At 40.3% G+C, this 243,793-nt stretch overlaps 4 protein-coding genes and 1 pseudogene across 17 annotated transcripts; 3 read left to right on the top strand and 2 right to left on the bottom strand.

Annotated features, from left to right (window-relative positions):
- Window positions 1–5,495: 5,495 nt before the first annotated feature.
- SLC35G2 (solute carrier family 35 member G2) lies at window positions 5,496–50,758 on the top strand. 3 transcript variants are annotated; one of them, XM_003992071.6, is made up of 2 exons: window positions 5,496–5,626; window positions 49,314–50,758. In XM_003992071.6, exon 2 carries the CDS (start codon window positions 49,332–49,334, stop codon window positions 50,568–50,570), a length of 1,239 nt encoding a protein of 412 aa, XP_003992120.1. In that variant the 5' UTR covers window positions 5,496–5,626; window positions 49,314–49,331; the 3' UTR covers window positions 50,571–50,758. The 3 variants fall into 3 exon arrangements, 2 of the variants coding, with proteins under 2 accessions (XP_003992120.1, XP_019666226.1); XR_006585474.1 differs by lacking the exon at window positions 49,314–50,758 and adding an exon at window positions 7,889–7,945 and having other exon boundaries at window positions 5,516–5,626; XM_019810667.3 differs by lacking the exon at window positions 5,496–5,626 and adding an exon at window positions 8,017–8,150.
- A 5,389-nt stretch (window positions 50,759–56,147) lies between these two features.
- NCK1 (NCK adaptor protein 1) lies at window positions 56,148–144,559 on the top strand. Of its 6 annotated transcripts, XM_045037561.1 has the most exons (5): window positions 56,181–56,323; window positions 70,021–70,207; window positions 124,320–124,563; window positions 140,940–141,652; window positions 143,632–144,559. In XM_045037561.1, the coding sequence occupies exons 3-5, from the start codon at window positions 124,338–124,340 to the stop codon at window positions 143,824–143,826; spliced, it is 1,134 nt and encodes a 377-aa protein (XP_044893496.1). In that variant the 5' UTR covers window positions 56,181–56,323; window positions 70,021–70,207; window positions 124,320–124,337; the 3' UTR covers window positions 143,827–144,559. The 6 variants fall into 6 exon arrangements, with proteins under 6 accessions (XP_023116305.1, XP_023116304.1, XP_044893496.1 ...); XM_023260537.2 differs by lacking the exon at window positions 70,021–70,207 and having other exon boundaries at window positions 56,148–56,288; XM_023260536.2 differs by lacking the exon at window positions 70,021–70,207 and having other exon boundaries at window positions 56,173–56,323.
- LOC101081405 (tripartite motif-containing protein 77-like) lies at window positions 93,570–95,103 on the bottom strand. Its single transcript, XM_011286193.4, has one exon. It carries the CDS (start codon window positions 94,923–94,925, stop codon window positions 93,570–93,572), a length of 1,356 nt encoding a protein of 451 aa, XP_011284495.2. The 5' UTR covers window positions 94,926–95,103.
- LOC109491487 lies at window positions 102,407–102,850 on the bottom strand (annotated as a pseudogene).
- Window positions 144,560–154,357: 9,798 nt separating the features above from the next.
- IL20RB (interleukin 20 receptor subunit beta) lies at window positions 154,358–188,748 on the top strand. 7 transcript variants are annotated; one of them, XR_002745432.2, is made up of 8 exons: window positions 154,369–154,776; window positions 167,958–168,084; window positions 169,562–169,752; window positions 173,802–173,926; window positions 175,692–175,842; window positions 179,921–180,018; window positions 180,319–180,461; window positions 184,351–184,489. XR_002745432.2 is itself a non-coding variant. In XM_019810665.2 (7 exons), exons 2-7 carry the CDS (start codon window positions 168,011–168,013, stop codon window positions 187,148–187,150), a joined length of 792 nt encoding a protein of 263 aa, XP_019666224.2. In that variant the 5' UTR covers window positions 154,409–154,776; window positions 167,885–168,010; the 3' UTR covers window positions 187,151–188,748. The 7 variants fall into 7 exon arrangements, 4 of the variants coding, with proteins under 4 accessions (XP_023116303.2, XP_019666224.2, XP_006936443.2 ...); XR_002144870.3 differs by lacking the exon at window positions 184,351–184,489 and adding an exon at window positions 187,043–188,748 and having other exon boundaries at window positions 154,378–154,776; XR_002144868.2 differs by lacking the exon at window positions 179,921–180,018 and adding an exon at window positions 187,043–187,162 and having other exon boundaries at window positions 154,382–154,776; window positions 184,351–184,569.
- Window positions 188,749–243,793: the final 55,045 nt, after the last annotated feature.

The raw sequence follows: 243,793 nt of genomic DNA, 5'->3' as shown, positions 1-243,793 counted from the left end.
TATCCAGTTTTCTCAACATCATTTGTTAAAAAGATGTCCTTTTCCCATTGCATGGTCTTGGCACTGTTTTCTTGACCATGTACGTAAGAGTTTATTTTTGGGCTCTCTATCTTACTCTATTGGTTTGTAGGTCTCCCTTATGCTACTACCACACTGTTTTGGTTACTGTAGCTTTGTGGTAAGTTTTGAAATTAGGATATGTGAGATTTCCAATTTTGTTCTTCTTTTTCAAGATTGTTTTGGTTATTCAGGATATCTTAAGTTTCCATATGAATTTTAGAATGGAATTTTCTGTTTCTGCAAAAACATCTTTGGGATTTTGATAGGGATTGCATTGATTTGTAGATCACTTTGGGTTGTACTGACATCTTACTAATTTAAGTCTTATAGTCTGTGAACATGGGATGTATTTCCACTTATTTTTGTCTGTAATTTCTTTCAGTGATGTTTTATAATTTTCAGTGTACAAGTTTTTTGTCTCTGTTAAGTTTATTCTTAAGCATTTCATTCTTTTTGATGTTATTGTAAATATAATTATTTCTTAATTTCCTTTTTAGATTGTTCATTGTTAGTATATAGAAATGCAACTGATTCTTAAGCATTGGTTTTGTGTCCTTCAATTTTGATGAGTGCATTTATTAGTTCTAACAGTTTCCTTTGGTAGAATATTTAGGGTTTTATACATAGAAACTCATGTTGTCTATGAACAGAGATAATTTTATTTCTTCCTTTCCAATTTGGATGCTGTTTCTTTTTCTTGCCTAATTGCTCTGGCTAAAACTTGTAGTATTATGTTGAATAGAAGAGGTAACAGTGGGCATTCTTGTCTTATTCCTGAGGAAAAGTCTTTCACCATTGAGTATAATGTTAACTTTGGGTTTTTCATATATGGTCCTTATTATGTTCAGATAGTTCTTCCTATTCCTAGTTTGTTGGGTGTTTTTATCATGAATGTATTTGCATTTTTAATAATCAGAAATTTTCACACACAAAAAATCAAGGTTTCTACCCCTTTTTAAAAAAATCTCAAAATCTTTTAACACTGAATTTACATTTCATTATGGTTTCTGAAGCCAAATTAGCAACTACTCTCTTTATACAGCATGTTCTTTAGACATAATCTCCATCTAAACTTTTCCACTCATTTTTACATATCTAGAGGGATTTACTTTTTGGCCTCTGTTATCAGAATAGCAAACATTTACTTAGTGCTTATTGGTGCCAGATACTGTCCTAAGTCTTTTGCATATATGAGTTTAATCTACACGATACCCCCATGTGGTAGTTGCTATTATCCCCCTTACCTGATAAAGAATCTAAAGCACAGATCTAATAAGTGGTAAAGTGAACAAATATGGTAGTAGATTAGTAAATGATAATGAAGAAAGAATTGATTGGGGAGAACAGATATGTATTATTTTATACATAATTTTTTAAAGTTTATTTATTTATTTTGAGAGAGAGACAGAGAGCACACACGAGCAGGGTGGGGGCAGAGAGAGAGAAGGAGAGAGAGAATCCCAAACAGGCTCCGCACTCTAAGCACAGAGTCTGACATGGGGCTCGAACCCACAAACTGTGAGATCATGACCTGAGCCCAAGTCAAAAGCCAGACACTTAACCAAATGAGCCACTCAGGTGCCCCAATTTTATATATAAATTGAAGACTAAGGCAAGCGCTTATACGTTGTGACAGTTAAGTTGCCTCACTTATTTCAAGATGTGTGGTTATGTGCCAGGTGCTTGAGGCTGATAAAAGTCTGAATGCACCTGAAATGTGATGTTACTGTGTGCCTTCCTGCGTGGGTATACAAACCAAATCTTAGTTGTTTAGCCCAGAGTGCTATAAGTACTGAGATTTGTGTCTGATTGCAAGATTGAAGTAGTGGTGCTGATGGGAGAAGCAAGTATTTCTACAACGGTAATCAGAAACTCTAGAAACTTCTTTGGACTTTGAGGGATCTGAATTGTTTCTGGGACTAGAAAATGGACCTCTTCACTTGTTTTATTTTACTGTCTTTAAAAATGCTTATTTATTTATTTTGAGAGGGAATGAGAGAGAGCATGAAGGAGGAACAGAGAGAAAGGGAGAGAGAGAGTATCCCAAGCAGGCTCTGTGCTGTCAGCACAGAGCCGTACACAGGGCTCAATACCACAAACCATGAGATCATAACCTGAGCCAAAATCAAGAGTCAGATGCCAACCTATTGAGCCATCCGGGCACTGTGACCTCTGTACTTAAATAAAGGCTATGTGTGTATGGAAACTCAGAACAAAATACATTAAAAAAATCTTTTCTGGTACCTCTTTGTATAGGAATGGCAAGACATTTCACTTTATTTTTTAGGTCAAAAGAACATTTAAGCTGATTTGCTGCTCATGTCAACATGTTTCTTTTCAAAAGAAACACTAGTCCGGTATAAAAAAAAAATTGAAAAGTAATATAGATCTTAACTGAAGTTTCTTTGAGAAATACCTGTAGTAAACATGTCCTTTTTCACCTGCCCGTCACTATATGATTTCTTCTGATAACAGAACCTTGATTTTCCTTTGGAGAATGAGCTCTCCTCCATTCTTTGTGCTCAGACTAAGGCATATGGTTGGGTATATGATCTAGAATGCTAATGAGACATAATTCCAAGACTTTGTTGGAATTACTCAGAGGTAAATACTCTGTTTCTACTTGAATTGTTATCTATAAGGATGGCATAAATTGAACACTGGGGAAAGGTGGGAAGGTGGGAAGAAATCACTAAATGTGAATAAACTCTTTGAAGTCAAAGAGAATAGAGACCATATCCTGATGACATTGTTTGCACTCTGGTTCTGGCCATACCTGAAACTATCTATACAGATATGTAATTTTCAAATATTAAGCTACAAATATTCCTTTTCTTAAGTCAGTTTGAGTTTGAGTTTTTGACACTTGCAAGAAAAATCCCTCAATGCAAAAAAGAAATCAATTTGTTACATATAAAGAAACATCTAAAAATCCTTTCCCTTGTTTCTCAGTATCTTTCAGCGTCATTCAGAAAGGCAGCTATTTTAAATACCTAGTTTTACCCTCTCAAATCTCTCAGAAATCTTCTCTCCTAAACTTGGCTCACTCTACATCCTCGTTTTTCTCACTCCAAGACTCAAAACTTTCCTGGCTCTTTTCCTCCCTTCCCCTTCTTCCAAGAGAAACATAAAATCTAGCTGAGTTTTGTAGATTGGTCTAGCCTTCTGAGGCTTCTTTGCTTTTGTACCTCTTCTCCTTATCTAGATCAGTGCAATTAATGTCCAAGCTGTTTTCTGAACAACAAAGGATCCTTTCTCTTTGAAAGGGTGAAAGGCTGAAAATACATGTTAAATTTTCTATTCTGGTGTCATTTATATTCAGTACAAATAGTGTGTTTACTTGGATGTTAATTATGTTTGCAAACAGCTACTCCTGGGGTTCTTTCTCTTTGGGTAAGTTTTGCAACAATAGTGCCTTTTTTGTTTTGTCTGTGTTTTTTGAAGGGGAGTGGGGGAAAGAAGCTAGTTAAACCAATTTGATTGCTTTTAAAAGCCAGAGAAATGATCAGGCCCTGGATTTAGACCAACCTGATATGGAGTGCTAGGGGCAATGTAATGACTGTTACTCTATTGCTTTTTATTTCTCCCCTCTTTGGGAGCATTCTTTGGGTTTTCTACAGAAACAGCCAGATACTCTCATTGACAATTGCCTCACTCAGCAGCTCCTTCATAAACACATTTTTCAGACACTGTGCCCAGGACTCTTTTAAGTGTCCTAAGAATATTGACTCATTCAAAAGCAACTCAGCTGCAGTTGGGAGAGCACCAGCACTTGCTCCATAAAGATCTGGATTGTCTCTTCACATCGAGAGGCATCCAAAAGTTCTATTATGCTGGACAGTCAGATGATCCCCAGCTTCTTCATGAACACATTGGTTATGAGTGGTCTGAATTCCTTTCTTGGGTCTAGTCAAATTGTCTTTGGTGCCCTCACACTGGGGGACCCATTGGGGAGACCACCTAGCATGATGGCTGCCTGGAGCCCAAAAAACTGTCAAGATGATTGCGGGAGACATCTCACCTTTTAAAAAACACATTTTTCTTTAACATTTTTTTGTTTTGTTTTCTCATGAATCTTCCCAACCACAGTGAAGTATAAAATCAATTATAGTGCCCTGGAATGGTAAGAAAAAGATGTCATGCCACACCCATGGGTAGTTGAGAATTTAAGGAAGGGACTTTAAAAAAATTTTTTTAACGTTTATTTATTATTGAGAGACAGACACAGAGCGTGAGCAGGGGAGGGGTAGAGAGAGGGGGAGAACAGAGTCTGAAGTAGGCTCCAGGCTCTGAGCTGTCAGCACAGAGACCGACACAGGACTCAAACTCACAAACTGCGAGATCATGACCTGAGCCTAAATCGGTCGCTTAACCAACTGAGCCACCCAGACGCCCCTAAGGAAGGGACTTTTAAAGGTGTGGGAAAGGTTAAAGGAAACCTCTGTTAGCTATTACTAGCCCCATTCCTGAAGGGGCAGGGTCAGTGAGTGATAACCAGATCCAGAGAGAACTGTAGGAGAGGACCACAGGATTGGAGTAATGGCTTTCAGATAAAGAATACAGCCACTGCTAACAGAAGGGCCCTCTGGGGGAAATGGGGAGCTGTCCTGAATACTATCCTGCCCTGTGATGTCCTGCAGATGCCTCCCATTGGCCAAGACCAAGTGAAAGCTATTGAACAACAACTGATGTAGTTCATAAAGGTCAGCCCTGAGTCACAGAGCAGGATGGAGAGTGGATCTGGGAGACAGAAGAAAAACCAGCAGTCACGTTCTGTGTTTTCCCACAGCTAGCACCTTGGTTCAGTTCACATTCTTTCTTGCCTGGCCTAGGGTAGTAACGGCCTTCCTGCCTGTCCTCTTGACCCATCTAGACCATTGCTTTTATGATTAGGTCTGTTTCCAAGAGACTATATTCATTTCGCACGGGATGGGGTGTATAAACGTGAGTCCAGGAGCCAGCTCAGCAGTGTCAAGACCCTTATGTCAGAGATCTCATCGGTAGAATGCCAGGTGGACTCAGGGATGCCCAAAGCCCTTTCCCGACCACGATTTACCGATGCTAGACATATTTTTAAATACCGAGGCATCGACTAGCTACTTTTAAACACAAACAGATGGGTGGAAATGGACCGAGGCTGCCTCCCTGCCCCCTTCCAGAAGACCACGTCATCCCAGCTGACGAGCGATTGCTTCAATCCTGCCGTCTCCAAGGGCGTGGGCTAAAGGGGTCCGGGGCAGGCAGTTTCCCGGCGCCTCGGACCCTCCCATCGCGCGGGTAGGGGAAGTCGCGCAGCTCAGGCACAAATCCTGGGCGTCCCGGCGGTCTTCAGCTCGGGCCCTGGCCGCGTTGGGGGAGGGGGAGTGGGCAGCAGAGAGCGCAGGCGCAGTGTCCGCACCGCGGCGCCCCTCTCCACGCCCCGCCTGGCGGCCTCAGCGGCCCTGGCCACGTTTTTTCCTGGCGAAGCGCGCGGCGGACACAGCCGTCCTAGAGGCTGGACTAGGCGCGCGGTAGCGGGCATCCCGGGCCGGAGCGCCGCGCGCCCCTTCTTCGCAGTGAAACGAAGGTAACCGGGCCCGGAGCCAGGCGGCAGCGGCAGATTTGCACCTTGACGCTGCCTGCCAGGCCGCCCCACCCGAAAGGAGTGAGAGCCGACCCCGAACCCCATACACCCACTTTTAGCCGTGGTACCTAGGGGGCAGAGCCCCTCTTTTGGGGTTGGGCGGGGCCCAGGGCGAGGCACCCCGCCCTCCTTCACAACCTTCGTATGGGGCTCTGTTGGACGTCAGAAAGGCCGCCGTCCCCTCACTGCTCTCCTGGAGAACCGGGACACCGGGTCAGCCGGGGTCAGCGTCAGCTAGGGCCCCTGAGCCCCCCGTGTTCTGCCACCGTCGCACCTATTGGGCCCTTCCACAACCTCCATGATAAAGGCTAGGGTAGTTGCTTTCCTCTGGCCCAGGAGCCCACCCAAGTGAGTCCCTGTGGCGTCATGAGATCAGTTTCAAACCCAAACTTTAAAAAATGCTGAATGGTTTTAGAAACAGCCAAGAATTGGTAGTTTTCTTTCTTCTCTTATGTGTGTGATTCTGGAATGCCAGTCCATATGGGTTGAAATTTTCGTGGAGAATAGATGGCTTGTAGAAATTTTTCCACAACGAAAGGCGAAGGCAAGGAGTAGTTGGAGGAAGGGCGGGCTATGGTCAGGTGTGCTGGCTAGAGGAGCAGGGCAAGTCCATTCAGCTTCCTCAGCTCCGGGGAGGGAACCACGAACCCTCCCTGACCGGCCTCTGGGCGCTGAAGAATTTCCACACTGCGCCCGTTTGGCCTCTTTTGAGAGGAGGAAGAGGATGGAAGGGTCGCGCGGTCCAGCCGGAAGGAGACTCGTGTTGGGGCGAGTGGGGCCCTGCATCTCCATCCAGGCTTTCGCGGGGTTTGGCGAAGAGCGAGACGGAAAGACTGCCTCCGGGTGACGATTGAGGGTCCGGAGATAGTGACGCACTGGGCGGAGTGGGCTGGGGGCGACTGGAGAGAGGCGGTTTCCGCTGGCAATTCTGCCTTAAAGGACTTTGATTGGCGTTGCCCGTGTCCTTGGTGCTGAAGTAAGTAAGTGCCTCAAGCGCCTTCGTTGGCTCACTTCTCGGGCTAGGGCTTCCTGTACCCTTGTACTCTGCACCTTTGCCAAAAATAGCCCATCTCCAAAGCAGGTGCCAGAGTGGAGCCTGGCCGACACTGAATCCCTTTGTAGATGGGTTAAATGCTGGTTTCCTGAAGATAAGGTGAAGGCAAATGTAGCTCCCTTTTGTGGATGCAGACAAAGAATTTGTGTAACAGGTTTGATTACTTACATGCAAGTACTCACGGCGACCTTAAACATGAACTCTCACGTATGCATCTGTAGGATTCAAGTATGTGTATATGCACGCAAATACAATGCACATGTAAATACACTTACTGTTTTCAATGCCATCGCACGCTGCAAGTTACACTTTTTTTCCCGAGCTTTTTTGTAATCCATCTTTGTTTTCTGACACCTCTGGTGTTTCTCAGCTCTGCAGAACCATTTTCATAATCATCTGTTCCAAAGTACAGAGCCTGTGGATTAAAGTTTTTGGTATTATGCTGAGCAATTAAGTGTTTATGCATATTTTAATTTGAAACAAAGACAGTCTAAAAAGATGTAAAGTTGATATACAAAAAATGTTCTTAAGGGAAGTTTAAAAAAAGAATTAATGAAAAATTTAATAGAGAACAATAGCTAGATAACATCTTATGGAAAGCTGTAATCTGAAGAAAATATGACTAAGATGTGTCATAATGCTGACAATTTCAAACATATTGGTGGTATATACTTTGTGGACTCAATAAAGATTATATAATGTATTTTTTAAAACATCAATATCTATGATTTTTCTCATAAAATGTATGCTTATTGTAAGATATTTAGGTAGTAGAGGAATGCATAAAACCAGAGAAACCACAGAAAACCACTGTAAACAGATTTTCTTTTAGGTGAACATACATGCATTTTAAATAGATCAATCTTCTGTTGGTTGCATTTGCATTATAAAATTTATCACCAATATCTTTCAAAACAATACATATAAAAACTAGGTCATCATTCTTAAGGGTTGTATAATATTGCACTATGTGGATAGAACATAATTTATTGATTTAAACAATGCCATAATTATGAATATTTATGTATTTCCAGTTTTCTGCTATTACAGACAGCTCTGCAAATAACATATTTGTTTTTTCTTTCTTTCTTTCTTTCTTTCTTTCTTTCTTTCTTTCTTTCTTTCTTTCTTTCTTTTCTCTCTTTTTTTAGAGAGAGAAAGCACAAGCGGGGAGAAGTACAGGGAGAGGGAAAGAAAGAATCTTAGGCAGGCACCAGGCCCAGCACAGAGCCTGACACCCACTGGGCTGGACTATGATGAGATCATGACCCGAGCCAAAATCAAGAGTCAGATGCTTAACTGACTGAGCTACTCAGGCACCTCTGCAAATAACATATTTGGTCAAACATTTGTGCACTTGTTTTGTTCTACTCTTAGAACAAATTCCTAGAAGTGAAATTGTCAGTTCAATGGGTAGGTACATTTTAAACACATTGATTTGTTCATTTATTTGTTCAGTAATTTCCTGTCTCCTCTTTTGTCTGTTTCATTCTTTATCATGTTCTCAGCATCTACAACAATGCTAGATATATAAGTATTCATGAAATATGTATTGGAAGAACACTATTTCCAGATTGTGCTACAGAAAGTGTGTATTAGTGTATATCACTATAAATACTGAATTAGAATGTTGGTATCCTCACACTATCACCAAAATTAGGTTATTAGGTTTTATCAATCTTTTAAAAGTATTTTCCAATTGGATAGGCCAAAAAGAACATATTTTCCATATGTTTGTATAGGTCATGCTTATTGTTTCTTCTGTGAGTTTCCAGCCTTATTTTTCTATTGGTGTGCTTGTATTTTTTCTTGTTTGTAGGAGCTCTTTGTATAATGAGGACTTTGTTACATACGTTGCAATTTTTTTCTTGATTTTTTATTTTTAAACTTTGTTTATGGTATTTAAGCTGCCATAGAAAATTTTAATTTTTATGTAGTCATATATATATATACACTATATATACACTATATATATATTATTTTCTTTTAATTTCTGGCATTTATATCAGTATTTCACTTTTCTGTATTAAAAGATAATCTGCCATATTTTATGGTTTTATAAAAGATTATATTTTAGACTCTAGGTTATACTTCCTTTTTAGTAAATTCATTGCTAAATGTAAAATTCTATTGACGATTGCTTTGTAAGAAGTAGTTCTGGGGCGCCTGGGCGGCTCAGTGGGTTAAGCGGCTGACTTCGGCCCAGGTCATGATCTCGCGGTCCGTGAGTTCGAGCCCCGCGTCAGGCTCTGTGCTGACAGCTCAGAGCCTGGAGCCTGTTTCAGTTTCTGTGTCTCCCTCTCTCTGGCCCTCCCCCATTCATGCTTTGTCTCTCTCTGTCTCAAAAATAAATAAACGCTAAAAAAAAAAAAATTAAAAAAAAAAGAAGTAGTTCTTTATTTTTAACTCACATATGCACATGTCCTCTATGAGGAGTAACATATTACTCAGTTTGAGCTCTTTAACATGATGTATTTAATTTCTAGATACTTAATGAAAGTGTTTTTCCTTAAAATGCTTTTTAGTCTGTATGATAATTATTATTATTATTATTACTATTTGAGAGAGAGAGACTGAGAGAGCAAGCCAGGGAGAGGGCCAAAGGGGGAAGAGAGAGAGAGAATCTTTTCTTTTTTTTTTTAAGTTTATTTATTTTGAGAGGGGCAGGGTTGCAGATAGAGGGAGAGAGAGAATACCAAACAGGCTGTCAGCGCACAGTCCAGTTCGGGGCTCATACTAATGAACCATGAAATCATGACCTAAGCCGAAATCAACAGACGCTTAACCAGCTGAGCCACCCAGGGGCCCTATGAGAGAGAATCCCACAACCCTGGGATCATGACCTGAGCTGAATGAAATCAAGAGTCAGACGCTTCTGCCCCTAGTCTGTAGTATTTAAAAACATTTTTTTTAATGTTTATTTATTTTTTAGGGGGCGCCTGGGTGGCTCAGTTGGTTAAGTGTCCAACTTCGGCTCAGGTCATGATCTCACAGCTTGTGAGTTCGAGCCCCGCGTCAGGCTCTGTGCTAACAGCTCAGAAACTGGAGCCTGCTTCGGACTCTGTGTGTCCCTCTCTCTCTGTCCCTCCCCTGCTTATGCTCTCTCTGTCTCTTTCTCTCTCTCTCAAGAATAAACATTAAAATAAAAATAAATAAATAAATAAATAAATAAATAAATAAATAAATAAATGTTTATTTATTTTTGAGAGACAGACAAAGAGCACTAGTGGGTGAGGAGGAGAGAGACACAGAATCCAAAGCAGACTGCAGGCTCTGAGCTGTCAGCACAGAACTCACAAATCATGAGATCATGACCTGACCCAAAGTCTGATGCTTAACTGACTGAACCCCCCAGGCGCCCCTGTAGTATTTTTAAACTGTTAGTATGCAATCTTTTTAAAAAGCAGTTATTCTTTTTGTATTTTGTTATTTGTATAAGAAGGAAAATATGACAAAGTCTACTTTTTAGCCAAATTAAGAATTGATGTCATTGAAATTCATAAGAATGTGCACACATAAGTTTGGTCAAATACCTTAAAAAATTTAAAAAAAATACTATTTTTTGGTATCTGTCATGGATCAAAATAACTTTTTCCAAAAAACAAAAGATTGGTTATTGGAGCATTGATGAGCTATTCTGTATTATTTTTTTCCTGGGATTTAAAAACCTTTTAGAACAGCAAAATGGGAATAATTTTATTGTTATTATGGAATAAATCCTAAGATGTAGCTGATTATAAAAAATGAGATCAACATCAGAATAGAAAATAAAACCCTCTAGTAAGACATTCTCCACAGGTAACTATGCATATTGGTTTGGAATAAAGACTTCCAGATTATTAAATTTATAAATAATGATACATTTCATTGAATGTAAGATGTTGTCAATTGTTTTTTTTAATTACAGTTATTTTGAATGTTTATTTATTTTTGAGAGAGAGAGACAGAGTTTGAGCAGGGGAGGGACAGAGAGAGGGAGACAGAGTCCGAAGCAGGATCCAGGCTTTGAGCTGTCAGCACAGAGCCCGACGCGGGGCTCGAACTCACGAACTGTTAGATCAGACCTGAGCCGAAGTTGGACACCTAACCAACTGAGCCACCCAGGTGCCCTAATGTTTATTTGTCTTTGAGAAAGAGAGAGAGAGAAAGAGACAGAGCATGAGTGGGGGAGGGGCAGAGAGAGAGAGGGAGACACAGAATCCAAAGCACGCTTCAGGCTCTGTGCTGTCGATACAGAGCCTGACGCAGGGCTTGAACTCATGAACCGGGAGATCATGACCTAGGCGAAGTCAGATGCTTAAGCCACTGAACCACTCAGGCGCCCCAAGATGCTGTCAATTGTAAGATGCATTTTAATTTTACGAATGTGAAAAAAATGTGCATGTTAAATTTGGTGTATCATAAATAGAATCATACTGTATCTATTTTTCTGGTATTTTTTCCACACAGCTATAGATATGTTCTTATCTGATACATGTAAGTATTGAATTAATCAACATCCTATTTAAGTGCAGATTATTTACAACTTTTGCATAATATCAATGCCATATTGAATATTCTTTTAATATACATCTGTGTAATGATATTCCTTCCTTAGGATAAATTCTTAAATGAAATTTATAGGCTAGAGAATTAATACTTTTGGCGCAAAATTAACATTTTGGTGCATATTGTCTATTCTCCAAAATTCTTATAACAATTTGCCCTGCAAAAAATAGTGCATGATGTTCTAGATTCTTCATTCACGCCAGAGATAATCAGCTTTTCCTATTTTCCTCACCTAAGAGGCAAAACAGGTATCTCACTCTTTTTTAAATTCTTGTTTTTCTTTTATAGAAATGTGCATATATGCATCTTTCCATATGTCTATTGGTTATGTGTATTTTTTTGTGTGAATTGCCTATTCATGGGCTTTGTGCAATTTTTTTTGAGTTTTTAAGAGCCCATCTTGTATGAAAGATGTTAACCCTTTGTTGCTATTGTTGTTTTTAATTAGTCATTTAAATTTTGTTATGGTTTTTTTTTTCATAGATGATTTAAATTTTCATGGAGTCAAACCAGTCCATTTTTTCTTTGTGATTTTTCACCTTGGTGTTACACTGAGAACACTATTCTAGTTCCCCAACTCAAGATTATAAAAATATTCTCTGGTGAGGGAAAGAGCACATTTAAATTTTCAAAGGAGTAGAACTTAGAACCATATTATATTTAGATATCACCAATTCTGTTTCTAGATAGGATTTATTAAGTTTTGTTTATTTGTGTTGGTAGATCTATCAATCGGCTGCAGCCAAGAGGTGGGTAGTTGTAAGTAGAGGGGCCAAACGACCTGAAGAGGGGCAATGGCCACACACTGGTTTCATTTAACTAATATGGTTAACATTTTTGCTTTACCTAATAGAAATGGGAGTTAGTGAATTCAGTCACAAGAGAAAATAGTATTTGGGAGACTGGCAGGGAGGTTGATTAATCATACCTTTTTCCATATTTTTACATAAATTAGAGTCTTTTCAAAGACACAAAATTAATGAGAAAATGTAAAGATGTAAATAATTCAACTATCAAATTTAAGTTTGATTGGAGTTTTTGTAAGGTTCACAATATTTTAATTCAGGTGTGAATAGCTGAATTCTCCAGTACCTTTTAACTTGGATAGCTTTGCTATCCATGCTTCAGACCTAGCTAATCTCAGCAGTTGTTGACCTATCTAGCAATCTGACAGTTTGTGGTTATCATGAGGATTAGACACACCTCCCACCCCCGATTATTAGATGCTTGAAGAGTCTTTGCCTCCTGGTGACCTGAGTAGAAATATAATTTTCCAGTTTGGCATTGGAATTTGTTGGTGAGGAAAAGAGGAAAAGATGATGTCATTAATCATACTCTAACTAACCAAGCCTTTTATTCTGAACACTTTTTTTAAGCTTATTTTTTTATAATACATTTTTAATTTTTTATTAAAAGTTTTTTAATGTTTCTATTTATTTCTTGAGAGACAGAGTGTGAGTGGGGGAGGGGCAGAGAGAGGGAGACACAGAATCCAAAGCAGGCTCCAGGGTCTGAGCTGTCGGCACAGAGCCTGACTTAGGGCTCAAACTCAGGAGCTATGAGATCATGACCTGAGCTGAAGTTGGACACTTAACTGACTGAGCCACCCAGGCACCCCTTTTCATGTTTATTTTATTTATTTATTTATTTATTTATTTATTTATTTATTTATTTATTTATTTATTCATTCATTCATTCATTCATTCATTCATTCATGTATTTATTTTGAGAGAGATAGGGAGAGGCAGATAAAGAAGGAGAATCCCAAACAGGCTCCAGGCTCAAACCCATGAAACTGTGAGATCATAACCCAAGCCAAAGGAAATCAAGAGTTGGACGCTGAACTGACTGAACCACACAGGTGCCCCTGAATGCTTTTAAGCACTTCATTGGCAGTGAGAGTCTTGTTTCATCTTCCTTGCTGAGGCCACCTTGCACTATGGATGGTATTTCTTAAACACTCTGATAAATCATAGTTCCAGGATGTTATGGGCCACTACTATATCTTCCTTCTTATTTCATGTTTCTCCTGCATTATTTTGATTGTAAAATCAGGCAAAGTACCCTTATTATCACCACACATTTTTTTTTTCCATCCTGCCCTTAGTAATGATTCTCTAAGTAACTAAAGTGTTACATCAACAGTCACTGTCTGCTGGCTCCTGGCTTAGGTATGGAAAGGAAAATGATGATCACTCTAGTATCTCTCCTTTCTTACTTTTCATCCATCTACCTTCTAGTCTAGACACAGGAAATAGCCTTCTATTTGGTAGGAAATGTCAGAGATAAGTTGAGGTCACAGTTTTTTTTTTTTTCTTCTGAGGACCAAAAGTTTATTTTGACCTATAAATTTTAAAATACATATATAATTTTAAAATTTTGGCTTATATACCATTACACAGGTTAGATTGTTTATTAATTTTGGTTTCTCTTACAGTCATTGCTGTAATAGAATTGTATGTGATCAATGGGCACTTAACACTATTTCATAGTTAAGATTATATAGGAACTTAATTCATATACCTGTCATCTTTACTAAAGTTCATTTAATCATTTTCTGACTGTATCAAAATCACTTGGTTTGTATCTCTTTACTTTTATCTAAGATCCCAAAATATTAGCAGGTTTACTGAACTTTGACTTTAACTTTAAGAACTTGTTGAAGGAACGAAGAAATATTAGGTGATTTCCCATTTATTTTGCCCTGGTCTCTGTGTAACTCTAGCTGAGCCATTGTTCTAAATGGGAGTGAGAATCCCAATGGTAAGGCTTCTGAGGGTGGTGGTGAACCAAAGCCAGATACTCACATTACTTCTTGGATTCCCTTAAATTAGGGTTAGGAGATAGAAGATAGAGTCAGGTTGCAGGAGTATGATTACTAAAGCTCAGCGCCACAACTAATCAGATCCAGTATTAGAAGTCTCTGTTAAGAGGGTGACTTTCTGCAAAGCAGGCCAGCTATGCCAGAGGACTCCCAACATTTGTTGAGTTCTTGGAACAGTAACACTTTATTGGTGATTATATAATTCATAAGTTACATATGCAACTCACAGCAATACCATACGGCAAGGACTCTAACAGAGTCCTGTAGAAAGTGTGTTTTCTTTTTAATTTTTTTTTTTTTTTTGAGAGAGAGAGTGTGAGCAAGGGAGAGGGGCAGAGGGGAGAGAGAGAGGGGGAATCCCAAGCAGGGTCCATGCTGAGCATGGAGTCCAACGCAGAGTTTGATCCCATGACTATGGGACCATGGACCTGAGCCCAAACCAAGAGTTGGATACTCAACCAACTGAGCTGCCCAGGTGCCCCCAGTAGAAAGTGTTTTTTTTTTTAATTTTTTAAAATGTTTATTAATTTTTGAGAGAGAGAACGCGCAAGCAGGGGAGGGACAAAGAGAGAAGGAGGCAGAATCCAAAGCAGGCTCCAGACTCTGAGCTGGCAGCACAGAGCCCGGCATGGGGCTGGAACCCACAAACCGTGAGATCATGACCTGAGCCGAAGTCGGACACCTAACCGACTGAGCTACCCAGGTGCACCTAAAATGTTCTTAAACACAGGGAGGAACAATTGGTTACTGAGAGGTTTCTCCAATTAACTCACCAGGAGCATTGTGAGGTTGTGTTTAGAGATTTGCCAGAGATTGCTTTGTGGGGTTGATGGCCTCAAGTTGGGCTGGAAGCTGAGGGTTTGGATGTGAGGCCTGGCTGTCATGTTTAGCACCTTTGGAAGCTTGGGCAAGTCACTGTACCTGGCTGAGGTTCACTTAATTTTTTTTTTTTTTTTAAGAGCAAATAATATTAGTGCCTACCTTGTTAGGGTTCTTGTGGGATTAAGTAAAACATTACATGTAAAGCACTTGGTATAAGCCTGTAGTAGTCTAGTTTATTTGTTTATTTTGCCTTTATAGAGCTGCATGTAAACCACTCTGGACAAATGATTTTTGATTCTTTTGCCAGAGTTTTCAATGGCAAAATGGACTATATAAACTCTTTGTGTCTTCTGGATCTGTATGATAATTCTCTTAATTCGGAATTTTCTCTTTTAATGTAGCTTAAACCCAACCTTCTGCTTTTTATCAATTCTCTTACTGTCCCAAAACAAAATAGGCCTAGTGTGGCATTGTCATGACTTTAGCGTTGTCCTTTAGTACTCTGATGTTAGACTCTGGTCTAACTCTGATGTTCCTTCCTTTTACTGTATATAGAAGTTTCTGTGTCTGTTTTGTGGCATTTGTAACTATATATTGTTTCTCCCAAACTAACGTGCATTTTTAAGAGAAAGCTTATGTCTTCCTAATCTTATCTCTCATAATGTCTTAGACTAGTGCCTTCCACGTCATAGGCACTCAGTAAATATTGACTGAATGAAGGAATAAATATGAATGCATGAGGCTGCCAGAATACCTGGTGTGATCTCAGGCTGCCCCCATAGAAACAGAGTCTCCTGAATAGGAGAGATTATAAAAACCTGGTGTATGTTCAGAGAAGAGTGGTTAAGATGGTGAGAGGACTGAAAACCATGGTTACACATGAAATAATTGAAAAAAAAAGAGGTTTTTAGTTTGGAGAAAACTCATAATGGGGGACTTGCAATAGGGAAGGTAGAAGGCAGGAAATAGTTCCTGATATTGAAATGTTGTCATGTGGAAGATGGAATTGATCAGTGACCCCAGAGGAAATACATAGGAACAGCCTCTGGAAATTATATGGAGAAAGATTCTGACACAATGTTAAAAAAATAATTTTCTAGCGATCAGTATGACTCCCAGGTGGCTGCCTTGGGAAGGAGTGAGCTTCCTGTCATTGTAGGTGTTCAAACAGCGTCAATGCTGTCTGTCCACTGGAGATGCAGTAGAGGATATACAGATGGTCCCTGACTTAAAAATGATTTGACTTATAATTTTTCAACTGTCTGATGGTGCAAAAGCCCTATGCATTCAGTAGAAACAGTACTTGCAATTTTTATTTTTATTTATTTATTTATTTTTAAGTAGGCTTCATGCACAGTGTGGAGCCCAATGCAGGGCTTGAACTCACTACCCTGAGATCAAGACCTGAGCTGAAATCAAGAGTCAGTTGCTTAACTGGCTGAGCCACCCAGGTGCCCCTCCAACATTTATTTTTTATTCATTAGTTGATATTTTATTATATAAGGAAGAGTTTTCTCTTCTTCCTTTTTATTTGTTTATTAATTCACTTATTTACACCAGCATGATTTGTAGATTTCTGTTTTATTCAATGGGTTATAACAGACTGTCATTATTGATTTCAATGCTAAAATAAATGGTCAGAGATTTGGCCATTCAAATCTCACTCAAGCTGGTTCTTGGGTTCTTTTGACATCTCTTATTTTAATCTTGGAGTACTTTCTGGTGTAAGATGTTTCAGGCTTATCTTGTACTTTTCTTACCCAACCATTGCAGTCATTTCAAAAGCTATTTCTTCAGGAAGCCATGGTTCCTTTTAGTAGACAATGCAAGATCTAGGTGCTAGGTGTGGTTATTAACACTGGGGTGTCATCACTTTTAGACCATCCTAGCAGACAGAGCCAGGTTAATTATTGGTTCATTCTCCTGTTATATAACCAATACCCTGGCCTCATGGGCCACCTCCTTGGCCCCAACTCCTCCTCAGACTCTTTTCCTGCTGGCCCCACCAGCCTCCTCACAGCCTTAAGTCACAAAGCTGGAAAGTGGTAGAGCAGGAAAAAAAAACCCAAAAACTCTGACACGCTGCTAATTACTTGACAGAGAGTCCTTTTTTGAGTCTCCAAGGGCATCTATTTGTGAAAATGCTCCTGTGAAGATGTTGTAAGGGAAAAGGGCCCTTTAGCTAATGAGATGAAGATTTAAGCAGGTAGAGTGGCAGCCCTCAGGGATGCCCCTTCTGTGAGAAACTTGGAAAATGAAGGGTGGAGACAGCCAAATGCTACCACGGGCCAAAAACCACAATGAAGGAATTCTCCAAAATTGGTTTGGTTCAGGGTTCAGTCAACCACTATCTCCAGTGCCACTAATCTCTCACTATGTTTTGTTACTATGTCAAGAACACATTCCATTAAGACAGAAACTTATCACTTTCTAAAGAGGAAAATATTGCTTTTATTAGGAGCTTCTTAAATTGAAATTGAATTTAGGAGATGGATGATAGTGTCTGTTGTTTTAGTGCTGACTTCATTTCCTGGTCCAGAAGATCAGAAATCTGTTTATGCTTTAGAAAACAGCATGAGGTCCATCTGTTCAGGTCAGATTTCCCCAACACAAAGACTTATGGAGTGGTAACTTATGTAAAAAAAAACAAAAAACAAAAAACAAAACAACAATGGTAGTTATATTATTTGTTGCCATTTGGAATCATCATTATTTTTTGTTAGCCATGAAAATATGGTAATAGACACACAAATGTGCACAATGAATTACTTTCAAACACTATGTATGATAAAGGCATCCTCCTAAGTTTAGGTAGTGTTTCACTTCTGTTTTGGTTTGTATTCTAGACACCATCCATTCAAATTCTGTGATACTGTTTATCCACAGTTTTGCTTCCAACAGAAGGTACAGACAGACACACAAGAGCTACATTTGGCTTTCTCGGTGACTATTCTGGTCTGACTGAAATATAGAATAATGATTTTTTTTTTCCTCTGATGAAAATAACTTGATCCCCCTACACCCTGGTTTTGAAGTAAACACATACTTAGAAAATTTTTTAAAAAGTATTAAGTACCAAAAAAATTGAAGTTCTACCATCCACAGTATAAATTGTTTTATATTTTAAAAAATCATACTATGAAGTTTTTTATGCCTTTTTTTTTACTAGCAATGTGACATGAAGTTTTTTTTTTTTTTATGTCATCAGGTATGCATATATTCTCTTTTTGGATGATTGCATAATATTGCATTGATGTTTTCATTTAGCCAGTCCCCCATTAAAGGTTAATGAGGCTATTTTCAATTTTTTTTTATTGTGTAAAGAAAGGCATGATGAATATCCTTGCATGCCATCTTTATATATTTCACTAGTTATCTCCTTAGGATATATTCCTATAAATGGCATTCCTGGGTCAAAGAGTACACACATTTAAAATTTTGATACATGTTGCTGGTAAAAGTAACTCTTACTGAGATAGATTATACTATGCTTGTCCTTCATATACAGCGTCTCTGCTAATGATGAGACTTTGCAAAGTCTCTTTTCAACTTTGCAGTAGTATTATAAATATGTGTGTGTATTCTCTAATAGACATTTAAGGGAGTGATTTTAATAAATCTAGGTATGCAGCTTAACCAACCAGGTGTTGACAGGTTTCACTGACATGATTTTTGGTTCGGTTTGGAGCAAGATGACATTTGGTCACCCTTTCTTTTTCTTTTTCTTTTTTAAAGTAATCTCTACACCCAATGTGGGGCTCAGACTCATGACCCCGAGATAAAGAATCACACACTCTTCTGAGTGAGCCAGCCAGGCACCCCTGGTCCCATTTCTTAATTGTTTTTTCTTATTTGAGTTTAATGAATTATAGTATATGGTATATATGACTGATGTAATTTCATGGAGTGATGTCTATAGTGTGCAGAATCAGATATGATTAAATGAAACCGAATTTGTGAAATTTTGATCTGATTCATTTGGCATTTTCATATGTCTTAGCCTCAAGAGGGATTTCAGGCTTGGCTTTCTCGTGGATGAACAGCAGTAAGAACAGGGCAAATGTGACCAGGTAGTGTATGTAGCATTTGAGGGATTTGAGAGTAGACTCTGTTGATCCTTGGTGTTCCTTTTTTTTTTTTTTGTTCAGGGACTGGTGCAAGTCCTGTGGTGGTGGGGGTTGGGGGGGTGGGGGGGGGGCGGGGTTGGTAGGCTTCTTTGAACTCACCTGGACTGTTTGATACTTTCTCATGAGAATTAGGTGAAGGATAAGCAAGCAATCATACTTCAACAAGCAAATCAGAACAGCCCTAAAATCTGTTTTACATTTAATTAGCATCTAATGTAATTGGTGGTTTAACCACTTAGGCACGTACAAAAATAGAAAAGGATCATTTTATTCCTGCCCCTCCCCCTTCTAAGGATGGCTTCCTGCCACTCTTAACAGATTTACTCAGCACAAGTGATTTTTAAAGGTGCTGATTCACTGCAGACTGATGCTGCTTTTTTTTTTTTTCAAGACAGTAGAAAAGTAAGTGGTAGAGGATAAATTCATCTTTCAAATTCACAGTGTTCAAATTCTCAGTGTTCACTGAGAATGTCATAGTTTATGCAAATTGATAGGTCCACTGCTTCAGAGATTAGAAAAGCTCTTTCCTGGAAAGGGAAGTGTCGATTATAAATGGTGAAAGACTCTTACATTCCAGCAAGTTCTTAGCTGCCAGCCGACATATTCATCAGAGTGTGCCAGACTGGATTTTAAAACGGTACAACATAAATTGCTCTGCTCCAAATCAGGCATCATTGCCTTCACACAAGCCAAATCAACCTGCTTGTTTGAAAACTGCCAAATAAGGCTTTCTTTCAATCTCAGCTAACTTTTTCCTTTCTTGGTGTGCATAGTTCATTACAGCCTACTAAAGTCATCAACCACAATTGAGTATAGAGGAACCAGGCTCCTCACCTTGATTTTGCCTACACAGCAACAGGTGCAGTTGCTTCCAAGCTGATGGCAGGAGAGAATGTTTAGCTTAGCTCTCACCAGATTGATAACTCCCTTCCCTACTTCCCCTTTTCCACCCCTTTCCCCCTCCACTTTCTGCTCTTATTTAGTTCTTTTCTTTTTCTCACTTGTTCCTCCCAGAGCTAGCTGTTGATTCCTAGCAGCTCTTGCACAGTTGATAATCCCCGAGTATCCCTTCAGTAACTTTCTGCCCTAGAACTGTCCACTGAGTCTCCAGCTCAAACTTGGGCTAAGCCTCCTGTTTGGTGCATCTCTCCCATTTCTCCTTTCTGTCTCCCGCCCCGACTCCACACCCATCCCATCAAATCTGTCTCTTTACCTGACCTTATCTCCAAGTCTCTTAGCTGTAATTTTCTCCTCTCCAGGAAAAAAACTGTCTAGGATATATATCCTAGACTGACATAGCCCAGAAAAATCCTCAGGTCTCTCTCCTATGTTCTCATATCCCACACCTTAGCTCACTTCCTCCCAGCTCCCTTGCTCCTCCCAGTCAGGCCCCCTTTGGAATCCAGTGTCCACTGCCTTTCCTAGTTCAATTAAGCATCCTTCATCCCCAGCCCATCCTGCTATACCCCTGGCTTTAGCCTGGCTTAGCCCTATCAAAGCACCTTAACCCACACCCTCTTGGGCAGCTTCTGCTTTTCAGTGCAGAATAAGGTTTCTTTCATGCCTAAGTATCTCTTTGTTGAGCTTATGTTAGCTAACATGCTAAAGAGCTTATCATTGAGTCTGTGTGCCTCAAATCTATTTCTAGCCTGGAATGGGTGAGCTGTCATGCAATTTTGGTGCTGTTGTGCATTTATTAGCACTGCAGGGAATGAACCTCACAGGAATTGTCACCTCATTGACCTGTCACCAGCAAAGTATAGTGGTGACAGGGCAATTGGATTTATTCTTCCACATTCATCCCTTGATTTTTCTTTCTTTCTGTTTTTTAATGTTTACTTACTTATTTTGAGGGGAAGGGGAGGAGCAGAGAGCTAGGAGAGAGAGAATCCCAAGCAGGCTGTGGACTGTCAGTGCAGAGCCTGACGTTGGGCTTGGTCTCACAAGCCACAAGATCATGACCTGAGCTGAAATCAAGAGTCGGACAATTAACTGAGCCACCCAGATTTTCTTCCTTTGATTTTTCTCAGCAAGAAGATGCATTTGTAAGATGGTTATCAGGGTCAGGAGGTGCAGTCAGTGGCTATAGAAACAAAAGCTAGCTATTGCTCCAGTAGTACAGAACTGAGCCTTATCTAAGGGCTGGGCTGTCAAGGTGAGAGAACTAATACCAGATTCCAGAATGCAACAAATTTGCCATTCCTCAGACTCTAAAAGTAAATTATTTTCCCTCAAGAACAAGATGCTTATGTGTAGCATGAAAGACTTTCATATCCTACTGATTTTTGAGCCAAGATGTTTCTTACTGGTAAATAATGTGAACATAAAGACCAGAATTCATTCCCAGCAACCCCCCTAAATAACACTTTTAGAGTACCTAAAGAGTTTCCACCATATAGTCATGTCTACAAATCATATGGGAAATACTCAAGTTTATAGACAATTTAAAGTCCATTCTAAAATTAGAACAGAGTTGCTGGATGGGAGGATAGTGGGGGGTGGGTGGACTAAATGGGTGATGGGTACTAAGGAGGGCACTTGTGACAAGCACTGGGTGTTGTATGTAAGTGATGGATCACTAAATTCTACTGAAATGAATATACTATATGTTAAGTAAATAAAATTTAAATAAAAACTTTGAAACATTAAAAAAATGTATCTTTTTACTCCAAAAAAATCTAAAATGTGGAAGGTAATCACTTCTGGCTAGTATAAATGAAAAGTACTAATTAAGCAATCATATTTAACACAGAGTTTAATAAAATGCCATAAAACTTCTGGTAAATATTTAGATGATGACTGAAGTGTTTTGAAATAAAGGAAGATACTACCCTTATTTCATAAAGCTATGTCTAATATATTAATACTTGTTGCCCTTAAGGGAATTCAAAGTATAGCTTATTCTAGCCACCAAAACATTTTGAAAATGGAAAAAATAGTAACACCAATAATTTTTTGGTCTTTTATATTCCAAATACTTAATGCCAGTCTTTCCATGAATATGCTTACTCCATTCATTCATTCTGATCTTATTGCCATTTCCTTATTTCTTCCTTGCTGGATAGTTCAGGATCAGCTTCAAATGACAAGGAGATATGAAAAATGAGGTTCAAGGGCTTTCCTATTTTTAGATTGAAAACTCTTCAATGAGATAGCACAAATGAAAGTTGTCTCAACCCAAGAACTCTGCAGAGACGTTGTCCCTTCTCCCAGGTGAATCCTTGCTGGGTTCTTCTGACAATTCTGGGCCAGCATGGGGCCAACATAGACTCAAGGGCAACCCAGACCAGGAAGGATTCCTCAGTGATGTAGAGCCAGTGTCCCAACACAGAGAGTCAAAATTGCAGCTAAATGACAAAGATAACAGTGTGAGGACGATCTCAAAAGTAAAATCAGGACAGAAGTAGAATGAGCAGCAGACCTGTGAGACTGTGAGAACTGATAGCAAGATGGGACAGAGTTCTAGGAGCAGTTGTAGAATGCAGTTCAGGACTGACCTTTTTTTTCCCCCCTATGAGCATTTATTAAATGTGTTATGTGTGCTAGGAACATAAATATTAATGAGAACTCTCCCTCTCTTATTCATGGAACTCCCAGGCCACAAAGGAGATCCTGACTTTGGCATGCTCCCTTTAGATGGACCTGAATCTGTTGAGGGAGGGGATGCAGCAGATTAAAGGAGCCACCTTAGGCTGTGCACAATCCAGAACACTTGGGATGTGTTGACAAGTTCTGCCCAGCATGAATGTGGGAGGAGGTGGAGTCATACAATGGCAGCTTCTAACTTTTCTGTGGCTCTGAGCCTTTTCAGAAAGAGCACTTTAAAAATCAGAGGTCTGGGGGCACCTGAGTGGTTCAGTCAGTTAAGTGTCCAACTTTGACTCAGGTCATGATCTCACAGTTTGTGAGTTCAAGCCCCACTTAGGGCTTTGTGCTGACAGCTCAGAGCCTGGAGCCCGCTTTGGATCCTGTGTCTCCCACTCTCTTTGGCCTTCCCCTGCTCACGTTCTGTCTCTCTCTAGCTCAAAAATAAAATAAACATTAAAAAATTAAAAAAAAATAAATAAATAAATAAATAAAAATCAGAGGTCTGGGTACCTGGGTAGCTCATTTGGTTAAGCATCTGACTTCAGCTGAGGTCATCATCTCACTGTTCGTGAGTTCACGCCCCACAATGGGCTCTCTGCTGTCAGCACAGAGTCATTCCCCTGCTTGTGCTGTCTCTCTGTCTGTCAAAAATAAATAAACATTGAAAAAAAAAATCAGAGGTCTGAGTGAATTTTTTTTTAATGTTTTTATTTTTGACAGAGAGAGAGACAGAGCATGAGCGGGGGAGGGGCAGAGAGAGAGGGAGACACAGAATCCGAAGCAGGGTCCAGGCTCTGAACTGACAGCACAGAGCCCAATGCGGGGCTTGAACTCATGGACGATGAGATCATGACCTGAGCCGAAGTCGGACGCTCAACCAACTGAGCCACCCAGGCGCCCCTGAGTGAATTTTAATATTTGCCCCTTGGCATGGAATTTGCTAGGTGGGCCTAGATGAAGATTTGAGTAGAAATGCTTAGGGGAGGGGCACCTGGGTGGTTCAGTTGGTTAAGCATTTGACTCTTGATCCCAGGGCTTGATGTCAGGGTTGTGAGTTCAAGTCCTGCATTGGGCTCCATGCTGGGTGTGGAGCCTACTTAAAAAAAAAAAGTGTTTGAGAGAGTAGATAGAGTGTGCAAGGGAGTTAAAAGAAATCAAATTATCTTGATAACTGCATTTCCAGAGAACTATCTAACTAATCACATAAAATTTAAAAGGTTCCCAGTAGAAAATGGCTTGAAGGAGTTATTCAGATTCTGTCCTGTAATTAGCAGCCCTAAGTCCTTATTTACCATAATTGACATGTATTTCTTCAGTATCAGCTCAAAGTGCTGTCTACCCATCTTCAAGGAAATCTTATTATTATGCCAGACTGCCAACCAATTCTGGTTGATTCTTTCAAATATCTACTCTAGCTTTCTTGGTAAATTGTAGGCTATTTTCCCCAAACAATAACCACATGAGGATCAAAATGTAGACAAATTGTCTGCTATGAATTACTGTTATATATCATCCTATGCCATCAAGAAAATAATTTAAGGCATTATCTTCAGTGTTTGATTCATTAGACCACCATTATGTGTGAATGAATACTTTTCCATAAATTTCAAAATATTAATGCTTTATTAGCATCTGTATTAAAATAAGTATTGTTAAGAGCAGAATAGGCAGAAAAGGTTCCTTGATTGATGGGATTCAATTTTAAACATTACATGGTATGCTAATGTATATGCGTATGAGACAGGGTTTAGTTACAAGTAACAGAAGTTCTTTAAATCAGAAAGAGATATAATACAAGGAATCTGAAGTTTCTGAAATCTGTAGAAGGGCTGGAGGAGCAGATTTCTTTAAAAAAAATTTTTTTTTTTTAACGTTTATTTATTTTTGGGACAGAGAGAGACAGAGCATGAACGGGGGAGGGGCAGAGAGAGAGGGAGACACAGAATTGGAAGCAGGCTCCAGGCTCTGAGCCATCAGCCCAGAGCCCCACGCGGGGCTCGAACTCAGGAACCGCGAGATCGTGACCTGAGCTGAAGTCGGACACTTAACCGACTGAGCCACCCAGGCGCCCCAGGAGGAACAGATTTCAAGCTGGGCCTCCAGGCATACTTCCCTGAATGCATGATTTTATCCTTAAAAAATTCTTAATCTAGCAATTCATAACCTGTATATAATAACCTTCTTGCTATAGAAACAGCAGAGAGGAAAATAAGCCTCTCTTCTATGCTAATGTCAAAATCTTCATAGTATTTGACAAATAGGAAGCAAGAAAGCTAGTATTTATTGAGCACCTGTTATGTGCCAGGAACTGTTCTAGATGCTTTTCATCTATATTTTCATTAAATCCTTATTAATAATCTTTTCAAGTCGGTAATATCAACCAATCTTACAGATGGGGAAACTGAGGTTTAGAAAGATTAGGTGATGTATGCACAGGTAAAAAATGATAGAGGCATAATTCAAACGCAGATTTGCTGCCTCCAGAATTGGTTAGACTTGTTTTCCAATATTGGTTATTAATCTAAAATCCTATTTGATGGCATCCAACCAAAGTTTTGATTCAACATTTAATAACTACATCCAGCAGGCCAGTTAGCTCAACCATTAAGAGATGTTTTATAATTGGGGCACCTGGGCGGCTTATTCAGTTAAGCATCCAACTTTGGCTCAGGCCATGATCTTACAGTTTGTGAGTTCGAGCCCTGCATTGGGCTCTATGCTGACAGCTCAGATCCTGGAACCTGCTTTGGATTCTGTGTCTCCCTCTCTCTCTGTTCCTCCCCTGCTCACACTCTGTGTGCCTCTCTCTCTTTCACAAAAATAAAGATTTTTTAAAAATGTAAAAAAAGAGATGTTTTATAATTCACTTTTCTAATATTTATTTATTTATTTATTTTTAATTTTTTTTTAATGTTTACTTATTTCTGAGACAGGGAGAAACAGAGCATGAACAGGGGAGGGTCAGAGAGAGAGGGAGACACAGAATCAGTAGGAGGCTTCAGGCCCCGAGCTGTCAGCACAGAGCCTGACGCGGGGCTCGAACTCACAAACCGTGAGATCATGACCTGAGCCGAAGTCAGACGCTCAACTGACTGAGCCACCCAGGCGCCCCAATTCACTCTTTTTTAGATGATCCATGTGAATGTGGTTCTTTTTTTTTTTTAAGTTTATTTATTTATTTAAGTTTATTTATTTATTTTAAATTTATTTATTTATTTATTTATTTATTTATTTATTTATTTATTTATGCAAGTTGGGGAGGGGCAGAGAGAAAGAGAGAGGGAGAGACAGAATCCCAAGCAGTCTCCGTCCTGTCAGTGCAGAGCCCAACATGGGGCTCCATCCCATGAACTGTGAGATCATGACCTGAGCCAAAATCAAGAGTCAGATGCTTAAACCAACTGAGCCACCCAGGTGCCCTGAGGATGTGGTTCTTAAAAACAAGACATTTCAGACAGTATTTCAGGGGGCAAGCAAGCAGCAAGTAGTTTCTATCTTAGGCCAAAATAATCTTGTCCATGTCACTTGACCTAGAACTTTGTAGCCTTATCCAACAGTTTTGTAGATCTTAAGAAGATCAGAAATTATTTTGTAGGAAAACTCATGGGTTTACATGCAGGCAATTTTTTTTGGTCACATTTGTACTAAATGTGTGGGTCTTCTATCTAAGAATACAATTGGATCTTTAGACACTCACAGAATGATGGTTGTATGAGTTTTGTTTGCTGCTATAACAAATTACCACAAACTTGGTGGCTTAAAACTACAGGAATATTATGTTACAGTTTTGTAAGTCAGCGGTCTAGTATGGATATCACTAGACTAAAACCATGGTGTTGGCAGCGTGTATTCCTTACTGGAGGATCTAGGGAAGGATCCATTTCCTTGCTTTTCAGAGGCTGTCCACATTCCTGGCCTTATGACCCCCTTCTGTCTTCAGTACCAGCAACAGCAGGCTGAGTTCTCACATTGCATCACTCTGACCTTGCTTCTGTTGTCACATCTCTGATTTTTCTGTCTCTGTCTTCCACTTTTAATCACTTGTGATTACATTAGGCCCAATCAGATAATCCAGGCTAGTCTCCCTATTTTAAACTCAGTTGATTAAAAGCTTAATTCCATTTGCAACCTTAATTCCCCTTTGTCATATAAGGTAATGTATTCACAGCTTCTGGGAATTAGGATGTGGACATTTTGGTGGGGATGTGAGTGGGGCATTATTCTGCCCACCATGGATGGTTACTTTGCAGAGTAGTACAGAAGAAAGGGCTTGGGAAGGCAGATTATCATTAACTGGTTATGTCACTCACTAACTGGCAAGTCACCCAAACTTTCTGAACCCATTTTTTCATATGTAGAATGGAAATTATAATACCTACTTCATAGAGTTGTTTTTTACCTTTAATTGAGAAATAAAGTTCTTAGCACATGCCTGGCACAGAGATAGGGCTAAATAAACATAGCTATCATTATAGTTAGAGAATCTAGAGCCATATTCAGGACCAAACAATCCAAAAGAGTGCATCCCAGGTGTATGGAAGTGTCTCTGCTTGATATTTCCTGTGGTTTTATTTTTCCTTTAACCCTCATTGAATGATTACTGCAAATCCTTTCAAAACCAGTGTGTTGATCCTAAATAAACACACAAAATATGAATGAAGACACACTTTATTTTACTTTTAGTCTCAGCTAGTTTCTCTCCATAGATGATGTTGTGAATGGAGACCAAAGAAGCAAACATGAATAATCTTGATTTATCTCCTGTTTGTTCTTTCACAATTTTCCCCTAGCCACCAAAACCTATTTCTTCATTTACATTCAGTGGGAAAACTTCACAATTTTTTCTGTTCATTTTCACGTATGTGGCTTTTCCCATGATGGTTATGGATGTATCCCTGCACAAAGAATCAGTGACAGTGGTCATCCCATTTGCCTTTTAGCTCTCAGAAAGCTAATGAGTGACTTATTATGTTCAAAGCCCTTGTTAACTAGCCATTAAAAATGATGTTATAGAATATTTAGTGACGTGGAAAAATATTTACAATGTATTGATAAGTAGAATGGGGGAAGTTAACACTGGGATTAGTGTTTGATGCCTTTTTTTTTTTTTTTTTTTTTTGGAAAAAAAAAATGCTCACAAATAAAAAAAGGCCTGGAAGGACCAGTGATTATCTCTGGGCGATTACAAGTGGTTTTATTTTATTTGTTTGCTTTTCCACATTTCTGAATTTTGTACAATAAAAATATATTGCTTTTATAATAAGAATACAATTTTTTTTTAATGTAGAGATCTGATGGTGGTAAATAGCTTCTGAGTCAGAAGCTTGTTTTGACAGGCCCAGGGAAGCCTGATGAGGGACTGCAGGGACTTTGTGGTGGTGGGACTTACCTGACTGGGCCAAGCTGTGAAGTGTGTACTGGGAAGCAGAGACATAGCAGCTAAGTTCAGCCTGGAAATGCTGAGAGACATGTTTCTTCAGCACCCTTCCTCAGTGATTGAAAATGGTTTATTTAAGAAAAGGAGATACACATTACTTAAAGAACACCTCCAGTTATGCCTGGGAAATTTAATATTAAAGAAATATGGGAGGTGTATCAGCAGAAACAGAGCCAGAGGTAGAGAAGCTAAATAAACAAATTATCTTAATAGCCAAACTGCACACTGTAATGTGTATTCTTGAAATATTATTAAGGACTGTAAAGTGTTTTAGTGGATACGGTTCCTTACTTGAATTACATGAGCCATTTAAATTCATTTAAATATGTTACTTAACTTTGTTCTTAACAAAATTTGCTTCATTAAAAAAAAATAGTCCATTAATTCATTCAACAACACTTACTGAACACCTGTCTGATGCCAAGCACTGTGCTAGGTGCTGAAAATATAAAAATTAGAAATGCCTAATTTTAATACCTGTGGGGTTGAAACTCTCATGGGTCTAGTGGAAGAGAAAGACAAAAACATAGTTGTAATTCAGTGCAGTAAATTCTATTATTGAAGGTATAATGAAAGAATGAGGGTGTGGGCACATAACGTAGATGGAGGTAAGAGGTAGGCCAGAGAATTTTGCAGAGAAGGTGGTATTTTATCTGAGCCTTGAAGAATAAGCAGGAATTTACAAGGTAAAAAAGCAGGAAAAAAGTATTCCATAAAGGAGGAATAGCATATGTAAAAATCCAGAGGCATGAAATAGCATGACATTTTGAAAGAGTTTCCTGTAGTTTGAAATAGCCAGAATTTTTGTGCATGTGGAGGACAACCAGAGGATGAGGCTGTGATAATTTTATGTGTCAACTTGGCAGGCTAAAGACTATTCTACATGTTTCTGTGAAGGTGTCTTTGGATGAAATTTACGCTTAAATCTGTGGGATTGTGGGGTGCCTGGGTGGCTCAGTCAGTTAAGTGTCTGACTCTTGATCTCAGCTCAGGTCTTGATCTCAGGGTCATGAGTTCAAGCCCTGTGCTGGGCTCCACACTGGGCTCTGCCCTAGGTGTGAAGTCTACTTAAAAAAACAAATGAAAGAAAACATTAAAAAAAAAAAAAATCAGTGGAATTGAGTAGATTGCCTGCCATGATGTGGGTGGGCCTCATCCAATCAGTTGAAGTCCGTAAAAGAAAAGACTACTATCCCCTGAAAAGAAGGGACTTCTGCCAGCAGACCATTTGGACTTGAACTGCAACTCTTCCCTGGGTTTCCAGTCTGCTGGCCAACCCTGAAGATCTGGTCTTGTCAGGCACCACAATCACATGAGCCAATTCCTTAAAATAAATCTCTCATACGTATATGAGCATGCCTAATTTACTGCACATTTCTTTATTGTGCATTTTTTACAGATTGAAATCTTGTGGCAACCCTGTGTCTACTGGTATCGTTTTCCCCACAATATTTGCTCATTTAATATCTGTGTCACATTTTGGTAATTTTCACAATATTTCAAACTTTTTCATTATTGTTATATTTGTTATGGTGAACTGTGATCAGTGATCTTTTATGTTATTATTGTAATTGTTTTGAAGTGCCATGAACTGTGTCCATATAAGATGGCAAATTTAACAAATGTTATATGTATTCTGACTGTTCCACTGACTAGCTGTTCTCCCACCTCTCCTCAGGCCTTCCTGTTCCCTGAGGTATAGTATTAAAATTAGGTTAATTAATAACCCTACAATAGCCTGTAAGTATTCATGTGAAAGGAAGAGTTGCATGTCTCTCACTTTAAAACAAAGGCTCGAGGGGTGCCTGGGTAGCCCAGTTGGTTAAGCACCCGACTTCAGCTCAGTTCATGATCTCACGGCTTGTGAATTCAAGCCCCATGTTAGGCTCTGTGCAGACAGCTCAGAGCCTAGAGCCTACTTAGGATTCTGTCTCCCTCTTTCTCTGTCTCTCCCCCATTTGTGCTCTGTCTCTGTCTCTCTCTCAAAAATAAATAAACATTAAAAACAATTAAAACAAAGGCTTGAAGTGATTAAGCTTAGTGAAGAAGGCATGTTGAAAGCCAAGATAGGCTGTAAGGTAGACCTCTTGTGCCAAAAAGTTAGCCAAGTGGTGAATACAGAGGCAAAGTTCTTGAAGGAAATTAAAAGAGCTACTTCAGTGAACACACAAATGTTAAGGCAAAGCAGCCTCATTGTTGATATGAAGAAAGTTTGAGTAGTCTGGATAGAAGATCAAACCAGCCATGGGGTATCTGTGTGGCTCAGTCGGTTAAGCATCTGACTTCGACTCAGGTCAAGATCTCATTGTTCATGGGTTTGAGCCCTGTGTCAGGCTCTGTCCTGACAGCTCAGAGCCTGGAGCTTGGTTCGGATTCTGTGTCTCCCTCTCTCTCTGCCACTTCCCCACTCACACTCTTTCTCAGAAATAAATAAAAAATAAAAATGTTAAAAACCAAAAAGATCAAACTAGCCATAACATTCCCTTAAACCAAAGCCTAGTCCAGAGCAAAGCTCTGACTCTCCTCAGTTCGTTGAAGGCTGAGAAAGATGAGGAAGCTATTCTCAAAAGAATATCTTGAAACTAGCAGAGGTTGGTTCATAAGGTTTAAAGAAAGAAGCCATCTCCATAACATAAAAGTGCAAGGCGAAGCAGCAAGTACTGATATAGAACCTGCAGCAAATTATCCAGAAGATCTAGTTAATTAATTAAGTTAATTAATGAAGGTGGCTGCACTAAACAATAGATTTTCATTGTAGATGAAAACAGCCTTTTATTGGAAGAAGTTGCCATCTAAGGCTTTTATAGCTAGAGAAGAGATGTCAATGTCTGACTTCAGAGCTTCAAAGGACAGACTGATCCTCTTGTTAGGGGCCAATGCAGCTGGTGACTCTAAGTTGAAGCCAGTGCTCATTTACCATTCCGAAAAACCTAGAGAGCTTAAGAATTATGCTTATTTACTCTGCCTGTGTTCTCTAAATGGAATAGCAAAGCCTGGACAACAGTACGCTTGTTTATACAATGGCTTACTGAATATTTTAAGCCCACTATTGAGAGCTACTGCTAAGAAAAAAAGATTCCTTTCAAAACATTACTGCTCATTGACAATGCACCTTGTCACCTAAGAGCTCTGATGGAAGATAATACAACGGGATTAATGTTTTTCATGCCTGCTAACACAACATCCACTTTTTTTTTAGTTTATTTTTTTAATTTTATTTTTATTTTTTAAAACTTACATCCAAATTAGTTAGCATATAGTGCAACAATGATTTCAGGAGTAGATTCCTTAATGACCCTTACCTGTTTAGCCCATTCCCCCCCCCCCTCCACAACCCCTCCAGTAACCCTCTGTTTGTTCTCCATATTTAAGAATGTTTTGTCCCCCTCCCTGTTTTTGTATTAGTTTTGTTTCCCTTACCTTATGTTCATCTGTTTTGTATCTTAAAGTCCTCATAGGAGTGAAGTCATATGATATTCATCTTTCTCTGACTAAATTCACTTAGCATAATACCCTCCAGTTCCATCCATGTAGTTGCAAATGGCAAGATTTCATTCTTTTTGATTGCTGAGTAATACTCCATTGTGTATATATATACCACATCTTCTTTCAACGTTTATTTATTTTTGGGACAGAGAGAGACAGAGCATGAACGGGGGAGGGGCAGAGAGAGAGGAAGACACAGAATCGGAAACAGGCTCCAGGCTCTGAGCCATCAGCCCAGAGCCTGACGCGGGGCTCAAACTCACGGACTGCGAGATCGTGACCTGGCTGAAGTCGGACACTTAACCGACTGCGCCACCCAGGCGCCCCAACCACATCTTTTTTATCCATTCATCTGTGGATGGACATTTGGGGTCTTTCCATACTTTGGCTATTGTTGATAGTGCTGCTATAAACATGGGGGTGCATGTGTTCCTTCAAATCATCACACCTGTATCCTGTGGATAAATACCTAGTAGTGCAATTGCTGGTCGTAGGGTAGTTCTATTTTTAGTTTTTTGAGGAACCTCCATACTGTTTTCCAGAGTGGCTGCACCAGCTTGCATTCCCACCAACAATGCAAAAGAGATCCTCTTTCTCCATATCCCTGCCAACATCTGTTGTTGCCTCAATTGTTAATGTTAGCCATTCTGACAGGTGTAAGGTGGTATCTCCTTGTGGTTTTGATTTGTATTTCCCTGATGATGAGTGATGTTAAGCATTTTTTCATGTGTTGGTTGGCCATCTGGATGTCTTCCTTGGACAAGTGTCCATTCATGTCTTTTGCCCACTTGTTCACTAGATTCTTTGTTTTTCGGGTGTTGAGTTTGATAAGTTCTTTATAGATTTTGGATACTAACTCTTTATCTGATATGTTGTTTGCAAATATCTTCTCCCATTCTGTCGGTTGCTTTTAGTTTTGCTGGTTGTTTCCTTTGCTATGCAGAAGCTTTTTATTTTGATGAGGTCCCAGTAGTTCATTTTTGCTTTTGTTTCCCTTGCCTCAGGAGACATGTTGAGTAAGAAGTTGCTGTGGGCAAGGTCAGAGAGGTTTTTGCCTGCTTTCTCCTGGAGGATTTTGATGGCCTCCTGTCTTACATTGAGGTCTTTCATCCATTTTGAGTTTATTTTTGTGTACGGTGAAAGAAAGCACAACATCCACTTTGAACCCCGTGGATCAAGGAGTAATTTTTACTTTCAAGTCTTATTATTTAAGGAATACATTTCATAAGGTTATAGATGACATACATAGAGATTTCTCTGGTGGATCTGGGCAAAGTAAATTGAAATCCTTCTGGAAAAGATTTGCCAAAGTGGGGTACATGCTCACCTGATGTGGGACTTGAACTCACAAACGGTGAGATCATGACCTGAGGCAAAGTCAGATGCTTAATGACTAAGCCACCCAGGCGCCCCAAAGATTTGCCATTTTAGATACCATTAAGAACATTCATTAAATAAATTTAAAAATATTTTTTTAATTTTATTTTTTTAAATTTACATCCAAATTAGTTAGCATATAGCGCAACAATGATTTCAGGAGTAGATTCCTTAATGCCCCTTACCCATTTAGCCTATCCCCCCTCCCACAACCCCTCCAGTAACCCTCTGTTCGTTCTCCATATTTAAGAGTCTCTTATGTTTTGCCCCCCTCCCTGTTTTTATATTATTTTTCCTTCCCTTCCCTTATGTTAATCTGTTCTGTGTCTTAAAGTTCTCATTGAGTGAAGTCATATGATATTTGTCTGTCTCTGACTGACCAGTTTCACTTAGCATAATACCCTCTAGTTCCATCAATGCAGCTGCAAATGGCAAGATCTCATTCTCTTTGATTGCTGAGTAATACTCCATTGTATACATATAGCACGTCCTCTTTGTCCATTCATCCATTGATGGACACCTGGGCTCTTTCCATACTTTGGCTATTGTTGATAGTGCTGCTATAAACTTTGGGGTGCATGTGTCCCTTCGAAACAGCATCCTGTATCCCTTGGATAAATACCTAGTAGTGCATTTGCTGGGTTGTAGGGTAGTTCTATTTTTAATTTTTTGAGGAACCTCCATACTGTTTTCCAGAGTGGCTACAACAGCTTGCATTCCCACCAACAATTCAAAAGAGATCCCCTTTCTTCGCATCGTTGCCAACATCTGTTGTTGCCTGAGTTGTTAATGTTAGCCATTCTGACAGGTGTGAGGTGGCATCCCATTGTGGTTTTGATTTGTATTTCCCTGATGATGAGTGATGTTAAGCATTTTTTCATGTGTCGGTTGGCCATCTGGATGTCTTCCTTGGAGAAGTGTCCATTCATGTCTTTTGCCCACTTGTTCACTAGATTCTTTGTTTTTTTGGGTGTTGAGTTTGATAAGTTCTCTATAGATTTTGGATACTAACCCTTTATCTGATATGTTGTTTGCAAATATCTTCTCCCATTCTGTCAGTTGCCTTTTAGTTTTGCTGGTTGTTTCCTTTGCTGTGCAGAAGCTTTTTATTTTGATGAGGTCCCAATAGTTTATTTTTGCTTTTGTTACCCTTGCCTCTGGAGACATGTTGAGTAAGAAGTTGCTGCGGCCAAGATCAAAGAGGTCTTTACCGCTTTCTCCTGGAGGATTTTGATGGCTTCCTGTCTTACATTTAGGTCTTTCACCCATTTTGAGTTTATTTTTGTGTATGGTGTAAGAAAGTGGTCCGGGTTCATTCTTCTGCATGTCGTTGTCCAGGTTTCCCAGCACCACTTGCTGAAGAGACTGTCTTTATTCCACTGGATATTCTTTCCTGTTTTGTCAAAGATTAGTTGGCCATACATTTGTGGGTCCATTTCTGGGTTCTCTATTCTGTTCCATTGATCTGAGTGTCTGTTTTGGTGCCAGTACCATACTGTCTTGATGATTACAGCTTTGTAGTATAGCTTGAAGTCTGGGATTGTGATACCTCCTGCTTTGGTTTTCTTTTTCAAGATTACTTTGGCTATTCAGCATCTCTTCTGGTTCCATACAAATTTTAGGATTATTTGTTCTAGCTTTGAGAAGAATGCTGGTGCAAGTTTGATTGGGATTGCATTGAATATGTGGATTGCTTTGGGTAGTATTGACATTTGTTCTTCCTATCCAGTAGTATGGAATCTTTTTCCATTTTTTTGTGTCTTCTTCAATTTCTTTCATAAGCTTCCTATAGTTTTCAGTGTATAGATTTTTCACCTCTTTGGTTAGATTTATTCTTAGGTATTTTATGGTTTTTTGTGCAACTGTAAATGGAATTGATTCCTTAACTTCTCTTTCTGTTGCTTCATTGTTGGTGTTAAAATATTTTTTTAAATTAGTGTCTGGGTGGCTCAGTTGGTTAAGCGTCTGACTCCTGGTTTTGGCTCAGGTTATGATCTTACGATTTTGTGAGTTCGAGCCCCACATACAGCTTCATGCTGACAGTGCAGAGCCTGCTTGGGATTCTGTCTCTTCTCTGTGCTCCTCCCCCACTCATGCTGTCTCTCTCTCTCTCAAAAATAAATAAATAAACTAAAAATAAAAAAGAAGAACATTGGTGATTCATGGGAAGAGGTCAAAATAACATTAACAGGAGTTTGGAAGAAGTTGATTCTAACCCTTGTGGATGACTTTGAGGGTTTCAAGACTTTAGTGGAGGAAGTTGATCACAGATGTGGTAGAAATAGCAAGACAACTAGAAGTGGAGCCTGAAGATGGGATTGCGTTGCTGCAATCTCATGATAAAACTTGAATGGCTAAGGAGTTGCTTCTTATAGATGAGCAGAGGAGTGGTTTCTTAAGATGGTATCTACTCCTGGTGAAGATGTCATGAAAATTGTTGAAATGACAACAGAGGATTTGGAATATCACATAAACTTAGTCTCTGGATCATTTGAGGGGATGACTCCAATTTTGAAAGAAGTTCTGCTGTGGGTAAAATGCTATCAAACAGCATCACGTGCTACAGAGATCTTGTTAAATGAGAGTTAACAGATGCAGCAAACTTCATTGTCTTATTTTAAGAAATGGCACCAGACACCCCAAACTTCAGCAATCACCATCTGATCTGTCAGCAGCCATCAACACTGAGACAAGTCCCTCCCCTGCTCACTCTCTCTCTCTTTCAAATAAACATTTTTTAAAAATGTGAGATCATGACCATGCAGTAATGACCTGAGCCAAAATCAAGAGTTGGGCACTTAACAGACTGAACCACCAGGGTGCCTGTAAACATTAGTTTTATACACATGGGAAAACCAAAAAATTTGTTTGATTTGCTTTATAGCAGTATCTGCTTTATTGGGATGGTCTGGAACTGAACCTTCAATTTCTCCAACATATGGCTGTATATGCACATCCTATTGATTCTGTTTCTGTGGAGAACCCTCACTAATACAGAGGGTAAAGGCAGAAAATAGGGAAAATTTCTGTAGTGTTATCAAGGGAAGCAAGGCTTTCAGTCACCCAAGACTATTAATGATTGAGTGGATATCTGGGCCTACGAGATCCTATAGAGATGTCAGTAGTCTTTTTCCTTTATCTTTTTTATTGAAGTATATTTGACATATAATATTCTACTAGTTTCAAGTATACACCATAGCAGTTTGATATTTTTAAACATTACAAGTTGATCCTCACAATAAGTCTAGCCACCATCTGTCACCATACAGAGTTATTATAATATTATTGACTATATTCCCTATGCTGTATTTTTCATCCTCATGACTTATTTATTTTATAAATAAAATAGTTTGTTTCTCTTAATACTCTTTACCTATTTTACCACCCCGAACTCCTCCCCTCTCTGGTAGCCAACAGTTTGTTTCTTGTATCTATGAATCTGTTTGTTTTGTTCTTTAGATTTGTGAAATCATATCATATTTGTCTTTCTCTATCTGACTTATTTCAGTTAACATAATACCCTCTAGGTCCAGTCTTACAAATGGTAAGATCCATTCTTTTTGAATGGCTGAGTCATATTCTGTGGTATATATATGATATATATATATATATGTATATATATATATATCATATATATATACACATATACATATACTATATATATATATATATATATATATATATATATATATATATATACCACATCTTTATCCATTCATCTATCAATGGGCACTTAGGTTACTTCCATATTTTGGCTATTGTACATAATGCTGCAGTGAACATAGATTGGTGTTTTTGTTTTCTACAGATAAATACCCAGAAGTGGGATTGCTGGGTTGTATGGTAGTTATATTTTTAATTTTTTGAGGAATCTTCATACCGTTTTTCCATAGTGGTGGCACCAATTTACATTCCCAACAGTGTTCGAGGGTTCCCTTTTCTCCACATTCTCACCAACATTTACTATTTTTTGCATTCCTGATAATAGCCAATCTGATTATATGTGGGTTGTATGAGTGATATCTCATTATGGTTTTGATTTGCATTTCACTGATGATTAGTGATGTTGAGCATTTTTTCATGTGCCTGTTTTCTATCTGTATGTCTTCTTTGGAAAAATGTCTACTCAAGTCCTGTGCCCATTTTTCAACCTATTTTTTTAAATATTAAGTTGCATAAGTTCTTTATATATTTTGGATTTTAACCCCTTATAGGTTGTATGATTTGTAAATGTCTTCTCTGAATCAGGAGTTTGCCATTTTGTTTTGTTAATGCTTTCCTTTGCTGTACAAAGGCTTTTTAACTTGATGTAATCCCCTTTATTTTAGCTTTTGTTGCCCTTGCCTAAGAAGACTAGCCCAAAAAGATATTTCTAAGACCAGTGTCAAAGAGTTTACTGCCTATGGTTTCTTCTGGGAATTTTATGGTTTCAGGTCTTACATTCAAGTCTTTAATCCATTTTGAATTTGGTTTTGTATATGGTGTAAGACAGTGGTCCAGTTTCATTCTTTTGCATGTAGCTGTCCAATTTTCCCATTACCATTTATTGAAGACACTGCCTTTCCTCCTTGTATACCCTTGTGTCCTTTGTTATACATTAATTGGCCATATATGTGTGGATTTATTTTTGGGATCTCTTTTCTATTCCATTGATATATGGGTCTTGATTACTGTAGCTTTGTCCTGTAGTTTGAAATCTGACAGCATGACATCTCCGGCTTTGTTCTTCTTTCTCAAGTTCGCTTTTGCTATTTGAGATGTCAGTAGTCTTAACATCATTCCCTATTCTTTTCCATGTCTCCCTCTTGGTTTTCAAATCCATTTCATTCCAGCCAACAAATATTTACTGAGTGCCAGGATGTGCCAGCTACTGTGTTAGGAGCTGAGGATAAAATGGCATGAAAGTCTGCTATCCAGAAGTGTACCATCTGGTGGGAAAGATAGGATAGAAACAATTGAATGTAGGGATAGTGAGGGCACAAAGGTGGGAGAGATCAAGGAAGACTGCAAAGGAGGAAGTAACACTTGGGCAAACCACTAAAGCACAGATGTGAACTCAATAGATAGACAAGGACAAAAAGGAGGACCAGATCATTCCAGGCAGATAGAATAATGTGAAAGAAAAACTAAAATTAATTGAGCACTTGCTCGATGTCAGATACCAAGTTTTTGTATTAACCGATTTAATATTCAGTCTACCCTATGAGGTAATATTATTATCGCAATTTTACAGAAGAAATAGGCAAAGAGGTTAAAACAAGTTGCTGAAAGTCATAATTTTAATAAGTTCTGTAGCTAAGATTCAAATCCAGGCAGTCTGGCTTCACTATCTGTTTTGTTTTGATTTGTTGTAACTTTCTAGCCCTGTGCTACTGTCTTCTTCAGTTATGCAGTAACACATTCGTTAAATCTTAAAACCAGAAGGGCCCTTGGATAATTTATTCAGGTGGTTCTTGCACAAGGAAATTATACATTCGGATAACTAGGGAGGTTTTAAAAAATACCAGTGCCTAGCACTGCCTCCCCCCTCACCTCCAAGCCACACAGAAGGAACCACAACTCCCTCACACACCACCCCACCCCTGCCTTTTTAAATTATAAATTAAAAAATTTTTTAATGCTTTTATTTATTTTTGAGAAAGAGAGAGACAGAGACAGAGAGAGACAGAGTACAAACGGGGGAGGGGCAAAGAGAGGGAGACACAGAATCTGAAGCAGGCTCCAGGTTCTGAGCTGTCAGCACAGAGCCCAATGCTGGGCTCGATCTCATGAACTGCTAGATCATGACCTGAGCCGAAGTCTGCTCAACCAGCTGAGCTACCCAGGTGCCCATGCCTTTTCTAATTTTAAAACTTGTGGTCAAATATGCATAACACAAAAATTACCATATTTGCCATGTTTAAGTGTATATAATTCAATGCCATTAGTTACATTCTCAATATTGTGCAACTGTCACTATTTCCAAACCATTTTCCTTATCCCAAACAGAAACTCTGTAACTATTAAGCATAATTCCCCATTTCCCATCCTCCCAGGCCCTGGTAACTTCTAATCTATTTCCTGTTTTTAACAATTTGTCTATTCTATATACCTCATTTAAGTGAAATTATACAACAGCTATCCTTTTGTGTCTGGCTTGTTTCAATTAGCATAATGTCTTCAAGGTTTGTCCATGTTGTAGTATTTGTTAGAACTTCATTCCTTTTTATGGCTGAATAATATTCAATTGTATGAATATATCACATTTTCTTCAGCCATTCATCTGTTCGGGCACATAGGTTGTCCTCTCCTGCTCCCAACCCTGCCCACCAAATACACATGGGGGAACCACTACTTTTTATTTTTATTTTATTTTAGTTTTTTAACTTTTTAAATGTTTATTTATTTTGAGAGAGAGAGAAAGAAATAGAGGGGGGCGGGCAGAGGGAGAGGGAGACACAGAATCCAAAGCAGGTTCCAGGCTCAAAACTGTCAGCACAGAGCCTGACACGGGGCTTGAACTCATGAACCATGAGGTCATGACCTGAACTGAAGTCGGATGGTTAACCGACTGAGCCACCCAGATGCCCCAGGAACCACTACTTTTTAAAACTTAACATTGTCTGTGGCGCCTGGGTGGCGCAGTCGGTTAAGCGTCCGACTTCAGCCAGGTCACGATCTCGCGGTCCAGGAGTTCCAGCCCCGCGTCGGGCTCTGGGCTGATGGCTCAGAGCCTGGAGCCTGTTTCCGATTCTGTGTCTCCCTCTCTCTCTGCCCCTCCCCCGTTCATGCTCTGTCTCTCTCTGTCCCAAAAATAAATACACGTTGAAAAATAAATAAATAAAACTTAACATTGTCATACACAAAGAGAACAAAATGACAAAAGGAGGCAGAGGCTGAGTACCAAGTGGCACAAGGAAAAGGCCCAAAGGAGTGAAAATGTGTACAACTAGTTTGGATGGCAAGAAGCCAGGTTTTCAGGTGGGATTCTCTGTGGCAGAAGTGGTCTTGTGATTGAGATTTTTCTCCTACTTTCCATACAGATATTTTGTCATCATCACTCCTATTACCTATCAGAAAACTTATGATTTTTGGAAAATAAAAATAGTTTTGTCTACTATGAAAGCAGAATGTGATCCTGATGGTGATAATACTTTGTCGTTAAGGCAATGAGATAAATATTTTTCTTGAGATTATTTGCATGAAAACAGCTACTTCCAGGCTAGAATGTCAGACAGGGCTCCTGTGGGAGACAGGAGTCAAACTGAGAATGTAAAGTAGGGGAAGAGGGAGGGAATTGGGAAGAGGAAAGGAGAGCAGAATAGGGAGGAGAGACTAATTTTGGGTACTGTGTGAAAAAGTTCTAAACAACCGTCTGGCACAAATTCTTTTCGACAGTAGAACCTACTGACCTGCTCTGTGCCACATAGCCTACCTGGTGTCCTTCACGTGGAGTGTGTTCAGTAATGTCTACCAAATTAGCTTCTTTTACCTCCTTTTAAGTTCTTTCAGTTCAAAGTGAGGTAGGCCATTAGCTTTCTCCAAATTTTTAATTGTTTCTTCAATGCTTCCCTACTCCTAAACCTCCTAAGGTTTCACTTCCTCTCAAAGCTGAGTTAACCCATGTTTAGTGCTTAGCACAGTATCTATACAAATGTAAATATCAGTATACCTGGCTACTGATGTTATTACTGTTACTGACTTCTTCCACCTTTCCTTCTTCCTTCTGTTTTCACTAGATTTTAGAGCCATTAGTTTTGCCTTTCTTTATTCTATTTGATTTTCCATTCTTGCTTTTATCCTATTTTGATTGTTTCTGTTAGAGTGCTGAAAATATTGTTGTGGTGTCTGGCTCGATCAAGGTTTTCTTTGTCTTCTTAGTCTCTTTCTGATAGCTCATTGCAAGGATGCTTTAATCTAAGTATTACAAAAGGGGAAATGATTATTTGCCTTACATTTTGTTTTCCTAAGTGAGAGGTCGATGGACTTTTTTTTGTCAAGCAATAAACTGTTGCAATATGAGTGATATTTTTATTACAAGTTCTGCCACGACATATAGTATATATGTCCTAAGTAATACATCTGATTTTCAGAATTTGCTCCAGAAATTTCCTTTTATATTTTTATAGAGGTAATATTCAGTTGGTTCACCATAGGAGACTACTATATGACTGTAGTATATGTCTATACTATAGGAGGCTATATGTCTCCTCTTTTATTATTTATTTTTCTGTCAAATTTGCCTATGGTGGGCTCCTATATAACCTGAGTATTTGATTGAAGTCTTATACAATTAACTTTTCCTGTAGGCCCTCTTTTACATCTTCATAAACTGTTCAGTTTCATGATTTGATTTTATTATTTGCTACTTACACGCAACATGAATATTATCACACCTTATAAGAAAGGCAATTACTTCTGATAAATTCTTCACTTCCTAAGTGTGCCTGATGCAAGAAAAGGCATGTCCTTTATCTTCTACTCTGTTATTTCGCACTTATTATCAATATTCTTGTCTCTCAAACTCTATTAGTTTAAGAAGTGATTTTCTAGTTTGAGAGATGGGAGTTTAGAAGCAAGTTCTTTTTTCTCTAAAGCAGTGTGCCTTTGCACACAAAGGTGCAGGCTCAAGGAGTATTAATAAATTACAAGCAAACTTAAATGCTGCCTCTAGCCACCCTGACTTTAGGAATTGCAGTGGGGAAGGGAGAAGAATCCTTATTCAAAGAGGGGTGTTAAGAGTTATGCCAGCCAGGGTTCAGCCTAAGGATGGGTAGAATCATGCTGACAGCCTTTGGGGCCTCAGAACATGGGCCCCCATCATCATTTTGGAGGGAGGAATGGCTTCTCTCAGGAGGTACATTTAACAGCACAGAACCTGTGCATGTCCTAATGTCTCACGATATCCTGGGAAGGTAGTTGTTGTGTCCTCCCTTTTAGGTGATCGGTTAGGTGATCATTTTCACTCAGGGGCAAGACTGTCAAAGCAAATTGGGTTAATAAGCTATTGTAGGGTGAGGCTGCTCAGGTTTAAGGTACTAACCTATTAGTTCTTTTTGTTTATTTAAAAGCCAATTTTATTCATATGTGTCAAATGTTACATTAGTACCTACATTTAAACCACTAATATTATAATCAAATTGTAGTTGCCAGTTTTATAGCTAATACTTTTTACCACTGTAGGGATCAGTCTGGTCACTAAAGAAAGAAATTCTCACTACCAAGTAGCATTTGCTTAAAGTATAATAAGGGTATTGACCCAAGGATTCCTACCAAGACAGTAGGGATGTCAGTGTTAATTTTCTCAACCTTGGGAGAGAATTAATCATGGGCCTTATGTTGCAGAATGTAGCTTAGGAAACAGAGCCTCTTTTGGAAAAAAATATTGGTTTCAGGCTGACCACACTGATTTGTCCCCATTGTTCAAGCAGACACCAAACTGTGCATCCTTTTAATCCATTTGTGTCAAGCATTTTAGCCTTGTGTCAGGCTCTGCACTAACAGCACAGAGCCTGCTTGGGATTGTCTGTCTTTCTCTCTGTCAATCAATCAATCAATCAATCAATAAACATTTAAAAAAAACACAAACTGATTTTAAAGACAGTTGAATCAAAAGATCCCAATGAATACCATCTAAAACTCTTTCTCTTGAAATAGAATAATTATTACTTTAGTTGGTGGCAGAGCCAGAACTAAAAACCAACTTTTCTGACTTTTAAATTTCTTATCTCTAGAAAAAAATTTTTTTCTCCTCCTTTTTACTTGATGAATTGTCACATATGCATAAAGTCCCAATTCAGGTATCCTTTTCACCTGGAAACTTGCTAAGATTCCCCTTTATCTGGGTTAGATGCCCTTTGTATGTGCTCCAGCATCTCCCTGAACTTCATATAGTTGCTTGCATTATTAACTTATTAAAATAATAAATTTGATTTTACTTGTCTCTTCCACTAGTCTATAAGCTCTCTGAGTGCAGGAACCATACCTATTTTATCTTTATATTTATAGAGCCTAGCATGATGCTGAGTTTATGGTACCTCAATTAATATTGATTGAAGTGAATACATGTTGACTTACATGTGCAAAAATGTAAGAACTAGTCAGGATTTCAGGTTCTTTTCAAGAACTGTTTTTTATGAAAACTATAATTAAATCAAAACTAGAGAGACTGAAGAAGATTATTATGTATCTCTTTAGTATAAGATTGCTTTTGTATTTTTTAAAAACTGTTTATTTATTTTGAGACAGAAAGGAAGAGAGAGAGAGAGAGAGAGAGAGAGAGAGCGCTCCCATGCACCCGGGGGATAGGCAGAGAGAGAAGGAGAAAGAGAATCCCAGGCAGGCTCCACGCTGTCAGTGTGGGGCTCAATCCCATGAGCTGTGAGATCATGACCTGAGCCAAAATCAAGTCGGACACTTAACTGACTGAGCCACCCAGGCACCCCTATAAGATGGTTTTTGAATCAGTGGGACACAATATAAATTTAATAGTGTTGACAGATACCAGTAATATATCTGTCATAAACTAATTCATGAATAGAAATGAACAAAAATTTCACCATGCGAATAATAGTTTAAAGTATGCAGGTGGACTAAGGTTAAATACACTAATGTATGCCTAATAGGATGTAGAATAAAACTTTTATCTTGGAATTAGTGTCCATGATCTTACAATGGAGGGCAAAATGCTCCACTTTTGAAAGTCCATCAGTTAGGGCCAGATATAAGAGGCCTTTCCTTTAATTATCACTGAGATCCCTACTGCTTCCCATTCCTTAAAATACTGGGGAAGGCACTGGATAACTGGTGTTCCAGGTATCTACCACAGGTAACAAACCACTCCAAAGCTGAGTAACTTAAACAACAATCATTTTATTATCTGTCATAGTTTCTGTAGATCAGGAATTTGGAAAGGACTTGGCAGGGAGATTCTGACTCAGGGTCTCTTGTATACTTGAAATCAGATGGGTGGCTACAGTTGGAACAGCAAGGGGTTAGAGCAGCTGGGGGCTGGGGCGTGGCCAGGCATTTCTCTCTCTTTATATAGTTTCAGAACCATTCTATATGGTTTCTCTACATGGGCTAGTTTGAGCATCCTCACACCTTGGTAGCCTCAGAGCTACCAGAGGAAGGCATAGCGGTTTCACTTCTTATGACCTCACCTCAGAAGTCACAGTATGCCACTTGTGCCATACTCTATTGGTTGAAACAGTCACGGAAGCCTACCTACTTTTAATGGGAGGGGATATAAACCCTACCTCTCTATTTAATAATGTCAAATTCACATTAAACAAAACAAAACACAACCAAACATGTAGTATAGGAGATATTAGATTTGTGGTTCTCTTTGAAAAATACTATCTGTCACAGGGATCATATTATCTTTATGGTCTTTGGTTTAAGAAAAACGTTATGCTTTTTCCTAATGGGAGAAAGGAGAGGCAAGTCCCCTCTTATAGCTGACTGAGGGTAAAGGTTACCAGATCGTTATGTATGATGATTGAGTGTGCCTTCTCATTCTCCATTTCTAAGTCTGCTTAGATAGCACATTTTAATTTTCCCTTTGCTTGTTTGAATGAAGAGAAATAAAGTTGGAGAGAAGGGGACAGCGGCACACTCCACTGAGTGGTAAGGTATGTGTTTCTGGTAAATACTGTTGGTGCCTGCCAAAGAGAGATGTCCTCCAGGGAAGAGGACCTAGCAGCAAAAATCTGTGGGCCATAAGCCCTAGGGGAGGAGGTGCTGTCACATCAGGGATTTATGCACTGGGGAGGCCTTACAAAATTTCCCCAAGATAGCCTGAATTTGGATACCTACAACCTAGAAAGTATCAGTGACCTATCAGAGCTAACAGAGAAACAAAGACAACAATCAAAGAATGAATTCCAACATGTTGTCAGAATCAGGGTTCAACCTGAGACTCAGAATCAGTAAGAGATTTATTACAAGGAATTGGCTAATATAATTGTGGGGACTGGATAAACAAGTCTGAAGTCTGTAGGGCAGGCAGTCAGGAAGAGAAGATCAAGAACAGGTTGGAATCCCATGAGCACAGGCTGAAGCTTTGCCCACTGGCAATGAGGAAAGAAGATCGAGAGTAGGCTGTAACCCTAAGGGAGTTAAATATTTGGAATATCCAAACCCAAGAAAAGCCTAAGCCCTCTTTTAAAGGGCTCACCCAATCAGGTCAGGCCCATACAGAGTACACTTTCTTTTGATTAGCTTAAAGTCACTGATTAGGGATTTTTCTCACATCTGCAAAATACCTTCACAGCAACACCCAGATTAGTTTCGATTAAATAACTAGGGAATGTAGTTCGGCACAGCCAAGTTTATACATCAAAAAGCCACATAACTGGAGCAAATATAAAACATGTGTTCTTTTCCTTTTCCTTTCTCCCTGTGCCAATATACCAGGGGAGCTAGAGCCTAGAATAGGGAGATGGAAGAGGTGTCCCAGAGGCAGAGTCACCACCGTCCCACAGACTCCAAAGGGAGGGAATGGGAGAAGGAGCAAAATGGCAGAACACATTCTCTCCCTGTCCGTGCCCCTGGAGCTATAAATCTGGCCTGCAATGGGAAGGAGAAAGCTTTTAATGGATATAAGACAAAACTTTAACAATGGGTAGCACATGAGAAGTTATGCGTTCTAACAGAGGTGTCATCAAGATACTTGCTGACTAGCAAGGAAAGGAGATTAAAAAAAATTTTTTTTTATCTTTATTTTTGACAGAGCGCGCGTGGGAAGGAACAGAGAGGGAGACACAGAATCCGAACCAGGCTCCTCTCTCTGAGCTGTCAGCACAGAGCCTGACACAGAGCTCGAACTCACAAACTGTGAGATCATGACCTGAGCCGAAGTTGGACGCTTAACCTACTGAGTCACCCAGGTGCCCCGCAAGGAAAGGAGATTTTAAGATAGAAATTTGAGTACAGTAGCTGGAGATGAAATGCCACCGACTTGAGACAACTAAATAATAAAATGATTAGATTACAAAAATTAGAAGAACTACTGCAGATGTTAAACAAGAAAGGAAAAAAATAAGAGGCTAGAGTGACCAGGGAAGGCTTGTTTCTAAAAGGCAAAATTTGGACTGGCCCTTCTTAAAAAATGAGCAGTGTTTATGGGGCGCCTGGGTGGCTCAGTTGGTTAAGCAGCTGACTTTGGCTCAGGTCATGATCTCGTGGTCTGTAAGTTCGAGCCCCGCGTCGGGCTTTGTGCTGACAGCTCAGAGCCTGGAGCCTGTTTCGGATTCTGTGTCTCCCTCTCTCTCTGACCCTCCCCCGTTCAGCTCTGTCTCTCTCTGTCTCAAAAATAAATAAACGTTAAAAAAAAAATTTAAAGAAAAATGAGCAGTGTTTAGAAAGCTGGAGCAGAGGAAACTCATGAGTATAAAGACTTAGACATGTATATGTAGGGAGTGAGGTCAGGGAGGGCACTGGACTGATCACAGCAGTATGTGTGTTAAGGAGTCAAGTACTGATAGGGGCTAGATGAGGTAGGGTCTGGAGAGCCAAGCAAAAGAGTTGAGATTCAGTGAGGTAGCCAGGAAAAAAAAATCACCGTAGGTTCTTAAGTGGGGAAAGCTTAAGGGAAATTTTTTTTTTTTGTTTTGAATCTTTTAAAGACAGCCTAAGTGGCAGTGGTATAATATAGACAGATTTTAAGGGAGAAGGGTTGGGATTTAAGGGGTCTAGTTAGGATGCTGTTGAAATATTCTAGATAGGAATTCACAATAACCTGATCCAGAATCACAAAGGTAAAATGGAATTGGAGAAGAAAGGAAAAATCAGAAATATTTCAAAGACAAGAACAGTAAGATTGATGACCAAATGGAAGTATAACAGCAAAAAGGATAATTGAGAGTATTCCCTGGTTTCTAGTTTGGGGAACTGGAGAAATGGTGGTATCGCAAACAAAAATGAGGAGGTTAGGGAAGGAAAATCTATGTGGGAGATGAAGACTATTCAATTTGGGATTATTGAAGCTGAAGTCACAACATGGTAAAAGTTGGAAGAAAAAAGGAGTACCTGGGTGGCTCAGTTGGTTAAGCGTCTGGCTCTTCACTTTGGTTTGGGTCATGATCTCACAATTCATGAGTTCGAGCCCCACGTTGGTCTCTGCGCTGGCAGTGTGGAGCCTGCTTGGGATTCTGTCTCCCTCCCTCTCTCTCCCTGCCCCTCCCCTACTTGTGTGCGCTCTCTCTCTTTCTCTCTCTCTCTCTCTCAAAATAAATTTTAAAAAAAGTTGGAAGAAAAGAACATCATATTGGCTTGATAGCAATATGCAGGAATGACTGTAAGTAGGAGGTCCAGGCTAGGAAAGTGAAAAACTTGGATGTACAGGTGGTGTTTTTTAAAATGACTTCTTCCAACTGAAGATGGTGTTGTTTAGAAGAGAAAAGAGTAAAGAGGAATGAAACAGTTGGCTACCCAGATGGTGTCAAAGAACAAAATAGGATTTGATTTCTAGACCATGGTTTAAGATCCTGGAACTGGTGAGTTTTTGGCAAGGACAGGGAGTATGTTATAAGGACAAAAAAATAAAAAGGTTTCCTTTTTTTTTTTTTTTTTTTTTTTAGAAGGGAGAAATCATTGGGAAGGAAATAGGAAATTGTTCTTAGAAAAAGAGAGAGAGAATGAACAGAAAAGAGAACTGAGTGAACAGATACAAGTCTTGAAGAAAGAAACAATGTAGAAGATACTTAGTGTTTTAAGAGAGTTAATTATAGGTAAAAGGAAACAGAATTCTTGTCAGCATTTATTGAGGATTCATGATGTGCCTGCACTGTGCCAAATTTTTTATATGCATTATCTCATTTAATCCTTACAACAAGCTTTTTTCCTACTCAACAAAATGTCATGGACATCTTTCAGTGTCAATAAAGATCTGTCTTGTTTTTAATGGATGTATAGCATAGTATTTTAATTTATGAAGGGACATTGGGGTAAGCTACAATGAACCCTCCTATTCATACATTTTTTCCCATAATTTTTTGTATGCTCTTTTTCTAAAATAGCAGAACATTTTGTTTTAGTTTATAATCTAATTTTTTGAACAATATTGTGATTCAAAAATAAAAATACAAAAAAGTATACAGTAAAAATGTTTTCCTCCATTCTTGTTCCTTGTTCTACCCTAATAATTGTTAGTTTACTTTGTATCTTTCCATAATTTCTGTATGTTACATAAGCACGTATAAAAATGTATTATTTTTCCTTTTTTTAAACACATAAGATAAAAAGCATCTTAGTGGTCAATTCTTCAGGATAAAATCTTAGAAGTGATATTGCTGAGGGGTGCCTGGGTGGCTCAGTTGGTTAAGTGTCTAACTTTGACTCAGGTCGTGATCTCACAGTTCATGGGTTCGAGCCCCGTATCGGGCTCTACGCTGACAGCTCAGAGCCTGGAGCCTGCTTCAGATTCTCTGTCTTCCTTTCTCTCTCTGCCCCTCTCCCCACTTGTGCTTTCTCAAAAATAAATAAATAAACAGTGAACAACAACAACAACAACAAAAACCTTGAAGCTCCTTTAAAAAAAAAAAAAGAAGTGATATTGCTGAGTTAAAGAGTAGTTTCAGTCAAAATCTTAAAACATATTAACCAATTGCTCATCAGAGATGTAATACACACCAACAATGCATGACTGTCACTAAATCCACTTATTTATTTGTTTGTTTGTTTATTTATTTATCTATTATTATCTATTATTTTTTAAGTAGCCTCCACACCTAGCACGGAGCCCACGGGCTTGAACTCATAACCCCTAGATCAAGATCTGAGCTGAGGTCAACTTAAACATCTGACTAAGCCATCCAGGCACCCCCATTTTATTTATTTTCTAATTTTTGACTATCTAAATATGTATGGGGAGCCCAGAATAAATGTTTAAAAGACAATAATTAGTAATATAGAGCTAAATGTGATATTATACAGAAGGGATTATTCAAAAAACATTGGACTTATCCATTTAAAATTTATAATAGACAAGGAACACAGTAGAAAGGAAAGATTTTATCTAAGTTGTTATTTACTTTTCTGTGTTTTCTTATTGGATGAGTGGAGAAACACGTAGGAATGAAAAGATGGGAAAATATCAGTTGTTTGAGGTGTAAACATAAGCAACGGGGCTGTACGAGACAAAGAATAAGCAGAATGAGAAATAGGGGCAGACATAGAATAAAAGTAAAAAAAGTGCAGACAATTTCCTTGGGCCTCCTACATCTGATAAGGCACAGTCAGATCTTCTCTTCTTATTACTTTTTTTAAAAACTTCTGTTACAACCTCTACTTTCTATTATTATATTGGTGTGTATGATTATAATAGAAATTAAAACTAAATTTCCACTGAATGAATATGTACATTTGTCTTTTTTTTTCTTAAATAGAATTGCTTATCTGAAGAAATGGATACCTCTCCCTCCAAAAAACATCCAGTTAAAAAACGGGTGAAAATACATCCCAACACTGTGATGGTGAAATATACTTCTCATTATCCCCAGCCTGGGGATGATGGGTATGAAGAAATCAATGAAGACTATGGAAATTTTATGGAAGAAAATCCAAAGAAAGGCCTATTGAGTGAAATGAAAAGAAAAGGAAGAACTTTCTTTGGAACCATGGATACTCGACCTCCACCAACGGAAGACCCAATGACGGATGATATTGGACAATTCCAGAGCTTTGCAGAAAAAAACATTTTTCAATCCAGAAAAATGTGGATAGTGCTGTTTGGATCTGCTTTGGCTCATGGATGTGTAGCTCTTATCACTAGGCTTGTTTCTGACCGTTCTAAAGTTCCATCTCTAGAACTGATTTTTATCCGTTCTGTCTTGCAGGTCTTGTCTGTGTTAGTTGTGTGTTACTACCAGGAGGCGCCCTTTGGACCCAGTGGATACAGATTACGACTCTTCTTTTATGGTGTATGCAATGTCATTTCTATCACCTGTGCTTATACATCATTTTCAATAGTTCCTCCCAGCAATGGGACCACTATGTGGAGAGCCACAACCACAGTCTTCAGTGCCATTCTGGCTTTTTTACTTGTGGATGAGAAAATGGCTTATGTTGACATGGCTACTGTTGTTTGCAGCATCTTAGGTGTTTGTCTTGTCATGATCCCCAACATTGTTGATGAAGACAATTCTTTGTTAAATGCCTGGAAAGAAGCCTTTGGGTATACTATGACTGTGATGGCTGGACTGACCACTGCTCTTTCCATGATAGTATACAGATCCATTAAAGAGAAGATTAGCATGTGGACTGCACTATTTACCTTTGGTTGGACTGGGACAATCTGGGGAATATCTACTATGTTTGTTCTTCAAGAACCCATCATCCCATTAGATGGAGAAACCTGGAGTTATCTCATTGCCATATGTGTCTGTTCTACTGCAGCATTCTTAGGAGTTTATTATGCCTTGGACAAATTCCATCCAGCTTTGGTCAGCACAGTGCAACACCTGGAGATTGTAGTAGCTATGGTCTTGCAGCTTCTAGTGTTACACATATTTCCTAGTGTCTATGATGTTTTTGGAGGGGTAATCATTATGATTAGTGTTTTTGTCCTTGCTGGTTATAAACTTTATTGGAGGAATTTAAGAAGGCAGGATTATCAGGAAATCCTAGACTCTCCCATCAAGTGAAGACTTGATTATTATTTTGTTAACATTCACTTATTCATAGGTACACTGCCATTTTAATGTTTACCTATAAATGTTTTGTGTTGTATAAGTGACAGAATGCTATATAATATATAATTAATATATGCAGATGTAGAAAATTCTAGTCTAATATATTCAAAAACAAATATTAATAAATATGTGAAACATCATGAACCCAGTGTCTTTACTGTTATTAACAAAAGGTAATTGTGGTAGGAGAATGTTAACTTTCATCACTAAAGAACATAAGACTTGAGGAAATGACCCCTTTTGAGTGGAACGTCTGTTGTCCTAAAAAAATGTTCATGCCCAATGTTCTACAAGTGTTCAACAAAAATCCTTCAATATTCAAAAATATTCATTTTTGAAAAGTACACAATAAGGTAAAATGCTTAATACCAAGCCCTGTTTTGTCACCTATTTATATTAGAAAACTAGAGGTGAGGGGTGCCTGGGTGGCTCTGTTGGTTGAGTGTCTGACTTTGGCTCAGGTCATGATCTCATGGTTTGTGGGTTTGAGGCCCACATCAGACTCACCACTGTCAGCACAGAGTCTGCTTCAGATCTTCTGTCTCCCTCTCTCTGCCCTTCCCCTACTTGAGATCTCTCAAAAATAAATATACATTTGGGAAAAAAAAACATTTAAAGAAAAAAGAAAACTAGGGGTGATTGAGTTGGGTAAGGAAGCTTGAGTTGAGGCAAGAAAGAGGGAACAAAGGAATAGTGTTGCTTTTTCAATGACCATAGTGGTTGTCCTACTTTCAAATAGGAAATTTGTCTTCTCTTTGCTAAGGCTACATTAAGTAATGCATACAAAAAGGAAGTAGGGAGAAGACTGGATTCTTGACAGCTCTACTTGGTCTATGCCTTTTTGTGCCTAATTGTGGGAGACGTAATGTGGGGGCAGGGTCTATTTATCCTCAGTTTTACAAATCTTTTCCAAAACTGTCCTCGTTTATGATTTTGTAGCAAGTACATATGTGAGCTGCCGTAAAGGTACTCTTTACTAAAGACAGTAACAGGAATCACAGTATAGCAGAAAATTGTTATAACATGGTAACTTGAAATTCTTTTCAGAGGGGCATACAAGTCTGTAAAAGCATATAAGCATACCAGTATAAAAGCATACAAGTCTGTAAAAGTATTAATTTGGGTCTAATTTGGGCAATTTTTACTAATTTAGCACAACAAATGTTAATATGGTTATTAAGATATTGTTATTGAGGTATCTTAGCTCCAAATTCACCCTTCTGTACTTTCCTCTGTGATGCAATGGCTCAGACCCTGCAAAGAACATTTTTCCTGTGCCAGCTGGTGTCTCACTAGGTCCCACCAATAAAAGCCATTAGAGGGAGACTGGAGGACAGAAGGGGAGAAAGGATTTCCACCTTTCTATTTGTTTGCAGTTTCTGTCATTGTTACCCAGTGGTAAGCAATAGTCCTTTGCTTCAGCAGCAGCAATTGATCTCAGCCTTGAGCTTCTTTTGGCACTCCTCCATCCCCAACCAGCTTCATCTTATCCCTCTCAGTGGTTGGAGGACCAGTTAAACAGCATCCTTTCAGGGAACTGAGCTACTGCTCAGCTGTGTGTCTGAGTGTCTGAGACCTTATAGTCCAGCCTTGACCCTTCTTTTTCAGTTGCCCTAATGGTCATAGCTGCTCTGTACAGTTATCCTTCTGGTCTACTGCAGCGCTCCCTTTTTGCTTTTTCAGTCCTTCAGTACCCAATATCAGATTCTCTCTGTTGTAATATCTTGTGATTTCTGTCTTCTTGACTAATAGGTCTCTAAACTTTCCTCAAAGGAACCCGCAGTCATTAATAGGGTCACTGTGCTTTTGGGAAAATGTTAATGTCCAGATTTTCAGGAATTACCAGACACTGGATCTCAATTATCTAAATTGAAGAAATTATCCAAATTGAAGCACAGAAGAAAAAAGATTTGAAAAAAAAAAAAAATGAACAAAGCCTAGAATGACTGGTACTAAGGACAAAGAAGTCTAGCATAAATGTAAATGTCTCAGAAAAGAGAGGGAAAGGGGCAGAAAGAAATATTGGCCAAAAGTTTTCTAAATTTGATAAAAGGAAACAGCAACAACAAACAGCAATCCACAGATCTAGAGAAATAGGTGAACTCTAAGCTGCATAAATACAAAGAAAACCAGCCACACCTAGAAACATAGTGCAAGTGCTGAAAAACCTAGAAACAAAACTTTAAAAGCAGCCAGGGTGGGGGTGGGTGGGGGGAAGACATACAGGAAAACAATGAAACTTACGGCTAGCTTTTCCTCAGAAACAATGGAGGCCAGAAAACAACAGAATGAAATTTTAAAGTGCTGAAAACAATCACAAACAAAAAAAACCCTTTGATGGCTTCCTATCATCTATAGAATCAAGTCCTTAATTTCTATAACCTGCTAGTGCTTACATTTCTAGTCATCTTCAGCTCCAGCAATATTGTGTAATACCTTTTTGATTGTGTAATACCTTTTTCAGTGCAGGCCCCTCTATGTGGAAAACCCTTCTCTTCTTTGCCTTCTTATTTGCCTGACTAGCCTGACCACACAACTCTCCCTGTGGCTTAATGCTCCCCTGTATGTATCTATAGCTGTATTAACTATATTAATAATAAATATATTTAAAGCTCATTCTCTGACACTGGATTGAGCTCCTTTCAGTTTAAGACTGATCTTCAGATCTCTAGCACCTATTGTAGTGCCTACCACAGAGAGGACTCAATAAATTTTTGTTGAAGTTAATTCCCGTAAAGGCATAACAATACTCAGTCGAGATATTAAATTTAGTTACCAGGGTCCCCTAATTTCTATACTTCACAGTCAAGCTTGTGATTAGTTACTTCTTGTTGATTAGCAGGTAGGACTTTTTTTTCATTGTTGTTGTCCTAAACTGTCCTACCCAGCAGTGATGCTCAAGCAGATCATTGTCTCATCATTTCTAACTATAAGCTATCAAGTCTCCTGGGAAAAGTCTTGAGATATGGAGGCTTGATTTTCCCTTCCTTGTCTTCCCAAATCCTTTCCTTTGGGATTAATGAAGTGAGCTGCCTGCATGTTTTTATCCTAGACCTGCTATTGCTTACATTTCCAAAGCCCCATTTCCAGTCTAGAGGTCATATGTTTTGGCCCAAATTTTATTGTCATCTGATTCTGGCTAGTGCCTGGTCCACTCAGCACTAATTAGCAGGGGTGATTCCCATTTTTGGTTTGAGTTCCGCTAAAAGAGAGGAAGAAGAAGCCATGTGCATGTTTATGTTTGGAAGTTGGGGAAAGAGAGTGTGTGAAAGGAAGTCTCTGGGACAACTCCCACCCCATGACAACATGTACTCCATTCCTTCTAAGTCACCATAATGCAATTTCATACATGATTTTTGCCTATCTACCCTTTTTCAATGCTTTTTTGTTTCATCATTGTTTTTATTCAACTTTTTCTCCTTTTCATATTTTTTTGAACTTTTCTTTTTTTTTTTTTTTTAAGATGTCCTGGTAAGAATGGGTGATGAGGAAACTTGAAGAAGGACCACTAAAAGGAAAAAACAAACAAAACAAACATGTTTATAGGGAACTAAAAGCCTTTTTAAAAAACTCTTTCTCTTACTTCTTCTATTGTTTAAATAGGTGACACACAGAACTCAAGACATACATATTCCCTTACACAATAAAATCTAAACTTACGACTTCAGCATATTTTTCTGGGTTTATTTTCCCTACTTAAGGCAGTGGTTAAGACAGAGCTACCTGATGGCAAGAGCCACTTTACCTGTAGTATTTGTATTAACACCTCCAACCGCATCACATGTCAAATATGTAAGTAGAATTGAATTGAGCCACATTTTGCTAATAGTTTGTTGTATGATTTTGGAGAAACAGCTTTAACCTTTGAACAATCCTTTCTCCAGCTTCAAAAATGAGTATAATAGTATCTCAATCCATAACTTTATAAGATGTATCAACAAATAAAACTATTGTGTTAGCTTGGGTTCCAATAACAAAATACCAACAACTAGAAGCTGAAGTCCCACATCAGGATGCCAGCATGGTCAATTACAGGGGAGAGCTGTCTTCCAGGCTTGCACATGGCCCCCTTGCCACTGTCCTTTCATGGTGGAGATAGCAAGCTCTCTGTTATCTCTTTCTATAGGAACACTAATCCTATAGGATTGGGTCCCCACTCTTATCATCTCAAAAAGTCTTAAGTACTTCCTTAAAGGCCCTATATTCAAATACAATTACGTTGGAGGTTAGGGATTCAACATACAAATTTTGGGAGGGGATACAACTGCAACAGCCACTATAAAATATGCAAAGGTATTTAGACCCTTAGAATAAATTTGAAATTCACTTCCATTATTCATTTTGGATGCTAATAATGGGATATAGACATAGAATAGCTGTTGTCAAGAGTTTCATGGTTTACTTGCTGGAGCCAACTTGAAGCCAGGAAGGGGTCAATAGGTGATTTGTGCTTGACCTTGTGATCCTAAATAATAGCAACCAAACCATACATATCAGCACTCAAATGAATAATTTTGAAGTTAAATGCAGAAAAGTGTGAACTCTTGGGAGTTACGGTCAGGGCCAGGATTAAAGAAGGGATAGGAAAATGTATTAATTTTTACTTAAACTATATTTACTTAACGATCTATCAAGTACTAGGCAGTGGAGAAAAACAATACTGACATGGTTCCTGACTTAATAGTGTTTACCATCTAGGTATGGATACGGACAAGCTCTTTTAACAGCTTGGGTGGGGAAAATACCAGTGCTTCATGAAAGGTACCTAACACAGCAAGCTTCCTTGAGGAGGCAAGGAAGCGGAGCCACAGAGTTGGTTCGGGAGGAATAATGCCCGCTGAGGCGAGGGGCTGCAGTACCGGCGTGGGGAGAACCAACTTATTGATGACCTGGCAGGTGGCTGGGGCTGGGTCCCCAAGAATGGGCACACCTGGCATCGAAGGTCATTGTCCTCCTCACAGAATGGCTACCACAGAGACTGGAAAGCTATCCACGCACCAGGGCACTTACAAGGCCCTCAGACTCAGCTTATTTCGGTTTATGGCTCAAATTAACCATACGTCTTCTATTTTTCTCTCAAGTCGTCATTTCAGGCCGTTTGGTTTGTTTTTAATTTTTGCTCCCCGCCCTTAAAAATCTGCTGGCAAGACCCTCTTTCAGGTGCCGAAACCAGAAGGGAGTTCCCAGAACAGTTGGGGCTTAACTTGGGAAGCAATAATTTCTGCTATGGAGTCCCTAATGTGGCACTGAGGAAGAAAGGCCCGAAGTAACCAGCCAGAGCAACCGAAGAGGCAAAAGCGAAAAGAGTCAGGGTCAGGCCAAGCGCTTCCCAACCTCTCGCTCTCTCTCGGCGGAGCTGCTTCAGCTAGCTCCACGCCCTACACACCGCTTGATTGACATGCGGACACGAGCAATCCGAGCGCGGCGCAGACAGCCCTCGCTTCAGGGATAGGAGGGAAGGGAGCGACTGAGCCTATCGGATTGTGCCGGGAGGGGGTTTCCTGCCCGCGCGGATCCGCCCGCCGCCTCCCGGCCAGTCGGTGCTGGAGCCCCGCCCGCTCGCCGCGCGCCTCCCGCCCCTCTCCCGAGAGCTACGCGGCGGCAGAGCGGAGGCCTCGTGCCGTAACGGCCATCGCGGCGGCCGCGGCGGCGTCCCGGTGCCTTCCTCAGGTGAGCTGGGGCCGCACGGACCCGGCAGAGGGAAGGTGAGACAGTCCTGCCGACAGGCAGACGGCAGACAGCGGTTCCTTCCCCCGTACGTCCACACAGCCTGTTACTCGCTGCGTCGCTTCCTCTTCTCCGGCGAAGTTAGCTCCCCGGGCGCTGTCTGCCGGCCCGGAGCTGAGCCGGAGGGGGCGGGGAGGCCGCTCGGCCGGGCCTGGGCGTTTGCACCGCGGCTCCGCGCGACCCTCTGGTCAGTGCCCCGGGTGGCGCAGCCCCAGGCCTCGCTCTGGCTGGCCGCTCTTGCGAGGCTGGGAGGTCTAGTGTACGGCGTGCGCGCTCCCCCGGTTCTTTTTCCTCCCTAAAAAGTCCTGTTGGCTGTTGTGGCGTAATCCGAGGCCGGGAAGGTAGGGACCTGGTAGAGGAGGGAAGGGGCACGCTCATCTCCAGCGCTAGAGAAGGGGAAGGAGCCGCAGCCTGTGTTGAGGGTGGACATCCTTGGGATGCGCCCTGTGCCCCTCCCCTCCCCCCCCCCACCCCCCACCCCCCACCCCCCACCCCCGCCGTTTCCCTCGTTCTCGGGAAATCTGGGTTATTTTAACTGTGTGGTCCTGCTGTATATACGTACGTTTGCTTGTTGCTTGCGCTGTGAGCTTTTGACTTTAAGTGTAATATACCCGGTAAAAGAAAGAAAGAAATCTCAATAGTTGGTTTTGTACTGTTTTCTTAGGCGCTTCCATAAAAGTTAAATTTGCAGTTAGAAGCTTGGGAAGCTGGATTTTTTTTAGGGCTGAGAACTGTAACATTATAGGAGCTAAAGTTAATGTCGAACGGATGAGCTGGTCACCTAAAAATAATTTTACTCGTTAGATTTGGTAAGAAACCGTAGGAGTTAGGAAAGAATGAAGTTGAGAATTTCTAATCCCATCTTGGATGGTGAGCGAAGAAGATCACTGTCTGATCAAAACGGGTAAATGTTGCAAGAGGTATTCATTTTTAGAAGGCCTACTTTGGTAAATTTATGAAAAACCAACCATACAATTTGTTAAGCATTTGGAAAGCACTTTTTTTAGAATCTCAGTCTTCATCGAGGTCACAAAGTAAATGGAGAAATAAGCCAAGAAGGTTTTGTTTGTTTGATAATTGTCAGTAATGTTCAGTTCTTAAATAGGCTCCCATTCACAGTTTGATAGTAACTCAAGAACTAAGCATTGGTTGTTTAATAGTAGTTTTATTCCATCTTGATCACAGACTCGAATTTTCTTTTTTGGGAAAATTGTGATCTGGAGGAAATAGTTATAATACCTGTAAACGCTATTTGCAGAGTACTTAAGACTTAGCTGTCCTTGTTCACGTATTACATTTTAAATTTCCGCTTTATTTTTCTGCACATTATCTTTTAATCCAGGCTTCACCAGTGCTTTCAGGTCCATGTAAATAAAATTTCACACATACACAGAATGTTTCGTTAGATACTGAATGATACTTTACGCCTATGGGTTTATTTTTCTTTTGGACCTTTGAGAGCTTTCTTGCCAAAAAGCTCAAGGTAGATTTGATGTGATTATTGTTATAAATCACTTGTTGGAAAGGCCTGGGTGGCTCAGGTCACGATATCACGGTTCATGAGTTCGAGCCCCACATCTGGCTCACTGCTGTCAGTGCAAAGCCTGCTTCTGATCCTCAGTCCCCCTCTCTTTCTCCTCTCTCTCTCTTTCTGTCAAAAAGAATAAATATTAAAAAATAAATACAGGGTACAGTCCATTTTTTCCTATCATAGTATCACAGTTTAACAAGTTTCACAATTTACTTACCTTTATAATATGGAAAGATACCAAATGTTCTCTACCTACATCAGGAGATTAAATGATTATATAGTTGCTAAGTAAAATTGGAGGAAACTCCGTGAAATCACTAAGCATTTAACAAATTCCTTGTAAGTACTTGGCTGTGCTGTTTTAGGAAGACAACTGATGTTTAAAGATTGTTTAAGGCAATGATTCTATCTGGATGATCCTCATTTTACTGATTCCACATATGCTTTGTTTTGGTATACCATACTTTCAGCTATCCAGACACAAACCTTGTGTCTTTGACATCTTTCATTAATATAACATTGGCAAATTTTCATCCACCATTTTTTTGGAAATTTCTTTCGTATATCTTTTCCTTTAGCTTTTAACTAGGTTTTCTGCCTACCTTTTCTCTCTATTCAGTATGTTCTGCCTTCTGCCTTAATCTTAAAATAATGCTTCCAGCACGTCCGTCACTGTGAAACCAGCAATAGCTCCCTGTTACCTACAGAGTATACTTCAGAATTCCTCATCTTCTGATAGTCTGCTCAAAGCCTACTTTTTTTCATATGACAGTGGTATTTCTCTATGGGAGCTGTCCATCCTAACTAAACCAATCTCTCATTCTCATTTAGACTTTGTGTTTGTCTACCTTCGTATCTGTTGAAAATTTGATTGCCTATCCATAGCCTTCTTATTCTTTAAAAGAAATCCCCTCAACCCCCCCCAGATTATTACCAAAGTAGCAAATGAAATCCTATTTTGTTGAAATTTAATTTTTAGTCCTGAAGTCAGTGCAGCCTTCCAGAACTTTCTGTTCCCTGTGTTGTTGCTTTCCTTTGAACCCATAGCCTTACTGTTTTATCATTCCTTTTTTTTTTTTTTTTAATCTTATGTGGGCTTGTGTCATGATAGGAAGCAATATGGCAGGAACATTGGAATTCCAACCATTTGATTTATAGCTAAGGAAAATGAAATCCATACAGAATAACTACACTAAAATTCACACATCTAGTGATGATGGCAGAGCTGAAACCCAAACATTGATTTCCTAAGTCAACTTCTGTGTATTTGTTTTTTTTTATTCAATTTTAATTTTTTTAATGTTTATTTTTGAGAGAGAGAGAGTGTGCATGCATGCACGTGCCAGCAGGGGAGAGGCAGAGAGATAGAGTGACAAAGGATCTGAAGTGGGCTCCATTCTGACAGCACAAGCCCAGAGCCCAATTCAGGGCAGAACTCAGAAACCAGGAGATCATGACCTGAGCCAAAGTCGGATGCTTAACTGACTGAGCCACCCAAGTGCTCTTTTTTTTTTTTTTTTTTTAAAGTTTATTTAGAAAGAGCCCGAGAAGGGGAGGGGTGGAGAGAAAGAATCACACAGTCTTAGTGCAGAGCCTGATGTGGGGCTTGAGCCCAGGAACTGTGAGGTGATGTCCTGGGGCAAAATCAGAGCCGTTAAGCTTAACTACTGAGCCACCCAGGTGCCCCAAGTTCTTTGTATTCTTTAAAAATTTTTTTTCCTTTGAATTTTTTTTAATGTTTATTTATTTTTGAGAGGGGGGAGGGAGAGAAGGAACAAGTGGGGGAGGGACCAAGGGAGAGGGAGACAGGATCCAAAGCGGGCTCTGTGATGCCGGCACAGAGCTGGATGCGGGGCTGGAACTCATGAACTCACAAACCTCAAAATCATGACCTAAGCCAAAGTTGGACACTTAATCACCGAGGTGCTCTTCTGTGAATTTCTTATGAAGTTATACTACTTCTCATACTTTGCAATGTAGTTTTGTATTATTTGCTTCACATTACTTTGCACTTTGTGTTTTTATGCCTTCTCATTTAGATTCAAAACCTGTACGTTAAGGGCAGTGGAGTCTTTATGACTTGGATTGTTTAATCATTAAAACTGATTTAAAGTCTTTTTTCTATGCTTGTTAGCTGTATTAACAGCATTAACAAAAATAATATTGTCATCTCTATAGTTGAGTCCATGATTCATTAAAAAGTGAGTGGATCTCTTAGAACTATTACTACTGAAGGTTAGTTTGCTTGACTCTCTTGACTCAGAGACTGAATGTTTGGGTGTCTTCAGAGTAAATGTGAACATTGCAATGTTTTGGAGGAAATCTGCAGGGTTTATCACATAACTATATTTAATGATCTAGCTAAATGTTCTTTTTCTCTTTTAGATTCTTAGAACAGCAACACTTACATTTTTCTACTTTGTCATCTTTTTCATCTGTCAGGAAGCAGATTATTGAGCAATCTGCTTATTGAGCAAAGTATTCTGCAAACATTTCCATTTCGGGAGTCAAAGCTTTTTTATATTTGTTCTTGACATTTTTTTCTCCTTTTGGCTCTAAAGTTTCTTTTAATAGCATCAGCATAGGGTTGCCTTGGTATTTTTTTTTTTTTTACATTTATGTAGTAAGAGTTAAATGGTGTAATGTAGAACAGAAAACTGTCAGGTGAAATATCTCTGGAGGGAATGTTTTCCTCTTTTGGTTTGAAACAGGTTAGAAGCTGTTTTTCTTTTATTTCCTGGTTTATAATTGTTTTCTAAATTATTTTTTATTAAAAAAAATTTTTTTTAGTGTTTATTCGCTTTTGAGAGAGAGAGAGAGAGAGAAAGAGACAGAGCGTGAACAGGGGAGGAGCAGAGAGAGAGGGAGACACAGAAACCAAAGTAGGCTCCATGCACTGAGCTGTCAGCCCAGAACCCATTGTGGGGCTCGAACTCATGAACCATGAGATCATGCATGACCTGAGCTGAAGTCAGACACTTAACCAACTGAGCCACCCAGGTGCCCCTATAATTGCATGTTTTTTATTTGTTTAAATAAATTATCTGCTGTGGGGTGCCTGGGTGGCTCAGTTGGTTAAGCATCCACCTCTTGATTTCAGCTCAAGTCATGGTGTCACGGTCCTGGGATCGAGCCCCATGTCAGATTCTGTGCAGATAGCAGGGAGTCTCTCTCTCTTTCTCTGCCCCTCCCCCCTCAAAATAAATAAATAAACATTTAAAAATAAATAATCTGCTAAAATAAACTGTTGAAATACTATCTTGTTCTGTATTCCTGAAATTGTATTTAAGGATTGCTGAATTGTATGGAAGTATGGTATGAATAATTTCTGCTTTTCCTCAAACAGACCAATTGAATAAAGCAGTGAGAATATGGCTTTTTAAAAAATGGGTATGTCTAAAAAGGTTTTTAGTTATTGTTGTTGTTTTAAGAATTGGCCTTCCAAAAATTTCAGTACATACTTCCAAATCATGTTACATTTAGATCAACTCAAATAATTGATATAACAAAGAATTAATATGCCCTGTATTTTGAGTATTCTAGCAAAATAAAAATTTATATTTACAACAGAAATATTCTATTAATTAAACAAGGCATTGGAAAAATTTCCTTAGAAATTTTTGATTGCTTACAGGTACTACATGTTCTTGATAACATTTTTTATTTTTTAGAAACATTTAGAATACTTTGTGTACAGTCCCATTCGCTCCCCCCCCCCCGCCCCCCCCCCCAATTGTGCTGCCCAGGGAGGTCACTTTAATTTTTCTGTGTTTTTTTTTTATTTCCCATTTCCTTTTCATATTCTTTTTTTTTCTTTTTAAAGATTTTAAGTAATCTCTGCACCCATTGTGGGGTTCGAACTCACAACCCCATAATCCAGAGTCGCATGCTCCACTGACTGAGCCCGCCAGGTGCCCTTCTGTATTCTTAAAAAGGCCTATAAGGCCTTCCATTATTTGGCTTTTGCCCACTTCTAGCTGCATCTCTTGCCATTTTCCCTTTCCTTTAGGCTGCTCTTTGGGCCTTCTATTGCCAGGCTGGGTTTGGGGTTTTTTTTTTTTTTTTTTTTTCTTTTTTTTTTTTTTTTGGTCTTGGAACCTGTGAACATGCTCTTCCCTATGGGCAGATGGCTCCCTTAGGTCAATTAGTATTAAATTTGGCTGCTGCTAATAGAAAGAGGCCAAATAATTTCTCTCTCACACCAGAGAGGTCCAGCATTTGTGTGGCACTCATTTACTAAATGTTATTTCCAGGTGTTTTTTTCCGTAGTGTAAATAATTGTGAAATACAGATCTTTGTGTATAAAGCCTTAATTTTTCCCCCCTTTTGATTAATTCCTGTTACGGGATGCAATTGAAAATGTCATTAATTTCCTTAAAAACTTTTTAGAGAAAATATGGTTAAATTTTTTAAAATAGCAAAGTACACAAATTTCATTGTATAACTCAATGAGTTTTTATATTTGTAGACATACATCCATCACCCAGGTCAAGTATAGAACATTTCCAGTGCTCCAGAAGGCTCTGTCATATGTCCTCCCTATCATTATTTCTTGTCCCCAAAAGTTAATTACTGTTCTGACCTGTATCATTATAGGTTATTTTCCCCTGATTTTGAATTTAATATATCAATAGAACCATACACTATACATGTTTTGTGGGTGACTACTTCTGCTTAATATTGTGCTTATGAGATTCATTTATGAAGTTGGATGTAGCAGTAGTGGGGTCTTTCTTACCAAGGGTAGTATTCTGTTGATGAAATCTACAATTAAAAATTCACCATTAATGGATACTTTGTTCCTAGTTTTTTTTTTAGCTATTATGAATAAAGTTGCTATATACATTTACTTACAAGTCTTTCAGTGGACATACACACTCATTTCTTTTGTGTATGTATCTGGGAGTATAATTATTTTTTTGTCTACCAGTTTTTGAACGTGCTCGGAGCAGCTTTCTGTCTTGTCCATGGCAGTTTTGGTGATTTCTCTCTCTGCCATAAGGCTAGTGATCCCTCTTGCCTTTCTCCTGTGTTAAATCTCTTAATTCCTGTGAATCATGTCGCTTTGACCCCACAGTAGATTGCTGTTAAAGGCTGAGATCTCGCATGAATGAATGCAAGATCTTTTTTTTTTTCTTTTTTTTGGTCTTCCCACGTGATTTTGGTGAGTGATGAATTTAGGTTGGAAATAATTTACTTTCAGAATTCTGAAGACCTCGCCATTGTTTTTGGCTTGCGATCCTTTTGAGAATTTCGAGGATATTCTGATTCCTGATCCTAATGTTTTTTGCTTTTTTTGGAATTTTGTATCTCTTGTATTCTGAAATTTCATGAGGGTGTGACTTGGTGTACATGTATTTTTGTGCGTTTTCCTGGACATTCATTGTTCCAGCCAGATCTGCAAAATTATGTTTGTTAGTTATGGGAAATTCTTTTGAATTATTTCATTGATCGTTACATTAGTCTGCTAGGGCTACCATAACAAAATACCAGAGGCTGGGTGGTTTAAACAACAGAAATTTATTTTCTCACAGTTCTGAAGCGTAAGAAGTCCAAGATCCAGGTGCTATCAAGGTTGGCTTCTGATGAGATTTCTTCCTGGCTTGTAGACCGGCCTTTTCACTATGTCCTTACAAGGCTTTTCTGTAAGGAGAGTAGTCTATCTCCTCCTGCTCCGCTTCTGAGGACATCAGTCCAACTGGATTAAGGCCCCACTCTTATGACACCTCCTAAAAGCCCTTTCTCCAAATTCAGTCACATTGGGAGTTAGAGCTTCAAGATGGATGTGGAGAGGGGGAAACAAATTTATTCTATAACAGTGGTTTCCTCTCCTTCCTTTTTCTTTCTGAAAATTTTATTTCTGCTAGTCTATTTGTATATCAGACTACTCCTTCAGTATTTGTTTTTCCCCTTTATTTTTCATTTCCTACTCTGTTTGCTCTATATGAGAGGTTTACTTTATTTCCTGAGCCTTCTGTTGAATTTTTCATTTTTGCAAGCAAGATTTTGATTTCCCAAGAACTCTTTGTTCTCTTAAAAATTTTTTTTAATAAGGAGCATTCTGTGCTAGTTTCATAGATACATTTTCTTCTCTAATTTCTGAGACTATAAAATGTCTTTTTGTTTTGTCTTTTTTTTTTTCCCCCTTGTTTCTTGTTTGTTCTTGGAGACTCTCTTCTAAATTGGTCTAAGTTTTATGTTGGAGGTTTGCTTCAGGTGTCAGTAATCCTTGGATGTTATCGTGAGATTGAAAGCTTGAATTAATGGGGACTTAAAGACTTTGAACTTTATTGCATGGTGGTCCAAGTGAGCCTTTTTTTTTCTTTTTTTCTTTTTTTTTTTTTTTTGTAGAACCTCTGCTTTATTTTATTTATTTATTTATTTTATATGAAATTTATTGACAAATTGGTTTCCATACAACACCCAGTGCTCATCCCAAAAGGTGCCCTCCTCAATACCCATCACCCACCCTCTCCTCCCTCCCACCCCTCATCAACCCTCAGTTTGTTCTCAGTTTTTAAGAGTCTCTTGTGCTTTGGCTCTCTCCCACTCTAACCTGTTTTTTTTTTTTCCTTCCCCTCCCCCATGGGTTCCTGCTAAGTTTCTCAGGGTCCACATAAGAGTGAAACCATATGGTATCTGTCTTTCTCTGTATGGCTTATTTCACTTAGCATCACACTCTCCAGTTCCATCCACGTTGCTACAAAAGGCCATATTTCATTTTTTCTCATTGCCACGTAATATTCCATTGTGTATATAAACCACAATTTCTTTACCCATTCATCAGTTGATGGACATTTAGGCTCTTTCCATAATTTGGCTATTGTTGAGAGTGCTGTTATGAACATTGGGGTACAAGTGGCTCTATGCATTAGTACTCCTGTATCCCTTGGATAAATTCCTAGCAGTGCTATTGCTGGGTCATAGGGTAGGTCTATTTTTAATTTTCTGAGGAACCTCCACACTGCTTTCCAGAGCGGCTGCACCAATTTGCATTCCCACCAACAGTGCAAGAGGGTTCCCGTTTCTCCACATCCTCTCCAGCATCTATAGTCTCCTGATTTGTTCATTTTGGCCACTCTGACTGGCGTGAGGTGATACCTGAGTGTGGTTTTGATTTGTATTTCCCTGATAAGGAGCGACGCTGAACATCTTTTCATGTGCCTGTTGGCCATCCGGATGTCTTCTTTAGAGAAGTGTCTATTCATGTTTTCTGCCCATTTCTTCACTGGGTTATTTGTTTTTCGGGTGTGGAGTTTGGTGAGCTCTTTATAGATTTTGGATACTAGCCCTTTGTCCGATATGTCATTTGCGAATATCTTTTCCCATTCCATTGGTTGCCTTTTAGTTTTGTTGGTTGTTTCCTTTGCTGTGCAGAAGCTTTTTATCTTCATAAGGTCCCAGTAATTCACTTTTGCTTTTAATTCCCTTGCCTTTGGGGATGTGTCGAGTAAGAGATTGCTACGGCTGAGGTCAGAGAGGTCTTTTCCTGCTTTCTCCTCTAAGGTTTTGATGGTTTCCTGTCTCACATTTAGGTCCTTTATCCATTTTGAGTTTATTTTTGTGAATGGTGTGAGAAAGTGGTCTAGTTTCAACCTTCTGCATGTTGCTGTCCAGTTCTCCCAGCACCATTTGTTAAAGAGGCTGTCTTTTTTCCATTGGATGTTCTTTCCTGCTTTGTCAAAGATGAGTTGGCCATACGTTTGTGGGTCTAGTTCTGGGTTTCTATTCTATTCCATTGGTCTATGTGTCTGTTCTAGTGCCAATACCATGCTGTCTTGATGATGACAGCTTTGTAGTAGAGGCTAAAGTCTGGGATTGTGATGCCTCCTGCTTTGGTCGTCTTCTTCAAAATTCCTTTGGCTATTCGGGGCCTTTTGTGGTTCCATATGAATTTTAGGATTGCTTGTTCTAGTTTCGAGAAGAATGCTGGTGCAATTTTGATTGGGATTGCATTGAATGTGTAGATAGCTTTGGGTAGTATTGACATTTTGACAATATTTATTTTTCCAATCCATGAGCAGGGAATGTCTTTCCATTTCTTTAAATCTTCTTCAATTTCCTTCATAAGCTTTCTATAGTTTTCAGCATACAGAACCTTTACATCTTTGGTTAGATTTATTCCTAGGTATTTTATGCTTCTTGGTGCAATTGTGAATGGGATCAGTTTCTTTATTTGTCTTTCTGTTGCTTCATTGTTAGTGTATAAGAATGCAACTGATTTCTGTATGTTGATTTTGTATCCTGCAACTTTGCTGAATTCCTGTATCAGTTCTAGTAGACTTTTGGTGGAGTCTGTCGGATTTTCCATGTATAATATCATGTCATCTGCAAAAAGCGAAAGCTTGACTTCGTCTTTGCCAATTTTGATGCCTTTGATTTCCTTTTGTTGTCTGATTGCTGATGCTAGAACTTCCAGCACTATGTTAAACAGCAGCGGTGAGGCCTTTTTTTTTTTTTTTTTGAGAAAACCCTGAGGTGTTTTTTTCTTAAGGGAAAACACAGTTCTGTTTGAAGGCTGAAGTTTTGACTGCCTTTTTTTTTTTGGTGTAAGGGACTGGTTTCTCATTCCCCACATTTGGTAGGGTACACAGATCTTTAATTATATCTGGTGATCCTCCAGTTCAGAGTTAGGTAGCCAACCATCAGGTAGATTTGGGGAGGAAACTTCTAAGTTTTTAACCACTTCTTAGCTTTCACCCCGTCTTCCTTACTTAACTCCCTCTTTTCTTAGTTTAAGCAGTAGCAGGTGCTGCTAGTTCCTGACTCCTTTGAGGTTTCCAAGGTATAAATTGGGTTTTTCAATTACTGGGTTAGGCTTCACCTTTCTGGAATTCGCTGAGGTAGTTACCAGTTGTCTCTTTTTGGTTACAAAAATTTGTTGCTATTGTTTGCTTTCCTGTATGTTTTGCCTTCTGTGTTAATTTTCTTCAAAAAAAAATTAAGTGTTAAATCCACTATTTTGATTGAAACCTCTCAAAAACCTTATTTGTACTGTCCTAAGCTAAGAATGATTTTACATTTTTAAAGGGTTATAAGAAAAAAAATATGTGACAGAGACTGTGGCTCACGCAGCACAAAATATTTACTATCTGGTCCTTTAGAGAAAAGTTGGCTTACCCTGTCCCTTGTTATAGTTTCTGATTTCCTTTAATAAAGCTGTTTCTAGACTACTACTTTACTCCCACTCAAGCTTAAGTTTACAATTTTGGAACTTCCTGAAGCTGTTTATTTTAATTTAGTCTAGTGCACATCATGGAAGTTATGACTAAGAATTGGTAGGTTCTACTCAATTATAAGAGATGTGGGATAATTGTAATGTAAAATCTCAAGGAGTAGGGTGGCAAAATATTGAAGAAATAAGTCAAAGAACAATGTATCTTTGTCTTTGTCACTTAAGTGCAGAATTTAGTACCAGTACTTTTAGTAATGGGAAGAGGGACAGTTGTCATAATGACAATAGGCTCAAGTCTTATTTTAAATGAGCCCTGTTGGGGGCGCCTGGGTGGCTCAGTCGGTTAAGCCGCCGACTTCAGCTCAGGTCATGATCTCGCGGTCCGTGAGTTCAAGTCCCACGTTGGGCTCTGTGCTGACAGCTCAGAGCCTGGAGCCTGTTTCAGATTCTGTATCTCCCTCTCTCTGACCCTCCCCTGTTCATGGTGTGTCTCTCTCTGTCTCAAAAATAAATAAACGTTAGGGGCGCCTGGGTGGCGCAGTCGGTTAAGCATCCGACTTCAGCCAGGTCACGATCTCGCGGTCCGTGAGTTCAAGCCCCGCTTCGGGCTCTGGGCTGATGGCTCAGAGCCTGGAGCCTGTTTCCGATTCTGTGTCTCCCTCTCTCTCTGCCCCTACCCCGTTCATGCTCTGTCTCTCTGTGTCCCAAAAGTAAATAAACGTTGGAAAAAAAAAAATAAATAAACGTTAAAAAAAATTAAAAAAAAATGAGCCCTGTTCATCAGCCCTCTCTAGTTGGTAAATCATAACTGGCAGAATAGTTTTGGCTCTAGGCAAGAGGCTGTTCTAGGCAGTAATATATATACACATATAAGTGTGTGTGTGTGTGTGTGTGTGTGTGTGTGTGTGTATATATACATATATATACGTATTTTTCTACCTGATGCCAGAAATGAGAGGGAGACTTCATTTGAGCCACATGTCAAAATGGGAGAAACAGGATTACATTGTTGTAGGAAAAAAAAAAAAGTTTTTTTCTTTAAGTTCCACTGCCAAAAAACTCAATTATGTTTAGTCTTAATTGGTTTTTATATTTTAAAATTTTAACATTTATTTTTTGAGAGACGGAGAGAGCGAGAGACAGCGAGAGAGCAAGTGTGGGGGAGGGGCAGAGAGAGAAGGAGACACAGAATTGGAAGCAGGCTCCAGGCTGTCAGCGCAGAGCCCAGTGTGGGGCTTGAACTCACCAACTGTGAGATCATGACCTGAGCTGAAGTCAGACGCTTAACCTACTGAGCCACCTGGCGCCCCTGTTTAGTCTTAATTGTATGAGCAGTCTCATCACAGATTGCTTGTATAATTATCTTTAATTCCTATAAATGGTATCTTGTTTTAGTATTTATCACTGTTATTTTTTGTATGTTCCAGAATTATTTCTGTGAATATACAAACTCATGCTCACTTTTAAAAAATACGCTCATATTCTACATTTTATTTTCTAATTTAGAGATTCTGGAGTCAGCCTAAATTCCACTGTAGGCTTCATCACTGTTTGTTTGAGGTTAGACCTTTATAAGCCTCATTTTTTTCTCCTCTGTAATATGGGATGATACCTAATCAAAGGATTATTATAAGGATTATTATAAATGCAAATTCATTTCCAGGTTCCACTTGATTGCTAAGTAGTGTTTTGTGCGACTGCTCAAGGGTATGGGTTTCTTTCTGGTGGGGTAAAAATGTTCTAAAATTTATTGTGTTGATGGTTGCACAACTCTGAATATATTAAAAACCATTAAATTGTACACTTTAAATGGGTTATTGTATAGTATGTGAGTTATGTCTCAGTAAGGTATTACCAAAAAAAGGAAAAAAAGCTGCTCAAACCTAGATCGCTTCATCAGTTTGTATAGCTAAGTGCCTGTCCTCTTCCTGCTTCAGCAGGAGATTGAAGATTTATCCTCTGTAAAGGACAAAATAGTGTCTCTGAGAGAGGGGTGGGCACTAGACACAATTGAAGATGAGGTGTCCCATGGAAAACACCTGAATTACCTGAAGTAAATGTACTCAATGTTGGGACCCTTATTAAGGCCTCTTCCTCTTTTTGGCTCCCAGAATTCTGGCTATCAGGTAGGAACTTACAGGATGCTTCTTTTAACTAGCCCCAGAGGAAAAACTGTAAATAATTCACAATCAGCTTTTAGGGTCTTACTATTATTTTATTTTACTTTACTATATATACACATATATATATATATACGTATAATAAACATATTGAACAAGTACCAAATGTAAACTTTATGCTAAATGCTCTGTGGGATGTCAGAGAAATAGAAGACTCATGATTTGTAAGAGTTCATAATCTAGCTTTAATTAAAGAACAGTCCTAAGAAATACATTGACAAAGACAAGTTTAAGAAACATCTTACCAGAAGTTCTCAGTAAATAATTGGGGTTGATGGAAGGCAAGTGAGGCCAAATCAGTCAGGTAAGTATAATCAATAAAGGAATGATGTTCCGTATATTAATAAATTTTCTCTTAAACACCTGCTGAATATCTAGGCTGGTGATACCCATATGTACAATGAGGACTTCTGCATTTTCCATGAATTTTTTATCTTGGAAGTTAACAATCAAATCTTTCATTACCCGGGGGGTCATCCCTGCCAATTTATCACTTAAAATACATGACTCAAGCACTCCAAAAACACTCCTTGACCCCTGAATTCTATTTGTCTTACATCTGGCTAAATAAATGATCCTTCCGCTGTAGTAGCAAGCAACAATCAACTATGACAGGCATCCTGTCCTGAAAATGCTGCTCCATCACTTAGATTTTTCCCTGGTCTGGACACTCTTTCAGAGCTCTTTCTACATAGTGGGATAGATTTCTACCATCTTATCTGGAACAATAGCCTTTCACTTACTGGTATCCCCTGATAATCCCACAACTCTTTTCGTTTTCCTTCACAGAAAGACCATGCAAGAGCTTAAGACTTCTGTAAGACAGTCTTGTTTCAGGAGATGACCCAGTCTCTCCAGCTTATCGTCACATAAACAGATTTTGTCTCCAAATGAAAGATTTGACCACCATAGCTACTGGTAGATTGATAACAAGCCTTCTCCAACCAAAGCCAGTGCCTGGCTGACATTTCCTGTGGTAGCTGGTGATTTGAAATGGCTGCTGTTAACAGACCAACTGAACTTTTGAGATCTCCACTGTTTCCAATTCCTCTTGAGTCTGCTGGTCAATCAACTTGTCTGTTCAACTTGTCTGTTCAAGAGTACAGCTGTGCATGAATTTATCCAAGTAAGGTTGATGAGATCATAGTATAGGTGAAGATTTTTTTTTGCTTATTAGTAACATACCTTGCTTCAGTTTCATCTCTTAACCAATAGAAAATGAACAACATCTCCTCTGCAGAAGGCAAGCATGGGATTCACATAATTATGCACTGCCACAAAATGTCAGGCCAGCTATGGAACACTGGAAGAATACATCCATCCATAAGGAAAAGTCATCCACACTTTCAGGGATTGTTTCAATCCAATGACCAGTATCTTTGTTAAGAATGCCGTGGCCATGGGGCACATGGGTGGCTTAGTCAGTTGAACGTCCAACTTCAGCTCAGGTCATGATCGCATGGTTTGAAAGTTCGAGCCCTGTGTCGGGCTCTGTGCTGACAGCTTAGAGCCTGGAGACTGCTTTGCATTCTGTGTCTCCCTCTTTCTCTGCCCCTCCCTGCTTGTGCTCTCTTTCAAAAGTAAATAAACATTAAAATTTTTTTTTAAAAAAAGGATGCCATGGCCGATAAGGAAAAAACTGAGCTGGATCTTTCAACTTAGGCTTAGAATGGAGAGGCTCAATACAGCAAACTTCACCCTTGGAACCACTTAAAAGACACCTAGACTCACATGTTCTTTTTCCCATTGCTCTTTAAAGTCAATGCAAAAACAGCCTCTGCTGTCATTATAGATTGCAAGAGTTGGATCATCTATAAACTTAATATGCAATATTGCTATTCCTGGAGGATGAACATCTGTTATTGATCTTAGAAGTTTTCCATTGGCCAAATCCCACGTCATGGTAGGTCCTTTAGCAAAGCCACAGAGAAGTCTTGAGTAATCCTTGTTGATACTGAGGGCGGAGATGGTTCCATACTGTCCTAAAACACTAGTGCTTCCTAGTTGCAAAGCTTGATTCTGATCACATATTAAGCCAATTCATGAGATGTGCTGCTATTAGATTGGACACTAATTGCTGTAGGCAAGCCAGCATCCACTTTGTTAGCTACAGACCCTATCTGGGCAGAAATTCCCTTCAGTAGTGAATGTTGCCTAATCCAAGGAGTGAAAAAGAATCAGGTAATTTCTTCTTCATTTTTAAGTTTGTCTTGTCACCACTATCTGAACTTGCTACAGATGAAGTATCATAGGAGTGAGAATCAGTAGTATCAATGTTTAACAATGTAAGATCCTCAAGAATAAAAGACTCCTCTTCATCATCAGTCTTACTGATTATGCTTTCCAATGTTGGAGGAGTATCAGCTGTAAGGGATATCAAACTCCTTGTCATCAATCAGATTATTTTTTTTAAGTTTATTTATTTTGGGGGAGAGAGAATGTACTTGTAAGTGGGGGAGGGGTAGAGAGAGAATCCCAAGCAGGGATTCACTGTCAGCCTGGACTCTCATGCAGGGCTCAGTGTCATGAACCATGAGATCATGACCTGAGCCGAAATCAAGAGTTGGATGGCCTGACTGAGCCACCCAGCTGCCCCAGTCACATCATTTTTAAACTCCAGTTCCTTGTCTAGATCCATGTAAGAGAATTGTGAAACTGAAGGTTCAAGATTGAAAGACTTATTCAGCTCTTCTTCAGTAGTCTTGGCACAGAGACTCTGTTAGACATTCTTGTGGTCTGGTTCATTTTCCATATTTACTCTTTTTTTTCTTTAAACGAGAACAAATCTACGCCTTTATTTTTTGGTAAATGTAAATCCTTGAGGGGTATAGTATCATTTGGATCCTGTGGCCAATGGCTTTAGCAGGAAGGTTGCTTCAGAATTTGGCATGAACCATGCCAGTGTTGCTGTGAGCACGTTATTTTTCCACAGATTACTCTGGTTTTGTTCAGTTTGCCATTAAGAGTCACTGTGTTTTTTGCTTTGTACATTAAGCACATCTCTTGCCTAGATAGAATTCAGTGTCATCTCGAGCATAAACACCTTCAATTTTAAGAAGAGCTGTGTGTTCCCTCTGCTTTCAGAGAACCTGCTTATGGCCAGCAAAAATGGCCTTAGACCACAGCCTTCCAGATATATTTGTCGTTTTAGGAGTCCCGTTCCCAGCAGGCCTCCACAGGTTCTAAAATAATGGAAAGAGCCCATTATTAACTTTTAATAATTATAATTCACTCAACCCAAGCAAATTTTTACTTGGTTTTGTTTTGATTTTTGGCTTTAGATCATGATGACCTGAATGATGATCTCTACTTGCAACCATTCCAGCCCAGGACCATTTATTTATTTATTTATTTATTTATTTATTTATTTATTTATTTAATTTATTCACTTATTCATTTCTTTTAAAGTAATTTCTATGCTAAACATAGGGCTCAAACTCACCACCCTGAGATCAAAAGTCACATGCTCTACCGACTGAGCCAGCCAGGCTGCCTCTAGGGCCCTACTTTTAAATATGAGCAGACAATCAAGGATCACCAGGTGCATGAAGTAAGCTTTTAACATGAGATCAATTACAAAAAAAAATTTTTTTTTTGCAACAGTCAGAACAAAAAATAATTCTTTAAAATTAGAGCATAATAGTAAGAAAAAACAGTAGAAGAAAGGAAGTTGAAGTAGAGATCTTTAATAAAGTAGAGGAAAATATGGAAAATAGGTTATAAAAAGAAAAAAGGTCAGTCCAGGAGGTGAATTTCTGTATAACAGATATGCCAGTGAGAAAAGAGTGGAGAAAAATTATCAGTGAAATAATGAAGAAAAATCCCCAGAGTTGAGGAACCTCATTTTACAAATTGAGAGGCCTTTTGGTACTCAGGAAAATGGATGAAAATAAATGCATACCTTCAATCTGGGACTAGTCAGGAAAATGGAGACTACTTATTATAACAGAATTTAAAGAGTTGTTTAGCTATATTATGGGTTGAATAGTGTCACCTCAAAAAGATATGTTGAAGTCCTAGTCCTTCAGCATCCCAGAATGTGACCTTATTTGGAAATACAGACTTTACAGAGGTAAATCAAGTTAAAATGAGGTGAGTGGAGTGTGCCCTAATCCAATATGATTGGCATTCTTTAATAACAGTGGAGGAATTTAGACAAATTTGGATGAAGACAGGCATAGAGAGAACATGGCCATCTACAGGCCAAGGAATGCTTGAGGCTACCACAAGCTAGGAGAGAGTCCTAGAACAAATCCTTACCTAGTTACCTAGAACATTGCCAGTACCTTGATTTTGGACTTCTGGCCTCCACAACTGTGAGATGGATATTTGTGTAAGCCAACCTAGTTTGTGTTTCTTTGTTATAGCAGCCCTCAAAAACCAATACACTAGATAACTGGAGAACTGAAAAGACACTAAGGGAATACTCAGGTATCATACAGATAGTAACTATAAGAAGTAAATTACTAGCTTCTAGGGCTGGAAGAAGATCTTGGGATTATTAGAATTTAGAAGCATGAAGAGTGGTCTGGAGGAGCCGAAACTGAAACTTCTGAGGAGTTGCTACCTGCTCAGAAAGTAAAGGTATTTTAGGGTGGTCTGTGAATGGCAGGAAAAGCACAAAAGCAAAAAAAAATTGCTAACTGGAGCCAGTTGCTGCTGCTGGAATCATTGCTGTTGCCAGAGTGAAGTTTGTTGGTTGATGGTTGTTGGTTGATGCTGACCTGAAGGAGTATCTCCTTGTTCCCTCCTTTAGTCTTCTAGTGTCTTTCTTGTATGGAGAATACAGAGTCTGATAGGGAGTCAGCTAGCAAAGGAGATATGTGATTTATAGGGTTCCAGCCTCCCAACATTACAGAGTAGAGAACTAGGTTTGAAGCCAGGAGCAATAACTAACTAGTACACATAGACACTGAGGTATGTCCTCATGAAAGTTTGAAGTACATAGAACAAAGAACACCCAGAGGTAGGGGAAATGAGTCATTACAGAGATTCAGTATTCTCAACTGCAGACTCACAAGCCAGAAGGTAGTGAGCAATGCTCTCAAAATCTGAGGAAATGATTTCCAAGTTAGAATTGTTTTCCCAGTCAAATTAAGCATAAGTTTAGAGTGTAGACATTTTCAGACATGCAAGGTCTCCACAAATTTCTCTTCCCTACTTCCTTTCTCAGAAAGCTAATGTGTGATTTGTTCTACCCACCAAAAGGAAGGAGAAAACCTCCATAAAAGAGAAGGTGAAAGATACAGGAAACAGGAAATCAGATTTTAGAGAGACAAAGGGAATCCTAAGGTGATAGTTAAGAGGATTCCCTGAATGCTGATTATCTAATAAAAGAGCAGTAAGTCCAGATTGTACCAGGTAAGAAGGCATTGGTAGCTGTATGACAGTGAAATTAATAGAATGCCTGATGTCTGCATATTTAATTTAGGAAATTTGCAAGGAATTTGGAGTTGAATAAGTGATACCTTTCCTTTGCTTAGTTTTTTATATTGGCATTTTAGAACTTTGTTCTGGAATTACTTCCCTCTTATACTCAGTCCTGTGACTTTTAAGTAGTATCAATAGGTGGATGCTTTACAAATTTATATCTCTAGGAAAGATCTCTACCATTTTACATTCCCACCAACAGTGCACATTTTACATTTCCATCAACAGTGCCCAAAGATTCCAATTTCTCCAAATCCTTACCAATCCCTTGTTATTTTCTTTCTTTCTTTCTTTTTTCTGATAGTAACCATCTTAATGGGTATAGGGTTTTAGCTCATTGTGGTTTCTGTTTGCATTTTCCTAATGATAAGCAGTGTTGAGCATCCTCTACTATGTTTATTGGCCATTTATATATCTTTGGAGAAATGTCTAAGTTCTTTGTTTTTTCATTGGGTGGTTGTTGAGTCTTGACAGAAATGTATCAGTTGTGGTTTTTCTTTCCTTTTAACTCATTCTTGATAGAGCAGGCAGAGAAATGTTTTTAAGATTTCTGTATTAGTCATGGTATGCTAACAGCCCTAGTAAGCAACAAATCTTTGTGGCTTAACACAGTGGAGGCTTCTATTACTTTCTCACATTACAGTCTAGTGTATATGTGTAATGGAGTAGGAGTTGGGATACCTCTGTTCCATGCAGTCATTCAGGGAAAGAGGCTCCTATATCTTTTTAAGTCATCACTGTTACCACCATGTGGCTTTTGGGGTTGTTTTGAAAAGAGAAGGGAGTATAGAAGAAGCTTTTAGTCCCCATATTGGAAGTGGCATATATCACTTTCACCCAGATTCCATTAGTCAGAACTGAGTCACATGATCCCACCTAACTACAGGGGTGACTGGGAAATGTAGTATAGCAATGTGCTAATGAAGGAAAGGAGAACACAGATCTTAATGAGCACTAGCAGTCTCTGTCACAGTGTATACTAGATTAGAACTTCTTGCTTAAAACTCTTTAAGAACTTTATTTAAAAAAATTTATTTTTAAGGTTCATTTTTGAGAGAGACAGAAGGAGTGAGTAGGGAAGGGGCAGAGAGAGAGGGAGAGAATCCCAAGCAGGCAACGCACTGTCGGCACAAAGCCTGATGTGGGGCTTGAACTCACGAATTGTGTGAGATCATGACCCGAGCCGAAACCAAGAGTCGGATGCTTAGCTGACTGAGGGAGCCACCTAGGTACCCCTAAGGACTTTTTTTAATGCATAGAACAAAACTGGCCTATGTCTGTTTCATCCTTACTTTGTATCACTTTTTCCTGTATTATTCTCAAGCCACATTAGACTAGGTCATTTCTCAAAACACGCCAGGCTTTTTCCCTCCTAGAACCTATGTGTTTTGTGGTTTCCTTTGCTTAGAGAACTCTAAATATTTACATGACTGTCTCCTTTTCATCTTAAAATGTCAGCTAAATTCCATCTCTAACTAAATTTCTGAAGTAGCCCTTCTAGTTCTGTCCCTTACGAAAGCAATGTGTTTGTATGTATCATAGCATTTGTCACAATCTATAATTTTTTATGTGAACATTTTGTTTGCTTTTCCTGTGTCCTCTGCTAGAAAGAGATGTCTTTTTTTCTCACTGTTCAATTTCTGCTGCCCAGCCAGTACTTAGCATATGCTAGTCATTTCATAAGTGTGTTGTATGAATGAAAGACTATTTATTATACACAAACCAAAGTGGAGAGACTAGAGTGAATAATAACCAAGAGCTCATGATAATTTAGATGAATTGCTGAGGACTTGGGTTTTAGTGGAGTCTGTATCAGTGGAACCAAAAAGGATGAATGAGGGACATTTCAAAGGAAAACAACAGAAATTGCTGTGTGACTTAAGGGGGGAGTCTGGGTGAATGGGATGATGATGCTTTGTGATTACCAGAGGTGAGTAAGAAGGTTAGAAAAGTTGGCTTTTTGGAGATTATAACTGGTTAGGATTGTTGCATGTTGAATTTGAGGTATTGAAAGAAGAAGAAATGTTGAGGAATAGTAGTTTGGATTAGAGAACACAATTGGAATTACAGACTTGGGAGTCAACCGGCCAGTAGTGATAAGGTGAAGCCATAAAAATGGATGATCTGGGGCACCTGGGTGGCTTAATCAGTTAAGCGTCTGACTCTTGGTTTTGGCTCAGGTCATGATCCCAGGGTTGTGGGATTGAGCCTGTGTCAGGCTCTGCACTAAGCGTGAAGCCTGCTTGAGAGTCTCTCTCAACCTCCCCCCTCCCCGTTTTTCCACCCTCCCCCCCTTCATGCTTGCCCGTTCTGCGCGTGCGCGCACACACACACATACACACACACACACACACACACAAATAGAAGATCTGTTGGGAGAGAGGGTATACATTGAGAAGAGCAAATGACTCAAGGGGAGAAAAAAAGAGGAGCCACAAATAGAGACCAGGAGGAGTAGGTGGAGAGGGAGGAAGAGAACCGATTTAGTATAGGGTTAAGGAAACCAGAAAAGAGTTTCAGGAAAGAGTGATGGTTAGCTTGGGTGCTTCTAGTATGGCTATTCCTTGTGGTACGTATTTGAAGGTTCTAAAGTGTTACCTTTCATTAAGGTTATAAAATGGTGATATTAATATCTGCTTCTTAAGATTGTTGTGAGGATTATTAATATATTGTATTAAAAACAATATACTTAATTCATGCACCATGTCCAATGAACATTTTGAAGTAAAATACAATGGGACGGTACAGTTAGGGATTAAGGAGCATTAAGGAGTTTGCAGAGGGAGAAAAAAGTACTGAGCTTCTGTAGCAACTTTAGAGTTATATTCTTAAATGTTATAGTAAGTTAAAATTGTACTAAAAGCTTATATAGAGATACCACTTAAGAATTTTTGTTGAAATGTTTTTAGTAGGAATTGTGTCATCACAATGGTTATTTTTCTTAACCATATAGGTTTACTCAGTCTTATTCTGGAAGCATTTATAATGCACATGCCCCTTGGAAAGTCATTGTCCTTTAAGATAGTTTGAATAAATTATTATTTAACATTTAAATGGAGGTATATTTAAATAAAGAGTAGAGTATATTTAAATTGGAAGCATAGTTTAATATGTCAAATTGCACTAATACCAGCTTAAAGCATCTGACTCTTTTTGGTGGTGGAACTTCACTTGTGGATAGTATGGAGAAATTCCAATTGTTGCAGGATTCTATCTCCAACTGAACAAGTATGAGAGTCATTAACACAAGGGAAGATGGAAGCTTTCTTGCATTCCTTTTTATTCTCATCTTTTAAAGTTTGTTCATCTTTTTGTTTAGGGTACTTGGGTGGGTTAGCTGATTAGAGTTTGGTACTATATCATATCTTGTATCATCAGTCATATATGAAATATATTCATATCTTAACATCTATTATAATGGAAAAAAGTAAGATGTTGCCTTTCTCATGATCAGTAGCAGTCTAAGAATAAAACTTTGGAATAAAGGGTAAGGTAAAAGGCAAATAGGTAAAGAAAGAAGACACAAGGGGAGACAAAAAGAAGTTGAGTGATAATTGGTGAAAAGAGCTGTTTAAATTTATCTTTCCTTTGCATTGGGTTTTAACTTGCTGTGAATTAGCAGTTGAGAATTGCTTTGTCATGTAAGTGTCCATTGGCTGATGAATGGATAAAGATGTGGTATATAGATACAATAGAATATTATTCAGCCATTACAAAGAAGGAAATCTTGCCATTTGCAATGACATGGATGGAGCTAGAAAGCATTAATGCAAAGTGGAAAAAAAGTCAGAGAAAGATAAATACCAGATGATTTCACTTACATGTAGAATTTAAGAACCAAAACAAATGAGGGAAGCCTGGGTGACTCGGTTGGTTAAGCATCTGACTTTGGCTCAGGTATGATCTCATGGTTCATGAGTTCGAGTCCCTTGGGCTCTGTGCTGACAGCTCAGAGCCTGGAGCCTTCCTTGGATTCTGTGTCTCCTCTCTCTGCCCTTCTCCCACTTGTGCTCTCTCTTTCTCTCAAAAATAAATAAACGTTAAAAAAAAAAAAAAAAGAACCAGAGCAAGGGAAAAGCCAAGAAACAGACTCTTAACTATAGAGAACATACTGATGGTTAACAGAAGGGAGGTGAGTAGGGGGATCCGTGAAATAGGTGATGGGGATTAAGGAGTGCACTTGTAATGAGCACTGGGTGATGTATGGAATTGTTGAAACAGTATATTGTATGCCTGAAATTAATATACTATATGTTAACAATATTGGAATTAAAATAAAATAAAATAGCTTTGCCATTAAAATATAATTGGTGACTTTTAGGTTATTTGCTACCCAGAGGAGACATGGCTTCCTAATTGTAAAATTCACATATAAGTATCATTGAATTTATATCCATACAATTGGTGGTGGAATTTTTAGCATTAGGTAGGAGGACAAGGGAGGGAAGGACAGCCATATAGCAGTTACTATACTAAGTGTTTTATGTATTTTGTTTAGTTTTCATAGCCACCCATAGGTAGATGTTACTGAAGCTCAGAGAGTTTAGGTAACTTGCTCAGTGTCACACAGATAATAAATGGCAGAGCAAGAATTTAAACTCTGGTTCTGTCCTCTCTTAGTTATCTTTTATTTATCCCTTTGCTTCATTTTACAATTCCATTCAGTCACTTGTTGGTCTATTGGCTTAAAAGAAAAAAACTCTTTGGAGATACAATTCACCCATTTAAAGTGTACAATTCAGTGGCTTTTAGTATTTTCAGAGTTTTGCAACCATCACCACAATTTAGAACATTTGCATCACCCCTTAAAGAAACCACATTCCTATTAGTCATCACTCTTTAGCTTTCCCTACTCCCAGCCCTAGGCAACCATTAATCTGCTTTCTGTCTTTATGGATTTGTTCATTCTGGACATTTCATGTAAATGGAATCATACAATATGTAGTCCTTTGTGACTGGCTTCTGTCACTTACCATAATGTTTTTAAGATTCATCCATGTTAAAACATGTATCAGAACTTCATTCCTTGTTATTGCTAAATAATATTCCATTGTATAGATATACCACTTTTTAAAAGTTTATTTATTTATTTTGAGAGACAGCTCTAGTGGGGGAGAGCCAGAGAGAGAGGGAGGGAGGGAGGGTGGGGGAGAGAGATAAACAATATGTATTCTGGATATTAATCCCCTATCATATGTACGACTTGCAGTATTATTTCCCATTACATGATACACAAAAGAGTATAATTTTGATGATGTCCAGTTTATTTTTTTTGTTGCCCGTTCTTTTGGAGTCAGATCCAAGAAATTACTGCCAAATTCAGTGTCGTGATGCTTTTGCCTTGTTTTCTTCTAAGAGATTTATGCTTGCAGCTTATTTGTGTCTTTGATGCATTTTGAGTTCTTGTTGTTTATAGTGTAAGGTAAGGGTGCAACTTCATTTTATAAGTGTTTATGTGAATATATGTTTTCATTTATCTTGGCCATATAACTAGGAATGGAATTCCTAGGCTAAAGGTTAAACTATGTTTAGACTTTGAGGAACTGTTGAACTGTTTTCCAAAGTGGCTGTACCATTTTACATTCCCACTAGCAGTATATGAAGGTTCTGGTTTCTCTGTTGCTTTTCAAATCCAAACCACATTACCTTCTGACTGGCTTATTTCAAAAATTTCCTTGGATGGCCTCTTTGGTGATAATCTCACAACTCTGTCTTTCTCTTGTCCTCTTTAAGCAATCTTAATGCTGTACATTGTATCATAAAAAATTGGGAGTGAAATGAACTATAATCATAGAAGTTAAACTATTTGTTTTTCAATTGATAAATAAAATTTGAGGAAGAGATTTGACTCCATTTTAGAATGATAGTATCAAGACTAGATCCCTTACTTTGCATATAGCTTTCATTTATTTATCAATTAAATTTTTAAAAATCTTTATTTATTTTTGAGAGAAGGGGAGACAGAGCGCAAGCAGGGGAGGAACAGAGAGAGAAGGAGACACAGAATCCGAAGCAGGCTCCAGGCTCTAGGCTCCAGGCTCCAAGCTGTCAGCACAGAGCCCGACACGGGGCTCATACTCACGAACAGTGAGATCATGACCTGAGCCAAAGTTGGACTCTCAACCGACTGAGCCACCCAGGCGCCCCTATAGCTTTCATTTTATTAAATCATTGTGTTTCCCATCGATGTGTCTAAAACTCTTTACCTAACTGTGTTCACTAGTTTTCCTCCCCACCTTCTTCCCTAAAGTAGTCTAAAAGCAAGGAGTTATGTGCAGGTAATTTATTTGACAGTTGAGCCTAGGGAACAAGAATAAAGGACCAGGGTAGATAAGAAGGAAAGCTAGTACAAGAATGTATTATTGAATTACTCACTGCTGTGGCAACTAGGGCTCAGTTGTAGTGGGAACTTCTGAGAATATAGGTGCTTCTCAAATTGTCTCCTCATGGATGGACAGGAGTAAACTGTTGCCTGCTTTTGTTCTCCATTAGTTGGCAGTTGCCCTGGGGTAGTATAAAATCTTTTGCCTTCCCTTCATCACTTTAAGATTCCACACAAGAGCCAGCCAAGTGGGTTGGTTCCTTGTGCTGTCTCACTTCATGGCCTCAAAAGAGCCCCAGAGCAGAAAGCAAACGAATCCCAGTGTGTTCTGTGTGGGGAATAAGTCAAAACTTACCTGGAACCATTAGCCTGAGTTTATGACAGGTGTGGTGGTCAGAATAATGATCTCCCAAAGATGTCTATATCCTAATCCTCTAAACCCGTGAATATGTCACAAAAGAGACTTTGTAGATAGTGAGATTTTCCTGAATTATCTGGGTGGGCCCAGTGTAATCACAAAGAGCTTTGTTTTATAAGAGGGAGGCAAGAATGTCAGTCTAAGAAAGAGATATGATAATGGAAGCAGAGATTTGTCATGAGGTGTCTGAGAGCCAAGGAATACAGGCAGCTTTCTAGAGTTTGGTATAGAGAAGGAATGAATTTTCTCCTAGAGTTCCTGAAAGAATGCAGGCTTTGATTGTAGTTCTGTGAAACCTGTTTGGAAATTCTTATCTTTAGAACTTTAAAATAACAAATTTGTGTTCTAAGCCACTAAATATATGGCAATTTGTTACACAGCAGTAGGAGACTACTGTTAGAGCTAGCATCAAAGGAGCAACCGACAGCATGAAGGTGAATGTGCCATGGTCATATGCTTCACCATTAAATATATCTTTTGGTTTGGGGTGATGTTGAGATGGATTTTGATAAAGCAAGCATTTTGAAGCCATTGGATGATGGTTCTGGGCAGAGGTACTGTTGAGGGACACTTTGGATAGGGAAGGCAATATCATTTAAGTAAGTGTAAATTCTGCTGCTTTCCACAGTGCTAGAGTCCCAACCCCATTATGCCACCTGATCAGCTTTATGTCTGATAAGTTGCTGTGGGTATTCTGCAGTGATCCTAATCCTACTAGAATTTTTTCAGTTTTAGTAAGCTTTTTTATTATATTTTTCAAAAAGTAAATTGATGTTTTTGATAACAAGGATCTGAGGAACGTGAGTTTTAAATTTTAATATGGTCACTTGTATGATTTTATTTATAAGGAATTCAAGAAAAGGCAAACTATAGTGACAGAAGGCCCATCAGTAGTTGCTAGGGGGAGAGGATTGACTATAAAGGGGCACAAGGGAACTTTTTGAGTGATAAAAATGTTTTAGAGCTTCATTGTGGTATAAGTTACACAAATGTAACACAAAATGTATTTTGTACATTTATTAAGATTCATTAGATCTTTCAGCGACTGCGAAGCTGGGAAGGTCTGCGTGGGCCAGGGACATAATGATCTCCTTGTCCTCCTCCCCTTGAACCTTTCTCCAAAGTTCCTCAATAAAATGGTTTGATCACCCCCCCTCCCACTCCAGAAAAAGACTCATTAAACTCTATACTGTTTTTAAAAAAAATATTTTTAAAAATATTTATTTTTGAGAGAGAGTGTGAGTGTGGAAGAGTCAGAGAGAGAGGGAGACACAGAACTCCAAGCAGGCTCCAGGCTCTGCTCTGTCAGCACAGAGCCTGACATGGGGCTTGGGCTCACAAACTGTGAGATTATGACCTGAGCTGAAGTCGGATGTTTAACTGACTGAGCCACCCAGGCGCCCCTTATTAAACTCTGCACTTAAAACCAGTGTAGATTAAGTCTCTCAACTTATTTGAAGGAAAGAAGAGGACTTAATGTACTCCTTTTTCAATCTTTTCCATGTTTATTTATTTCCTTTTAGGTAATAATTTTTGATTCTTAGGTTTGAGAAATTCTTCCCTTCTCTGGGATTTTTTTTTTTCTTCTGATTTTCCCATTTTATTAATTTCTGTTCTTTGTTTCCTTTTATTATCTTGAAATATAACCAGAATGTTTTAATCAGGTAGAGTAAGACCCACAGAATAGAAATGACTGTCAGAAGGAAGAAGGTTTTACTCAGTTTCCTAGCAACTGGAGGCACAGCATTCCATGCCACATCATGGTGCCACATGGAGAAGCACCAAGGTTGGTCAGGATGCAGAAGGAGCAAGGGGAAAGCATGTCCAGAGCCTTTATTGTGGTTAAGTGGGAAGAATGGATGAGGCAGGGTAGGCAAGCCTGAGCAAGTTGAGGTTTGGATAATTTGAATAATTTATAGCTCTGGGTGATAGGATTTGTCTCTAGCTGTCTAGTACCTGGCCCCAGGGTGAGTTAGAACAGTGGGAATACAGGTTTAGTATGTGAGAATTTTTGAAAGGAGATGATAGGTAGGGGGTATAGGCTTTGGATTACTTGGTTATATATCAGAAATGTGCTCTCAGGCAAATTGTCATCTAGGCATTAGGTAAACCTGGGAGGGAGAGTCCCTCTCTGGGTCCAAAGGACCCTGCTATGTCAGACCATCATAAATACAGAAAAAAAAAAAAAAAACATGACTAATACACTTCTGCTTTCTTTTGATTTACTTAGTTGTCTTTTTCTAGTTTCTTGATTTAAAATGTATTAGTTAAGCGGTGCCTGGGTGGCTCAGTTGGTTAGGCGTCAGACTTCAGCTCAGGTCATGATCTCATGGTTCATGAGTTTGAGCCCCACCTTGGGTTCTCTCCTGTCAGTGGGGACCTGCTTCAGATCATCTGTCCCCCTCTCTGCCCCTTTTGCACTCTCAAAAATAAATATTTTTTAAAAATGTCTTAGTTCAGCATATTCATTCATGCTGTTTAGTTACATGTACAAGAAGGCTATAATTTGAGTTGAATTACACATTTTGATAATGTAGTACTTTTAATTGTTGCTCAGTTCTTATTTTATCATTTCTAGTGTGGTTTTCTTTTTTTGTTTTTGGTTTGTTTAGGAGTCCCTTTTTAAGTTTCCAAACATTTAAAAATGTTTTATTGGCAATATCAATATTATATTATGGGTGGAGAGTATAGTCTTAGGTATAAGTTCTTTGAAATTATTTTGTGTCTTTGTGACTCTTAATGCATGATCAATTTTTGAAAATGTTCTTAGTTTGCTTGAACATAATTATATCCTTATTTTTTTGTTTGCTGAAAGATTCTCTATACAGCTGTCAAATTAAATTTACTCATTTTACCAGTCAAGTATTCTATATCCTTATTTATTTTTTGACTTCTTATCTATCAGTTTAAAAAAAAAATTTTTTTTTTCAACGTTTACTTATTTTTGGGACAGAGAGAGACAGAGCATGAACGGGGGAGGTGCAGAGAGAGGGGGACACAGAATCGGAAACAGGCTCCAGGCTCTGAGCTATCAGCCCAGAGCCTGACGCGGGGCTCGAACTCCCGGACCGCGAGATCGTGACCTGGCTGAAGTCGGACGCTTAACCGACTGCGCCACCCAGGCGCCCCTATCAGTTTTTAATATAACAAAATTAGAGACTCATGCAGTGGTTGAAGATTAATTTTTTTCTTGCAATTCTGGGAATTGTATGGAATCTTTAGATTGCTTTGGATAGTATTGACTGACATCTTAACATGTTAACATCTTAACAGTTTTAAGTCTTCCAATCTATAAACATGGATGTTTTTCCACTTAGTTATGTCTTCTTTTTTCCTCTTTTTAAAAAATGTTTATTCATTTTTGAGAGAGAGAGAGAGAGCGTGAGCAGGGGAGGGGCAGAGAGAGGGGGAGACAGAGGATCCAAAGTGGGTTCTGGCTGACAACAGCAAGCGTAGAGTGGGGCTCGAACTCACGAACTGTGAGATCATGACCTGAGCCGAAGTTGGATGCTCAACTGACTGACCACCCAGGTGCCTCTTACGCTTTTTTAAATTTTAATTTAATTTAATTTTTTTATTTTTTAAAGTTTACGTCCAAATTAGTTAGCATATAGTGCAAAAATGATTTCAGGAGTAGATTCCTTAGTGCCCCTTACCCATTTAGCCTATCTCCCCTCCCACAACCCCTCCAGTAACTCTCAGCTTGTTCTCCATATTTATGAGTCTCTTCTGTTTTGTCCCCCTCCCTGTTTTTATATTATTTTTGTTTCCCTTCCCTTAGGTTCATCTATTTTGTTCCTTAAAGTCCTCATATGAGTGAAGTCATGATTTTTGTCTTTCTTTAATTTCACTTAGCATAATACCTTCCAGTTCCATCCACGTAGTTGGAAATGGCAAGATTTCATTCCTTTTTGATTGCCGAGTAATACTCCATTGTATATGTATACCATATCTTCTTTATCCATTCATCTGTGGATGGATATTTGGGGTCTTTCCATACTTTGGCTATTGTTGATAGTGCTGCTATAAACATTGGGGTGCATGTGTCCCTTCGAAACAGCACACCTGTATCCCGTGGATAAATGCCTAGTAGTGCAATTTCTGGGTCGTAGGGTAGTTCTATTTTTAGTTTTTTGAGGAACCTCCATACTGTTTTCCAGAGTGGCTGCACCAGCTTGCATTCCCACCAACAATGCAAAAGAGATCCTCTTTCTCTGCATCCTCACTGACATCTGTTGTTGCCTGAGTTGTTAATATTAGCCATTCTGACAGGTGTGAGGTGGTATCTCATTGTGGTTTTGATTTGTATTTCCCTGATGATGAGTGATGTTAAGCATTTTTTCATGTGCTGGTTGGCCATCTGGATGTCTTCCTTGGAGAAGTGTCCATTCATGTCTTTTGCCCATTTCTTCACTGGATTATTTGTTTTTTGGGTTTTGAGTTTGATAAGTTCTTTATAGATTTTGGATACTAATCCTTTATCTGATATGTCATTTGCAAATATCTTCTCCCATTCTGTCGGTTGCCTTTTAGTTTTGCTAATTGTTTCCTTTGTTGTGTGGAAGGTTTTTATTTTGATGAGGTCCCAATAGTTAATTTTTGCTTTTGTTTCCCTTGCCTCTGGAGACGTGTTGAATAAGAAGTTGCTGCCAAGGTCAAAGAGGTTTTTGCCTGCTTTCTTCTCGAGGATTTTGATGGCTTTCTGTCTTATATTTAGATCTTTCATCCATTTTGAGTTTGTTTTTGTGTCTGGTGTAAGAAAGTTGTCCAGGTGCATTCTTCTGCATGTCGCTGCCAGTTTTCCCAGCACCCCTTGCTGAAGAGACTGTTTTTATTCCATTGGATATTCTTTCCTGTTTTGTCAAAGATTAGTTGGCCATATGTTTGTGGATCCATTTCTGGATTCTCTGTTCTGTTCCATTGATCTGAGTGTCTGTTCTTATGACAGTACCATACTGTCTTGATGATTACAGCTTTGTAGTATAGCTTGAAGTCTGGGATTGTGATGCCTCCTGCTTTGGTTTTCTTTTTCAAGATCACTTTTGCTAGTCGGGGTCTTTTCTGGTTCCATACAGATTTTAGGATTATTTATTCTAGCTCTGAAGAATGCTGATGTTACTTTGATAGGGATAGCATTGAATATGTAGATTGCTTTGGGTAGTATTGACATTTTAACAATATTTGTTCTTCCTATCCAGGAGCATGGAATCTTTTTCCATTTTTTTGTGTCGTCTTCAGTTTCTTTCATAAGCTTTCTATGGTTTTTAGTGTATAGATTTTTTACCTTTTTGGTTAGATTTATTCCTAGGTATTTTCTGTTTTTTTGTGCAACTGTAAATGGGATCGATTCCTTGATTTCTCTTTCTGTCGCTTCATTCTTGGCGTATAGGAATGCAACCGATTTCTGTGCGTTGATTTTGTATCCTGCAACTTTGCTGAATTCATGAAATCAGTTCTAGAAGTTGTTTGGTGGAATCTTTAGGGTTTTCCATATAGAGTATCATGTCATCTGCGAAGGGTGAAAGTTTGACCTCCTCCTGGCTGATTTGGATGCCTTTTATTTCTTTGTGTTGTCTGATTGCAGAGGCTAAGACTTCCAGTACTATGTTGAATAACAGTGGCGAGAGTGGACATCCCTGTCTTGTTCCTGACCGTGAGGGGAAAGCTCTCAGTTTTTCCCCATTGAGGATGATATTAGCGCTGGGTCGTTCATATATGGCTTTTATGATCTTGAGGTATGCTCCTTCTATCCCTACTTTCTTGAGGGCTTTTATCAAGAAAGGATGCTGTATTTTGTCAAATGCTTTCTCTGCATCTATTGAGAGGATTATATGGTTCTTGTCCTTTCTTTTATTGATGTGATGAATCACATTAATTGTTTTGTGGATATTGAAATAGCCCTGCATTCCAGGTGTAAATCCCACTTGCTCATGGTGAATAATTTTTTTAATGTATTGTTGGAGCCGGTTGGCTAATATCTTGTTGAGGATTTTTGTGTCCATGTTCATCAGGGAAATTGGTCTATAGTTCTTCTTAGTGGGGTCTCTGGTTTTACAATCAAGGTAATGCTGGCTTCATAGAAAGAGTTTGGAAGTTTTCCTTCCCTTTCTATTTTTTGGAACAGCTTCAAGAGAATAGGTGTTAACTGTTCCTTAAATATTTGGTAGAATTCCCCCGGAAAGCCATCTGGCCCTGGACTCTTGTTTTTTGGGAGATTTTGATTACTAATTTGATTTCCTTACTGGTTATGGGTCTGTTCAAGTTTTCTTTTTCTTCCTCTTTCAGTTTTGGTAGTGTATATGTTTCTAGGAATTTGTCCATTTCTTCCAGATTGTCCATTTTATTGGCATATAATTGCTCATAATATTCTCTTATTATTGTTTTTATTTCTACTGTGTTGGTTGTGATCTCCTTTCATTCTTGGTTTTATTTTTTTGGGTCCTTTCTTTTTTTTTTTTTTTTATCAAACTGGTTAGTGGTTTATCAATGTTGTTAATTCTTTCAAAGAACCAGCTTCTGTTTTCATTGATCTGTTCTACTGTTGTTTGTTTGTTTGTTTGTTTGTTTGTTTTGATAGCATTACTTTCTGCTCTAATCTTTATTATATCCTGTCTTCTGCTGGTGTTGGGTTTTATTTGCTGTTCTTTTTCCAGCTCCTTAAGGTGTAAGGTTAGGTTGTGTATCTGAGATCTTTCTTCCTACTTTAGGAAGGCCTGGATTGCTATATACTTCCCTCTTATGACCACCTTTGCTGCGTCCCAGAGGTTTTAGGTTGTGGTGTTATCATTTTCATTGACTTCCATATACTTTTTAATTTCCTCTCTAAATTCTTGGTTAGCCCATTCATTCTTTAGTAGGATGTTGTTCTTCAGTCTCCAATATTTGTTACCTTTCCAACTTTTTTCTTGTGGTTGATTTCGAGTTTCTTAGTGTTGTGGTCTGAAAATATGCACAGTATGATCTCGATCTTTTTGTACTTACTTAGGGCTGATTTGTGTCCCAGTATGTGCTCTTCTCTGGAGAATGTTTTATGTGTACTCATGAAGAATGTGGATTCTGCTGCTTTAGGATGAAATGTTCTGAATATATCTGTTAAGTCCATCTGGTCCAGTGTATCATTCCAAGCCATTGTTTCCTTGTGGATTTTTTGATTAGATGATCTGTCCATTGCTGTGAGTGGGGTGTTGAAGTCTCCTACTATTATGGTATTACTATCCATGAGTTTCTTTATGTTTGTGATTGATTTATATATTTGGGTGCTCGCACATTTGGCGCATAAATGTGTACAATAGTTAGGTCTTATTGGTGGATAGACCCCTTGATTATGATATAATGCCCTTCTGCATCTCTTGATGCAGTCTTTATTTAACGTCTAGATTGTCTGATATAAGTATGGCTACTCCAGCTTTCTTTTGTTGACCATTAGCATGATAGATGGTTCTCCATCCCCTTACTTTCAATCTGAAGGTGTCTTTAGGTCTAAAGTGGGTCTATTGTAAACAGCATCTAGATGGATCTTGTTTTCTTATCCATTCTGTTACCCTTTGTCTTTTGATTGGAGCATTGAGTCCATTGACGTTTAGAATGAGTACTGAAAGATGAATTTATTGCCATTATGATGCTTGTAGAGTTGGAGTTTCTGGTGGTGTTCTCTGGTCCTTTGTAATCTTTGTTGCTTTTGATCTATCTATCTATCGGTAGATAGATAGATAGATAGATATGTATATATATATTTTTTTTCATCTTCTCTCCCCTCAGAGAGTCCCCCTTAAAATTTCTTGCAGGGCTGGTTTAGTGGTCACAGACTCCTTTAATTTTTGTTTGTCTGGGAAACTTTTTCTCTTTCCTCCTATTCTGAATGACAGCCTTGCTGGATTAAGAATTCTTGGCTGCATATTTTTCTGATTCAGCACACTAAATACATCCTGCCACTCCTTTCTGACCTGCCAGGTTTCTGTGGGTAGGGCTGCTGCAAACCTGATGTGTCTTCTCTTGTAGGTTAGGGACTTTTTTTCCCTTGCTGCTTTCTTGATTCTCTCCTTGGCTGAGTATTTTGTGAATTTGAGTATGATATGCCTTGTTGATGGTCGTTTTTTATTGAATCTAATGAGGGTCCTCTGTGCTTCCTTGATTTTGATGTCTGTGTCTTTCTCCAGGTTAGGAAAGTTTTCCGCTATGATTTGCTCACATAACCCTTCTACCCCTGTTTCTCTCTCTTCCTCTTTTGGGACCCCTATGATTCTGATGTTCCTTTTTAATGAGTCACTGATTTCTCTAATTCTTAAATCGTGCTCTTTTGCCTTAATCTCCCTCTTCTTTTCTGCTTCATTATTCCCTATAAGTTTGTCCTCTGTATCACTGATTATCTCTTCTGCCTCATCCATCCTTGCCGCCGCTGCATTCTTCCGTGATTGCAGCTCAGTTACCGCATTTTTAATTTCATTCTGTTTTTTACTTCTTTTATCTCTGCAAAAAGGGATTCTGATCTATTTTCGACTCCAGCTCGTATTCTTATTATCATGATTCCAAATTCTGGTTCAGACGTCTTGCTTGTATCTTTGTTGGTTAAATCCCTGGCTGTCGTTTCTTCGTGCTCTTTTGGGGTGAATTCCTTCATTTTTGTAATTTTGAAGGAAGAAAAGAAATTAATGAGGTAGAAAAATTTTAATTAAAATTAAAATATTAAAAACACACACGCACACACAGAAATCGAATAAATGATGCTAGATCCTAGGTGTGTTTTGGTCTGGGTGTTGAAAGTGGTTTGACAGATTAGAGGGAAAAATGGGGGGTGGAAGGAAGTCATTTGAGAATCTGAAAAAATGAATACACTGAAGTACACTAAAATGAGATGATGGGAGTAAAATAGAATTTGAAAAAATGTACACAAAGGGAAGAATGTAGTAGAAAAAAATAAAAATATTTTTAATAAAAATTAAAAATAAAAATGAATTTTTCTTTTTCTGTATTCAAGAAAAAGAAATGAAAAAGAGAAAAAAGGACAAAATAGAAAAAAAAGGAAGTCGTTTGAAAAGTTGAAAAGTTGAATACACTGAAGTAGACTAACATAAAATGATGGAAGTAAAATAGAATTTGAAAAAATTTACACAAAAATAAAAATATAGTAATAAAAATTAAAAATATTTTTGATAAAAATTGAAAATAAAAATGAATTTTTTTCTCTTTCTGTATTCAAGAAAAAGAAGTGTAAAAGAGAAAAAAAAAATTGAATAGATGAACCTGCTAACAGATTGAAGTATGACCGAAATTACTTCGTTTTCCCTTAGAGGTCAGACTGTGTAGCGCTTTATAGTCCATAAACTAGGCAGGCAGTGAGACTTGTGTTCTTGAAGAGCGAAGTTGGCCCAGTAGGGCGGGGCTCAGTTTAACAGCTCCGCTCTCCACTAGATGGTGCTGCTAGCCTACTGGGGTAGAGTGTTGCGGTGCTGTAGGTGCGTATGCGCATGTGCGGGAGCAGTGAAAATGGCACCACCCAGCTGCCCAGTCTCTAGCTTTGGAACTCTGTTCTCCCGGATCAGTAGTTGTACACTCATCCGCTGTCTTCACCTTTCGTCCACTCCCGCTTTTTCACTGTCTGTGACCAGGCGCCAGGCAGTACCTCTCTCCTGAGTTTCGTCTCAGATGCGGCTGTTTTCCCCGGCCCCTTACTTCTGAAGGACTGTGGCTTTGACCCATTCTGCCCCTCTGAGGGAAGGGTCTCACCGAGCAGTGGCCGAATGAGCAATGGTTGAATGTTGGCTGCACCCAGGAACGCTTGCTGGACCCTGTTGCTGCCAGTGCCATGAGACTGTGGCCAGGTGCCAGCCCGCCCCAGAAAAAGTTCGCTAGATAGTGTAGCAGCAGCGTTTCAGGGATTATGGAAAATCACAACACACATCTGGCACCAGGCTTCACCCTTAACGACCTTGTTCAGCACCAGCGAATGTGGCCGTTTTCTGGGGTCTGCTGGGATCAGGTGGCTTCAACAGTCTCTACCAAATGTCCTTCCAGCAGTGGAACCGCTTTTCCCTGTGTGGCCTGAGAACCTCCCAGACCCCACTCTGTTCCTGGGGATTTGCCCTTCCCACCAGAGCACCGCCAGGTATCAAGCTGTGGAATTGCAGCCTTTGCGCTCCCCTTGTTTACAGTCTTAATGGAATTTAAACCGTCCCCTTTCTCCTTTCTCCTTTCTCCCTTTTTAGTTTAGCCCCTGCGGCTGTTTCCAGTTTTCCACTTTCTCTCCAGCTGCTTTTGGGGAGAGGTGCTTTCCCCATATTCTCTGCCCTCCCCCCCCACCCCGCCAGTCTCCGTCCTCTCTCCACTCGCAAAAGCACCTCCCTTCCTGCTTCTCACTTCCCAAGTTCACCTCTGCACCGCATACCTGCTGAATTCTGTGGTTCAGGTTGTGCAGATTGTTGTGTTAATCCTCCAATCAGTTTTCTAGGTGTGTAGATGATTTAGTGTTGGTCTGGCTGTATTTCATGTACATGAGACACACAAAAAACTTCCATGCTGTTCTGCCATCTTGGCTCCTCCCTCTACTCTTTTTTTAAATTGAGTTTTGTGGGTGTTTTTTTTTTAAGAACAGTTTTAGGTTTACAGCAATATTGAGGGGAAGATACCAAGATTTCCCGTATACTCCCTACCTCATACATGCATACCTTCTTCTATTATCAGCATTCCCCACCAGAGTGGTACAGTTGTTACAATTGGTGAACCTACATTAACACATCATAATACCCAGAGTCCATAGTTTACATTATGGTTAACTGTTTGTATTGTGTACTTATGTCTTGTTTAATTTCTTTCATTACATTTCACAATGTAGTTTTCATTGTAGAAGTCTTTCCCATCCTTAATTAAGTTTATTACTAAAGATTTTATTCTTTTTGATGCTCTTGTAAATGGTAAATAGTTTTGTTAATTTCCTTTTCAGATTGTTCATTGACAGTGTTTACTAACGTTGTTAGTGTTAGAAATGCAGCTGATTTTTGTGCTGATTTTATATCCTGTTACTTTTGCTGAATTTACACCAGCTTAACTTTGATAACAGAAAAACTTTGCTATTATAAGCTTCATTCTCATCCCCTTCCATTCATTGATGAAATGATATACATCTTTAAACATTGTGTATTGAAACAATTATTATTGCAAATGGCAGAAATTGGGTTTTAATGCATTAGTCTCATATATTCTCTAGAAAGGAAAAATGTAGAGTTACAAACCAACGTTACAATAATAGTAATTTAGACTAGTGTTTTTAAAAATTGTTTATTAGTGTCTTAAATCTTACCAAAAACAAAAAATAGAGTTGCAGACTGTATTTTCAATAATTCCATCTTTAAAATTTTTTTTTTAATCTTTATTTTTGAGAAAGAGAGACAGAGTGCCTGCAGGGGAGGAACAAAGAGAGAAGGAGACACAGAATCCAAAGCTGGCTGTAGGCTGTGAACTGTCAGCACAGAGCCTGATGTGGGGCTCGAACCCACGAACCGTGAGACCATGACCTGAGCTGAAGTCGGATGCTTAACTGGCTGAGCCACCCAGGCTCCCTTCAATAATTCCATCTTTTATGATTGCTCATGTATTTACCTTTATTGAGATCTTTATTTCTTAATATGACTTGAATTATTGTCTAGTATTATCTGGGAATGTCTTAATTTCTCCCTCACTTTTGAAGGACAGTGTTGTTTTTTTTTTTTTTTAAGCGATTACTTTTATTTCAATAAAATAGAAAAGACAAATGTACATCCTTCACAGTGTCACCACTTTAAAAAATAATACAGCAAATGTATCCCCTGAAGGTAAAATGAAGTTCAAGACCATGAGGTATCAGTGATTTTCCCCACTCAAGAAGTCACCAGGAGGGGCGCCTGGGTGGCGCAGTCGGTTAAGCGTCCGACTTCAGCCAGGTCACGATCTCGCGGTCCATGGGTTCGAGCCCCGCTTCGGGCTCTGGGCTGATGGCTCAGAGCCTGGAGCCTGTTTCCGATTCTGTGTCTCTCTCTCTGTCTGCCCCTCCCCCGTTCATGCTCTGTCTCTCTCTGTCCCAAAAATAAATAAAAAATGTTGAAAAAAAAATTAAAAAAAAAAAAAGTCACCAGGATAGAACCCTCCCCAGCTATTAAAATTGCTAAGACGTTGGTCAGGTTTGTGAGCTGTTACTGATCATTTGGTTACATAACAAATGAAAGGTCTGAGAGGGAAGGAGAAGGAACAGGAAAGGAAATTATAAATGAGGGAACTTTTGGCAACATTAACAAAACTTACTATATCAAATTCATAATCTAAAAACACCCCTACCAAGCCCTGGGGTCTTGGAATGTAGTGGCACAGTGGCAGGGAGGCAGAGAAGAGACGGCAATGGTTATCCATGTTGACACACAGAAGTAGAAAGATACCCTCAGAGTTGAGGAGCAAGTCATGGTGTTTTGTCCAGGATTCCCTGCAAAGTCCTTTAATCCAGTTCTGAGAGTTTCCCACATCCACCTCCCAGTAATATTTGCCAGAGGTGAAGGCAGCCTGAGCTGCCCAGGAAGGCTTATACTGTGAACTCGCTGGACTGCGGGGCAGGTCTTGATGGTCGGGACAGCACTGCAAACGTCTCAGGTCTTTAAACAGAGGCACACGGTAATTCCTTATGTTATCACCAAATGTAACATACACTCGGAAGTTGTTAAGCCTTTCAGACATCCCGGTGATTGTCCACTCACTGGGCTGTGGGTCCACAGGCTGGGGCAAGTGCGCCTGCACTAACTGACTCCTTTTCATGATGTCTTCCAAATCCTGGAGCAGGTGCACATCTGCTTTGAGGCACATTTCCTTCAGCTCCTCATAGATTCTTTTCAGGAGTTTCCCCATTTGAAGCATTCTAGCTACATTTCTCCAGAGTCGATGAAAAATTATCTTGCCTTCAATTGCCAGGCTCTCTAAATGTTTTTGCTTTTCTTTGTGGAGGTATTGGTACACCTTAGGATAGTCAGCCTTGATCATTACCATCCTTAGATTTACAAAACCCTGCCATACTCTAAGTAAGTTGTACTCTTTGTTTATATTTCTCTGATTTCTCTGCCTGTTTTTCCAAATAGATTTCATTTGCATCAGAAGTTTCTCCCTGCAGTGCTCAGCGACCTGTGAAACTGGACAGTGTATGTGAGTGGTATGCCCTGGCACATGAGAGCATTGCAAACACAGCAGGCTCTTGTCAGTTGGACAGAAGATATTCTTTAGTGCTTGGTGTATCCAACACACCTGCCTGGCAGACCTTGGTAACTGCTTGGCAACTGATTCTTTTTTAGCACGAGCTTGTCCCTCAGCAGAAATAATGCTTTTGAAGTCCATGCGTGGAGATACTGCCCTGCATACAGGGCAACAGGTAGGATGCTGGGCATCTTCCCACAGGAGGCAGAGACACGGAGTACAAAAGCTGTGTCCACAGTTAATGGTGACAGGGTCTGTGAAATAGTCCTTGCAGATGGAACAGATAAGCAGACTGGGGGCGCAGTGCACAAAAGTAGAATCCATGTTTCTTCCTGTCAGTCTTCTCCTCCGGGAAGCTCTCTTGCCTATTCATGTCTGCCCCCACCACCCAGAACCCATGTTCTGTATCTCTACCTAAACTGTCCAGGTTCAGGAAGAGGAGGATTTGGGTGGGAGAGGGCAAGAGAAGCTTCCCTTCTCATCTGTGCTGTTTCCTTTCTGAGCAAGAACTTGAAGGACAGTTTTGTCGAACATTGGATTTTAGTTGACAGTTTTTTATTTCAGTATTTTGAATATGTCAGTCTACGGTTGACCTTTGAACAACATGGATTTGAACTGTGTAGGTAAACTTATATGCAGATTTGTTACTTTTTAATTTAAATTTAAATTTAATTTAATTTCTATTTATTTTTAAATTTACATCTAAGTTGGTTAGCATATAGTGCAATAATGATTTCAGGAGTAGATTCCAGTGATTCATCCCCTATGTACAACACCCAGTGCTCATCCCAACGAGTGTCCTCCTTAATGCCCCTTACCCATTTAGCCCATCTCCCCACCCACAGCCCCTCCAGCAACCCTCAGTTTGTTCTCTGTATTTAAGAGTCTCTTATGTTTTGTTCTCCTTGTTTTTATATTTTTATTACTTCCCTTATGTTCATCATCTTAAATTCCTCATATGAGTGAAGTCATATGATATTTGTCTTTCTTGGACTAATTTCACTTAGCGTAATACTCCCTAGTTCCATCCACATAGTAGCAAATGGCAAGATTTCTTTTTGATTGCTGAGTATTACTCCATTGTAAATATATACCACATCTTCTTTATCTATTCATCTGTTGATGGACATCTGGACTCTTTCCATACTTTGGCTATTGTCAATAGCAGTGCTGTAAACATCGGGGTGCTTGTGCCCCTTTGAAACAGCACACCTATATCCCTTAGATAAATATCTAGTAGTGCATTGCTGGGTTATAGGGTAGTTCTGTTTTTAATTTTTTGAGGAACTTCCATATCGTTTTCCAGAGTGGCTGCACTAGTTTGCATTTCCACCAGCAGTGCAAAAGAGATCCTCTTTCTCCGCATCCTTGCTAACATTTGTTGTTGCCTGAGTTGTTAATGTGAGCCATTCTGACAGGTGTGAGGTAGTATCTCATTGTGGTTTTGATTTGTATTTCCCTGATGATGAGTGATATTGAGCATTTTTTCATGTGTCTGTTAGCCATCTGGATGTCTTCTTTGGAGAAGTGTCCATTCATGTCTTTTGCCCATTTCTTCACTGGATTATTTGTTTTTTGGGTATTGAGTTTGATAAATTCTTTATAGATTTTGGATACTAGCTCTTTATCTGATATGTCATTTGCAAATATCTTCTCCCATTCTGTTGGTTTCCTTTTAGTTTTGCTGATTGTTTCCTTTGCTTTTTATGCAGATTTTTAAAAATTTATTTTTAATGTTTTATTTTTTGAGAGACAGAGTGCAAGCAGGGGAGGGGCAGAGAGAGAGAGAGAGAGAGACAGAGAGAGAGACAGAGAGACACACACACACAGTTTGAAGCAGGCTCCAAGCTGCAAGCTGTCCATGTGGAGCCCATTGCTGGGCTTGAACCCACAAATGTGAGATCACGACCTGAGCCGAAGTGGGACACTTAACTGAGCCACCCAGGCTCCCTATTATGCAGATTTTTTATACTACAGGACTGTAAATGTGTTTTCTCTTATGATTTTCTTATCATTTTCTTATCATTTTCTTTCATCTAGCTTACTTTATTATAAGAATACCATATATAATGCATATAACATACAACATATGTGTTAATCAACTGTTTATGTTATCAGTAAGGTTTCTTGTTCAGCAGAAGGCTATTAGTTGTTAAGTTTTGGGGAAGCCAGAATACATGGGTTTTTGACTGTGAAAGGGTCCCAACCCTTGCATTGTTCAAGGGTCAACTCTACTTACCCTCTTCTCTCCTCCAATGTTTCTTTTTTTTATTATTATTTTTTAAAATGTTTTTATTTATATTTGAGAGAGAGAAGACAGAGCATGAGTGGGGGAAGGGCGCAGAGAGTGGGAGGCATAGAATCCGAAGCAAGCTCCAGGCTCTGAGCTGTCAGGGTCTGATATGATCCGTGAGATCATAACCTGAGCCGAAGTCAGACACTTAACCAACTGAGCCACCGAGGTGCCCTGCATCCTCCAAAGTTTCTAATGAGAAATCTATTGGTGATCTTATTGAGGATCCCTTTTATGTGATCATTCACTTCTTCTGTTGCTTTCAAGATTCTCTCTTTTAATATTTTCATTTATAGTATGTCTCAGTATAGATTTCTTGCGTTTATCCTACTTGGAGTTTGTTGAGCTTCTTGGATGTTTAAATTCATGTCCGTTACCGAATTTGGGACATTTTCAGCCATTATTTCTTCCTTTTTTTTTTTTTTTTAATTTTTTTAATGTTTATTTCTGAGACAGAGAGAGACAGAGCATGAGTGGGGAAGGGGCAGAGAGAGAGGGAGACACAGAATCCGAAGCAGGCTCTAGGCTCCTAGCTGTCAGCACAGAGCCTGACGCGGGGCTTGAACTCACAAACCATGAGATCATGACCTGAGCCAAAGTCAGTCGCTCAACTGACTGAGCCACCTAGGCGCCCCAGCCATTATTTCTTCAAATAATCTCTTTTCCCCTTAGTGTCCCTCTTTGCCTTTTGGCACTCTCACAATGCATCTGTTGGTTCTTTTCCTGGTCTCCCACAGATCCTTTATTCTCTCGTGTGTGTGTGTGTGTGTCTGTTCGTGTGTGTGTTCCTCAGGCTTGCTAATTTCAATTGCCCTGTCTCCGTGCTCACTGATACTTTCTTTTACCTGTTCAAATCTGTCTTTAAATCCCTTTGGTGAACTTTTCCTTTTTGTAATTGTACTTTCCAGCTGGAGAATTTCTTAGGTTTTCTATTTCTTTGGATACTATTATTTTGTTCACACATCATTTTCTTTACTTTCTTTAGTTAGTTAAGCATCTTTAAGATATTTGTTTAAAGTCTTTGTCTGGTGAGTTTGTCAGCTGGTCTTTGTCCAGGATGGTTACTATTGGTTTTTCCCTTTGAATGGATCATACTTGCATGTTTCTTTGTATCCCTTGTGATACATTGGTTGTTGAAAACTGAATGTGTGAATTTAATAATGTGGTAAGTCTGAAAATCAGATCATCTCTTCCCCAGGGTTTCCTGGGTTTTTTATTGTTGTAAACTTTCTCTGTGCCAGGAACCACTTTGAAGTATAAACTTAAGCTTTCCTCAGGTCTTCACTGAGCTTGTGCCTTTTTCTGGATATACGTGGTGACTTTCTTAATACCCCTATTACTAGTTCTTTAGTGTCAGGCTCCTGAAAGGAGAAGGTTAAAAAAGACTCCAGCCCTGTAGATTAGATTTTCTTCAGCCTGAGGGAAAAGGGCTTACATAATTGGTGTGTGTGTGTGTGTGTGTGTGTGTGTGTGTGTGTGTGTGTGTGTGCGCGCGCGCGCGCGCGCGCGCGCGCGCACGCACGCATATGCCTCTGTCAGCACCTCAGTCATCAGAAGCATCGTTCAACTGTCAGAACACAGATCCCTGATATATGGATGACAGGATCCTTATTGCTCATTTTGACTCTTGTAAGCTGCTCTTGGAACTAATGTACAGCTACGTGGCATGGGCCTGGGGAGTGGAAGATGCTTCTACTAGCCATTGCTGAGCTAACTGAAATTAACCAAAGTTAATAGTCCAAGACTTCCTCTGGAAGTTTCAAGCCTTGGGGTAGTCTCCAAAATTGTAAAATAGTTCAATTAGACAGATTCTGCTAGTACAATTAATTGTTGTCTAGGTGGAGAGACCAAATTTGGAGGGCTTCTTATGCCACCGTCTTCCCAGAATCTTCTCATAACTTTACAAAAGGGAGTTTCATTATAGTTTCAGAGTTCTTAGTCTTTTTTCCCTTGTTTTTCAGATTATACTTCAAAATAAACACATATGAGACCTTTTACTTAGTTTTTAAGTCTAGATAGCAGATACATAAAAGAAGGAATTCTTGTTTTCTGATACTTTTTTTTTCCTAAGAAGAAAACCAAATGCTTCCAACTGGAAGCGGATAAGACTGGAAAGCAAGAGACACCTTAAGGAGGCAAATGCCTTCATTACTACCAAGGTGATGGTAGTGAGAATGGAGATAACATGGAATCATTTGAGTCCTATGAAGGAGGTAAAAAGGACAAGAATTGAGATGCAGGGATTGACTGAATAGGGTTTCATTAATCCAGATAACTAGATTGATAGTGTTACTGTTTACTGAATTATAGAGCACAGAAGCAGAAACTTTGTAGGGATAAATGTGAGGTGCCTACGGAGTAGATAAGTACTGTACTTTAGAAAGCATTTTCACACCTAGTTATTTTTTTTTAATGTTGATTTATTTATCTTGAGAGAGCATGCATGCAAGCGAGCACAAGCTGGTGAGGAGCGGGGAAAGAGGGAGAGAATCCCAAGCAGGCCCTGTGCTACCAGCACAGAGCCCAGCTTGGGGCTCCATTTTAATGACCATGAGATCATGACCTGAGCAGAAATCAAGAGTCAGATGCTCAACTGACTGAGCCACCCAGGCTCCACCACCCCTAGGAATTTTAAGTGATAGTGTACTGGTTCTCTGTAACTCTCTGGTAGGTCCTATTGCATGCATAAGCCAAAAGATAAAGATATAAGCCAATTTTAATAGTAAGACTTAAGTGGTAAAGCCCTGAAAATATTTTTGAATACAAATTACATAAGCACATGGAGAACATGAGGGAGAATTAGAATTAAGTATAGCAGTTAATGTGAAAATACTCATATTATGATTAATTGCATGTTAAATATGTCCTGAATTTCACGTTACATACAAGTTTTAGTATATGTTAGGAGAATATGGTTCCTAAATGTGATGGTATAATCTAAACCTTATTTGTACTATATAGCATGGGGAAATGATAGTTTCACTGTCCCCTGTGCTGTGTGTATTCTTTTGGAAATATGTACAACTTTGGAAACATGACTTGGAATGACACTTAAAAGAGATTTGGTAATTAAGAGTATATTAAAGAGTAAAGACTAGAATACCAAGGGGCTAAGATGATGAAAACATTAGAAAACACAATACAGATCTGGTTTTATTTAGTCCAGATAATTTAAGGAGAAATTTGGTTAATAGTTTTGATATGATCATAGTTTTGATATAACTCAGGAGACTTTTTGATACAATCTGATTCAGTTCTCTTATTTTACCAATAAGAAAATGGAGTTTCAAGGAAGTTAATATGACATTCCTTGACTCATAATTAATGGCAAGGCAGTTTAATGGCAACTCTTGTTTGTTAAGCATGTTTTATTTCTAGGAGCAGTAGAGCAGAGCTGAGACTAGAGCAAGGCAAGCAAGTTGCCTAGGGTACAAAGTTGAAGGAGGCAGTCACTTTCAGGTGCAGATCCTGGACTTGGAAGATCCTTATTTATCAAAGTAGTATTTGAATAGTCCTAGGACACAACTCCCAGCCCTGCAGATTAGGGATAGCCTGAGGAAGCTAGATGGCTCACTGATGGTGGAAGAGAATTAACCCTCAAGACCTAGGCCTTTGTATGTGGTAATCTAACAGTTTGCAAGTACCTGTGGAGTATTACTTCACTTAATGTGAGAGTGGTGTGGGGTTTTCTGTTCTCAGGCCTGGATTGGTTCCTATACTCCTTTTTTCTTTGAATCAGATCTCAGAGGCTGTAGTTTCTTTTGTTCTTTTAATAATAATAAAAAAATGTTTATTTATTTTTGGGGCGCCTGGGTGGCTCGGTTGAGCATCCGACTTTGGCTCAGGTCATGATCTTATGGCTCATGGGTTCAAGCCCCGTGTCAGGCTCTGTGCTGACAGCTCAGAGCCTGGAGTCTCCAGCCTGCTTCAAATTCTGTGTCTCCCTCTCTCTGTCCCATCCCTGCTTGTGCTCTCTCTCTCTCAAAAATAAATAAACATTTAAAAGAATTTTTTTTAATGTTTATTTTTGAGAGAGCTAGAGAGTGCAAGTGGGAAGAACAGAGTGGGGGAGAGTGGGGACAGAGGATCTGGAGTAGGTTCTGCGCAGACAGCAGCAAGCCTGACGTAGGGCCCAAACTCCTGAACTGCAAGATCATGACCTGAGCTGAAGTAGATACCCAACCAACATGCGCCCCCCACCCCCGCCAAAGCTGTTTTCACCCAAAACCTCTTGGGGGTTCTGTCAACTTGGCTGGTGAGGTAGAAAATCTAGACATACCTCTCGTTCCTTTTCTTTTACAGCCCACATAGCCAAATATGGAATCAATGTAGAGATAATAGTGACAAAGATGTAAGAGATTAACCTAAATCTACTTTTATTATCATGACCTTTGTTCTCTAGTTTCTGACTGCCATTTTATTTTTGAGGGTGCAGTCACCTAGTGGAGCTCCATTCCCCTTAGGTAAAGGACAGGTTTGTTTATGAGGGTCTTTCTCCCCAGCACTTAGAGGTTAGAGGCAGTCTAGACTGAATGAAATCCCTACTTCGGTGTCTCAGGAAGATTATTTGTTTTTTGCAGAACCTCCATAGTTGATGGCACAAGTGAGTAGAAAAACCGTTCTCCAAATATTTAAAAAAAAAATTTTTTTTAACGTTTATTTATTTTTGAGACAGAGAGAGACAGAGCATGAAGGGGGGAGGGGCAGAGAGAGAGGGAGACACAGAATCAGAAGCAGGCTCCAGGCTCTGAGCCATCAGCCCAGAGCCTGACATGGGGCTCGAACTCATGGACTGCAAGATCGTGACCTGAGCTGAAGTCGGACGCTTAACAGACTGCGCCACCCAGGCGCCCCGTTCTCCAAATATTAGTGGCTCCCTTTTTGGCATTAACTTATGGGAAGAGAATAAAACCAGAATGCACGGCTTTTGTCTTAGAACTAGTGGGTATAAAGTTGTTATGCTGCTTCTCTGGATCTGTCTTTTTTATACTGGTACCTAGCTTGCCTCCTTAGGACCATTATACTTTTTTTTCTTAAGGCCTTTGGAGTTAAAGGCAGATCATTTGTTTTTATATTAGACTTTAAAATTGGTGTAATCTGGAAACCAGAAGTGAAGACAGGTGGTTTTACTGGCTTAGTCAAAGGTGTATCTAAATGTATATAAACATTCGAGTACATTAGACCCAGTTTACAAATGCAATTGGCATAGTTTGTGATGCTCATGTGAGCAGAATAAGTTTAATGTAAGTCATCATTACAGGTGAAGTAATATTGGCAAGAAATAGAACTTTTTCCACTAGCTTGTAAGCTCTTTCAGGACAGACTTATCTTTGTAAGCTGGATAGCTCATACTGTGTCTTGCACATAGTAGAGCCTTGAAAAGATAAATAATAGACAGGTGAAAGCTTGGTTAAATCAGGGGTTTGGTTGTTCATAAGATCCACATCGTTTTCAGTGTTAGTTTTTTTTTCTAGTTAGAGAATGATTTTATTGCGTGAGTACATAGTCAAATTTATGCAACCAGGGCAGAGGCTGTGGGTGACTCGTATTTCCAATTGCGGGGAGAGGACTCCTTTGGTCTTATAATATATCAAGCCAACTAGTGAAGACAGCTCTCGATCAGAATCAGTGGGAATTTAACATCCTTTTCTGTTCCTCTCAAGATTCTTTCGAACAGCGTTCTTAATCAAATGGTCGAGATCCTCAGGAACATCAGGAGCAAGTCCTTTGGACTTCAGAATTCTCAAAATTTTATTGCTTGTCACAAAATGTACTTGTGCAACACCATATGAGTCTCTCTCAGGATTACACTGATTTATGAGGGAGTCAGGACCTTCTTGGCCAGTTTGTAGATCTGTTCCTTCACGTCGGCAGACATCAACTTCAGCCAGGTGGGGACGCTGTGGCCATAAGGCAGAGCCAACTAGGACAGGCCCTTTCTGGGAGCATGCATGCGAGCTATGAGGCAGTAATCAGGCAATGAAAGAGTCCAGTGTTAGCCTTCATTAAACCTGGTCCAGAGTGTTTACACGTAACACACACACAGAGTTGTTAAATTTGGGAATGTCTGTACTTGCTATTAGGGTTTTCTTAATCTCCATTTACTTTATTTTATCCTTGCTTTTGCATTTTTCTTACTTCTGAAGTCTTTCTTACAGAGTGTGCTTTTTTTCCTTTAAATTTGACACTCTAGGGATGCCGGTCTGGCTCAGTTGAAAGCATGCTCTCTTGATCTTGGGGTTGTGAGTCATGCCCCTCGCTGGGTGTAGAGATTATGTAAACAAACAAACTTCAAAAAACCAAATTTGATACTCTGTTTTTTCTTTCAGTTCAGGTGCTCGTTATCGTATATTGGCCCTATTTGTTTGTTTTAACAGAAAAGTAATTTTGGTTTATGAAGTGAAATATCCAGGGATAGATTCTGGGTTGAGGAATAATTAGAATTGGAGGCTCAAAAAATAGAATCTAATCTCTGTGCACCTCTCAGCTTCATTGTCGGGTTCTGTATAGTGACATTTACTCTGCTTTCAGGTTTAAGTCTGTTGGGAAAAGAGAGAGTGCTTTCCCAGTAACCTATGTAGACATCCTAAGAAACTTTCTGAATGAACAACTTGTTTTAAGCCCATTCTTCACTAGTCACAGGAAATAAGGGGATTTAATATTCTGATTAGCTGTGCTTGATTGCATATACTACCCCTGGGTTGGAACTCCACCTAAAGAATGTCAATATAGAATTGGTGAATGGGGGCAGGGATGGAGAGGATAGGGTCTCAGAAGGAAGCTGAAACACTACTATGAAAAGAAGAGAAAATGGATGCTCATACAGCTTGAATGTCAGCTAGCTAGCTGTTCACCATTTTGGTTGACTTAAGTTTGATTTTTAACGGATCAGTGAGGTTTTCTAATTTTTTCTTAATTATCAAAGTAATATATGAACATAGATGAAAATGTCAGACAGTGCTGGGGCACCTGGGTGGCTCAGTCGGTTAAGCATCTGACTTCGGCTCAGGTCATGATCTCTCATTCATGGGTTTGAGTCCCGTGTCGGTCTCTGTGCCGACAGCTCAGAGACTAGATAGAGCCTGCTTTGGATTCTGTGTCTCCCTCTCTCTGCTCCTCCCCCACCTTGCACTTCTCTCTCTCTCTCTCTCTCTCTCTCTCTCTCTCTCTCTCTCTCTCTCTCAAATGAGTAAACATTGGGGTGCCTGGGTGGCTCAGTTGGTTAAGTGTCCGACTTCAGCTCAGGTCATGATCTCACAGTTCGTGAGTTCGAGCCCCCCATCGGGTTCTGTGCTGATAGCCAAGAGCCTGGAGTCTGCTTCGGATTCTATGTCCCCCTCTCTCTCTGCGCCACCCCTGTTTGCACTGTCTCTCACGGTCTTTCAAAAATGAATAAACATTAAAAAAATTTTTTAAATGAATAAATATAAAAAAAATTAAAATGTCAAATAGTGCTAAAAGGCCTAATAACAAAAATAGCAGACCTTTGCTCTCCTTTTTCTACCCCCTTGCCTCAAGAAGTAATCACTTTAAAATTTTTTGAGCTCTTTTAGAAGCAACAGCGTAAAAAGTTGAAAGTGATGACTTCTTGAGACCAGCAGGAGGAAAAAGGAGGAGAACAAAGGACTGCTAACTTTTGTTAGAGGGCTTATAGTACTATTTGACATTTTAAACTATATTCATTTATTACTTTGATAAATAAAAAACATGTAATTGTTTTATCTCCTGATGAATTAATTTTAGACACCTACTGATTTTCTGTTAAGGTTAATGAGGTTATTTATTTATTTATTTAGCAATCTCTGTACCCAGCTAGGGCTCGAAATCACAATTTTGAGATCATGAGTCCCATGCTGTACCTACTGAGCCAGCCAGGTGCCCCCATTTATTTTCTTAACCTTTCTTAGCCTTATTGTCTTAGTTAAAATTGTATATTCATATTCGGGATTTTCATCATTATGACTATATAAAACACATACATATTGTTTATAGCTGACCCATCTACTATGATTAAATTTTACTTCTTGTGTAATTTTTTTAATTTATAAGAAATTTATATGGTTTACATTTAAAATTTTCTTTGTTGTCTTTGAACTTATAGCTAAGCCCTCCCATATTCCAACAGTTCTATAAATAGCCTAATCTGTCAGATAATTTTACCAGTTTTTTTTCTTTTTTTGGAATCCTCCAATTTGGACTGTTTATTCTAGATCTGCTTCTAATCTTAATTTACTTTTGCTAGCATTTTGGAAATTCCTTTTGCCTTTATTCATTGCTTTTCCTGCTTCCTAGATTCTGTGTCTTCTTTTTTCTTGCTTTACTCCTTTGTTTTGCTGGAACATATTGTCTGGTTGTTTCCTAAGTCAGTGTAAATTGGAATTAAATTTTATGAGAATCGTTGTCTGAAAATGACTGTTATTCTTACACTTAATTTTACTTGGTAGTTTGGCTGTATAGGGGAGTTATGATTTAAAGTGTATAGAATTTCAGTTTTGCAAGATCAAAATTGTTCTTGAGATGGATAGTGGTGATAATTGTGCAACATGATGAACGTACTTAATGCCACTGAACTGGACACTTAAAAATGGTTCAGATGAGGGGCGCCTGGGTGGCTTAGTCGGTTAAGCGTCCGACTTCAGCCAGGTCATGATCTCGTGGTCCGTGAGTTCGAGCCCCGCATCAGGCTCTGGGCTGATGGCTCGGAGCCTGGAGCCTGTATCTGATTCTGTGTCTCCCTCTCTCTCTGCCCCTCCCCCGTTCATGCTCTGTCTCTCTCTGTCCCAAAAATAAATAAAAAACGTTGAAAAAAAATTAAAAAAAATGGTTCAGATGATAAATTTTATGTGTATTGTATCAGTTAGCTAGGGCTGCCCTTCAGAGTATCACAGATTGGTGGCTTAACAGAAGTTTATTGTCTCAAAATTCTGGATGCTAGAGTCTAAGATCAAGTTGTCATCAGGATTGGTTTCTTCTGAGGGCCTCTCTCTGGCTTGTAGATGGTTGTCTTCTCTGTGTCTTCATATGGTCTTTGCATAGTGTGTGTCCTAATCAGGTCTTCTAAAAAAATTTTTTTTTTTACATTTATTCATTTTTGGGAGACAGAGACAGAGCACAAGTGGGGGAGGGGCAGAGAGAGCGAGAGGGAGACACAGAATCCAAAGCGGACTCCAGGCTCCGAGCTGTCAGCACAGAGCCCGACGTGGGGCTGGAACTCATGAACCTTGAGACCATGACCTAAGCCAGAGTCGGACGAACCATGAGACCATGACCTAAGCCAGAGTCGGATGCCCAACCGACTGAGCCACCCAGGTGCCCTGGTAATCAGCTCTTCTTATAATGACACCAGTCCTACTGGATTAGGAGCTACCCTAATGACCTCGTTTTACCTTAATTACCTCTTTAAAGACCTTATCTCCAAATACAGTCACATTCTGAGGTACTAGAGGATAGGATTTCAGCATCTGAATTTTGGAGGGGAAAAAATTCAGCCCATCATATGTATCACAGTTTAAAAAATGCATATTAAAAACATGAGTATAGTTGATTATCAACCCATTTAGGTTTAATTGCCATGTAGTACAATAAGAATTAAATCAGTTAATGTGTTTACATTTGTTGTATTAATTATGCCAGTAAATTCTTCATTATGTTACTTTTTTTCATAATTGGTGATTTATACCACAATTACTTATCATTTAGTAATATTAGCAAGATTATTCCTTTTACTTTAGTGGTAATATATAATGGTTTCTTCTTTAGATTATATAAAATGTAATATTCTTCAGAGTGCAAAATGGTGATATGTTCTTAAGGTGATCTTGATACAGCTTATAATTCAGAGTAATAAGTAAAATTTTGTGATAGCTAACAAAATAATCATATAGGGAGTAGTAAAGCATTAATTAAATAAGTTGTTGAAAAATAGAATTACAGTTGATTATTTTGAGAACATGTTTTGCTTGATATACCTTTCTTTACTCTCAGGCCTTATTAGCTCAGTGTCCTGTTAGTCTGTAAAAACTACTTAGTAAATATTTGTTGAATTAATTTTGGTATGCACAGAACTATTGCCTGTGTTTTTTTTTTTTTTTTTTGTTTGCTTCTATTGGGGATATGTTCAAAGTGATATTTGCAAAACTAAATAGAATAAGGTGGCATTTTATTTGACCTGTTTAAAAAAGTCCTGATTTTTTTTTTTTTTAAGAGCCTTTATTTCAGACTAGCCTATAATCTTTTATTTTCCCCATGATGGGATTCTTACCTGTGTTGTTTCATTGTAAGAGTGTTTAACAATCAAAATTACTTGACAAGATAGTAGGGCTTAAAACATTGAATAGAATAAAATCATTTTATGAATTGCTTTGTCTTTTTGCATTACTTACAGCATATTGAAGTTAGGTATTTGGGGATTTTTTTTCCCCCTTCATTGTTTACTGAAAGATCTGTAACCCAACCAAACTTCCGGAGTTAGTCACTTGGGTATTGTCACTCTGCTGATTTTTATCAGAAACAGGAAATTGTCAAGTTATGTGTTAAACTATAAGAGAGTCTAAAATTGCATTTGTATTAGCATGAGAGATTTCTTTTTAGAATTTTTTTCTATCACTTGCTAATTCCATACTTCTCAGAATGTAACAATTGCCTTGCCAAAAATGGTCATATTTATCATGGCCTATATACATAGCAAACTGTACTCTTCCTCATAGTTTACATATCACACACAATATGATTGGTAACATGATTTGACAGACTTAGTGTCATTAATATATAAATATACCCAATAAATGTATAAAATATAAAAGTAGGTGGGGGAAGAATATATTTTTAGGTGTTTGGCCTGATATTACTATATTTAGATTAGCAATTCTCTAGAGGTTCCTAACATACCTTTTAAAGAGTCTATAAGACCAGACTATTTTCATTATACAGAGATGTTAATTTCCATTTTTACTCTGGAGATTCTAGAGGCTGTATGAATGCAGTGATATTTTATAATAAAATGTCAACATTTGAAGATCTGCAAAACTTAGTGAATGTATATTGCATGATGATACAGAATCATATGTGAATATAAACAAGTCCATTTAAAGTATCAGACTGAGCAGTGAATATTTTCTGCCAAATATTTTAGTTTACATTCAGGAAGATTCACACTTTTTAGAGTGTGGTTGAGATTTGACACAGTTATATAATCACTGCCACAATCTAAATACAGAACAGTTTTTCACCCCCTCATGTTTTTTTTTGTTAATATATTTAAAAATTTTTTAACATTTATTTTTGAGAGACAGAGACAGAGACCGAACAGGGGAGGGGCAGAGAAAGAGGGAGACACAGAATCTGAAGCAGGCTCCAGGCTCTGAATTGTCAGCACAAAGCCTTGTTCAGTGTGGGGCCTGAACCCAGGACCCGTGAGATCATGACCTGAGCTGAAGTCAGAAGCTTAACCGACTGAGCCACCCAGGCGCCCACCCCCTCACGCTGTGTAGTCCAGGATGTCATACGTAGCCTTTTGAGTCTGTTTCAAGGACATTGTATATGGTTAATCTATGTTTAACTTTATAAGAAGCTGCCAAACTGTTACCCTTTAGGTGGCTCTACTGTTTTGCATCCCCACAAGCGCAATGTGTGAGTTCCCATTGCTCTGCATCCTTATTGACACCTGGTACTGTTGTGTTTCCTCTCCTCTCCTCTCCTCTCCTCTCCTCTCCTCTCCTCTCCTCTCCTCTCCTCTCCTCTCCTCTCCTCTCCTCTCCTCTCCTCCCCTCCCCTCCCCTCCCCTCCCCTCCCCTCCCCTCCCCTCCCCTCCTTCTGTATGTCCCCTCCTTCCCTTCCCCTCTCTTCCTTTCCTGTTACCTCCCTTATCTTTTTAAGCCATTTAATTTGCTGTGTCATGATATCATTTTGTGGTTTTAATTTGCATTTCTGTAATGACTAATGATGCAGAGGATCTTCATATGAGTTTATATGTCATCCTTGTACACTATCCCCTCTTTCCAAAAGTTCACATTATGCCACTTAAAGACCTACATCAGTATGGTAATGACTTTTTGTAAAAGCGAAAATCCTCTTTGGATTTCTTTTGGTTGTCAAAAACAGGTGCTTAGTACGTGAGATATTCTTTAGTAAAAGCAAAATGGGGCGCCTGGGTGGCGCAGTCGGTTAAGCGTCCGACTTCAGCCAGGTCACGATCTCGCGGTCCGTGAGTTCGAGCCCCGCGTCAGGCTCTGGGCTGATGGCTCGGAGCCTGGAGCCTGTTTCCGATTCTGTGTCTCCCTCTCTCTCTGCCCCTCCCCCGTTCATGCTCTGTCTCTCTGTCCCAAAAAATAAATAAACGTTGAAAAAAAAAATTAAAAAAAAAAAAGCAAAATGGTGTGACTTGAACTTTCAGAAAGAAGGGGATACATTGTATGTCATTTTTGCTTGTGAAAGGTTTCATAGGAATGCTGTACTTTCAGGTAGTGGGGCAAACCTCTGTCTTCCTTGGTGAAGTATCTGTTCAAATATTTTCACCATTAAAAATGTTAAATTTTTAAATATTTTTGTCCATGGCTTTTCTGGGCACAGCCTGAGGCACAGTGCTCCTTAAGGAATAACACGCCAATGGCTCTACTGGCCTGGCCTCCATGACTTCGGGCTGGCAGTCTTCCAGCCTGTTGAAACCCAGGTAATGGCCTTCTTTTTTGAGATGGGGGAGGTGGCCTTAATGATCTCTGAATCACCTTTTGGGTCCTTCTTCCCTTGTCTTGAAGAGTATCTTACATTTGCCGTGGCATATCTGTATGTTGCATCCTATTAAATCTAAGAACACTGACAGTCTTTTTTCATCTTTGTCTCCTTCCAGTTCATATTGGCTATTTCCTGCTGGGGTGGCTGATTGAATCCCATGTTCACACCTTCACAAATCCCTATCAAAGAATCTCTTGCCACACTCGTAGTGTTCTGTTCTGAATGTGTTTTCTCTCTCTCGCTCGTTCTCTTCTTTTTTTTTTTTTTTTTTTTTTTTTGGCAGTACAGCAGACTGAGAATTTCTACCTTTTAAATTAACTTCCCTTTTGATTAACAGTTATATCTTTAAGATATTTTTCTTCTCATGTTTTACTGTAAGCACTCAAGTGAAACCAAGCCACAATTTCAACACTTTGCATAGAAATGGCCTCAGTCACATAGCCAGTTTCATCCTCACAAGTTCTACCCTTCCACAAAACACTAGGATGTGAATACAGTTCAGCCAAGCGCCTTACCATCTTCTAACAAAGATCACCTTTCCTCCAGTTTCCAATAACATTTACCTTATTTCTGTCTGAGATGTTACAGATTGGCCTTTACTGTTGTTAAAAAAACAAATTCGACTGGGTAAATGTAAAGATCTTACTGACTTTATTTGATGATGCATGAATTGGGCAGCATCTCATCTAGCAGATAGAAAGGAACTCCAAAGAGCTGTACAAAATTAAAGCCTTTTATTGGTAGAGAAAGGCAGGAAAAGGACGTTTCTAGCAAAGAGACCACCTTCCTATGGAGGATGGAAAGGTGCTGGGTAGGGTGGAGGATGGAAGGGTACCTCACTGGTGCTGACCAGGTAATTTCAGATTGACTGGTTAAAGGTTACATTTCTGGGAGAGACTGAAACTGCAATTATGCTAGGTATTGAGTCTTAGTTTTCTGACAAGGGGCTTAGTATGAGGGACTCCATTTTTTGGTCTATTGTCTCCCTCTTTTTTTTTTTTTTTTTTTTTTTTTAATGATTATTCTTTTTTGAGAGACAGAGCATGAGCTGGGAAGGGGCAGAGGGAGGGAGACACAGAATCCGAAGCAGGCTCTAGGCTCTGAGCTGTCAGCACAGAGCTCGACGCAGGGCTTGAACTCATGAACTGCGAGATCATAACCTGAGCTGAAGTCAGATGCTCAACCGACTGAGCCACCCAGGTGCCCCCGTTGTCTCTTTTTTAACACTGTATTTCAGTCAGCATTCTGTTCATGACCACTTAGGGATTCTCTTAAAAGGATTGAGGCTTTCCCTACATGTCTCCCACTTCTGAGCCTTCAGAAGAATTTACCCTTAATGGTCTGTTCATGGCAATGTAGAATTTTTCTAGCCTGTACTTCCAGTTTCTGTCCATTATCCAGTTTGAAGCCACTCCCACATCTTTAAGTATTTGTTACAGCTGTACCCTCAATTCTTGGTACCAGTTTCTGTATCATTATGTTTGGGCTGATAATAACAAAATATGGTAGGCCAGGTGGCTTATAAACAGCAGAAACTTACTGCTCGCAGGTCTGGAAGCTGGAAGTCTGAGATCAGGGTGCCAGCATGGTCAGGTGAGTCCCTCCTCCATGTTGCAAGCTTCTTGTATTCTCACATGGTAGAAGGGGTTAGGGAGTTGTATTGGATTTCTTTTATAAAAGTACTAATCCCATTCGTGAGAGCTCTATCCTTAGGGCCTAATCACCTCCCAAAGGCCCTGCTTCATAGTAACTATCACCTTATGGAGGTTAAGATTTCAACATTAATTTTGGGGAGACACAAACATTCAGACCATAGCAACAGTATTTCATTATGTTTTTAGTTTTAGGTTTCTTTCATTTATGTTTCATTACATTGGTAATTTGTCTTTTTGGTCATTCTTGCTAGAGAGTTATCAATTTTGTTGATGTTTTCAGAGAACATCTTTTGGTTTCAATGGTTTTTCTCTAGTTTCTATTACAGTCTCACTGATTTCTGGTCTTTATTATGTCCTTTTGTTTCCTCTGGGTTTAACATGCTCTTTTTCTAGTTTTTTAAGGCAGAAACTTACATTATTGATTTGGGACTTGTTTTCTAACATTTTATTAATGACAATACTATAACTTTCTTTGTAAGTACTTTATTAGCTGCATCTAAAAAATTTTTATATGTTGTGTTTTATTTAGTTCAAAATATTTACTAATTTCCTTTGAGTTTTCCTCTTTGATAACATGAATTGTTTAGAAGTGTAGTATTTAATTTCCAAATACTTAGAGATTTTCCAGTTATCTTTCTGTCACTGGTTTCTAGTTTAATTCTGTCATGGTCATAGAATGTATGCTGTACAATATCAATTCTTTTTACAATCATTAAGGTTTATTTTAGTGTCCAGAATATGATCTGCCTTGGTGAATATTCCATGTGCCCTTGAAAAGATGTTTATGTTGCTGTTAAGTATAGTGTTATGTAAGTCAGTTAGATTCTCTTTGTTGATGATATTGTTTAAATCTTTTTTTTGCTGCTTTTATACATGTTCCATGAATTACTGAGAGTAGTTGTAGTTTCCAAGAATAGTGGATTTGTTTACTTCTTTCAGTTTTAATAATTTTTGCTTTATTTTGCAATTCTGTTAAGTATATATACATTTAAAATTGTTGTGTCATGTTGGTGAATTGACCTTTTTCTCATTATCTCTTGTTTCTATACCCAGTAATTTTTCTTGTTCAGAAATCTACTTTGTCAGATATTTATATAGCAGCTTTACCTTTCTTTTGATTCCTGTTTGCATGATCTTTTACTTTTATGCTATCATATTTAAAATGGGGTTCTAATAGTCTTTTATTAATTGAATCTAACTGCCTCTCTGTCTTTTAATTAGTGTAAGACCATTTAGTGTAATTATTGATATATTTGTGTTTAATTATTTGTTTACTGTGGAGGTTTTTCTTGTCTTCTTTTGGATTATTTGAATACTTTCTTAGTATCCATTTTATTGTATCTATTGGTTTTTGGTTGTATCTTTGTCCAATTTTTTTAGTGATTGCCCTAAAGATTATAATATTCTATGTATACTTGACTTTTCATATTATATCTAGAATTTATATTTTGCCACTTCAAATAGAACATAGACCTCACTGGGTGATGGGTATTGAGGAGGGCACCCTTTGGGATGAGCACTGGGTGTTGTATGGAAACCAATTTGACAATAAATTTCATATATTGAAAAAAAAATAAAAATAAAAAGCAAAATGTTCCCTGGGGGGAAAAAAAAAGACCATAAGACCTTACAACCAAATAGGTCCCGTTGCCCTTCCCACTTTATATAATAATTATCATATGAATTATACATATGAACCCCCATGATGGTATTATAATATTCCTCCTCAAGAGCCATGCACGTTTTAAAGAATTTAGAAGATAAAAAATAATCTTACTATATTCACCCATGTATTTACTTAAAAAAATTTTTTTAATGTTTATTTTTAACAGAGAGAGAGAGAGAGAGAGAGAGAGAGAGAGAGAGAGAGAGACAGAGCATGAGTGGGGGAGGGACAGAGAGAGAGAGGGAGACACAGAATCTGAAACAAGCTCCAGGCTCCAAGCTGTCAGCACAGAGCCCACTGTGGGACTTGAACTCACAGACAGTGAGATCATGATCTGAGCCAAAGACAGGTGCTCAACCGACTGAGCCACCCAGGTGCTCCTACTATTTTTTTTTTTTTAAGTTTATTTATTTATTTTGAGAGAGCACATGTGAGCAGGGGAGGGGCAGAAAGAGAATCCCACACAGGCTCTGCATTGTCAGCACAGAGCCTGACACAGGGCTGGATCCCATGAACTCTGAGCTCATGCCCTGAGCCGAAATTAATAACAGTTAGTGCCCAAGCCAACTTCAGGTGCCCCACGAAAGGCCTCTAACTGAGAAACAGCCTCTTCTCCAGTGAAACATTTAGTTTGGTAAATGTGGTTTGTGAATTTACTCCCTGTTTTCACATTATATTCAATTTATATGATTTGAACTAAGCTTGGCTAAAAGAGATCAAGAGAGAAATGGCTGTTAAAATAGTGCAAATGTTTCTACCCATTCTACTCTTAGTTTATGGCTCAGGGTACACATGAGATAGGAAGCATTACTTTGCTTTTTCAGTTGGCCTCAATAGCTATCCCGATGTTTTGTCATATTTAAAGATACATCGTTTTTCCTACTGTCTGGATTCTAAATTCAAATTAACCCTTACCTAACTGAAGAAATGATCTTCAGAGGAAATTTAACTTATTAGTGTTTTTTTTTTGTTTTTGTCTGTTTTCTTTTTTTGTTTTTGTTTTATTTTGCTTTATGTTATAATTATTTAGGTGTTAGTTGTGGTTCTACTATAAAGCAAATTTACTTCATACCCTTATTTCTCTTACATTTCTTTTTCTGTCATACTTTTCCCAATTTTCCTCACCCCTACTTTGTATTTTGGCTGCCAGTTCCTATTAGCTAGTTTTCCATTAGTTTTATTTTTTATAGTACATTAAAAAATAAATAAATAAAGTAGGAGTGCCTGGGTGGCTCAGTTGGTTGAGCCTCCGACTTTGGTTCAGGTCATAATCTCACGGCTTGAGAGTTTGAGCCCCACATCAGGCTTGCTGCTGTCAGCACAGAGCCTGTTTTGGATCCTCTGTCCCCATGTCTCTCTACCCCTCCCCCGCTTGCACTCTCTCCTTAAAAAATAAATAAAACATGAAAAAATAAAGTAATATGTATTCAAACCACACAGATCTGTGGCGTACGGACTAAGTTTTACCCACCTTACCACTCACTGATTGAGGCTATCACTTTTACAGCTTGCAATATATCCTCCCAGAACTTTTGTTTTTTGTTTATTTTTGAGAGAGAGAGAGGAAGAGAGAGAGCACACAGGCTCATGAGCAGGGGAGGGGCAGAGAGAGGGGACGTTAAGATCTGGAACAGGCTCTAAACTGACAGCAGAGAGCCCGATGTAGGGCTCAAATTTACAAACAGCGAGATCATGACCTGAGCCAAAATGCTCAACTGACTAAGGGCATCCAGGCCTCCCCCTCCCAGAACTTTTTAATGCCTATACAAACATCTGTAATTGGAATTTTTTTCAAAGTAGACTTATAATCCTCTTATTTTGGAATTTGCATTTTTACTTAATATTTATTGGCCATTTTACCATACCAGTACTTTATAATTTAGACACTCTTGGTGTGCATTTCTTTTTTTTTTTTTTTTTGAGGTTTTATTTTATTTTATTTTATTTTATTTTATTTTTAAATTTTTTAAAATGTTTTTATATATTTTTGAGAGAGCGTGAGTGGGGGAGGGGCAGAGAGAGAGAGGGAGACAGAATCTGAAGCAGGCTCCAGACTCAGACCTGTCAGCACCACCCCACGCGGGGCTTGAACTCAAGGACTGTGAGATCATGACCTGAGCCGAAGTCAGATACCCAACCAACTGAGCCAGCCAGGCTCCCCTAAAGATTTTATCCTTAAGCAATCTCTGCACATAACGTGAGGCTCAAATTTACAATTCCAGGATCCAGAGTTGCATGCTTTTCTGACTGAGCCAGCCAGGTGCCCCTTGGTGTACATTTCATTCCTTATTTTTCATAGCAGTGAAACAGCAAACATTCTACATAACTTTAAATACTTGCATTATTTTTTCATGTAGTATGTAGGTTGCTGATTCAAAGAAATGTGCATTTAAAATTTTGACAATTATTGTGAAGTTTTTCTTGAAAACTTTTGTACCTAAAATGTAATAACCAAGTTAAAAAGATACATGACTGGAAAGATGTATGTCAAAGACAAAGGGCAGATATTCCTGCTATATCCAGTTGGTGTTCTAACCACACAGAAGCATATATTCTGTCTTTCCTGTTAGGGTCTGTGTATTAGCGTAATCATAAATGTTCTTAGTAAAACATTCACAGTTTCCTAAAGCAGGTTGAGCTAGCAAATCATCATTTTGGAGATAGTAGATCTGGGCAGTGATCATCAATGGCTGATAAAACCATTAGGTGAAGGTTTGATGGGGAGCTTGATGATAGGTGAATCAGTTTGATATTATGAATCCACCATTCATTTTAAACATCAACCAGATATAGGGTGCCTCCAGTTTTATGCCAATAAGTACACATGAGTATCTCTGAAGTATTCCTACAAAAACAATAATAGAACCTGGGGTGGGTCAGGGGAGTAAAGCCTCTAGATAAAATTACCAATTTATAGGAGATAGGGAAGATAAAGGAACACCATGAGGATACACCTCAGTCAAATCCACAATGTGGGAAGTGCTCTAGAACAAATGAAGCCAGCTTCTTCAACAAATAAATGGCATGGAAATAGTGGGGAAAGAGAACTGTGTTATATAGATTAAGGAGATTTAAAACATTAACCAAAGTGCAGTATACAGACTTAGTTTAGATCCTGGTTCAAACCAACTATAAATTTTTTTTTTTTTTATTTAAATACACTTAGCAAAACTGAATGAAATGAAAGAATTGTTGGAGGTGCTTTTTTCAACGTTTATTTATTTTTGGGACAGAGAGAGACAGAGTATGAACGGGGGAGGGGCAGAGAGAGAGGGAGACACAGAATCGGAAACAGGCTCCAGGCTCTGAGCCATCAGCCCAGAGCCTGACGCGGGGCTCGAACTCACGGACCGCGAGATCGTGACCTGGCTGAAGTTGGACGCTTAACCGACTGCGCCACCCAGGCGCCCCTTGGAGGTGCTTTTAAACTTAATAAAGAAGCACTTATATTTTTAACGGCACAAGTTTTAAAAAAATATGTTGATAGCTGAATTTCAATATAGTTTATTGTATTTGCAATCTTCTGTATTTTTATGCATTTAAAACCTTATTCTGAGTAGGAGTAATAGGTTTTACTAGACTTAACTTTCTTTTTGCTATGGGGTGAAGGCCCATGGCAGAAAAGGTAAAAGCCCCTTGATTAGTTGCTAATTTTCATGGGGTATGTGTTATCTCTTAGTACTTATAGGTGAGATCATAGGATTTCCACACTCCCACCAAAAATTGGGGGGATAAATAAACCACAAAGGCAGAATATTGATAATTGAAGTTGGGTGATAGGTGGGGGGTTCATTATACTATTCCTTACTATGTATGTGTTGAAAATGTCCATAATTAAAAGATACAACCTTTATATCAATTTTTAGTTACAATTCCAGCAAGTAGTAGAAGGCATGCATATTTTGTACATTCGGGGGAGCTTTGAATAAACTTGGGCTATTTTCTGTTACTCTGATAGGTAAAGACTAATGCCTCAATTTTAGTTTTCATTTCTTTATATAAGGACATTCAAGTGGATCTTTTACAGTACTTTTTGACTCCTTTCTTTTCCATAATTGCTTTTTTGTTCTTTGCCAATTAAAAAAAAATTGTTTATTTTTGAGAGAGACAGAGTATGAGTGGTGGAGGAGCAGGGGCAGAGAGAGAGAGGGAAACACGGAATCCAAAGCAGGCTTCAAGCTCTGTGCTGACAGCTCAGAGCCTGACGCGGGTCTCGAACTCACAAACTGTGAGATCATGACCTGAGCTGAAGTCAGATGCTTAACCAACTGAGCCACCCAGGCACCCCTGTTCTTTGCCAGTTTTTAAACTTAGTTTCTTAACTTTGTTTTTTGATGTTGGTGGTAGGTAGAATAAAGGCTCCTGAAAGATGTACATATTCTAATGTCCAGAACCTGCGAATATGTCACCTTATATAGTTAAAGAGACTTTGCATATGTTAAGGATTTTGAGATGGGGAGATTATTTTGGATTACCTTTATGGGGCCACTGTAAATTATAAAGGTCTTTATGAGAGGGAGGCAGAAAGGTTAAAGTGAGCAAAATAGATGTGAGGATCACACTAAAGATCAGAGTGGTGCAGTCATGAGCCAAGGAATGCAGGCAGCTTCTAGAAGCTGGAAATGGCAAGGAGTAGATTTTCCCCTGCAGCCACCAGAAAGAACACAACTCTACTGACACTTTGATTTTAGCTCATAAGACCCATTTCATACTTCTGACCTCCAGAGCTGTAAGGTAATTTAAGTCACTAAGTTTATGATAATCTGTTACAGCAGCAGTAGGTACTGTCCTTTGCTGTAAAAAAGTTTAAATTTCGTTTTGTAGTTTCTAATACTGGAATCATGGTAATAAAAGACTTCCTTACATCAGGAGTGTGAAAATATTATTTCTATATTTTTTGTTTTGCTTTTTTTATCTCTAATCAATGTATTTTATTTTTAACTTTTAATTTTGAGATAATTATAGATCCATATTCAGTCATAAGAAATCTTACAACTTACTGAGAGATCCAGTGTCTCCTTTACTTAGTTTCTCCCAATGGTGACATCTGGCAAAAGTATAGTACAGTATAACATTCAAGTTATGAATATTTATATAGTCAAGATACACATTTTCATCACAAGAATCCCTGATGTTGCTCTTTTAAAACCACCCCACTTCCCTCCCAATTCCCATTCCCTTCTTAACCCTAGGCAATCATTAATCTCTTCACCATTGCTATAGATTTGTCATTTCAAGAATATCCTATAAGTGGAGTTACACAGTGTGTAACTTTGGGATTGGTGTTTTTTGGGTTTTGGTTTTTGTTAATTTGGGGGTTTTTTGGTCACTCAGCATAATTCCCTGGAGTTACATTCAGGTTATTGCATATATCAGTTATTTTTTTCCCCTTTTTATTGCTGAATTATATTCCATGGTATGGAATGTACCACAGTTTATTTAACCATTCTCTTGTTGAAGGACATCTGAGTGGTTTACCATTTGGGGCTATTATAAATAAAGTTGTTTTGTATTTAGGTAAAAGTTTTTGTGTGAATGTAAGACTTCATTTCTTTGGGATAAATGCCCTGGAGTACAGTTGCTTGGTTGTGTGGTAGTTGCATGTTTTATTTTACAAGAAGCTGCCAAGCTGTTTTTCAGAGCATCTATATCATTTAACATATTCTCATCAGCAGTGTATGAGTGATTCAGTTTCAACATATCTTTATCAACATTTGGTATTGTTACTGTTCTAATTTAGCCATTCTGGTAGGTGTGTGTGACATTTCAATGTGGTTTAATTTGCATTTTCTTAAGAGCTAATGATGATGAACATCTTTTATGTCCTTATTTGCCATCTATATATCTTCTTCAGTGAATGTCTCTTCATGTCTTTTGTTCATTTTCTACCTCTGTTTTTCTATTATTTTTTCCTTCTATGGATCTTGCTTGTGGTGTCAAGTCTAAGAACTCTTTGCCTAGCTCTGTATCCTGATATATTTTTCTTAAAATTTCATAGTTTTACATCTAAGGTTGTCATTCATTTTGAGTTAGTGTTTGTATAAAATGTGAGATTAGGTGTTGTACTTTTTTGCCAGGGGTTGGGTGGTGGCTATTAATGTTCTTTTGCTTTAGCAACATTTGTTGAGAAAACCCCATTCCCCAGCCAGTGAATTACTTTTTATACCTGATCAAAATCCAGTTGGGCATATTTGTTATGGGTCTGTTTCTGGGCTCTCTTTTCCATTGTTATACATGTCTATTTCTTTGCTGATATTATACAACTTGACTATTATATCTATATAATAAGTTTCCCCAAATCATTTTATATTGACTTAAAGAAATGTTTTAGCTTATTCTAGTTATTTTGCCCTTCCATCCAAATTATAGAATAATACTGTGTATATAAGCAAAAAAATTTTGCTGGGACTTTGATAAGAATTATGTAAACCTGTGTATCAATTTGGGAAAAATTAGTGTCCTTACTCTGTGTCTTCCATTTCAAAAACGCTTTTAGATTTTCTTTAATTTCTTTCATCTGCATTTCGTAGTTTTCAACATATAGTCTCCTTCATGTTTTTTTTTTTTTTAATTTTTTTTTTCAACATTTATTTATTTTTGGGACAGAGAGAGACAGAGCATGAACGGGGGAGGGGCAGAGAGAAAGGGAGACACAGAATCGGAAACAGGCTCCAGGCTCTGAGCCATCAGCCCAGAGCCCGACGCGGGGCTCGAACTCACGGACCGCGAGATCGTGACCTGGCTGAAGTCGGACGCTCAACCGACTGCGCCACCCAGGAGCCCCATAGTCTCCTTCATGTTTTATTAGCTTTGTACCGCTTTCATTTTTTCCCATTTTTAGTAATTATAAATGGTATCACATTAAAAAAAATTTTTTTTTAATGTTTATTTATTTTTGAGACAGAGACAGAGCATGAATGGGGCAGGGTCAGAGAGAGAGGGGGAGACAGAATCTGAAGCAGGCTTCAGGCTCTGAGCTGTCAGCACAGAGCCCAACGCGGGGCTCAAACTCACAGACCGTGAGATCATGACCTGAGCCGAAATCTGAAGCTCAACTGACTGAGCCACCCAGGTGCCCCAATGGTATTGCATTTTTAATTTTGGTGTCCATGTGTTCCTTCATAGAATATAGAAATACAGTTGATTTTTGCATGTTGATCTTGTGTCCTGTGACCTTGCTGAATTCACTAGTTAGTACTGGGATGGAGTTTTTTTGTTTTTGTTTTTTTGGGGTTTTTTTGGTAGCTTTCTTAGAATCTGTGTTATCAGTCATGTCCTCTGCAGATAAGGAGAGTTTTATTTCTTCTTTTCTGATCTGTGTGTTGTTTATATCCTTTACTTGCCTTGCTGAACTGGCTAAAACTTGCAACACTTTGTTGAATAAGAGTAGTGAGAGTGGATATCTTTACCTTGTTCTTGATTGTAGGAGGAAGGTAACTGTCTTTAACCATTAAGTATGTTGTTAGCTGTAGGTTTTTTGTAGATCCCATTTATCAAGTTGAGGAAGTTCCCTTCTATTTCTGTTTTTCTGAGAACTTTTATCATGGGTATTGAATTTGTCAGATGCTTTTTCTGCATTGAGTAATATGCTCATATGATTTTTCTTGGCTTGTTAATGTGAATTATACTGTTTAATATTTGAATATTGAACCAGCTTTGTATCCCTGGAAAAAACCCTACTGGATCATGGCATATTAATTCTTTTTATATACTGCTGAATTCCACTTGCTTATATATTTTTTAAGGATATTTGCATCTATATTAATGAGGGATATTGGTTGGTCATTTTTTCATACTGTTGTTGTCTAGTTTTGACATCAGGGTAATACCAACTTCAAAGATAAATTGGGAAATATTTCTCCCTCTACTATTTCCTAGAAGAGATAATGTAGAACTGGTGTAAGTTTTTTAAATAATTGGTAGATTTCTTGAGTGAAGTCATCTGGACCTGAAGATTTCTTTTGGGGGGTAAAGTTTTTATATTATGAATTTAATTTCCTGAATAGTTATGGGGCTATTCAAATTAATAGTTCATAATGAGTGTGTTTTGATAATTTGTATTTTTTGAAGAATTGGTCCATTTCCTCTAAGTTGTCAAATTTATGTGTGTGGAGTGTTTATAGAATTCCCTTATTATTATCCTTTTGATGGGAAGGAATGACTTTGATTAACCCAAATACAGCTTTGAAGCTAGAGTCAGTCCTCCCCAATTGCATGGCTAAAACAATAATAGTGAGGTGACAATTAGAAGGATAATTGAGATATTGTGAGGAAATGAGAAAGTTCTGGGTATACAACCTACAGCGCCATCACACCAAATCTTAAATTTAATAAAATATCATTTGCCGGTTTTATATGATTACTCTTCTAAGTAAATCTTGAACTTGGTTTGTCACATTTCAAAATAAATTCCACTGGGACTTACAATTAAATTTCATTAAATTTATAGATTAATTATAAGGGTGTGTGTGTGTGTGTGTGCGCGTGCGCGCGCGCGCGCGTGCGCACATGCAGGTTCCCACAGGGAAGGAATCAGAGTCAGTGCTTAAGTATGCCCGAAAAAAAAATCCTCTGCTTTTTATTGCCTCAGAAAATTTATCACTCATTGCTGTATATTTTTGCATCATGTGCTAATAATTATTTAGACTTAGTTGTAACTTATTTGGAAGTGAAGTAATTTCATACAGAAAAGTTGCAGGAATACAAATTGATTTTTCTGATTTCTCCCTGTTCATTGTTTTTTTAATACTACATCATCCTCTTATTTTAGCATTATTAGTTATTTCACTGCTTTACATACTTGAGTCATTCTTTCCAAAGAATATATGGGAGGTTTTGAGGCCTTGCATTGCCCCCCAAAAAGTATCTACCTTATAAACACAAAACTATCTACACTTGAATGCTAGTGAATGTTGAATTCTAGATTAAAATGCATTTCTTTGAGAACATTGAACAACTTGCTTCATTGTTGAGAAAGGAGAATGCTATTCAATATCCAAACCCAAAAGCTGAATTTATTTGCTTGCTAAGCCAGAGATAGCTTTTTATGTATGATGATCTCTCTGAAGAAAGTAGGGAGCTGAACTAGTAAGTTCAAGAGTGAGTTAGACTTGTAAATTTCCTTTCTTTTTTCTGAAAGAGTTTGTGTAAATTGGAATTACAATTCCTTGTATTTTAATAGAACTTGCCTATAAAACTGTGTGGTTTTAATGAACATCAGGATGTTCATTATGGGAAGGTTTCTTAATGACTAAGATTGAATGCTAGTACCTTTTTAGTTTTTATTTTTCTATAAATCTGCACATTTTAGTTTTCAGATTTATTAATAAAGTTGCTTATAGTATTGCCAGGTGTTTTGAATGTCTGAAGCATCCATAATTAGGACTCCCTTTTCATTCTTGGTATTTGGGTATGTTTTTCCTTTATTCATTTATCAGTCTTGCCAAACTATGTCCATTTTTAGTCATGGCAAAGAACTACCTTTGTATTCTATTGAGCCTTTCTCCTATATCATTGTTTTCTGTTTCATTAAATTCTACTTTTATTTGTATTACTTCATTTTTTCTACTTTATATTTTACTTTTCTAACTGCTTAAGACAGATGCTCAGTTCATTAATTTAAAGTTTTCTGATTTTTCTGATGTAACTATTTACAACTAGGATTTCTCTATATATAGTCCTTTTGCTGCATCCCACAGATTGGCTATATAGTCTTTTTATTACTTTACTTCTCTAAATATTTTCACAATTCTATTATAATTTCTTCTTTAACTCATAAAGTTTTAGAAGTTTCCAAACAGGAGGTTTTTATTTTTTTTTATTTTTTATTTTTTTAGCTTTATTTATTTATTTTTTTTTCAATATATGAAATTTATTGTCAAATTGGTTTCCATACAACACCCAGTGCTCATCCCAAAAGGTGCCCTCCTCAATACCCATCACCAACCCTCCCCGCCCTCCCACCCCCCATCAACCCTCAGTTTGTTCTCAGTTTTTAACAGTCTCTTATGCTTTGGCTTTCTCCCACTCTAACCTCTTTTTTTTTTTTTTTTTCCTTCCCCTCCCCCATGGGTTTCTGTTAAGTTTCTCAGGATCCACATAAGAGTGAAACCATATGGTATCTGTCTTTCTCTGTATGGCTTATTTCACTTAGCATCACACTCTCCAGTTCCATCCACGTTGCTACAAAAGGCCATATTTCATTCTTTCTCATGGCCACGTAGTACTCCGTTGTGTATATAAACCACAATTTCTTTATCCATTCATCAGTTGATGGACATTTAGGCTCTTTCCATAATTTGGCTATTGTTGAGAGTGCTGCTATAAACATTGGGGTACAAGTGCCCCTATGCATCAGTACTCCTATATCCCTTGGGTAGATTCCTAGCAGTGCTATTGCTGGGTCATAGGGTAGGTCTGTTTTTAATTTTCTGAGGAACCTCCACACTGCTTTCCAGAGCGGCTGCACCAATTTGCATTCCCACCAACAGTGCAAGAGGGTTCCCGCCAAACAGGAGGTTTTTAAAAAGCTCTTTTTGTTATGGTTGTCAGAGAATATGGTTGTAGGATACCAAGTACTTGAAAGTTACTGGGACTTTCTCTATTGCCTAACATTTGATCAATTTGTATGTTTATTCCATTTGTATTATCTTTGGGAGTAATATATGTGTATGTTTATTAGATCAGATTAATGGTTTTGCTGTCAGTTCTTTTTTTTTTTAAGTTTATTTATTTTGAGAGAGAGAGAGACAGTGCACATGTACAAGCAGGGAAGAGGCAGAGGGAGAGAGAGAATAGGAAGCAGGCCCTGCACTATCAAGCATGGATCCCCTCACGGGGCTCCATCCCACAAGCTGTGAGATTGTGGCCTGAGCTGGAATCAAGAGTCTGGTGCTTAACCACTGAGCCACCCAGCCACCCCTTGATGTCAGTTCTTACCTAGCCTTACTAATTTTTTTTGTGTCCTTGATTTATACTGAGATAAGTATGTTAAAAATTGTCCTCTGTGATAATGGAGTTGTCTACTTTTCCTGTGGTTCTATCAATCTATTTTGGAATTATGTTAATAGGTACATATAAGTTTAGCTGTTAAATATATTTCATAACATCTTCTATTATGTATTGAACTAGTTTTTGTAGTGAACTTCTTTATTACTGGTAATGGTTTGCCTTAAAGTCCTTTTGTGTGTTATTAATATAGCTACACTAGTTTTGTTTTGATTAGTATTAGTATTGCCTGTTTTTTTTGTGTTTTTTCGTATTTTTCCTTTAATCCTTTCAGGGCTCTTAGGGTTTTGGTGTATCTCATTTGAAAAGCATGTATACTACTACTAATTAATTAAACCTCATAAAAAATGTTTTCTATGTGGTTACAGTGCTGAAGCTGCTGAAAGATGGCAGAAGAAGTGGTGGTAATAGCCAAATTTGATTATGTGGCCCAACAAGAACAAGAGCTGGACATTAAGAAGAATGAGAGATTATGGCTTCTGGATGACTCTAAATCCTGGTGGCGAGTTCGAAACTCCATGAATAAAACGGGTTTTGTGCCTTCTAACTATGTGGAAAGGAAAAACAGTGCTCGGAAAGCATCTATTGTAAAAAACCTAAAGGATACCTTAGGTAAGTTATTTTGTATTAAAACACCAACAATACTTTTTTTTTTAATAGTTTCTTTTAATTTGTATTTATTTTTGAGAGAGAGACAAGAGCATGAACGGGGGAGGGACAGAGAGAGAGGGAGACACAGAATCTGAAGCAGGCTCCAGGCTCCGAGCTGTCAGCACAGAGCCCAACGCGAGGCTTGAACTCACAAACCATGAGCGAGATCATGACATGAGCCTAAGTCGGATGCTTAACTGACTGAGCCACCCAGGCACCCCAACAATACTTTCTTTTAAATGGATGCTAGAGCTTGGTTTTTTGTACAGAATTTTGGCAGCATTGGGCAGAATTGACCAGAGAAGACCAGGACTAGAATTTCAGGTAGGCCAGGTAAGTTTGGCTTGTAGCAGGTATTCAAGTCAGAAGACTGTTAAAGGTCATAAGTGTTAGTGGGTATTTTCTATAAATCTAGCTGATGTTCAAGGGCCAAACCAGAGTGGTGCTAAATAGCAAAACTGACTTCTAGCCTGTACTCCTTGAACCATGAGTGCCTGTTGGAGTGTAGGTAGATTCTGCATTTAAGTGAGACAAGGATAAATGAGGGAGATTTAGAATTGCTTCCATGGCGTTAAGGCAACTTATTTAACTTGGCATATTGCTGTATTTTAACCTTTAATAGCTTACATTTTGAATTTTGCTCTCAAAAACAAACCATCATTTTATTCTTCCATTTGATGAGAGTTTTAAATTGTGAATCATTACCGTAGATTAGTATATACCAAACTGATGTCTTTCCTATTTTGTTTTTCTTTTTTGCCTCTAACTGTAGTTTGTTTTTACTAGCCCTCCATTAGGACCAGAGATAATGGAACCCATTTCACACTGGGCTTGGCTGAGCTGATAGGAAGGAAATATGCACAGATGAGGACTGGCCTCTTTTTTCTTTTAATTTAAACTCTCCTTGGCTGACAGGAAGGAATTGGGAGGGACAGAATTTCATTTTTGGTATTCAGGCAAACATGCTGTTACTTAGTGGTTCTTTGTCTATATGTAGAAGAGAAAGTAAAATTTTTCCTTGCAGAGATACTTTGGGAATAATGTGGCATGATTAACAAATATGAAATATTATTGACTAACTGCTTTGTATTTTATTTCTTGTTAAACATTGTTATTCTAGACTAGAGTGTTCTTTCAGTTGTCAGCAATAGAAGACAAATAGCAAAAACTAAAATATAGTATAACTCAAAGTAAATATAAAATGTTAGAATATTGGTTTGTGTGATAATAACATTTCCAGTATTCTAAAGGTAGTTTAATAACGAGTTATTAATCTGAATTTTCACCGTAACTTTTAACTGTGTATCTGAGGTTACCTTTTATTATGATTTTAAGGCTTTACAAATGAGACCATTATTATTAGTTTTTTTTTTAATTAAAGGTTTTTTTTTAATTTTAGAGAGCACAAGCAGGGGCGGGGAGTGAGAGAGAGGGGCGGGGGGGGGGGGGAGAGTCAGTCTCAAGCAGGCTCCACACTCTGTGCAGAGCCCAGTACAGGGCTTGATCCCATGCGCAGAGCCCCATGTGGGGCTGGAACTCAGGAACCATGAGATCATGACTTGAGCAGAAATCAAGAGTCGGACACTCAACTGACTGAGCCACCCAGGCACCCTTATTAGTTTTTAGTATTCGTTTTTTAAGTGGAAGACAAATCAGAAGACTTTCCTTGACTAGCTGAAGACACCAGAGTTAGAATCAGGAATACTTCTGATTTTGTAAATATTAGACACTTACTTAAAGCATGTAGATCAGAAGTATTGGGGAAAATTAAGGTAACTTCTATCAAGAAAGTATGCCTCATAGTGATGAAGACACAGAAAGGACTAGGGCTACACCTAGATAGACTTTTTTTGTTCCTTTTTAAAGGATACTGGTATCCTGGGACTAGAGCAAATGTGTAAACAAAAGATTGCGAAAAACCTTAATATCATAGAGCAAAGAAGAAAAATATCCCACTTTTAGATACTATTGCATATAAATTTATAAAGCCCAACTAGATAGGGGCACCTGGGTGGCTCAGTCTGTTGAGTGTCCGATTCTTGATTTCAGTTCAGATCATGATCTCCTGTTTCATGAGTTCCAGTCCTGCATGGGGCTCTGTGCTGACAGTGTGGAGCTTGCATGGGATTCTCTCTCTTCCTCTCTCTCTGCCCCTTCCCTGCTCGTGCTCTCTCTCTCTCAATAAATAGACATTAAAAAAAAAAAACAATTTTATATATGTATATAAAAAGTCTAACTAGATAGAATTTTTATTATTTGTTAACACTCCTGGGAAACCTTGTATACTATTTTCTGATATTATTAAGATAATTTCGGCAAGACTTTAAATTCTAGGATATCTCTGTTAACTTTATTACTATATTACATTTATTGCTGCCTATATTGCAGGGTACTTGAAAGCATTTGTTTTATTGTAATGATTTTTAGTTCTCCTATATAATGATGTATATCCACCTTTTGTATCAGATTGCCTTCTCTTTGTATTTCTAACCCCCTTTTTGGTAACTTAAATGTCCCATGTAGTTAATGGTTTTGTTTGACAATGATTATGCTGGTGGAGACTTTGTTTGAAAGTTAAGAAAGAAAAGGAGAAAACAAAGGAAAGCGTGAATGCATGAATATATTTTCAACTACTGAAAATACATGCTTTAAACCTTCTTCCAAAATAAGGCTGAATAATAAGGTAACATTTGTGGCCATGATGATATACTTGTTTTACAGGTTCTGTTTTAGTTCAGAGGGGAAAGAGTTTTGGAAAAGGCTTTCTATTCCCTGGGTGTGGGCCAAGTCACATGGATTGGGTGTGGGGAGTTTCAGTGTTGCAGAACAGACCAGGAAGCTCACTGAAATTATCCTGAGCTGTGTTAACAGACTGACAAAAGAGAACACGGGATTTTTATTCAAAATGGATTGGTTAAACGTCTTTAAAGATTTTTTCAGTAAGTTCATCTGTTTATTAAATCCATACTTTTCTTGTAGTTTTTGAGTTAGATATTTCACTTTAGTGAATTTAAAGAAAAACTGTATGGAGAGAACCAGGTGCATTTATATAATAGGCTGGTGCTTTGTATTGTCTATGATACATAAGCTAAATGGTGATACTTCATAAAATATTAGTTTTGACTTGATAAGTAAAATAGTTTTAAAATGCTTTAGTTCCAATGTTTAAATAATAAGTAGGAAAAGGATATAAATGAGTTTGCAGTTTTAATTTGGTAACTTTGAACTTAGCATAGACATTTGAAGTGTTAAATTGTAAGCATATTAAAAATGTGAAGAAAAGAACGGATTAGGTGAGCAAGTTCCTTCAGCCTCAATATTTGAATTAACATAATATTGTTTTAGTACTTTTTACCTAGATTTTAGAGAAACAGTGTAGAAAATAATATTGAATAAAGCAGCAGTAAAAGGAATGTTTTGATTTAATCAATGTAAGATTGCTAGAAGCTGCTATTTTGGTAAATGTGAGATTTTATATTTTGAAATGAGTTGGAGAGCAGTTGCATCCAAAGAAAATGAAAATACTGAAAAGCATGGTGAATTATTGGGATTGTTTTTGAGTTCATTTTATAAAGTAATACTAATACTAACTTATAAGAGCCTAATGTGTATATTTGCTGATGGCCTTTTTATGATCTTACGGTAGTGAACTTGATTTGATCTCTGAACATTTGCTTGGTGTTTCTAGAAAAATGAACAGAGGAGTTGTTGTAGAAGTTTCTTATGCATAAGGAATCTAGGGAAACAAAGAGTAACCTGTTGAGAGATTTCAGGGAAAGGGCAAAATGGAAAAGGAGCAAGTACTTTGTTGAAAAGAATACTGTAATTGTACTATTAAGACTCATTTGTTTCTTCAGTTAACTTTGGTGGCCAAGTGAATCCTTCTGGAATAGATCTCCTTTGTTTACTTTTTGGGAAGTTAATACATTTTTAGATCCACTTTTTGGATTAGTTTTCCTTTTAGAAAGCTTATTAATTTATTCATTCATTTATCAACATATTTTTCTTGAGAGCCAACTGCAAGCCAGATAAAAATTATAGAATGAAAAACTAATACTAACTCTCATGGAACTTACATGGTGAGGAGGTAGATGGTAGTGGTTATTTAATATTGATAATACAGTGGATCTCATGTCTCAGTTTGGTTGTAAATGATGTTGACCATAAATCAACTATAGAAATGGTATAAAAAGAATATATTGTATCATTAAGATGGTGATTCATTATATACCATTAATTCAATAATAACATTATCATTTACTCTTTTGTCTTAGAAAGTTGATAATCTTAAATGTGTTTGTAGACTGAGGGTCAGGGTTTATAACCAAGGTATTCCTTTTCTCATTACCTGCAGCAAGCCAAAGCTTGAATTTATTTTGCTTTGCATTAGAAGATACAGTATATCTTTGTGTGGTGGCTAGAATAAAAAAAGAGGGCTTAGGATTTTAGGTAAAACAGAATAATCAAAAACAATAATTTATTTTATTTCATATAGATGAAATGAACAGATAAAAATACAAAAATTTAAATAAAAACCTTTAATGGGAAAAGTGCTTGGGCAGCTCAGTTGGTTAAGCATCGGACTCTTGATTTAAGCTCAGGTCATGATCTCACAGTTCATAGGATTGAGCCCCAAGTTGGGTTTTGTACTGATAGTGTGGAGCCTGCTTGGGATTCTTTCTCTCTCTCCCTCTCTCTCCCTCTCTCTCCCTCTCTCTCTCCCTCTCTCTCTCTCTCTCTCTCTCTCTTCCTCTCTCTCTCTCTCTCTCTCCCTCTCTCTCTCTCTCTCCCTCTCTCTCTCTCTCTCTCTCCCTCTCCCTCTCTCTCTCTCTCTCTCTCTCTCTCTCTCTCTCTCTCTCTGTCTCTCTCTCAGTCTCTCTCTCTCTCAATCTCTCTCTCTCCTTCTCTCTCTCCGTCTCTCTCTGTCCCTTCCCTGCTCATGGGCACATGCACTTTTTTCTCTCTCTCTGTCAGATAAACTTGTAATGAAAAGAACACCATTTATATGTATTTAGAATTCCCTAGTTGTGCTCCCAGATGTACCCCTTACTTAGCCATGTGGTTGAAGGTATATAACTAAACTTCCCTGATTTCTTATTCCTTATTTGTGAAGGAGAGAGTTAGGCAAGACTAGATGATCCTGGGAAGTCCCTTCTGATTCCGAAAGTCTTATAATCCTGGTAAACCACTGATGAGTTTTACGTGTGATAGAAATTAGGGGAAAATCCATGAGGGAAAGAGAACTAGTTTTGAAGAAGTAGGAACATAAGAACAGAACTATATAGTTCCTTAAAGAATTAGAAAGATCAGTAGTACTTTCTTCGGCTTCCTTTTATTGAACATTTATTTAGTCAGTGATTTAGATGGAGGAAAAGTGACATGCTTAAAATAAAGAAGAGCTAATGCTGGAAAAATAATACATTGGGTTCAGATATATGTTTGAAAGGTAAAAACAGAAATAAACAAGGTGAATCGGGACAGACATTAATGTAAAATTCTAATTAATTTGAATTAATTTAAAATTTTTAGTTACTTAAAATTGTTTTTAATGTTTATTTTTGAGAGAGAGACAGACAGACAGTGCATGAACGGGACAGGGGCAGAGAGAGACGGAGACCCAGAATTCGAAGCAAGCTCTAGGCTCTAAGCTGTCAACACAGAGCCTGACGCGGGGCTCGAACTCACGCACTGTGAGATCGTGACCCGGCTGAAGTCGGACGCTTAACCGACTGCGCCACCCAGGCGCCCCCCCAATGTAAAAATTTTAAAGGGAATTAAAAGGATTGCTGAGAACCTGGCTTGGCAGGATTTTATATCAGTAAAAGACACATCAAGAGCTGCTGTGATAATGTGGGTGCTAAAGAATTTCAATGCAGTTCATGATAACATTAATTCAGATCTTTGCAGTTCAAGTGAAAGGATGCAAATAGCTACTTCATGTGTGTGTGTGCTGGCCAAATAAAACATGTTACATAGTTGTCCACTTTGGATAGATACATACTTGAACTGTGGTATTGAGAAAACTTAGATGCTTCCAAATACTGGCATCCAGTATTGCAGTATCAAGGATCTGCAAACCAGGTTACATAAACGTAGTTATGGGTACAAAGATTTGCCTTAGGAAGAGGACAGTTGTCATGTGACTGGAATATTCGCAATGCTCAACTAGATTCTTAAAAATTAGATTCTTAAAAACTTTGTTAATAATACATTGTTTTGGTCAAGAAACAGTACTATAGGAGGAAAGAAGTAAGACCAGTGGGTAAGAGTGAGGGGAAGATTGGAAGCTATACTAATACTTTTGGTTTTATTTTTTAAAAAGCTAATGATAAAAATTGATAAAGTTTTGGAGTGGTGGCAGGGTTTGGAGCTGATGGCCAAGAAAGTACTCTTGAAGACGTCTTTAGTGCAAAAAGGTGGTCTTATTAAAGCACGGGGACTGGACCTGTGGGCAGAAAGAGCTGCCCTGGGACCGTGACTGGTTATATACTTGGGAGTTGGGTGAGGTAAAGTCAAAAGGGCGTTTCCAAAGAGATTTTCTTCTGCTAAAGAAGACTCAAAGGATACTGGAGGCCTAGGGTTTTTTGTTTTTTTTGTTTTTTTTTTTTTTTTGTCAAGCTAGCATTGTTCTTCTCTTTAGCAAAGCGTTAACGTTAAGATAGTAGGAAGTTCCTGGAGAAATGTTTTTTTACTCTGCCAGCCTCAAGTATTTGTCAGTAGGCTGCAGGTTATAAGGAAATTTAATTTTATCTGCCATTTCCTTCTGCCTTTGTTTCCCACCTCAAAAATGACTGCCTCAGAATTGTGCACATCCTCAGTGCTGAGACCTGAGCATTCCCTTCCAACTCTGGCCAGGTCTAGCTATAAAATGCAATAATAAATATATAAGTGTTTTTGAAAAATTAAGTGCCAGAAGCACTAGGAGTAATAACTACTATTGATTAATGGAGTGCCTGCTATGTGCTATGCACTGTGCTGAGTGCTTTACATATAAACTTAAAAAAAATTTTTTTTTTTTAAATTTATGCAGTAGGTATTTACCACACACCACCATTTCACAAACCAGGAAACTGGAGTTTAAAGAAAATTAAATAACTTGACCAAGATCAAATTGACCAGTAAATAGCAGGACTAAAATTTAAATTTAGGGTTTCATTAGACTTTTCCTAGTTGTACTCATTATGACTAAAGAGTAGAGGAAGAATTAGAGTCAGATAAGCAATGGATTAGTAGGATTTGACACAAAAGAGACTAAGATTAGGAGGATTGTGGAGGACTAATTATGAAGTTGAGAAGAATTTAGAAAAGGTAATACCTTGATCTGAGGGAGCTTGCTTATTGTGGAATGATCTCATTATTGCTGATTATAACATAGTTGAGAAATTAAGAGAAACTGATATTTTACATTTGTATAATTTTGTAAAGTACTTTTCCATGCATTTTCTCATTGTTAACAAGAAATCGGAAGGACCATTTTTTAGCAAATAGAGAGAGAGGGCAATAATAAACAGGTTCTTCCCAAAGAGTTGGAAGCAGAGGGGGGAAAAGGCAAGCTTTCAATTATACATACATTTGTCAGTCATTCCCATGATGAACATTAATGGAACACTTAATATGGGCCAGACAGTGGAAATAGGTGATTAAAAACATGGTGTTTGATCTCAAAGAAATAAATATGGGTATACAGAGGGTTGAACATTGTGGTAAAAATACTTACAAAGAGCAGTAATGCCACAAAGGAGAAATATATCTGTTCTGTTTTGGGGAGAGAGGGAAAATCTCCAGTGAGAAGAAGATACCTTGTTTGAGTCTTGAGGAATGAGGGTGGCAAGTGTTTGAAATAAAATACATTGTGGGCAAAGGCTCAGAGTCTTTCAAGAGCATGAGTTTTTTTTTGGGTACTGAGGAGCTTATATGCCTGTAGCATTAGTGTGAGGTTGAAGAAATGCTCACAAGAGAGACAGAGGGTTTTGTGTTGCATAGAAAAACAAATATTCTAAGCTTATGTTTTTTTTCCCTGAAATATTTCTGGCCTCTGAGATTAAAATAGGTTGTTTTCAGTGTTTTCCATGAGTCTGTCCAAAAATTCTTCATTCTTTTTTTGACAGTGTATAATTAGTCTTAGACATCTTTTTCAGAATTAAAAAAAAATCATTTTGAAACTAGCCTTTAGCTTCAAGTTTAAAATTTGGATTTATATCACTCTTCAATTTTAATCAATGTAGCAAACGTTTATTGAGTATCTGGTATGCACACAGTTCTAAATAGTATAGGAAATGCAGAAGATTAGTGAGACATGGAATGCTCCTTTCCGGAAGCTGATGACTCTAGTAGATGAGCTTAAAAGACTTGTATGCTGTCATACAAGTACCTCAGAAGTACAGGGTGCTGGGTGCTTTAAAAAGGAGAGCTTACATCATTGGCGGATGATGGTGGGAAATGAAGTATGTTGGAAAACATAACATGGGAAATGAATAAAATAATTTGAAATGGCACTTCTTGAATGGGTAAGTTTTTGATAGGGAGATGGTTTTTTTTTAATTTTTTTAAATTTTATTTTTTTATTTTTTTTTTTCAACGTTTATTTATTTTTGGGACAGAGAGAGACAGAGCATGAACGGGCGAGGGGCAGAGAGAGAGGGAGACACAGAATCGGAAACAGGCTCCAGGCTCCGAGCCATCAGCCCAGAGCCCAACGTGGGGCTCGAACTCACGGACCGCGAGATCGTGACCTGGCTGAAGTCGGACGCTTAACCGACTGCGCCACCCAGGCGCCCCGATAGGGAGATGTTTTAATAAGGTTTTGGGAAGAAACTAGCAAATAAGGCAAAGGAAGATTGAAATGTTATTTATTCAGGGGACTTAAGTGACCCATTTTTATTAAGATTTAGGATAGTTTATCAAAGCTAGAACAAACATTCCTAAAATTCATATGGAACCACAAAAGACCCCGAATAGCCAAAGTAATACTGAAAAAGAAAACCAAAGCAGCAGCATCACAATCCCAGACTTTAGCCTTTACTACACAAAGCTGTAATCATCAAGACAGTATGGTATTGGCACAAAAACAGACACATAGACCAGTGGAACAGAATAGAGAACCCAGAATTGGACCTACAAATGAATGGCCAACTGATCTTTGACAAAGCAGGAAAGAGGATCCAGTGGAAAAAAGACCGTCTCTTTAGCAAATGGTGCTGGGAGAACTGGGTAGAGAAGAAAGATACAGGATAATTGCAGGGCATTATGGGAAGAATCTTTTATTTAACATTTATATCTGTACTGTGCTCTTACTTTACCTTATTTTATTCACTTCTTACAACACTATCATGGTAAGTAGTGTTTTCTCCATTTCTAAACTCAGAAAAATGAAATCATTTGCTCAAGTTTCCACAGTAAGTGGTATAGCTGGGATTTGAACCCAAAGGCTCATATAAAGTCGATGCTGTTTTCATTACTCTATACCATAAGCCTAGAAAGGAAGGGTGAGGACATTCTGGAGAGGGCTATAGATTCTAGGAAGAGTATTTCTCTTAATTTGATAGGTATGAAGAGCCACTGGGAATAGAAAGTGTTGGCAGAAAGGGAATAAGGATTTGATGCAGGAATCTTTTTAAGAAAGAAAATTTGTATGAGGTATAAATCATATAACAAAATGCATCTTTTTAAAGTGTGTTGTGCAACCATCATATCTAGTTCCAAACCATTTTTATGACCCCCCCCCCCAAAAAAAAAAACCCATTCCCATTAAGCGGTCACTACCCATTACCCTATCTCTTTATCCCATGGTAATTGATAATCTGTTTGCTGTCTATCTGGATTTACATTCTGGCTATTTCATGTAAATGGAATCATAAAATATGTTATCTTGTGTCTAGTTTCTTTCACTTGGCCTTCTGTTTTTGAGGTTTATCTGCTGTAGCGTATATCAGTGCTTCATTCCTTTTATGGCTGAATAATATTCCATTAAATGGGTATGTACTGTGTTTTGTTTATCCATTAATCTGTTGATGGACACTTGGGTTGTTTCTACCTTTTGGTTATTGTGTATGGGGAAGCTATGAACATTTGCGTACAAGTATTGGAATATCTGTTTTCAGTTCTTTTGAGTATATACCTAGGAGTGGAATTACTGGATCATATGGTAATTATGTTTTTAACATTGTGAAGAACCATTACGTTGTTTTCCACAGCAGTTGTAACATTTTACACTTTGATCAACAGTGTAAGAAAGGTTCCAGTTTTCCCATATCCTCACCAACACTTGTTATTTTCCTTTTTTGTTGGTTTGGTTTGGTTATAGCTATCCTAATAGGTGTGAAGTGGTATTTCATTTTGGTTTTGATTTGTATTTCCCTAATGACTAATGATGTTGAACATCTTTTCATGTGCTTTTTGGGCATTTGTATATCTTTGTTGGGGAAATGTGTGTTCAAGTGTTTTGTCCATTGTCGAAATAGGTTCTTTTTGTTGCTAGGTTCTAAGTTCTTTAGATGTTCCGGATATAGACTGTAATATTTATTTATTTATTTGTTTATTTAAGAAAGAGAGCACAGGGGCACCTGGGTGGCGCAGTTGGTTAAGCGTCTGACTTCAGCCAGGTCACGATCTCGCGGTCCGGGAGTTCGAGCCCCGCGTCGGGCTCTGGGCTGATGGCTCAGAGCCTGGAGCCTGTTTCCGATTCTGTGTCTCCCTCTCTCTCTGCCCCTCCTCCGTTCATGCTCTGTCTCTCTCTGTCCCCAAAATAAATAAACGTTGAAAAAAAATTAAAAAAAAAAAAAAGAGAGAGCACAAGTGAGCAAGGGGCAGAGAGAGAGAGAAATGGGGCTCACCTGGGTCTCATGCTTTACCCAAAGCTGGGCTCATGCTCACCCGATGTGAAACTCGAACTCATGAACTGTGAGATCATGACCTGAGCCGAAGTAGGATGCTTAACAACTGGGCCACCCAGATGCCCTATTTATTTATTTTTTATTGCTTATGCTTTTGGGTCAAATCTAAGAATTCATTGCTAATACACAGGTCATGAAGATTTTCCTCTGTGTTTTCTTTGGAGGATTTTAAAGTTTTAACTCTTATATTTGAATATTTTATCCATTTTGAGTTAATTTTTGTTTGTGAAATAGGAGTCTAACTTCATTCTTTAGCATGTAGATATCCGTTTCTCCTTGTACCATTTGTTAAAGAGACTATTCTTTCCCCCATAAATGGTCTTGGCACCCTTGTTGAAAATCAGTTGACCACAGATGTAGGAATTTATCTCAGGACTCTCAGCTCTATTCTGTTGGTCTATATGTCTGTCCTTTTGTGCCAGTACCATACTGTTTTGAATACTTTGGCTGAGTAGTAAGTTTTGAAATTGGGAAGTGTGAATCCTTCTGTTTTATTTTCATTTTTAAAGATTGTTTTGGTTATTTGGTGTCCCTTGCAATTCCATATGAATTTTAGAATCAGCATTTTCATTTCTGTAAAAAGTATTGGAACTTTGGTAAGAATTACATGGAAGCTGTGGATCACTTTGGTTAGTTATTGCCATGTAAAACTATTAAGCCTTCAAGTCCATAATACAGAATGTCTTACCATTTATTTAGTCTACTTTAATTTCTTTCAGCAGTACTTTGTAGTGTTCAGTATACTGGTCTTGTATCTCCTTGATTAATAAATTTAACCTATGTATTTTATTCTTAATGCTATTATAAATGGAATTGTTTCCTCAATTTCCTCTTCAGATTGTTCACTGCTGCTGTACAGAAGTACAACTGGTTTTTGTGTGTTGATTTTGTATCTTGCAACTCTGCTAAATTTGTTTAATATAACATTTTTTGTGTGTGGATTTTTTTAGGATATTCTCTGTATATGGTTATGTCATCTGCAAATAAAGACGATTTTACTTCTTCCTTTCTGGTTTGGATGTCTTTTATTTCATTTTCTTGCCTAATTGCCCTGGCTAGCACTTCTAGTACAGTGTTGAATAGAGGTGGGTGAAAGGGCATCCATGTCTTGTTCTTGATCTTAGCTTTCAGTCTTTTACCATTGAGTGTGTTGTTAACTGTAGGTTTTTTTAAATAGATGCCCTTTATGATGTTGAGGAAATTGCCTTATATTCCTAGTTTGCTGATATTCTTTATCGTGAAAGGATGTTAGATTTTATCCATTGCTTTTTCTGTATCAGTTGAGATGATCATGTGGGTTTTTTCCCTCTGTTGTATTAATGTAGTATATAATGTTGATTTTCATATGTTGAACTACTCTTACATTCCTGAGACAAATCACCCTTTATCATGATGTACACTTCTGTTAATATGCTGCTATATTGTTTGCTAGTATAGATTAACCCTGTTTTTGCAAATTCCATATTTGTGAATTAGGCTCCTTGTTAAAACTTATTTATAAGCCCTCAAATCGATAGTTGTGATGCCTTTGTGGACTTGTGCAGAGTGGCAGAAATTTTGAGTTGCCTGATGCACATGTTGTCAGCTGAGGTTGAACAAGGTGATGCTCTGCCTTTTTTGTTTCAGCTGTCATATTGTAAATAAGTGTCCTTTATGCAGTCGGTTCAGTGCCATGATTTTTGCATTCTTGTGCTTTTAAAAAAGTCTCTATATTGTAGAACTGTCAGTTTCTTTAATTCTGTCAGCTTTTGCTTTATATGTCTTGGGGTTCTCTTGTTAGGCGTGTATAATATTTGTAATTACTATGTTTTCTTGATGGATTGACCCTTTTATCAATATATAATGTCTGTCTTCATCTTCTGTAACAACTTTTGTCTTGAAGTCTGTGTTGTCTGATACTAACAGACAGCTATGCCACCCCAGCTCTCTTTTGGTTACCATTGTCATGGACCATCTTTTTCCATCCTTTGATTTTCCAACCTGTCTGTATATCTGGATCTAAAGTGAGTGCTTATAGATAGCATAGAGTTGGATCTTATTTTTAAATCCATTCTGCCAGTGTCTGTCCCTTTAATCCAGTATTTTAATTCATTTATGTTTAAAGTAATTACCCATAAGGAAGGCCTTCTGCTGTTTTGCTCTTTATTTTCTACAGGTCTTAAGCCTTTTCTCTCCTCATTTCCTGTATTACTGTCTTGTTTTGTAATTGATTTTTTTTTCTGATGTACCATTTTCCCTTCTCATTTCTTTTCTATATATGTTTTAGTATTTCCTTAGTGATTACCGTGAGGATTACCATTAACATCTTAACTTTTTAGCAGTCAAGTTTGAATTAATGGAAATTTAGCTGGTATGCAAAACTATTCCTTTGTAGTTCCATTTTTATACATTGGGTGCCCATTTACCTAGATTTGAAATTACTGTTTTCTACATTTGTATCTTAAATCATGTAGGAAAAAAGGATGTACAAGTCAAAAGTCTAATACTACTGGCTTTTATATTTATGAATGGAGCTACCTTTACTGTTGTTCTTTATTTCCTCATATGGCTTCAGGTTACTTTTCAGTGTCTTTTCATTTTAGCCTGGAGGACTTTATTTAACATTTCTTGTAGCACAAGTCTAGTGTAACAAACTCCTTCAATTTTTGTTTATGTAGGAGTGTCTTAATTTCTCCTTCATTTCTAAAGGGCAGTTTTGCTAATTATAGAATTCTTGGTTGACAGTTTTCTAGTATCAGATTCTACCCCCTTCCTAAGGTTTGATGTTGCTTCTAATTGTGCATTGTTGTTTGCTTGTTTAGTGACTTCCCTAAACTGTTTTTGTAAACTCTGTATTCTTTGTCGTGTGTGGCCTCTGAAGGTGCTGTTCTGTCTTTTCCTTCCTTCAGTCTGTCTGTTCCTTATCCTGGTCGTTGTCCCTTACCCCAACGTGCTGCATCAACTAAATGATTTCAGTAAAAGAATGGGAATGTTCCAGGTCCAGTGAAACCAAGGCAAGCCATTGTGCCAGTCCTTCACGTGGCTGCCAGACAGGTTGAAACTCACAATCACAGTTCTTTGAGAATAAGCTCCCTCTGGCATTAGAAGTGCCAGTTGCCGTCCTCAAAGCCATTGTGGGCAGGCAATGTGAAATGCCACAGCATTCTCTTACTTCAGAGCAGCAGCTTTTTTCACCACGCCTTGCCCTAGTTTTTGTAAGGTTTTTCTAAGTTTTTTTTTTTTTTTTTTTTTTTTTTTTTTTTTTTTTACTAGATTCTAGCAATGTCTGAATTGTAGTGCTTGAATTCCAGAAAGAGCTTAAAACTGCAAAGAGACCTTGGAGCTTTCTATATAGAAGTTATGGAAGATGAAAGTATAAGATTTCTTTGAAGTAGAGCGGAAGTCCAGGCACTGTATCTTGGGAAACACTTTTCAACTATAAGGAATCATTCACTTTTTCATTCAGCAAACATTCACTTTGTTCCTATTACTAGTGTGGGCACTGGAGATACAAAGGTACTAAGATCTAGTTTTCTAGTTTTCTGTCTTCAAGAAACAAGTATGATGCAATTTTATAATAAGGTTTAGAGGAGCCCAGACAGATGCACACAAGAATATTTAGTCACTAGGGAATGCAGGAGGCTTTTAGGGAAGTTAAAAGAGACAACAGTAGAGAGAGTAATCTGTGATCTTGGTTGCCACATAAAGAGTTTGAAAAGAATGAGGACTCTAAAAGGTACTGATTTGGCAGTAAAGAAATGACACAGTTTTTCTAAGAATGGTTTAATGAGTGGATTTTGTAGAATGGTAAAGATTAAAGGACCAGATCATAAGGAGTTAGGGAATGAATGCTTGAGTGGTAAAGAAGTTGAAGGAGGGGCACCTGGGTGGCTCAGTCAGTTAAGCATCCGACTTCAGCTCAGGTCATGATCTCATGGTTCCTGGGATCAAGCCCCGTGTCAGTCCTGTGCTGACAGCTCAAAGTCTGGAGGCTGCTTTGGATTCTGTGTCTCCCTGCCTCTCTCTGCCCTTCCCTTGCTTGTGTTCTGTCTCTGTCTCAAAAATAAACATTAAAAAAATTTGTTTTAAGTTGAAGGAAAAAACACCTTTTTAACAGTTTTTTTAAATATTTCTTTCTTTTTTGAAAGAGAGACAGAGTGCGAGCAGGGGCAGGGGCAGAGAGAGAGGGAGACACAGAATCTGAAGCAGGTTCTAGGCTCTGAGCTGTCAGCACAGAGCCCGACATGGGGCTCGAATCCACGAATGGCGAAATCATGACCTGAACCGAAGTCATGGCGCTTATCTAACTGCGCTATCCGGGCACCCCAGGGAGACACCTCTTTAAAGAATGGTGTAGTTCAAGAGTAGCAGAGTTGAAGTAACTTTATTTTGGAATAGAAGTGGTCTGAGTTTGATTTTAGACAGTAGAAGGGAATAAGAAGGAGGAAAGCAAGGATGGTCAAGAGTCCCAAAAGCAGCAGGAACAATGGTATTTAAGAACCCAGAAGGATCGGAGGTTGAAAACTTGCATGAAGAAAAAGAGGGTAATAAAGAGTTCTAAGATAGAAGGTTTGAGAAACTTTTTAAATGCCTCAGTTCTGTCAGTAAAAACACAACACAAAATTATGTGTAAGAAATGATCAGCAGTGAAAATGCATGACCAAAGTTGATGTAGCATATATTTAGGGTGATAATATTCTTTGGTGCTTTTCCCATTTCTTTCAACAAATACATATTAGGCATCTACCATGTACTAAACATTTTCTCAGATTCTTGGTGTGATATTTGTGAACAAAGTAAAAAAAAAAAAAATCCTGTCCTTGAGGAGCATACTTGGGAATAGTGTGAGGGAAACAAACAAGTAAATAATATATTATTTTAAAATAAACATAATGAGGTAAATAGGGAAACATGGATCTGGGAACTAAGAAAGCAAATGGAAGGAGTACCCAGACATAACTACAATTTTATATTGCATATCAAGTTGTAATTTGTTGTTCTATTTCAGTACAGCTAATTGTAGAATCAAGGTTAATAAAATAAAACAATAATATGGGTTTGGTGGAGCCTTCATTACTTATGTTGTAGATGTGAGAGAAATAATCTATATTTACATTTGGAAGAATTCTTGTTAATTTAGGAAAACTGTCATTATGTTACACAATTATTTCAGCACCTTTGGTGAGAGAAAAGATGAGAAGGTAAACTGTCATACAATAACTGCATTTACATGTTTGGTTATGAAAAGAGAATTTATGAAGGAAGTCAAAAGGTACAAACCTCCAGTTATAAACAAGTCATGGAGATGTAAAAAGAAAGGGGAAAAAAAGAAGAAAGAAATTTGTTATCTAAATTTAAAGGCTTAAAAGAACTACAGAGTTGAGGATATTTTTTAATGATGAATGAATTGGGTTTTTCGGTTATCATTGTCTTATAATCTCTTATTACTCTTTTTTATATCAACAGGCATTGGAAAAGTGAAAAGAAAACCTAGTGTGCCAGATTCTGCATCTCCTGCTGATGAAAGCTTTGTTGACCCAGGGGAACGCCTCTATGACCTCAATATGCCTGCTTATGTGAAATTTAACTACATGGCAGAGAGAGAAGATGAATTATCATTGATAAAAGGAACAAAGGTTATTGTCATGGAGAAATGCAGTGATGGGTGGTGGCGGGGTAGCTACAATGGACAAGTTGGATGGTTCCCTTCAAACTATGTAACTGAGGAAGGCGACAGTCCTTTGGGTGACCATGTGGGTTCCCTGTCAGAGAAATTAGCAGCAGTTGTCAATAACCTAAATACTGGGCAAGTGTTGCATGTGGTACAGGCTCTTTACCCATTCAGTTCGTCCAATGATGAAGAACTTAATTTTGAGAAAGGAGATGTAATGGATGTTATTGAAAAACCTGAAAATGACCCTGAATGGTGGAAATGCAGGAAGATCAATGGAATGGTTGGTCTGGTGCCAAAAAACTATGTTACCATTATGCAGAATAATCCATTAACCTCAGGTTTGGAACCATCACCTCCGCAATGTGATTACATTAGGCCTTCACTCACTGGAAAATTTGCTGGCAATCCATGGTATTATGGGAAGGTCACCAGGCATCAAGCAGAAATGGCATTAAATGAAAGAGGGCATGAAGGTGATTTCCTCATTCGTGATAGTGAATCTTCGGTAAGTTGGTTTTCAAAGGTAAATGGAAATAGAGCTCTGAGTAGTAAAAAATAAATAAATAGAAAATTGGAGAGGTTCAGTTGCTTCCCTAAAATTAGCCAGGCAGTAAGTTGGGACATAAACTTAACATGTTCCAAAGCTAAAGTCAGTGTTGTTTCCAACCTTATTTTGAATAAAATATACCCCAGCAGTGATACCTCACTGGATTATTCGGCCTTATTTAAGTCTGTTGGTCTTGCATTTCTGAAATACCTTCTGTTGCATTAAACTGAAAAATGGAGAAAGTTGAACCCTGGATTCTTCATTCAGAGTAAAGCAATGCAGTAGACTAAACTGGGAAAACATGTCTTAAATTGCATATTGGATGCACTGTCATCCTTCTAGTAAAGAAAATCCATAAATTAAAACAATTGAGATTTAAGTTTCTTCATAAATTGGTTGTTTGGAAATTGGAATACACTTATTATTTACCTGAAAAACCTATTTTAATAGTCAATGTATTTGAAATGCATTTGCAATAAAAGATATTTTTATTCTAGCACTAGTAAAACAAACTATAAAACCACAAAAATTGAAAGAAAATAGCTATATGGGCTCTTGGTTAGGGTATTAGAAATTTGATGATACTTATTTCCGTTTAAAATGGTCTTTATTTTTCCTTTTAAAAAGGATACCACTACTTTTCCACTTTTCAAATCATTAGTATTGGCTTTGTTTCTGTGTATCTGGTTATACAGAGGTGAAGGTGTGATTGTGCAAAAGACTGAAAGTCAGAAGAAAACCTGTCTGGTGTGAGTGTGTGCACACTCATATGATGTGTCTATATTTAAGAGGGAGGGAGGAAAGAAGAGGGAGAAGTCAAGGCTAATTGAACTGCTTGATATAAAGTTCAGGAAATGTAACCCCTCAAGAAGAGCAGGATTGATGATAGGGAAGAGTGGTGGGATTTGTTTTCTGTTAGATGCCTGACCTGGTCCTGCTTTCTAGGACAAGCAGTGGGTAATAGGGGTTAGGAAGGGAGTGACCCTAGAGCAGGTAGTAAGAGTAACCATACGAATAGGGTATTTCCAGGAAGCCCACTGTTCGAAACTTTGGCAGTAACTATATAAATGGAGGCTTTTAGACTGTTCAGGAAAGTGTTAGGTTAAAAAAACCAACCAAACAAAAAAACTCAGAAAGTAGCTTGATTGCAGAATACTATGTATTTTCTTGTGGTGGGTAATTGAGCACGGATATTAGCCAAAATACACCATTTTACCAGTAGAATTTTTAAAGTAAAGGTCTCAAACAGGCATATTTTCTTTGACCTGAGCAATATTTTTAAACATTTGAATTTGTATTTAAATATTGAGATTTATTATAAAAATTCAGATGACAGAGTTCCTTTTGAAATTGGAGGGCCTGCCAACATTGCCTATATTCCTATAAAGCAGCAATCACAGCTAAGTGGATTGGCCTTTGGATTGGCCATGGACTGTTGTTCCTCCTTGTCTGTCCACTCTGACTTGTTTACATGTCTTTTTCCCCTTGTAGGCATTTGAGTTTATGATTTCTCATTAGTGTCTTACTGTCTGAGAATTCAGAGCATTATCTCAGTCTGTAGGATAGCTACTATTAGCCCACGTTTTCTCATGTGTTGCTCCAATAGTCTGATAGGAGAAAAGCTAGCTCTTGTGTCCCAGGTGTTAAACTAAAGGATTTGCTGGTGGGTGTTAGAGCATATTATTTAAGAGACTTTGGAGTCTGCTTGAGTTTGAATCCTGCTCTCTTATTAACTAGATGGATGATTTTTAGTTTCTCTTGGCCTCAATTCTGTCATCTCTAAAATAGGTCTGTTAGAAGTTGTAAAGGAGATGATCTATGTAAATAATTTAATTAGAGCCTTAGTAAGTGCTCAGATTTTAGCTATTATTAGTTTAATATAAAAATGGTAATGGATGTCTTTCATAATGTTTACCCTACCTGTTTTTTTCTTTTAGCCAAATGATTTCTCTGTATCACTAAAAGCACAAGGGAAAAACAAGCATTTTAAAGTTCAACTAAAAGAGACTGTCTACTGTATTGGGCAGCGTAAATTCAGCACCATGGAAGAACTTGTAGAACATTACAAAAAGGCACCAATTTTTACAAGTGAACAAGGAGAAAAACTGTATCTTATCAAGCATTTGTCATGATAATACTGACCAGAAGTGACTGCTACACAGCTATAATTCGTCACGTAATTGAAGACTGAGAAAATGTCAGTCCAGTCATGCTTGATTGGAAATTGCTTTCTAACTCTACATGAGAATGACTATAATACATAAGTATTTTTATTATAACTCAGCCCATACATATATACTACATATGCAAAGCATCTGCACAAAGCAATTCCTTATCCTTGGTCTTCTTTTTTATTGTTTTCTTTGCTGTTTTTCTTTTTGCTTCTAATATTAAGGTTTTATATTTTGAGAAAATGATGCAGATTAGAAGTCTTTATATGGAAGAATTTATTGGTTTTTTTTTTTTTCCTTTATTTCCCTGTAAGGGACCATGTTAGTCATTTCCGCAGTGGTTTCTCTTCATATAAAGTTATTATATCATTATATGGCATATGCTAAAATAAATTTCATGGAGAATGTTGATCTTTTCTGTGACTAAATAGCAATAATAAATGGAAAATTAGAAATTATTTTCAGGTATTTGTTGTAAGCCATTGTAAATATCAAGTATGTTGTGTCTCCCATTTAAAAAAAATTATTGTCTTCATTGTAAAGCAAAACAAATGGGATATAGGTTAGAAAATATGTCTTGTATACTTTTAATTTACAGCTATTGGAAACAAAAATCTCTGAATTTCTAAGATTTTTTGAGGGGGTGCTTCTTTCTTAACTGGTTATTCAGGAGAATAAAACAGTGTCTGAGATATTTAGCTTTTCAAACTCTCAGTGGATGCTTTAGTGTTATATTATTCTTTCTCTGTTGTTATTTTACCAAGGCATCTTGTTTTGGGGTATGTTGATATCTATGTCAGTGTGAAAAAAAGCTGTGGCCAAATGTTGGGAAAATAGGAGGCAGTGAGTTACTTGGTTTCTTCCCACCTCTGAACATCAGTAATTACCAGGCATGGTATTTCTACTATTTTCATTTCCTCCTTTTAGCTTTGAGTTTTGTCGACTGAGATACTAAAATTGATTATACCTGAGGAAAAAATGGAATGTGCCAAATGGTTAGAGAAAGTTATTTTTAAAATCTTACTTTTGCAGGGGTTTCTATTAGGTTTTTGTTTACTAACAAGCAGAAGTTTTGGGAGACTCCTCTGGAGTATTGAATCTGCTTCTGCAGGTCACAGAAGAAAGAAAACAGCTGTATTTTGTGGTCTTAGCTCCCCAACCCCGCATTATTAATTCTGGAATTTAAATTTAAGCAAAGTAACCTTCAGTACTTTAATTAAAATGCTTACTAAAGCCATGTAACTTACTAGGAAATCATACGATATTTTAAAAAACTCCCCAGTGCTGCCTAAGCAAATAAATGTTTCTGTTCTTCAGTATGTTCTAGATAAGCATTTCATACAACAGAATTACTGATGTTAAAATTGAAGTTGTCCAATTCATGAGGTTTCTGGTTTTGTGTTTTTAAAATTATTTTAAATATTTTTTATTCTTTAATTCTTAAAATCATTTAAAGACTTACATTGCCACTGGGTGGCAGCCCTGGCTTTTCCCACTAAGTAACAGGAGTCTGCAAATATAATTAAGACATCGATGTATGATATTTCATTTTCATCACATCTGCCTTTAAAAGCTTTTCAGTTCATATTTCATTATCTTTGTCAGTCTCCCTTTTTTATTAAGATTATTAGTGGACAAGTGTAATGGAAATAAAAGTCATGTATACATACCTTTTTTGCTATCAAATCACTTGAAGTTGAGAATAGTTTTAAAGTGGTTATAAATATGACTAGGTAGTAAACAACTTTTTATTTAATTTTAAACATTTGACAATGCTTTCTTTTTCTCCATTTTCCCCCAGTCTTTTTTTTTTTTAAATCAATTAATACTTTGTATCACAGTCACAAACTATTTATAGCAAACTCTGCTGAGCTTATGTTAAGGATTTTGAGAAAGCAGCTAGGAATGGAGTAACAGTGGAAGTAGATTGCACATTTCTGTGCCACAGTTAGATTTATAATAACTAGAGAGTTCCCAGATAGCCCCTATGACCATGTTAACAAGCACTGCGTTTACTCATCTTCAGCTCATCAGAGTTGGGCATCTGATTGTTCAACAAAACAGAGCTTGAACAGCATCCAGTAGGTGAGGCAGGGAGAGCAGGCTGTATAACTCTTCCCATTTGTCAAAGCAGACAAGAGAAAACCTATTCCACACAGATATAAAAGGTATCATCATTCATCTTTTCTTTTTCTGTTGCCACATTTTTCTTCTTTCAAGTCCTATAGTTTCTCAAGACCAGGTGGATTTGCACCAGGTGGCCTGCAAATGCCAGGGAGATGATGAGCCAATAATATCTATTGTGTGCTCTTGTTATTATGGGATGAAAACCTCACTGGGAACTGTGGAATTTTGTACTTAAATGTTTTATCAGTTTTTTAAAAGTCTTAAACCGGTCTTTACATCAATGGCTATTTTTATAAGCATGAATTTTATTTGGAGCAATTTTAAGAAGAAGGAAAAAAACCTTAGAAAACATGTACATAGCTAGCTAGTAGCAGGACTTTATTGGAAACCAGGTTTCCTTATTCCCAGCCTGGTACATCCTGTATCATACCACACTGCCCTCTGTGTGCTTGCTTTAGACTAAGGAGAGTTCTGGGAAGAGCAGTATTACAGAAATTTTCTTCCACATAGAAGGAGACACTTGGCCATCAATTTAAACACAGATAACACACACACATAACCCTGCCCAACCCACTTCTATAAATAACTTCTCCAAAATCTTGGAAGAACTTATTTCAGAACTTTATATAAGTTCAATAATGAATAGCTTTTTGCAGTAGCTGTTAATTGGTCATAAGTTGTTAGGATTCAGCTGGATATATATGAACACATATAATGTATCTTTTACTATGAACAGTAACACAGGTGCGTAGCGTAATTCAAGACAGTGTCACAGGTATATCACTGAAAACAGGAAGACTAATCCATTGCTATTGCTGGAAGAAGAAAAAGGCCTAGCAGATGAGTAACTTGGGTTGTTAGGAAAAGACCATCCTTATAGATCTGTGGCACATAAATTATCTCCAGCTTTAATGCACTCATTCTGTCATCTAATCCAGAGATTGCAAAGAAGTAGGGGCACTACTGTCAGCTTAAGTACTTTTGTGAGAATTAGGAAACCTCTTTCCCCTGCCCCTCAATGCAAGCCCAGCCTTTTTCCTTGTTGAAAAGTCCCAAATTTCATCACTACCCCTTTCCCACATCTTGGGCAGGTGCCCTGTTCAGGGTACAGCCAAATAGGAATACAGCCCACACAGTGCTTTAAAAAGTCATTGTTAACATTTAAAAATTGGGGAATATCACATAAAATTCAGAATTCTGGTTTACCTTGAATAATAAGCTGGCAATCCTAGAGTTGAATTCCCACAAGGTGACTATTGGATAGAACCTAATGTGAATGGTCCCCTTATGTTTACTGATGTACATGGTAAAAAACAAAACCCCCCCCCAAAACTCTAATATCTACTTCCCAACCTTTACCCCCTCCCCCACCCCGTTCATGTTTCCAAATGTAGTTTTTGTTAGACCCTATCTTTCCTGTAACATGGATTTTTTTGGTTTAGAATCTGGAAACTAACATTTTCCAGAAACACCTCAGATGCAATGTCCAAATCAACAAGTTAGAAATGTAGTATTACAACATGCTTTAACTTACTCATCTTTAATATCATGGTTTTAAAACTGTAGTCATTTCTTCCTTAAAGGACATTTGATACAAGAGAAATGACATCTTCATTTTATGTTCTGAAGAGCATCCAGTGGACTTTTTTAAAAAATACAACATTACTGCTAGGGAAAACCATTATTTGATTCTACTCTGGGCAAGTAGGAAGCTTCTGTGTTCTCATAAGCTGGTTCTATTGGTTCAGCAAGTTTATCTGATTCAACTCTCTCATCTTCTAAACACGTGCAGACCAGTATGCTATGCATATTCCACACCCTAATTTCTTGTTGTTACAGGACCTAAACCAAGTGACCAAGGAACCGAAATACATTTTTCTAGTTTACTAACGAGATGTTCTTTTGATCTGAAAGTGTACACCGTTTGCCAAGACTTTTTTGTTTAAGGAGTAGAACCTAAAATGAAATTGTGAGATTTTGAAGGACAGAAGGAGTTTCAATTATAATTGGCCGTGTTCATAGAGGTAAATGTTTTAAGCCAAAGTGCCCTTTTAAAAATATGTTTGTTGGCCAGAACACTTTCATTATCAAATATTTCAGAATTGGCCTGTTGCCTACAGTGGCATAGCACATTTAATTTACCTACCGGTCTGACTTGTCTTTAAATGTTTCTCTCAAATTACTTTTTAAGCTGTTTTTAAAACTAGGTAAAGCTGGACTCAGCATTTTGTAATGTTGCTAATTTTATTTGTAGTTATAACCACAGAAGATAAAAAGAGTAGCCAATTTCCTTTATTTCATGTTTTCTGGTACCTTTTGGAATCATAATGACTGAAGTAGGAAAACATAAATAGACAAAATGGACATCTAAGGTAAAGATATCTAGTTGGTTTAAATAAATTTCTGGGCTGGCTCTACAAAAATTTGTATCTGGAAAAGTTGCAGATAGCCTTTGGGAAATTATGGGGACGGGTGGGTTCCAGAATAAGACTGACGTGTTCTCTATTTTGAAGGAATGATTATTAATTGATTTTCTTGAATTCTTTGGAAGAAATTTGTAATCCCTGAATATTCAAGCCTGTTGTTTCTAGGAGAGTGTAATGCCAAATTTTACTTGTTTTGATATGTTTTCTAGATTATAGATAACGATGTTACAGAAAACAAATACTGACTTCCTTGGGGCATATGCTAATCACTTGGTGCCAAGATGAAAAAAATAATTTTTGAACTGTTACATCTGTGTATGATTGTGTGTCAGTGTTTAGCTTTTGGAGATATTTATCCATCCATCTAACCAACTCACCACAAATATTTGAATGCTTAAGTATCAAGAGTTCTGAGCTAGCAATGTTATAGTGAAGAAAATAGACAAAGTTGTCTAAAAGTTGTCATAAAACTTACCTTTCTAGTGATGCCTGATGGAGAAGTGCTCTAAAGAAAGAATAGATCATCAGGTTGTGGGGGTTGAGAGTAAGAGTGAGGTGTTAATTTACATAGGGTGATTAAAGGAAGCCTCTAATAAAAAAAAAATTGACCTTTAGGGCACCTGGATGGCTAAATTGGTTGAATGTCCAACTTCAGCTCTGGTCACGATTTCACGGTTCATGAGTTTGAGCCTTGCATCAGGCTCTGCGCAGAGCCCGCTTCGGATCCTTTGTCCCCCTTTCTCTCTGCCCCTCCTCCACTCATGCTTGCGCTTTCTCTTAAAAATAAACATTTTTTAAAAAAAATTGACCTTCGAGCATAGTGTGCTCCACTTAATAGAATCATTGACAACTCACTGGGGTTATACTAGTGGTTGAGTGAAAATACAGTAACCATAATCATTTGAAAATTGTATTACGATGCTCACTATTTTTTTTTTGTAAAATTTTTAATGTGTAATTTTGAGAGAGACAGAGACACAGAATCCGAAGCAGGCTCCAGGCTTGGAGCTGTCCGCACAGAGCCTGACGGGCTCGAACTCACGCATCCTGAGATCATGACCTGACCGAAGTCAGATGCCTAACCGACTGAGCCGCCCACGTGCCCCACGATCTCACTATTCTTGAGTTCGAATCCCACAGCAGGCTCCACACTGACAGTGCGAAGCCTGCTTGGGATTTTCTCTTTCTCTCTCACTCTGCCTTTCTCCCGCTCTTTCTCTCAAAAGTAAATAAACTTAAAAAAATTGAGACTGGATTAGAACTAAATGTTAGATGTACTAAAAACACAGGACTTAGATACTTAGAAATCCCGGAAAAGGGAAGGGAACTACTCTGTGCCAAGAAGGTCAAGGAATGGTTTTTGGAATGAAGTAATTGATCATGCAGTCTATGCCAGGGCACCAGGACCTATCTTGCACAACCTTAACAGTGAGTGCTTCAAATTTTGGACCCTACTGCCCCTTGCTTCATTCTAGTCCCTGCCCTACAGGACTCAGAGGGCTTTTTAGGGATCTCTTCTTTGACCATCAACCTCCTAATCCCTACCCACTGCCTCTCTACCTTTCCATAAAAACTTATCTCCTTTCCTTTTCTTCCATAATTAAATATCAAATAGTTGAGTGGCAAATAGTGTAACAAAAAAATTCCTATTTCTAGACTGTACTTGCTTATAGTAGGAAATAGTTTTGTTTTTCCAGCAGTTCGTTTTCAGACCTAGATGATCCTTCAACTCTGGAAAGCAGTAGACATTAACCTGAGAAGTGCAGGAACAGGTTAAAGGATAGTTTGGCTTGGGCATGTTGCATAGACAAGAGACCACAACCAGCTAATGAGAAGGAATAGAAAGAAGTACCTCAAAGTCTGAAGAGGAAAGGCAAGATCAGAGTGGGGATATCTAGTCTAGGCTAGGATAAGAACTAGGTGAAGCACAGCCCTCCAGAAGTCCTCGCTAATGGCAGGCCCAAGCAGAGGTGGATGGTCTGAGTTCCTTGAGTCATGAACCGGTCCTGACAAGAGACTGTCATTCAAAAGCTGTGGCACGCAGGTAGCATTAGCCCTCAGTGTCCCTTGAGTGTGCTGAGCCCAAGACAGAGACTCTCCTTGCAGTGGCTTGTGAAGGATTTGTAGGCAATACTGCCTTGTCAGCATGGCAGACAGGCATCTTAACAGGGACTCATAGTGCTTAACTATCCTAAGACCCAAAGTCTGATGAATAACTCTCCTTCCCCCACAGCATAAGTAAATAAGTGTTTTTCTGTCTCATTTTCTGTTTACTTACCTTTTCCTTTCCATTCTCCTGTATTCCCTGCAACTTTTCAATCCCTGGGCCTGGCTCATGCCATTCTCCCAGCTGGAATGCTAAACTGAATGCATCTCTCTGACCCAAATCTAAATTGGTAGATCCTTAGGATTCCCTATTGAGATTTGTCTATTCCCTAAAACCATTGCTAATCTCTGGGATCACTCACCACACTGTGCTCCTCAAACACATTACAGGACAGTAAGGTGAATGACGGGGACGTGGAGTTAATGCAAACCTTGGTTGGAATTCCTGTCTCCATCCCTGACAGGCTCTCTGATATACAGTAAATAAATTTCTCTGAGCCCTCTGTCCTAATCTGAAAAGTTGGAAATCAAATCTTACCTCGCAAGTCTGTTGTATAAAACATGGAAATGTTTATGGTTGTGGAAAGTCTTTAAGACAATTCCCAGCACATAGTAGATACCCAGTACATGTTGACTTTTATTGTTAGCTTTTAACACATGGAGATTGTGGGCAGAAGGGGATTTAGGATAGAGGAATTAGGAAACCAGGACTGGGAGAACAAAGATAAAACTGGGGACAGGTGGTGAGGCCAGCATATATGAAGCACTCCCAAGTTGGGGTGTGTGCAGACCCAAAGGCAAAGGGAACCAGTATCAGATGCCAGGAGAGCAGTGGGAGACTGTACAATCAGCTGGTGACCAGAGGTCAGGACACAGATGTGGCCACTGACTCACATTGCTGGGATCGAGGAGAGTATCCACCAAGTGTTCTTGACCATGATGTAGTAAAATACATATATATATAGCTAATATTTACTGTAGACTTACTTTGCTATACTCCATTCTAAGTGTACCATCTCACTTTGTCCTCACAACAGTGCTAGGAATTAGGTACTATTATAATTGAGGACGCTAAAACAGACTGTTTAGATGACTTGCCTAAAAAACAGCTAGTAAGTGGCAGATCCCAGATGCCAACTGATTGTGTCTCTAGAGCCCATTCTTTTAACTACTACCCTCTAGTAGAGATCTTGAACTGGAAGCCTTTCTTTGCTGATCCAGGGGCCAAACCATAAGATGGGGAGCTGGAAAGGGCTAGCTAGCAGAGCTAACCAAAGGGCTAGTTTAATTAGAGTCAACTATTTACTGTATTTTTTTAAAGATTTTATTTTTAAGTAATCACCCAATGTGGGGCTCGAACCAACAACCCTGAGATCAAGAGTCACATCTGCCACTGACTAAGCCAGCCAGCCACCCCTGTGTTTATTGTTAACATTATTAATATTACAGATGGTTAATACAGCTTTGTGAAGACTACTGATTTCCTGGCACTGGGCTAATTTGTTTTGTCTGTATTCTTTAATCCCACAACTACTATGTAAAATATTGTCTATTGTGTTAATGAAAACATGAGGCTTATGGAGTTGCTTTCTTCCCCTTCACATCAAAGGAGTACTACTTTTCCCATCCACTTCTCAACCTACAACTATCTTCTGATCCAGGCTCTCCACTGAAACTCCTCTTAGATTACAATGGCCTTCCTGGTGCTAAATCCAGGGGACATTTTTCAACGATCAATTCAGTGACGCTTCTGCACTCCCCCTTGATTTCTCCATCCTTCATCATTTCCAGGACCATAGTTTGTTCCAGGGCTATTTCTGTGACCTATTTTTTCTCCCTGTTTCTTTTTTCTTGTGCTGGTTCTTACATGTGAGTCTTCTCCAGGAGCACATCCACATGTCTCCTTAATCTACATACTCTCCTTGAATGTTCTCACCCACTTCCTGGTCTCAGCTACCACTGGAATGCTGAAGGTAGGGGAAATGGCGCCATACCTTTGACACCCCCATAGACTTGAGACAAAGATCGTTAACATACTTAGACTGCAGCTGCCCCATAAGCATCTCAAGTTGCAGTGTATCAAGCTTAACACATGCAACCTTTTACTGTACCACCCTCAACCCTGCCTGGCTTTAAACCACCTCTCCCTCCTCCTTTCCATTATTTCAATTGAGGTGCTGTCATCCACCCAGTTACTCAAACCTAGAACTTGAAAGTCATGTTCTCCCTCTCCACCCTCCTAATCCATTCTAAATCTAAGAGCTGTCAGTTCTACCTCCTTCATCTTTTGAATTTAGTCACTTCTGTCTACAGACCTAGGAAAACCTAATGGAAGCCAACAACATCTCTCATCTCACTGACCAACATAGTTTACTCCTTGTCCTCTTGCCTCCAGTTTGGCCCCTTCTATTGTTTGTTTTCTCCACTCCAGTCACAAACTTTTTAAAGCTCAAATGCAGGGAATAACATGGTCAGATTTGAGCTTTTAATCCCTCCTTTGACCTTCATTGCTCTCAGAATGAACTCTAACCTTTCAACAAGGCATTCAAAGCTGTCTGGAATCCTGGTCCTGTCTGCCTTTGAGCCCCATTACCCAGCCTTGCTGCTCTCCATTTGAATGAAACTTCTTGTAGTTCCCTAAGTACAGCATGCCTCACTAATTTTTTTCAGCATTTATTACTCGGCTTAAAAGTCACTTCCTTCAGGATGACTTCTCTAATCCCCCAGGCTAGGTTAGGTATTTTACCTTAATGCTCCTATATATCTGTCACTTCATCTTCAATATTGATTTATTATTTGTTCCATACGTATCTTCCTCACTAGTTTGTAAGTTTTTGGTTTAGGGCAGGAACTATTGAATTCCCAGATCTAGTATACAGTAGGCCCTTAGTGAATGTTTGTTGAAAGAATAAGTGATTAACTTTCTTAAGGTTATGTTGCAAATAAGTTCTGAAACTGGAAACAAAATCTGCGGCACTCTAAAACCCATGTTCTCCCACTAATGTATACATCACACAGTATAAAAAGATACAGCACCCAGAAGAATTGAAAGCAGGGTCTCAAAGAGATGTTTCTATACCCATATTCATAACAGCGTATTCAATAGCTAAAAGGTGGAAGCAACTCAAATGTCCACTGATGGGTGAATGAATGCCTAAGCAAACTGTGGTATATACATACAATGGAATATGATTTAGCCTTAAAAAAGAAGGAAATTCTGCAATATGCTACAATATGGGTGAACCTAGATGACATTATGCTAAGTGAAGTAAGTCAGTTACAGAAAGACAAGTCATTGCATGATTCTATTTATATGAGATACTTAGTGTAGTCAAAATCATAAAGGCAGAAAGTATAGTGGTGGTGGCCAGGGGCTAAGGGGAAGGAAGATACAGAGTTTCAGTTTTACAAGATGAAAAGATATGGGGACAAATGGTGGTGATGGTTGCACAATTTGAATTAATATCACTGAACTGTACATTTAAAAATGATCAAGAAGGTAAATTTTATGTTACATGTATTTTACTACAATAAAAAATTTCCAAGGAAAGCCCCCAAACACACAAAATAAATTGCAAGGAGTCAGTCCCATTTTTCTCCTACATCTTCCCGATTCCCTCTCTCTCTGCCCCAAGGTAACCAATCTTGTTAGTTTCTGTATCTCCTTCCAGGTTTTCTTTTTGCCAATAGAAGCAAATATAAAGCTATATTCTTTACCTTCTGACCTTTAAAAAATTTTATATTAGAAAAAATTTTAACTACTTTTTCTGAAGTATGTAGCACAAGGAGCTAATAAGTACTCAGCTTGAATGAACTCACAAGACGGAGACTTGGAAGAGGATAGCTATTTGATGAGAGGGTAAAATAATCTTGCTGGCTCACCACCAGTGGGGCCTCTATGGAAGCTCCTCAGAGTTATCTTTTCTCTGGAGCTCTCCTAGACCACTCCCTCTGATGCAATATATGGGTTTGGACAGAAAGGAGGGTGCTGCACAGCCCGCCCCTTCTGAGCTGTCTGGGCTGGCTCCTCCTAGAACAATTCAGGCTTCACAGCAATTCAGACCTCAGCTCCAACATCTACATTCTGAAGCAAGGATGGCTGAGATGGACAGAATGCTTCATTCTGGAAAGAAACGGTGTTCCAGGTCGAGCTGAGTTGGCCAAATACAGACCCCCTCTACGGTTCTAGAAGAAATTTTGGCAAGTCTTATCATGTGGTTTTTCTACACCTTGATTCCATGTTTGCTCATTGGTAAGTACGAATTAGGATATAGCCAATAGCTTGGGATTCAAATATAGGTTAAGAAGGTGAAAAATAACTTCAGCAGAATTTGGAGTTGTAACATATGTGTAGAACATCTTATGTCTGTTTCTATAAAAAGGTTTCTCACTTCCTAAACCTTCATCCCCATATCATAAAGCAAAAGCCAGCATTCTAGTTGGAAATCTCTTTCCGAATGGTCACAGAACAATCTAGAAAAATAAAATGTCAGAACAAATAGTTTAAAGGTTAGCAGAGCTCCATGCATTTTATTATTTATCTCATCTGGTTTTAAAAGGCACAACATGGTCATCTCAGTCTGTGTGTGCTTTGGAGATGTTATCTGTAAAGACAGGTTAAAGTAAGATAAAGATTCTGACAAAATACACATGAATAAAAAGGCTTACTTTGCAATCTTGATATCGGGTATAAGACTTACAAAAATTGGACTTCTTTCCTGATCACTGCAGAAGGAGTAGCAGTTGGATATTCCATAGCATTTTAAAAAATTTGGTTTGGGGCATTTTCCCTACCAGTCAGTTTACATAATTTTCTCTGCTCCACCCCTGGCTGCTTGTACCTACATGCTTTATTGTTCCAAAATTGAAGCTCTTTAGTCTTTGATGTTTCTTCATGTCAAAACACCTTTAAGAGAAATTTCTAATTTTAATGCTCCAAGGTACTGGGCACTTCGCAGTGTTGGTAGGAGCCTTGAGTACTTCCTGTCTTCTCTTTTTTTTTTTTTTTTTTTTTTTAACTGAGAACTAATTGTTTTAGTTTCAATTCGGCAACAACTTACTGCTAAAGTGATTTGCAAATGTTTAGAATCGGCTTTAACATCAGGTTTATGGTGTCCCAGTTGCTCAACACATGGTGTTCGAATCTGCTGTTTATTTCGTGACCCAGCATATTCAGGCCTCAAGTCTATTTCTCACTATTCCTTGACAACAAATACAAACTACAGGCAGCTGCTGTCTTCACACTGACATGTAACACCCTCATTTCCTCCTCCTGGCTTTTATGATGCTTCCCACCAGAAACACCATCTCTGGCCCAACCTCCTATCATCTTTCTGGATGGGTCGCTCTTCTTTCAGACTCTTGCTGGACTGCTCTCCCCTTTGACCCTTGACCCCACATACTCTACTTGGGTGGGCTACTTCTGTTAATTGCACTGACCTGAGGGAAGGGCCTGGGCATCTTTTCTGGTGTCCTCGAAGCTCCTAGCATAGGCTAAACATGTTGGTTAATTGGTCAGTTAGCTGATTGATCAGTTGGTGGAACAAGTTGCCAGAAAAACACTCCCTGCACTAAGCCAGAGGGAGAAGATGGGAAGGCCGAATGAGAAGGGGAAAGCTCAGCATTTTTCCCCCCAGGTTCTTTTCCCTTTATTGAGGTATCTTGACAGATAACATTATATTACTTTCAGATATACAACATAATGATTTGGTACTTGTACATATTGCAGAATGTTCGCCATAATAAATCTAGTTAACATCCATCACCATACATAGTTATGTAACTGAACCCATGTGAGTTCGCTTCTTGAGGAGTCAGAAACTGCACCGGCTTCATTTGTTGCACAAAGAAAACTTGTATTTGCAGCAGATAAGGAGATCATGGGGGAATGGCTTCAAAAGCAGTAACTCCCAAGGGTGAATGGGTTCCTTTTATTTAGGGTTAGGATGAATATTCAGATAGGGAGGCCTTGTCATGGTATATAGAGGTGGGCATAAGGTCACACATGCACCTTAAGGCAACATGCCTGTACATACAGTGTATGTTAGGTAAATGGACCGTGTGCTCCTCCTTGGGTGGAGATTTTATTATTATAATGAGGTAAAGGTAATTGCTGGTCTTTCCAGAGGTCACTCTGTGATTTATCTGCACAAGCACAAGTCAGGGGTTTAGCACAGTCTATTCACCATCCTCCTCCTCGTCCTCCTCATCCTCGTCCTCATCCTCCTCGTCCTTGTCCTCCTCATCCTCGTCCTCCTCATCCTCGTCCTCGTCCTCCTCCTCTTCGTCTTCCTCCTCCTCGTCCTCATCCTCCTCCTCCTCGTCCTCCTCGTCCTCCTCCTCCTCCTCGTCCTTGTCCTCCTCATCCTCGTCCTCCTCATCCTCGTCCTCGTCCTCCTCCTCTTCGTCTTCCTCCTCCTCGTCCTCATCCTCCTCCTCCTCGTCCTCCTCGTCCTCCTCCTCCTCATCCTCCTCGTCCTCCTCCTCCTCGTCCTCCTCGTCCTCCTCGTCCTCGTCCTACTCTTCCTTGTCCTCCTCCTCATCCTCCTCCTCCTTCTCCTCCTCCTTGTCCTCGTCCTCATCCTCCTCCTCCTCATCCTCCTCCTCCTCCTCGTCCTCGTCGTCCTCCTCCTCGTCCTCCTCATCCTCCTCCTCGTCCTCATCCTCCTCCTCCTCGTCCTCCTCCTTGTCCCCCTCCTCCTCCCCTTCCTTCTCCTCCTCCCCTTCCTTCTCCTCCTCCTCCCCCCTCCTCCTCCTCCCCCTCCTCCTCCCCCTCCCACTACTACCACCACTACTACTACTACTCCCATACTACTACTGCCGCTACTGCTGCTGTTACTACTACTACCACCAACAGCAACAACAATAATAATGGCCACAACAATCACACTGGCCGTTTCTGAGCACACACTGTGCTCCAGATTAGCAAAAATGTTCTCTTGACTTCTCACATCAATCTTGTCAGGTAGGTGGTGTTATCCCCATGTTACATCCTAGGAAACAGAGATTCAAAGAGGTTCAGTGATTTGCCCAAGTTTGTGCATCTCGTAAGCGGGAGAATTGGAATTTGACTCTGGTTTGGCTGATTCCAGAGCCTGTGCCCTTTGCACTTCTCTGCAGAAGCAGCTGAGACACTGAAGCACACCAGGAAAAGGGAGGACAAAATACAGGGAATAAAGGAATGGTACTACCTTTTCTGAGCATTTGCCATAAAGACCGTTGGAGGTGAAAGTGGCAGAAAGGAACCCAAATGAGGGGCGCTGACAGCAGACCCAGTGGGAGGATGCCAGCATGGCATCATTGTAGGGAGGAGAAACAAGGATTTCTGCCTGGAAACTTTGCCCAGGGGCTTTGCGGTGGGCAGCCTTTACTTAGCAGCAAAAATATCCAAAGCAACATAGGGGATTAGGAAAAAGGAAGTCAGGCTGAGGCTAATTTCATGAAGGGAGCCAAGCCTTGCTTCACTTACTTAGCTTTCATCACTTGGCACTTCTGGTACCCACTATGTGCTGGGTTCTGGGCAAGGCGCTGATTATAGATGGACAAATTGGAGTCTCTTGTCTTTAGGAAACCTAAAGGCCTGCTGGGAAATACATTTAAGTCTTTGGCATTTGGGACTTCACTATTATAGTTTCAACTACTCTTTGGCAACGGTGTGGGGGTGGGTGGGTAAGGTCTGGATTAGTGGTACTCAAATGCACATTGCAATCACCTGGAGAGCTCTTAAATGCCTGGGTTTCACAGCCAGAGATTCTGACTTAATTAATCTAGGGTGCTTCCTGGCCATTGGGATGTTTCAAAACTCTCTGGGTGGGCCTTCTGAGAGAAGTGGTTTGTTCCAGGACTGGGCAGAGAAAATACAAATCTAGAACATTTGTGGTAAGAAAGTGCTCCAAAAAGGATGGAGGCCTAAATGAAATGAGTATCGTTAATTAAATCCTGGATTGGAAAAAGAACATTAGTGGAAAACCAGGCAAAATTCAAATAAGTGTGTTTAGTTAGTAGTAATGCACCAATGTTGGTTTCTTAGTTTTGACAAATATATCATGGCTATATAAGATGATAGTATTGGGGGAAGCTGGGTGAAGGATATATAGAAACTCTGTGTACTGTCTGCAGTTTTTTCTGTAAATCTAAAATAATTCCAAAAATAACAATTTTATTAATAAAAATAACATGAAAAAAGAGAGTGAGGAGTGGGAGTAAGTCAAAAGGACGCAGGAACCAATCTCAAAGAGCTCCCAATGGCCAAAGCTGGAATTATTTGAGTAACAAAGTAAGTAACAATAGAATAAAATAAATATTCATGAGTCCATACTAATATAAGTAGTTGAACGAAGGAATAAATGAATAAATAAATAGAGGAGAAGGAACAGCTCTTCCTTACAGAATTCTCATTAATAAATGGAAAAATCACCGTTAACTAGAACATCCCAGCAGTAATTGTTGCAAATACTAGCCATTAGTAAGCGCTAAAATTAATGGATGAAAGTTTGAGGAGAAGCAGAATATTCATAGTGTCACAGTATCTCCCCTAAGTTATTTATTAATTACAAAGGGGGAAATGGTACTTTTTACATTAGAGACGCCTAACACCACCAGGAATAAGACATACTAACATCATGTACTCCCTGTGAATACATGCCAAAAAGTATTACCTCAGTCAAATTATGGGAAAACATCAGAAAAACCCAAACTGAGGAATATTCTACAAAACAACTGAGTAGTACTCTTTAAAAAAGGAATGTCATAAAGATAAAGACCAAGAACAGACTGGAGGAGACTAACTAGATATGTGGTAACTAAATGTGGGATCCTGGATTGGTTCCTGGGAAAAAAAGAAAGGACGTTAGGGGAAAAACTGGTGGCATTTAAATAAAACCTGAAGCTTAATCAATGATATTGTATCAATGTTAATATCTTGATTTTTGTAATTGTACTATGCTTATGTACATATGGATGGCTGAAGTAGAAGGGTATATGAAGTAGAGGGTATATGGGAGCTCTCTGTACTATATTTTGCAACTCTTCTCTAAGTCTGAAATTATTTTAAAACAAAACTTAACCAAACAAAATCAAACCATCTCCCTCATGATTCTAATGGGGCAGCCATGGTTGAGAATAGCCTCTAGACCCATGTTTCTCAAACTTTAATGTGCGTATGAATTACCTGGGGATCTTGTTAAAATGCAGATTCCGGTTCAATAAAATGTAGGTTGTAGCCTGAAGTCTGCATTTCTAATAAGCTTCTGGGTAATGTGATGCTGCTGATCCAAAGACCATACTTTAAGACTATGAATTAATCTGTCACTTTCCTGAGGCATGAATTTGTTTGCGTACCTTTTAAAGCTGGGTTGTAGGCACCAGTTTCTGCAGCAGCGAGTGATGCCAGCAGCCTGCTCAGCAGCCATGTCCTTGCTCAGCCTTGGCCTTTTCTTCTGCTCATATACAGAGTAATTTTCTTACAATAATTGACTGTATTTGAGGGAGGAATTTTAGGGCATAGTGTCGTTTTTAGAGCCAATATCCTCTGTAGTGTAAGCCCCATGTCATAAGCAGAAAAATGGTCCTCCAAAGATGTACATGCTCTAATCCCTGGAACCTGCAGTAGGTTACCCTCCATGGAATAAGGAATTTTAAAGATGTGATTAATATTATGAAACCTTGAGACTGGGAGATTATCCTGGATTATCAGAGAGGGCCCAATCTAATACATGAAAAATTGAGAACCTTTTCTGGGTGCAGTGAGAGAGAGATGGGAAGACAGAAGAGAAGGAAGGAGAAATTTGAAGCATGAAAGGGAATCAATCAGCCATTGTTGGCTTTGAAGATGGAAGAAGGGGGCCATGAGCAGGAATGCAGGCAGCCTCTAGAAGCTGGAAGTACAAAGAAATAGATTCTCCTCTGGAGCATCTAGAAAGAATGCAGTCCTGCCAACTCATAGGCCTAGTGAGACCTGTGTAAGACTCCTGACTTACAGAACTGTAACATAATAAACGTGTGTTGTTTTAAGATGCTAAATTTCTTTATGCAAAAAAAGCATAAATATTTACAAGGAACCAAAAGATTATACAGAGGGTTCCAGGATCTCTCTCCAACTCTGGTGCGAATTCCTATCCAGCATGGCTAGAGATAGAATTCTTTCAGACTTTGCACCCTCCTCAATGTGGCCAATCTCTGTCCTGTCCACACTTCCAAGTTTACTCTTACTTTCCCCTTGACTATACAGTTGAGCCTTGAACAACATACCAATCCCGGTGCAATAGAAAATCCACATATAACTTCTGACTCTCCAAAACTTGACTACTAATAGGCTACTAATGACCAGAAGCCTTACCAATAACATAAATAGTTGATTAACACATTTCATATAATACATGTATTATATACTGTATTCTTATAATAAAGTAAGCTAGAAAAAGAAATGCCATTAAGAAAATCATAAGGATAAGAAAATACATTTATAGTACTGTACTGTATTTATCAAAAAAGATCTGTGTATGAGAGGCCTGCACAGTTCAATCCCTTGTTGTTTGAGGGTCAACTGTATTCTTTGTTTTTGCACTTGCACATTTACATCAGGTAGAGTCTTTTTTAACTGGTTTCTTCAGAGACTTGACATCAATACACATGACTGAGGACACTTCTTATAAAGGAGAATGCTGTGTGGATAACAAAGTTTTCTTTTTCTCCCCTTAACTGTGTTCTCAAGACCATATTCTGTAACAGTTGGAGAGGATTTTTTTTTTTTTTAAACACTTTGAAGGTGGGAAGAATCACTTTTGGCTTGAGTTTCCATCTCATAGAGTCATTTCCTATTTCCTGGTTAGTGTCCTAGCAGAAAAGGAATCATTCTTCATGCAGTGCCGTGGTACTTTCTATGTAACTCTATTAAATGTTGCCTGGCCTCAGTAGTTCATGGGCATTACTGTTTTTCCATCTCATACCCAGTGTACATGTGTTATATAAACCCGGGCAAAACAAAGATGATATTTGGAATACACTATACAAATAGCATAAGGATATTAAAGACGTTACCTTTAGGGCTCAAAAAGCAGCAGCAGTTTTCATTTTGATAAAGGAAGGAGACTGAGTATTTTGCCCACAATGGATTTGTGAATGGATTCTGTGAAGTTCCACAGGTAGAAGAGAGTCACACAAGTGCAAATTATTGCATTAACACAATGGAACCACCTAAAGGTTGGGACATCTTTTGCTGTTTTCCTGCCCTAGGTGCCTTCTTATGAAGAAAGACATACTGCGTAATTCAACCTCAGAGCGTGTTGCTTAAATCCTTAAGTGACCTAATCATCAGGTTACCCTCCCTAAACAGGTCTCCCTCACTGATTTAATTGACTGGACCTAATTATAGAACTTCACATTTTTCCTAGGTGCATTTCATTTTGAGTTTATACCATCATGATCTTTTAAACTCTCTTTTTAATGTTTATTTTATTTTTGAGAGAGACAGAGCGTGAGGAGGGGAGGTGCAGAAAGAGAGAGGGAGACAGAATCTGAAGCAGGTTCTCTCTGAGCTGTCAGCACAGAGTCTGATGCGGGGCTCAAACCCACAAACTGTGAGATCATGATCTGAGCTGAAGTCCGATGCTTAGCTGACTGAGCCACCCAGGTGCCCATCATGATCTTTTAAAATATATCCTGTCATTCACATAATCAGAATTAATACTATTAATATGTCATGATATTATGGTTGTTTTTTTTTAATTGAAATTGTGTTGAGGAAATTCTAGATTCACGTTCAGTTTTAAGAAATAATATAGGGATTGGGGCACCTGGGTAGCTCAGTCAGTTGAGTGTCAGACTCTTGATTTCGGCTCAGGTCATGATCTCACAGTCGTGAGGTGGAGCCTGTGTTGGGCTCTGCACTGACAACTCGGCCTACTTTGGATTTTCTCTCTTCCTCTAGCTCTGCCCCTCCCCCGCTCACGTGAGAATGCACACATGTGTTCTCTCTCTCTCTCAAAATAAATAAATAAACTTAAAAAAAAAAAAAGAAATAATACAGGGACCCCAGTTTCCCCCAGTGGTATTTTGGAGAACGGTAGAATAATATCACAACCAGTATGTTGACATCATTGATACAATTCTGTCTTGTTCTGATTTCTCCAGTTTTACTTGTACACATTAGTTTATGTGTGTGTGGACAAGTGTGTGTATACGTTTGTGTGTTTGCAACCAGAATCAGCATACTGAACAGTTCAGACATCACAATGATACCTCCTGTTGCCTTTTTATAACTATACCCACCTCCCTCTTACCACCCTCACTTCCCCACTGTTTCTAACCTCCGGCAACCACTAATCTGTTCTCCATTTCTAAAATTTTATAATTTCAAAATGTTATATAAATAGAATCATACAGTATGTAACTTTTTGGGATTGGCTTTTTTTATTCAGCAAAGTTCCCTGGAGATTCCTAAGTTGTTTTGTGTGTCACTAATTGGTTCCTTTTAGTATTCCATGGATGGATATTCTATAATTTGTTTAACCATTCAGCTCTTGAAGGACATATAGGTCGATTCCAGTTTGTCTATGGACATTGTGTATAGATCTTTTGTGATAGACGTTTTAATTTCTTTGGGATAAATGCCCAAGAGTACAATTGCTGGGTTGTATAGTAATTATAAGTTTAGTTTTACAAGAAACTGCTAATGTATTTTCCAGAATGGCAAATACCATTTTACATTACCACCAGCAATATATGAGTGATCCACTTTCTCTGCATCCTCACCAGGATTTGGTTTTGTCTTTTTTTTTTTTTTTAATTATTTATTTTATTTTAGCCATCTGGATAACTGTGTGTGGCTATTTCATTGTGGTTTTAACTTGCATTTTCCTAATAGCAAATGGTGTTGAACATCTGTTCATGTACATATTTTCCATCTGTATGTTCTCTTCAGTGACATGTCTCTTCATGTCTTTTTCCCATTTTCTAATTATTGTTTGCTTTTCTACTGTTGATTTTTAATAGTTCTTTACATGTTCTAGACATGAGTCCTTTGTGAGATAGGTAGTTTTCTAATATTTTCTCCCATTCTGTAGCTTGTCTCCTCCTTCTCTTAATAGGTTCTTTTGCAGAGCAAAAGATTTTAATCTTGGGGCCTGGGTGGCTCAGTTGGTTAAGTGTCTGACTTTAACTCAAGTCATGATCTCACAGTTTGTGAGTTCGTGCCCTGCATTGGGCTCTCTGCTGTCAGCACAGAGCCTGCTTCAGATCCTCTCTCCCCAACCCTGCTCCCTGCCCTGCCTCTCTCCTGCTCATTCTTGCTGTCTTGCTCTCAAAATCAGTCAATAAATAAATAAACAAAAAAAAAAGATTTTAATTTTGATGATGCTCAGTTATAAATTTTTCCTTTTATGAGTCTAGTTTTTGGTGTCAAGAGTAAGAACTCTTTGCCTAGCCCTGAAAATTATCTCCTTTGTTTTTTCTTAAAAGTTTTAGAGTTTACATTTTACATTCAGTCTATCCTTTTTTTTGAGAGAGTGCATGTACATGCGTGTGTGAGAGGGGGAGGGGCAGAGGGAGAGGGAGAGGAAAATCTTCAACAGGCTCCAATCCCAGCACAGAGCCCTACGAGGTTCAATCTCATCATCTGTGAGATCATGACCTGAGCCGAAATCAAGAGTCTGATGCCCAAACAACTGAGCCACCCAGGTACCCCTCTATAGTCCATCTGAGTTCATTTTAAAATAAGGTGCAGGGTTTAGGTTGAGATGTATTATTATTTGCCTTGCAGATGTCCTATTGCTTTAGTATTATTTGTTGAAATGGCTATTCATCTTCTATTGAATTACTTTTGTGCCTTTGCCAAAAATCAGTTGAGTATATCTGTGTGGGTCTATTTCTGGGATCTCTATTTTGTTTCATTGGTCTATGTGTCTTTTTTTTTTTTTTTTTTTTTTTTTTTTGGCCAATACCACACAATCTCAATTACTATAAGTCTTGAAATTGGGTAGATTTATTCCTCTCATTTTATTCTTCTTCAAAATTGTTTTCTTATACATTTGAGATAAAGCTTATCTATATCTACAAAATCCTTGATGGGTTTTGATAGGAATTACATTAAATCTGTATATGAACTTGGGGAAAATTACCATTTTAATTATGTTGAATTGTCCAGTCCATTAACACAGTATGTGTCTCCATTTATTTAGTTTGGCCTTGAAATCCTTGACCAGCATTGTGGAGTTTTCTCTCTACAGATCCTAGATATGTTCTATACCTAAGATTTATTACTATTTCATTTTTTTGAGTGATTGTAAATAGCATTTTTAATTTTGGTATATAAATGTTCATTGCTAATATATAGAAATACAATTAATTTTTTATGTTTATCTTGTATCCTATAATAATACTTGTTGAACTCAGTTATTAGTTGTAAGAGGTTTTTGTTTTTGTTTTTGAAGATTCTGTGGGATCTTCTCTTAAGATTTTATTTTATTTTATTTTTTTCAAGTGAATTTATTTTGAGAGAGAGAGAGTGCACAAGTGGGGGAGGGACAGATTGAGAGAGAGAGAGAAAGAGAATCCCAAGCAGGCTTGGTAGTGTCAGCACAGAGCCCAGTGTGGGGCTTGAAGCCACAAACTGCAAGATCATGACCTGAGCCCAAGTCAGATGCTTAACCAACTGAGTCACCAAGGCGCCCCTTTATTTTTTTAAAGTATTCTCTACACCCAATGTGGGGCTCACCCTCACAATCCTGAGATCAAGAGTCGCATGCTCTACTGACTGATCCAGCCAGACACCCTCATTCCATGGGAATTTCTACATAGCCTATCATGTCATCTGCAAACAGGGAGAGTTTTATTACTTCCTTTCCAATCTGTAATGCCTTTTACTTCTTTTGTTTGATTCATGACAGTTGCTAGAACTTTCAGTATTATGTTGAATAAAAGTGGTGATTTCAACTACATGGTTGGAACTCGAGGGTATTATGCTAAGTGAAATTAGTCAGAGAAAGACAAATATCATATGACTTCACTCATATGAAGACTTTAAGACACAGAAAAGATGAGCATAAGGGAAGGGAAGCAAAAATAGTATAAAAACAGGGAGGGGGACAAAACATAAGAGGCTCTTAAATATGGAGAACAAACAAAGGATTACTAGAGGGGTTGAGGACGGGAGGATGAGCTAAATGGGTAAGGGGCATTAAGGAATCTACTCCTGAAATCGTTATTGCACCATATGCTAACTAACTTGGATGTAAATTAAAAAAAAAAAGTGGTGAGAATGAACATCCTTGCCTTGTTCTTGATTTTAGGGGGAAAACATTGAAGTCTTTCACCATTAAGTAAGGTATTATGAGTAGGTTTTTTGTAGATGGTCTTTATCAAATTGAGATAACTCCCTGCTGTTCTTTTTTTTTTTTAAACGTTTTTAAATTTATTTTTGAGAGAGAGAGAGACAGAGCATGAGTGGGGGAGGGGCAGAGAAAGAGGAAGACACAGAAGCCTAAGCAGCCTCCAGGCTCTAAGCTGACAGCACAGAGCCTGACGTGGGGCTTGAACTCACGAACTGCAAGATTATGACTTGAGATCATGACTTGAGCCAAAGTTGAATGATTGAGCCACCCAGGCGCCCCTTCTTGCTGTTCTTAACATGAAGAGAGACGTCTTCTTTGTAAAATCATGAATGAGTGTTAGATATTATAAGTACTTTTTCTGTGTCAATTGATATGACTGTAGGATTTTTCTTCTTTAGCTTTTTGATATGGTGGATTACATTAATTGATTTTCAAATGTTGAACTAGCCTTGCGTACCTGGAATAAATTCCACTTTGTCATGGTGTATAATCTTTTTTATACATTATTGAGTTGGGATTGCTAGTATTTTGTTCAAGATTTTTGCATCTAAGTGCATGAGATATATTGTTCTGTTGGTTTTTGTTTTTGTTTTTAAAATATATTACTATCTTTGATTTTGGTTTCAGGGTAATACTGGCTTCATAAAATAAGTTGGAAAGTTCTTTTATTTTGTGGGAAAAGGTTGTATAAAATTGGTGTTAATTAAAAAAAAAATTTGGTAGTGTTCTCCAGGGAAACCATTGCCTGGAGATTTCAGTTTTGAGAGTCTTAAAGTTATGAATTATAGCTGTATATTTACATAGCTATGTGATACCCATATATCTGACTAGAGAAATATTTTGAATACTTTAGCAGAGGAAGGATGTCAGAGAGAATCATGCCCCACCCTCTTGTGCCACCCCACTGCAGCTGGCTCTTTTCCTTTTCACCCCTGGGGTGATTGCAAAATTGAGTGGGGAGGGTAAGAGGCCTTCCTGTGGGTACCCCAGGTGTTTCCTTGTAGGGCGGGTCGTGGATGCCAAGAGTAGGATGGAGGTGTATCACTGGGGTCCTACATTAGAGAAGCAAGGGCATCAGCCCCCCATCCCCTCATGGTCACAGGGCTTGATAATGAACAACAGGTGCCAATCTGGACACAGGCACAGAGATGAAAAGGCCCCTGGTGAGGGCCCCAGTTCCCCCCACACTGTGCTACTGATGTTATCACTGTGGTTGTAACAGCAAAGGGAGGCAGGTGTTAGGGACTAAAAGAGAGCTGTGTCAAAGTGGGAGGAGAAGAACCACAGCAGAAGATCCAGACTGCACCCTTGGCTGCATGCAGGGATGAATCCCAGGACTGCCCACCTCCTTAGGAGTGCAGCTTCAGTTTCACAGGTCTCTTTGATTCTGTGTGAAAACCATAGACCCACTGTGTGCACACCCTGGGCACACCACACACCTGTGTGAGCAGATGATTGTGTCCCAGCTGCCTCAGGGGCCTGCAGTCTGCCTGGAGTGGAGTCTACCATCTGGCTTGGTGCCCTTCTGGATTGGACTCCTTCCACAGCAGACCTGAGCCTGTATTTCCCAGCTGGCAGCTGACTCCCCATTTGATTTTTGGGGGATGTGAAGGGATGTGCTTTGGTACCTGAGTGGCAATAGTGGAAGGAGGTAATGAGAAAGGGGCCGGAACCTGCATGGGTTTAGTCACATGGTCAGTGGCAGAGTCAAGGCCTGCATCTAGGTGGATCTGACATAAGAGTTGTAAATAATGTGCTTTAGTTTTCTCATTTATACAGTGGAGAAACCAATGGTCCTTACTTCACAGTATGATCATGAGGATTAAGTGAGATAATCATGTAACAATGTAACACATGGCCTAGATAGAACATGGTAAGTGCTTAATAATATCAGCCATTATTATTGCTAATGTTAATATGCCATTTATCACCAAAGGCAGAATTACAATGACGATAGCAACAATTTAGCATTAATGCAAGTATGATAAAATTAGAATTGTTTCAGTTTTATTAACATGTGAGGCCTTTCATTAGATACTAATTTGAAGCTGTGACATTCCCCTGATATGAGTTCAAGTGTCAGCCTGTCTAACTACCTCAATCCCAGATGGAGTGGCCATCCTGCCTGCCCCTCAGAACCTCTCTGTACAATCAACCAACATGAAGCATCTCTTGACGTGGAGCCCAGTGACGGTGCCTGGAGAAATAATATACTATTTCGTCGAGTACCAGGGGTGAGTTTGATTTGTTTTGTTTTGTTTTTAATTTTTCTCCCTTAAAGAGTAGTTGATTCCTGGAGATACAGTCGTCATGCCAGAGCTGAAGGAGGCTTGGTGAGCCCAGGGATAGATTATTTTCCACGATCTGCCTCCTCTGTTTGCATGGGCATTGGGACAGTTGAAGAAGCAAGGGAAATTGTGCTGTAGATTTTACAGTGAGCTCTCTGGGAATACAAGTGTGTATAAACACATTCTGGTAGAGCTTCTTTTCAACAGTGAGCCAACTGTCCAATGCTAAAGAAAATCTTAAGAAATGAGTTTGGCTCTGACTTGAGGTGGATAAATCATTGGAGTCACAGATCTTTTGGAGGTGGGGGAGGCCTCAGTTTTCCTGACTATGATCTTGCCTGTAGGAGCCAAAACAAATCATGATCCTAAAGATTAGCAGGACCTGGGGTTAGGCAGGATCTACTCTTCTTCAGGTGCCCAGGCTCTGAGAGCTCTTGAGAAGAGACAGGGACACAGAAGGCTCTCAATATGTTTCATTAACAGTAAATACACACTGAACACCTATGTGTGTAGACATTTCTCTAGGCTCAAGGGTACAGATGACAAAATTTCTAGGTATAGGGAGCTTCCATTTAGAAGAGGAGACAGACAGTAAAATGGTAAAGAATCAAATACACTAGGTCTACACTGTCCAGTGTGGTAGCACTAGACACAGATTGCTACTTAAATTTAAATCAGTTAAAATCACATTAAAGCATCTGTTTTTCAGTCATATGAGTCACATCGCAAGTTCTTAATAGCCACATGTGACTAGTGACTACCATATTGAACAACACCGATATGGAAAATGTTCTATCGGGCCACACTGCTCTAGGCGGTTTCAGATATGTTTAAGCCGGTATCTGAAGGACAGGAGGAGCATTGTGAACAGCAGGGATGGAACATTTGAGCCACAGTGAACAGGTAGTCACAGGTCCTAAGGTAATAAGAGCTCAGCATGGGAGGAATGGCAAGGAGGCCAGTGTAGAGGGAACATCATGTTTAGGGGCAGAGAAGGCCAGAGAGTGTTGCAGGTCCCAGGGAAGAGTTTGGATTCTGTTCTAAGTGCTTTGGAAGCCATTAAGAAGAGAAATGTCATGATCTGTTGAGTGATGAATGGTTTGAAGAACACCAGAAGTGGAAGCTGAGTCAGGAGACCACAGCAAAGCCAGGGATGAAAGTAGCCAAGATTCAGGGGGTGCTGTGGAGATGGAGAGGCCAGGACAGATTGGGGTTTATGCCTAGGTTTCCCTTGTCCCGTGATAAAAGGAGTAAGAAAGTATGGATGGTGGGTGAAGGAGGTGGATGGAGGAACTGGAGAAAGGAGCAAATGCTTCTTTTGCTGATCCATAAAAAGCAGGTCAATGAGGCAGTTACTTGCACCCATCATTGAGCCTAGGTAGAAGGGGCTGGTATGACACGATGTCCTCTTCTCCTTGGCCAGAGAGTACGAGAGCCTGTACATGAGCCACGTCTGGATCCCCAGCAGCTGGTGCTCACCCACCAAAGGTCCTGAGTGTGACATCACTGATGACATCACTGCCACTGTGCCATACAATCTCCGTGTCAGGGCCACCCAGGGCTCACAGACCTCAGCCTGGAGCACTCTGAAGCCTCCCTTCAATCGAAATTCAAGTAAGGCACTTCTCTTCTTACTCCCCCATCCCCATTGGCCTCCCCTTCAGGAACCAAATTCACTGAGAGTTTCAGAATTCTTGTTAGCATCAAATTAGCCTTGAACACAAACAGTCCTAACTGGTCCATTTATTTATTTGTTGTAAATGTTTATTTTTATTGAGAGAGAGAGAGTGGGTGTGCATGTGTGGGTGGAGGAGGGGCCAGAGAGAGAGGGAGAAAGAGAATCTTAAGCTGATAGCCAAGAGGCCGATGCAGGGCTCCATCATGACCTGAGATGACATCGAGAGTCAGATGCTTAACCGACTGAGCCACCCAGATGCCCCCTAACTGGTCCATTAAAAAAAATCTCAACCGCTAAAATAAATAGATAAATAAATAAATAAATAAATAAATAAATAAAAATTGCCACTGCTTCCCACATGCCCTCTCATTTTGGAAGAGACTTTGGAAGTCATTCCTGGCTGTCTCTGTCAGGGTCTGCAGGTGGTGGGGAACATGGAAGGATTGGGTAGAAATCGGAACATGAGGGAGGCCAAGGTAGAAGGGGCTGAGGAAGGTGAAGACAGATGTGAAGGGGAAATTGGCCCTCTAGAGTCAGAGTGGTATGATTCAAATCCTAGCTCAGCCACTTGATAGCTGGCTCCCTGCCTTCTCACCCATAAGAAGGGCAACAGTTTGCCTCACTGGGTAGTTGTGGGGACCATATAAGGTGTACTATGTAAGTGTTCTGGGCAGTGCTGTCCTATCATAGCACTCAGCTACTGGTAAGTGTTATTATTATTATTACCTCGGGGATGCCCAGAGTCGAGAGCCAGAGAGCCAAGGAGGGAAGAGGTGGGGGCAGGAGTGAGACCCCCAGAATGGGATATCAATAGGAATTTTGGTGCAAAATGTGGGCTTCTCTGCCCAGGCCTCTTTCCCCAGGCACTGAGAGCAGATACCGTGGGGGCAGTGGGATCCCAGTATGAGGCACTGGCGGAGGCTGAGGGTCACTGGAGGGTGCAGTGCCCAGGCAGCACCCAGCACCACCTCTCTCCAGCTCCTAGAATCCTGGGACTATAGCCAAGACCATCGCTGGGGACTGGCAGCTATTGTTGGAAAGGAAGGCATAGGTCAGATGGAGATAAGAAAATGCTTATAAAACTATGTGGGCAATGGTGTGCAGTAACAACTTGTGCTTGAGAAGCCCTGTGTAAACAGGAAAAGGTCTTACTGCAGGAGCAGCTGAGGAACAGGAAGGAGCCTCTATACCTGCACCAGAAGGTAGAAGATGTCATCCTCTGTGATCGCTGCGTAGGTGGAGTTAGCTACAGATTTAGGATGGAATCATGACTCCGAAAGGGGTATTAAATCTGTTCTTTTGCCTTTGAAAAGGGCCACCCTAACTTCTCCCCAGGCATGTGAAAAATCTTGTTTTAAGGCTCTTCTGAAAAAGCTCTCTTACTCTTAAGGGGAAGCCTTATTTAAAAAAATTTTTTTTCATTGATTATTTTTGAGAAAGAGAGACAGACAGTCAGAATGTGAGCGGGGGAGGGGAAGAAAGAGAGAGGGAGACACAGAAGCAGAAGCAGACTCCAGGCTGTGAGCTCTCAGCACAGAGCCTGACGCAGGGCCCAAACCTATGAACGGTGAGATCATGACTTGAACTGAAGTTGGATGCTTAACCGACTAAGCCACCCAGGCGCCCCAGTTAAGGGGAAGCCTTGTTGAGAGTAGAGGTTCTTAACCTTGATTGCACATTCCAGTCACAGCAGAGCTTTAGAACCACATGTCTGGGGCCCATCCCCAGAGAGTCTGATTTAAATAATCAGTGTGCATTTTGTTCACTGGGAGTTTGTAACTTCCTCAGGTTGTTCTCATATATAGCTAGTTTTGAGATCAACTCATACAGAGACTAAATATCCCCACACAAGAGTCTAGAAATATGGAAAGGCATGGTCTCAAATTCCGGCCACTAACTATGTAATTCTGGGCAAGTCATATAACTTCTCTGACTTCTCAATTACGTCACCTGTACCACCTTCCTAAGCTTGCTGGATGGATGAAATGACTTAAGTATGTAGAATGTACAGGACAGAGGTTCCTGCCCCAACACTGTCAAAAAATTCTCCTCTGAACTGAAATGACTTTAGGTCATTTTCTCTAATTCTATTCTCAATAAATTTGGAGAAGAGAGGATCCAATATTAATCATTTTTACTTAAAACTGAAGCTTCTGAACTGGTTATGTTTTGCAGTTGGTCCCTGACTTCCCGGTTCTCCTGTCCACTATCCAGGCAGCTCTTCAAATGCCAGGAAATGCTTTGCTCTCCAAAAACTCCCTCTAGGAACTGCCTTTCCTCTGAGTATCCACTGACCTCAGTGCAGGGGGATTTAGCCCAGAACACACACCACTGTACTTCCCAAGCCAAAGCCAACCATTGGGGTGGCCCTTCTGGTCATGCAGTGTCTAGATTTGATAGGCAAGTATGGACCCGTCATCAGTGGCCAGGGACAGGAGGCTGCCTATGTGCACCCTTCTGTCCTCGGTCTGCTGATGGGTAAGAATCCACAGGGGCTGCTCCTGCCCTGTTTGGGATCCAGCCATATGAAAGATGGGAGTTTGTGCTTAAGCTGTAATTTCTGGAGTTGATTACTGGAATTTGTAAAGCCCTCTGACTTTCCAGCATCCCCAGTAAGAATACGAGATGAAGAATTCTTGGACCAAGAATAGAATGGCCAACCCGTCCACAGGTTGCTGATTTCCTGATGCTTAAAGGCATCAGCAGCCAATATATATCACTGATTTATTTGAGTTACAGTGATACACATGTCCCTGCCGGGTATGTTCATTCCAGGGGGGCAAAGAATGGACCCAACTGTTCAGTATGGAACTGAATTCATGCAGGTGTTTGGCAAGCATTATGAAATAGCATCTGCTCACTTAGATGAGTCAAGGTGAGGAGAAATTTCTGCCAAAAAAGTAAAAAGAAGAACATGGATTATAAAATTTTAAAACAGAGGGGTGACTGGGTGGCTCAGTTGGTTAAGCGTCCGACTTCAGCTCAGGTCATGAACTCATTGTTTGTGAGTTCGAACCCTGTTTTGGGCTCTGTGCTGACAGCTCAGAGCCTGGAGCCTGCTTCGGATTTTGTATCTTCTTCTTTCTCTGTTCCTCCCCCGCTCACACTCTGTCTCTTTCTCTCTCTCTCTAAAAAGTAAATAAAGATTTAAAAAAATAAAATTTTAAAACAGAAAGAAGTGTTTATCTGAGTACTGAGTCACTTTTCTTGAGTATGTATGCCTCCAAAGAACAGAGCAGAGGACTTTATTATGGTCAAGGAGAAGAGTGAAAAAGAGAATTATAGTAAGTCTTTGTCATTAAAAAATTTTATTTTGCTCATTATTCAAAAAGCATTTACTGAGCACCTGCTAAGTACAAGAGAGTATTGGTATACAGAGGTCCCCCTAATTTGCAGGGGATGTATTCCAAGCCCCCCAGTGGATGCCTGAAACTGAGAATAGTATCAAATTCTATGTATACTATGTTTTTTCCTATATGTGCATACTTATGGTAAAGTTTAATTTTTAAATTAGGCACAGTAAGAGATTAATAGCAATAACTAATAACAGAAGAACAATTACAACAATATGCTGTAATAAAAGTTCTGTGAATGGGGTCTCTCCTCTCTTAAAGCACCTTAATGTGCCATACTGGCCCTCCTTCTTCTTGTAGTGATATGAGATGGTATAATGCCTAAGGGATGAGATGGAATGAGGTGCATGACATGGACACTGTGACGTAGCGTTAACTACTGACCTTCTCATTGTATATCAAAAGGAGAATCATCTGCTTCCCTCCCCACCACAAGTACCTGAAACCATGGCAAGCAAAATCTCAGACACGGCAGATGATGGTACAGTTTCTGCGTGCTGGGAAGTGACATCACAGCCCTCCCTTCCCTACAACCCTAGCATGTTTCTACTGATGACTTGGTTCTGGTCTTTCAGGACAGAAATCAGTCCTGTCTGGGGCTGGCTCTGATTCTCCCCCTGTCTTGCCAACAGCCATCCTTACCCCGCCTGGGATGGATGTCACCAAGGACGGCTTCCATCTGGTTATTAAGCTGGAAGACCTGGGGTCCCAGTTTGAGTTCCTTGTGGCTTACTGGAGGAGGGAGCCTGGTGCCAAGGTGAGACTTCCGGCCTTGGCCTTGGAGTCGGGCCTCAGGGATGGAGTCACAGACCTCTGAGAGGTGGGCGAGGAAAGCCAGCCCCTAAAGTGCTCACTGTCTGGGGGTGGCCTGAGCATGAACAGGCCTAGGTGGAGGATGGGAAAGGAGAGATGGGAGTAGACTGACAATCCTAGAGCCTCCTCTTGAAAGAATTGCTTTGGTCCACCCCACGCTTTGGCTTGGAGCCTTCTCGGGCCAGATTTGTTGAGGTGTGAGGGTTGCCTCTTTGCCCTAAACTCTAACATGGTACGATCCATAATATCTTTCAGTGCCTTTCTCATTCCTCATCAGCCTGTCTCCTCAGCCATTCTCCCTAAAGTATGTTTAGGTACAGCAGACCAGAGTGTTCTAGATTATATAGATGATTTAAAAAGCATATGAGACTGGCACAATCCTCTTAAGGGCGTGTATCTGGGTAGGGTGCAGAAGTTGGGGCAGAGAGCCAGGAACTGGCTTGTGAATAAACCTGTCTAATTAGTGGCCAGTTGGCCACCCAGAATGCCTAGATGGGGCACTGCCCCATCATACTGTGGGATAGTTGCTGCAGACTGGGTTGGGTGGGATGTTGGCACTCCCAGAGTGAATGGCCAAGCAAACAGAAACGGCAGAAGGGCTAGAGCTCGAGTGGGAACTAAGGGATAGCCAGACCCACCAGAGACCCCACCCAAGATGACTTACAAAGGCTACTGTAGGCAGCATGAGGGAAACAGCCTTCATTATAAATCTGGATAGGAGGCAGCAGAGAGCTTTCACAGAATCTATGAACAGAGCTGTCCGAGGGTGCCCCTGACCTCACAGCAGTATCTGGGGGGCCAGGCACATGCCCTACCATCTACTCAACAGGGGCTGTAATTTGGGTATTTTCCCCTGAAAAGTGACATGTGTAGGTGGGGGAGGCAAAACAATAGTTTCCAGTATTTACTTGTGCTGGGTCAGGGCCCAGTGGTAGGACATGGCATTGCCAGCCAGGCAGAGGGAGTAGTATGGGGATAGATCAGGGCCTAGGCAGGAGGGAGCATGCAGCTCCCTCAGATTCTTTGGGATGGAGCCCATTCCCCACCCTTGGAAACTGGCAGGGCCAGTGCTGAGAGAGGAGCATGTACTCTGAGTCATTGGGGCTTGGCCCAGACAAGCCTCTACAGGTACAAATGTGGAGCACAGGCCTCACCAGGTGGGTGGAGGTAGAGGGGTATACAGATGGGTGGACAGATGGGTAAATAGATGGATGGGTGAGGAAGCATATCCTACTGGCTCCATTGCTCTTGTGAACTGATCACTTTGGCTACCCTGGCCATGCCAAGTCCCCCGGCTCAGTCAGATTTCTGAACTTGAAGTGTTTGCACAAATGTTACCCTGTCAGAAAGAACTTCCCTAACTACTCTGTTTAGTCCCTTCTCATAATTATACCTCCTTGCCCTACTTCCTTTTTCTTCACAGCTCTATCACCACCTGCCATGTGGCCTATAATTGTCTCTGTCCCCCATGTAAGCTCCATGAGTGCAGGGACTTTATTTTGTTCAATGCTATGTCTCTGTGCCTACAATAGTACCTGGCACATAGTAGGTACTTAATAAATACATGAGAATGAATGAATGAATAAATGAGAGGGAACATTTTATATGCATCTCAGAAAGGAAATATCTAGAACTTTACTTCCTTGGCTCTTCTTGCCTTGTCCTGTCCTGCTTCCCTCAGGGTGTAACTGTTTTCTGGTCTCCTAAAGGAACATGTCAAAGTGGTGAGGAGCAGGGGCATTCCGGTGCACCTGGAAACCATGGAACCAGGGGCTGCCTACTGTGTGAAGGTCCAGACATTCGTGAAGGCCATCGGGAGACACAGCCCTTTCAGCCAGACAGAATGTGTCAAGGTGCAAGGTACGGATGGCTTGCCTGTTTCCTGGAGTCCTACATAGGTGAAGGCCCCTCCTGGTGGATGCTGGGTTGTCTGCTGGGTTCCTTTAGTTCTGAGTTTGCCCTAGGTTTCACTGACCTGCCCCCGAGCTGGGTGGGTTTCTGTGGTGAAAGTGTACTTTCCTGTAATTCTCTTGGAAGCAAGATTTCACCTTGGGGCTTGTTGGGGTCACTTGAGCAGCTGTCTAGAACACTTTCCTCCTGAAAGCTCCCTAGGCCTGAGGCCAGATGTTGCAAGCACTTGTGAACCAGGGTGGGCTGAGGGTGCCAGAGAGGTATGAGAGTCAGACCTTGCAAGGAGGCACCCCACTGTATATCACCGCTACTTTCAGCTGGAAGGGACTTGATGGAAAGTCTACAGAATCCTCTGTTTTGACCTAACTTTTTTTCCCTTGACTTTTTTATAGTCTAAAACTTACAGTGTTAAAAAAAAATCCTTTGAAAAGAAACAAAACAATACCCCATATCCCACGATTCTGCCACTCAAGCACCACGAATGACATTTTTGTGTAACATTTTCATCTTTAAATAATTATTTTAAAAATTTAGTACTTTCATATGATTCAAAAAATATAAGATACATGTGGAAACTCTCCTTTCTACTTCTCTTCCCCATCCTTGCAATTCCAGCCCCTTCCCTATAGGTATTCATTTCTTGTATACCCTTCTAAAGACTTTTAAATACATATACAAGTAAATGAAAATCAAAACCACACTCAGATATCACCTCACTCCAGTCAGAGTGGCCAAAATGAACAAATCAGGAGACTATAGATGCTGGCGAGGATGTGGAGAAACGGGAACCCTCTTGCACTGTTGGTGGGAATGCAAACTGGTGCAGCCACTCTGGAAAACAGTGTGGAGGTTCCTCAAAAAATTAAAAATAGACCTACCCTATGACCCAGCAATAGCACTGCTAGGAATTTACCCAAGGGATATAGGAGTACTGATGCATAGGGGCACTTGTACCCCAATGTTTATAGCAGCACTCTCAACAATAGCCAAATTATGTAAAGAACCTAAATGTCCATGAACTGATGAATGGATAAAGAAATTGTGGTTTATATACACAATGGAGTACTACGTGGCCATGAGAAAGAATGAAATATGGCCCTTTGTAGCAACATGGATGGAACTGGAAAGTGTTATGCTAAGTGAAATAAGCCATACAGAGAAAGACAGATACCATATGGTTTCACTCTTATGTGGATCCTGAGAAACTTACCAGAAACCCATGGGGGAGGGGAAGGAAAAAAAAAAAGAGGTTAGAGTGGAAGAGAGCCAAAGCATAAGAGACTCTTAAAAACTGAGAACAAACTGAGGGTTTATGGTGGGTGGGAGGGAGGGGAGGGTGGGTGATGGGTATTGAGGAGGGCACCTTTTGGGATGAGCACTGGGTGTTGTATGGAAACCAATTTGACAATAAACTTCATATATTGAAAAAAAATACATATACAAGTAAATGAGAATATATATATATATATATATATATATATATATATATATCCCTTTATTTTAGCACAAATGGTAGCATACTTGATGCACTGTTCTGGATCTTGTCTTTTTCACATTATATATCTTATAGATTTTTCCATATCAATAAAGAACTTTTTTGTCCTTCTTTTTTTTTTACAATATTTTTTTTCAACATTTTTATTTATTTTTGGGACAGAGAGAGACAGAGCATGAACGGGGGAGGGGCAGAGAGAGAGGGAGACACAGAATCGGAAACAGGCTCCAGGCTCCTAGCCATCAGCCCAGAGCCTGACGCGGGGCTTGAACTCATGGGCCGCGAGATCGTGACCTGGCTGAAGTCGGACGCTTAACCAACTGCGCCACCCAGGCGCCCCTTTTTCGTCCTTCTTTACAGCCTCACAGTATATAGTTGTGTGTATATGTGACTAATTTAACTAGTCCTTCATTGATGGACATTTAGGTTTTTTTCCCAATATTTTTCTCTTCTAGCCAATGCTTTAATTAATTACATCATACACAGATCAGCTTGCTGGTGTGTGTATATTTGAAGGATGAATTCCTGGAAGTAGAGCTGCTTGGTCAGAGGCATCCATATTTGAGTTTTGACCACTGTTCCCAAACTGCTCTGCATGGTGGTATGATCATTCCACCATTGTCCATGTGTAGACACTTGTGCACACACTCTGTGCTCGCTTTACACAGATATAACATTCATAACATTTTCCACGTGGATTTCCTGGTTACTATTTTATGCTACTTTTTTTTTTTTATTTTTTTTTTCAACGTTTATTTATTTTTGGGACAGAGAGAGACAGAGCATGAACGGGGGAGGGGCAGAGAGAGAGGGAGACACAGAATCGGAAACAGGCTCCAGGCTCTGAGCCATCAGCCCAGAGCCTGATGCGGGGCTCGAACTCACGGACCGCGAGATCGTGACCTGGCTGAAGTCGGACGCTTAACCGACTGCGCCACCCAGGCGCCCCTATACTACTTTTTAAAATCATGTAAGTCAAGTTTGGTGAAGAATCCAAATAACAAAGAAGTGTATAAAGTGAGAGGTACATGTTCTCCATTCTCCCCCACACCATTCAGGTTTCCTTTGGCAAGTTTGATGTTGAATCTTCCAGTCATTGTGTGATGCCAATACTATAGGCAAAAATGGGACTGTACTGTGCTTACCATTCTGTACCTTACTTGTCTTCACTTAGAAGTGTATTGTGAACATCTTTTCACATCAGTACATGTGGACAGGCCTCAGTTTTTAAAGATTATTTATTTATTTTGAGAGAGAGAGTGAGCACAAGCAAAGGAGGGACAGAGAAAGGCTCTGCATCAGTGCAGAGCCCGATGTGTGGCTCGAACTCATGAACTGTGAGATCATGACCTGAGCCGAGATCAAGAGTTGGACACTTAATCGACTGAGCCACCCAGGCATCCGGACCTACCTCATTTTTAAAGAAGATGTATAATAAGTGAATTAATCAATGTGCCAAAATATATATAACAATATATATAATATATATGATATTATAATGCATATTATATATTCTGTGCTTTCCAGTCTTGCCATTAGAAATCAGGCTGTAGTGAACAAATTTGTGTATATCCCAATTCCCATTTTAATAGCTGAATTCCTAAGCTACCATGCCAATGTCACATAATATATTAACTTGTCTCCTATTTTGGGGTATTTAGATCTATTTCTGTGTTTTAGGTGATTTCCATTTGCTTTTGATGATGATGTTCATTGATTGATTGATTGATTCATTCATTCAGTGACTACTTACTGAGCATTGACTATGTGCCCAATACTGGCCTAGTCACTGGGATACAGCAGGGAAGCCCCTGCCCTCACGGGAGCTTATTCTCTAGTTGGGGAGACGGGCTACAAACAAGTAAACAAATGAGATAGTTTCACTTGGTGGTATGTGCTATGAACAAAACACACCAGAGCATACATGGAGGTGGTGGGAGGTGCGGAGGGAGACTGGTTATGGGGTTGTTTGCCCCAGTCCAGATGTCGCCACGAACCGCTTTCTGCGTATAATTGTTTCCTTCCTTGAAATTATTTTTTGGAATCCACTCAGAGGAGTAAATGAAAGAGTATGAACATTCGTTTATTTCTTGATGTGTACTGCCGAAGTATTTTACAAAATCACTGAAACAGAGCACAGTGCCCCTAGCCATATACCTGATACCACAGCCTTCTCTGTGGCCTCGCTGGCTGTGCCACCCTTCACACCATGGGTGAGGGGTCTGACCTAGAGGGGCCCAGTGAGTTGCTCCACGTCACGCGGAACAGAAAGGTGGGAACATAACCGATCACCCCTTCTGCATCTGCAGATGCTCACACTTGGCACTTTCTGATGCATGTACTGAGCATGCTCAGTACAATGACTCTGGGCTTCGGAGCCAGCCCTAGCTGTGTGACCGGGGGTAAGTCACTTAACGATAGCAGGGGCTCGATATATCGTAGTTATAACGTGACTGTTTTCTGAGGTCAGTATTTCCCTCCATAATGTAAGTCAATGCCAAGAGCAAATTGTGAAACACATTTTGTTTTCAGTTACCACCAGCTCCCTTCTGTGCTGTTCTCTCTCGGCACCTCCCCCTCATCCTGCCGGTGTCCTGGCACTCTGCCTTCCTCCCGGCAGCTGCGCCGAGGTACGTGTTAACACAGCTAGTGGCCTAACACATGATGCTCCTCCCTTTCCCTTCCCAAGAAAAAGATTTTAATCTTCCCTGGGGCTTTCTGAAAACAACGCCTTAATCTGGATTCTAAGAAAAATGGTTTTAATGGTGGTAATTTTAGTCACTAAGGCAGACGTCAAATCTCAGGATGTTGGCATCTGCCGTCCTGGCCGATGTGCAAAGCCAACTCCAGGAAAAAGCGAGGGAGGCCAGGGTGGGGGACTTCACCTTCTCTGTTGTCTCCTAAGCCTGTTCTTATCTTTTCATTTCCAGGAGAGACCCTCCCCCTGGCGCTGGCCCTGTTTGGGTTTGTTGGCTTCATGCTGATCCTCGTGGTTGTGCCCCTTTCCATCTGGAAAATGGGCCGGCTGCTCCGGCACTCCTGTTGTCCCGTGGTGGTGCTTCCCGACACCTTGGTAATGATATTCTTTTTTCCTTTCAGCATGACGCTTACCAGATGGAGTTTGATGAGTCTGGCATGGGCACACATTCTGTGGCTTTACAAGCATTTGCACAAAGAGGAGAGAAGAGGATTTATAGGAATTCACTTCTTTTTTTAAAATGTTTATTTATTTTCAAGAGAGAGAGCATGCAAGAGTGGGGGTAGGCAGAGAGAGAGAGGGGTACAGAGGATCTGAGCTCTGTGCTGACAGCAGAGAGCCCGATGTGGGGCTCGAACTCACAAACTGTGAGATCATGACCTGAGTGGAAGTCGGACACTTAACCAACTGAGCCACCCAGGTGAATTAGAATTCACTTCTAATTAGAGGGGCTGAGAGAGAACCTTCTTCTCTGGGGAGTGGTGGCCTTCCTCAGGCTCCCATCAGGCCACTGCTTCCTGCCCTCAGGACCTGGCACAGCCAATAGAGCAGGTGTGTTACACCATTCAGGATGCTCGGCATTTCAAGAGTCACGCACAATCTTACACTTCTGTACTGACCTGCGAGCATTCTTGGTCCCTTGCCATAATTAAAACAGCAGCTACATCCATTCATGTTCCAACCCAACATATTCAACTCATATGCCAAGAGCCTCATTGGTTCTCAGGGCATAGTGCATGTGTGTGAAGCATGGACCATGCTTTGCCTTTGGCTGGGGGCTGGGGGACAGTCTGGACCTGGCCAGAGACTACCCATGGTTAGGGGTCCCCACCTGTTTTCTCATCTCCTTGCCAAGGCAGGTTTGAGTCTCCAATGGGGGTAGGTCCTATGCCCATGCCAGGGTGGGAGGAAAGCAAAAGCAGGCCTCCAGTATTTCCCTATGTGCCATTTTGCTAACTCCTGTGCCCCCCATGCCACCTAGACCTTGACACTTAAAGCAGCACAAAACAAAACAAAGCAACAACAAACAAAAACAAACCCATCCCTGTCACCTCAGGGATTTCTCACAGATCTCTCCTGGCAGGAGGGAGTTAGCAGTCAGCTTCTCAGAGGCAACTAGAATCACAAGTGCCTATGGTTCTTCATTAGCCTGGAGTCACTCTGGAAGGAGTTACTCTTATGATATCTGCATGACCCTGCGAGCACAGGCCGTGCTCTCCCTGCACGTGGAAGTAATCCTCCCTGTGACCCAGTCTCTACCACACCCTCCACCCTGTCATCCTAACACCAGCTCTTTCTCTTTCTAGCGCTTCTATGTAGACCTAACTTTAGCTGACACTAGTGCAGAGTTAAGTGCCAGACACTGTTCTAAGTCTTTAAATATATTGACTCATTTCATTTTCCCTTTTCCATCATTGCTTACCAATGTGCGTTGCATCAGCGCCCCACCAGCCCACTCTGAATGACTAAATGGTTCACTGCCAAACAGGAAGGCACCATGGTATAGCAAACACAGGGGGGCAGGGCCGGCCTATTCCCCTTCAGCAAGAACCCTAGGGGCTCAAAGTTGTGGGACCATTAAAGGATGTGTATTCTGGGGGTGCCTGGGTGCTGCAGTCGGGTAAGCGTCTGACTCTTCATCTCAGCTCAGGTCATGATCTCACAGTTCCTGAGCACAAGCCCCGCATCAGGTCTCTGCAGGAATGGTGTGGAGCCTGCTTGGGATTCTGTCTCTCCTTCTCTCTGACCCTCCCCCTGCTCGTGCTCGTTCATTCTCTCTCTGTCCCTCTCTCTCAAAAAAATAAAGATGTGTCTTCTGCAGTTGTTGGAGTAGTGTTTTATAAATATCAATTGGGTCAAAATATTTTATCATACTGTTCAGATATTTTGGTATAGTTCTATTAGTTATTGAGAGTGAGACAACAAAATCTCCAACTAGGAGAGTAGATGTGTCTATGTTTGTCAATTTTTCCCTCATGTATTTTGATGCTCTGTTTTGGGTGCATGTATGTTTATAATTGTCATGTCTTCCTTAATAATTGAGACTTTTAGGGGCACCTGGGTGGCTCAGTCGGTTAAGTATCTGACTTAGGCTCAGGTCATGGTCTCATGGTTCGTGGGTTTGAACCCTGCATTGGGCTCTGTGCTGACAACTCAGAGCCTGGAGCCTGCTTCGGATTCTATGTCTCCCTCTCTCTCTGCCCCTTCCCTGCCCATGCTCTGTCTCTGTCTCAAAAATAAATTTTAAAAAGTATATAAACAATAATTGAGACTTTTATTATCATAAAGTGTCCTGCTTTATCTCTGGCAATATTCCTTATCCTGATATCAGTATAACTCTTTGTTATTTACTGTTTGAACAGCCTATCTTCTATCCATTTGACTTTATACTTATCCATATCCTCATATTTAAAGTGTGTCTCTTGTAGCAGCATATATTGGTCTTAAAATTTTATTTTTTTAATAAATCCATTCCAATAATCTCTGCCATTTAGCTGGAATGTTCAGTCCATTAACACTGAACTCTGGTCCTCTCACCATCTAACTTTTGTGTTTGCATCCATATCTGTCACTGTTCATGGCACCAAGAGAGACTTGCCCTCCGTCGGGGAACTGTAAAAAATGTGAAACTCACCCAGTGATGTTATCTTCTTTCAAGTGTCAACTGTTCATTGCTCTCCAGTGACCTAAGGAAGTTGATTTTATATTTTGATCAGTTGTTTTTTTTAAGTTTATGTATCTTGAGAGAGACAGAGGCAACATGAGTGAGGGAGGGGCAGAGGAACAGGGAGAATCCCAAGTAGGCCCTGTGCTGTGAGTGCAGAGCCTGATGCAAGGCTTGAATCCATGAAACCATGAGGTCATAACCTGAGCCGAAACCAAGAGTCAGATGCTTAACTGACTGAGCTATTGAGATGCCCCATGTTTTGACCAATTTTTAAAGTTGTTATCTGTAGGAGGATTGGTCTGATCAGTGCTCCTCCACCATAAGTGGAGTGAAAGAGAAGGTCCTGGACCAATCCAAAATGATAACGGTAGGATAGCATCCCTGTCTGAGGGAGGTCATAGCTCTTCTTTTCCACATGTGGTAAAAAATTTAGCCTTCCTCGGCTGGACTCCATCAAACCATCTTTTGTGGTTTTCCTCTCAACTCTGTTACTCATGCTCACCCTCTACTCACAGGGTATTCCATTCCTAACACTCTCTCTCATTTTTCTTCTTCCAGTCTACATTCAGCAGCCCAGCAGAGGTCCCTCCTTACTGCAGGATGAGGGACATAGGATCCTTCCAAGACCCAAAGTGAATGACAGAGCAAAGGGCCAGGAAAGAACCATGTAAAGGGTCAATTGCTTATAGAATTTCAGGTACACAGGAAGAGCCCTCAAATGGCAAGAAGTCCTAGGAATTCTAATGCATTAAGAGCCACACTCTAGGAGTGCCTGGGTGGCTCAGTTGGTTAAGTGACTGACTTTGGCTTGGGTCATGATCTCACAGTCTGTGAGTTTGAACCCTACGTTGGGTTCTGTGCTGTCAGTTCAGAGCCTGGAGCCTACTTTGGATCCTGTGTCTCCCTCTCTCTCTGCCCCTCCCCTACTCACGCTCTGTCTCTCAAAAAAAAAAAAAAAAGAAAAGAAAAAAAGAAAAGAATAAATGTTAAAAAAATTTTTTTTAAAAATAGTGTTTGGAGAAAACCAAACAACTTTAGAGGAGACCAGAAATAAGGATATTCTATGAGAATATGACCACTTTTATCCATGGGAGATAGATACCACTATCCTTGCCTACCTTTCCCTTCTCTGTTCTTAACCATCCTCCCTACATCATTCTGGTGTCTGTTCCTGTGCACATTCCTTTCCATAAGGCTTTTAATTATTATTCTTTTTCTCCCTAGATGTTTTCAGTGAACAATTTCTCTGAGTATATGTATATTTCCCATAGTGCTGTATGAGAGCTCAATCACTAGTGTTCATTAAATCCCAAACAGATTCTGGAGCTGTATGTCACCACCACCCTCTCTCCTACCGCAGCCTTGACTTTAGTACAGCCTAGCTGTACTTCAACATTTGCCTTAGTGATAATCTTCTAAAGTACTAACAAGCAACTTCCAGCCATCTTTGCAAAACCCACACATCTTTCTAATCAAACTTTGGAAAATTACCAAGTGGAAATCCCTGACAATTCTTCAAAAAGCCCTATGGAGTTTGTAAGTGTTTAATTTATCTGTTTGGATTAAACACTTCATGTCTACATCTATAATTTCACAGTTGGTGATGGTTGAATTCTAAAATACACCATTAAGATTTTCTTTCCATTCAAATTTATATCAACAAGTAACAGTCTAAAACAAAAATATATATGCAAAGAGAATTATATCAAGAATGCTCAGGGGCACCTGGGTGGCTCAGTGGGTTGAACGTCTGACTTTGGCTCAGGTCATGATCTCAGAGCTCATGAGTTCAAGCCCCATGTCAGGCTCTGTGCTGACAGCTCAGAACCTGGAGCCTGCTTTAGATTCTATATCTCCCTTTCTCTCTGCCTCTCCCCCACTCACACTCTGTCTCTCTCAAAATAAATAAATATTAAAAAAATTTTAAAAATGGGGTGCCTGGGTGGCTTAGTCGGTTAAGCGTCCAACTTTAGCTCAGGTCATGATCTCACAGTTTGTGGGTTCGAGCCCCACGTCAGGCTCTGTGCTGACAGCTCAGAGCCTGAAGCCTGTTTTGGATCCTGTGTCTCCCTCTCTCTCTCTGCCCCTCCCCTGCTCATGCTCTGTTTCTCTCTCTCTCAAAAATAAATAAACATTAAAAATTTTTTAAAAGAAATAAAAAAAAAGAATGCTCAGTGTATAGTCCCTATTTTAAAGTATTATTTCTTTTCCTTGTCTTTCATCCATAATTGCTTCATAGGGATGGAGACTTTGGTGCGAAAGAGTCTTCCTTTCCTTTCTGTGACTGACTTTATTCTTTCTCTTCTTGCTGTCCCATTCCACAGGAATATGGGTATGCATAAAGGTGGCCCCAAGGTAGTCATTCTTCAGTGGGCCATCCCAAGTTTGGCTTAGTGTGCTTTGTAGAAAGTGGAGTTTATGTGTTCAGATGTCTCTGGGGCCCAGACAGGTACAAAAAAAAAAAAAAAAAAAAAAAGAAAAAAAAAGTGCACTGCAGTGAACATAATTCGACAGAGAGAGATGGTGGGGACCATGGCAAACATGTCCTCAGCTAAAGAAGGCAGCTGTTTTTCAGCTCTGGCATGTTTTTGCTGAGAGGGAATGTGAACCAGCGCTACTGGATCTCCAAGTTTTAAATGAGGAACCAGAACTCTAAATGTTTATGGGAAATCAGATTTTTAAATGTGGAAAACTAATCCAGATTAAAAAACAAATCAACTGAGCCTTGCTTGAAAGTCTGTTCTAGCCTACAGGATGAGAGTTTCATACCTTCTGAACTTCTGAGATTGTGGTGTTTTACTTTCATGTTCTAGAACTACACTTTCCAACATGGTGGCCGCAATCCATGTGTGACTATTAAGCCCTTGAAATGGGGCTAGTCCAAATTGAGATGTACTGTAAATATAAAATATGTAATAGACTTTGAAAACTCATTTCATTAATATTTTTATATAGATCATAAATTAATATTTTATTTTAAAAAGAACGTACATTATTAACATTAATTTCACCTGTTCATTTTTTACTTTTTAAAATGTGCCACTAGAGAATTTTAAGGTGTCTATATAGCTCAAATTATGTTTCCATTGGACAGTGCTGCTCTAGAGTTAATAATCAAATGTAATCCCTGCAGATTTAGGTAGCTAGTATCCTAAGGATCTGACTGGACCAGCAGCAGGAAATTGGTGGTGGGCTCCACACAGCACTCCCCCCTCGGTGAACCCTGTACGTTGTCCTTCCCCGTTGCATGCCTGTGAACACTAGGACTGAGCCCTGCAGCCGCCTCTTTGCAAACAAGGATCAAGGGCACCTGGCTCCCTAAAGCTGATTTCTCCTGGGCACTGAGGTGGAGGAACCCCTTGCTTACTTGCTGTGCCCATGTGCTCCTCCTTGGAGTGATGACAGGAAGGGTCGTGGGAGACAACTGTAGAAGAACCTAGTGAATTTGGTGGAGCAGTGGGGAGAGTCCCTCTGAAATGCTGACACCTGCACTTTTACAGCCAGTTAGGAATACGTTTTGGAGCGCTGGGAGAAGATGGTAGCAACACGAATATGAGTGGGAAGGGACTCCCATTTATGGAGCACCCCCTCTGGACTGGGCACCCTGCCACATGCTGTATGTCGAGCATCTCACAAGGTCATTATTTTCAGAGCTCTCTGGTGGAAGGAGGTTAGACTTTTTGACCAGAATTACATTCTGGGCTTTCGTGGGGCAGTGTCCCAGAGAGATGAGCACGGACACAGCCGGGCCCCAAGAGATCTGCTGGTCTGTGAACTGGAAGATGATCTCAGTAAATATTGGAAACCCCTGATCCCAGGGTTAAAATTATCTTTGGGTTTTTTTTTTTCCTGCTTGAAAGTTAATTAATCAAATAGCTGAGATTTCTGCAATATTCTCTATGATTGTGACTACTACTTTATTGCTACGATAATGTAGCAGTAGTATAATATTCTACCATAATGAATATTATGACATGATAATGAATATTAATGAAAATTATTTTTTCAGAAAATAACCAATTCACCCCAGAAGTTAATCAGCTGCAGGAGGGAAGAGGTGGAAGCCTGTGCCACTGCTATGCTGTCTTCGGAGGAACCCTTCAGGACCTGGATCTAGGCAGGCTTTGGAAGGGCCCAGTTGAAACTGAGAAGCTGGTTGGCATGGCACAGAAATAAGGAAGGGAAAGGCTGTGGATCAGTTTTCCTCCATGGACAAAGGACAAGAAAAGCAAGAAGAGCCTGCTGGGTCCATGTCTAGAAGCGACTGTCAGAAGCAGAGTGGTTTGGTAGACAGAGCACTGAGTTGGGGTGAGAAGACGTGGCCTCTTAGAACTGGATCTGTCTGCCATTCACTGACCGAATGACCTGGAGAAAGTGACTTGAAATGGGGGAATTCACTATACAACCGTTAAACCACTATATATATATGTATATGTATATCCAGCACTTGCAGAACTTTGGGAAGCTGGCAACACTGTACCTTGTGATTGTTTCACCTTCTCTGCAGAATATAACAAGAGTATAACAAGAATGATAAAAACTCTTCACAACGGCTGGCTTGGAGATCCCACTTTCCTAGAGGAAACCTTGAAGAGGAAAGGAAGGATGGGCACAGCAGTGTTGACTTCGCTTCCAGCCAAATGCCTGTGCGGAGGTGAATGGCTCAGCCAGCTCTACAATACATGACCTAGAGGGAGGCCCCAGGCCCATGGAAAATGGGATGCTGTGGATTCATGAGATACTGTAAAGAGTAAATAATGTGTGCATACTAAAGGCAGGCAAAATGTACGTGTACGAGGAGAGGAGAATGCAGGAGGATGTCAATAATGTGTGATGTTTGCTGTGTTCCCTTTACCTGTAGAGTTGTTAAAGTATAGAATTAAAAATAAAAAAGGGTCACCTTGGTAATCTTTTTGGCTTCTTCCAAAAAAGTGGTCTTTGGGGTTCTAGCTACATTATCGACCTTGTGTCCAGAGAGGCTCCTGAAGACCACCGTTGGTCATGAGTTGTGGGGGTGACCTCAGGTAGGGGATGGGACAGGGAAGGAGAGCAGACAGCTTCTGGCTTCGTGAGAACCCTGACTGATGCAGCCGGCCACAGCTTTACCTGGTCAGGGTGATCCTGGATCTTCCTGGAGGCCTTGCTCTACAGGAAATCCCTTTGGGTACCTCTCCTGCCTAAGACAGCTTCACTCAAGGTGTCCTCAGCCCCTTCCAGCATGTTCATCCATGACTCACCTCTGGAAGCCTCTTCCTGCCCTTCTCCCTACCAGGCGAGGAAAAGAGTCAGGGTTAGAGAAGGAATAAAGAGGGAAGTTTCTTGAGAAGTAAAATGTTTGATGGGCAAGACCTGTGCCTCCCTTCTTAGCCCCCGCCCCCTCCCAGCTTTGGAGCCTCAGAGCTGGTTTGTCTCCATGCCAAATTCTTGGGCGCCTTCCAGCCAGCCCAGAGGTGGGGACAATCTAACTGTTTCAACCAGATAGTTTCCCCTACAAGATAGAGGTCTACAACCCCCTCTCCACCCGGTGGGGTCTCAAGTAGCCAGAGGTGGACTCTCCAGAAAGATGACATTACAGAAGATCTTTTCCTTTGTACCATTTATATGCTTCTGTGTTGTTTGATTCTTTCATGAAGAGTATGTGTTGATTTTATATTTAGCCTAAATTGGAGACATATTTTCAGTTTGTAAAAATAAAGGCCATCTTACTCTACTGGTCATCACTCTCCCTCCTCCTGCTTCCACCCTGGGGCTGCTGTCCCTCTGTCACCTGTCCAGGACTAGAATCCAGAAATCACCTAAGATTTCCCTCTGCTTGAGTCCCTCTCACAATTTGTCCCAGTGTGTATCCATTCCTGCTGGCACGTATATGTATAGAGAATTTTCTCCCGATTATTCTGTTGTCTTTCCAGTTCCCAAACATGCACCCCCTGAGGTCATTGCAATCATGCACTAGACATTGAGCTAGTCCCCAATAGGAGAGGGCTTGCCTCCTCTGTAGCTGGTCATTCCCTCTCCCCTGGAGTGCTTATATCCTGACTCCTGAGGCCTCCTCTCCTCCCCTCCGATCCATTTACCCCCATCACCTGGTTCTTTGAACTGTGACACTTTAAGGAGTGAAAAGAGGGGCACCTGGCTGGCTGAGTTGGTAGAGCCTGCGACTCTTGATCTCTGTGCTGTAAGTTTGAGCCCTGCATTGGGTATAGAGATTACTTAAAAATAAAAAAAAATCTTTGGGCCTGCCTGTGTGGCTCAGTGGGTTGAGCAACAGACTCTTGATTTCAGCTCCAATCATGATCCCATGGTCATGGAATCAAGTGCTGCATTGGGCTCTGCGCTGAGAGTGGTGGAACTCTCAATCTCTCTCTCTCTCTTTCTCTCTCTCTCTTTGGGGCCCCTGGGTGGCTCAGTTGGTTAAGCATCTGACTCTTGATTTGGGCTCAGTGCATGATCTCATGGTTCATGAGTTCGAGCCCATGTCAGGCTCTGTGATGACAGTACAGAGCCTGCTTGAGATTTTCTCTCCTTCTCTCTACTCTTTCCCACTATGCATGCTTGCACTCTCTCTCTCTCAAAATAAATAAACTTATTATATTAAAATTATTATTATATTATATTAAATTTTATTATATTAAAATTAAAAAATTTTTTTTTCATTTTTGAGAGAAAGAGAGAGAGAGAGAGACAGAGCATGAGTGGGGGAGGGGCAAAGAGAGGGAGACACAGGATCCAAAACAGGCTTCAGGCTCTGAGCTGTCAGCACAGAGCCAGACGCAGGGCTCACAGACCACGAGATCATGACCTGAGCTGAAGTCGGATGCTTAACCGACTGAGTCACCCAAGCGCCCCAACTTAAAAAAAAATATTTAAAAACTTAAAAAAATTTATAAACAAAATTTAAAATAAAAAGATTGAAATAAAAGGCTGGGTGGCTCAGTTGGTTAAGTGTCTGACTTCGTTCGGCTCACAGACTTTGGCTCAGCTCATGATCTCACGGTTAGTGAGTTTGAGCCCTGAGTTGGGCTCTGGGCTGACAGCTCAGAGCCTGGAACCTGCTTCGGATTCTGTGTCTCCCTCTCTCTCTCTGCCCCTCCCCCACTCACGCTCTGTCTCTCCTTCAAAAATAAACATTAAAAAAAATTTTTTTTAAACAAGATTCTCTCTCCTTCTGTCCCTCTCCCCTGCTTACTCTCTCTCTTTCCCTTTAAAATTAAAAAAAAAAAATCTTTAAGGAGTGAAAAGGGCACAGTTAATAACTACAACAGAACAGGAAGACTGACCATCTGCAATTTCTCAACCCCATGGAATGCCCCTATCCCCAGAATCAAGCCCAGCTTTCTTTCTTTTTTTTTTCTTTTAAATGTTTATTTATGTTTGAGAGAGAGGGCACGCTCCAGCGGGCTCTGACAGCAGAAAGCCCAACCTGGGGCTCAAACTCACAAACTGAGATCATGACCTGAGCCGAAGTCAGACAATTAACCGACTGAGCCACCCACGTGCCCCCAAACCCAGCTTTCTTACCCTGCCCTCAGGGAACTGCCAGAGTCCAGTGAACAAAACCCACCGCTCCATGAAGTTTACATTTCCACAGGGGAAGGGGGAAAGACGAATAATAAGATAATACAAAATCAAATAATGACAGTAATTATTATTTTTAAGTGACTTATCTGGCATATTGGGGGTGTGGAAGTCTAATGAAAAATGAAAAGGTAGAGCAGAAAATGGGGATGGGGGCAAGTTGCAGCCTCCTCTAAATCAAAGTGAATGGAAACAACTGAACCACAACTGTTAGTTACATCCTTACATAGCCAGGGGTGGGGGGGTGGGCAGGGGAGGGAGATTACCATTAGTTCTAGAATGGAGTAATTTGGGAAGAAGTCTTGAGGAGTATGCTTTCCAAAATGAAAACTTTATTTAGTATTTGTACTGTTTGTATTGATAGTGTTTTTTTTTTTTTTTTTTGGTTTGTTTTTGGAGATATTCTCTTAAGTTGTCAGATACAGCAAGTAGATAGTTATATTTATTTTGATAGGAACCTAGATTTCAGGATTGGTGAAAGAGAAAGCCAATTGTAGACTCAAAAATTTGAGTAGGAGCAATGTATTGTTAGAACTGAATTGAACATATCAATACACAGTCATGCCTTTGTAAAACAATTAAAAATATATTTCTCTTTTTGTAAGTTTTTATCTTGAGACAGTGCACACATGCGTGCACATGTGCAAGAGCGGGGGGAGGGGCAGAGAGAGGGAGAGAGAGAATCCCAAGCAGGCTCTGGGCTGTCAGCATGACACCTGATGTGAGCTCGAGCCCACAAACTGTGAGATCTTGATCTGAGCCCAAATCAAGGGTAGGATGCTTAACTGACTGAGCTGGCAGGGGCCCCCAAATTTCTTTCTTTTCTGGCTTTTTTCCCATCAAAATGGCCCAGTAGCAATGTTACCCCATAATGCACACTAATGCCTGCATTATGGTTTTTAATGCTATTTTTCTCCCCAAAGGAGCCAGGGTTTCTTGGAACAATGATTTCATGTCTGGTCTGGGGCAGAAGAGTATGAGGCAATCTCAGAACACTTATCACCTTGTTGGGCCAGATTTCTTCTGGCTTTAAGTAACTAGGTCGTTTGAAATCTAAAAGGGCCCCCACCAGTCAAAGTTGGGACAGTGTGAGCATCAGAATGAGAATATTGGCTGACATCAGTTGGCAGAGTTGAAATGTCATGAGTCCATAATAACACATAAAAAAGCAAAGCTAATACAGTGAATTCTCAAAAAAAGATGAATAGAATGCATTTCAGTGAGTCTTGTTATGTAGTCATGTTGGGCTTATTGACTCACCATATCAATGAAGAATACCAGTAAATGTAAATACCTCAGTCAGAAGGCATTTTTCTCCAACACCACCAATCCCTGGCCCAAGCCACAACTCTCTTCTGCCTGGACATGTGCAACAGCCTCTTCACTGGCTGCTCTCCATTTCCAGTCCTTCCGTCTTGCCTGTTTCCTGTCCTGCCAGGGATTCCCAGTGACATGCCTTTATTTTCCTTTTACAGAGGCTTCGTAGATTCAGTTTGTCTGCCTCTTCCCTATCTTTTATATGTGTTATGTATATATATAACATACATATTTTCTATGTATAATATATATGTGTATACTTTTTCTTATTTTCTATATGCCCCATTTTATTCTTAGGCTCTCTGTGGGTGCAGAGCTCTTAGTTTCCTTTGAATCTGGTCTGAATTGATTGATCCCTTCCAGGAACTTTTGCAAAGCTTCTGGAGCCCTCTTGGAAGGGGACCTCATTAAGTTCACTGGTGTCTGGCGCCACCTTGTGTGGAGTGCTGGAAAAATTTCTTCTTGTGTTCCCACTCAGCCAATCGCCTAGAGTTTCCTGGATTGAGAAAGGAAAACTCAGAAAAGTTTCCCAGAATGAGAACTCAATTACAAAGCTTCATGGGCTTGGCCTCTAACAAACCTCCACTGTCATTAGTTGATTCAGAATATAGTGGACGCCATCTCCTCACTGGGGCTCTGTCTCCAGCATGTCATTAGGGGCTTCTCTCTGCCCATGTGGCATTCCCTTCCCTATGTGGGTGTCCCTCTTTCTTCTATGCTGTCCTTCCCTATCTCTTAAAAAAAAAGAGATTTTTGTTTTGTTTTGTTTTTGTTTCTTCTTGTGTGTGTCCTGTTTCTAGCCTATCCCTAGATTAGACTGACTTTCTGAAGTGTTCCTCAGGCCATTGTTCATGAGCTCATGTTATTTTTAAAATGTTTTAATGTTAATTTTGTATTGACAGAGAAAGAGAAAGAGAGAGAGAGACAGAGTGCGAGTAGGGGAAGGGCAGAGAGAAAGGGAGACACAGAATCTGAAACAGGCTCCAGGCTCCAAGCTGACAGCACAGAGCCCGACACTGAACTCATGGACTGTGAGGTCATGACCTGAGCTGAAGTTGGACGCTTAACCCATTGAGCAGCCCAGGCGCCCCCGTGAGGCCATGTTAAACTACTGTGACACCTACTCTGTGAAATTTGAAACTGGCATACAAGAATTGACCCCAAATTACAGTTTGTCTTGTGGGTTCCAGGGACCTTCAGGTCCTGGAAAACCCACTCTTGCCTGAACTGGGAGCATGTACATGTGAGAGCAGGACGCTCCCAAAAGGAAGATTCAGGTCTTCCTGCCTCCCTGTGAGAGGTTGCAAGCCCAGGAGAGGTTGTAAAACCCGGTTAAGGACCGTGGAGGAAAAACTGAGCAGGAGCCTTCTTGGGTACCTGCAAAAAAGTCCCAAGAGCAAAAACACAAATCCTCTTACTGTGGAGAAGATATTTGTCCCTGGTCTCTCCATTGGACTCCGTTGGAGAAATTTATAATGACTACTTTAAAAATCCTGGCACAAACCTCAATAACGTCTACATTTTGCTCCTGTCCTTTAAACCAGTCATCTATGAAGTGGCCCCAAGTCTCCACATTTCCTGGAGATGCCTTAGTGTAAGATTAAGTCTACAACCATCATCTTTGGTTTCTAGCCTTAGGAAATCATCCCCCAGAACTAGGGCCCTCTGAGGTCATCCCACCTACATTAACAAGGCTGAAGGGCCTTCCCAGGTGAGACTCATGTCATGAAGTTAACTCTCCATCTCCACTCTCTGACCTTCACGTCTGAGTTTTGCAATTGGAAATAGATCAAAATGGAACAGCGCCCTCTCCTCAGATTAAGCCTAGATTGTGGAGGATTGCCAATGGGGTGAAGAATTATTGTATTTTAAGTGAAGAGATTTAAGTTAGCAGATAGATGGCAGCAAGTAGATGCTATAAATTTAAATATGGGTGACTGTAAGCAGTTCAGTTTTAAATTATGAGATAAGCTGTTTGTCAGATATAAGGATTTGCCTCCTTTCTTCCTTTCCCTCCTCCTCATCTTTTTCCTTCTTCCTTTCCTCCCTCTTTCCCTCCTTTCCCTTTCTTTCTTTTATTCCTTTTTCTAACAAAGTTTTAAACTCTGCAGAAGAAGCTTAATTTTGGGTTGGCAAAGACAAGCTGCAAATTGAAGAACTGATAGGCAGCAGCTGGATCTGAGGGATGGTTCTAACCCTGCTGCCTAAAAGCAAAAAGCCCAGGTTCTGGAGACATGTATGGTATCAGCAGGGTGTATGCCAGAAGTGGGGCCGGTTCTTTCCTTTGGCTAATGATTCATTTAAAAAAATCACACCTCCCCCCCCAAAAAACCACATTTATTCCAAAATTATTTTTTTTTAATTAAATACCGTTCAAAACTTGAAAGAGGCATCAACAATATTGATAACTGAAACCAGATAATCTATCTTTTTATCCTAAATTCAAAGAATTTGTGATTCACTTGAGGTCCCTCCTACAGCTTACAAAGTCAGGAATCTGGGGCATGACATATTTGATTCTGGGCAGAATTTTGATGTCTCCTCTAACATTAACTAGTTAATGTCCTATGAAGCAGTGTGCTATAATTTCTTTTTTTAATGATTTTAATTTTATTTTTTTAGAGACAGCATGCAAGTGGGGGAGAGGGGAACAGGGGGAGAGGATGGGAGAATCTTAAGTAGGCTCCACAGGGCCTGATGAGGGGCTCCATCCTGGGGTCATGACCTGAGCCGAAATCAAGAGTAGAATACTCAACCAGCTGAGCCACCCAGGTGCCCCTGTGGTATCATTTCTAAACAGTGATATCTTTTATGAATGGGTTCTATGAGAATCTACACAATCTGGAAATTTTATTAATTTGTAAAAAGTTTCCACTTAAACTTTCTGAGAACGGTTTAAAGGTGAAATAATCTGTTGTTTCAGTTATCAAAAAATTGTGATATAATTTGATATATCTGGCTATGTATTTTTTAATTGAAACTTTATTGAACTGTATCTGGTTGTATTTCATGACGTTCTTATTTGGCTTTGGCAAATTTGGATTTTGTATAGAATGAAGGTAATTGGTAACTGTGTTTTCCAAAGACTTTGGAGAATTTGGAGGTCTACTCTAGGTTGATTAATAATTCAAATAAGGACAATAATGATGTATATGAAATAAAGTCTGAATTTTGATCCATAAGTCAAAAAGGATTTCAAGTAAAATCTCAAGATTATGCATTTACAGGTACTGTTCTTGGATAATCATAAAGAATTCGATCCTTTTGTGAGAAAGTTAAAAGCTTTGACTAGTTCTGGGCTTAAGACACTGCTAATTGGTTTTGATTCTTCACTGCAAACCTTGAGGTAACAATACATAACACCGTGTATTAGGTTGGTAAGGGAATGTTGAACATTATAAAAGAAGTGAGAGCTTGTAGCTCATAAAAGGAGCAAGATAAATTAAAAAGTTTAGGAGATTAGAACAGGACTTTACAAGAAAAGAAAAAAACAACAGAATGTTTGAAAATAATGTAGATTGGATAGGTTAGTTAACAGGAGGCAGAATTGGTTCTTTCAGCCAGAAATCATGCGTACCAGTCTTGATATTATCCCTATGGGGTAAGCCATTGTAGATGGACAGATAATGGTGAAATGCAATCATTGTGCAGAATTCTGGCCACTACACTGCTAGAGGTGTCTCCATCATCTTATGTTACAGAGGACATTCTTTCTCCTTGTGGCTACCAGTCTCCACCTACTAAGAGCTTTGGTCTGTGGGCTAATCTAATGCTAGGGCTCTCAGATTGAAAATGAAGGAAAATGGGGGCGCCTGGGTGGCCCATTTGGTTGGGTGTCTGACTTCAGCTTGGGTCATGGTCTCGCGGTTCATGGGTTCGAGCCCCACGTCAGCCTCTGTGCTGGCAGCTTGGAGCCTGAAGCCTTCTTCGGATTTTGTGTCTCCCTCTCTTTCTGCCCCTCCCCTGCTCGTGCTCTGTCTCTCTCTCTCTCTCAAAAATAAATAAACATTAAAAAAAAAAAGAGAGAAAATGAAGGAAAATGGTTGCATCAAATCTCTATGCCAGGACTTACAAAGCCAAATAGAGAGATTATAAATGACTCTAGAGCAAACATTTTTTTGTTTTTTGCAAATCTTTAGTGGAATGTGGCCTAAAAACAAGCAAAAAAATAAGCATTAGAAAAATTGAACTTTATTAGGTAATTTGATAATTTACATTAATGTAAAGTTATTTTAGAATTATTTTCTTTTCAAAGAAAATAAGCAATTATATTAATTTTTTTTAGGAATCTAGACTTTTTTTTAGCATAAAAGAAAGGATATACAATTGTAGAATAAAGGATTTGAGTAGGAATACTTTATTGTTAGAACTGAACTGGAAAAATCAATACGAACTCATGCTTTTAAAAGAACAAAAATAGTAAACTAAAAATACATCCTTTTGTCTCTTTGTCTGCTGAAGTGGCCAGGGAGACATGTCACCCAACAATGCATCTCAGCTTCCACATTCTGGTCTATAGTTCTCTTTTCCCTCCAAAACACCTTGGGAGAAATGGCAGATTCTGTACTTCGAAAGTTCAAGGTGAACTTGAACAACTGAACAACAAGACCAGGAAGCAGGAGAGTTTAAATAAATTAATGGAATCAAAAGGACATTGGAGCCAATCTAAAAGGGGCTTCCACTGGCAAAGTTAAGACAACTTGAACATCAGAAATAAGAGTGTCGGCTTACTGTCATAGAGCAAGCCAAGTTGACATAGGGTAAATCTGAGAAGTCATGAGTCTAAAATGGTATGCATAGTGCATTTAAATAATGGAGTCTAAGAGAAGATTAAAAAAGTGTATTATGTTGGTATTACTGTCTTCTCTATTGCATAGATGATGTAAACAGAAACGCATACACAAGAATATCTCAGTTAGAAAGAATTTTATGTTTCAAGGACAACATAAGTGGCTTGACCCTGCCACTTGAAACCCTGAGTCAGACAAGGCCACATAAAATATCAAACTCCAATTAAAGTATCTTTGATTATACTCATGTATTAAAAAGACCCATAAGATTAATGCTTTTAGGAGTTGAGGTTTAATGGATCCTGTCCTTCCAAACTTCCTGAGTCTGCCTTTTCTGGCCAGCTCCTGGCACTGTCTGGGGACAAGCCAGGAAAGAGGAATTGTGTCATTTCGGTGATTCCATGCAAGAGGTAAATGCTCTGGTATTTGCGATGTAAAAATGAACAGTAAAATTTGGTTAATATTTAAAAATTATAATATTTTTTTTACTTAGAACACATTAAACAGCAAATAAAAACCACTAGGACAAGCATAGAAAAATATCACAGAAGAAAGTAAAAAGCTTCTTATGTGCCTTTAATGACTTTTTTTCTGCTTCATGCACCAGGAGACCCACAAACTATGTATTTGGTCCTACTTATAGTCAATGGGCTTAGCCAATGAAAGAGACAGAGGAAGGAAGAATAATTACGTGAGTCCAGGGTCTAAGAAACTGGAAGAATGACAGACTGGGAAGGTGGAATGGCCTGTGCTTGGGGCAAGGATGATGAGTTTGTTTTGGGATGAGGTTTGGGGTGCCACGTGTCCAGGAGGCAGTGAGAGCAGTACTCACAGGACACAGAGCCCATCCCTGCAGCGGGAGGGGCTGGCTGTGTACAGGGAGGTTAAGAGGTGTGAGCAGAGAACTGAGGTGGTCAGTTCGTTCTCTCTATCTTCGTAGTTTTCTAGAACTTGAGGGAGGTGAACTGTAAGGAGAGGGTGGTTGTCAGCATCCTGTGCTGTGGAGAGAAGAGGCCAATGGGTCTGGCAGGAGGGCTGTGTTAAATGTGGGGGCTGAAGGCCCCACTGCCTAGAACTCTGAAGGGAGCTGGAAAGAGTAGAAGAGGCAGCCCATTCCTTCCAAAAGCATGGGTACAGGAGGAAAGAATCAAGGAGAGCAAGAATGGCTGGAGTAGCAGATCCCAAAATGCTAGAGTCACTTGGGGGAATGTTAAAAAGGACAGATGTGTGGTCCTTGGATGACTTGAAGAAGGATTTCCTGGGGAAGGTTGGAGGGGTGGGGGAGGAGGGGAGGTTGCTAATCTGCTGTTCAGTAAACAGGCAAACAACAACAAAGTAAAGGGAAAACAAAAGACTGTAACTATTGAGAAGGTGCCTAGGATTCAGAAACACTAAACTGGAGCCTGCTCCTGTTTAGAGATACATTTTTGTCCTGATGTAGCTGGTTCCTTGCTGTATGACCTTGGACACAGGGGTTTGGGGATTGGCCTAGTGCTACAGGCCTGGAGTGCCCAGACTACCCAAAGCTGATGGGATTGAAATGAGTATGCCAGGCCTTGCAGGTCAGGGGAGCCAAGCATCTGGAATAGGGCAGCTGTAGGGAAAGGCCAGATCACAGGAGCAGGTGCTTGGGGGTATGTGACATCTACCTTATTCCAAGCCTTAACCTACACAAATGTGCATATATCCCCTGAAGGCAGAGCTGGAGGCATCTGGACTGCTTGCCAGGGTGGTGGCTGTTCTGGACAGTTGGGGTACCCTCCAATAAGACATATCTGGGAGCCTTGATTGTGGCCAAACTCCTAGACTCCATCAGGCAGTCCAAATGGGTCAGACTGTTGCAAGTTTAAGGCTGCTGCCTCTGATAGATGTTCGGGGGTGGGATCCCTCCACGCAGGAGTCTGCGCAGGTGGTTTGGGGCCTGTCTGGGCTCCATATACCTGGAGGGCCCTGGCTGCGCTGGGTGGGCGGATGGGGTGTGTACTGCGCATGCGGGAGCCGCACAGGTCCTGGAAGGCAGGCACCGGAAATATGGCAGCTGTAGAGAGAAGCTGAGTTACCTGATGGAGCTACTGGGGTTACCTGGCATCTGCCTAATTCCAAGCCTTAGCCAACAGAAATGCACATATTCCCCTGAAAGAGAAGCTGGAGGAGGCTAGAGTGCTTGACGAGGCTGCCCGAGGTACCATTCCCTAAAAGACATCTGGGAGCCTTGATGACTGGTAAGCCGGGGACCCTAGCAGGCAGCCAGTCCAAATGGGGACTGGCTGTTGTTCCTTTAAAGCAGCTGCCTCAGAGAAGTTTTGCGGAGTTGGGCTCCCTTTACCCTGGTTTGGGACCGACCTGAGCTCCACAGGCCTGGAGGGGCGGGGCTGCTCTGGGCAAGCTGACCGGTGCTTACTGGGCATGTGTGAGCCGTGCACATCAGGGGAGCCAGGTTCCTGGTACAGGGCAAGTGTCGCACGGGCCCAGTCAAGGTTGCTGGGGGCTGTGGAGGGTACAAGGCTCCAAGCTCCCCTGGGAACAGAGCTGGAGGCTTGTGGGCTGCCTTACCACGGTGGGGCCACGTGAGAAGGTCAGATTAATCTCCAATAAGAGACACTTGGGGGGCCTTAAATGCCGGAAGAGCCGAGGACACCGTCAGGCAGCTGGTCCAAGCAGGGACTGGCCGTCCTCAGTTTCAAATGGCGCCTCAGAAATATCTTCAGGCTGTGGGCTGTCTACACCCTGAAGCCATTTAGTTCGTGGGGTCCTGCTGGAGACCCACGGGTCTAGGGGTGCCCCCTTCAAGTGCCGGGTCTGCTAACAAGGTGCTGTTTGTGGTCTGTGATTGTGCATGCGCGGACAGGACGGGGGAGCCAGGTCCTGGGACAGAACAACTTTAGGTGAGGCTGGCTTACAGGAAAGGATTTGGGGGACTACTTGGCATCTGCCAAATTCCAGGCCTTCACCTGCACAAATGTGCATAATTCCCCCTGGGGGTGGAGCTGGAGGCATGTGGACTGTTTTGCGGGGGGGGGGGGGGGGGGAGGAGGGGGGTGGCGTACATGGGCTGCTCGGTACCCTGCGGTGACAGACACCTGCTTGCTGGAGAAACCCAGAACAACATCAGGTAGCCATTCCAAGTGGGGACTGACTGTCACTGGTATAAAGCTACCACCTAGGAAAGATTTTCAGGGAGTGTGCACTCTCCATATCAGGGGCTATGTAGGTTTTTGGGACTGGGCTGAACCCAAAAGGTCTGGAGTGCCCTGGTGGGCAAAGGCTGCCTGGCACAATGCGGGCTGTGCATTTGCCAGCAGTGCAGATCAGAGAAGCCAGGGACCTGCAACCACGCAGCTATGGGAGAGACCGGGTCACAGAAGCAGGCCACTGGGGTTACCTGGCATCTTGCCTAATTCTAAGCCCTAAATGGCACAAATTCCCATATTCCCCCTGAAGGCAGAGCTGGGGGCATCTGGACTGCCTTGCAAGGGTAGGGCTGCACTGGACCTTTGGGGTGCCCTCCAACATGAGACACCTGGGAGTCTTGATTGCAGGTGAACCTTGGGACCCCAGGGTAAATGGGATCCTTGGGGGTCCTGTTGCTCTGACTCTGTACGGTTGGAGAATGTCTCTCGCTTTCCATGGTGCAGCCTTCCTTTACTCCCTATTGCCTAGACAGAGGCCCAGTGTCTTCTTGTCCCTCCCAGAGGAGCAGACACCTCTCCATGAGAACTGATGTGGGGTGTGCTAGCTCAACATCCTGGAGAACCCCACTGCCAGAGGCAGTGAGAGCAGAGGGACCAATAGCACTGCTTTGGCTTCAGACTCCCTGGGTTTGAATTATGACTCTTATCACTTAATAGCTGTGTGATCTTGGGCAAGTTACTTAACCTCTCTGAGCTTCAGTTACTCATCTGGAAAATGGAGCTAATATTACCTCCCCAATCATGGTGGGTAGATAGTAAATGAGAAAATATACGTAAAATTTTTAGTGCAATGTCTGGTGGATAGTTGGTACTCCGTGATTCCAGTCAGCTGAACTTCTTGCTGATTGGCCAGTTGCTCTGCTCTCAAGGAGGGTGTGTATGGCTGCTGAGGCCTGAGGGGTGTGACTCCATGGGCTGCTTCTATGTCAAGCAGATGTGGTTCCTGAGGCATCCATGTTGCCTGTCTGGGTCTGGACTCTCTACCTGCCCCAGTGGGAGTGCTCAGGCCCCTCTTCTTGTCTTTCTTACCCTGTTTGTTGGAGCTTCGAGGCTTGGGCTGATCAGCCAGGCTGAGCCAGGCTGGGCTGATGGTGCAGCTGCAGGAAAGAATAGGAGCCTGGTGAGAGCATTGGAGGCTCAGAGCCTTCCGAGCTTGTTGGAGTAGCCAGCGGACCTGTGTGGTATCAGCGTCTGCATCTGACATTTTACCTGAAAGTTCTGAGTCACCTCTGAAGTTCCTTATTGTGAGTGGGAGGGCTTGGGGGAGCTTCTGGCATTGTGTTTCTCCAGAATGTGGAACAGTCTGTCCTATATCAGCTGTCATGGAGAGGCGTCCACTCTTCTGAGCAGGCAGGACAAGAGAGGGAGAGATTTCTGCCAAAGCCAGTAATAAGCAAGTGCCTCCCATCACTAAGGGAAAATGTGGTTACTTGTAGAAATGGGCTTGTCTGCTCTGTTGCTGAACTGAGGTGACTTGGGCCTGGGATATACAACCTGCTTGTCTAGTAGCTCAGCAGTGTCTGAGGCATGACTTGAAGAAATATGATCAAGTTGGCAGAGTGAGCACACAAACCCTCTCTGTAACCTCCTCCAAACACAGAGGACTTTCTCTATCTTTCTCTGTCTCTCTCTCTCTCTCTCACACACACACACACATGCATGCATGCACGCACACACGTGGTCTTTGTGGACCAATAGTGAAGAATAAATCTATGGAGTAAGCTGATGAAGTGTAGCCCAAGTGTATAAGGAACTGGGTATACATAGGTTGGGCTTCAAAGCTCATGTGGGAATGGAAATGAATGTACCTCACACTGGGCAGGAGAGTGGACCCATGCTCACTGCATGAAGCTGGGGCTGGGGCTGGTTGTCTTGTCTACTTAGTGAATGGTGACTGAAAACACTCCAGAAATGTGCTATTGCCCAGGGTGCAGGAAGAAAAAGGGACATCTTTGTTAAAAAATGGGAACTGGCTGGTTCTGCACAGGAGTGTGGCACCAGGAATTTTGTTGGCTGAGAGCAAACACTTGAAACTCCAGAACATAAGACCTGTTCCCAGGTGTGCAAACTGAGAAGAATGGGCTAAGGCAGCTGCAAAAGTACCTACCGTGGAACGACTTGTTCGAGGAAAACACTCCCATGCAGTATGAGCTATAAAAGAAAAATGACAAAGGACATGATGGAATCCATTATGATTTTCCATTATATTTCACTTCCATTATATTTCCATTATATTTCATAGACTCAGCAAACAGAAAAATTCATAACACAAGAGATGGAAGTAATCGCTTTGAAAATCTACTGACTCATGGAGTGTCCCCCACCCTCTTTTAAAATTTATCTAGTGGGGGCAGTTTTTTTCCTTGTCAATCGATGACATTTTTGGTCACTCTTCGGTGATAGAAAGCTCTATCATTACTTTAATTCAATCACTTTAATTCAGTTCATAACTAAAATCACCTATTCCCAGACAGTAAAACTTTGAACATTTATGAGGGTGAAACCTTCTTTTGTCTTTAGCAGGTGGGGTTCCTTACTTCAGGGAAGTATGTGGTCTGTTTCCATCTCTCTTTTTTTACTTCTTCCTCCTTCTCCTGCTGCCATTGTGGGCCTGTCTGATACTGGATTTCAAGAAGGGGCTCAGGGAGGGGCTTACGTGATTGGAACAGTTGAAAGCTGGGTTTGGATTCCCTGGGACTGGCTGAGGTTTAAAGCTAACTTCTTTCTCTATGGGCACTTTTGTGAGCTCTTTGTAAGCTTTTCTGTTGAAGTTTTCAGATTGTAACTCCATGATGTAGGCAATTAATTTTATTTTTCCAGCTTTAGATGGTTACTTTTATATGTCAACTTGACTGGGCCATGGGAGTGCCCAGATATTTGGATAAGCATTATTCTGGGTGTGTCCATGAAGGTTTTTCTGAGATTAACATTTGAATTGGTAGACTGAGTAAAGCAGATTGGCATCCCCAATGTGGGTGAGCCTCATCCAATCCAGTGAAGGCCTAAATAGAATAAGAAGGCTGAGTAAGAAAGAATTCTCTCTCTGCCTGTTTTCAAGCAGAGATAACAGTTTTCTCTTGCCTTCATACTCAGACTGGAATTTACACCAGTGCTGTCCTGGGTGTCCAGTTTGCCAAGTACAGATCTTGGGACTTCTTAGTTTCCATAATCACATGAGCCAATTCCTTATTATGTATCTATTCATCCATCTATCTCCCAGACCAATACAGATTTTGATAGAGTGGTTCTAGAAGAAAAGAATTTTAAGGATGAGTTTTCTGAATTGGTTCTGGGGTTTCTGGAATTGGTTCTCTAATCTGATTAGATTTAAAGATGCCAGTGACTTTATTTCCTCTAGTAAAGAGAACACTGATAATTCATGGCATAGTTTGGCAATAAAGATGTACCAAATATCTTTATTGGATACTCTTAATCATCCACTAATCAAGGAACTGGGTAACTGTGTATATAATACTTTCTAACATTTTTTGAAAAATAACAAATCTAATGAGATTGGCTGGTTGCTTCTAATGTTGCTGGACAAAGTGGCAAAAGAAAAGGATGAACTCAGGGATTTGAATTCCCAGCTCAAATGCCACGTAAATCACCTGAAAGCTTCTATGTGTGCCCTGAAGGAGACTCTTATCTACTATAGCTGAAGAGTTGAAATTGCTGAAAATCAAATGCAGAATCTTACCCTGCCATTGGCTGAATTATAATGTAAATTGAACTCCCAGCCTTGCAGGGTATTAAAGTGAGGGCATACTGGGAAAGAATGGGATCCTGTTAAGTTGGGTTGGAGGTGTGTGGGATGAAGTCCCTGATGAAGCTGGGGAATTTGAGCCCCTAAATTATTTTTTGAAAAATTTAAAAAAATGTTTATTTATTTTTGAGAGAGAGAGAGAGAGACAGAGAGAGCTTGAGAGCGAGCGAGCAGGTGCGCACGCACAGGGAGGGGCAGAGAGAGAGGGAGACACCGAATCCAAAGCAGGTCCCAGGATCTGAGCTGTCAGCACAGAGCCCAGTGCTGGGCTGGAACTCACAAACTGCGAAATCATGACCTGAGCCGAAGTCAGATGCTTAATGGAGGAGCCATCCAGGCACCCTGAGCCCCTAAATTTTGATGAATCTTTTTTGCCTGTGGAAGAGGCCTCCCTGCCCCCCAGTAGAAGCTGCCTTCCCACCTCTAGTGGTAGAGATTCCCTACTGAGAGAATTAGCTTTGCCTTGTCTGAGGAAGCTATAATGGCCTCCCCTCCCCTGAGGCAGTTGCCAGACAATGGTGACAATGGTGAGTTTCCTTAGGCCCCACCTCCACCTCCCTTCTTTGTGTCTAGACCTATAACTAGACTCAAATCCCACCAATCCCTAAAAATGAGGTACAAAGTGTGACCCATAAGGAGATGCACTATACTCCAAAAGAACTACTTGAGTTTTCTAATTTGTGTAGACAGAAATCTGGGGAATGTGTGTGGGAATGGAGGGTGTGAGGTAATAGTGGAAGGAACATTAATTTGGATCATGTGGGATTTATTGATACAGGTGCACTAAGCAGAGATACTGCATTTATGTTGCAGCTCAAGGAGTTAGGAACGGCTGTAACTGTTTGGTTGACATAAACGGACCAAAAGGCGGGCCACAGTGAGCAAATTAGAAATGACTGACCTGTCTTGGCTTAACGTAAAGGGATTCACAAGCTTGGGGAGATTAGAATGTTAGAGTGGATCTGTCATTTAAGATTTACTCACTCACACTGGGAAGGTACAGAAGACATACATTTTGCTGTAGAACGCTGTGATTGCTCTTCTCTGTAGACCAGGCCTTCTAGTGAGAGCTGCAGTCATGGAATTGGGAAACCTAAATACAGTGGGAGTAATTGGATCTTGGGGTGGCAGGGGTGAAGTGGTGGTGCTCAACTGCCAAAGGCAAGGTGAGTGTGGTTACTGTAGTGGACAGCAGAGTCAAAGCAGCAATCGGAACAGTCCAACTCATACTGACCTCTGGCATTGGCTATTTGCTCGTGGTATTCCTAGAAGTAGGTGGGAAGCCTACTAAATGTTTACTTGATCTGTATAAGAAAATTTTTAAGTGAACAAGTTTAACCTGAATTATAAAAACAGAGTCCCAGCTCCTCAATCAATTCCCAAATGTGAGCCAGTTTATAAACCCAGAACCCTGTGAATGAAGGGAGGGCTAGATCCCCTCTAGGAAGGACTTTGGTATACAACCAAAAATTTATACTACTCATCTTCCTCCCAGCCTTCCCCAAAGGGAATTATAGCCTCTGGGAGGGCAACTGTGCACTGGAGAAAGGAAATAATAAGGGCTTTGGGGATTACTGGATACTGACTCTGAATTGACCCAGGATACTGGATACTGACTCTGAATTAACTCCAGGAGACCCAAAATGTCATTGTGTCCTACCAGTCAAGGGTAGGGAGTTATGGAGGTCATGTGACTAATGGAGCTTTAATTTAGATTTGACTCATAGTGGGCCCATTGGGCCCATGAACATATCCTGTGTTTATTTCCCTTGTTCTAGAATGCATAATTGGAATAGATATACTTAGCAGCTGGCAGAATCCCCACACTGGTTCCATCATTGGTGGAATGAGGGTTATTAGGATGGGAAAGGCCAAGTAGAACTGTTCTTACTTAGGAAAACAGTAAATTAAAAGCAATACCAAGTACCTGGAGGAATTGCAGAGGTTAGTGCTACCATCAAGGACTTGAAAGATGCAGGGGTGGTGATTCCTTCTATAGCGCCATTTTACTCACCTATTTGACCTATTTGGAAGACAGATGGATCTTGGGGAATGACAGTGGATTATGGATTATCATAAGCTTAACCAGGTGTGACTCCAGTTGCAGCTGCTGTACCAGAGGTGGTTTCATTGCTTTAGTAACTCAACCCATCCCCTGGTACCTGGTGTATAGCTGTTAATCTGCCCATTGCTTTTTTCTCAATACCTATTAGTAAAGATCACCAAAGCAGTTTGTTTTTGCCTGACAAGGCCAGCAATACACCTTCACTATCCTACCTCAAGGGTATATCAACTTTCCAGCCCTGTGTCATAATTTAGTTCACAGAGATTTGTTTTCCCCTCTGACAGTTGTTTGTTTGAACCCTGATTCTCATGATGGGCTTATCGGTAGGATTTCTGATAGTGAGCATGACCACCAGGACTGCCAAATTTTCCGGATTCACAGTGCTGGGGATCACTTAGCAACAGGGTCTGGTGGTACTGGATGAGGATGTCTTTGATCTTCTTCTTGGAAGCCTCATCCATGTACTTCTGATAATAGGCCACTGAGGCTTTGGAGGTGGATTATGTAAATCCATCTGGGCCATGTAACCACCACCCTTTACTTGGACTCAGATGTCCACTCTGGCAAAGTGCACCTTTTCCAGAAGCAGAACAAGGTCCAGTAGCTTGTATTGCAGTGTGTGAGACTATATCATCTCCAGGGGCTGTCCATTCAACTTGATGAGGCCATTGCTCCATTAGCAGTGCACCAGTGCTGTGGCCATCTTCTTGCATCTAAAGACCTGCATGGACAGTGTGGCTGTGAATGTAGAGAAGACCTCCTCACCGCTTAGTGCCACAATCAGGAAAGGAAGTTCATAGGGATCTTGACCACCTTTCTCTTCCACAAGATATTGCACTGGTCCATTACACTGATAACATAATGCTGATTGGATCTGGTGAACAAGAAGGAGCAACTACTCTAAACTTAGTGGTAATATGTATGTATTAGACGGTGGTAAATAAATCTGAATAAAATTCAGGGGCCTTCTATCTCAGTGAAATTTCTAGGGGCCCAGTAGTACAGGGTCTGTTGAGATATCTTTTCCAAGGTGAAGGGTAAAATTGTTGCATCTGGCGTCTCCTACAACCATAATTGTGGCATAATGCCTAGTGGGCCTCTTTGTTTTTAAAAAAAATTTTTTTTAACGTTTATTCATTTTTGAGACAGAGAGAGACACAGCATGAATGAGGGAAGGTCAGAGAGAGAGGGAGACACAGCATCTGAAACAGGCTTCAGGCTCTGAGCTGTCAGCACAGAGCCCGACACGGGGCTCGAACTCACGGACCGCGAGATCATGACCTGAGCCGAAGTCGGACGCCCAACCGACTGAGCCACCCAGGTGCCTCCCTAGTGGGACTCTTTGTATTTTGGAGGTAACATATTCTTCATAAGAGTGTGTTACTCTAGCCCATTTACCAAGTGGCCCAAGAAGCTGCTAGTTATGAGTTGGGACCAGATGAGAGACAGCTCTGCAACAGGTCCAGGCTGCTGTGTGAGCCTCTCAGCTGCTTGGACCATATGCTTCAGCAGATCCAATGGGGCTTGCACTGTCAGTGGCAGGTAGGTATGCTGTTTGGAGCCTTGGGCATGCCCCTACAGGTGAATTGTTGCATAGGCCCTTAGGATTCTGTAGCAAAGCTCTGGCATCTTCAGCAGATACCTACATTCTTTTTGAGAAGGAGCTCTTGGCCTGCTCTGGGATTTAGTAGAGACAGAATGCTTAACCATGGGCAACAAAGTTACCATGTGACCTGAACTGTCAGTCATGAACTGGGCATCATTTGACACACCAAGCCATAAAGTTGGACACAACAGCACTCCATCATGAAATGGAAGTAGCATATATATGTGATTGGGCCTGAGCAGGCCCTAACGTCACAGTGAGTTATATGAGGAAGTAGCCCAAGCGTCCATGATCCCCACTCTTGGAACATTGACTTCTCCCTTTTAGCCTGAACCTTTGGCCTTATGAGGAGTTTCCTGTGATCAGTTGACACAGGAAGTGAAGACATGAGCCTGGTTTATAATTATGTAGGTACTATACAAAAATGGACAGCTGTGGCACTATTACTCCTCTCTGGGATATCCCTGATGGACAGTGGTGGAAGGAAACTCTCCCAGTGGGCAGAACTTTGAGCAATGTGCCTGGTGGCTCACTTTGCTTGGCAGGAGAAATGGCCAGATGTGCGATTATATGCTGATTTATGGGCTGTAGCCAATGGTTTGGCTGGATGGTCAGGGACTTGGAAGGAACATGATTGAAAAATTGGTGACAGGGGCACATGGGTGGCTCAGTCGGTTAAGCACCTGACTTTGGTTCAGGTCATGATCTCACTATTTCGTGGGTTCAAGCCCTGCATCGGGCTCTCTGCTGTTAGCATGGAGCCTGCTTTGGATCCTCTCTCCCCCGCTGTCTCTGCCCCTCCCTTGCTTGTGCTCTCTCTCTCTCTTTCTCAAAAATAAGTAAACTTTAAATAAAAAAAAAAAGAAAAATTGGTGACAAAAAATTTGGGGGAAGAGCTCTGTGGTTAGATTCCTCTGAATGGACAAAAAACATGAAGATATTTGTGTCCCATTGAATGCTCAACAAAGGGTGCCTTTGGAAGAGGAGGATTTTTTTTTTTTTTTGAAGAGAAGGATTTAATAATCAAGTTAATAGGATGATTCATTCTGTGGGTTCTGTTCCCTTTCCCCAGTCACTTCTGTCTTCACTCAATGGACTCATGTATGAGGTGGCCATGGTGGCAGGGATACAGGTTATGCATAGGCTCAATAACATGAGTTTCCACTCACCAAGTCCAGCCTTGCTGTGGCCACTGCTAGTGCCCAATTTTACAGCAGAGACTAACATTGAGTCCCCAGATGGCACTATTCCCTGGGGTGGTTAGCTTGTGACCTGGTGGCAGGTTGATTATATTGGATCATTTTCATTATGAAAGGGGCAGAGCTTTTTTCTTACTGGAATAGACACTTATTCTGGATTTGGATTTGCCTTCCCTGTATACAGTGATTCTGCCAAAACCACCACCCATGGGCTTACAGAACACCTTATCTGCTATCATAATATTCCACACAGACAGAATTACTTCTGATCAAGGAACTTCACAGCAAAAGAAATGCTGCAATGAACCCATGCTTATGTGGAATTCATTGATCTTACCATGTTTCCTACCATTTCAAAGCACATGGCTTGATGGAACTATGGAATGGTCTTTTAAAGACTCAGTTATGGTACCATCTAGATGGCAATACCTTTGCAAGGCTAGGACAGTGTTCTTCACAAGACTTTATGCTTTGAGTCAATATCCAGTATAAAGTAGTACCCTTCTTCCCATAGCCAAAGCTCACAGGTCCAAGAATCAAGAGATGGAAATGGCAGTGGCACCATGCATTATCACCTCTAGTGACCCACTTGCAAAATTTTTGGGTTTCCTGTTCTCATAATGTTATGCTCTGCTGGCCTAGAGGTCTTGGTTACAGCAGGAGGAAACCCTCCACCAAGAGATAAAACAATGGCTCTTGACCAGGAAGTTAAGCCTGCCACTTGGCTACTCTATAGTCCTCATGCCTCTGAATCAACAGGCAAAGAAAGGAGTTACTGTGATGCTGGGTGATTGATTTTGACTACCAGAGGAAATTACACTCCTACTCCACAGTGGAGGTAAGGAAATGTATGGAATATAGGAGATCCCTTAGGGTGTTTCCTATTGTTACCATGTGCTATGATTGAACTCAATGGAAAACCACAACAATCCAGTCCAGTCAGGACCACTAACAGTCCAGACCTTTTAGGAATGAGGGTTTGAGTCACCTCAGCAGGTAAAGAACGAGGCAAAGGAAATGGGTAGCAGAAGAAGGTAGTTGTAAATACCAGCTATGACCACATGACCAGATACAGCAATGAGGAGTCTATTACAATTATTCCTCCTTATTGTGTTATGAATGTTTATAGGTGTGTGTGAATATATAAAAGAGATACCTTTAATCTTCCCTCTCTTATTCCTTTATCATGCAACATAAGATATACTGACTTTATATCATGTATATCAGTATTAAAATAATGTTAACCTTATATCCCATAGTATTTTAAGTTATGGGATATCAAAGAGAAGTAAACATTACTCAAGGAGTTTACCTCTTCTGGGGAAAGAGTGTGGTTTTGTTTATATGCAGAATAGTTATATCATGTTGGATGGCATTATGACCTTTTATTATCTTTATTTGGAGATGAAGCATGTTTAAAATTTTTTTAATGTTTATTTATTTTGAGAGGAAGAGACAGAGAGAGGGAGAGCGTGAGCAGGTGAGGGGCGGAGAGAACGGGAGACACAGAATCTGAAGCGGGCTCCAGGTTCTGAGCTGTCAGCACAGAGCCTCACATGGGTCTTGAACTCACAAACCGTGAGATCATGACCTGAGCTGAAGTTGGATGCCCAATGGACTGAGCCATCCAGGCACCCCTGGAGATAAAGCATGTTTTAAGGAGAGGCATGTGAAAGCCAAATTGGCAAGGGGTGAATTTGTGATGGTTAATTTTACACCAACTTAACTGGGCCATGGGATACCCAGACATGTGGAAAAACATTGTTCTGGGTGTGTTTGTGAAGACGTTTCTGGATGAGATTAACATTTGATTAACTGGTGCACTGAGTAAAGCAGATTGCCCTCTTCAAAGTATGTGAGCCTCATCTAATCCACTGAAGGCCTGAATAGAATAAGAAGGCTGAGTAAGAAAGAATTCTCTCTTCACTTGTCATCAAGCTGGAATATCAGTCTTCTGCCTTCAGACTGGGACTCAGACTGAAACTTGTACAGTTGCTCTCCTGAGTCTCCAGTTTGCCAGTCTCCAGTCTGCAGATCTTGGGACTTTTCATCCTACATAATCATGTAAACGGATTCCTTCTAATCTCTCTCTCTCTTTCTCTCATTCTGTTTTTCTGGAGAACCCGAACTAGTACACAGCTGTGTTTTCCTCCTTGGTGTCTGGTTTTCCCAGATGCTGCCATCTACTCAGCATTCGCAGGCCCTTGGCCTCCTCAAATTGAGCCAGGCACCCATCCCCTTTATTCCCCAACAGCAAGGAGCACATATTGGGTTCTCTGCATGGAACCCTAAACTTGGGGTTTAGAGATAAACTGCTCCCCTTTCACCCTTCCCTGGGGGCAATGAAACTCGGAGCACTTCAGAGACATCTTCCTCACAAATCCTTTGAAATGTCCAACAACTCAACCCTTTTATATCCTGTCAATGGGTGAGTTATAATATTTGAATATTACTTTTAAGTTTAGCATCGTGTTATATATTGAAGAGGTAAGGAGGGAATAGCATCTCTGCAAGGAGACCAGGGGATTATGAAACATGAATATTATGAAAAATACTGCTACTGGCAGTAAAAACTACAATAAATAGGATAAACAACAGGCTAGAATAACTGATGAGAGATGAGTAAACCAAAAGATAGAAATTTCATATAATATACCATCAGAAGATAAAAATATGAAAAATATGCATAAGATGTTTAGTCACAGAAGGTAGTTGAGAAATTCCAACACACATCCAAGAAGAGTTCCTGAATGAGAAAACTAGTGAGAACGTAGGAGAGGGAATGGCTGAAGCATTTCTATAATTGCAATAAAATTCCAGTTTGAAAAGTACACAGATTGTGATGAAGGTAAAGTAGTAAAAAACAAACAAACAATCTCTCCCAAGCAGCCCCATGCCCCACTGGGAACAGGAAAAGGAGATCAAGTATCAGTGAAGTTGTGAGACAGTGTTGCACCAGATTATATTCCTATCAAAGGAAACATCTGGGTTATAAGAGTCTCCTGCCTTCCTTGGTTCAGGGTAGGAGAATAGGGGACATGTGACTGGAGTCTCCATAACCTTCTACAATTTTCTTCTTTCTCTGTAAACTGATTAAACAAGTCTTTGTTTTTGTTTTTTTGTTTTTTTTCCAATGGGGAGGGGGAGAAGACTTTCTGCTGCGTCTCCTCCTTCTGTAGCTTGTGATGAACTTGAGGCACTTGTTATTTAGGGCTCAGACACATGGTGCAGCACACAGTAGGGGCTCACTCCAGGAGGTTTTCTAAGTGTTGCAACCTGTCTCAGTGTTTGGGGCCCCACTGATTCAGGTCTTCTAGAAGAGGCAATGAAGTTCTGTTAATATGTGGTGTGTCTCCTTCTAGATCCTTTTCTCTCTGAGATGGGATGATATGTGCAGTATCACCAGTTATGGTTCTCCCACTCCATACTGCCTTTACTCTGGATCCCTCCTCCACTCAGGATTTAAGAAGGTAGATGGGAGATACTCGTTCTAAGGAAGCTGTCACAGTGGAATCAGATGAAATATGCCAAATTCTTGGATTTTAAGCTAGAAAGTTCTCATCTTAGTTATAAAATAGAAAAGATAGAGAAGATTATATATTGACAGTTTTCCCCCCTCCTCCCATCCCCAGACTAGATCAAGCTGAGGAGGAGGAAGAGGAAAGATGGGGAAGAAGTAACGAAAAAGTTAGGGTGTCTAAAAGGGAAGCCTTATGTGCCCTCCCCTGGAGGTTAGATATCATATATGAGGGGGTTATAGAACTCTCCAGATCAAGTTTGGGGACTCAGGGACTGAGGGGTCAGTGATAAACCTCCATTTGGAGATTTGGGGAACAGATACCTTCCCCTTAAAATGTGATGAAATAGGCCCCTAAATTTAAGAGCCAAGGTAAGGAAAGAAAACTGCATTGACTAAGTTGAAATATAAAATGCCTGACTTCTTCCAGGACAGACCATGATTACATTTTCTGCTATCAGGAGGAATGGAGACTCCAAATAAAGGTAAAATTGAATTCGGTAATGATAACAAAAAAAATGCCATATCACGTATACTGTGTATATATGTATGACTTGTCATGTATATTGTACATATTGTTACATACATATTGTTAACATATATACATGGTGCCGTTAGGTTATTTTCTCTCTTTCTCATTCATTCATTCATTCATTCCAAACACTGATGCGATGGCTATCTTTGCACATTTGTGTGAGTATGTGTAGGACTGATTTCTAAGTCATAGAGATGTGCAATGTAAAGATGGATTCCACTTATGCATTTGATTCAATTCCCCCATTTCCCTTTCTCAATGACCTGGCTTTATCCTGAGATGGGATGAAACAGTTATGGCTTCAATATATGCCCACCCAACCCCCCCCCCCCCCCCCGCGCGGTTTGACAAGTTAAGATATTTAAACATTAAAGGTGGGTTTATCTATCACCAAAGGGGCGTTGAAAAGTGAATATTTGTTTCTCACTCTTTCTGGGTATTAGTGAATATCTAGACCAGTGGCATTGTTCAGCTTTCGGAGCGGCTTTCCAAGCCACCCGCCAGAGCGGCTGCAGTTCCCAGAGAGGCCACTAGGTGTCATTGTAGGTTTTGGTTGCCGCCAAGTGGCGGCTGCCGTTAATTTCGTTCGGTCTCGGTGGAGCCTCAGCGACCTCTCCTGCAAAATAACAAATGTCCTCCGTGGAGCAGGGCACTTTCTTCGGGAAGGACTCCAGGGAGCTCAGGAGTTTGCATACGAAGCCGAGGGAGCGAGGGGCTCTGATAATGATATTCAGCGTCTAACGGAGTCGCTCACAGGCAGAGCCGGGGTCTCCCAGATTTGATATATGAGATTATTATGGAGAGGTAATGCAGACCGACTGATGCTGTGCCCCGGATTGCGACGTGGATTCCTGTGTGAATTGTGGGGCTTGGCGCAGCAGAGATGGTCGCTTCACAGCGCTGACGAGGGGGCGGGGTGGGGGAGGGGAGGGTGCTGTGGGGACAGCCAGGGACCCAGGACTGCCACGGAGTGCCAGGCATTCTCTCAGTTCGTTCTCAGCAGCCACGAATTGCTCCTCTTCCCCGGGTGCAAGAGAAGACCAGACTCGGAGGAGCATTCCCCCTCAGTCCTGGGGGAAGTTGGGGCAGAGGGGGCTGCCAAGTGGTTGCTATTCTGGATTTAAGAAGCTTGACTGAATCAGTATTAAACTTATGTGGGGTAGTTCTTCAATCTAGGACCTTATGCCGGGGCTAAGAGAAAGTGGAGGCGTGGGTTGGCACTCTGGAATGCGGTCTCAGTTGATCTCTAAGGACAATGGGTATAGGGCTGGTAGAAAGTTCTCGGGGGAACTGGTAGATCCCCCTAGAATGGTTTACCAATAAAATAGTCTTTAGTCTCTCTTCCAGCCTGTGCCAGGCCTCTTTCATGATCCACTCTATTTACACTGGAAGGTTGATTTTTTGTTTTAAGATTTTTACGTTTGAGCCTGATCAATAAAAATTCTATCCTCTTGCTTTAATGTTTCTAACTACCCTGGTGAGTTCACCTTCCTGCAGATCTAGGGGCACTAGCAGGGGTATTGCCTTCACTGCACCATATAGCCCTGCTACACTCCTCTAGGGCATTATACAATGAGGCACTGTATACCTTATATCCCCATGGGGTCTTAGCATCCTCTTTCCAACTATATATGGCCTTAATTTGCATAACAAGAAGGGTCCCCCAAGGGCCCCAAGGTGACGAGCTATCCTTATGCAGTGGACCAAGAGGTAGTTGGTCTAATTTGTTCAATTTTGGATTCACTTTGGACCTAGTTACTTTTACTGTTGGCAGAAAGCTCTTTGTATCTGTACATACTCAAAGTGAATCTGTAAATATTGAATTTTTATTTGCTAATTTCTGTGGATAGGCACATAGGCAATTACTCCATTTTCAAATGAGTGAATGCAGGGTTCTTAACTTCAGGACACGATGGAATGAATGGTTGCCAGCCTGACAAGAAGGGTGAGTGGAGGGGTTGTGTGTGTGATGCTCACTCCCATTCTCTTATTTTCTTGTTCTCTCTCATTCCTTGGCCTCTATACCTGAACCTGAGCACTCAGCCTGTTTTTGGGGCCGGGATGTTGGGTACCTTGCCTTGCTTAGTGTTCTCTGCTGCTACAATCTACAATGGGAGGGGCATTTAATATTACATTGGATAGAAGAGTCTTCATCTTGGGTCTGGGACAAAACACAGGTATCATGGCACTTTCTGTGTGATTGACACCATTAAATATGCCTCCAGGCCCTAGCAGTTGAGGGTAAGGAAGAGGGTGTGGGTGGTGGGATTGTGGTGGGGATACTAGGGTTCCTGATTTAACCATTTTATGCCTAGTGTCATGTAGAAGGCAACATAAATATGGTTCACTGATTGTCAGGCAGCCAGTTGGGTCATGGTATTCCCAAAGAGATGAGAGGGTTAGGGAGTGCTGGTACACATGAATTATAGGCAAGAGAGAATTCTGATGGTCTGGGTCAAGCTCTGGAAAATATCTAAGACTCTTTCTCAGCATTCAGTACTGCCTAGGACTTGTAAAACTGACCTCCATGTGAAGGGTCTGAATTCCAGAAGTGGATCGCTGGCCATTAGGACAAAAGCATGGTGAAGCCAGGAGAGAGGTATACAGAAATGGCGAAAGAGATCCAAGAGGATCTGGTGGAGCGTTGAGAATGTCCCCTCCACATGTCTGTGTGTCCTCCCTTGGCCCTTGTGCATGTTGTTTGAAACTGGAACCATCAGTGTACACCCTCTTGGGCAAGCGATGAAAAAAACTCTCAGCCAGACCACACCCAGGATTCACATTCCTTTTCAAAGAATGTCAGACTCTTCAGTCTCTACCCATTGTCCTCAGACCCACCTTTTTGGGGTCTCTATGCCTCTTGGAAGATCCTTTCCTCTTAGTATCAACTCTAGTCTGGGATCTGGGCTTTTCTTGAGATGAGGGCTAAGCCAGAGCTTAAGTGGGATCCCCAGCTAGCACCTCAGCTGCTCCTTGCCGAGACAGGAAGCCCAGAAATGGTATGGAGAGGACTAGAGTGGTGGTGAAATATGGCCCTTAGGCACTGTCCACATACAGTCAGCACGGGGATGTCATTGGTCATTTATTCCACTCTGGGCCTCTCATAGATAGGGACACAGAGGCGCAGAGACATGGTTACTCTGAACTCACTGAGGCGCCTCCTGGCCCTGGCTTCCTTGGGTGGTTTCATCACAGGTTATTGTTCAAGTGTCTGTCTTCCTGGGTCCAGGAAAATGGGAAAATGCATTATTATCTTATCACTGCCAGAAAACACCTTTTAACAGTTTCCCACAACTCTGAAGCCCCCAGGCAGGTCAGGGTCTTCAGAAGAGGTTCCCTAACAGTACAGCTGGGGCTCACTCTGCTGCACAGTCAGCTTTTATTGGAACAAATGTCAGGTTGAGCTGCCTCTGTTTCCCTAGACTGATGAGTTCTTGGATATTAAAGAAGAAATGGCCCAGATTCACACTGGGCCCCCATGTCTCCTCCTCCATTCTCTCAGCTAAAAGAGTTCATCATCAAATCCTCTTTATTTTTGGCAGGGGGGAGGAAATTACTCTACCTTTTAAAACAATAATGATGGGACAGAATCATAACAGGGAGCATTTAACAAGTTCATTCAGCTCAGGCATAATGCCCTGCAAGTACCTGCTGAATCACACTAAACTATGGAAAAGTCCATTCTGAAAAACCCACAAATTTGATTAATGCATGTTTGATGTTCCAGTTTTATTCATTGGGGATAATATGTGGTATGGGTTGAATCTGCAGCAAAAAATTTTTTTCTTTTTTTAAAAATAACAAATGACATCCTGTGGTCTCTTTTCCATTTTTATTTTTTTATTTTTTTACCACAAGTACAATGCACACCGATAAAAAAGATGTACGTCGCATGTATCCGTGATAATAGCCATGGCAAAGGCAGTCTGAGGCATATTAACAACAGACTTATCTATGGAGCAGCACCTTATGTAAGATGCATTTTCCTCTAGAGCCAAGCAGCAAAGAATCCACCTATACAAGCAGATAAGTGGCCCCTGGGCCCACGTGCAGCCCAGCGCCAGGCCCGTGGCAGGGGGAGTTTTCTCACCTACATAATTGACACAACAAGGGTATGATTTCTTCCATTTAGCACAACAGAAGCTAACATGTAAATTGGCACTTGATGCTCTGCAGTCTGGCTATACTAATGTCACCTATGGAGTCCAAGATAATTTTAGTGACATCTTTCTTTTCTCTGGGGGAAGAAGTGTGCTTTCTGCCAATGTCCATCTGACAAGCTTGGATAAACATTTGCATGGCAAGTGGAGACTGTATTTCAGGTTTACTTGAATTGAGTCATTCAAGATGTCTTTTATAACCACCCTGTACTCCAGCAGAGAAAGATATAGGGCTAAATAATGATAGAAAACTTGGTCAAAGCTGATGGAATAACCTTGAGTCCCTTCTTTCCTGGTGGCCACGGGCTTATTAAACAGTGGTAAGCATATGGGTCATCCAAGAAGCCCAGTAACCTTCATCTACACATCTTGTTAGTGATGTGACACGTTCATCTCCAGCCTCCCACATCTAATCACAACCACCTCTTCTTCAGCCCCATGTCCTACATCACACTCAGCAGACCAGCAGCATTGTAACTATAGATTGGCTCTTCATTCTTCCATGCATGCCGTCACTCAACAAGTGTTGATGGAACCCTTACCTAGGCTGCCCCTCCCACTTCAGTTCTCTACTGCCTAGCCTTCTCTGGCTTCTCTGCCCTTTGTACTTAGCAGCCCCCCCCTTTTTTTTCTGCTGTTGGTTTTCTACCTATGCTCTCTCTAGCAGCCCTGCCTAGCTCACTTTCCAGATTCTGCATGAAGTCATCCTGCTGACCCTCCAACCCAGCCATCTCCAATGTTTGATTTCTTGTTCCTTTTCCAGACCTCTAGGCCTGCTCAGGAGAGTCAAGGAAGTTGAGTCAACATCTCAACTCAGCTGGATATGCTAAGAATCACGTTGAATTTCTTTTCCTCTTGTGGCCCCTCCAGGGCATTTCCATGGAAGCGCCTTTGAGCCTGAGCACCCCAAGACTTGGTCTGTTTCTGCTTCCTCATGACTCAGAGGGGTCTTTGCCTACAACTTTTATATTTCAATGACTGTGTCATTCTTTATCCTCCTTTGGCCTGATTCTCCCTCAGACTCTAGTCTTCTCTTCGTCTTCCATTGCTGGACTTTTTAAAGGAGTGGTCAGCATTTCTGCCTCCTTTTCTTTACCACTTGTATACCTCTAATCTCTTCACATTTAATTTCCACTCCTTCCATTTTGTGAAAACCTTTTTTTTTTTTTTTTTTTGGATACAGATGAGGACTGTGCCTGGACTCAGTGTCTTTTCCTCAGACCAGTGGCAGTGTTGGTCCTGTGTGATCGCTGTGTCCTTCATATGGTGGATAGAATAATGACCTTCCAAAGATATCCATGTCCTAATCCCTAGAACCTGTGAATGTTACCTTACATGGCACAAAGGACTTTGTAGATGCGATTAAGTTAAGGATTTTGCAATGAGGAGATTATCCTGGATTCTCTCGGTGGTCCCAATGTAATCACAAGGATCCTTATAAGGAGAAGAGAGAGACAGGAGAATCCAGTTCAGGGAAGGAGAGCCATAATAATGGAAAAAGAAGCCAGAGTAATGCTAGGTCATGAGCCAAGGAATGTTGGCAGCCTCTAGAAGCTGGAAAAGGCAAGGGATGGAGTGTTTTTATAGAGTCTTCAAAAGGAAAACAGCTCTGCCGATAACCATAATTTTAGCCCCATAAGACCCATTTCAGACTTCTGACCTCTAGGACTGTAAAAGAATAAATCTACATTGTTTTAAGCCACTAAGTTTGTGGCAATTTGTTATAGCAGCAATAAAAAACCAATGCACTTGTCAAAACTCTCTTCTCCCTAGATTGCCACATCTAAAGTGATGGAAACTACTTCTGCTGGTCCTTTTGAGTCCATTTCCTCTAAAATGGCATACCTTTAAGCCTCAACCCTCTTCTCTTGCTGCGCATTTAGCATTTTCACAATGAATATTTGTAGAATTAGCCTCTGTGTTTAATAATACCACTGTATTTGGCACATTTGGGGGTAACTGCTTCACCAACACTCTCTTCTTAGAGAATCTTCCTCCACCCACAGCCCCTGCTACATAGACAGCAGGCCATCTGACCCTGCCCCAGTCATAGCTGATTGGCACAGGGATGTGCACCTCATCTAAGGGCAGCTCATTGATAAGCTTGCCTGGAGCACAAAAAGTGAGTTGGGCTGGTCAGATGCCATTCTGGGGAATCTAAGTGATACCAAGTAAGTGTTCAGTTTATGGTAGGCACTGGAGCAGAAAGACTGTGGTAGAGTTTTGTCTGGGGTGGCAGTAAAGGGGTACATGAAGTTTGGGAAAAGGGGCAACTCAGAGGTAACGGATTGGAGGACAGGAAGGGAGTGGAGGTAGTTAGAGAAGCTGAGGAGCCACTAAGGGGAGAGAAGGAGAGTCTTGGAGTGGCCTTAGTTTCGCCTTCCCTAGGCCTAGAAGTTTTCTGCATTCCTCTGAGATGCTTTGTGTCCTCATAGAAATCCTTCTTTTCTTGAGCTAGTTTGAATGGATTTCTGTTCCTAGCAACCAAAGATGCCCAACTAGAATGATCTGTATTTGTCCAGTTGTTCAAGCCAAAGACCTGGGGGTCTGCTTTGACTCTCCTTGCCTTTTCTGTTGTCCTAGAGCCTGAATACAAGAGAGGGGGAGAACCTGGGACAGACCCAGAGGGATACTCATATTTAAGGAGTGGAAGAAGAATCTTCAAAGGAGGATGAGAAGGAGTAGAGAAGTAGGAGGAAAACTAGAAATGCATCCTTGAAGCATCCCTGAAGTGAAGGGAGTGGTTAGAACATTAAATGTCATCAGATCCTAAACCAAATTGCTTTTGTTTTGATGTCAGGAGCCCTCTGGGTGAAAAGAAAGTAAATAGCTTTTTGTAAATCCAGTAACTCAAAACTAGGAGCTTGAAGAAGAGCATTTGAGTGAGAGAACACATAAGCAATCCTCCGGGGGAAGCCAAGGAGACTCATTTGTTAACACCAACTACAAAATATGTACAGGGACAGGAAATGAGTGATGGGGAATTTCAACTAGGTCTGACCTTGAGCTCCTCAAGGTCAGGGTATGTGTCTTTTTCACCAACCTATTTGCAGTGCCTGCCTGAGCTCCTGGCATTCATTCATTCATTCATTGTTTCCACAAATGTTTACTGTACATTTGGGTGTGAGGAACATAGTAGGAATTCAGTTGGGCAAATTAAGCTGTTTTTACATCATGTTCTGAAAGCTGTGCATTAAAAAACTGCAGATTTTCCTGGCTGACAATTTTAACTCCCAGAATGCATGGGAGGAAGAGACAATTTGTTTAGAAGTAAAGATATTTTCTAATTGTCAGTGAAGGAATCCAGATTTTGAACACTTGTGTGATAATGAAAATAGTTAATGAAAAACGTTGTTGGATGGATCCATACAACTAAAATTTTAATACAGAGATACTCTTCACTAAAAATTTTAAGGATAGGGTCCTCTCTGGTATTAAGTTGGATATGTCCCTGAATGAAGGGGAGTGCCCTGAATTTTCCAGGGCACCACTCTGAGGTCACAGTGATCCAGATGAATTACGTTATCCCACCAAATGAGATTCAACATGGATCCTGGACAGCGTGGACAGTGGAAGACAAGCTCCCTTGCTCTGTGACTCACTTTGGAAAAAAGAGAAGAGGAATTATCATAAAATGTGGTCTTTTGGAGATTCTGGGAGCATAAGGACAGAAACCTTGTGGGCAGCATGCTTAGGTTGGGTTGAAAATACACTGGAGTGATTCTGTGTCCATAAGAAGCCCTCCAGGTTGGCCGCAGCCTGGCTTTGTGAGAGCTTATTAGGATGCAAAGCGGTAATGCAGGCTTGTTCATGGAGCTCATCTCACCTCTGTCCTCTCAACTCTGCCTAGGCCCATTCCTAAGTGTGAAAGTTCTGATTGTTATCTTGGTTACAGAATCCCATTCCTTGTCTGTTTTCTTTTGCCCTTATCCTCACATTTCTTTGAATGTCCTTTCATGGGACGCCTTGATCTGCTCCCAAAGAAATGCAATTATCAGAAATCAACCTCTCTCACCCATTTCTGCCCTAAGCAGCTTTTGCCCACTGGTGAATTTCACATTGTACTGAGAAAGTCAGCAACTAATACTAATAACAATAAAATATGTTTGTATTTTTTAGATGACTTTTTCCACTGGGGACTCCCTGGTGAGAGCCAGGCGCTGAGCAGAGTGAGTGTGTATATGAGCTGGAAATAGAGAGCAAGAAAGAGACCTGGCCGGCTGAAGCCTTTCCTTGACAGCTAATTTCCATTTTTTGGTATCAAGGGGTCTGTGCCAGTAATTGGCATGCAGATTGTGTCTGATGGGCCTGTTATACAGAATAAAGGAATCTGCTAGTTAGAATAAGCCAACCCCAGGCTGATGGATGGGGCATAAGGAGGTCATTGCAAAAGAGAAATTGTGTGTGTGTGTGTGTGTGTGTCCCTGTGCGTGCGTGTGTTTCACAAGAATTCCTACCCCCTCCTTTCTCCCTCTTTATCCAGCAAACTCTAATCTTTCATATTGCATTGAGACAAATGTTGCTCCATTTCTCTGCCTCTCTCTGTTTTTCCCTTGAAGGGATATTTGATGGAACCCACTCCAGGTTTTAATAAAGTGTGGGGGCAAAGGAGAAATTAAAGCAGTGTCATGGTTTGTTAGCAGCCCAGGATCTTCCAGGATGGGCCCAGGCTACAAATTATACTCTGGAATTAATTGGCAGAAGGTAGTTCTCCTGTCCATCATTCTTAATCCAAAGGCGTGGTGGAAGCAGCTATGGGCTATCAACAGGAAAATGTGTGCTGCTATCCATTTCCCCTTTGCTTTGTCTAAGTCATTGGTCCGATTAGGCAGCTATTTTTTTGACCCCCACCCCATGCCTTGATTAGGTAGGAGTTGTGCTATTTACTGTTAACTTGTAGATTAGCCAAATAATTCTAGGCATCCTCTGAAGCTGGGTGTTTCCAGTTCAGGTACCCACTGGGAATCACAGGGGTCCACAACTAGGCTTCCCATAGCCATGGGAAGCGGAAAGAGAATTCAGCTTCCTTTTCCAAAGCTGCATTTAAGCCAGAAACACTACAGAGTTTATTCTTATTAATATGATATATGTGTGTTAGATAGACTATCATGTTTAGGGTAAGATTTAAAGAAACATAAAAACATAGGAAGAACCAACTTGCTTCTGTTTACCCATCCCTGGTTCCTCCCCTCAGACTGGGATAGATGATATTGACTCTTGCTTGCTTTGTCTGGGATGTGCCAGAACACTGGTCTCAATAGTATTTAGACAGCTTGGGAAGGTTCATGCCTTCAGCCAGCACTTAGCTTTCCCTAAGAGCCCAGATCCCTGCCTCTTTGTATAAGGGAGAAAATAACTTTGTACTTTATAGGCCTCTGTCTTTCTTGGTACAAAAGAGGAGCACTCCTCTATGTTGACCTTAGAAATCCTTAGGATGACCTTTCCCAATTAGAAAGGAGTAGTTTTCTCATGTCCAGCTCCCTTCTGTCTGAATACAAACTTAAGTTTGTTGAGTGAATTTTTAAACTCCTATTTACAATATTTGTGGTCTTCCTTACAGTTTTTGGGCCTTATATGTAATAGTGTTTTTGACAATAAGGTGCTTGACGCTTCTAATTTTTTTATTTTTATTTTTTAATATGAAATTTATTGTCACATTGTTTCCATACAACACCCAGTGCTCATCCCAGAAGGTGTCCTTCTCAATGCCCATCACCCACTTTCCTGTCCCTCCCACCCCCCATCAACCCTTAGTTTATTCTCAGTTTTTAAGAGTCTCTTATGGTTTGGCTCCCTCCCTCTCTTACTTTTTATGGTGCTTGAGGCTTCTAAAGACTTTTCTTTTTTTAAATTTTTTTTTCAACGTTTTTTATTTTATTTTTGGGACAGAGAGAGACAGAGCATGAACGGGGGAGGGGCAGAGAGAGAGGGAGACACAGAATCAGAAACAGGCTCCAGGCTCTGAGCCACCAGCCCAGAGCCCGACGCGGGGCTCGAACTCACCGACCGCGAGATCGTGACCTGGCTGAAGTCGGACGCTTAACCGACTGTGCCACCCAGGTGCCCCAAGACTTTTCTTTAAAAACATATTCAAACAGGACATTATCATATTTTAAAAAAGAAATAGATGAGTTCCTTACAGAAAATTGTGTGCTTTCTTATTTTTTATTAGATAAATTCAGTTGTGTCACTGAGCAGACATCAACAAGTGTTCCAAAATTCTTCCTTTGTCTTCTGAACTGATCCAGAAGGATCCCATGGGGTTATCTCTTTGGGACATGTCTTCCCCCAAGGCTGCTTTAACAGGTGAACAAAGAAGAAACATTTCAGAGGGTCAAAGCCATTTCTGACCCAGTCCTACCCTTCTGCTTAGCTCTGCATGCAGATTTCTTTTTTTTTTTTTTTGGGTAATCTCATTAATCCCTAAGGGTGGGACCAGTGTCTTTTATTTCTTTTTCACTTCTAACAGCATGTAGAAAAGTGCTCTGTCCACAAGTAGTACTGGAGAGAAAGTGGAATGAGGAGGGAGGTAGAAGAGCAGGAAGGAGAAGCAGGTAAAAATGAAGACAAAGGAAAGGAAAAGGGAGAGAGGAGAGACAAGAGCAGAGAGGGAAGGGAGCTGAACAGCCACCTTCCAAACCCCATTCTCCCTGTAGAGGCTGTCTGCCTCTTGGCCACCTGCTGGGGCATATCCCCTGCTCTGGGACATTGCTGTGCGCCATCTGCAGGCATGGAGGTCAAACAGGAGGCAGTAAATGCCACTACAATATTTCCTTTAACTGTCCGGAGCCCCTGCTTAATGCCCTCCCCTGCCAAGGAGATACCTCCTTGGCATACTTCTGCCAAGTATACCGGAAAGTCTTCTGTTGGCTGCTGATATAGATAGTACTATTTCTCTCTCTTAGACATATCAGTATCTGGGAATTTTTGCTTTGTAACTGGAAGAGCATAGAGGATTTTTTGGTGGCAAGAGATGTAAAAAGGAAGAGGGGGAGATTGAGTGGGGGTCTGGTATCTGCTTAAAGTTCAGGTCAGTATATTGGGCATGAGGCCCTGTAAGCTGAGAGTGGGGAAACCCTGGAAGACACAGAGGTCCCTGCTGGTGCCCAGGTTCCTCCAGGTTGCCCAGGTCCAGAGGTGGGGATGGAGGTACTCCAGGAGTTGATGGGGCCACTTGGTGAGACTCTGGGTGCTGACAAAGCTGCTTGGGGACCCAGGTGATGAGGAGAGGCACAGAGCTGTGAGGAGATCATTCTCCCACTTCTGGGGCCCAGCACTGTGAGGGCATCTCTGGAGGGTGGCTTTGGGATCACCTGTCATAGCATCTGTGGCATGGATAGAGGGAGACATTCCCCCATGGGCTGACAGAGGTGAGGCTCATGCAAGCAGCTTTGTGGGCAGGGTGATATGGACAAATGAGATGTGGGGTCCAGAGGAAGGAAGGGCTGATGCTTGGTGGCAACTGCCTAGCCCAACTTATGAGTACCTGCAGGCTCCCCTCGAGGATGCCCAGAAATAACTGTGTGTGCTTAGGTCCTTCTGGGTTTCTGGAGTCCTGCTGTTTCATGGGGTGGGGGCTGTTATTAAAGCCATCAGAGGTCAAACTTGATTTTCTAAGTTCTGAGGCCGCCCTCCCGAATGACAGAGAAAAGAAATGAAAAGAAGGCTGCAGCTATGGGGAACAGGCCACTTGTCAAAGGTGTGGGTCCCCTTGTCAAAGGGGTTCTTCCAGCAGGGCTGCAGTAGTCACTGCTGCTCTCTGCTCCTCCAGAGGCAAGGCTTTCCATATTTTAATACCCCAGCCTTGCCTCTGGACAGGGAACCTCCTTCTTAAGAGTCCCTTCTCCTTGTGTTCCTGAAGCATTAAAAACCTTAAACAAAGTTCTTTAGTGGTCAGGTAGGCCTTATTTTTTTTAAATGTTTATTTTTGAGAGCAAGAGAGACAGAGCATGAGTGGGCGATGGGCAGAGAGAAAGAGGGACACAGAATCCAAAGCAGGCTCTAGTCTCTAGGCTCTGAGCTGTCAGCATAGAGTGTGATGTGGGGCTCAAACCCATGAACTGTAAGATCATGACCTAAGCTGAAGTTGGATGCTTAACCGACTGAGTCACCCAGGCGTCCCCCCCCCCCACCTTTTTTTTTCATAATTTTTGACAACTCTAGAGAGGGCCAAGTCTAGCCAATGAAAATTACGGACACCTCTGGGTAAGTTATAAAAAAGTGCCCCTTCCCTGAGAAGAGCCCCTTGTAGGGTACATAGTGCAATGAGTGAAGCAAGGCTAAATTTGAGCCACACTCCTTCCTTGTCCCAGTGCCCTGTACTGAATAAGCTAGAAGGGGTGCTGGCCTCTTCCACCTTCTCAACTTGTCAAGGGTACTACCATTGTCATATGATCACATGGTTCATTTTCAATATTATTTTCTTACTGTCTACTTTGAGTTTTGTTAACTTTTATTAAAAATTATCTTTGTTTTCCCCTCAGGTATGTACTTTTAAAACTCTTTAGGGACATGAGTTTGTTGCTGTGTTAACCACGTGGGCAGTCAGGTTTTAACTGAGAAAACAAAATCACTTTGGTTGTTGCAACAGAAAGAATTTAATGCAGGAAGTTGTTTAAGCAGAGGGTAGAGTTGCTGAGAAGACCAGCAGTGGATGGAAGAAACAACCCAGAAATTAGCAATGGCAGGAAGCTGCTCCCACTCCTTGCTTGGAGAGACGGAGGGAAGAAGTGGTGTTACCAGGAACAGCCATCCTGCAACTGTGAGGCTGCAAGCATGGGGGCCAAAGCCAGCAAGTCAAAGATGGGAACATGGAAACACAGGCACTCTTGGTTCCTCGATGGCATCATTAGGTTGTCAGACCAACTCTATGATCACCTTTTTCCCATTTTCTTGTTAGCAAAAGATAAATGCCTGCATTGTTTGAATCAGTTAGTTAGATTTTCTCTTACTTAGAACTGAATACATCTGCTGTAATATTTACCCATTTACATTAATAACTTCATTAGATTAAATAACTGTATTTACATTCACCCAGCCCTTTGAAGCAATAGCTTGCTGGCTGAGGCAACAATGATGGCCCGGTCCAGCCTGTGGGTGCAGATGCCACCCCAGGCCCACAAGGGCAAATTGGAGGTGCTGGTCAGTGGTCAGAAGTGGAGCTGGGAATGACCCACGCTGGAATTCAGCTCAGAGGTCTTCCATTGGACACCACCACTGTGTGGTTCATTTAGCAAGCCTAGCTGCTGTGTTCCCGCTAGGGGGTCCTGGAGGAAGTAATTTCCATTTCTATTTGGCCAGTAGTAGATGCAGTGTTTCCTGATTGGCCCACACAATATAAACATGCCATTATAGTATTTATCCTGGAAGCTCCCTGAGCCTGCAACTCAACAATGCACTCAAAGATCTCCTCTCTTTTCTCTTGGGTTCTGTGATCTCAGGGCTGTGAGTTAACAAAGAAAAGAGATGTCTTGAGGCAAGGTCCCATTTTCTGTCTCTTTACTGATGATTTTCAGTCTGGGTTGGTTTCACTTGTTTATCTGGAGTGGCAGTGGGTAAGTGAGCCTTGGAGAGTGATAGTACAAATATTTGTTTAAAGAGTTGTTGAACAGTGGGTCCATTTTGCCCACCTGGTATGTTCAGTTTTGGGGCACACAAACTAGGTTCAGATACTCCACAGACTGGTGGAAATTGGTTTCACAATAACCAGAGAGTAAATAATTGTTGATGGGTTTTGTCTTTTCTTTCACCTTTTGTGTGTTACAAAGCTTTTTAATTTTCTTACAAGCATTACGCACCCCCTTTTCTGTCTTATTATTACAGGGCACAAAAGTTCTGAAGTTGATATAATTCAGCATCATTATCATAGCAAAATGTATCATAGGGCTTACTATATGCCAGGCACTGAGCTAAGCACTTTCCAAAAACTAACTCATTTTAACCTCATAACAGCCTTAAAAGGTAAATGTTAGGGATCGGATTGTGTCTTCAGTCCTAATCCTAGTACCTTAGAATGTGATCTTATTTGGACATAGAGTCTTTCCGGAGACAATCAAGTTAATGTAAGGTCATTAGGGTGGGCCCTAATCCAAAATGACTGGTGTCCTGATAAAAAGAGAAAATTTAGACACATAGATATACATTCAGGGAAGATGAGGTGATGACAGAAGGAGAAAGTGGCCATCTACTAGCCAAACAGAGAGGTCTCAGAAGGAACCAATCCTTGATTTCAGACTTCCAGCTCCCAGAACTATGAGACAGTAAGTTTCTGTTGTTTAAGCCACCCAGTTTGTGATATGTTGTTCTGGCAGCCCTAACAAATGAATATAGTAAATATACTACTATTGCCTAATGATGCTACCATTATCTTTGTTTTCAGATGAGGGAGCTGAGGCACAGAGAGGATGAGAAACTTGTCTTGGTTTATAATACTAAGTAGGAAATTGTATGCCAAACCCTGTTATGATGTGGGGGTGGGCCTAGCTTCCTGGTGGTCCAGGTTTCATTTACCACAGATACCCCTCTTCTCCAAGTCTTTCACTGATGTGTCAGTGGACTTTGTGTGGAAGTAGATCTGATGTTTGCTTAACTGAGAATGGAAGCTATGTTACTCAAGGGCCCAAGACCCAACTGTTTGCTGGCCTGTTAGAAAGATGTAGGTTCTGCTGGCCGTGGAGATGTTCAGACGCTTTAAATTACTTCTGCTTGTAACCCTACAAAGGAGAGCTAGATACAAGCACACATGCATGTGTACATGCACCTACCATGTCTTGTATGCACACACAGTGGTACGCACACATTCCTCAGCTATGTCCACATTTGCAAACAGAAACACACACACATCTGGACCCATATAAATACAGGCAAACACACTTGTTTATATGTATATACTCATTCTCCAGCAACACACCTATATACTTGTGTACTTCCATACCAACATGCCTATTCTCACTCTCTCACACACATACCTGAGAACACACTCAGTTAAATGGCTCAGACCTGGTGGCCTTGCGTCTCTTCAGAGTGTTTGCCAAGCTAGTGTTGTGTCTTAAGTTGCCCAGAAGCAGATGCTGAGATGAGAGGGAATGTGCCAGCGATTTATTAAGGAAGTGCTCCCTGGGGAGACTTGTAAGGGAGTAGGATAAGCAGGACAGGGAAGAAGAGGAAGCTGGACAGTGTGATTTTAGGCGAAGTTTCTGCTTTGGCTTGATCCTTTGCAGTACTCTGGAGCACAAATTATCCCTCATTTTGCCTCTCATTGAGAAGTTGCTTTCCTATGGCACCAGTCATGCACTGGCTTCAGGCAGCCCAGGGGCATAAACTCCCAGACATTCTGTTTATCCTTGTGTCTGGATAAAGTTTCCAGCAGCCCAGGGATCATTCTCTGAAGGCTGCAGGATGAGAGCTTTTTGAAGGAAAGCACACAGGGAGAGAATCTTGGTAATGGCACACAGTACTGGTAGAGGGGATCTGAGGGGATCTGGGTACGGTCCTGTGTGTGTGTGTGTGTGTGTGTGTGTGTGTGTGTGTGTGTGTGTTGAGGGTAGTGCAGGGGGCTATTGCATGGGGAGACGTCTTTCAAGGAGTAGAAGGATGATCCAGGGATATAGTGAGGGGTAGAGCCTAAGGGTATTGGTTCTGGCCCAAGATGGCCACCTGAGCAGGGGCTAGAACAGGTAGCTCAGTAAGGGTGACCCATTGAGCAGAGGCTATGTACCCCTCAGGAATCCTCATGTCTCCTTGGCCAGGATGTGAGGAAGGCCAAGGTCAGCCTTGGAGTCAGCTGCAATTCTGTGCACCTAAGAGGAGGGGCAGATCACAGGGAAGGCAGACAAGCTGAGGTTCCAGGCACAATGCAGCATTTCTTGGCTGCAGGTACTCCTGGGCTCTCCCCATACTTAGGAGCTTCTAGGTGGCTGCTGCAGAGAACTGGTTGTGCTGGTGTATCCAGTGGGGGATGGAGTAGGAGGGGTCATTTCTCTTGTTCATCATCCCCTTTGGCCAACTGGACTTCAGCTTCTGTGTACAAGAATGGCAGAGCCCCTGAATCCGGGATGAGGGACAGGGGGAGCAAACTAATATTTTCATAGCACCCCTCTAGTAGGTATTACTTTTCCCGTCTTGAAAATGAAGAAACTGAGTCAGGAGAGGTAAAGTGAGTTGTCCAAAGTGACACAGGGGTTCAGTGGTGGAATTGGGATTCAGAATCATACCTGTACTCCTAATGGCTGGATTGCTTCAGGGCCCGGGGCCTTTGGGATAGAGGCAGCAGTGGTAGCAGGGGCAGAACCCCAAGTGTGGGGTTCCAACTGGCCAGGCTGGGGAGCAATTGCCAAGCTCAGCCGGGTATGCTCTCCTCACGGTGAGAAGACTGTCAGGCCTGATGTTTCTGCTGGCCTGGCAATCTACTGGGGAAAAACACTGGAGATAGATAAAGAAAGGAAATATTTTTCACGAACAAGCAATAATTTTCAGGGACTGGGCAGCTTAAATTCATATTCTAAAATAATTTATTTGCAAGGGCACAGTCCTGCTAAAAAGTAAACCAAATTTTCATTAGTGAACAGAATACTTAACATCTGAAGCCCTGACCAATTCAGGGCTGCTTGCAGAAAAAGGGGTAAGAAATTGCTTTATCTCTGTCTGCATGACTAAAAAGGTCACCATAGAAAGAAGAAAGGGAAGACCTGCCCAAGGACAAATTCCAGCTTAAACTTTAGGATGCAAAATCCACTTGGTTACCAAAATGACAGTTCCTCAGCTTCAAAAATTAAGCCTCAACTGTAGCAGTGGCAAGAAGCTGTTGGCAGCTTTAAAATATTAATTTTCTGTGCTACAAGTTGTTTACTTGAGAGCTGGTGCCTGGCTTTCAAGCAAGATTGCTGTGGTCCTTAATAAATGTTTGGCAATTTGGTTAAAACCCAGCACTTTTAAACCTACCTTTGGCCTTAACATTGCAATGTTTGAGAGCTGACTCCTCAAATAATGGGAGGCTGAGGATAAAGACCCCACCACCTGGGGACTTTTTCCTAGAATATCAGAATTGGTAAAGAATAGCCATGCTCCAAGCTTCTGGACTTTTGTTGAGAGCCTGGATGTGAATCCGGAAATTATTTAAAAGAAAATGTGTTACAAAATTTTCATGAATTTTAAAGTATTTTTCAATTAAACTTTTTGCTTTGAGATAATTGTGATTCACATGCAATTATAAGAAATTATGCAGAAAGACATGCATTAAAATATGTGTGTGGCGGGTGCCTGGTTGGCTCAGTTGGTTAAGCATCTGACTTTGGCTCAGGTCACGATCCTCATGATTTGTGGGTTTGAGCCCCGTATCTGGCTCTGTGCTGACAGCTCAGAGCATGGAGCCTGCTTTGGATTCTGTGTCTCCTCCCCACCCCCCCACCTCTCAAAAATAAATAAATAAACATTAAAAAATTACAAAACAACCCCTGTGTGTGTGTGTGTGTGTGTGTGTGTGTGCGCGCACGCATGCATTTTTTTCTATCTCAAGATGCTTATGAACACCATTACTTATTCTTTCTGGTCAGTAGGGATTCCTGTGGAAGGGTGAAGCATATGGAACTGTAGCATCCTGAACTCTGAGCTGCTCTGTACCAACCCGCCACACACAGAACTAAATGGCTGGGTGTTCTTATCCTCAGTTAATGTTGTAAGGGAAGAATTTAGCCATGTATGTCAGAAGTCCAGGCAGTAATGAAATTTACCTCAGGTTTGCACCTTACAAATGACCATGAAACAAGCCATAAAAAAATCAAAAGAGGATGAAATAGCATATTTATTTCTACAATGGAGGAGAAATATATTTGCGATATTTAAAGCAATAGAAGATATCATCAGAAACAAGGCAAATCAAATCAATTACAAAAGAGTTTTAACTTTTGGTAGCAAAAGAAAATGCTAAATGAAATAACTTATAAAATCATTTTAATCGTTATGAATAAGGCTTACGGTTCAAAATAGATACAGAATTATGCAAACTTATGGATAAGACCTGGACACTATGTGAAAATTTATCAAAAAATATGAAGATATTGTTTACATATAAAGAATGACAGGCAACATCTTTCCTTAGTATTGCCTTTACAATTTATAATGTTTCCATATTATCCTAGTGGGTAGATTTGCTGTAGCAAAATGTCTTTTTATTTCTTTGTCTGCAAATAGGAAACTAACATGAAAAATGTTTAGCTTGAATAGTAATTGAAGACATGCAGATTTGAACAGCAATGGAGGGCCAATATTAAATTAACAACAACAAAAATAAGATCAATAAGACCTGTTATATTAGTTTCTGTGTTGAAAACTCACACACATTACTGGCTAATCTGTAATTTGTCCCTATTTTTCTGAAGTGCAAGCTGGCAATTCGTAATGGAAACTATGAAAGCATTCATACCCTTTGAGTTGGTAATCCCACTTTTGGGAATATACCCTAAGGTAATAATTCAAATGAAAAGAAAAGTCATTTATACAAAGATATTTATGGCATCAAATTCATTATAAGGAAAGATGGAAAGTGACCAAAATGCCTAGTGAGTGGGAATGGCTAAGAGAAGCATGGTATATCAGAATTCTCTGTGACCGCTAAAACGGAGACATATGTGAAAATGTGCATACATCACCATGCTAAGTGCAAGCAAAACAGAATGCAGAATAGAATAGTCACTCTTACAGATTTCATGTACATGGTGTCTGTGCTTTGATGAGTCTGGAAAAAATATAGATGGATGTAAATAGCTGGGTGTTTTAAATTCATGGGATATTTTTCCTATAAAATTCTTTAAACAGTCAAACATCTATTTGACAAAACAAAAAATGGTGGTTAAAACGTTATTACAGGTGTAATCCATGTAGTAAATTCTTTTCAAACACATAGGATGCTTCTACCTTTCCTTGGAGAGCTGACCTTACTATTTCTGTACTGCTACTATTATTGTAGTTAGGTTATCACCTGTGGGTAGGGCCTGCTGCCTGTGCAGGAAACCAATATAAGGATGCTGCAAATATCTGTGAATGGTCTGGAAGAGGAGGAGTTTCTCCCTCTGTTCCAGATACAGACTTCTCACTTCTCCTTAAGTTAATACATCCTCTGAACCTTGAGGAAGATTAAGTAATGCTCTGCTCCAGGGTTTAGAGAATGAATCTGAAACAATGTAGAATGAGGGCAGGTTTGGGTGAGGATCTGACTTTATGCCCCTGGTCTAGCAATCTTTTTGCCTTGTATGTATCTTATAAGGTATAACTCTAAGGTAACTTGACTGAAATTTCCAGAAAATCTTGCCTCAGTTTACTCAAAAACTGGGAAAAATTATTATCCCTTATATGAAGAAGCCCACAGGCAGGGCAGCTCCAGACTGGTTAATTCCATGGCTGAAGGTTCTTTCCATTTTTCCATTCTGCTAATCTCAGAGCATCAGCTTTGTCCTCTCTCAGCTTCAATGGTAGTTCCAGCACAGCTGTTCTGACTCTAGTCCATAGACATGACACTTAATATCAGGACTTATTCTCTCCCATTTGAAGAGAAACGTTTACCAAGATTTGCCTTCTGCCCTCACTATCAGCAGCCTTCCTTTCAGATCTCATTGGCCAGACTTGCATTCCATGTCATTCCTAAACCAATTACTGTCAAGAGGAATGAGACCAATGGTTTGCTGAAGTTAGGCCTATCAGGACTTGTCCCTGTGGCTGGAGTCTCCCTAGATATTAGTTGGCTCCCAAGGTCTTCCTCTCCTACTCCTCTGGCTGAAAAGCTGCCCACTCTGCCATGCACTTCCTGTGACTGCCCACAGTCATGAAATGAGTGAATAGGTAGAGAAAAAAAAAAAAAGCAATGGGGATTCTCCCCATATTATGGAGACCCCACTTTCTCTGGTCAGAGATGACTCTCTCTCAGAGTTTTAGGTGCCCACCTGGCTACTGCTCCCATCTATTGTATTGCCATGAAATTGCCTATGGGCTAGGGAGTGAGAATGGAAAAAAACAAGCAAAGCCAACCCACTCCATCAGATCTGTAGGGGCTTGCTTTCTTATGCCTCAGAACAGAAATATAGATCGTTTCCCTTGGAGTTCTTTCTGTCCTCAGCTGGTGCACAGCTCCAGTCTTCCAACTGCCTTTGAGTCTAGGCTCAAAGACACTAAAGGATGAAACCAGAAAACTCACTGTTCTTTTGGTGGTTCTTTGAGTTCTGTTTTCCTTCCCCAATCTACCTGCCACCGTTTACTTTTCAGAGTCCTCAGATAGAAGCTCCATGTACTCTGTCCAGGATTTTTGATTGCATTCAGTGGGAAAGGGAGGCTGGATTGTACTTACTCTATCTTGACTGAAACTGGGAGTGTATCTTTTTTTTTAACTTCCAGTATTTGGAAGACAGATGCTGGGTATCAGTCTATGAGAAGGAACAATCTTTCAAAACTTGTAGAATCTAGAAGTGATGGTTATTTTGGATTTGATGTCAAAGGAGAGGAAAGAAATGGTATCCCTTTAAGGTTTGAACTGGTGGTGCAGGAGACTGAAGTGGGCATTAATGGGAAGGAAGGGCAATCTGAAGTTGGAAACATGGACTTTTAGAGGATGGGTGTTTGCTAAGTTTAATTTCCCGAAAGTCATGGTAACAAACACGGGTAAGTAGCATTCTCCACCTAACCCTGCTTTAATGACTTAGCAAGATTGAAGATATTTTGCACATGTAAAAATGTTTCTAAGTATATGAATAGTGCAGGCTTTTATTACAGTCTTCACATATGTCTTGTTAACTAAGACCATTTTGATTGCAGGTGATGGGACTCATCTTGAGCAGACTTGGGTAAAAGGAGGAATTGGGTCATGTACATCAGTTAAGATTGAACCGTTATACTGTGAAAAGGGAAGGGGAACAATGGGGTTTCAGCAACAGTTTGATCCATGGTCTTGAACATGGCCAGTGTTCCTTCTCTGCTTCTCTGTGCAGATGGGCTTTCTCCACATGGTGAGAAAAGGCTTTTGAGAGCACATGAATTTTGTTTCTTTAAGTCTACATTAATGAAAAACATTCTGGAGAAGGGCTGTCTTTGGCCTAGACCATGGATGTCCACCACTAACTTAATCAACCATGGCAGAGATAGGAAGATAGATTCATGGAAGGAAATGGTAGCCATTGAAGATACTGCATGGGGGGAGTGTGGGGCACGACCAGTTAACTAAAAGGGAGAGTTTTGGGCAAAACCAATATGACAGCATAAAGGAGAACCTTGCTTTCAGCCAGACTGAGATGTTATATCCTTGCAATCATATAGTTCTATTATGTTCTATTTTTCTTCTCCAGAATCCAAATTTACCTGCATCCTCTGGTCTTCCTTTCCTCCAATCCTCCTTATTATTATTATTTTTTAAATCATGTTTTGGTCATGTGCTATTTTTTTTTCTTCTCAAATTTCTTCCAGCTGTTGCTTTTTCCTCTCAGCTTATCAACTTCTCTCTGTTTTTCTTCTTGACTTTCTCCCTGTGCTCTGTGGACACTGTTTACGTAGAAGCAAACGGAAAAATTAAGTTTTCTGAAGAGATTATGATCCCTAGTTCATAGCGGGAAATAAAAGGAAAGAGAGTGAACATTGGTTCAACATTCACTGAGTTCAAGGTCTTGGGCTGCCTATTGTAGCCCAGTGGTAAGTGACCCAGCCCCTGTCAACCATGAGCCATGGTTAGCACAGGGTGAGAGGCAAGTAAGCTGACAGTCATGGAATGGATTAGGCTAATGGCAGAGGAAGTCTAGGGTCCTGGGGACAACTGGATTGCCTCCCAACCTGGATTTCCAAAGGAAAGATTAATGCTTGGGGAGACTAAGTAATTTGCCTTGACTCACATGTCTGGGAAGTGGGTAAAACAGGAATTATCCTTGGTCTGTGGAGCCAAAGCCCGTATTTCCTCTCAATACACTTGGGGTCGCTAGAGGAAGAGCATGCATGAACTAGAGTTCAAATCAGGATTTGTTCCTCATCACAGCTGCCTTGAAGCTTCCATCTTCCCTTTCTTTAGGCTCATTTTGTCATCTGGTATAGCTCTACAGAGATGAGATGTACTTCTTGTGTCCCTTATCACCTTTTTGGGATTTGTCATTGATTGGATAACACATTCTACAGATATATAGGAGGGAGAGAACATCAGAGGTCATTAATCTCAACCGTCTGCATTCTAGTCAGGGCTATCTCAGATGGGGTATCTCTGAAATAGTGTGTGTTAGGGATATACAAAATTTCAGAAGGTAAGCTTGGCAGATAAGTGGAAAGATTTAAAGACACTGACATCAGGGTCCCTGACAAACAGCCTAGCCAGATCACCCTACTGTGAAGATGATGGTTCATGAACTCTATCACACACTTGGGACTTACCGTCACCTTTTTAGAGTCACACTCTTAAGCAGATTGGTCTCGGATATACATAGTATGAAGAAATCTTACATGTAAGAGAGAGATTAAAACAAAGAGATGCAAACACTTTCAAGTAAATTGTCTGCAGTAGGAACAAGTGTGAGGGTGAGTGGCTCAGTTGGTTAAGCGTCTGGCTCTTCATTTCAGCTCAGATCATGATCTTATGGTTTGAGAGTTTGGGCCCTGTATTGGGCTCTGTAGACAGTGCAGAACCTGCTTGGGATTCTCTCTCTCTCTGTTCCTTCCTCACTTGTGCTCTCTCTCTCTCTCTCAAAATAAATACATAAACTTAAAAAAAAGGAAAAAGTGTGAAAAACAACTACTACTAATATCCTCAGAGAACTAAAAGTTTGTTTCATTCATAAAGCAAGAAAAGATTACTATTAAACAAGTATCTATTAGAGGTTGAAAATATGAGAAATGAAATTATAAGCTCAATAGAAGGATAAGAAGAAAAATATGAAACCTCTCAAAGATAGAAGAAAAAGTCTGGTAATAGAAGATAGGGGGGACAATCCAAGAAAGATAGAGGACCAGTCCAACACCCAGAAACTAAAGTCCCTGAAAGAGAGAATGGAGACATCAAAGAAGAATGTATCATTAAAGAAACAACTCAAGGAAATTTTGAAGAATTAAAAATTCAAGTTTCAAATTGAGAAGTCCTGCTGAGTGTCAAACACAATGAGAGAAAATCAGCTGACTCTAAGACACACCATAAAATTTCAGAACAGTAAGAATGAAGAAAGATTCAGAGAGAAAAATCAGGTTCTATAGTGAGGGTCAGGAATTGAATAATATTGGACTTCTCAATAGCAGCACTGGGAGGTAGCATAGGATGATAAAGCAACACCATCAAAACATTAAACGACTCAGATGCCCAGTAGTATCAGAGTACTCTAGAGAAACAGAGCCAATGGGCACTATTTCCCTTATTGGGTATATAAGTGTATAATTGTACGTATTTATGCAAATATAAAAATGGATTTTTTCCCCCCCAAGAAATTGGCTCATGTGACTGTGGGAGAGCTGGTAAGTCTGCAATCTGTAGGGCAGGCAGGCAGGAATTAATGTTGCAGTCTTGAGGCAGAATTTCTTCTTCAGGAAACCTGTTTTTACTCTTAAGGCCTTTCTACTGGTTGGCTGGGGGTCACCCACATTATTGAGGGCAATCTCTTTTATCTAAAGTCAAAGGATTGTAGATGTTAAACACATTTATAAAACACTTTTCACAGCAACATCTAGATTAGCATTTGATTAAGTAACTGCGTACTATAGCCTCGCCAAGTTGACACATAGAACTAACACACCAGACAAGCAGTCAGTTATGTGTCGGTAGCGTTAAGACATTTTTCAAACATAGGTCTTCCATACTGGAAGATGTGTTCCAACAAACCAAGGGATTAAACCAAAGGAGGACATGTATTTCAGGTTGGGCCGCCTTGAAGACTCTGAGATGTGGATTCTTGTGCAACTAAGGAGATAAGAAGAGAGTGGAGGAAGTAGAACAAGAAAATAGAAGAGGCCAGGCAGGGTGTGATTGCAGGCATAATTCAGTCTGATCCTGCAGGAAAATGCTGAAGTATAAGTTACTTTAGAGCTTTCCCAACTTGAAAAAAGGAGCTGGCTTGCATGTTCCCATACTAGTCCATCAATGGATAAGAGCTGTTCTGGGGCATGTTGGGTGAGTGATGAAAATTCCAAGGTACTTGGATCTCTGGCTTTAGGCAAAGCACCTCTAGTAACCCAAGGGTAGTTCTCCTCCAAAGAGCTATAGGTGTTGGTTGTTGGAAGCAAAAGTACATGAAGTCAGGAAGGATGTGTGTGTATGTGTATGTACATGTATGTGTGTATACAAAAGATGGTGAAATGGGATATGACATTACAAACTGGGATATGAGAAACAGAGAATCCAACCCCGGAGAGAAACAAAGGAATCCTCAGGTCTATGGTGAAGGGAACTCCCTAGATGACAGTCATGCAAACAGTTTAGATTGCCCAAGTGGGTCAGAAGACTAGGAGACAATTACTCAAGAAGATAAAAATGATAAAATGCCTAATGAGTTTAAACATATTGAGAAGAGATTTACATATATGAAGAAGAGTTCACAGCTGAATGAATGATAAGGGTATAGGAAACTTAGCAAATGAAAGACCAAGACAATCATAAACTCCAGGGAAAACAAAATGTATTAGAAAGTAAAGTAACCATATTTCATAAGCCCCATGACTCAGTTGTGAATAACATTGCATAATCATAATAATGTAAGCACTGAGTGTACTGATTTTAAATCATACAGTAACACTACTGAGTGAGTGGAGATAGGAAGTAGGTGTGTGTGTGGTGGATTGGAGAGAGTGGCAGGAGTCTCAATGTCAGGGTATAGTGGATAGAACATCTGAAAAATCAAGGAGCAACCTCAGTATGTTACTTACAGATGGAGAGGAAAAAGGCCAAAACAGTCTTGTAAAGGTTGAAAGTGGGTTTCCTTGGGTGGTGAGAAAGGGGGAGGGATAGGGCACTGTGTGCAACTACTATTTTTCGTATAAGTCCTACAAAAAATTGGACTCTTGAAATTGTGTGCATGTGAAACTTTTATTAAAATAAAAGAGTAAATTAAAAAAGGAGGAAAGCCCTACAGGCAGAGATGACAAAGATGTGGGAAATTAGGAGGAATAGGAGTCTGATTCAGATACATTTCAGATATATTAGTTTGTGTTTCCACTACTCCCAAGCAGGACCCAGTAGATAACAATGCCAGGAGGGAGCCTTTGATCTTCAGACTTCAGCAAAAAAGAATCTCAGAACTTTGAAAACTTAAACTCATAGAACCGTAGAAGTTTGGAATCTTATATTCATAGAATCTCACTTTAATTCATCTTTTAAATCTCAACTCAGGTGTCACTTCCTCCAGGAAGCCTCTACTGACCTTTCCTGCACATCCCTAAGACCTCTTCCTTTTCTGCTATTCTAAAACTCATCAGTCTGGAATATCAGGTTGTTTACTTATCCTCCTCCTCCGCTGATGGTAGAACATGCATCCTAATTATTTCCAGGTAGATGCAGCCATTTCCAGTTTGAACACAATTGTTCAGGATTTTTGCCCCAGCTCCCACCTTGTCCCTGGAGTGGCATCAAGTACAGGGAGTTGGAGATATCTCAGCTTTATGGAGAGCTCTAGGTCTTGGTCACAGCAAGAGTCCATGCTGGCTTTGGGGATGTGTAAAGTTACACATCCCAGATGTGTGTGTGTGTGTGTGTGTGTGTGTGTGTGTGTGTGTGTGTGTGTTTAAGTTTATTTATTTATTTTTTGGGAGGGAGGGGCAGAGAGAAGTAGAGACAGAATCCCAAGCAGGCTCAGTGCAGAGCCTGATAATGGGGCTCAAACTCAACAATTGTGAGATCATAACCTGAGCTGAGATCAAGAGTTGGATGCTTAACCTACTGAGCCACCCAGGCACCCGCGAGATGTGATTCTTGGCATTCTGAACTATTGGCACCTGCAGAGATGTATGTGTCATTGGCTTGTGCCTTCTGTGTTCCGACCATGAAGCTCTTCCTTGTCTGTTGTTCCTCCTCAGTTATATCCTTGAGCCCCTTGAGTGAACTCTGGAGTTTCTCCGGGGTGAGGAAGACTCAGGGACAGCCATGCCAGGCCCTATTTGCTCAGACATGCCCTCCACCATTTTCTTCCACTGGGTCTGCACCACAATGGGGCTGTGAAACTCTCAAGGACCTCACCCTGTTGGGTCTTACCTGTGAGTGGCAGGCATCCCTTCTTCCACAGATCCCTGAACTAATCTGTGCTCGTCTTCTGTTGCTGCACAACAAACATTACCACAAACCTAGAGGCTTAGAACGAGACACAGGTATTATCTCCTGGTTTTAGTGGGTCAGGAGTCTGGCTATGGCTTAGCTGAGTCCTTTGCAAGGCTGCATTTGAGGTGCTGCCAGGGCAGGGTTCTCTCTGACCCAAAGCTCAGTCAGGGGAGCATTTGTTCCAGGCTCACATGCTCTTTGGCAGCACTCAGTGCCTTGTAGGCGGCCACACCGAGGGCCTGATTTTTGTTGGCTGTTGGTTGGAGGAGGCTCTCAGTTCCTTGTCACATGGTCATTTCCATAGAGAAGCTCACAACACAGCAGCTGGCTTTTCAGTTAACAGGGACAGTGTATTCTTGCAAGATAGCACTAAAATTGTATACTGTGCAGTCACATACACATAATCACGTACATTCTGTCACCTTTGCCGTATTCTATTGGAGGGCAGTAACAGGTCCTGCTCACACGAAAGGGGAGGAGATTATGCAGAGGCATGAGTACCAGGAAGTGGAGATCATGGAGAGCTGCCTCAGAGTCTATCCATTGCAAGGTCTAGTTCTCAGATCCAGAAGCCCCACTGGGGTCCTCGGCCCCCACTTCTTTATTAATCTGTGGCTCTCTCTCCATCTCTCTGCCTCCTTCTGGCCTGTGGAGTTTTGGGTTGGGGAACTGACTTGCTCTTCCTCAGGCATGTCTTCCTAATTGTACTGTTAGTACAGAATGCTGCCTTTTTGTACTCAGAAGCCAGGATTTTGAGATCTAAAGCTGTTTTTTTTTTTTCTACCAGAAGTTCCAAAATTCTATTTTCACCTCAAAAACTGGAAACTCACTTTTTTGTTCTTTGGTTTTTATGCCCTTCCTTTCCAATACAGTAAGCCTGACTGCCCTAAATGCTGCCTAAAAAGTAGGGAAGGTCGTGGGCAAAAGTGAGTGACTGGAATAACATCATTATGCCCTACCACAATCCACAGGGGCTGCTGGAACAAATGCAGATACAACATCAGGGACCTAGGTGCAAATTCTGGCCCTACCACTTACTAACTCTGTAACTTAGGGCAAGTCATTTATTTTCTATGAGCCCCAGTTTCCTCCCCTATAAAATAGGGATAATGATACCTCCTTTTTTTTTTTTTTTAATTTTAGAGAGAGAGAGAGCATGAGCAGGGGAGAGGGGCAGAAGGAGAGAGAGAGAATCCTAAGCAGGCTCCATACCCAATGTGACCCTCGGATCATGACCTGAGCTGAAATCAAGTTTGATGCTCAACTGATTCAGTCACCCAGGTGCCTCAGTACCTACTTTTATAATGTTTGAGGATTAATTGGAATAAGGTTGGGAAAAGTGCCTTTGTAAATTATGATGTATCATATGTATGAGCATTACCATTATAGTTGCACAAGTGCACAAGAGGGCCCTTTAACTGATTGTATACCCCAGTACATGTTGACATGGCTTCTTTATAGTTATGGATTGGGGACCAAAGCCTTTGATGTATTATGTGTGTAATAGCAGGGGCCAACTGCAGGCTTGTAGCTGGGTCTTGGGCAAGGGCTGGTTTGACTTGAGATTTTACCAAATCATTGTTACAATAACCAGATGGCAATATTATGTGTGTGGATGCTTCTGGTAAATTACAGAGGTGGAATGAATGAACCATCAGATTCTAAAACTGGGAGTGTTATTCTAAAAGGCCATTTGGACAGAGTTTATTCATTCCTGGCACAATGTTCTTTCCATCACAACAGCATTGCAGCCCATGATGTGATGCTATCGTGTATGGTCCCAGGCTGTGTGCAGGGGAGAGTTATGTTATGCATAGACTTACAGAGTTTTTTCTTCTCTTTTGACTTGCTCAAACAATATTAATTTTAATAAGTATTTAGGAGGTCAGCTGTCATGGGGTGGTATGGATGACAAAAGCAGGCTATAAAATTCCTTTAACTTTCTCTTAAAAATCTCATCTTCAGCTGCCTAGTAGCTCATCTTTTCCTAGAAGAAAGAAATTGATATATCAGATTGCAGACCCAGCTGAAGGCCTATAAAATGAGGGAATCAACTTGTTACATGGGTATGAAATTAGGGCCCTCCTGATGGTAGAAGGAACTTCTCGACAGGACCGCCTCATTTTGGCCACAGATATTTTGAATTTGTCCTTCTTTAGTGGGGTCTTTCCACATCATCTCTCTTTAAAGTCAGCTGAATTGAACATAGAGTGTCTTTGTTAACTGCATTATTTATCTAACATTCTTAGAAGAGTGACTGTAGGTGTACCTTAGGCTTCATATTGAAATGGGAAAAAAGGATGATTCAATGATCTTAAGTGGTGGTGTTTTGGGTAAAGTGAGAACTCAGAGTGTGGTTGGCAGAGGGAAAGCATTAGTCCATAGGGGATCAGAGCAAAAGCCCATCTTGACCTGCTCTGCAGAAAATAAATATGCGGACAGGGGTATCAGTATGGGGGAGGCTTCCCCTGCCTAGGGCATACAAGCGAGCAGGGTAAGCACTGCTCCTAGGCTGAGAGTGTTTGCTTCCTGCATTATTTTTCTAGGTTCACTAGTCTTAACTCTAGAAGGGGTAGGCAAAGGCTAATGGGTGTTACTAACATTTTTGAGTTTTTTTATGTGCCAAGCCAAGTGTTAGGGACTTCATGGATGGAACCTCATTTAGTCACGGTAAGAACTATATAAAGCAAATACAATGGCCATGACTTTTATGGTCCCAATAGCCTCTAAGACTCAGATGAGAAGAAATGAAACTAAAAATTTCTCTAGCATTGAACACAGTTTGCAAATCCCTATTCCTGCTGCTAAAAAAATGTAATCTAGCACGATTTCAACTCTTCAACCCAACATATTTTTTTGATCATTCCTGGTTTAAAATATAACCATTTCAAGGTCTGCTACCCCCCCTGCCCCCATACTCATGCATTTTGGTTAAAGGAGCCTTCAGGACCTGGTGGCATCAAGTCGGTGGGCATCTGGCCTGTGGTTGCCTCACTGATGAGTTATCTCCTGCAGATGCTCCTCTTCGTCTCTCTTCCCATCTCAGTTTGTGCTTAGTTTGGGAGCAGGGGTATCTTCCTCTGCTGATTTGGCCCCACTTCTGGCCTTGTCACCCTGAGCTTAGTTGTAGAGAGCTTCTTCTGATCTGTCCTCCCCAGCCTCAGCTATGGGGCCTACCTGACTATGCTATGGTTACATCCAGGCTAGCTCACAAGTGCTCATTCTCAGCAAACTTCTGCTTTCCATTCATGCCCATGGAAACTCCTGGGATTCCTATAGCCAGACCCATAGCCTCTTACTGTCATCTCTGCAAGGCTGCCCGTCAACTTTAAGAGCTCTAGGATAAACAGGGCCCAGCCCCCTCTGCTCTCAGAGCATCTCTGCACAGCCTGAGCCTGCCCCAGGGATGAGAGGTGGGGAGCTGGGTTGCTAGAGGATGTCTCCTTCTTTCTTCCCAAACTCGTTTCCCTCTCCTCCATCTTGGAGCTCTTTCATTTGCTGTGATGTACAAGGCCAAATCTGCTTCCTCTATGGTATCTCCATTTACAAGTTTTGTCTTACACTCAGGAAGTGTCCTTTGACCTTAGAAGGTGAAGAATGCAGCACATTTGTCCCCAAAGGTAACCATTGCTACATCAGTGGATATCCTTCCCTTTAGTTGCAGAACATCGGTGGGAGAGTAGTCACTGTACACTACACAGCCACTTATCAACTAATGCTTTGAAGTGTTATTTCACTATGTTAAATGTTATTTCACTATATAATCACTATATTATCTCCATTTCACACATGAGGAAATTAAGTCTCAGAGAGTTTGAATATTTGATCAAGTTGGGGCAAAACACAGAGTTGTCTTTTTTTTTTTAATGTTTATTTATTTTTGAAGGGGGGGGGCAGAGAGAGAGGGATACAGATAATTCCAAGCAGGTTCCTCGATATCAGTCTGTAGCCTGACATGGGGCTCAAACTCACGAACTGTGAGATCATGACCTGAGCTGAAATCCAGTTGGACGCTGAACTGACTGAGCCACCCAGGTGCCCCCAAAGTCACCTTAAAGTAGATGCTTCTCATTCCCCCTCCCCCAAATCATACTACTCTCCATAGGAAGCCCATATTCCTTGTCAGGTTTGGGGTGGCTGCAAAGAAGGCCCCATGAGGTATGACAGGCTCAAAGTCACACTGGAATTGTTGACTAGGTGGGACTGTGAGAATGAAGGTAACTGTACAGGCAATAAATAGGTGTGTTCTGGCAAGTAGATCCCTGCTGCTTTAGTTAAAGCAGGAAGGAGGAAGATATGGTGAGTAAGTTCCTCAAGATGCTGACTATTCTCTGCATTCAAGGAAGCAGAAAAACCAGCGAGAACCCACAAGTGGGTTCTACCCAGAGAGATGGCTTCAGAGACACAGGGGGAAAAGATACAGGGACATTCTTGACTTTTGAGGGCTGATTCACCAGGAGGCAAAAACACAGTATTGGAGACACAAAGGATACATGTGAACTCCCTATTTCCCAGAAAAAAGAAAAAGATTACTGGTCAGAAGTGTAATAGAGCACTTTCAGCTCAAGGTGATGGGTCTATATACTTATTTCTTTTCCCTACTCAAATCTCACTGAAATGACAGAAGGAATAAAAAACACACAAACCTACAAGGACAAAGAATACAAGAGAAAACAGATCTCCAGACATTGATATTTGGAATCCCCCACACAAAGTGGCTAGGTCACCACCTGACCCCCTGCTATAAAGCCCAGAAGTCAACAAACTGCATCTAAACACACAGAGCTTCCATTCAGTTT

The sequence above is a fragment of the Felis catus genome, chromosome C2, assembly GCF_018350175.1.
Source record: "Felis catus isolate Fca126 chromosome C2, F.catus_Fca126_mat1.0, whole genome shotgun sequence".
In the NCBI taxonomy this organism is placed as follows: Eukaryota; Metazoa; Chordata; class Mammalia; order Carnivora; family Felidae; genus Felis; species Felis catus.
This window is presented reverse-complemented; position numbering and strand designations above follow the sequence as displayed.

Bases quoted from the DNA above. Each gene is read 5' to 3' on its own strand.
- SLC35G2 (XM_003992071.6), top strand. From the start codon at position 49,332: ATGGATACCTCTCCCTCCAAAAAACATCCAGTTAAAAAACGGGTGAAA.
- LOC101081405 (XM_011286193.4), bottom strand. From the start codon at position 94,925: ATGGATTCTACTTTTGTGCACTGCGCCCCCAGTCTGCTTATCTGTTCC.
- NCK1 (XM_023260537.2), top strand. From the start codon at position 124,338: ATGGCAGAAGAAGTGGTGGTAATAGCCAAATTTGATTATGTGGCCCAA. The intron at 124,564-140,939 runs GTAAGTTATTTT...TTATATCAACAG, and splicing joins AAACCTAAAGGATACCTTAG to GCATTGGAAAAGTGAAAAGA. The intron at 141,653-143,631 runs GTAAGTTGGTTT...TTTTTCTTTTAG, and splicing joins TTCGTGATAGTGAATCTTCG to CCAAATGATTTCTCTGTATC.
- IL20RB (XM_006936381.4), top strand. From the start codon at position 154,737: ATGTGGTTTTTCTACACCTTGATTCCATGTTTGCTCATTG. The intron at 168,085-169,561 runs GTGAGTTTGATT...CTCCTTGGCCAG, and splicing joins TATTTCGTCGAGTACCAGGG to AGAGTACGAGAGCCTGTACA. The intron at 173,927-175,691 runs GTGAGACTTCCG...GGTCTCCTAAAG, and splicing joins GGAGGGAGCCTGGTGCCAAG to GAACATGTCAAAGTGGTGAG.